At 50.8% G+C, this 273,683-nt stretch overlaps 6 protein-coding genes across 24 annotated transcripts; 4 read left to right on the top strand and 2 right to left on the bottom strand.

Annotated features, from left to right (window-relative positions):
- The first annotated feature begins 15,032 nt into the window (after positions 1 to 15,032).
- On the top strand, positions 15,033 to 54,570 carry LOC100092695 (caspase-10-like). Of its 2 annotated transcripts, XM_029068275.2 has the most exons (12): positions 15,033 to 15,159; positions 20,016 to 20,068; positions 20,739 to 21,094; positions 24,087 to 24,180; positions 30,271 to 30,409; positions 32,292 to 32,401; positions 36,327 to 36,363; positions 39,108 to 39,188; positions 41,467 to 41,555; positions 48,719 to 48,830; positions 51,537 to 52,056; positions 53,939 to 54,570. In XM_029068275.2, exons 3-12 carry the CDS (start codon positions 20,781 to 20,783, stop codon positions 54,099 to 54,101), a joined length of 1,659 nt encoding a protein of 552 aa, XP_028924108.1. In that variant the 5' UTR covers positions 15,033 to 15,159; positions 20,016 to 20,068; positions 20,739 to 20,780; the 3' UTR covers positions 54,102 to 54,570. The 2 variants fall into 2 exon arrangements, with proteins under 2 accessions (XP_028924108.1, XP_028924109.1); XM_029068276.2 differs by lacking the exon at positions 39,108 to 39,188.
- Positions 54,571 to 82,721: 28,151 nt separating this feature from the next.
- On the top strand, positions 82,722 to 105,994 carry LOC100087835 (caspase-8-like). The gene is made up of 8 exons (XM_029069609.2): positions 82,722 to 83,026; positions 92,339 to 92,444; positions 94,988 to 95,126; positions 96,256 to 96,315; positions 97,812 to 97,873; positions 99,099 to 99,210; positions 102,956 to 103,445; positions 105,826 to 105,994. Exons 1-8 carry the CDS (start codon positions 82,728 to 82,730, stop codon positions 105,992 to 105,994), a joined length of 1,437 nt encoding a protein of 478 aa, XP_028925442.2. The 5' UTR covers positions 82,722 to 82,727.
- Positions 105,995 to 110,119: 4,125 nt separating this feature from the next.
- On the top strand, positions 110,120 to 129,575 carry CASP8 (caspase 8). The gene is made up of 8 exons (XM_029069379.2): positions 110,120 to 110,194; positions 115,328 to 115,718; positions 119,374 to 119,476; positions 120,066 to 120,204; positions 121,648 to 121,715; positions 124,281 to 124,422; positions 127,418 to 127,934; positions 129,314 to 129,575. The coding sequence occupies exons 2-8, from the start codon at positions 115,414 to 115,416 to the stop codon at positions 129,447 to 129,449; spliced, it is 1,410 nt and encodes a 469-aa protein (XP_028925212.1). The 5' UTR covers positions 110,120 to 110,194; positions 115,328 to 115,413; the 3' UTR covers positions 129,450 to 129,575.
- A 5,351-nt stretch (positions 129,576 to 134,926) lies between these two features.
- Positions 134,927 to 162,684, bottom strand: FLACC1 (flagellum associated containing coiled-coil domains 1). Of its 6 annotated transcripts, none has more exons than XM_029068541.2 (15): positions 162,541 to 162,682; positions 159,476 to 159,713; positions 157,943 to 158,017; positions 156,465 to 156,522; positions 156,118 to 156,284; positions 148,285 to 148,378; positions 147,267 to 147,328; positions 145,649 to 145,746; positions 144,099 to 144,151; positions 143,911 to 144,010; positions 143,390 to 143,493; positions 141,254 to 141,316; positions 138,073 to 138,162; positions 137,728 to 137,837; positions 134,927 to 135,336 (listed from the first exon to the last, which is right to left on the bottom strand). In XM_029068541.2, the coding sequence occupies exons 2-15, from the start codon at positions 159,634 to 159,636 to the stop codon at positions 135,222 to 135,224; spliced, it is 1,350 nt and encodes a 449-aa protein (XP_028924374.1). In that variant the 5' UTR covers positions 159,637 to 159,713; positions 162,541 to 162,682; the 3' UTR covers positions 134,927 to 135,221. The 6 variants fall into 6 exon arrangements, with proteins under 6 accessions (XP_028924374.1, XP_028924375.1, XP_028924377.1 ...); XM_029068542.2 differs by having other exon boundaries at positions 159,476 to 159,692; XM_029068544.2 differs by lacking the exon at positions 143,911 to 144,010 and having other exon boundaries at positions 144,099 to 144,146; positions 162,541 to 162,684.
- Positions 162,685 to 165,790: 3,106 nt separating this feature from the next.
- On the bottom strand, positions 165,791 to 240,495 carry TRAK2 (trafficking kinesin protein 2). 8 transcript variants are annotated; one of them, XM_029069140.2, is made up of 16 exons: positions 240,415 to 240,495; positions 220,054 to 220,361; positions 217,316 to 217,531; positions 195,689 to 195,765; positions 192,386 to 192,502; positions 189,561 to 189,770; positions 187,560 to 187,638; positions 182,671 to 182,801; positions 180,540 to 180,614; positions 179,093 to 179,230; positions 176,995 to 177,074; positions 175,138 to 175,347; positions 174,287 to 174,585; positions 171,033 to 171,296; positions 169,987 to 170,086; positions 165,791 to 168,634 (listed from the first exon to the last, which is right to left on the bottom strand). In XM_029069140.2, exons 2-16 carry the CDS (start codon positions 220,088 to 220,090, stop codon positions 167,989 to 167,991), a joined length of 2,679 nt encoding a protein of 892 aa, XP_028924973.1. In that variant the 5' UTR covers positions 220,091 to 220,361; positions 240,415 to 240,495; the 3' UTR covers positions 165,791 to 167,988. The 8 variants fall into 8 exon arrangements, with proteins under 8 accessions (XP_028924973.1, XP_028924977.1, XP_028924974.1 ...); XM_029069144.2 differs by having other exon boundaries at positions 179,096 to 179,230; XM_029069141.2 differs by lacking the exon at positions 240,415 to 240,495 and adding an exon at positions 239,235 to 239,692.
- Positions 240,496 to 241,029: 534 nt separating this feature from the next.
- On the top strand, positions 241,030 to 269,632 carry STRADB (STE20 related adaptor beta). 6 transcript variants are annotated; one of them, XM_029069080.2, is made up of 12 exons: positions 241,030 to 241,129; positions 252,354 to 252,464; positions 253,528 to 253,611; positions 255,166 to 255,268; positions 258,492 to 258,613; positions 261,847 to 261,955; positions 262,590 to 262,713; positions 263,221 to 263,392; positions 264,204 to 264,308; positions 265,438 to 265,682; positions 266,898 to 266,940; positions 269,404 to 269,632. In XM_029069080.2, the coding sequence occupies exons 2-12, from the start codon at positions 252,453 to 252,455 to the stop codon at positions 269,566 to 269,568; spliced, it is 1,284 nt and encodes a 427-aa protein (XP_028924913.1). In that variant the 5' UTR covers positions 241,030 to 241,129; positions 252,354 to 252,452; the 3' UTR covers positions 269,569 to 269,632. The 6 variants fall into 6 exon arrangements, with proteins under 6 accessions (XP_028924913.1, XP_028924914.1, XP_007662670.1 ...); XM_029069081.2 differs by having other exon boundaries at positions 241,031 to 241,129; positions 252,357 to 252,464; XM_007664480.3 differs by lacking the exon at positions 241,030 to 241,129 and adding an exon at positions 249,135 to 249,177.
- The last annotated feature ends 4,051 nt before the right edge of the window (positions 269,633 to 273,683 follow it).

Below are 273,683 nucleotides of genomic sequence, written 5' to 3'. Positions count from 1 at the left end.
ATACTTCATTCAGCTGCACGAATCATTTTTCTACCGAAATACTCAGTTTGTGTTTCCCCAACCCACGAGAACCTCCTGTGGTTGCCCGTCCACCTCCACATCAAACAAAAACTCCTCACCATTGGCTTTAAAGCAGCCCAGCACCTTGCCCCATCCTACCTCATCTTGCTAATAGTAATAATAATGTTGGTATTTGTTAAGCGCTTACTATGTGCAGAGCATTGTTCTAAGCGCTGGGGTAGATACAGGGTAATCAGGTTGTCCCACGTGAGGCTCACAATCTTTATCCCCATTTTACAGTTGAGGGAACTGTAACCAGAGAAGTGAAGTGACTTGCCCACAGTCACCCAGCTAAGTGGCAGAGCTGGGATTCAAACTCATGACCTCTGACTCCCAAGCCCAGGCTCTTTCCACTGAGCCATGCTGCTTCCCTAGAGCTCCTATAACAACTCAGCCCACACACTTCGCTCCCCTAATTCATTCATTCATGCATGCATTCATGCATTCATTCAATCATACTTATTGAAAGCTTACTGTGTGCAGAGCACTGTACTAAGCACTTTGAAAGTACAATTCAGCAACAAAGAGAGACAACACCTACCCGCAATGGATTTACAGTCTAGAATGGAGGAGATAGGCATCAAAACAAGTGAACAGGTATCAATAGCATCAATATAAATAAATAGAATTGTAGATATATATACATCATTAATGAAATAAATAGAATTATAAATACATACATATATATGCACAAGTGCTGTGGGGCATGGAGGCGGGTAGAGATGAAGTAGGGATTGGGGGCGATAGAGAGGGGAGGGGGGGCAGAGGAAAAGGGGGGCTCAGTCTGGGAAGGCCTCCTGGAGGAGATGAGCTCTCAGTAGGGTTTTGAAGGGTGCTAGTTTGGGGGATGTGAGGAGTGAGGGCGGTCCAGGCCAGAAGTAGGAGGTGGGCCAGGGGTTGACAGCGGGATAGGTGAGAACGAGGTACAGTGAGAAGGTTAACTAATTCATTCATTCATTCAATAGTATTTATTGAGCGCTTACTATATGCAGAGCTCTGTACTAAGCGCTTGGAATGGACAAATCGGAAACCTACTCACTGTACCTTGATCTCACCTAATCTCGCCACTGACTTCTCGCCCACATCCTGCCTGAACTCAACTCATTCGCTCCTCTATCCCTTCATCCATCTCACACCACTAATCCCCAGCCCTGGGTCACCCGTAAGGCCACCTCCTTTGCTCCTGTGCTTGAGCCGCAGAGAGCTGCTGGGGGGAGATCTAATTATCAGGCTGACATTTTCCACTTCAGTTTTATCCTTACATGCTTTAACTCTGCCCTCTCTTCTGCCCGGCAAAACCATTTCTCCTTCCTTATTGGCACCCCTGACTGTCACCATCACCAGTTGTTCCTGACATTTAATTCCCGCCTCAGGCCCTCTGTCCCTCCGCCTCCCTCATCCCTTGTCCCCAGTGAGCTGGCCACCTACTTTATTAAGCTCCCTAAAATCTCCCTTGCCTCTCCTCAGTCCCTTCCCCTTCCGCCCCCTCTTCAACTCTCCCATCCTTCCCTGCAGTATCTCTAGAGGAGATCTCCTGCCTCCTCTCAGATGCCACCCCCCTCCACATGTGCATCAGACACCAATCTTTGGCACCTTATCAAAACTGTCACCCCCTCCTTCCCTCCTTAATAGCCATCTTCAACCATTCTTTCTCCAGTAGTTTCTTCCCCCCTACTTTCAAACACTCCCATGTCTCCCCTACCCTAAAAAAACCCTCCCTTGACTTCAAGGCTCCTTCCAGTCATCGCCCCATCTCCCTCTTATCATTCCTCTCCAAACTCCTTGAGGGAGTCATCTGCACCCGTTGGTCTCAAATTCCTCTCCTCCAACTCTCTCCTCGATCCCCTCCTGGCTTCCATCCCCTTCGCTCCACAGAAACTGCCCTCTCAAAGGTCACCAGTGATCTCCTTCTTGCCAAATCCAACGGCCTCTACTCCATCCTAATTCTCCTTGACCTCTCAGCTGCCTTAGACACTGTGGACCACCACTTTCTCCTGGAAGCGTTCTCCAACCTTGGCTTCACTGACTCTGTCCTCTCCGTGTTCTCCTCTCATCTTTTTGGCCGCTCATTCTCAGTTTCCTTTGTGGGCTCCTCCTCTACCTCCCACCCCCTAACTGTGGGACCCCTCAAGGTACAGTTCTGGGTCCCTTCTATTTTCCATCTACACTCACTACCTTGGAGAATTGAAATCGCTCCCATAGCTTCAATTACCACCTCTATGCAGATCATCCCCAAATCTACATCAGAGGTCATGGGTTTGAATCCCGGCTCTGCCACTTGGCAGCTGTGTGACTGTGAGCAAGTCACTTCACTTCTCTGCACCTCAGTTACCTCATCTGTAAAATGGAGATGAAGACTGTGAGCCTCATGCGGGACAACCTGATTACCCTGTATACCCCAGCGCTTAGAACAGTGCTCTGCACGTAGCACTTAACAAATACCAACATTATTATTATCATTATTATTATTACCCTGATCTCTCCAGCTCTGCAGCCTCACATCTCCTCTGCCTTCAAGGCATCTCTACCTGGATGTCCTCCTGTCACCTCAAATTTAACATGTCCAAAACAGAGCTCCATATCTTCCCACCCAAACCTTGTTCTCCCCCTGACTTTCCCATCACTGTAGATGGCACCACCATCCTTCCTGTCTCACAAGCCCATAACCTTGGCATTATCCTTGCCTCCTCTCTGTCATTCGACCGACAGGTTCAATCCGTCACCTAATCCTGTCAGTCCCATCTTCACGACATCGCTAAAATCCATTCTTTCCTCTCCATCCAAAACTGTTACCATGTTAATACAATCACTCATCCTATCTCGCCTAGATTACTGCATCAGCCTCCTTTATGACCTCCTAACCTCCTATCTACTCCCTTGCTTAGAAACTATATGGTACTTGTTAAACACATACTGTTTGTCAAGTAATGTTCTAAGTGCTGGTTAGATAATCAGGTTGGACATAGTCCCTGTACCCCATGAGGCTCACAGTCTAAGGAGGAGGGAGTAGGATTTAATTCCCATTTTACAGTTGAAGAAACTGAGGCAAAGGGAAGTTAGATGACTCACCCAAGATCACCCAGCAAGCAATTGGAAGAGCTGTAACTAGAACCCGGGTCCTCTGACTTCCAGGTCCAGACTCTTTCCATTAGGCCATGATGCTTCTTGAGAAATAATAATAATAATTGTGGTATTTGTTAAGTGCTTACTATGTGTTAAGCATTGTACTAAACACTGGAGTGGATACAAGCAAATTGGGTTTACACAGTCCCTGTCCCACAAGGGGCTCACAGTCTCAATTCCCATTTTACAGATGAGGGAAGTGAGGCACAGAGAAATTAAATGACTTGCCCAAGGTCACACAGCAGACATGTGGCGGAGCCGGGATTAGAACCCATGGGCCTTCTGAATCCCAGGCCCCGGCTCCATCCACTACACTGTGTTGCTTCTCATGGATGAATCGGGAAGATGGTAGCCGGGCATCTCCTGGACGAGCGGCAAGATGCCCAAAATGGTCCCTTCCAGGAAGACCCAGCCCTCAGGGGAAAAGCCCTGGGTGGGCATCTTGGGTGCCCACCCTGGATACCTACTTTGGGCTCTCACACCTGGGTAGAGTCCAAAGCCATGGAAGACCAGGGAGCTTATGTAGTGCTTTTTCATTCATTCAGTCATACAGTAGTATTTACTGACTAGCTACTATAATTATGTTGGTATTTGTTAAGCGCTTACTACGTGCAGAGCATTGTTCTAAGTGCTGGGGTATACAGGGCAATCAGGTTGTCCCACATGAGGCTCACAGTCTTAATTCCCATTTTACAGATGAGGTAACAGGCACAGAGAAGTTAAATGACTTGCCCACAGTCACACAGCTGACAAGTGGCAGAGCCGGGATTCGAACCCATGACCTCTGACTCCCAAGCCTGTGCTCTTTCCACTGAGCCACGCTGCTTATGCGCACTAAGCACTGGGAAAAAAATACACGAGTGCAAATTAGACACGACCCCACAAGGGTGTCAGAGTCTAGAAATAAGATGGGCAGGAGTGAAAGAGGAAGAGAATTCGGACCCACAAGGAAAGACTGGGGACGGCTGCTTAGATTTCAAATGAATGACAACATACTCGTGAATATTAAAATCCTAAATGGGGAAACCCCTCTCAGCGTGGCACTTGTCCAGTCCTCTACCAGTTTCAGCTAAAGGAGGGAGAGTGAAGGAGAGGCCTGCCCATTCTATTCCTGGTTTGGGCAGTGGCTAGCGAGGGGCAGGTCATCGGCTACAAGTCAAAACTCCCCCGTGATGGGCAGCAGCGGCCGGGGAGAGAGTCGAGGGCAGAGACTCAAGTTTACTGTGTGGAAGGAGGTGATGGTCAACCACTTGTGGATTTTTACCAAGAAAACTCCATGGATCCACTATCGGAATGATTGCAGAGGGAGAACGGGGCGTTTTGGGAGAGATGTGTCCGTGGTGTCGCTAAGGGTGGGAAAGAACTTGACGGCATGAGACAAGAAATGAGGAAAGCTGATGGGTGAACTCTCTCTGTTCCCCTGAAGAAGTAGGACCCATCCCTTCCTGCCCCTCCTTCTTAATATTCAATTCATTAGTATTTATTGAGCATTTACTGTGTGCAGAGCACTGTACTAAGCACTTGGGAGAGTACAATATATTATCCTGTTTATTCGGTTAATGAGGTGAACATCCCCTTGATTCTATTTATCGTGATTATGTTGTTTTTGTCCATCTGTCTCCCCCTATTAGACCGTGAGCCCGTCATTGGGCAGGGATTGTCTCTATCTGTTGCTGAATTGTAGATTCCCAGCCCTTAGTCCAGTGCTCTGCACATCTATAACTCTCTTCAAAACTTTGAGTGTTGAAAGCAGGGTTTTTTCTTTAGAACCCCTAAGAAATTAATGATCCCGGAACTTGTATTTTTCACTTGAAAGTATTGATTTTTAAATTTATTTTGATTTTTATTCATTTTCTTATTCAGTCTTTAAAAAAGCCAATGAGTTTCCTTACGTTGATAATTTGTGTGGGGTTTATACACGTTCTCAGTTTTTTTTAGAACTGTGATCAGTCAGAAACACCCAGCCAGTTGAGTGAAGCACCACTATTTGCATGTCTTCTGGGGGCAAGCCTCTAGAGGCCCATAATTTACATATTGTAATTCTGGAATGACTTTCTAGGATTTGGGTTGGTGAGTGAAGTTAATTTACTCACTCAGTGGTATTTATTGAGCGCTTACTGTGTGCAGAGCACTGTACTAAGCGCTTGGGAGAGTACAATAGAGCAATAAACAAACACATTCCCTGCCCAAACGAGCTTACAGTCTAGCAGGGGAGACAGACATTAATAAAAATAAATAAATTACAGTTATGTACATAAGTGCAGTGAGGCTGGGAGGGAGCGGGGTGAATAAAGGGAGAGGGTCAAGATGGGTGTCCACTCCAGTGAGTGGGTTTTAGCTGCATTTTCAATCTAAGAATATGTGTGTTCGACTTGATGCTCTTGTATCTCCCCCAGTGCTTAGTAAAGTGCTTGGCACATAGTAAATGCTCAATAAATACCATAATTATTATTACGTTGGACTCCTTTTAGTATTTTACCATTCTTATTTTATTATAGTAGCAGTTAAGAGAAGCAGCGTAACTCAGTGGAAAGAGCCCGGGCTTGGGAGTCAGATGTCTTGGGTTCGAATCCCAGCTCTGCCACTTGTCAGCTGTGTGACTGTGGGCAAGTCACTTAACTTCTCTGTGCCTCAGTTGCCTCATCTGTAAAATGGGGGTTGAGACTGTGAGCCCTACGAGGGACAACCTGATTACCCTGTATCTACCCCAGTGCTTAGAACAGTGCTCTGCACATAGTAAGCGCTTAACAAATATCAACATTATTATTATTATCTTTAGTAAGTATGGGTAAATGATATCTTTAACCCTCTCCCAAAACTCTGAGTAGAAAGCAGATTTTTTCCCTAGGGCCCCTTGAAAATGAATGATCCAGGAACTTGTGTTTTTCACTTGAAAGTTCTGATTTTTTTTATTTTTAATATTTATTCATTTCCTTATTCATTCTCTAGAAACGGCAATAAGTTTTCTTACGTTGATAATTTGTGTTGGGACTATACATCTTCTCAATTTTTCTTCAGAGCTGTGATCAGTCAGAAACACTTAGCCAGTTGAGTGAAACAGTTTCCCATTATTTGCATGTCTTCTGAGGGCAAGCCTCTAGAGGCCCATAATATATATATTTATATATTGGAATGACTTTCTAGGATTTGGGTTGATGAGTGAAGTGAATTCACTCATTCAATGGTATTTATTGAGCGTTTACTGTGTGCAGAGCACTGTACTAAGCGCTTGGGAGAGTACAAAAAACAGATGATTCCTTGCCCACAAGGATCTTACAATCTAGAGGGGGAGACAGACATGAATAGAAAGAAATAAATGACGGATATGGAAATAAGTGGTGGGGGGCTGGGCAGGGGGCGATGAATAAAGGGAGCAAGTCAGGGTGATGCAGAAGGGAGTGGGAGAAGAGGAAAGGAGGGGCTAAGCATATGGTTATGAGTTTCTGCTTGATGCAGAGAAGGATTTGTAGGTGCTATGTGCCAAGCACTGTTCTAAGCACTGGAGCAGAAACAAGTTAATCAGGTTGGACACAGTCCTTGTCCCATGTGGGGCTCCCATTCTAAGGGCTCCCATTCTAGTTGTGTTAGAATTCATCTATCCATTCATTCTATCGTATCTATTGAGCGCTTACTATGTGCAGAGCACTGTGCTAAGAGCTTGGGAGAGGACGATACAACAATAAACTGACACATTCGCTACCCACAGTGAACTCCCAGTGTGTGTTTGGACCAGAATGGTGGCATTTAGATAGAAAGGGAGGGATGGATTCTGGAGATGTTGTGAAGAGATTTCCAGGTTTTGGTTGGTGACTGGGTGACTGTGGATAGTGGTGTTTTCAACAGTGATTTAATCTCTGCCTGTTCCCTCATTTTTTAACTGAGCTAATACCTGCCTTTCCCTACCACGTAGGGGTGTTACCAATCAATCAATCGTATTTATTGAGCACTTACTGAGTGCTTGGGAGAGTACACTATAACAGAGTTGGTAGACACATTCCCTGCCCACAACGAGTTTATGGCTGGAGCCGGAGACAGACAATATGGAGACAGACAATAATCGAGATAAATAACTGATAGAGACATAAGTGCTGTAGGGCTGAGGGAGAGGTGAATAAAGGGTGCAAATCCAAGCACAAGGGTAACACAGAAAAGGGCGGGAGAAAAGGAAATGAGGGCCTCGCTGGGGAAGGCCTCTTGGAGGAGATGTGCCTACAATTAGGTTTTGAAGGTGGAGGAGATCGATAATCTGTTGAATAAGAAGGTGGAAGGAGTTCCAGGCCAGAGGCGGGATGTGGGCGAGAGGTCGGCAGCCAGATAGTTGAGATTCATTCATTCAGTAGTATTTATTGAGCGCTTACTATGTGCAGAGCACTGTACTAAGCGCTTAGAATGTACAAATCGTTAACAGATAGGGACAGTCCCTGCCCTTTGACGGGCTTACCGTATAATCGGGGGAGGCAGACAGACAATAACAATAAATAGAATCGAGGGGAAGAACATCTCATTAAAACAATAGCAAATAAATAGAATCAAGGTGATGTACATCTCATTAACAAAATAATAGAATCAAGGTGATGTACATCTCATTAACAGAATAAATAGGGTAATGAAAATATATACAGTTGAGCGGACGAGTACAGTGCTGAGGGGAGGGGAAGGGAGAGGGGGAGGAGCAAAGGGAAAGGGGGGAAAAGAGGGCTTAGCTGAGGGGAGGTGAAAGGGGGGGTAGGGGGGAGCAGAGGGAGCAGAGGGAAAAGGGGAGCTCAGTCTGGGAAGGCCTCTTGGAGGAGGTGAGCTCTAAGTAGGGTTTTGAAGAGGGGAAGAGAATGAGTTTGGCGGAGGTGAGGAGGGAGGGCCTTCCAGGACCGCGGAAGGACGTGGGCCAGGGGTCGACAGCGGGCTGGGCGAGAATGGGGGACGGTGAGGAGGCGGGCGACAGAGGAGCGGAGAGTGCGGGGTGGGCAGTGGAAAGAGAGAAGGGAGGAGAGGTAGGAGGGGGCAAGGGGATGGAGAACCTTGAAGCCTAGAGTGAGGAGTTTTTGTTGGTATTTGTTAAGCACTTACTATGTGCAGAGCACTGTTCTAAGCGCTGGGGTAGATACAGGGTCTTCAGGTTGTCCCACGTGAGGCTCACAGATAATCCCCATTTTACAGATGAGGTCACTGAGGCCCAGAGAAGTGAAGTGACTTGCCTAAAGTCACACAGCTGACAAGGGTTGGAGCCGGGATTAGAACCCATGACCTCTGACTTCCAAGCCCAGGCTCTTTCCACTGAGCCAAGCTGCTTCTCATTCCAGCTCCACCACTTGTCTGCTGTGTGACTTTGGGCAAGTCATTTTACTTCTCTCGGCCTCAGTTCCCTCATCTGAAAAATGGGGATTGAGACTGTGAGCCCCTCCTTGGACAAGAACTGTGTCCAACCCGATTTGCTTATATCTACCCCAGTGCTTAGTACAGTGTCTGGCACATAGTAAGTCCTTAACAAATACCATAATTATTATTATTATTGTCACTACTACTACTAATAAAAATACCATAAAAACAAAAAGCACCTATAATCGGAGACGAGCCGGGGACTCCTGATCAGGTTGGCCTCCACGGTGGCTCTCTCGGTCTTGAGGATCCTCTTGAGCAGGTCGAACCGCTTTACTCGGTAGAGCAACTCGGAGAGAGCGGCCAGGGTCAGCTGGTCCCCGTCATTCAAGGCCCTCGGGAGCTCCCTGACGTCCGCGGAGGGCAGGTCGGGGGCCAGGTCCCGGCACAGGAACACCAGCGTCTCCTTCTCTTCTTCATCCAGCTCCTCTTCGACCTGCTGGATGACCGCGGCCGCCACCCTGGACACACTCATGCCAAGGCTCCCGGGGTGGAGAGACTCTCTGGCCCGCTCAACATGAAGCCACACCGACCACGTTCATCGTGGATGCCTTCTCTCATTCCTTTTTAGACCCAACGTCCTTTCATTCATTCATTCAATAGTATTTATTGAGCACTTACTATGTGCAGAGCACTGTACTAAGCGCTTGGAATGAACAAGTCGGCAACAGATAGAGACGGTCCCTGCCGTTTGACGGGCTTACGGTCTAATTGGGGGAGACGGACGGACGAGAACGATGGCAATAAATAGAGTCAGGGGGAAGAATATCTCGTAAAAACAATGGCAACTAAATAGAATCGAGGCGATGTACATTTCATTAACAAAATTAACAAAATAGGGTAATGAAAATATATACAGTTGAGCAGACGAGTACAGTGCTGAGGGGATGGCAAGGGAGGGGGGAGGATCAGAGGGCAGAGGTCAGAGAAGAGAAAAAAAAAGCCTCTTGGTAAGGGAGAGAGGATAGGCTACACTTTAGGGTTGCTCTTGTTTACACTTTTCATGCTCCATTTGAGCTGAGACCTCGTTTTCGAGGACGCTTGATGCAAAGCCCTAGCCACAACCCAGCCGCCCACAACAGAGAACGTAAAGTGAAATACCTCGGTAGTTATTCAGAGAATCGATGTCTTTAGGAAGTGAAACTCGAGATGACACCAAGAAAGGAACCAAAAATCTCTTTTCCAGAATGCACATGCTTCATAGCTTGTAAAGTCTGATTAGGCTTCAGCGGCGAACTTCTACCACTCACGATCAAAATCACAGGGATCAATCGGTCGTATTTACTGAGCGTTTACTGGGCGCAGAGCACTGTACTAAGCGGTTGGGAGAGCACAAGGAAACAGAATTGGTAGACATGTTCCCTGCCGGCAAGGAGTTTGCAGTCTAGCGGGATGGAGAGGAGAAAGTTAATGATTTTCTTTGCACCATGATGGTGGGGGGTTTTTTAAATGAGTCATAGGGCTGGGAACCCAGGTTGCAAATGGGGTAAGCGGCTGGCTGGGGAGTCACGATCTCAAGTCGTGACTTGCCGGGTTAACTGGAGAAGCCACCGATGGATGGATTGTCGTCACCCACATTCGGGACTGAGTGAAGCCCAATGTAAATATTGACAGCGATACTTTTCCAGCATTACAGGACACTCCCTTGTCCCCTCTAGGCTCTAAGCTGGCTGTGGGCAGGGAACGTATCTGCTAATTCTGTTATACTCTTCCAAGCACTTAGGACAGTGCTCTGCACAGAGTAAGAGCTCAATAAATACCACTGATTGACTGTGCCAAATGGTGACAACGGTTTAATAATAATAATAATAATAATAATAATGATGATGATGATAATGATGATGGTATTGGTTAAGCGCTTACTATGTGCTCAAGCACTGTTCTAAGCACTGGGGTGGATACAAGATTATCAGGTTGTCCCACCCGAGGCTCACAGTCTTCCACCCCATTTTACAGTTGAGGAAACTGAGGCACAGAGAAGTTAAGTGACTTGCCCAAAGTCACACAGCAGACACGTGGAGGATCCAGGATTAGAACCCATGACCTCTGACTCCCAAGCCCGAGCTCTTTTCACTAAGCCACGGTGCTTCCCCACAAATCCCTTTTCTCCTCTGAAACCCCTCAGTAGCCTGGTGGAAAGAACGTGGAACAGGGAGACAGGAAATCCGTGTTTGAATTCCATCTCGGCCACAGACCTGCTGTGTGACCTTGGACGAGTCACTTAACTTCTCTGGGCCTCACTTTCCTCCTCTGTAGAGCAGGGATAAACTAGATGGCCGTCTGAGGGGGGCAGGCACTTTGTCAATCTCATAACCTTGTACTTACCTCAGCCCTTAGGGCTTAGGTGGCACCTAATAAATATAATTGCTATCGTCATTATTATTTTAAAGTCACACTGAGTTCAGGTCTCTCTCTCTCTTCAACGTCATTAAAGGAGAAATTGGGCTACAGTAAACCCAAGGGTCATGATCCTCCTTGGGTTTACTTACCTTCTCTGTGCCACAGTTTCCTCATCTGTAAAATGGGGACTCGATCCCTGCTCTCCCGCCTACTTAGGGCCTGAGCCCAACGCTGGACGGGTACTGTGTCCGACCTGATGAAATTCTATCTATCCCATTATTTAGAACAGATAGAGAAGCAGCGTGGCTTAGTGGAAAGGGCCCGGGCTCGGGAATCAGAGGTCATAGGTTCTAATTCTGCCTCCACCACTTGTCTGCTGTGAGACCCTGAGCAAGTCACTTCACTTCTCTGTGCCTCAGTTATCTCATCTGTAAAATGGGGATTAAGACTGTGAGCCCCAAGTGGGACAACCTGCTTACCTTGTATCTACCCCAGAGCTTAGAACAGTGTTTGGCACATAGTAAGTGCTTAACAAATATCATCACTATTATTATTACTGTTATTATGTCTATTTGCATTGGTGTCTCTCCAGACCCCCCTCCTCCCCACATGATGGTGAGCTCGTTGTGGGCAGGGATTGTCTCTTTTTATTGCTGTATTGTTCTCTCCCAAGTGCTCAGTCTAGTGCTCCGCATACAGTAAGCACTCAATAAATTAATTAATTAATTCAATCATATTTATTAAGCACTTACTATGTGCAGAGCACTGTACTAAGAGCTTGGAATGGACAATTTGGCAAGAGATAGAGATAATCCCTGCCCAACAACGGGCTCACAGTCTAAATGGGGGAGACAGACAACAAAACAAAACAGAATAAAACAAAACAAGTAGTTTGGCATAAATATCAAGATAAATAGAATCATAGATATGACTGAATGAATGAATGAATGAAGTTGCCACACATGGGGCTCACAGTCATCATCCCCATTTTACAGATGAGGTCACTGAGGCACGAGAAGTTCATTCAGTAAATTGTATTTATTGAACACTTACTATGTGCAGAATACTGTACTAAGCACTTGAAGTGAACAATTCAGCAACACATAGAGACAATCCCTGCCCAACAGGGGCTCACAACGGGGGAGTCTGACCGCAAAACAAAACAAGTAGTCTGGTGTCAGTATCATCAAGATAAATCGGATCATAGATATAAACACATCATTAGCAAAATCAATAGAGTAATAAATAATATATACAAATATATCCCAGTGCTGTGGGGTGGGGAAAGGGGAAGAGCAGAGGGAGGGAGTCGGGGGAGTGGGCAGGGGAGGAGGAGCAGAGGGAAAGCGGGGGCTCAGTGTGGGGAGACCTCCTGGAGGAGGTGAGCTCTCAGTAGGTCTTTGAAGGGGGAAGAGAGTGAGTTTGGCAGAGGGTGAGGAGGAATGGCATTCCAGGACAGCGGGAGGACGTGGGCCAGCGGTCGACGGCGGGACAGGCGTGAACGGGGGACAGTGAAGAGGCGAGCGGCGGCAGAGGAGCGGAGCGTGCGGGGTGGGCAAGAGAAAGAAGGGAGGTGAAGTAGAAGGGGGCAAGGTGATGGACAGCCTTGAAGCCCAGAGTGAGAAGTTTTTGTTTCATGTTGAGATGGATAGGCAACCACTGGAGGTTTTTGAGGAGGGGAATGACAGGCCCAGAGCGCTTCTGCAGGAAGATGATCCGGGCAGCGGAATGAAGAATAGACTGGAGTGGGGAGAGAGGGTAGGAAGGGAGATCAGAGAGCAGGCTGACACAATAATCCAGCTGGGATATTATGAGAGCTTGTACCAGTATGATAGCCGTTTGGGTGGAGAGGAAAGGGTGGATCTTGGCGATGTGGTGAAGGTGAGTACGGTGGGCCTTGGAGACGGATTGGATGTGTGGGGTAAAAGAGCAAAGTCAGGGATGACACCGAGACTGTGGGCCTACGAGATAGGAAGGATGGTCGTGCCGTCCACAGTGAAGCGACTTGCCCAAGGTCACACAGCAGACAAGTGCCGGTCTCACCCTCACAGCATTGCCAAGATCTGCCCTTTCCTCACCGTCCAAACTGCTCCCTTGCTGGTACAAGCTCTCATAATATCCCCACTGGACTTGTGAATCATCATTCCTTTCTGATCTCCCAACCTCCTGCCTCTCCCCACTTCCGTCCAGACTTCACTCCGCAGCCCGCACACTCCGCTCCTCTGCCGCCCCTCACCTCCTCCCTGGGCCTCCTTCTCCCCCGGCTCATGTCCTACCGCTGTCCTGGAATGCCCTCCCCCCTCTAACTCACTCCTTCAATAGTATTTATTGAGCACTTACTATGTGCAGAGCACTGTACTAAGCACTTGGAAGTATAATTTGGCAGCAGACAGTCCCTGCCCAACGAGCTCACACTCATTCATCCATTCATTCAATCGTATTTATTGAGCGCTCACTATGTGCAGAGCACTGTACTAAGCACTTGGAAGTATAATTTGGCAACAGACAGTCCCTGCCCAACAACGAGCTCGCACTCATTCATTCATTCATTCATTCAGTCGTATTTATTGAGCGCTCACTATGTGCAGAGCACCGTACTAAGCGCTTGGAAAGTACAATTGGGCAACAGAGACAGACCCTGCCCAACAACGAGCTCACATTCATTCATTCATTCATTCAATTGTATTTATTGAGCACCTCCTCTGTGCAGAACACTGTACTAAGCGTTTGGAATGTACAATTGGGCAACAGATAGAGACAATCCCTGCCCACTGACGGGTTTATGGTCTAATCGGGGGAGACAGACAGATGGCAGAGCAAACCGCCCCTGTCCTCTCCCCCTCCCTTCGGGCTCGCATCTCCTCCCGCCTCCGGGACGTCTCCACCTGGATGTCGGCCCGCCACCTAAAACTCAACATGAGCAAGACTGAGCTCCTCATCTTCCCTCCCGAGCCCGGTCCGCTCCCAGACTTCTCCGTCACCGTGGATGGCACGACCATCCTTCCCGTCCCGCAGGCCCGCAATCTCGGTGTCATCCTTGACTCGTCCCTCTCGTTCACCCCACACATCCTATCCGTTACCGAGACCTGCCGGTTTCACCTCTACGATATCGCCAAGATCCGCCCTTTCCTCTCCACCCAAACGGCAACCTTACTATTACGGGCTCTCGTTATATCCCGGCTAGACTACCGTGTCAGCCTTCTCTCCGACCTCCCCTCCTCCTCTCTCGCCCCGCTCCGGTCTATTCTTCACTCCGCCGCCCGGCTCATCTTCCTGCAGAAACGATCTGGGCCTGTCACTCCCCTTCTTAAACAACCCCAGTGGTTACCTATCGACCTCCGCTCCAAACAGAAACTCCTCACTCTAGGCTTCGAGGCTCTCCGTCACCTTGCCCCTTCCTACCTCTCCTCCCTTCTCTCTTTCTACCACCCACCCCGCACGCTCCGCTCCTCCGCCGCCCGCCTCCTCACCGTCCCCCGTTCTCGCCCAGCCCGCCGTCGGCCCCTAGGCCACGTCCTCCCGCGGTCCCGGAACGCCCTCCCTCCTCACCTCCGCCAAACTGATTCTCTTTCCCTCTTCAAAACCTTACTTAAAACTCACCTCCTCCAAGAGGCCTTCCCAGACTGAGCTCCTCTTCCCCCTCTACTCCCTCTGCCATCCCCCCTTTACCTCTCCGCAGCTAAAGCCTCATTTTCCCCTTTTCCCTCGGCTCCTCCCCCTCTCCCTTCCCATCCCCTCGGCACCGTACTCGTCCGCTCGACTGTATCAATTTTCATCACCCTAGTTATTTTGTTAATGAACTGTACATCGCCTCGATTCTATTTAGCTGCCATTGTTCTTACGAGACGTTCTTCCCCTCGACCCTATTTATTGCCATCGTCCTCGTCCGTCCGTCTCCCCCGATGAGACCGTGCAGCCGTCAGACGGCAGGGACCGCCTCTATCTGTTGCCGACTTGTTCATTCCAAGCGCTTAGTCCAGTGCTCTGCACATAGTAAGCGCTCAATAAATACAGTTGATTGAATGAACCGTTGGGCTTGGAAGGGGGGGAGTGGGGGCGGAGCAGTAAGCATTGGCGGAGTACGGAGTGGTGGGCGGAGCATTAAGCATTGGGCGGAGCGCTGGGCGGAGCAGGAAGGGCCCGCGCGGGAAGGGACTTCCCGGAATCCCTCCTGCTTCCCACCTACTGCTGCCGCCGGCCAGGACCGGCCAGGACCGGCCAGGAGCGGAGAGGGGCAACGGACCATGGCTTCGGGCCGGGGAGGTAGGTGACCGGTGACTCTCCTGCTCCTCCTTGTGGGACAGGGAACCCCCCCGCCCCCTCCCCTCCCCCCGGGCCGCTTTCTAAGAAATGCAAACTGGACGGAGGAGGAGGAGGAAGAGGTGGTGATGGGCAGCGTGCAGCCCCGGGAGCCCCCTCCTCGCCCACCAGGGCACGGACGCTCGGGGGGCGGGTGGGGGTGCGAACGTGCAGGTGTGAGTGTGGGGGTTCATTTCTTCATTCGGTGGTATTTATTGGACGCTTACGGTCTGCAGAGCACTGGTCTGAGCGCTCGGAAAGTACACTTGGGCAAGAGACGGAGAGCAGCGCCCCCCGCCGGCCGGACGGGAGCCGTCGCCCGGGGCCGCGCCCGGAGGGAGCAGCGCCCCCTCCCGGTGGCCCTCAGCCACCCCCCACCCCCCCGCCCCGGCTGCCCAGGCTGGGAGCAGCGCCCCCCTGCGGACTGACGGCCCCCACACCCGGGGCAGCCTGCGGGAGAGGGGCTGGGCTGGCAGGTGCGCCCTCTGGTGGCCCTCAGTCCCTGCCCTGGGACAGGGTTGGGGACAGAGGGTAGGCTGGAAGTAGCGCCCCCTGGTGGCCCTGAGCCCCTGCCCCGGATGGCTAGGCTGGGAGTAGCGCCCCCTGGTGGCCCCTGAGCCCCTGCCCCGGCTGGCTAGGCTGGGAGTAGCGCCCCCTGGAGACTGAGAGTCCCTGACTCGGGGCAGCCTGGGGGAGAGGGGCTGGGCTGGCAGGTGCGCCCTCCAGTGGCCCTCAATCCCTGCCCTGGGACAGTGTTGGGGAGAGGGGCTAGACTGGGAGTAGTGCCCCCTGGTGGCCTTGAGTCCCTGCCCCGGGTGGCCAGGCTGGGAGTAACGCCCCCTGGTGGCCCTGAGCACCAGCCTTGGGGCGGGCTGGGGGAGAGTGGCTAGACTGGGAGTAGCGCCCCCTGGTGGCCCTGAGTCCCCACCCCGGGGTGGCTACATTGGGAGTAGCGCCCCCTGGTGACTTAGAGCCCCTGCCCCCAGGACAGCATGAGGGAGAGTGGCTAGATTGGGACTGGCACCCCCTGGTGGCCCTGAGCCCCTGCCCCGGGCTGGGGGAGACTCTTTAGGCTGGCAGCCCTTAGACCGTAAGCTCAATGTGGGCAGGGAATTTGTCTGTGGTACTGGGCCATTGGACTCTCTCAGGCGCTTAGTCCAGAGCTCCACTCACAGAAAGCGCTCAATAAATATGATCGATTAATTGAGCGGCACCCCTCCTTGGTCGTGAACCCCTGCCCCAGGCCTGCCCCAGGCCTGCCCTACCTTCCGGCCTGACCTGACAGGGGGCAAGGTGTCATGCGGGGGTAGGTGCAGTGGGGGATTGGGTGGCGGAGAGAGAGAGAGAGATTGCTTACTCTCTCTCTGTCTTTCTCTCTGTGTCATCAACTCTCTCCAGAAGCTCCTTCTTTCATCTGTAAAGCGAATCTTTCAGGGTCTCTCAAAGACAAAGTGTTAAATTTTGAAGTGGGTATAATGAAGCAGCGTGGTTCAGTGGAAAGAGCCCGGGCTTGGGAGTCAGAGGTCATGAGTTTGAATTCCGGCTCTGCCACTTGTCAGCTGTGTGACTGTGGGCAAGTCACTTCACTTCCCTGGGCCTCAGTTCCCTCATCTGGAAAATGGGGATTACCTGTGAGCCTCACGTGGGACAATCTGATGACCCTGTATCTACCCCAGTGCTTAGAACAGTGCTCGGCACATAGTAAGCGCTTTACAAATACCAACATTGTTATGATTAATGAACCGTTGCCATTTTATCAATTGATCAGTGGCTTTATTGAGCACTTACTCCTCCAAAGGCAGTATTAGAGAAACAGCAAGATGCAGTGGATAGAGTATGGGCCTGGGAGTCAGAAGGTCATGGGTTCCAATCCATGACTTCTCTGGTCTGTGACCTTGCGCAAGTCACTTCACTTCTCTGGGCCTCAGTGACCTCACCTGTAAAGTGGGGATCGAGACTGTGAGTCCAATGTGGGACAGGGACTGTGTCCAGCCTGATTTGCTTATATCTACCCCAGCGTTTAGTACAGTGCCTAGCACAATGGAAGCACTTAACAAATACCACAATTATTCTTCTTATTATTAATAAACACTAACGCTTAGTACGGTGCTTTGCACATAGTAAGTGCTCAATAAGTACAATTGAATAAATGGTGTAGGGAGGGAGGGAAAAGAGTGAGGAAGTGGAATATGCAGGGAAAAGAAGGGAGGATCACTGAGGGAGATTGAGGAGCACGAGGACGGGGGGAAAAAGGAGTGGTGGATATTGGAATCACCGCCCTCGGGATTTTCCCTGAGGAGCAGCTGGTTGAAGGGAAGGGGATTGCCCTCTCTGAAGAAACGATGCCCCATTTTGGCTGAGGGAAGCTGGAGGGCGGACACAGCTTGGAGTTGGGAATTTCCCAGGGAAGCCTGCCCGGAGGAGGTGGGGTTTCTGGAGAACTTTGAAAATTAGAGGGATTGCATTCTGGTGAAGTTGAAGGCAGAAGAAATTTCAGGGTGGTAAGTAGGAGAGCCACACACACATAAAGTGAATTTCACCACGGGAGACATCTCCAGAGATGAAGGTAGCTAAAAACTGGAATACTTCACAATATGACTAATCAGTAATTTTCATTTATTCATTTTTTATTGGTATTTGTTAAATAAATTGTGGTATTTATTAAGCGCTTACTATGTGCAAAGCACTGTTCTAAGCGCTGGGGGATACAAGGTGGTCAGGTTGTCCCATGTGGGGCTCACAGTTTTAATCCTCATTTGACAGATGAGGTAACTGAGGCACAGAAGTTAAGTGACTAGCCCAAGGTCACACAGCTGACCAGAGGCAGAGCTGGGATTAGAACCCGTGACCTCTGACTCCCAAACCCGCGCTCTTTCCACTGAGCCACGCTGCTTCTCTAAGCGCTTACTCTGTGCCAGGCATTATACTAAGAGCTGGGGTAGATACAAGCTCATCAATTGGACACAGTCCCTGTCCCATGAGGGGCTGACAGCCTTAATCCCTACTTTACCGATGAGGAAAGTGAGGCAAAGAGAGATTAAATAATAATAATAATAATGATGGTATTTACTGGTTTTTACACACAGTGTATTTACACACAGTGGTTACTGTGTGCCAAGCACTTTTCTAAGCGCTGGGGGGATACAAGGTAATCACATTGTTCCACATGGGGCTCACATTCTTAATCCCCATTTTATAGATGAGGGAACTGAGGCACAGAGAAGTGTTTACTCTGAATGCTTACTCTAAAATGAGCACTGTACTAAGTGCTTGGGAGAGTGTTGTGGTATTAGACATGATCTCTGTCCTCAAGGAGTTTGCAGTCTGTTAGGAACCACCCTCCAATATGCCTAACCTTGGGGTTATGGCCCACTTATGTCAATAAATCAGTTGTTTTTATGAGTGCTTCCTGTGTGCCGAGCACTGTATAGAGAAGCAGCGTGGCGCAGTGGAAAGAGCACGGGCTTTGGAGTCAGGGCTCATGAGTTTGAATCCCAGCTCTGCCACTTGTCAGCTGTGTGACTGTGGGCAAGTCACTTAACTTCTCTGTGCCTCAGTTCCCTCATCTGTAAAATGGGGATTAAGTGTGAGCCCCACGTGGGACAACCTGATTCCCCTGTGTTTACCCCAGCGCTTAGAACAGTGCTCGGCACATAGTAAGCGCTTAACAAATACCAACATTATTATTATTATCACTGTACTAAGCACTGGGGAGAGTACACTGTAACAAGACAATAGACACATTCCCTGCCCAGTGAGCTGTTTGTCTCCCCCTCTAGACTTTCATTTGATTAAGTTGTCTTGTTTTTGTCCACCTGTCTCCCCCGATTAGACTGTAAACCCGTCAATGGGCAGGGATTGTTTCTATCTGTTGCCGAATGATTCATTCCAAGCGCTTAGTACAGTACTGTGCACATAGTAAGCACTCAATAAATACTGTTGAATGAATGAATGACTATAATGTTATAGATATAGACATCAGTGCTCTGGGGCTGTCTGGGGGAGACGGAATGAATAATAGTAATAATTATGGTGTTTAAGTGCTTACTATGTGTCAGGCACTATACGAAGCAGCATGGTTTAGTGGAAAGAGCCTGGGCTTGGGAGTCAGAGGACGTGGGTTCTAATCCCGGCTCCGCCATGTGTCTGCTATGTGACCTTGGGCAAGCCACTTACTTCTCTGTGCCTTAGTTACAGCATCTATAAAATGGGGATTAAGACTGTGAGCCCAATGTGGGATAACCTGATTATCTTGTATCTACCCCAATGCTTAGAACATTGCTTGGCACAGAGAGTAATTGCTTAGCAAGTACCATTATTATAATTTTTATTACCAAGAGCTGGATAAAGGGACCAAGTCAGAACGATGCCAAAGGGAGAAGGAGAAGAAGAAAGGAGGGTTTAGGGTTGTCTGCTGATTCATTCAGTCCTATTTATTGAGCGCTTACTGTGTGCAGAGCACTGTGCTTGGAAAGTACAATTTGGCAACAGAGACACCGGGCTTACAGTCTAGAAGGGGGGAGACGGACATCAAAACAAGTAAACAGGCATCAATAGCATCAATATAAATGACTGTATATAGGCCGAAGCCCCACCTCGGTGCTATATCTAGTTCCTGCAGAGGAGGATCCCACTCTCTCCCTTCCTCAATTGCCTGGCCCGCCCTCCTGGGACCCCAGCAACTGTCATTGGGATTAAAGTTGGAAAAAACATAACTGTGGGCTGGGGGGTCGAGAAAGAGGCTGGGAGTGAGGGAGGGCGGGAAGGAAGGCAGGGTTGAGCAGGGCCTGAGTCACAATGTCATTTTTCCTTATCTGCAGTGCCCAGTGGTCATGGTGGAGCTGGTTGGGGGCCGGATCCCAGCTAACTGCATGTGAGTCGATGGGGAAGCGTTTCCCACCCTCCATCCACGGTTCCACGGTCCTAACCCCTCACCTAACGAGGCTAACCTAACGATACCCCGTGGGGTGCGCTTGGGTGTGTTGGGGTGGTATGGGGGAGGTGAGGTTCAGCCTGAGGATCTGGGAATGGGAGGGTGCCAGAAACTGCCAGTGTGGAATTGATGGTCACCACCTGGGCACATGTGTGTTTCTCTTTCTCTCCCTCTCGTTCTCTCCTTTTCTCTCTCTTTCTCACTCTCTTTCTTTCTCTCTCTTTCTCTCCCTCTCTCTTTCTCTCCCTCTCTCTTTCTCTCTCTCTCTCTCTTTCTCTCCACAGTGACTGACTGTGGAGCTCATTGTGGGCAAGGAACATGTCTGTTATGCTGTACTCTCCCGAGCGCTTAGTACGCTCTGCACACAGTGCTCAGTAAATACAATTAATTGGAAATTTCAGATGAGGGAACTAAGGCCCAAAGAGGTGAATTGACTTCCTCAGTGTCCCTCAGCAGAGCAGAGACTAGAACCCAAGTCTTCTGCCTCTTTGCCCCATGGCCTATCCCCCAGTCGGAGCAGAGGCCCGCTGGCCAGACTCATCCTCCCCTCCCCGCCATTGAGGCGGAGCACTCTTTTGGGAGAGGACGGACTCCGTTTCCTCTCGCGCAGAGTGCTCGGCTGCCCGTAGCGGGACGAGGAGGAGCCGGCAGCATGAACGACGACCGCAGCCTCAGCTTCCGTGAGCAGCTCCTGAACATCGACAAGAACCTGGGCAGCGAAGAGGTGGAGGCCCTCAAGTTCCTCTGCAGCGACTGGATCCCCTTCAAGAAGCTGGAGAAGGTGCGATCCGCCAAGGAAATCTTCCAGCACCTAGAGGAGGGGGACAGGCTCGACCAGGAAGACCATTTTGTGGTGGTCGAGCTCCTCTACCACATCAGGCAGCACGCTCTGCTCAAGCATGTAGGCTACACCAAGGAGAAGGTCGTCAAGGAGCTGCCCACCAAGGGCAAACTCTCTCAATTCAGGTGAGACTGCTTAACCTTGAGCTCGGTCATTCAGTCAGTCGCATCTATTGTCTATTGAGCGCTTATTGTGTGCAGAGCATGTACTAAGCGCTTTGGAGAGGACAATACAGCAACATAACAGACACATTCCCTGCCCACAGTGACCTTACAGTCTAGACAGGGTCAGAAATAAATGACAGATATGAACACAAGTGTTGTGGGGTGGGGGATGAATAAAGGGAGCATATCTGTGTGGGAAGGGAATGTGTCACAGTAAGTACTCAAAAAAGATGAATGAATAATAATAATTGTGGTATTTGTTTAGCGTTTACCGTGTGCCAGGGCCTGTACTAAGCGCTGGGTTGGATCCAAGCAAATTGGGTTGGACACAGTCCCTGTCTCACATGGGGCTCACAGTCTCAATCCTCATTTTCCAGATGAGGTCACTGAGGACCGGAGAAGTGAAGTGACTTGCCCAAGGTCACACAGCAGACAAGGGACGGAGCCGGGATTGGAACCCACAACCTTCTGAGTCCCAGGCCCGGGCTGTAGCCATTGTGCCATGCTGCTTCTCAATGAACTTCTGCTCTCCAGAACAAGAGAATATTCAGCCTTTCCAACCTGCAGCCCTCCCACGATGCTGCTTAGAAAGAAAATTAGAAGTACTGTGGCCCAGTGGGAAGAGCCCAGGCCTGGGAGTCAGAGGACCTTGGTTCCAATCCCAGCTCCTCCTTGTGCCGCCTGTGTGACCTTGGGCAAGTCACTCTACTTCTCTCGGCCTCAGTTTCCTCATCTGTAAAATAGGGATTCAATTCCTGTTCTCTCTCCCATTTAGACTGAGTCCCGTGTGACTGTGTATGACTTGATTATCTCATATTTACCCCCAGGGTTTAATACAGTGCTTGGCACATAGTAAGTGTTTAATGAACACTCCAATAACTGTTATCATTATTACACATAGTAAGTGTTTAACAAATACCATAACAATGATAATAATAATAATTATTACTAGGTACTCTCCAGCCTCATTGGTTGATGCCTAGCATCACCCAAATCAGCGGTATCCAAACATTTGCTGCTAAGAACTCCCCTGCCCCACATCTAAGTTCACCACACCTCAATAGAAGCAGCATGGCCTAATGGAAAGAGCACAGGCCTGGGACTCAAAGGGCCCGGGTTCTAGGCCTGGCTGTGCCTCTTGTCCTCTGTGTGTGACCTTGGGCAAGTCACTTCACTTCGCTGGGCCTCAGTTCCCTTGTCTGCAAAATGAGGTTGGTATAACTGTTCTCCCTCGTATTTAGGCCATGAGTCCCATGTGGGACGAGGAATGTGGGGGCTGACTTCAGAGAAGCACTGTGGCTCAGTGGCTCACTGTGTGCAAGACACTGTAATAATTATAATAATGATAATTGTGGTATTTGTTAAGCCCTTACTATGCGTCAGGCACTGTACTAAGCGCTGGAGTGGATACACACAAGCAAATCGGGATGGACACAGTCCCTGTCCCACATGGGACTCACAGTTTTAATCCCTGTGTGACAGATGAGGGCACTGGAGCCAAAAGAAGCAAAGTGACTTGCCCAAGGCTGTTGTGACTTGCCTCACAACGTGGCGGACTGGAATTAGAACCCGTGACCTTCTGACTCTTAGGCCCGGGCTCTATCCACTCCCCCATATACTAAGGCCTTGGGCAATTGCAGCCGTGCAACGAGGTTCATAGCTACTATCCCTGCTCCCGAGAAGCTTAGGGCTGTGCATGTCTATAGCCACAATGGCCTCTGATATCATATCGCTCCGTATCCAGACTGAGTTGCGTAGTTTGAAGAACATTCCCTGATTCTGCCTAAAATGAGGAGTGAAAACACATTCCTGACAGAAGCGAATGTACAATGAAAAGACTGTTTCCTCCCAAAAAGGGTTGATTGATCACCTACTACGTTCAAAGTACTAAGGGCTTGGGAGAAAGCAGTACAGCCGAGTTAGCTGACAAGTTCCCTTCCAGTAAGGAGGAGAGCCGGACTTTAGTCCCAGCCTTGCTACTTGCCTGCTGTGTGACCCTAGGCAAGTCACTTCATCTCTCTGGGCCTCCGTTTCCTCCTCTGAAAATGGGGATTACTATCTTTTCCCGCCCCTTAACTGGGAGGCCCATCAGAGGTATGTATTGAACGCTTACTGTGTGCAGAGCACTGTAGGAAGTGCTTGGGAGGATACAGTGATGCTTGGGAGAATCCAAGGGATATAAAGGACAAGGGCTATGTCTAATCTGATTACCTTCTATCTACCTCAGCCTTTACCAAAACAGCATGGTTTAGTGGATAGCATACGGGCCTGGAGTCAGAGGGACCTGGTTTTAATTCCAGCTCCGCCACTTATCTGCTGTGTGACCTTAGGGCAGGTCTCTTAACATCTCTTTGCCCTAGTTACTTTATCTGTAAAATAGGGATTAAGATAAAATAGGGATTAAGACTGTGAGCCCCATGTGGGCTGGGGATTGTGTCCAACCCAACTGGTTTATGTCCACCCCAGCACTCAGAATAATGCCTGACACATAGTAAGTACTTACAAATACCAGTTATTATTGTTATTATTATTGTTAGCACACAGTGTTAGGCATTTATTCACTACTTAATACAATAACATATTGAAGCACTTTTCCTTATTAACCAGTTTGCCTCTAAAAGCTACTCTCAGCGAGATCGACCCGGGCAGGTCGTGTTCTTCCTTTTAGGATCCTTGGCCAAGCAGTAATAATAGCCCGTCATTGGGCAGGGATTGTCTCTATCTGTTGCCGAATTGTACATTCCAAGCGCTTAGTACAGTGCTCTGCACATAGTAAGCACTCAATAAATACTATTGAATGAATGAAGAACAGAAGTTGTTGTTGTGTTGGTATTTACCCAATGCCCACTGGGTGTGTTGCACTGTGTTAAGCACACAAAAAGTAGGAAACAGAGGCTGGACATCTCCCATGTCCGCAAGAAAAAACCTTCCTCGAATTGGCTCTCTGTCCCAGGCAAATGCTGTTTGAACTGTCGGAGGACATCACCCAAGAAGACTTGAAGAATATGTTATTCCTTCTGACTGATCATCTTCCAAAGAAGAAAATGGTAAGCAAAGAAGAAGAGGGCCGGGCCCGGGGAGTTCGCTGTACCAGGCAGCGATCATTGTTACCTGCCTGGTCTTCCTCCCCCTTAGAATCTGAGCCCCATGTGGAACAGGGGTCATGTCCTGACTATCCTGCGTCGAGCACAGTGCTTGGTGTACAGTGAGTGTGTAATCAATATCAATACCATCATCAGTATTACTGGGAGATGTAACAACTCCTCCAATCAGAGCTGGAAGTTTTAGTTGGATTGGATATAACCTGGGCCTCTGCTCGATCAGCCAATCGATCACAGATATCTTTTGAGCACTTATTGGGTGCAGAAGACTGTACTGAACCCCTAAACCCCTAGACTGTACTAAGATTCTTGTTTTCAGTTCCCCCTTCCTGGCAGAATTTTGCTTTTCTCTCTCTTGAGCTGCAGCTTGAATTCCTGCTGTTTCCCAGAAGAACAAAAACCCCATCCAAAGTGCAGGCCGGATCTTAAGTCTCACTCTAGACTGTAAGCTTGTTGTGGGAAGGGAACGTGTCTGTTATATTGTTACATTGAACTCTCCCAAGCGCTTAGAGTGCTCTGATCACGTAAGCACTCAATATAAGTACGATCAATGCAGGGGGACTTGGTGGAAGCTGGGATCTGGGGCTCCGTCTCGGCCCACTGCTCTCCTCTCACTTTTTGAGGGATCTTTTAGCTACCAGACCTCCTGAAAACTCTCTACTGTGTGCCCCAACCGCTTAGTACATTGTCCTGCCCTGAGTGAGAGCTCAATAAATCCTACTGGTTGGAAGAAGCAAGCGCTGGAAATGATTGTTGCTATTGTTCTTGTCTGTCTCCACCGATTAGACTGTGAGCCCGTCAAAGGGCAGGAACTGTCTCTTTGTACATCCCAAGTGCTTAGTTCAGTGCTCTGCACATAGTAAGCACTCAATGAATACTATTGAATGAATAAATGAATTTCCATGCTTCTGGGAAAGCATGGAATAAAACCCCAGTCGGTTGGACACATTTTGGTGGCAGAGTGAGGGAGGCAGAGGCAAGGGTAGGAATAAAAGTAAGTATTTATTGAACACCACTCGTTGCTGTGTTCTGCACTGAGGACAACTAGAAGCATGAGAGACAGTCTCTCCACACAAGGGGCTCTCACTCTAATGGGGGAGATGGACAAAGTATAAAGTATTAATCTATGGTATTTAGTGAGTGCTTACTATGTGCAGAGTACTTTACTAAGCACTTGGGAGAGCACAGTGCAGCAGGGTTCACGAACACATGTCCTGCCCATAACAAACTTAGAGTCTAGAGGGGAAGAGAGACATCAGTATAAATAAATAATTTTTAACATATAATTTAAAGATAACATAAGTAAGTGCAGTGGGGTTGAGGGTGGGACCAATATCAAAAGTCTAAGTGTGTAGATGACACAGAAGGGAGAAGTAGCCTGCAAAAAGAGGGCTTAATCAGAGAAGGCCTCTTGGAGGAGATGTGATATTAATACTGCTTTGAAGGTGGGGAGAGTGGCTGTCTGGCGTCTATGGAGAGGGAAGGAGTTCTGGGCTAGAGGGAGGATGTTGAAAAGGGGTCGTCGGCGAGATAGAGGAGATTGGAGCACAGTGAGTAAACTGGTGCTAGAGGAGAGAAACATGCGGGATGGGCTGGAGTAGATCAGTGGGGTGAGGAGGGAGAGATCAGATTGAGGGCTCTAAAGCCGAAGGTGAGGAGGGTCTCTGACGCGGAAATGAATGGGCAGCCATTGGATGTTCTTGAGGTGTGGGGAGACGTGGACTGAATTTTTTTGTTTTTAGAAAAACGATCCATGCAGCAGAGTTATCTTGAAATAGGGGTCGCAAGACCCTGGGTTCCTTGGATTCTGAAGTACTGTACGTGTGAGGTGGAGCCGCAAAGATCATAATACGCACAATAGGGTGAAGCAGTCATTTGACTTTATAATATTAGTGCCACAAGGATACAAGAGGGATTCATTAGAATAATTGCAGTCAATCCGTATCCACGTAGGAGAATAAGTCATAAAGAGATCCTTATAAAGGAGAAATAATAATTAGGGTAACTGTAGCAAATATGTATCCACATAGGAGAATAGGTCATAAAGAGAGAAGTATAATGGAGGAATAAGACCATAGCAGCTAGAGGGGAGACCAGGAGGACCTTCTGCTCTCACACTGTTTCTGTAATTTTATTTGTTTGTATTGATGTCTTCCCGCCTCCCCCATCTAGACTGTAACTCGTTATGGGCAGGGAATGTCACTGTTTATTGTTATATTGTTCTTTCCCAAGTGCTTAGTATAGTGCTCTGCACACAGTAAGCGCTCAATAAATACGATTGAATGAATGAATGTTTTGGATTACCTGGCGTCAGCAACAGCAATTCTGGGCCTCACCATTGGCTATAAAGCACTTAATCCCTTTGCCCCCTCCTACCTCACCTTGCTACTCTCCTATTCCAATCCACTTCGTTCCTCTAATGCTCATTTTCTCACTGTACCTTCATCTCGTCTGTCTTGCCGCCGTCCTCCCACCCACATCCTACCTCTGGCCTGGAGCGCCCTCCCTCCTCGTATCAGGCTGTTAATTGCTCTTCCCCACTCTAAAACCTTATTGAAGGCCCATCTCCTCCAAGAGGATTTCCCTGACTAAGCCCTCCTCTCCTCTTCTCCCACTCCCTTCTGTGCCGCTCTTACTTGCTCCTTGGGTCATCCTCTCTCCCATCCCCATAGCACATTTGTATTTATCTGTAATTTATTTATATTAACGTCTGTATGTATTTATCTGTGTATATCTGTAATTCATTTTAATGTCTGTCTCCCCTTCTAGACTGAGCTCGTTGTGGGCAGAAATGTGTCTGTTATATTGTCCTCTCCTAAGCACTTAATACAGTGCTTTGCACAGAGTAAGTGCTCAATAAATACGATTGAATGAATGAAGAGTGAGAAGCAGCATGGCATAGTGGATAGAGCACGGGCCTGGAAGTCTGAAGGTCTTGGGTTCTTATCCCGGCTCTGCCACTTGCCTGCTGTGTGATCCTGGGCAAGTCATTTCACTTCTCTGTGCCTCAGTTGCCTCATCCGTAAAATGGGGGTTGAGACCGTAAGCCCCTTGAGGGACAGAAATAGTGTTCAACCTGATCTTTTATCCACCCTAGCGCTTAGTACAGTAACTGTACATAGTAAGCGCTGGACAAATATTGTAATTATTATTTATTATTAAGAGTGAAGTATGAACTGGAGTGGGGAGAAGCAAGAAGGTCAGCAAGGAGGATGATATAGTCATCAAGACAGGGTAGAATAAGTGCTTGAATCAGAGTGGTAGCAGTTTGGAGAGGATTTTAGCAATGTTATGAAGGTAGGATGGACAGGATTTGGTGACAGGATTTTCTCCCTCTCTAGAGTGTAAGCTCACTGAGGGCAGGGAATGTGTCCGTTTATTGTTTTATTGTACTCTCCCAAGCACTTAGTACAGTGCTGTGCACACAGTAAGCGCTCAGTAAATACGATTGAATGACAAATTGAATGTATGGATGGAATGAGTGAGATGTGTCAAGGACAACGCCAAGGTTCTGGGCTTGTGAGATAGGGAGGATAGTGGTCTTTTCTACAGGTAAAGGAAAGACAGGGTTTGGGTAGGAAGATAGGAGTTCAGTTTGGACCTGTTTAGTTTGAATCGTTGGCTGGACATCCAGGTAGTGATGTCTGAAAGCAAGAGGAAATGTGAGGTTGCAGGGAAGAGGAGAAGTCAGGACTGGAGATGTAGATTTGGGAATCATCTGCTTAGAGATGGTTGTTGAAGCCATGGGAGCGAATGAGTTCTCCAAAGGAATGGGTGTAGCTGGAGAATAGAAGGGGACCTAGAACTGAACCATGAGGGACTCCCACAGTTAAAGGGTGGGAGGTAGAGGAGAAGCCAACAAAAGAAACCGAGGAGGAGTGGTCAGTGAGATAGGAGGAGAACCAAGAGAGGACAGTGTCAGTGAAGCCAAGGTTTGATAAAAATTTCCAGAAGAAGGGGGTGGCCTGCAGCATCAAAGGCAGCTGAGAAGTCAGGGAGGATTAGGATAGAGCAGAGGCCATCATATTTGGTGAGAAGGTCGTCGGTGACCTTAGAGAAGGCTGTTTCTGTGGAATGAAGTGGGCAGAAGCCAGATCGAAGGGGATCGAAGAGAGAATTGGAGGAAGAGGCAACAGCGGGTGTAAACTTCTCTCTCAAGAAATTTGGAGAGGAGTGGTAGGAGAGAGATGGGGCGATAACTGGAGGAAACCATTGGGGTCAAGGGAGGGTTTTTTTGAGGATAGGGAATCTGTAAGCACACTTGAAAGTAGCGGGGAAGAAGCTGTTGGAAAGTTAACAGTTGAAAATAGCAGTCAAGGAGGGAAGAAGGGAGGGGTTGAGTGTCTTAGAAAGGTGTAAAGGAATGGGTCAGAAGCACAGGTGGAGGAGGGAGAGTTAAATAGGAGGTGAAACATCTCTTGAATTACTAGAGGGGATATAAAGAGAGTCAAAGAGGGTGGAAGAGCGGGGGGAATTGGAGAGGACGGGGGAGATTTGGGAAGGTCAGGCCTGCTGGCTTCAGTTTGGTTGACAAAGGACGTGGCCAGGTCATTAGGGGAAAGAGATGGTAGGGCCAGGCGACAGGAAGTTTGACGAGGGAGTTTAATGTCTGAAACAGCTGTGGGGGTGGGGAGGGACAGTTTTGATATGGGAGCGAATTAGGAGGGAGAAATATTGTTGGGCAGAGGAAAGGGCCGAATTGAAGCGGATAAGAAGACTTTCAAGTGAACAAGTTCAGGGAGATGAATGGATTTCCACCAACAGTGCTCCACAACCTGGGCACGGGAGCAGAGAATGATCCTCAGATCAGTCCTCAGATAAAAATTATGGTATTTGTTAAGCATTCACTATGTGTCAGGCACTGTGCTCTGACAAAGTACATGCTCTATAAATGTTGAATTAATGAGTGTACTAAGTGCTGGGGTGTATACAAGCAAATTGGGTTGGACACAGTCCCTGTCCCACATAAGGCTCACAGTCTCAATCCCCATTTTGCAGATGAGGTAACAAGCACAGAGAAGTGAAGTGACTTTCCCCAGGTCACGCAGCAAGCAATTGGCAGAGCCGTTACTAGAACCCAGATCCTTCTACCTCCCAAGCCCCTACTCTCTCCACTAGCCACACTGCTTATCTCCTGAATTAGGGCTCTGTCCGTCCAACTGGGGATGCAGAGGTTGAGGGTTGGAGGCAAGATTCAAGATGCTGAACTCACTACACACTTGCCCTGTGGTTATTAAGCAGCGTGGCCTATTAGAAAGAGCACAGGCCTAGGAGTCAGAAAACCTAGGTTCCAATCCTGGCTTCACAAATTGTCTGCTTTGTAACCTTGGACAAGTCACTTCTCAGGGCCTTAGTTCCATCATCCTCAAAATGGGGATTCTATACCTCTTCCCCCCCATCCTTTTCATTACTTTAATGGTATTTATTAAGCACTTACTGTGTGCAGAATACTGTGCTAAGCACTTGGGAAAGTACAATGCAATGGGCAGGACATTCCCTGCCCACAGTGAGCTCACTAGAATGTGAGCCCTATGTGGGACCCTTTTTTTTTTAAAAAAATATTTGTTAAGCGCTTAATATGTGCCAGGCACTCTTCTAAGCACTGAGGTAGATATAAGCTAATCAGGTTGCAGTCCCTGTCCCATATGGAGCTCACAGTTTTAACCCTCATTTTACAGATGAAGTAATTGAGGTCCAGAGAAGTGAAGTGACTTAACAAGATCACACAGCAGAGCCGGGACTAGAGCCCAGGTCCTTCTGACTCTCAGGCCTGGACTCTATCCACTAAGCCATGCTGCTTCTCTGATTAGCTTGCATCTACCCCTGTGGTTAGTACGATGCTGGACATAATAAGTGCTTAACAAATATCACTATTTTTACTATTTATTAATAGCAATAAACATAAGCGATAGCACTTGAGGAACAGGGGTTTAAGGCAAAAGGGCAGTTGGGTTCAGAAGCAAGGGAGAACTTGAGGGAAATGGTGTGAAATCCGAGAAAAGTTTGGACTCTTCATGCTTTATTTCCATTCTTTAGCAGTCGACCCTGAGCCTTCTGCTCTTCCTGGAGAAGCAGGAGCTGCTGGGGGAGAACAATCTGGAGAAGCTGGAGGAAGTTTGCAGACAGGTTTCTCCGGAGCTCGTGAAAAGAATCAACAAGTACAAGAACGAGAGGCGTGAGTAACTCAGGGGTAGAGTCCATGGCTGTGCCATGGGAACCTAGTTAGACCGGCCCTTAAGTTCGTCATGGGAAAGGAACGTGGCTACCATCTCTGTTGCATTGTCCTCTCACAGCAAGCGCTCAGTAAGTACCATGGATGATGATGATGATGAACTAGCAAGAGCAGAATCAGTCCTGTTTTCACCCCTGTAACTAAACTCATGAACAGACTTCTCTGGCCCACTCTCTTCTTGATAGTAATAATAATTACAGTACTTGTTAAGCACTAACTATGTTCCCGGCACCGTTCTAAGCGCTGTGAGAGGTACAAGATAATTGGATTGGACCCAGTCCCTCTCTCATACGGGGCACATAATCTACCCCAGCGCTTAGGACAGTACTCTGCACATAATAAACCCTTAACAAATACCAACATTATTATTATCCCCATTGTACAGGTGAGGGAATTGAGGCCCAGAAAAGCTAAGTGATTTGCCCAAGGTCACACAGCAGACAAGCAAACCTTCCTCTTTCCTGAGCCAGAACTAACTTTGGCTGACATTGTGATAGCGAGAGGGAGGATTCATTGTGGATAGGGAATGTGTCTAAATATTATATTGTACTCTCCCAATCGCTTAGTATAGTGCTCTGTACACAGTAAGCGCTCAATAAATATGATTGAATGAAAGAATGATCAGAGAAGCGGGGAGTGGAGAGTGGTGTACAGACATGAAGAGGACTAATATAGCCTCATGGAGGTATTTCATAGGGAAATTAACAATCGTAATTAATCAATAGTGTTGGGTTCTTATTATATGCAGAGCACTGTGCTAAGAGCTTGAGAGAAGGCAATAGACTTAATAGCCTGATCCTTGCCTCCAAGGAACTTATGATCCCTCTAAACTGTAAGCTCGTTGTGGGCAGGAATGTGTCTATTGTTATGTTGGCTCAGTACAGTGTTCTGCACACAGTAAGCGCTCATTAAAAACAAATGAATGAATGCATGAATGAGTCTCACTAGAGAGACAGATCCCTGAAGAAGCTGAAGAGAGAGAGTTAAGGTCACCCGGTGGGCAATCGGCAGAGCTGGGACAAGAACCCAGGTCTTGGGACGCCCAGTCATGCAGTCTTTCAATCTGTCAGTGACATTTATTGAGTGCTTACTGTGTTGTATTAAGAGCAGTGCTGTACTAAGTGCTTGGGAAAGCACAGTACAGTAGAGTTGGTAGATAGAATCCCCGCTCACAAGGGGCTCACAGCCTAGATGGGGAGTTAAACAGTTGACTAAATTACAGATAGGGGAAATGGTAATGGATAAAAATATGTACATTAGTGCTGGGGGACTGAGGGTGGAGTGACTATCAAGTGCTTAAGGGGTTCAGATCCAGGTGTGAAGGCGAGGCAGAGGGGAGACCAGTTAGGGGAAATGAGGGGTTAGTCAAGGAAGGCTTCTAGGAGGAGATGTGATTTTTTTTCAGGAGGGCATTGAATGTGGGGAGAGTGGTGCTCAATTTTCATTAGGCCATAGAGGAGGGCCTCTCTACGCAGCTTATTTATTCAGTGCAGACTTGACTTGTCTTTTTTTGGTTGATATTTGTTTTTTTATAGTATCTGTTAAGCATTTACTATGTGCCAGGCACTGTTCTAAACACCAAAGTAGATACAAGTGAATCAGGTTGGACCCAGTCCATGTCCCTCCCGGGGCTCGAAGTTTTAATCCCCATTTTACAGATGAGGGAACTGAGGCCCAGGGAAGTGAAGTGGCTTGCCCAAAGATGCTCAGCAGAGAGGGAATGGAGCATAGGTTCTCTGACTTGGGGGCCTGTGCTCTATCCATTAAGCCACACTACTTCTCTTTTTGTTTCCTGAAATCCCGCTCTCTGTGCTTTCATTGTCAGTGTCCCGGAAGGAACGACTGTTGGTGGATAAGGAAGGTGTAACCACCCCCGAAGGACAGAGAATCAGCTCTTCTGGGCCGGACAGTGTCTGCCTCCTTTCCAGCTTGCAGGTAGGATAGCCGGAGGTAGGCGTGTGGGCCCCGGGGGCTAGTTGGGGGGTGGGGTGGTGTGTCAGCAGGGAGTCCCTGGCACTCCGGGTGGTCTTGAGCCTCAGCACGCTGCCTCGGAGGCTTTCACACCTGCCGGTGGCGGAATAATAATAATAATAATGATGATGGTATTCACTTACTATGTGCAAAGCACTGTTTTAAGCACTGGGGGCTGCAAGGTGATCAGGTTGTTCTATTTGGGGCTCCCAGTCTTAATCCCTATTTTCCAGTTGAGAGAACTGAGGCACAGAGAAGTTAAGTGATTCGGCCAAAGTCACCCAGCTGACAAGTGGCGGAGCCAGGAGTAGAACCCATGACCTCTGACTCCCAAGCCTGGGCTCTTTCCACTTAGCCACACTGCTTCTCCTTATTTCCCCCCACCCCACCCCTGAGCCACGCATACACAGACACAGCCATACACATCAGCGCTTAGAATGGTGCTGGACATGTAGTAAGTGCTTAACAAATACCATCATTATTATTATGTGCATGCAAACACACCGCCCCAGCCATGCACTCGCATAGCCCCCCCCCCAGTCCCCGCAGCCATACATGTATACCTAGCTTCCCCCCCAGCCATACACATGCATGCAGTGTGCGTACATGTGCCTGCACAAACTGCCATACACAGAAGGACACATACACACACACAGTCATATTTATTGAGCACTTACTGTGTGCAGAGCACTGTACTAAGCGCTTGGGAGAGTAAGAGCATGGTCTTGGGAGTCAAAGGTCGTGGGTTCTAATCCCGACTCCACCACTTGTCAGCTGTATGACTTTGGGCAAGGCACTTCACTTCTCCCTGCCCCAGTTACCTCATCTGTCAAATGGGGCTTAAGACTGTGAGCCCCATGTGGGACAACCTGATTACCTTGTAACTACTCCAGTGCTTAGAACAGTGCTTGGCACATAGTAAGCGCTTAACAGATACCATCATTCATTCATTTGGTATAACCTACATACACACAAACACATACACACACATACACACTCTGTCTCTTTCTCTCTCTCTTTCTCTCCCCGGATCCCAGCGGAATGGTAGGAGTCCGGCCTCCCTGAGAGAGGCTCTGAAGCCACCTTCCTTGTCTCCCTTTTTTAAAGATTATTTTTATGGTATTTATTAAGCGCGCTAGGGTAGATTCAAAATCATCAGGTTGGACACACTGCAAGTCCCACATGGGGCTCACAGTCTTCATCCCCATTTGACAGACGAGGGAACTAAGGCCTAGAGAAGTGAAGTGACTTGCCCAAGGTCACGCAGCAGACAAGTGGCAGAGTCGGGATTAGAACCTTCTGACTCCTAGGTCTGGCTTCTATCCAAGAGGCCACACTGCTTCTCTGAAAGAGAGAGAAACTGGCTGGAGGCCAGGTCAGACTTTGCCCTTCCTGTTTGCAGAGAGTTTTGGCCTGAAGCAACTGCTGCTGCCGTTCCGGTGGAACGGTGCCAGGGCCTTGGGGGAAAGCCATCCTGGGGCGGCGAGCTAGTCCAGGCCCACTGCCCGCTGAGCCCAGGAGACGTGCAATCACCATAGTATTTACTAAGCTCTGACCATTGCCCGAACACTGTGCTAAATGCTGGAGTAGATTCAAGATTCAAGTATGCAGCACGGCGTAGGGGATAGAGCATGGGCCTGGGAGTCAGAAAGTCATGGGTTCTCATCCCAGCTCCGCCATGTCTGCTGTGTGACCACTTTACTTCCCTGGGCCTCAGTGTCCTCATCTGGAAAATGGGGATTGAGACTGTGAGCCCCACGTGGGGCAGGGACTATGTCCAACCCCATTTGTTTGTATCCACTCCAGCGCTTAGTACAGTGCCTGGCATAGTGCTTAACAAATACCACACATTATTATTATGTAGATTAGAGAAGTGGGGTGGCCTAGTGGATGGAGCACAGACCTGGGAGTCAGTAGGATCTGGGTTCTAATCCCAGTTTTGCCACTGGTCTGCCGACTCACCTGGGGCAAGTCACTTCACTTCTCTCGGTCTCAGTTTTCTTATCTGAAAGCTGGGGATTAAGACTGTGAGTCCCATGTGGGATCTGATTATACTGTATCTACCCCAGGGCTTAGTATAGTGCTTGGCACATTCATTCAGTCAATTTTATTTACTGAGCATTTACTGTGAGCAGAGAGCACTATATTAAGTGCATGAGAGAGTTCAATATAACAATAGACAGACATATTCCTTGCCCACAAGAAGCTTAGAGTTTGGTGGGGGAGACAGATATTAATATAAATAAATTACATAGTAACGTAGTAAGTGCTTAACAAATACCACTATTATTATCAACAGTATTATTATTAATAATATTAAGGTCCAGTAATCAAAACAGACAATGTGCCCGCCCCACCCAGGTTTGCAGGCTGAGAGAGAGGGAGAACAGGGATGTTATCCCCATTTTACAGATGAGGAAGACGAAGCCCAGAGAGGTTCACTGACTCACGCAAGGTCACACAGCAGGCCAGTGGCAAAGCTGGGCCTGGAACCGAGACTTTCTGACTCCCTATCCTGGTCTGCGTTGCCCCGGCACTTAGATCTGTACCCTTTATTCACCCCACCCTCAGCCCTTTAGCACTCATGTAATAATAATAATAATTATTATTATTATGGCACTAGTGAAGTGCTTGCTCCATGCCAAGCACTGTTCTGAGTGCTGGGATAGATGCAAGTTAGGTTGGATACAGTCCCTGTCCCAAATGGGGCTCACAGTCTTAATCCCCGTTTTACAAATGAGGTGACTTAGCCACAGAGAAGTGAAGTGATTTGGCCAAGGTCACACAGTGGGCAAGTGGCAAAGCCAGGATTAGAACCCAGGTCCTTCTGACTCCCAGGCCTGTGCTTGTTGTATCATACTCTCCCAAGAGCTTAGTCCAGTGCTCTGCATGCAGTAAGTGCTCAATAAATACAATCGACTGACTCTCCCCACAAGGCCACACCACTTCCTTTTCTAGGCCCCAACCAAGCCAGGGCTCCAGTTTCTGGGCTTCTTCCCAGAAATTGGGGGAATTGCACATCTCCCAGCCCAGCTCTTTGCACGTCCACCTGCAGGTGCCATTCGTTTGCCCAACAGGCCCTTGATCCTCGATCCGCCAGTTGCTCCCTCAGTGGTATTTATTCAATACCTCCTGTGTGCAGAGCACTGGACTAAGCACTTGGGATGGGACAGTGCAATAGCGTGTGTAGACATGATCCCTGCTCACGAGGAGCTTACAGTGTAGTGGAGGAGACAGACATGAAAACACAATGCCAGTAGGGGAAATGGCAAGAGTATAAGGGTCTGGACAGAGGGGCTGTGGGATTGGGGGTAGGATTGCCAAACGGTTAGGAGATGTGGCCCCGGTGATGCAGAGAGGGAATGGTTGGTCAGGGAGGGGTTTCTTATATCCTGCCACCCAAACAGTTTTGCCAAGCCCCGGTTCCGTTTTTCTACCTGTATTGCGGTTTCTTATCGGCTTCAACTTCTTCCTTCCCTCCCTCCCTTTCCTTCTCCTCTGTTGAACTGGGTGTGGATTGTTCCCGCCACGGCTGGGCAACAGGGCACGGGTGGGTGAGCAGGTGGGTTGGAGGGAGGGCCTATACCCCGAATCCATCTTTGGGTCAGGGCGGGAGGACGGTAGGGAGGGGGAGAGGAAGGCCTGGGCCGGGTGAGGCCGGGTGAGGTTGCGAGAGGCAGAGCCATGCACCTGTAGCTGAGGAGGAGCGTGGAGTCAGCGTGTGTCCCACCATCATCCCCACTGCATTAGGGGGACATCCAGGCATGAGTGGTGGGAGGTAAATGCAGGTGGATTGGGCGGGGATGGGGGGTGGGAGTCAGTTGTTTGTTACAACAGGGAAGACAGGGCTTCCCTGCCTGCCTAAGGAAAGTGTTTATTTCCCAAACAGGAGCCTTCCGGGCAGAAGGTACGAACAAATCCCGACGGTGAGTCGTTCCCTTCCCCGAGAAACGTTTCAGTGGGTCAGTCAGTCATATTTATTGACTGTTTACTGTGTACAGAGCACTGTACTGAGCACTGGGGAGAGTACAATATAACAGACATATTCCCTGCCCACAGTGAGCTTATAGTTTAGTGGCGGAGACAGTAATGTAAATAAATAAATGACAGATACAGACATAGGTGCTATGGGGCTGGGAGGGGGGATGAATCAAGGGAATGAGACAAGGGGAAATAGGAGGGAATGGGAGAAGAGGAAAGGAGGGCTTAGTCAGGGAAGGCCTCTTGGAGGAGATGTGGCTTTGAAGTGGGGGGAGGAACTGTTGGATTTGAGGAGGGAAGGTGTTCCAGGTCAGAGGCAGGATGTGGGCGATAGGTTGATGGCGAGATAGACGAGATGGAGAGGTAGCGAGAAAGTTGGCATTAGAGGAGCAAAACACGCCGGCTGGGTTGGAGTAGGAGAGTAACGCGGTGAGGTAGGAGGGGGCAAGGGGATTGAGGGCTTTAAAGAGGATGCTGAGGAGTTTGTTTGATGCAGAGGTGGATGGCTCAGACCCAGGTCGAGAAGTTATACTGGCTGACTAACTCCAGTTACTGCTTTTGCTGTTCAAGGGGAATGGGTTCTAACATCACTCAATCAGTGGTATTCATCGAGCACTTACTATGCGCGGAGCACCGGACTTCGTACTTGGGAGACTCTAGTACAGACTCTAATACATTAGTATTAATACTAGTATTAGTATTAGACTCTAATACAACAGAATTAGCAGACCCGTTCCCTGCCCATAATGAACTTAGACTCTAGAGGGGGAGACCCACGCTAATATGAATAATTTATAATCTATAATTTAAAGATATGTACATATGTGCTGTGGGGTTGGGGGTGGAATGAATAGCAGATGTCCAAAGGTCACAGATCCAAGTGCAAAGACAATAATAATGGTACTTGAGAGGCGCTTACTATGTGCCAAGCACTGAGACGCAGAAGGGAGAGCGAGCCAGGGAAAAGAGGGCTTCATCGGGGAAGGCCTCTGGGAGGAAATGAGACCTTAACATGTAACATGCAAACTGGATCATTAATAACTATCATGGATGTGGTTAAATGCTTCCCATGGGTCAGCTGCAAGATAATCAGCTGGGATACCTGTCCTACAAGGGACTTATACTCCAAGAAGGAGAGAGAGTTGATATAGCAACCATTTTATAGATGAGATAACCAGGACTCAGAGAGGTTAAGGGACTTGTCCAAGGTCACACGCCAGGCCAGCGGTAGAGCTGGGACTTAGAACCCAGGTCTCCTGACTCCCTGTCTGAGATTCTTTCCACTAGGCCAGCCTTAAAACTCCAGACACCAAGCCAGCTCCCTTCTCTTCTTGGCTCCTCTAAGCTGAAGATGATAGTAATAGTATTTGTTAAGTGCTTACTATTCATGCTTTCATTTAATAGTATTTATTGAGCGTTTACTATGTGCAGAGCACTGTACTAAGCACTTGGAATGGACAATTAGGCATCAGAGACAATCCCTGCCCAATAACGGGCTCACAGTCTCAAGCTTTGTGCTAAGTGCTGCGGTAGAGGAGTTAATCAGTTTGCACACAGTCGCTGTCCCATGTGGGGCTCACAGTCTTTATCTCCATTTTCCAGATGAGGTCACCGAGGCCCAGAGAAGTGAAGCGACTTGCCCGAGGTCACACAGCAGACAAGTGGCGGAGTCAGAATTAGAAGCTAGATCCTTCCGACTCCCAGCTGTGTGCAGCTCCCAGCTGACTCCCAGCTTCTGACACCAGCTGTGGGCAGAACGCGGGACTGAGTGCTTTGAAGAGTACATGATCCCTGCCTTCAAGGAGTTTAGAGTTCCAGGGTTGGCGGAGACAGATACTAAAATTAATTTATTTCAGAAGCCCTTATTATGAGCCAAACACTGGGATAGACTGAAGATAGATGAGACAGTTGAATTCTGTTTCATTGCGGCCCAGCGGCCTCTCCGGGCTGGGGCTTGCTCAGGGGAGAATCTCTTGAGAAAGCACTCTGGCCCCCCAGGGGTCTGACATCACCCCAGAACGTGAGAGCATGGAGACTGTTCCTCACACTTCCTTTAAGAACGGTGAGAAGCAGCATGGCCTCGTGGCTACAGCACCACCGCTTCGGCAAGTCACTTCACTCCTTTGGGCCTTAATTCCCTCCTCTGTAAAATGAGGATTAAGACTGAAAGCCTCGTATGGGGCAGGGACTGTGTCCAACCCGATTAGTTCGTATCTACCCCAGGGCTTAGAACAATGCCTGGCATGTAGTAAGCGCTTAACAGATACCATAAAAATACGCAAAAAACCCAGCCTAAATGAAAGGCAGAGCCAGAGATGTCATTTTTATTGAGCGCCTTCTCTGTACTTCTCTGCCTTCACTTTGCAGTTGGTAGACATGTCCCCTGCCCACAAGGACCTTACAAGCTAGAGTGGGAAGGAGACATTAATGTAAATAAATTAGGGATACAGATGTAAGTTCTGAGGGGCTGAGTGAGGAGGGAATAAAAGGAGCAAATCCAAGTGCGAGGGTGACGCAGAGGGAGTAGAAGAGGAAAGGAGGGCTTAGTCAGGGAAGGCCTCTTGGAGGAGATGGGCCTCCAAGATTAAGATAAAGATTAAGGCTTTGAAGCAGGGGAGAGTAGTTGTATGTCGGCTATGACATCATATGGGTATTTGGGCAAATGATGAGTCTTGGTTTTCCTTTCTAGACCTTTGCAAGGCGGATCCAGTGAGTTTGCAGGAGCGTGGTGAAATAATGCGATCCTCTCTGAGACAAGAAAGTAATAATGGTAATGGTATTTATTGAGCGCCCACTGGGTGCTGTGCATTGTACTGAGCGCTTGGGCAAGACCAACAGAAACACAAGACATGCTTGCATCCCTCAAGGAGCTTACACTCTAGACTGTAAGTTCGTTGTGGGCAGGGAACGTGTTGACCGACTGTTATGTTGTACTCCACCAGGCATTTAGTACAGTGTTCTGCACACAGTAAGCGCTCCATAAATGCGATTGATACACTCTAGCGAGGGAGGCAGACAGAAACACATGTGTGATTGGGTCCTTTAAATTGGTAGCATTGGCCCTTTCTCTTTCTCTTTTCTTACCATTGGTAGCTCTGTCTGCCTTCTAGACTGTAAATTCCCTGTGGGCAGGGAAATAGCTACCAACTCTGTTATATTGTACTCTCCCAAGCGCTTAGTACAGTTCTCTGCGCAGAGGGAGTGCTCAATAAATACCATTGGTCAGTTGGTGGAAAGATGATTGTCAACTTAGAACCCCAGAAAAGGGATAGAAATATAATAGTACTGGTATTTATTGAGTGCCCCTTAAGGCATGATGCAGAGCTTAGAGCAGTGCTTGGCACATAGTAAGTGCTTAACAAATACTGTAATTATTATGCATGGTACTAAGTACTTGGGAAAGAATAAACCGAGGAAGAGAGAGGTTCCCTGCCCACAAGGAGCTTGCGCGCTTAACAGGGGAGACAGACATAAAAATATTTTTAGATGGCTGCCCAGGGCTGAGATCCTATATCTGTCCTACGCAATCAGCAGTTTATGGAGCGCTTACTGTGTGCAGAGCACTGTACTAAGCATAAAGGAGAGTAGAGTTAGGAGACACGATTGAGGCCTATGGGATAGAGCCACGGGCCTAGCAGTCAGAAGGACGTGGGTTCTAGTCCCAGCTCCTCTACTTGTTCTCTGGTGATTTTGGGCAAGTCACTTCACTTCTCTGTTCCTCTGTTCCCTCATCTGTAAAATGGGGATTGAGACTGTGAGCTCCATGTGAGACAGGGACTGTGTCCAATCTGATGAACTTGGATCTACCCCAGCGCCTAGTACAGTGCCTGATCCGGAGTAAGTACTTAAATTCTATCACAAACAAATGATCCGTGTCCTTGGGTTTATAATGGAGAGACACAGAAGAATAAATTTTAGGTAGGGGAAGCAACAAAATTTGAAAATAATCATCAATAAGTGGCATGAATTGAGTGCTGTGTGCAGAGCACTGTACTAAGTGCTTGGGAGAGTACAGTACAACAGAATTTGTGGACATTTAGTACCATTGAATGAATTGAATGCCATGTTCCCTGTCCTCCGCAAGCTTACAGTCTAGACAGGTGCCTAAGTGTTATGGGGCGAAGATGGGCGTTTCATTCAATCGTATTTATTGAGCACTTACTGTGTGCAGAGCAGTGTAGTAAGTGCTTGGGAGAGTACGATACAACAATAAACAGATGCATTCCCTGCCCACAACAAGCTTACAGTCTAATGCCTAGGTGAAGTGGAAGTGCTGAAGTAGAACAATGCAAGCGCTTAGTACAGTGCTCTGCACACAGTAGGCGCTCAATAAACATGATTGAATTAATGAAGTGTCAATGATGGCCTGGGGGAAGTAGGGTGGGGAGATGCGAATTGTACATTCCAAGCGCTTAGTACAGTGCTGTGCACGTAGTAAGCGCTCAATAAATACTATTGAATGAATGAAAGAGTAATCAGAGATGGCCTCTTAGAGGAGGTGTGATTTGAGAACTCTCTCCAGAGTTTCTCTTAACTCCGGCGACGGCCCAGGTCAGAGATAGGGCTGGGCCTGGGGTCAATCTTATGGAGATTCTCAAGCACATCTCGGGCTGTTGGGGAATATTCTTCAAATGCCGTCGAGTCGTTTCCGACCCACAGCGAATCCATGGGCGCACCCTCTTCGGAACGTCCTCTGCCGTAAAGTCGTGGTGGTGTGTCTCTCCCTGGGTTTTCTCAGTGAAGATCTGAAAGTGGTTTACCATTGCCTCCTTCCGCCTGGTAAAAACACCGATCTCTGCCGTGGTCTTTGATCAGTGTTTGATCACTCGATCGTCCACTTTTGATTCTTTCCCACGCCACCGCTGCACAGTATGGGTGAATCGGCTCTGTCCTTCGGATTAGATCTTTCCATTCTGGGTAGCCCTATGTGGCCTGGCTCTAAACTTGAACAGCAGATGCGAACTCGCCTGCTGTGATAAGGTGTCGACTGATAGGAGAGCCTCTGTGGAATGGGTTGGGTTTAACCCGGGTTTGTTTCTCCCTTCCAGATGATAAGGTGGTGAAAGTCCCTCCGCCCGTTTCTGGGGAGATGGTGGGCGTGTCGAACTTCAGGAGGGGATCGGAAGGCATCGCGGAGGTTTGGAAGACTTCCAAAATTCTTTTTCTCCCCCTTGACTGATTCATTCAGTTGTACTTATTGAGCACCTACTGTGTGCAAAGCACTTGAGAGAGGACAGTAGGACCATAGACAAAGTTCCTGCCCACAATGAGCTTCTAGTCTAGACCTTCTGGGGAGAGGCAGGTTTCTGAACAGGACCCAGTATTTATGGAGCGGCCCTTGGGTAGGGCACTACAGGGCTCTATAGCTCTTTGGAGGCATCCCTCTAGTCTTCCTCTGGTGCTCAGTAAATACTGCTACTCTGCTTCTTTTGTTTTTGGAAAAGCAGCATTTGCAGGGAATCTCAGAGGGGTGATTGCATGAAAACACAAGCCCAGGCATACACAGTTTCCATATTGCTCCCCAATCAGGCCAGAGCTCATTTCCATCCCAGCAGTCAGGCGGTTAGTTTTATTTATTGAGTGCTTACTGTGGGCAGAGCACTGTAATAATAATTATGGTATTGTTAAGCACCTACTATGTACTGAGCACCGTTCTAAGCGCTGGGGTAGATACATGGTAATCAGGTTGTCCCATGAGGTGCTCAAGGTCTTAATCCCCATTTAACAGATGAGGTAACTGAGGTACAGAGAAGTTAAGCGGCTTGCCCAAGGTCACCCAGCAGGCAAGTGGCAGGGCCAGAATTAGAACCCACATCCTCTGACTCTCAAGCCTGTGCTCTTTCTATTGAATCATGCTGCTTGGGAGAGGACCTTAAGCACATTCCCTGCTCATAATGAGCTTTCAGTCTAGAGGGGGAAACAGATATGAATAGAAATAAATAAATGATGGATATGAACATAAGTGCTATGGGGTTGGGAGGGGGATGAATAAAGAGAAGCAGCATGGCTCAGTGGAAAAAGCCTGGGCTTGGGATTCAGAGGACATGGGTTCTAGTTCCAGCTCCGCCACTTGTCATCTGTGTGACTTTGGGCAAGTCAGTTAACTTCTCTACATCTGTTACCTCATCTGTAAAATGGGGAGGAAGACTGTGAGCCCCACATGGGATGACCAGATTACCTTGTATCTCCCCCAGCGCTTAGAATAGTGCTTGGCACATAGTAAGCGCTTAACAAATACCATCATTATTATTATTATTATTAAAGGGGGCAAGTCAGGGCGATGCAGGTGGGAGAGGGAGAAGAGGAAAGGAGGGCTTGAGAGTCAGTCAGTCCGCCTAGTCAAGCAGTTGTATTTGCTGAGGATTTATTCTGTGCAGGGAATATGTCTACCAACTCTCCCAAGTGCTTCAGACAGTGCTCTGTATACAGTAAGCGCTCATTAAATACCACTGATAGATTGACTGCACTCAATTGCCGAGCACTATAAATGGTTTGGAGAATCCTATAAAATTAATTTAGTAGGCATGGTCCCTCCTCTTTTGGACTTCATGATTCAGTGGGGAAGACAGTCTCTAAGTTAATTTACAAGCGACCCCTGGATCCTGGACCTGAGTTCTCATCCCGGCTCCGCCACTTGTCTGCTGTGTGACCTTGGGCAAGTGGCCCACTTCTCTCTGCCTTAGTTTCCTCATCTGTAAAATGGGGATTAAGACCCTGAGCCCCATGTGGGACTTTCATTCATTTGATCGTATTTATTGAGTGCTTACTGTGTGCAGAGCACTGTCTTAAGCTCTTGGAAAGTTTAGTTCAGTACCAGATAGAGACAGTCCCTACCCAACAACAGTCTCACAGTCTAGAAGGGTGGAGACAGACAACAAAATAGGACAAGTAGACAGGCATCAATAGCATCAAAATAAATAAATAGAATTATAGCTATATACACATCAATAATAAGATAAATAGAATAATCAATATATACAGATATACACAAGTGCTGTGGGGCAGGGAGGAGGGTAGAGCAGAGGGAGGGAGTTGGGGTGATGGGGAAGGGAGAAGGAGCAGATTTGGACTTGGACTGTATCTAACCTAATTAGCTACTGTCTACCCCAGGGCTTAGAACAGTGCCTGGCACATAGTTAAAGCGCTTAATAAATACCACTTTTTTTAAAAAAAAAAGGAGGAAGAGGGAAAAGGGGATGTGTAGATAAGCAATAAGCTCATTCTGGACAGGGATTGTGTCCACCAACTCTGTTCTATTGTAATCTCCCAAGGACTTAGTACAGTGCTCTGCACGCAGTAAGCACTTGATACCAGTGATGATTCACTTCACTCCTCTGTGCCTCAGTTCCCTCATCTGTATAATGGGAACTAAGACTGAGCCCCATGTGGGACGTTCATTGTGTCCAACCTGATTTGCTTGTTTACACCCCAGTGCTTAGTACAGTGCCTGGCACACAGTAAGCGCTTACCTCGTACCAATAAAAAAAAAAAAAGGTAATGGACAGTCTGTGTTCTGTTTGCGGTAATCTCCTGCTCGTGATCGGCAATCGCTGCCTGTTAGGTTTTTGTAATTCTTGCTCCTCTTGACACCCCACCTCTGCTGCAGAAAATATCAATTCATTTGCTGTACTTACCCTAGCTGGGTGAGTAGTTTTATTGAGAAACTGCTTGGTTTAGCAGAAAGAGCCTGGGCCTGGGAGTCAGGGGACCCAGGAACATTTTGGAAGCCTCCATATTGCTTCTAAATATAAGTTAGGTTTGTCTGGAGTTAACAAATCCAAAGTACATCTTTAAAGTTATGTAACATTTGGTACTTTTTTAGATGTTTAGATATAATCTTAATGTAGGAAAGTGAAAGTAATCACTAAACCTGTTTAATCCCAGTACTTAGCTCCAGTTTTGTGAATTTGGTGGTATATAATTCATCTCCATCCAAGGATCATGGATTAACCTGGGATTTCCTGGGACAGAGGTTTTGTGAAACAAACAAAACATTCCAAGTCTTGTTTACCCTTTTGCTCCACACAACTCTGGCCATGCACCGTGGCTTAGTGGAAAAAGCCCAAGCTTGGGAGTCAGAGAGCGTGGAGTGTAATCCTGGCTCACCCACTTATCAGCTGTGTGACTTTGGGTAAATCACTTAATTTCTCTGTGTCTGTTACCTCATCTGTAAAATGGTGATTAAGGCTGTGAGCCCCATGTGGAACAACCTCATTACCTTGTATCTATTGCAGTGCTTAGAACAGTGCTTGGCACATAGTAAGCGTTTTACAAATACCATTATTATTACTAATCCTGACTCTACCACTTGTCCGCTGTGTGACCTTGGGCAAGTCACTTCACTGGGCCTCAATCCCCTCGTCTGTAAAATGGGAATTCAGTACCTGTTCTCCCTCCTTCTTAAACTGTGAGCCTCATGTGGGACAGGGACTGTGTCCAACCCGATTATCTTGTATCTCCACCCAGCGCTTAACGCAGTGCTCGACTCATAGTAAGCGCTGAACAAATACCACAGTTATCATACCTTAAATTCATAGTAGGACAGGAAGTCCGCAACCTACGACTGGCCCAGTTCCTGCGTGTGACCGACAGCTCAGAATTTACCCATTTCGTGGTTTCCATGTGAGAAACCCTCTGGACTGTAAACTCCCTGTGTGCAGGAGATGTGTCTGCCAACTCTATTATATCATCCTCCCTCAAGCGCTTAGTACAGTGCTCTGCACATAACAAGCACTCAGTAAATACCACTGATGGATTGGGATCCGTCTTTATGACATTAGGCTTCTGGCCTCGGGGCTCTTCTTTTGTTCCCTGGCATTAGTAATGATAGTGATGGTATATGTTAAGTACTTACTATGTGCCACACACTCTTTTAAGTGCTGGGGTAGGTACAGGGTAATCAGGTTGCCCCTCGTGGGGCTCACAGTCTTCATCCCCATTTTACAGATGAGGAACTGAGGCACAGAGAAGTTAGGTGACTTGCCCAAAGTCACACATCTGATAAGAGAAGGAACCGGGATTAGAACCCACGTCCTCTGACTCTCAAGCCTGTGCTCTTTCCACGAAACCTTGCTGCTTCTAAGTAATTATAGTATTTGTTAAGTACTTACTCTGTGCAAAGCACTGTTCTAAGCACTGGGGTAGATATAAGTTCATCAGGTTGGACACAGTTTCAGTCCCACATGGGGCTCACAGTCTTACTCATACTGCAGTTGAGGTAACTGAAGCACAGAGAAGTGACTTGTCCAACGTCACACAACAGACAAATGGTAGAGCCAAAATTAGAACCCATGACCTTCTGACTCCCAGGCCTGTGCTCTATCCACTACACCATGCTACTTTTCAGGGCATTGCTGCTAACCCCCTCTGTGGCCAGTGACCGTCACCCTCCATGGCCACAAATCTTGGAGGCCAAGACCAGAGGGGAAAGGGGAGGAGATGAGGGGCCGCCATGACTGGTAATAATAATAAAAATATGGTATTTGTTAAGCACTTACTGTGTGTTTTAAGCACTGGGTAGATCCAAACTAATTCCTGAAGCCACATGGCGTAGTGGATAGAGCATGGGCCTGGGAGTCAGAAGGTCATGAATTCTAATCCCAGCTCTGCCACTTGTCTGCTGTGTGACCTTTGGCAAGTCACGTCACTTCTCTGGGCCTCAGTTCCCTCATCTGTAAAATGGGGATTGAGACTGTGAGCCCCGCATGGGACAGGGACCTTGTCAAACCCGATTTGCTTGTATCCATCCCAGCTCTTAGTAGAGTGCCTGGCACATAATAAGCGTTTAACAATGCCATAATTATCATTATTATTGTTATTATTAATTAGGTTGCACACAGTCCCTGTCCCACATGGGGCTCCCAGTCACAATCTCCATTTTATAGATGAGGTGCCTGAGGCACAGAGAAGCCAAGTGACTTGCCCAAGGTGACACAGCAGACAAGTGGCAGAGCCCAGGATTAGAGCCCAAGTCCTTCTGACACCCAGGCCTGTAGTCTTTCCACCAGGCCACACTGTTCTCCTGGTAGAGTGTGACTGTGGGCAAGTCACTTAACTTCTCTGTGCCTCAGTTACTTATCTGTAAAGTGGGGATTAAGACTGTGAGCCTCACGTGGAACAACCTGATTACCCTGTATCTACCCTAGCGCTTAGAACAGTGCTCTGCACATAGTAAGTGCTTAACAAATACCAACATTATTATTATTATTATTACCACCATGGACCTTCATTACTCCTCACCCCTATCGCTCTCAGTCCCTCTGCCCTCTGCCTCTGAGGGGCTCAGAGTTGGGTGGGAGACGATGAAGAAGATAAGAAAATAGCGTCTGAAGTCTCTGAGCAGAAAGTGTGGGCGAGGAGGGCGGGACAGGAGACAGGGTTCAGGCAGAGAACAGGAAAGGACCGTGGGTGAGTAAACAGCTAGCTTGACACCAGTGCCTTGCCTATAACCTGGATCAAAGTCTACCCAGTACCGTACAGTTCTGTAGTTTTTGAGTCCTCTGAGAATTTTCTGGCACTATCATTCTACTCTTTCTTATTCCTCCACTCCTGAACATGCTTTTCTTGTCTATCACCGACCCCGCTGGAAGTTCCCTGAGGAAAGAAACCATGTCTAAAAATTCGGTTGTATTCCTCCAAGGGCCTAGTACAGTCCTATGCACGCAGGAGGTGCTTGATTGATTGATTGTTTATGATTGCTGTTTACAATATAAAGTATGTCAGGGTAGCTGTATTTCTCATCCTAAATTCTGGATCATCTTGATAAAAATAGGATACCCAACTTTGGTTCAGGAATCAGTCTCGCACCCCCCCCCCCTCCTGCCAACTCCAAAATTTTTTCTTATGGGAAAGCTCGTTCAGACTGCCAATATCTCTATGGAAGACTCCTCTTTTCAGGAACGAATTCTGTTTGTAAGTCTGAAAGCTTGTAATTAACATTAAGAAATATTAGTAAATGGTACCTTTTTAAATTTAGATCATGCTATAATCTCCTGCAATGCCACCAAAAAAAGCGAGGGAATACCAATGCCGGCAAAGGAAAATGTAATTTTTTTTGTGGTATTTGTTAAGCACTTACTATGTGCCAGGTAGGGAACTAAGCACTGGGATAGGTACAAGCAAATCAGGTTGGACTTAGTCCCTGTTCCACATAGGGCTCACAGTCTTAATCCCATTTTACAGATGAGGAAATTAAGGCACAGAGAAGTGAATTGACTTGCCCAAAGTCACACAGTGGACAAGCGGTGGAGCTGGAATGAGAACTCAGGTCCTTCGGACTCCCAGGCCCATGCTCCATCCACTGGGCCATGCGGCTTCTCTAATTTCATTTAGAAGTAGGAAAATGTCAAAAGATGGCAGTTTTCAAAACAAATTCTGCATGAGGGCATGAGAATAACTCTGAGGAAAGGAAGAAGACAAGAATATCCAAAAGAGTATGAGGCAGTCCACCGCTAGAAATGAAAATGATTTAACAGAAGATTAGGAAGTGGTATTAGCAGAAGAAAGTGGTAATAGGAGCAGAAATGCAAGAAACATTTTAAATGCAAATTTGAATAATAATAATAATGGTGGTATTTGTTAAGCACTTAGTATGTGCCATGCACTATTCTAAGCGCTGGGGTAGATACATGGTAATCAGGTTGTTCCACGTAGGGCTCACAGTCTTAATCTCCATTTTACAGATGAGGGAGCTGAGGCACAGAGAAGTTAAGTGACTTGCTCAAAGTCACTCAGCTGACAAGTGGCGGAACTGGGATTTGAACCCGTGACCTCTGACTCCCAAACCTGTGCTCTTTTCACTAAGCCATGCTGCTTCTCCTAGTAGTTTAAATAGAAGTTTCCAAAATCATTAGTTCAAAAATGTATAAAGATACATCTCTCAGGCTGGTGAAATCAGCCTCTGTAAATCAATCACTTAATGAAAATATATCCAAAACTGTAATATTTGTTAAATTTTTGTGTGCCAAGAATTGTACTGTGGACTGGGGTAGATATAAAATAATCAGGTTGGACCACAGTCCTTATCCCACGTGGGGCTCGGTCTTAGTCCCCGTTGCTTAGTTTGAGTTGCAGAGCTTTTAACCTTTTACCCCTTCCTCAACCCGATTATCTCCTCTAGACTATAAGCTCGTTGTGGGCAGAGAACGTGTCTGCCAACTCTGTCGTATTGAACTCTCCCATGCAGTTTGTACAGTGCTCTGCACACAGTAAGCGCTCAATAGATACTACCAATGGATTGATTCGAGGAGCTTATGGTCTGGTACATGGAGGCTTTAATCTTTTTTTCTCCCCTTTGAACAGGAACTGTCAACCTATAGGATGAATCGGGCCCACAGAGGTTATTGCATCATTTTTAACAACTATACATTCAAAGGCAAATTAAACTCCAGGAAGGGAACTCAGAAGGATGTGGGTAAGGAATTTCACGATTGTTTCTGGGGTTTTAAGGTGGTTTCTCTGTCTCTTTTTTCCTTTTTTATGGGGAAAGGGGTTTTCGCTTTCATGTTCAACCATATAAAGCCCTGAGCTATTTCTATTCATTAATTCGGTCATATTTATTGAGGGCTGACTGTGTGCAGAGGACTGTACTAAGTGCTAGGGAGAGTGCAGCATGGCGTAGTGGATAGAGCCCAGGCCTGGGAGCCAGAAGGTCATGGGTTCTAATCCTGGCTCCGCCACTTGTCTGCTGTGTGACCTTGGGCAAGTTACTTCACTTTTCTGTGCCTCACTGTCCTTATTTGTAAAATGGGGATTCAGACTGTGAGCCTCACGTGGGACAACTTGATGACCTTGTATCTACTCCAGTGCTTAGAACAGTGCTTGGAACATAGTAAGTGCTTAACAAATACCATAATAATAATAATAAGCAGACACTTTCCCTGTAGTATAGGAACTCTGCAGTCAAGTGCAACTGGTCTTTTTTTCTTTTTTTTGGATATTGATTAAGCGCTCACTATGTCTATGCACAGTACTAAGCACTAGGGTAGATACAAGCTAATCAGATTAGACATAGTCCTTATCCCACTTGGGGCCTGGTCTTAATCCCCATTTTACAGATGAGGTAGCTGAGGCATGGAGAAATGAAGTGAATTGTCCAAGGTTACACAGGAGACAACTGGTGGAGCTAGGATTAAAACTCAGGTCCTCTGACCTTTAGGCTTATGCTATTCAGGCAGTCAATTGTATTTATTGAGCGCTTACTGTGTGCAGAGCACTGTATCAAGCCTTTGCGAGAGTACAATATAACAGACACAACTGCTGCCCACAACGAGCTTACGGGATCTTGAAGGGAGCTTGTGCTCTTTCCACTAGGCCATGTTGCTTTTCTAGTGTCTTCTTCTCAAGCAGTTGCAAATCTGTGATAAAGAGAGAGAGTGAATATGTGTCTGCATAGTCACAATCAATCAATCAGTGATATTAAATGTTTATTATGTGCAGGGCATTGTATTAAGCTCTTGGGAGAGTACAATACAACAAAATTAGCCGATGTATTCCCTGCCCATAATGAGCTTACGGGCTAGAAGGAGAGAAGGAGTTGAAGCATTGGCATCAGGACAATTTGTAGCTATCAATCAGTGGTATTTATTGAGTGCTTACTGTGTGCAGAGCACTGTCATTTATTTAGTCATATTTATTGAGTGTTTACTGCGTGCAGAGCATTGTAGTGCTTGGAAAGTACAATTCAGCAATAAAGAGATGCATTCCCTGCCCATACTGGGCTTACAATCTAGAAAGGGGAAGACAAATATCAAAACAAGTAAACAGCCATCAATAGAAATAAAAAGAATTATAGATATATACACATCAAAACAAGTAAATAGGCATTAATAGAAATAATTATAGATATGTACACATCAAAACAAGTAAACAGGCATCAATATAAATAGAATTATAGATTTATACATAAGTGCTGTGGAGCAGGGAGAGAGGGGAAAGAGCAAAGGGAGGGAGTTGAGGTGATGAGGAAGGGAGGGGAAGCTGAGGAAAAAGGGGGGCTCAGTTTGGGAAGGCCTCTTGGAGGAGGTGAGCTTTCAGTAGGCTTTTGAAGGGGAAAGAGTGATTGTTCGGCGTATTTGAGGAGGGAGGGCATTCCAGGCCAGAGGTAGGTCGTCGGCTGGAGTCATTGGCGGGACAGGCAAGATGGAGGCACAGTGAGAAGGTTGGCACCAGAGGAGCAGAGTGTGCAGGCTGGGATGGAGAAAGACTGGGGAAAAATACTTGGGGGAGAATTGGGCCAGGTCGCCGGCCTGTACGGAAAGAGGAAACAGTGAAGGCAGCACAAAAGGCGAGATGAATAAAAAGCTCAATATGAGGGTACTGTGAGCACTGTGGCTTGGAAAACAAAGTTTCCGGCTCCTTGCCATTTGGGGTCCAGTGGTTGGAGCAGTAGCCGCCTCCACTGTCTTCCCCAACATCTCCTAAAGTCCCACATTGCTGCCGCTTCTGTCCATGCTGTGGCACAGGCCATGCTGGGAGTAGACCCCTGGGAAGGAGTGGGGTGGGGTTGGTGGGGTTTCCCCTGATGTCTGGCTCCCCCGCCAATCCCCAGCTAAGTGGCCTTCTTATGGTCCATTCATTCATTAGGTCATATTTATCAAGCACTTACTGTGTGCAGAGTACTGTACTGAGCGCTTGGAAGAGTACGATATAACAATAAGCCAACACATTCCCTGTCCACAAAGAGCTTACAGTCTAAAGGGAGAGAGAGATGTAAATATAAGTAAATTAGAGATATGGACATAAGTGCTATGGGGCTGGGGATGGGGGATGAATAAAGGGAGTAAGTCATGGCAACTCAGAAGGGAGTGGAGGAAGAGGAAAGGAGGGCTTAAATCAGGGAAGACTTCTTGGAGGAGATGGGCCTTCAATTAAGCTTTGAAGCGGCGGGGAGAGGAATTGTCTGTTGAATTTGAGGAGGGAGGGTGTTCCGGGCCAGAGGGAGGACGTGGGCGAGAAGTTGGCGAGAGAGACGAGATGGAGGTACAGTGAGCAGGCTGGCATTAGAGGAGCGAAGCATGCGGGTTGGGTTGTAGTAGGAGCAGCTAGGTGAGGCGGGAGCGGGCAAGCGGATCGAGTGCTTGAAAGCCAACGCTGAGGAGTTTCTGTTTGTTGCGGACAGCTGAGCTAGAGCGGGTGTTCCGGTGGTTGGGTCTGGACGTGGAGACCTTCAACGACAAGACCAGGCAGGAGATGGTGGCGACCCTGGAGGAGTGTAGCAGGCGGCCGGACCACGACGTCCGGGACTGCCTGGTCTGCTGCGTGCTCTCCCACGGTGAATCGGGCGCCGTCTACTCGGCCGACGAAGAGCTCATCCCCATCCGCCAGATCATGTCCTACTTCACGGCCAAAGACTGCCCCAGCCTGGCCCACAAGCCCAAGCTCTTCTTCATCCAAGCCTGCCAGGGCAAAGACATCCAGGAGGCGGTGCAGATCGAACCAGACGCCAGGAATCCCGACCTGGACCCCCAGCCCGAGCCGCCCCCGGCCCCGCGGGAGTCTCCCAAGGACAGCATCCCCGCCGAGGTGGACTTCCTCTTGGGCATGGCCACCGTCGACGGCTACGCGTCCTTCCGCCACGTGAACCAGGGCACCTGGTACATCCAGGCGCTCTGCCGCCAGCTGGCACTGCTGGTGCCCAGGTGATGATGGGTCTGGGCCTTGTCAAGGAGGGGAGAGGCGCCGTTTATCGCTTCGCCCGCTAGCCGTGGTCCGTTCTGAGGCGAGGGAATGGAAACCGACTCGTGTCGGAAGGGAGGGAAGATAATAATAATTATGGTACTTGTTAAGCTCCCCTCATCTGTAAAATGGGGATTAACTGTGAGCCTCACGTGGGACAACTTGATTACCCTGTATCTCCCCCAGCGCTTAGAACAGCGCTCTGTACATAGTAAGCACTTAACAAATACCAACATTATTATTATTATTATTATTATTAAGCGCTTCCTGTGTGCCAAGCACTGTTCTAAGCACTAGGGTAGATACAAGTTAATCAGGTTGGACACAGTCCCTGTCCCACATGAGACTCAAAGTCTCAATCCAGTCTGGCTGGATGTTATTCACAGTAATAATAATGATGGTATTTGTTAAGCGCTTACTATGTGTGAGGCAGTTTATTAAGCTTTACTAAGTAGGTAGAGGTTTATCAGGTTGGACACAGTCCCTGTTCCACATGGGGCTCACAGTCTCAATCCATTTTGGCTAGATGTTGTAATTATTAATAATAAATAATAATGATGATGCTAATGGTATTTGTTAAGTGCTTACTATGTATGAGGTAGAGTACTAAGCACTGGGTTGAATACAAGGAAATCAGGTTGGACAGTCCCTGTCCCACAGGGAACTCAGTCTCCATCCCCATTTTACAGATGAGGTAACTGAAGTACAAAGAAGTGAAGGGACATGCCCAAGGTCACACAGCAGACAAGTGGAGCTAGGATTAGAACCCGTGACCTTCTGATTCCCAGGCCCGTGCTCCCTCCACTACGCCACGCTGCTTCTGTGTTGCGGTGGGAGGGTGTGTGTGGTGGTGGTGTGGAAGACACTTAAAGCGGGGGTGCCAACGAGACTCGGGCGAACTCCGTGACCCAGTGAGACCAAAGCAGAGGCCCATGTGTAACTGGGGTCGGGCCAGAGGCCAAGCACTGCCAAGGGACACCATCTCTGCCCACAAGAACCTTCTCGTCTCGGGGGAGAAATTGGATGAGACACTTGAGAAGCAGCGTGGCCTAATGGAAAGAGCTCAGGCCTGGGAGTCAGAGGACCTGGGTTCTAATCCCGGCTCCGCCACGGGCCTGCTGTGTGACCTTGGGCCAGTCTTTTCCCTTCCTCTGTGCTTCAGTTACCTTATCTGCAAAACTCATTCAATAGTATTTATTGAGCACTTACTATGTGTAGAGCACTGTACTAAATGCTTAGAGTGTACAATTCGGCAACAGATAGAGACAATCCCTGCAAAATGGGGATTCAATACCATTTCTCCCTCCTACTTAGATTGTGAGCCCTTTGTGGGACTGTGTCTGACCCAATTATCTCCTGCGGTCCCCAGCGTTTAGAACATGCTTGAGGCATAGTAGATGCTTAACAAATACCACAGTTATTATCATTATTACCATTATTACTATTATTAGACTGTGAGCCCCATGTAGAGAAGCAGCATGGCTCAGTGGAAAGAGCCCGAGCTTGGGAGTCAGAGGTCGTGGGTTCGAATCCCGGCTCTGCCACTTGTCAGCTGTGTGACTGTGGGCAAGTCACTTAACTTCTCTGTGCCTCAGTGACCTCATCTGTAAAATGGGGATTAACTGTGAGCCTCATGTGGGACAACCTGATTACCCTGTATCTACCCCAGCGCTTAGAACAGTGCTCTGCACATAGTAAGCACTTAAATACCAGCATTATTATATTATGTGCGACAGGGCCTGGTCCGATCTGCTTGTGTTAGGTTTTTCCAGCGCTTAGTTCAGTCCTTGGCACATGGCAGGCGCTGAAGAAATAGCACAGTGATTCTTTTCTTCTCTCTGACAGGAGGGAAGACATCCTTTCTATCCTCACAGCGGTCAATGACGATGTGAGCCAGCGGGCGGATCACTTGGGGAAAAAGAAGCAGATGCCCCAGCCAGCCTTCACGCTCCGGAGGAAACTGGTATTCCCTGTGCCTCCTGGAGCCCCACCGTCCAGCCTGGAATAGCCTCTTTCAGCCCCAGGGGCTAACGTCCAGCCTGGCCTCTGCCAGAGGCAGGAGAGCATTTCTGAGTGTCTGTTGATGGAAAGTATTTATTGTGTGCAGAGCATGGTTCTAAGGGCCTGGGTCAGAGTAATGGTGTTCCTTCAAGATCTTAGAATCTCGCGGAGAAAGATGCAAAGTAAATGGAGGGAGCAGGGGGAAGAGGCCTGGAAGATCGCGTACTTTAACTTGGGTCAGGTTAATTGTTCTGTCCAGGACCCCAAATCTCAGGGAGTGGGACGGGGGCTGATATGAATGGCACAATTTCACAGTTTCACTTTGGGCTGTTTTGGCTGTGTGCATTTTGATTGATGGAGAGGTGTCCCTTCTTCACTGGAGTGCTATTTCTGTCACTGGTGAGATCGATGGATTGATTGACTGCTTTGAGCGGAGCCTTGTACTGAGTGCTTGGGAGGCTGCAGTAGAGTCGATTGACATGATCCCTGCCCTCAAGGAGCTTCGAAAATAGCAGAATATCAATCAGTCGATAGTACTGATTGCCTAATGCGTGCAGAGCGCCATACTAAGCATTTGAAGGGTACAAAAAAGGAAGTAGACACAATCCCTGCTGTCATGGAGCTTATGGTCTACCGTGTGAAGAACCCTCTTCTAAGCACTTGGGAACGTATAATAGAAAGAGCGCAGGCCTGGGATTCAGGTGACCTAGGTTCTATTCCCGGCTCCACCAACTTTGTGCTGTGTGACTTTAAGCAAGTCTCTTAACTTCTCTGTGCCTCAGTTACCTCATCTGTAAAATGAGGATTAAGACTCTGAGTCCCACCTGTGTCCATCCTGATTAACTTTTATATACCCCAGCCCTTAATACAGTGCCTGGCGCATAGTAAGTGCTTAACAAATATCACTAATAAGTAGTCCAGATCCCTGCCTTCAAGGAGCGTACAGTCTACTGTGTGCAGAACAGTGTACTAAACACTTGAGAGAGTATAATAGAGTTAGTAGACATGATTCCTGACCTCAAGGAGTTTATGATCTAGGATATTTTGGATCTTGGATCCCAGGGCTGATGGCAGAAGATGAAGGGGGGTGCAGGAGCGGGGAACCCCAACTTTCCAAAAACCTGACGTGGTCCTCACGCTGCCCCTTTTGCAGCATGGCAGGGAGGGAGGAAGGGCAAGAGGGACCTGCTGGAACAAATGATGCTAAATAATGATGATGGAACAAGCGCAAGCACGAGGTGAAATTGCCCAGGTGCCGGATGAGCCCCCAAGTGACATTTTGTGAAAACGGAAGCAGAGCATGGCATCTTGAGATGTTGTAGGCGGTCAAATTCTCCTTCTTAAAATGAAGGATGGGACCCGACCATAGTGGATGGAGGCCATCTTCTCAAACACTTTGCTGCCAGATGCTGGAGACAGAGTAGTTGGGGAAAGAACATTTTACTCAAGAAACCAAATGCTTCTTTTTACTGAAACCTGGAATCCAGAGTTTAGAAATGTCAGACCCCACTATAGTATCTAAGACAGGAAACATGATTTATCTCCAGGAAAAGATGTTTAAGGGGATTGGTTAAGTTCTGGAATTCACATCTGTCGCCACCGCCCTCACAATACACACCCAGAAATTTCAGACAGCAAAGGTCTTTTATTCAGCAGGGTAAATTAGTGCCCCGAAGCCCAACTGACCATAGTGGTGAGGAGAATCGTGGTCCCCAATAGCTCTGTGAGCTGGATGTTCCCAGACTGGCTAATCCCCGGGCTCTGACCAGACTCAGATTTTCCAGTCAGGGCTGAAAAGACTCCATTTGGTAGCTCTCTGGCTTGTTTGCTCTTTGAAGCTCATTTCCCCACAGTTCCCATGCATTCAGTCATATTTTTGAATACTTACTGTGTGCAGAGCACTGTATTAAGTGCTTGGGAGAGTCCTCTATAACAACAAACGGACATATTTCCACCCCACAAAGATCCCTGCACTCAAAATGATGAGCCGACAACCTATCGTGTAACTCGATCCACTTGGGATTCGCATCACCTTAGTGGTCACCAGCAGGATGGACAAGGGGCCTTCCATGTGTAGAGCCCGTCCACGCACACCGTACAAGTACAAGAGATGATCCCTGCCCTCAGGCACTTCCAGTCTAATCCGCCTCATTAAGCTCCTATGTCATCCAGTTGATGTCTTGGATGGGTTTTTTTCTGGGAACTGTGTCATGTCTGCTACTCTTAGTGTGCCTAGAAGCCAGACAGACCCTTGGGTGTCACCCCTTTCGTCAGAACTCGGCTCTCTTCCCCTCTTAGAGTAACGCTGGATGAGGGTATAACAAGATTATAGGCTGTTCTCTGACGTATCAGTCCATCGATGGTATTTAGCGAGTGCCTATTCTGGTAGAGAGAACTGTGTTAAGTACTTGGGAGAGTACTGTAAAATTTGTTTTCACTATCCCTGACCCCAAGGAGCTTAAGGCAATCTCTCGGGGGAGGCAGCAAGATCTGGTTCTCAATACATTTTAAGAGTCTTCTTGCAGCTATTCTTAGTGCATTGATTAGTAATGAACAGAGGGAATTCCAGTCCAAACTGCCTTCCCGTAGATCTATACAGAGGCAGCGTGGCTTAGTGGCTAGAGCACAGACCTGGAAGTCAGAAAGACGTGGGTTCTAATTCCACCTCTGTCACGTGTCTGCTGCGTGACCTTGGGCAATTCACTTTACTTCTCTGGGCCTCAGCTACCTCGTCTGTAAAATGGGGATGAAGACTGTGAGCCCCATGTGGGACAGGGACTGTGTCCACCCTGATTAACTTGTATCTAGGGCAGTGTTTAGCACATAATAAATGCTTAACAAGTACCATTATTAGTATTATTAATGTTATCTAATACCTTATCCCCACCTTCCACAGGTCCTCTTTATTTTCCTGTTGGTGTCCCAGGGCTGTCACTATTCTGGTTCTTTTCCCTCTTTTCTCAAGGTGTCCCAGTTTCCAGTCTCTCCCTCTTTGAGGCATTGGTTGCCAGAGCAGATCCGTGCCATTTCTACTCCTGAGGGCCAGGAGCCTCATTCCTCCCGAGTCCTAACCTCTGGACCCCCTAAACCTTCCGGGTATCCTAACCCTCTGTGATCACATCTCCGATCCCTTTCTGCATCTCATATTTATCCCTGATTTTCCTTCATGACTGGTTACATGCCTAGGATAGTAGAATGCTGTAATCAATCAATCCGTATCATTTCCTGAATGCTCGCTATGTGCAGAACACTGTACTGAGCCCTGGGGGCAGTACATTATAACATCACATCAGGGAACGGGGTCCCTGGGGCCATGTCTTTTGGGTAGGTGAGGGTACAAGCGGGCTAGCAGCTCTGACACATGGACCACCAATCAGGCGATCTTTGGCATTTCCCCCAGCCTGGGAGAATCACTCAGTCAATCCTGTTTATTTGAGTGCTTATTGTGTGCAGAGCACTGCGCTAAGTGCTTGGGAGAGTACACTATAACAATGTAACAGACACAGTCCCTGCCCACAACGAGCATAGTCTAGAGAACTCGTCTAATGGTTTACGGAAAAGATTACCCATCTCATTCATTGTACTTCCGGTGCCTTTTGTGACTGGCACCGGAGTCATTTGAGCTTTTTGTTGTTTTTGCAAGCCCGGTTTGTCTGGTCAACTGGGAATCTAAACTGCTCTCAAATAGGATATGGACATTTCTTTGGTGTTTACATTTCTCCATGTAGGATTTATTATCTGTATCTGATGGGTTTATCATCCTTGTTAGGGAGGTGATGATTCCTCAAGTGGTAAGCCCAAAACCTGACGCCAGATTAAGGGCTCGGACGGGGATGGCAAACGAGGATCCCTAAGGAAGGATCCCTTGAGGAGCAGTGTGATTTACCGGATAGAGCCTGGGACCTGGGTTCTAATCGTAGTTCCACCACTTACCAGTTGTTTGGTCTTGGGCAAGTTTAACTTCTCTGGGCCTCCGTTTCCTCATATGTAAATTGGGATTTCAACACCTGTTCTCTCTCCTTAAACCTGTGAGTCCGATGTGGGACAGGTGCTTTCTGACCTGATTTTGTATCTACCCCTGTGCTTAGAACAGTGTTTGACACATAGTAAGTGCTTAAATAGTGCCATCATTATTATTATGATCATTATTAAGGGTTATAGGGTGAAATGCCTAACTCGTACCCTCAAGCATCTGGTGAGCTGAGGGTGAGCTGATCTCTGACTGAGATCAGCCAGGAGATATGGGAGGAAGGGGAAGCAGCATGGCAAAGTGGATAAAGCACAAGCCTGGGAATCAGAAAGTTGTGGCTTCATTCAATAGTATTTATTGAGCGCTTACTATGTGCAGAGCACTGTACTAAGCACTGGTCTGCCACTTGTCTGCTGCATGGCTTTAGGCAAGTCACTTCACCTCTCTGGACTTCAGTTACCTCATCTGTAAAGAGGGGATTAAGTCGGTCAGCCCTATGTGGGACAGACTGTGTCCATCCCGGTTTGTATCCCCTGCCATGCTTAGTAGAGTGCCTGGCACATAGTAAGTGCTTAATGAATGCCACAATTATTATTAGGAGTGGTGGTTGAGAAGGTTGACACGGTTCATTCCAGGGGTTCAGCCCAGAACACAGTAGGCTCTCAGTAAATACCACTGCTGGATTGATTCATCAGCTTCTCCCTTTCTCCGCTGGGTCCCGCAATGAAAATCAAAAACCGGCACTTGTGCTACTGAAAGTAGAGTGAGGAAGGCCCACGGGGGCATTGCGATAGGTTGTTTGGAACTGTGTAGGTTTTGTAATGTGGTTTACATTATTTTCCTGGTGCCAAGCAGCTTCTCCTTTTTCACTGTACTTTTTATCGGGAAGGAAACAATTTCCAGAAGATTAATTTCCTCCGAAAGTGAACTTTTCTGTGAAACATAAAAAGGCCATAACTGGAAAAATCCCAGAGTTCTGCCGGATGATAGCTGTGCCTCTGTTTCTAGAGTGACTCCAGGTGTGGGTCAGTATTTTCTCGACTCAACTCACGGCTCCTCGAGTTTCACTCTATGGTAATCTCTCAAACACCTTCCGCTCTGCTGTGCAGACAGTATGCGCTCGATAAATACGATTAATTTGCAATGGTTAGGTGATAATTATTCAATCAGTGGTATTTACTGAGCGCCTACTTGCAAAGCACCTTACTAAACACTGGAAAGGGTACAGTGGAAGTAAGTCGTATTTCCTGCCGTCAAAAAACTTGCAATCTAATCTCAGGTGGAACCTAATTGTCCCCATCTGAGTCCATGGCTCTTGGCCTCGGGGTAATAGCAATTTTTGTATTGTGTTCTACTCATAAAAACCTGTGTTTTTATGGTTTATAAATTTACATATGTGCCTAAGGAGGAGAGTCCATGCGGAGGTTGGATTCAACCCTCAATAAGATTGTTCTCAGGTTCTTGAAAATGGTGGGAGACTCAAGTTCCCTTTCCCTGATCTTTGAACTGAGCCCCTAATGGCTGAGCTTGGTTGGCTGCTCTTGCTGCTACTCTGCGTTGCTTCTCCTGAGAACAAGAGTGCCACCATCCCTCCTCAAGACATCGCCGGCATTCTGCTGTGGGACCTGGGGCCATTATGAGGAAGTCAACCCACTAAGGGCCCGAAACGAGGAGCAGATTGTTCTCGCCGGTCGGCTCCTCACCACCTGAGGGAGGAACAATGCAGGACATCCAGAGAACAAAAGAGTTTCCCCTCATCAAACTCCCTCATCCCTCATGGCCTCAAAGCCCGAGATGGTGCCGGAGAAGGGCAGGTGTCCAGTGCCCAGACTCCACCGGGAAAAGAACACTGGGTAAAGTGGCTTCGAGTTCTCTTTGCCCTGGATCCCATCTCGCCTCGAGGAGCGTCATCTTAGAACCAGGGACGATCTCTCCTCGTATCTCGCCCCGTCCACACACAGCTGGGGAAGGGATCTGGCCCCGCCTGAGGTCGATGATGGCCATGGAGAATCGGTTCCACCTTCAGTTGCCTTCTGCGTTTCCAGGTGGAGTCCCCAATGGGCGGGGATCATATGCCAGGTGGCATTCATCCCTAACCGGCGGAGAGGTTTTGGTCGAAGCCGCCGGCGCTGATGGGATCCCGGGGGTCAATTTCAGAACCCGGTCCCCAAGAAGAAAGGGGTGCCCCTCCCCATCTAACGTGGGCTTGTGTAGATGCGTGAATGGGTCTGTTGACAAATAAACTGTTTTCCCTCATTTTCCTTCGTTGGAGTGAGCTTTCTTCATTTCTGCTGGGACTTCCCAGTTCCAGACTGCCCAAGCCTTCAGCGTAATCTCACAGTGGATGTTTTATGGATTGAATAGTCACATGGCAAATCACCTCTGGTTACCAACCAATTAAGAGAGAGCAAAAGTCCAACCTGATTGGTTTGTATAAAAATACTAATTATGGTATTTGTTAAGCACTTACTATATGCCAGGTACTGTACTAAGCACTGTGGTAGATACAAGCAAATCGAGTTGGACACAGCCCCTGCCCCTCCTACAGTCTCAATCCTCATTTTACAGATGAGGTAACTGAAATCCAGAGAAGTGAAGTGATTTGCCCAAGCAGACAAGTGGCAGAGCTGGGATTAGAACCCATGTCCTGACTTCCAGGCCAGTGCTCTAGCCACTATGCCATGCTGCTTCTCTGTATCTACCCCAGCACTTAGAACAGTACTTGGCATTCATTCAGTTGTATTTGTTGAGCATTTACTATGTGCAGAGCACTGTACTAAGTGCTTGCAATGTACAATTTGGCAACAGATAGAAACAATCCCTGCCCAATGACGGGCTCACAGACTAAAAGGGGGAGACAGCAAAACAAAGCTTAGAGTAAATGTACCATTATTAGTATTATTATTATTATTACAATAACCCACTTTTCCTGCCTTCCAGGCCCTTGTACTAGACTAGGGTACCTCTTTCACCCGAGAAGGGCCAGGGGCAAATAAACTGAGCCTGGCATAGGGCAGCCCGGTGACCCCTGTTCATGTAAGTCAGCAGCAGGGGGCAGGGGCAGTGGTGAACCAAAGCTGGGATTAGAACCCAGGTCCTCTGACTCCCAGGCCTGGGCTCTTTCCACTAGGCATGCTGCTGGACTTTGCTTGGGCTCTGGGAGTGGAAGTTCTGGGGTCAGAGGGGATAGGACCTGACCTTGGGAACGTCAGGAATATGAGATCCCATGGGATGCCAGTGTGGCTTTGTGGAGAGAGCCCAGGCCTGGCATTCAGAGGACTTGGGTTCTAATCCCAGCTAGTCTGCTGTGTGATCTTGGGCAAGTCACTTACCTGCCCTCTGCATCAGTTACCTCATCCGTAAAATGGGGATTAAGAGTGTTGGACATGGAATATGTCCATATTGAATAGCCTGTATCTGCTCCAGCCCTTAGCACAGTGCCTGACACATAGTAAGCACTTAAATACCAATGAAAAAAATGTGGTCGAAGCTATGAAGTGTCACTCCTCCTCCCAAAGAGAACATTGGTGCTGCAGCTGGTGGTCCTTAGGTAAGCAATTAAGTCCCCTCCCTCGCCATCCCCTCCTTTCCCTTCTAAACCACCCGTTGCTACATCATCTCTGCCCTCTTGTTTTCCTCAAATCATTTCTCCCCATCCCAACCCCCATCCCTCTTACCATCCCTCCTACAGCCTGTTGTGACCCCTCCGATTCTCCACTGACCTTCTGCGGATCGGCTGCCAAAGGACAGGGGCCAGGGCTTGAGGCCTGGGAACTGGCACAGCCCCCTGAGAAGCTTCCTGCCCCTGCCAGGTTTTCCTGGACCAGAGTCTTCATAGCCCTCAGATACCACAGGGCTGGAGAAACTGAGGCAGGTCAGTACCCTAGGAGGTGGGGAGGGCTGAGTTTAGGAGAAAGGGCAAGAATATGCGTGCATGTGCACACATGTAGATGGAGCTGACTTATTTGGTTTATTATTTAATGTCACCAGTCTGGGAGAAACTAAGTCAGGTCAACAAGCTATGGAGGGAAGGGGGCTAGATTCAGGATAGAGGGAAAGAAAGAGTGTGTGTGTGTGTGTGTGTGTGTGTATGTCTCTGTGTGCTGGCTTATTTGATTTATTAGTTTAATGTTGCCACAGTCCTGGAGAAACTGAGTCAGGTCGGCATTCTGTGGGGGAGAGTGGGCTCGGCTCAGGAGCGAGGGAAAGTGTGTGTGTGCATTCTAGACTGAGCCAGGTGAGAGCAGAGATTGTCTCTATTACTGAATTGTACTTTCCAAGCATTTAGTACAGTGCTCTGCACATAGTAAGTGCTCAATAAATACGATTGAATGAATGATTGTGGGTGCCCATGTAGACTCTGCTGACTTGTTAGGTTTATTAGTTTAACGGCCTTTCACCCTTCATTTATTGTCCCAGTTGAAAGTGCTTCCTCTCCCCAATGTAGTATAAACTCTTTATGGGCAGAGCATTTGCCATTTCGTTTTGTATTCCTCAAGTGAGAAGCAGTATGGCTTAGTGGAAGGAGCCCGGGCTTGGGAGTCAGAGGTTGTGAGTTCTAATCCCAGTTCCACCACTTGTCAGCTGTGTGACTTTGGGCAAGTCACTTAACTTCTTTGGACCTTAGTTACCTCATCTGCAAAATGGGGATTAAGACTATGAGCCCCATGTGGGACAATTTGATGACCTTGTATCTCCCCCAGTGCTTAGAACAGTGCTTGGCACATAGTAAATGCTTAACAAATACCAATATTATTATTACTGTGCTCAGTGCCATGCCCTGCAGCCCATGGATTCTCAGCACAGTGCATTATAGCCAGGGGAAAAAAAGCAGCATGGTCTAGAGGAAAGAGCACTGGTCTGGGAGACAGAGGACCTTTGTTCTAATCCCAGCTCTGCACTTGTCTGCCGGGTGACCCTGGGCAAGTCACTTCACTAGAGAAGCAGCGTGGCTCAGTGGAAAGAGCATGGGCTTAGAAGTCAGAGGTCATGTGTTCTAATCCCGACTCCACCGCTTGTTAGCTGTGTGACTTTGGACAAGTCACTTAACTTCTCTGTGCCTCAGTTACCTCATCTGGAAAATGGGGATTAAGCCTGGGAGCCCCATGTGGGGCAACCTGATCACCTTGTATTCCCCCAGCACTTAGATCAGTGCTTTGCATATAGTAAGCACTTAACAAATACCATCATTATTATTATTCACTTCTCTGGGCCTCAGTTACTCCAACTATCAAATGGGGATTAAGACTGTAAACCCTACATAGGACATGGATTGGGTCCAAATTGATTAGCTTGTACCTTCCCCAGTGCTTAGTAGAGTGCCTGGAACATAGTAAGTGCTTAACAGATACCATTTAGAATAAGAAAAGAGCAGCATGGACTAATGAAAAGGGCATGGGCCTGGGAGTCTCAGAGGAGCTGGGTTCCAATTCTGACTCCATCAACTGTTTACTGTGTGACCTTGGGCAAGTCACTTCTTTGTGTCTCAGTTTTCTCGATTGAAAAATGAGGATTAAGTACCTGTTTTCCTTCCTATTTAGACTATGAGCTCCTTGGGGGACAGGGACTGATTATCTTCTATCTCCCCCAGTGCTTAGAACAGTTCTTGACACATAGTGCTTAACAAATACTATAAAAAAAAATGGATGCTCAGTGGAGCACCCTCAGCCAGTGGCTATCACTAGAGTGCACTGCAGCTAGCAGATGCTCAGCACAGTAGCCAGTGGACATTCAGTGCAGCACCCTCAGCCACTGGATGCTCAGGGCACTCAGCACAGTAGTCAGTGGACTATCAATGTGGCACCCCAAGCCAATGGATACTCAGTACTGTGAATTGCAGCCAGTGGGAGCTCAGAACAGTAGCTAGTGGGCATTCAGTGCGTCACCCTCAGCCAGTGGATGCTCAGTACAGTGCACTGCAACCAGTAGGAGCTCAATGGTGAGCATTCATTCATTCATTCAATTGTATTTATTGAAAGCTTACTGTATGCAGATAATTATACTAAGCTCTTGGGAAAGTACATACAACAACAAACAGTGACATTCCCTGCCCATAACAGGTTTACAGTCTAGAGGAGGGGAGAAAGACATTAATACAAATAAATAAAATGACAGATCTGGACATAAGTGCTGTGGGGCTGGGAGGGGGGCAAAGGGAACAAGACAAGATGACACAGAAGGGAGTGGGAGATGACGAAAAGCGGGGCTTAGTTTGGGAAGCCTCTTGGAGGAGATGGGCCTTCAATAAGGATTTGAAGGTGGGGAGAGTCATTGTCTGTAGGTTTGAGGAGGGAGGATATTCCAGGCTAGAGGCAGGGATGTAGGCTAGGGATCGGCGGGTAGACAGGCGGGATGGAGGCCCAGTGAGAAGGTGAGGACTAGACGAGCAAAATGTGCAGGCTAGGTTGGAGAAGAGAAGTGAAATGTCAGAGGGGGACATGGTGATGGACTGCTTTAAAACCAATGGAGAAGACTTTTTGTTTGATTTGGAGGTGGATGGGCAACCATTGGAGATTTTTGAATAGCGGTATGATGTGTCCAGAACGTTTTTGTAGAAAAATGATCCAGGCAGCAGAGTGAAGTATGGACTGGAGTGGGGAGATACAGGAGGCTGGGTGGTCAGTAAAGAGACCGATGCATAATCCAGGGGGGATAGGGAGAGTGATTGTATTAATGTGGTAGCAGTTTGGATGGAGAAGAAAGGATGGATTTTAGCAGTTGTGAAGGTGTGGCTGACAGAATTTGGTGATGGATTGAATATGTAGGTTGAATGAGAGAGAGGAGTCAAGGATAACACCAAGTTTACAGGCTGGTGAGACGGAAAGGATGGTGGTGCCGTCTCCAGTGATGGGAAAGTCAAGGTGCAGCTCCCTCAGCCAGTGGCTGCTCAGTGCAGTGCTGTCATTGGGCACTCAGTACAGTGCATTAGAACTACTCAGGGTCACGCTCCCTCCACCCACCAGCTGGGCGGATGGGCTTTCTGAGAACGGGTCCCTTGAAGAAACAGATTCATAAGGATCGAGTCATTCTGCAGTAGCCCATTAGAAGCAGAACAGCCTAGTGGGTAGAGCACGGGCTGGGGAGTCAGAAGGTCATGGGTTCTAATCCCAGTTCCATCACTTGTCAGCTGTGTGACCTCAGCCAAGTCATTTCAGTTCTCTAGACCTCAGTTACCTCATCTGTAAAATGGGGATGGAGAATGTAAGGCCCCATGTGGAATAGGGACTGTTCTATCAATTTGCTTTTACCTACCCCAGTGCTTAGTACAGTGCCTGGCACATAGAAAGTGCTAAACAAATACCATTATTATTATTATTGTTATTATTATTAAGAGAAGTATTAGGGTTGGAACAGAAGTGGAGCGGGGAATTGGTTACCAAGACCTCCCACCACCACTCCCCTCTCCCCCATTCCTCCAAGTCTGACCCTCCCACTTCCTCCATTTCATGATCCCAGGCTGAAGAGACAGCCCCTTCTAGCACATGACTGGGTGTGGGGAGGGAACATTTATGTAATAAATGAATTTATTTAGATTAATGTCTGTCTTCCCCTCTAGGCTGTAAGCTCACTGTGGGCAGGAAATATGTCTGTTTATTGTTTCAGTGTACTCTCCTAAGCACTTAGTACAACGCAGTACATACACTAAGCGCTCAATAAATACAACTGACTGACTGAGTTCAGGAGGTGACTGATTTGAATAATAGTCAATCCTACGTTGCTCAGAGTGACTTTAAAAAAAACACAAACCAAACCCAACTAATATAGAAGCTCTTTTAATTATTCTTTTCCAGGGATAATCCTCAGGGGTCTCCACCCCACTACCTCTCCTTCTACCCCCTTAAAGAGAAATCAATTGGCTCTGAAGCCCTAGGATTTTCCAGAAGCCCTAGTGAAGAAACGTCATGTATATCTATATGTTGCCGAATTGTAACGGTGCTTAGTATAGTGCTCTGCACACAGTAAGCGCTCAATAAATACGATTGAATGAATGAATGAATCAGGGTTTCTCTGGAACAACCAGGTGGTGATTCAGTCCACCACAGGGTGGAACCAAAGCCCCCGGGCAAGAATTTCTTCTTACAAATATTCTTGAAGAAGTAGCGTGGCCTAATGGATAGACCCCCTTGCCGGAGTCAGAAGGTTCTGGGTTCCCAACACCGCCACTTGTCTACTGTGTGACCTTGGGCAAATAATTCAATTTCTCTGTGCCTCAGTTACCTCATTTGTAAAATGGAGATTAAGACTGTGAGCCCCATGTGGGACATGGACCGTGTCCAAACTAATTAGCTTCTATCTACCCCAATGCTTAGAACAGTGCCTGGCACATAGTAAGTGCTGAACAAATACCACAATTATTATTATTATTATTATTATATTTTCCGACTGGTTTTCCTAAAATTCCAGGACCTTCTCCTATCATTGAGGTAACTGTCAACTACATTATTTTGTACACACCTAAGTTCTTAGTACAGTGCTCTGCATGCAGTGAGAACTCAATAAATAGGATTAATTGATTGCTTGATTTCTGGGCTTCCCGGGTAATGAAGAGCAATGTGGTCCCCATGTTAACAGTTATGAAGATTATTGTTTTATGTGTTAAGTGCTTACTATATATCAAACATTGTTCTAAAAGCTGGGGTAGAAACAGGTTAATCAGGTTAGACGTAGTCCCTATCCCAACTGGGAGTCACAGTCTAAGTAGGAGGGAGAGCAAGCATTGAGCACAGTGGCCAAGTGAATAAAGCAGGGGCCTGGGAGTTAGAAGGACCTGGTTTTTAAGCCCGGCTCTACTGTGTGACCTTGGGTGAATCACTTCACTTCTCTGTGCTTCAGTTCTCTCATCTGTAAAAAGGGGATTAAGACTGTGAGCCCCACGTTGGTCATGGAATGTGTCATTCATTCATTCATTCAATCGTTTTTATTGAGCACTTACTGTGTGCAGAACACTGTACTAAGAGCTTGGAATGTACAATTCAGTAATAAAGAGAGACAATCCCTTCCCTCACCGGGCTCACAGTCTAGAAGGGGGGACATTAAATAGACATCAAAACAAGTTAACGGGCATCAATATAAATAAATAGAATTATAGATATATAACCAGATTAGTTTGCATCTACCCCGGCGCTTAGTACAGTGCCTGACACATAGTGCTTAACAAAGACCATAAAAAATTTAAAAGATGCATTTTCTGTCAGTTAAAAGGACCTTCCTCAAATCTGGTCCAGCGTGTAAAGGAACCACAGACAAAAGATTTCCTTGTGACTTTCTTTTTTTTTACACAGTTAGCCTCTCAGGCCTCTCAATCACGTCACTAGCCGAGAGGAGATGCCAGGGATGGCCATCATCTTCAGCAGCAGCAACTGCAGGCGTCAGCAACACCCTGCGGTCATGTGACCTGAACCCATCTGATTGAATGCTGGAACTGAAGGAACTTCAAAAGTTCCCGGGAAGCTGAACTGACAGAGCCGCCCCATTCAGGAAGGCCTAAATCTGACGCAGTCCGGGCCGGAAAGCCAGACAGTAAGTGTCACACTAGGCTGATTGAAATGAATTTCAGACTGGAGTGTGGGATGGAAACTGGAATTTTTAATCAATAGAGGTCTGGGGGTTTTCCTTCTCTCCTATTTTTCCTGCCACCGTGAGAAGGGAGAAACAGGCAACAGACCCAGGTGATCTCTGTGGGCGCTTATAGGTATGATTCCTGTGGCAGAAGTGCAGGCCGGCGATTTTCCAAAATTTCTTGGAATTGTGAAAATGAAAGTAAAGAAGAAAACGAGAGTATATTGTTTCTCCCTGCACTGTGGAACAATGAGGAAGAAGATGAGGGAAGGAGGGTGTTTAGCTCTTTGCCAGGAACCAAGGGGCGTGGAGCTGGGTTTGGGATAGGCTGGACGATTTCCCCGTCCTAGGTGACCCTTGGAACCCAGGACCCCAGGAGATATAGGGGGGCCAAACCCAGGGACGACGGGGATCCCCTCCGAATCTGCTCCAGGAGCAGGATCTGCCGTGGGTAAGTAGTCACTCCTCAAAAAGAAGAGAAGCAGTATGGCCAGATGGCTAGAGCACCGGCCTGGGAGTGAAAGGACCTGATTCTAATCCCGGCTCCGCCACTTGTCTGCCGTGTGACCTTGGGCAAGTCACATCATTTTTCTGTGCCTCAGTTCCCTCCTCTGTAAAATAGGGATTAAGACTGTAAGCCCCTGGTGGGACAGGGACTCTTTTCAACTTGATTAACTTGTATCTATTCCAGTGCTTAGTACAGTCCCCGGCACATAGTAAGCACTTAACAAATACCATAACAAAAAGGTCCGCTAAGCTCCCTGTGAACCCCCTGGGCCAGAGAGGGGATGGATCACCGGCCCCCAACCTATCCTCCTTTTCCTCTCTGGGCTGCTTCCACAGCCCTGGGCCCAGGCTGGATCTCTCAGGGCTGTTCTGACCCAGACGTCCATCTCAGACTGATGAAGGATGGGCTATAGAGGATGTGACGGCAGAGGAGGAGAATTTATCCTCTCCTTCTCTAGACTGTTCTACTCTGTTCTCCCCACTACACTGTAAAGTCGTCGTAGGCAGGGAATGTGTCTGTTTATTGTTATACTCTCCCAAGCACTTAGTACAGTGCTTTACACACAGTAAGTGCTCAAGAAATACGATTGAATGAATTTAGCCTTACCTCTGGGATTCCTGTCCCTTCCAAGGCTGGAGTCCTTACAGTCACAGCCCTGAGGTGGCCATGTCTTTGGCTGGAAGAAGTGAATTTTCTGAGACTCCGGCATGGGGTATATCCGGAGGAAATTAGCCTCAGGAAAACCAGTTCTCCAGAGGAATTTCCTCTTCACCGGGAGCTCACATTAGAGCCACTTCCATCCAGCATTTAGCTTAAGCTTGGAAGGCTCTTTCTCAGATCTTCTGCTTCCAACAATCTGTTCATGCTTCGCCTCCAGCCTGGAATCAATCCACCGGTGGCATTTATTAAGTACTTACTGTGTGCAAAGCACTGTACTTAATGCTTGGGAGAGGACAATATGGTAAAGTATGTCTCTGCCCACAGGGAGATTTTGGCCTAGAGGGGGAGACAGATGTCAAAATAAATTATGAAACTCCCACCCCATTCAAATCCACCAGACCATAGTTCTTTTCCTATCTTTAGGGTCCTTCTGAAATTTCACCTCCTTCAGGAGGCCTCCCACCCAAATTTTGGTTTTTTTTTTAAATGCATTTGTTAAGCACTTGCTATGTGCCAAGCACCATACTAAGAGAACCAGTATGACCCAGGTGATAGAGCACAGACCTGGGAGTTAGATTTTAATCCTGGCTCTGCCACTTGTCTTCTGGGTGACCTTGGGCAAGTCACTTCACTTCACTGGGCCTCAGTTCCCTCATCTGTGAAATGGGTATTAAGATTATGTCCATCCCAATGATCTTGTATCTGCCTCAGCACTTCATACAGTGCCAGGTACATAGTAAGAACTTAACAAATACCATAATTATCGTTACCCTATTTATTTTGTTAATGAATTGTACATCGCCTTGATTCTATTTAGTTGCCATTGTTTTTACGAGATGTTCTTCCCCTTGACGCTGTTTAGTGCCATTGTTCTTGTCTGTCCGTCTCCCCCGATTAGACTGTAAGCCCGTCAAACGGCAGGGACTGTCTCTATCTGTTGCCGACTTGTTCATCCCAAGCGCTTAGTACAGTGCTCTGCACATAGTAAGCGCTCAATAAATACTATTGAATGAAAATACCATAATTATTATTATTATTATTAGGTCATACCCTCTCAACTACTACCTCACCACATGTGCATGTATATTGCTCATAGAACTTTTATTAAAAACGGTATTTGTTAGACAGGGAAAGTGTCTGCTAAATCTATCGTATAGACTCCCATGCCCATTGCCTTCGCCAGTTGTTCCATATATTTAACTCCCTCCTCAGGTTTCCTGTCCCCCAACTTTCCCCATCCCTTGCCCCCAGTGACCTGGCCACCTACTTCATCAACAAAATTGACACTATCAGGTGTGATCTCCCAAAAATCTCCCCTGCTCCTCTTCAGGCCCTCCCCTCTCCTGGCCCTTCTTCAACCCTTCCATCTTTCCCAGCAGTATCTCTAGAGGGAATCTCCTGCCATCTCTCAAAATCCACCCCCTCCACCTGTGCCTATGACTCCATTCCTTCACACCTTATCAGAACATTTGCCCCCTTCCTTCTTCCCTCCCTAACTACCACCTTCAACTGTTCACTCTCTGTTGATTTCTTCCCCACTGCTTTTAAACAGTGAAGCAGCTTTTAAACAGAGAAGCAGCGTGGCTCAGTGGAAAGAGCCTGGGCTTTGGAGTCAGAGCTCATGAGTTCGAATCCCAGCTCTGCCACCTGTCAGCTGTATGACTGTGGGCAAGTCACTTAACTTCTCTGTGCCTCAGTTACCTCATCTGTAAAATGAGGATGAAGACTGCCCCACGTGGGACAACCTGATCCCCCTGTGTCTACCCCAGCGCTTAGAACAGTGCTCTGCACATAGTAAGCGCTTAACAAATACCCACATTATAGAGAAGCAGCATGATACAGTGTGGGCTTGAGAGTCAGAGTTCATGGGTTCGAATCCCGGCTCCGCCACTTGCCAGCTGTGTGACTTTGGGCAAGTCACTTAACTTCTTTGTGCCTCAGTCACCTCATCTGTAAAATGGGGATTAAAACTGTGAGCCCCACGTGGGACAACCTGATCACCTTGTATCCCCCAGCGCTTAGAACAGTGCTTTGCACATAGTAAGCGCTTAACAAATACCACCATTTATTTTAAACATGCCCATATCTCCTCTGTCCTAAAGAAATCCTCCCTTGACCCCATGGCTCCCTCCAGTTATCACCCCATCTCCCTCCTACCTTTCCTTTCCAAAATCCTTGAGCGAGCTGTCTACACCTGCTGCCTCAAGTCTCTCTCTTCCAATTCACTCCTCAACCCCCTCCAATCTGGCTTTTGTTCCCTTCACTCCACAGAAACCACCCTCTCAAAGGTCATCGATGACCTCCTTCTTGACAAATCCGATGAATGGCCTCTACTCCCTTCTAATCTTCCTTGACCTCTCAGCTGCCTTTGCCACTGTGGACCACTCCCTTCTCCTGGAAACATTATCCAATCGCAGCTTCAATGACTGTCCTCTCCTGGTTCTCCTCCTGTCTCTCTGGTGACTCAGTCTCTTTTGCAGGCTTCTCCTCTGCCTCCCATCCCTTACCTGTGGGGGTCCCTCAAGGTTCAGTTCTGGGTTCCCTTCTTTTCTCCATCTACACCCACTTCCTTGGGAAACTCATTCTCTCACACGGCTTCAACTATCACCTCTATGTTGATGACATCCAAATCTCCATCTCCATCCCTGATCTCTCTCTGTCTCCACATTCTCACATTTCCTCCTGTCTTCAAGACACCTCTACTTAGATGTCCTCCTTTCACCTGAAACTTAATATGGCTAAAACTGAGCTCCTAATCTTCCCACCCAAACACTGTCCTCCTGCTCACTTTCCCATCACTGTAGGCAGCAGCACCACCATCCTTCCTGTCTCACAAGCCCGTAACCTTGGCATTATCCTTTACTCCTCTCTCTCATTCCACCCATATATTCAAGCCATCACTAAATCCTGTCAGTTCTACCTTCACAACATCTCCCAAATCCACCCCTTCCTCTCCGTCCAAACTGCCAACACAGCAGCGTGGCTCAGTAGAAAGAGCCCGGGCTTGGGAGTCAGAAGTCATGGGTTCGAATCCCAGATCTGCCACTTGTCAGCTGTGTGACTGTGGGCAAGTCACTTAACTTCTCTGTGCCTCAGTGACCTCATCTGTAAAATGGGGATGAAGACTGTGAGCCCCATGTGGGACAACCTGATTACCCTGTATCTACCCCAGCGCTTAGAATAGTGCTCTGCACATAGTAAGCGCTTAACAAATACCAACATGAATGCAAGTACTTACCCTATCCCGCCTTGATTATTGTATCAGCCTCCTTGCTGACCTCCCTGCTCCTGTCTTTTTCCACTCCAGTCCATACTCCATTCCACTGCCCAAATTATTTTCCTTCAGAAACGTTCAGACCTTGTTTCTCCACTCCTCAAGAAACTCCAGTGGTTGCCCATCCACTTCCTCATCAAGCAAAAACTCCTCACTATTGGTTTTAAAGCACTTAACCACCTTGCCCCCTCCTACCTCACCTCGCTTCTCTCCTACTACAACCCAGTCTGCACACTTCATTCCTCTGGTGCTAACACTGTCGACCATCCCCTCCTCCTCCATACCTTATCTCACCTTGGCTTCACGGACTCCATACTCTCCTGGTTCTCCTCTTATCTCTCTGGCCGGTCATTCTCGGTCTCCTTCGCGGGCGCCTCCTCCCCCTCCCATCCTTTAACTGTTGGAGTTCCTCAAGGGTCAGTTCTTGGCCCTCTTCTGTTCTCCATTTACACTCACTCCCTCGGTGAACTCATTCACTCTCACGGCTTTGACTACCTTCTCTGTGCAGATGACACGCAGATCTCCATCTCCGCCCCTGTCCTCTCCCCTTCCCTTTGGGCTCGCATCTCCTCCCGCCTCCGGGACGTCTCCACCTGGATGTCGGCCCGCCACCTAAAACTCAACATGAGCGAGACCGAGCTCCTCATCTTCCCTCCCGAGCCTGGTCCTCTCCCGGACTTCCCTATCACAGTGGATGGCACGACCATCCTTCCCGTCTCTCGGGCCCGCGGTCTCGTTGTCATCCTTGACTCGTCTCTCTCGTTCACCCCACACATCCTATCCGTCACCGAGACCTGCCGGTCTCACCTTCACGATATCGCTGAGATCCGCCCTTTCCTCTCCACCCAAACGGCTACCTTACCGCTATGGGCTCTTGTTATATCCCGGCTAGACTACTGTGTCAGCCTTCTCTCTGATCTCCCTTCCTCCTCTCTCGCCCCGCTCCAGTCTATTCTTCACTCCGCTGCCCGGCTCATCTTCCTGCAGAAATGCTCTGGGCCTGTCACTCCCCTTCTTAAACACCTCCGGTGGTTGCCTATCAACCTCAGCTCCAAACAAAAATTCTAGGCTTCGAGGCTCTACATCACCTCGCCCCTTCCTACCTCTCCTCCCTTCTTTCTCCCGCCCACCCCGCATGTTCCGCTCCTCTGCCGCCCAACTCCTCACCGTCCCTCGGTCTCGCCTATCCCGCCGTCGACCCCCGGGCCACGTCCTCCCGCGGTCCCGGAACGCCCTCCCTCCTCACCTCCACCAAACTAATTCTCTTCCCCTCTTCAAAACCCTACTTAAAGCTCACCTCCTCCGAGAGGCCTTCCCAGACCGAGCTCCTCTTCTCCCTCTACTCCCTCTACCGCCCCCCTTCACCTCTCTGCAGCTTAACCCTCTTTTCCCCCATCTCCCTCTGCTCCTCCCCCCTCCCTTCCCATCCCCTCAGCACCGTACTTGTCCGCTCAACTGTATATATTTTCATTACCCTATTTATTTTGTTAATGAAATGTACATCGCCTCGATTCTATTTAGTTGCCGTTGTTTTTACGGGATGTTCTTCCCCTCGACTCTATTTATTGCCATCTTTCTCGTCCGTCCGTCTCCCCCGATTAGACCGTAAGCCCATCAAATGGCAGGGACCGTCTCTATCTGTTGCCGACTTGTTCATTCCAAGCGCTTAGTCCAGTGCTCTGCACATAGTAAGCGCTCAATAAATACTATTGAATGAATGAATGAATGAACCTTCTCATTCTACCTCAATTTTGTCTATCTCACCGCCTGCCTCTCGCCCACATCCTACCTCTGGCCTGGAACACCCTCCCTCCTCATATCAGACAGATAATTGCTCTCCCCCATTTCAAAGCATTATTGAAGGCACATCTCTAACAGGAAGCCTTACCAGAGTGAGCCCTCCTCTCCTTTTCTCCCACTCCCTTCTGCTCCACTCATACTTGCTCCTTCTTTCATCTTCCCTCCCTTCCCCACAGCGTATATATAGCTGTAATTTATTTATTTATTTATATTAATGTCTGTCTCCTCCTCTAGACTGTGAGCTCATTATGGGCAGGGAATAGGTCTGATGTTATATTGTACTCTGCCAAGTGCTTAGTACCGTTCTTTGCACACAGTAATCACTCAATGCATAGGATTATTATTATTAATAATAACAACAACAGTAATAATATTGTATTCTTCCATGCAAAAAGCACTATGGCCTAGCGGTAGAGTAGTAGCTTGGGAGTCAGTGTTGTAGTCAGGGAATGTGTCTGTTTATTGTTATATTGTACTCTCCCAAGTATTTAGTATAGTGTTCTGCACATAGTAAGCACTCAATAAATATGATTGAATGAATGAGAAGGACCTGGGCCTCCTAATTCCAGCTTTGCCACTTGTCTGTTGTGTGACTTTGGACAAGTCACTTAACTTCCCTGTGCCTCAGTTCCCTCATCTGTAAAATGGGGATAAAGTCCCATGTAGGACAGTGACTGTGTCCAAACTACTTGGCTTGTATCTACTCCAGTGCTTAGTACGGTGCCTGTCACATAGAAAGTGCTTAAAAAATTTTTTAAAAAGCATTTAGTACTATACTCTGCACAGAGTAACTGCTCAGTAAGTATCACTGATTGGTTAGGCACTTACTATGTGTGAGGCACTGTACTAAATGCTAGGATAGATGTAAGATAATCAGGATGTTCCACATGGGGCTCACCATTTTAATCCCCATTTTACAGATGATGTAACTGAGGCCCGGAGAAGTGAAGTTATAAGCCCAAGGTCACACAGTATACAAGTGACAGAGCCTGGATTAGAACCCAGATGCTTTGACTCCCAAGCCTGAGGTCTTTCCACTAAACCACTGTGCTTCTTCACTTTTGCGTGTATCAGTATTTGGGGATTTATTGATTTTTCCCATCCATCTTTCCATTCTGTTTTTCCTCCTGTAACTGTGACTCTGTCTCCCCCTGTAGACTGCAAACTCCTTCCCGGCAGGGTTCATGTCTACCAATTCTATTGTACTGAACTCTCCCAAGCACCTAGAATAGTGATCTGCACATAATAATAATAATTATGGTATTTGTTAAGTGCTTACTACATGCAAATTACTGTTCTAAGCGCTGGGGTTGATACAGGGAAATCAGGTTGTCCCACATGGGGCTCACAGTCATAATCTCCATTTTACAGATGAGATAACTGAGGCACAGAGAAGTGAAGTGACTGGCCCAAAGTCACACCACTGACAAGTGACGAAGTCAGGATTAGAACCCATGACCTCTGACTCCCAAGCCCATCCTCTTTCCACTAAGCCATGCTATGCATAGTAGGCAATTAATAAATGCCATTGACTGACTGGTGAATTAGGGTGGATAAGTCACTAAAAATGAATCATTTTAGCCAACTGTAGGTGGGCAGGTCTGAACAGGTGGCAGGAGGCTTGTTCTGGGCTGCCCTCAAGCCCAGAAGGGAAAACAAGGGAGCGGGAGCTGGGGAAAAGGGGCTAAATCGGGGAAAACCTCCCAAACTCTGTCCTCTCCCTGACTTTCCTGTCACTGTGGATGGCACGACCATCCTTTCCATCTCACAGGCCCATGACCTCGGTGTCATCCTTGACTCTGCTCTCTCATTCATGCCACACATCCAATCCGTCACCAACACCTGCCGGTCTCACCTTCACAATATCGCCAAAATCTGCCCTTTCCTCTCCACCCAAACTGCTACCTTGCTGGTGCAATCGCTCAAAATATCCCGACTGGATTATTGTGTCATCCTCCTCTCAGATCTCCATCCTCCTGTCTCTCCCCGCTTCAGTCTATACTTCACTCTGCTGCCCAGATTATCTTTCTGCAGAAACGCTCTGGACATGTCACTCCCCTCCTCAAAAGTCTGCAGCGGTTGTCTATCAATCTTTGCATGAAGCAAAAACTCCTCACTTTGGCTTCCACGCTGTCCATCCCTTTGCCCCCTCCTACCTCACTTCCCCTCTCTCCTTCTCCATCTCAGCCCACACACTCCACTCCTCTGCCGCCGCTCACCTCCTCCCTGGGCCTTCTTCTCCCCTGTCTTGTCGTCCACCCTGGCCCTCGTCCTACCTCTGGCCTGGAATGCCCTCCCTCCTCTCATCCACCAAACTAACTCTCTTCTCCTCTTCAAAACTGTCCTGAGAGCTCACCTCCTACAGGAGGCCTTCCCCAATTGAGCCCTCCCCTTCCCTCTGCCCCTCCTCCCCTTCCCATTCCCCCTACTCCCTCCCTCTGCTCTACCCTCTTCCCCTCCCCACAGCACTTGTATATATTTGTACATATTTATTGCTCCATTTATTTTATTAATGATGTGCATTTATCTATAATTCTATTTATCTATTTTGATGGTAGTGATGCCTGTTTACTTGTTTTGATGTCTGTCTACCCCCTTCAAGATTGTGAGCCCATTGTTAGGTAAGGATTGTCTCTGTTGCTGAATTATACTTTCCGAACGCTTAGTACAGTGCTCTGCACACAGTAAGCATTCAATAAATACAATTGAATGAATGAATAATGCTTTGAAAGTGGAGAGAGTGGCAGTCTGGCGGATGTGGAGGGGGAGAAAGTTACAGTGTGCTTCGGGTGGTGTGTTATTTTTAAACTTAATAATAATAATACTAATGATAATTCTGTTAAGCGCTTACTATGCGCCAAGTACTGTTCTAAGCGCTGGGGTAGATTCAGGGTAATCAGATTGTCCCACAGGGCACTCACAGTCTAAACCCCCATTTTACAGATGAGGTAACTGAAGCACAGAGAAGTGAAGTGACTTGCCCAAGGTCACACAGCAGACAAGTGACAGAGCCAGGATTAAAACCCACAACCTCTGATTCCCAAGCCCGATCAGGGTCTGCCTTGTAGCAGTCAGTCAATCGTATTTATTGAGTGCTTACTGTGTGCCAGAGCACAGTACTAAGCACTTGGGAGAGTACAATATGATAATATAACAGACACAAGTGAATTTACAGTCTAGAGGGGGAGAGCGACGTTAATGGAAATAAATAAATGACAGCTATCGACATACGTGCCGTGAGGCTGGGCGAGGGGATGAATAAAGGGAACAAGTCAGGGCAGTGCAGAAGAGGTTTGAAGGAAAGGAAAGGAGAGCTTAGTCAGGGAAGCCCTCTTGCTCACCATTGGTTTTAAGACCCTCAATCCCTTTGGCCCCTCCTACCTCACCTCTCTACTCTCCTATTACAACCCAGCCTGTGCACTTCGCTCCTCTAATGCCTGCCTTCTCACTGTACCTCGATCTCTTCTATCTTATCTCTGACCAGTTGCCCACATCCTCCATCTGGCCTGAAATGCCCTTCCCCCTCAAATCCTACAGACAATTCCTCCCCCTCTCCACTTCAAAGCCTTACTGAAGGCACATCTCTTCCAAGAGGCCTTCTGACTAAGCCCTTCTCTTCTCTTCTGTCATTCCCTTCTGCATCACCTTGACTTGCTCCCTTTATTCATTCCCCCCTCCCAGCCCCATACCACTATGTCCAGATCTGTCATTTATTTATTTCTCTTAATATCTGTCTCCCACTCTAGACTGTAAGCTCGTCATGGGCAGGGAATGTGTCTGTTTATTGTTATGTTATATTCTCCCAACCACTTAATATAGTGTTCAGCACACAGTAAGTGCTCAATAAAAATGATTGAATGAATGAAAGAATGAATGAATGTGCTTTCAGTAAAGACTTTGAAGGTGGGGAGAGTAATTGTCTGTAAGGTGGACCCCCACCCTTGACCCCGTCTGCTCTGAGGGACGGGGAAGTAGCCCCCAACCCAACTCCCAACTGTAGACTTTCTGTGGGGGCTGTGTTGGCCTCTCCAAATCTGCTGGCATCTCCTCAGCCCCACATTACTGGATTTCCTCCTCCCTGACCGAGTGGGGCTGACCCAGGCCCCTGGACCAACCCCAGACTCCAATCACACCCTCTGCCCCTTGTCCCTGATGGACCTACAGGGTATGTGTGTGTGTGACTGCATGGGTAGGAAACTGTGTGTGTGACTGTGTTACAAAGTATTTTGTGTCTGTGCTGGTGCGTTGGATTGCATGTATGTGTGACTGGGAGTGTGAGTGACTGTTACAAAGTATGAGTGTGCCTGTGGGGTTGCATGTGAGTCCTTGACTCATCTCTCTCGTTCACCCCACACATCCGATCCATTACCAAGACCTGCCGGTTTCACCTTTACGATATCGCCAAGATCCGCCCTTTCCTCTCCACCCAGACGGCTACCTTACTGCTACGGGCTCTCGTCATATCCCGGCTAGACTACTGTGTCGGTCTTCTCTCTGATCTCCCTTCCTCCTCTCTCGCCCCGCTCCGGTCTATTCTTCACTCCGCTGCCCGGCTCATCTTCCCGCAGAAACGATCTGGGCATGTCACTCCCCTTCTTAAACAACTCCAGTGGTTGCTTATCGACCTCTGCTCCGAACAAAAACTCCTCACTCTAGGCTTCGAGGCTCTACATCACCTTGCCCCATCCTACCTCTCCTCCCTTCTCTCTTTCTACCGCCCACCCCGCACGCTCCGCTCCTCCGCCGCCCACCTCCTCACCGTCCCTCGGTCTCGCCCATCCCGCCGTCGACCCCTGGGCCACGTCCCCCCGCGGTCCTGGAACGCCCTCCCTCCTCACCTCTGCCAAACCGATTCTCTTCCCCTCTTCAAAACCCTACTTAAAACTCACCTCCTCCAAGAGGCCCTCCCAGACTGAGCTCCTCTTCTCCCTCTACTCCCTCTACCACCCCCCCTTCACCTTTCCGCAGCTTAACCCTCTTTTCCCCCCATCTCCCTCTGCTGCTCCTCCTCTCCCTTCCCATCCCCTCAGCACTGTACTAGTCTGCTCAACTGTATATATTTATTACCCTATTTATTTTGTTAATGAAATGTACATCGCCTCGATTCTATTTAGTCGCCATTGTTTTTACGAGATGTTCTTCCCCTCGACTCTATTTCTCGCCATCGTTCTCATCTGTCCATCTCCCCCAATTAGACCGTAAGCCCGTCAAATGGCAGGGACCGTCTCTATCTGTTGCCGACTTGTTCATTCCAAGCGCTTAGTCCAGTGCTCTGCACATAGTAAGCGCTCAATAAATACTATTGAATAAATGAATGAATGTGAGGCTTACAAAATGTGTGTAATACTGCATGTGTCTGTGACTACTTTTGGGTGAAGCCCTGTGTGTGACTGTGTGTGCTTGTGTTGTGTGACTGTGCTACAAAATGTGTGACTGGATATGTATGTGACTCCGGGAGACAATTTCAGACTCTGTGTGTGTGTGGGTGTGGGTGTGTGTTTGTGTGTGTGCATGCATGCATATAGATCTGTGATCCAACCACTTGCCCTTGGGGATTTGGTATTCACCCCTCTCTGCCCCACAGCACTTGAGTCCGAATTCATGATTTATTTATTTCTATAAATGTCTGTCTCCCCTTCTAGATTGCAAAACTTGTTGTAGGCAGGGAAGTGTCTGCCAAGTCTGTTGTTCTGCACTCTCCCAATCGTTTAGTCCAGGGTTCTGCACACAGAAAGAGCTCAATTAATATCACTGGTTCCCTGACCTTCATCAGGGAAGGGGCGAGCACATTTGGGAAGGGGAGAGAAGGAGGGAAGTCGTTGGTAGAGCCGAGACACCTTAGGGCTGAGGGAGAACTCGCCCGGCAGCCACCAGTTCCTCCAAGCCAAGCTTCCTGGGCTCCTGCCACTGGGCCCATGGGAACTCCCACAGAAGATGGCTTCCTTCTTCCTCCCCCACTCCATCCTCACCCGGCAGCTCTTGTGGACTTCTGAGGTGGAAAACTGGACCTGTCAAAGTGTCTTTATCCCCTGTTAAGGTAGGAGACAGGAAAGAGGAGACAGACGACTCTTCCAGTCCTTCCTTCCTTCATTCATTCTTTCAATCCCATTTATTGAGCGCTTACAATGTGCAGAGCACTATAGTAATTGCTTGGGAGAGTACAGTATAAAAATAAACAGACACATTCCCTGCCCATAATGAGTTAGCATGGTGTGGTGGATAACAATAATAATAATGTTGGTATTTGTTAAGCGCTTACTATGTGCAGAGCACTGTTCTAAGCGCTGGGGTAGATACAGGGTCATCAGGTTGTCCAACGTGAGGCTCACAGTTAATCCCCATTTTACAGATGAGGTAACTGAGGCACAGAGAAGTGAAGTGACTTGCCCACAGTCACACAGCTGACAAGTGGCAGAGCCGGGAGTCGAACCCACGACCTCTGACTCCTAAGCCTGGGCTCTTTCCACTGAGCCACGCTGCTTCCCCAAGAACACTGGCCTGAAAGTCAGAAGGTCATGGGTTCTAATCCTAGCTCCACCACTTGTCTGCTGATTGACCTTGGTTGGGAAGTTACTTCACTTCTCTGTCCTTGAGTTATCTCATCTGTAAAATGGGGATTAAGACTATGCACACCACGTGGAACAGGGACTGTGTCCAACCTGATTTGCTTGTATCAATCCCAGTGCTTAAGCAGAGAGCTTGGCATATAGTAAGCACTTTAAAAACCCCAAAATTATTATTATTATTATTATTAGAGAGAGAGACAGACATTATAGATACATGAAAAAGACAGGACATTTATATCCATACAACATGAGATGGAGACCCCAAGAGAGAAGCAGCCTAGTGAGATAGAAGGAACTGGGTTCTAATTCTGACTCCACTTCTTGTCTGTTGTGGGACCTCGGGCAAGTCACTTCACTTCTTTGGGACTCAGTTTCCTCATCTGAAAAATAAGGATTAAAACTGTGAGCCCTGTCTGGGACAGGGACTGTGTCCAAATCATTCATTCACTAATTCAATAGTATTTATTGAATGCTTACTATGTGCAGAGCACTGTACTGTGCACTTGGGATGTACAATTTGGCAACAGAAAGAGATAATCCCTGCCAATAACGGGCTCACAGTCTAATCGATTAGCTTGTATCTACCCCAGTGCTTAGTGCAGTGCCTGGCACATAGTGATCACTTAACAATTATCGTATTAAAAACAAAATCCAAAAAGTGGATTATCCATTTTGGGATATAGCAGGGAGCTCCCTGATTTCCTGCTTCTTTTCTTGCTGAGAGGGCCCCCTTATCAATCCATCATTCAATCATATTTATTGGGTATTTATTTATTATTAATTTTCCCTCTTGACTGTACGCTCATTGTGGACAGAGAAAGTATCTACCAACTCTGTTCTACTGGACTCTCCCAAGTACTTAGTATAATAATAATAATAATGTTGGTATTTGTTAAGCGCTTACTATGTGCAGAGCACTGTTCTAAGTGCTGGGGTAGACACAGGGTAATCAGATTGTCCCACACAAGGCCCATTTTACAGATGAGGTAACTGGGCCAAAAGAAATGAAGTGACTTGCCCACAGTCACACAGCTGACAAGCGGCAGAGCCGGGATTCGAACCCATATAGTGCTCTGCTCATGGTAAGTGCTCAATAAATACCATTGATTAATTGATTGATTGATGTTGGGACCCCTTGGTAGAGCTGAGGAAGAAGTTTCCCAGTTCTGAATTCCTCAGAGCCAGGGTCCCTGGGCTTCCGCCATTGATCGATTGATTGATTGGGTGCCTATTATTATAATGGTATTTGTTAAGTAATAATAATAATATTGGTATTTGTTAAGCGCTTACTATGTGCAGAGCACTGTTCTAAGCGCTGGGGTAAACACAGGGGAATCAGGTTGTTCCCACGTGGGGCTCACAGTCTTAATCCCCATTTTACAAATGAGGGAACTGAGGCACAGAGAAGTTAAGTGACTTGCCCACAGTCACACAGCTGACAAGTGGCAGAGCTGGGATTCGAACTCATGAGCCCTGACTCCAAAGCCCGTGCTCTTTCCACTGCGCCACGCTGTTAAGTGCTTACTTGGTGCCAAGCACTGTTCTAAGAGCTGAGGTAGGTACAAGATATTCAGGTTGTCCCACATGGGGCTCACAGTCTTAATCCCCATTTTACAGATGAGGTAACTGAGGCACAGAGAAGTTAAGTGACTTGCCCAAACTCACACAGCTGACAAGTAGCGGAGGTGGGATAAGAACCCATGACCTCTGACTCCCAAGCCCATGCTCTTCCCACAAAGCCACGCGGCCTAGTGAGGGTGAAGCACTTTCCTAAGAGCATGGAAGAGTACAAAAGAAGCTAGAAACATGTGTCTGTTTATTGTTATATTGTACTCTCTCAAGCATTTAGTGCGGTACTTTGCACACAGTAAGCGCTCAATAAAAATGACTGACTGAATGAATGATTCCTACCTTCAAGGAGTTTACAATTGAATGAGGAGGACAACAAGTGTTTGCCAATAGTAGGAGCAGGAAGGAGAACAAGGAAACCACAGGAAATATATAAATGAGATAAGATGAAGTGGCTGAATAAACAGTCGATTGTTCAAATTAGAAAAAAAAATGCTTCCACACCCACCCAAAGAAGGGTAATTTAAGACCAGAATGCAACAGGCCCCAGTGAGGGAAATAGGAAAGCCATAGAGGGGGAGTGGGGGCCCGGGGTTTTGTGTTTCTGTGGGCCTTCTGGTACCCCATCCCTGACCCCAACCCCGGCCCCTGGTCAGTGTCTTCCTCCTCTGCCCCTGGGCTCACTGGTCCCGTATTTCTTCCCCATCAACAGCGACATGAGCTTTCAGATGAAAGAGCTTCTCTTCTCCATTGGGGAGGAGCTGGCGGCCGACGACCTGGAGGCCCTCAAGTTTCTCTGCCTGGACTTGATCCCGCTGAAGAAGCAGGAGACCATTCAGGATGCCCTAGGCCTTTTCCGGCTGCTCCGGGAGAAGGGGATGTTGGAGGAGGGAAAACTTTCCTTCTTAAAGGAGCTGCTCTTCCGAATTCACCGGATCGACCTGCTGAAGGCTCACCTGGGGACCAGCCATGGGGACGTGGAGAGGGAGCTGGAGGAGCCGGGAAGGGCCCAGGTGTCTGCCTACAGGTGAGGGGGACCCGGACATCAGGAACCGGAGGAACCAGCCAGGGGGTTGTGGAGAGGAAGCCAGAAGACTCAGAAAGCCCAGGTCTCTGCCTTCAGGGAACGGAGCTGGAAATGGGCTGATGGGTGGTCCCAGGGGCTATTTTGGCATAATAATAATAATAATAATTGTGGAATTTGTTAAACACTTTGTGCCAAGCACTATATTAGGCGTTGAAGTAGGTATAAGGTCACCAGGTCCCACCTCACAGGCTAAGTAGGAGAGAGACTAGATATTGAATTCCCATTTTGCTAATGAGGGAACAGGCACAGAGAAGTTGAGTGCCTTACCCAGTTCATTAATTCATTCATTTATTCAGTCGTATTCACTGAGTATTGTGTGCAGAACAGTGTACTAAGCGCTTGGGAGAGTATAATATAACCATAAAAAGACACATTCCCTGCCCACCATGAGCTTACAGTCTAGAGCGGGAAACAGACATTAATATATAGGGAAGTGGCTTGGTGTAGTGGATGTTGTCCAAACCATTGTCCATGTTTTCCCTTTAGTCTAGAACTCCCTCTCCCTTCATATATGCCAACTGCCAACTCTCCCTGTCTTCAAAGCCTTATTAAAGTCCCATCTTCTCCCAGAGGCCTTCCCTAAGCCCTCATTTCCCCTACTCCCTCTCCCTTCTGCATCACCCATGTACTTAGACCTGTATCCTTTAAGTACTTGCCTTCACCTTCAGCCCCTCGACACTTACACACATATCCTTGTTCTCTGCCATTTCCACATCTGTATTTATGTGTTCTGTTTTGCTATGTAGTCTCCCCTGTTTAGACCGTGAGCCCATCATTGGGCAGGGATTGTCTCTATCTGGTGCCCAATTGTACATTCCAAGTGCTTAGTACAGTGCTCTGCACATAGTAAGTGTCCAATAAATACTATTGAATGAATAAATGAATGAATAAATGAATAGAGCACAGGCCTGGGACTCAGAAGGTCATGGGTTCTAATCTTGACTACACCACTAGTCTGCTGTGTGACCTTGGGTAATTCACTTCAGTTCTCTGGACCCGAGTTACCTCATCTGTAAAATGAGCTTTGAGCCTGTGAGCCCCACGAGGGACAGGGACTGTGTCCAACCCAATTTGCTTGTCTCTATACCAGCACTTAGTACAGTGCCTGGCACATAGTAAGCGCTTAACAAATATCACAATTATTATTTTTAATATAAATAAATAAATTACAGATATATAAATATGTGCTGTGGAGCTGGGAGGAGGGAATTCATTGATTCATTCAATCATATTTATTGAGTGCTTATTGAACTAAGCACTTGAGAGAGGACGATACAACAGCAAACACATGCATTCCCTGCCCACAGTGAACTCACATTCTGGAGGGGAGAGACAGACATTAATATAGTTAAGTAAATAAGTAAATAAATAAATTACGGATATATACATATGTGCTGTGGGATTGGGAGGGAGGATGAATGAAGGGAGCAAGTCAGGGTGACTAAGGAAGGAGTGGAGAAGAGAGGAGGGCTTAGTCAGGGAAGGCTTCTTGGGGGAGACATGCCTTCAGTAAGGCTTTGAAGTGGGGGAGAGCAATAATCTTTGTGATATGAGGAGGGATAGCACTCCAGGCCAGAGGCAGGATGTAGGCTAGCGTTCGACAGCAAGATAGACAAGATTAAGGTACAGCGAGAAGGTTAACATTACAGGAATAAAGTGTGTGGGCTGGGTTGTAGTAGGAGAGTAGCGAGGTGAGGTAGGAGCGGGCAAGGGGATTGACTGCTTTAAAGCCAATGGTGAGGGCTTTTTGTTTGACGTGGAGGTGAATGGGCAGCCACTGGAGTTTCTTGAGGAGTGGGGAAACGTGGTCTGAAGGTTTTTGAAGAAAAATGATCTGGGAGGCAGAGTGGAGTATGGACTGGAGTGGGGAGAGATAGGAGGCAGGGAGGTCAGCAAGGAGGTCGACACAATAATCAATCGGGATGGGATAAGTGCTTGCATTAATATGGTAGAAGTTTGGATGGATGACAGAGACGGGTCTGTTGTTATACTGTACTGTCCCAAGTGCTTAGGACAGTGCTTTGCACACAGTAAGCACTCAAAAAATACATTTGAATGAAAGGAATAACGCCAAGGTTACGAGGTTCATCCCAAGCGCTTAGTACAGTGCTCTGCACATAGTAAGCGCTCAATAAATACTATTGAATGAATGAATGAAAGGTTGTGAGACAGGAAGGATGGTGGTGCCATCAACAGTGATGGGAAAGTGAGCGAAGGACAGGGTTTGGGTAGGAAGATAAGAAGTTCAGTTTTAGTCATATTAAGTTTGAGGTGGCGGGAGGACATCCAAGTAGAGATGTCTTGAAGGCAGGAGGAAATGCAAGATTGCAGAGAGGAAGAGAGATCAGAACTGGGGATGGAGATTTGGGTATCAGATGCAGATTTGGGGATGAATAAAGGGAACAAATCAGGGCGGCACAGAAGAGGAAAGAAGAGCTTAGGGGTCACACAGCAGGTAGGTGACAGAGCTTCACTCTGCTGCCCCGATCTTTTTCCTACAGAAATGTTCAGTGGATGTTTCCCCACTCCTCAAGAACCTCCAGTGGTTGCTCATCCACCTCCACATTAAACAGAAACTCCTCACCATAGGCTTTAAAGGCCTCAATCACCTTGCCTTCTCCTACTTCACCTCTCTACTCTCCTACTACGACCGAGCCCGCACACTTCGCTCCTCTGATGCCTACTCAGTGTACTTCGATCCTGTCTATCTTACCACCAACCTCTTGCCCACATCCTGCCTCTGACCTGAAACACCCTTCCTCTTCATATCTGACAGACGATTACCCTCTCCCGCTTCAAAACCTTACTGAAGGCGCATTTCCTCCAAGAGGCCTTCTGACTAAACACTCTTTTACTTTTCTTCCACTCCCTCTGTGTGGCCCTGACTTCCTCCCGTTATTCACTGCTCTAGACTGTAAGCTCACTGTGGGCAGAGAACGTGTTTACTGTTGTATTGTACTCTCCCAAGTGCTTAGTATAATGCGCTGCGCACACTAACCACTCTGTAAATGCGATTGAATGAATGATTCCCCTTTTCAGTCCCACAGCATTTGTGTATATATCTTTAATTTATTTATATTAGTATCTGTCTCCCCCTCTAGATTGTAAGGTCATTGTGGGGAAGGAATTTTGTCTGTTACGTTGTTGGATTGTACTCTCCCAAGTGCTTAGAACAGTGCTCTGCACTCAAGTAAGCCACAATGCCTGGCATATAGTGAGTGCTTAACAAATACCATGATTATCATTACTGTTATTATCAATTATTATTAATTAATAACAATATTAACAATAACAACAGTAATAATAATCTTGGTATTTGTTAAGTGCTTACTATGTGCCAAGCACTGTTCTAAGCACTGGGGTAGATACAAGGTTATTAGGCTATCCCACATGGGGCTCACACTTTTAATCCCCATTTTACAGATGAAGTAACTGAGGCATGGAGAAGTTAAGTGACTTGCTCAAGGTCACACAGCATACTAGTGGCAGAGCCGGGATTAGAACCTATGTCCTCTGACTCCCAAGCTCCTGCTCTTTCCACTAAGCCACACTGCTTCTCTGGGAGAGAAAAATAGAATGAGTAGATACAATCCCTGCCCGAGTGGGAAGAGAGACATTAAAATAAACTAATTATTCAGTGATATTAATTGAGCACTTACTGTGAGCAGAGCACTGTACTAAGCGCTTGGGAGAATATAATAAAGTTGGCAAATGTGACCCCTGCCCACAAAGAGCTTGCAATCTAGCGAGACTATCACAGGTGGCAGCAATAAAGGGTAAATATTATTATCATTATTATTTTAGTTTGGGTTAACTGCTTATATGTAATGACAAGCACTGTTCTAAACACTGGGGTAGATAGGGATTAATCAGTTCAGACACCATCCCTGTCTCACACTGGTCTCATAGTCTATGGAGGGGAGAGAACAGGTATTGAATCCTCATTTTACAAGTAAGGAAACTGAGGCCCAGAAAAGAGAAGTGGACCATCCAGGGTCACACAGTAGGCAACTGTCAAAGCTGGGATTAGAACTCAGGTCCTCTGTGGAGAAGGGAGGTGGGGAAGGGGGACAATTAGATAGCGACAAGACAGCAGATCTGTTTAGAATAGTAATGGGAGGTCTTTAATATTCATTCATTTATTCAATCAATCGTATTTCTTAAGCGCTTAGTGTGTGCAGAGCACTGTACTAAGCTCTTGGAAAGTACAGTTTGGCAACAGATAGAGACAATCCCTGCCCAACAATGAGTTCACAGTCACAGTATGTTAGCACAATGGCTTTTTTGCTGAATAGGTTGTGAAAGATAACACTTTGGAAATTAAGTACTGTATTTATGTGGGTACAAAACCTAGCATTCAAAGTCTTTCCTTATTGATAAATATTTACATTGCTATTTGATCATACCACATCTTTTAGAGTGTAAGCTGCTTGACGTTGTGGATAGATCACCGGACTGGGAATCGGAAGGTCATGGATTCTAATTCCGGCACCACCACTTGTCAGCCGTGTGATCTTGGCCAAGTCACTTCACTTCTCTGTGCCTCAGTTACCGCTTCTGTAAAATGGGGATTGAGACTGTGAGCCCCTTGTGAGACAGGGACTGTGTCCATTCTGATTAGCTTGTATCTATCGCAGTACTTAGAACAGTGGTTGGCACATAGTAAGTGCTTAACAAGTATGATAATTATTAAACTTCTGTGGGCAGGGAACATGTCCTGTGCTTCTGTTGTTCATTCATTTATTCAATAGTATTTATTGAGCGCTTACTATGTGCAGAACATTGTACTAAGCACTTGGAATGTACAATTTGGCAATGGATAGAGACAATCCCTGCCCAATAACGGGCTCTAAATGGAGGAGACAGCAAAGTAAAACAGAACAAAACAAAACAAGACAACATCATCAAGATAAATAGAATCATGGAGATATACATCTGACTAACAAAATAAATAGGGTAATAATATATACAAATATGAACAGTGCTGAGGGGAGGGAAAGGGGGAAGAGTTGTTCTTCCCAAGTGCTTACTAATGTGTTTTAAACTCAGTAGACTCATAAATACCATTTCTTCGACTACGACTTTTTATTGTTAAGGTTCTAGCATGGTTTTAAAGATTTCTTTTGCTTTGATTAAGTGTTTGGGAACATAAAAGTTCACTAGGCAAAATTTCCATCTGTCCTCAAAGAAGTTGGCCCTAGAGAATAAAATGTACCTATATGTGTGACTGGAAAGGCTGAAGCCAAGGCCCACAGTCCTGACCATTTTGGACACTCAGTGAAGCTTATCCCTTGTTTTGTTCTTATGTTTGAAGTTTTCACTTCCTCATCTCTTTTTCCTTACAGTGCTTTTACTCAACAAGAACCTCCCCTTTTTTGGTGGCACTGAGTCATGCCCGTCTGCCTCCATCAATCAATCAGTGCTATTTATTGAGCACTTTCTACCTGAAGAGCACTGTCCTGGGCGCTTGAGAGAGTACTATATGGCAGAATTCCTCAGCGATCGACTCCCAGTTTTCAGCTGGGACACAGCACTGTCTGATAATAATAATAATGTTGGTATTTGTTAAGTGCTTACTATGTGCCGAGCACTGTTCTAAGCGTTGGGGTAGACATAGGGGAATCAGGTTGTCCCACGTGGGGCTCACAGTCTTAATCCCCATTTTACAGATGAGGGAACTGAGGCCCAGAGAAGTTAAGTGACTTGCCCACAGTCACACAGCCGACAAGTGGCAGAGCTGGGATTCGAACTCATGAGCCCTGACTCCAAAGCCCGTGCTCTTTCCACTGAGCCACGTCTGAGGCCTTGTTCCACCATGTTCTTAAAATGTTTCCCTGTCCTCCTCCTTGTTTTCAGTTACTCAATTTCAGTTCTCCAGACAGAGTTGGTTGGGTATCCTGTCGTTCCTCATTCTAATGATAAAAGTAATAATAATAATAATCATGGTTTGGTTCATAATTGGTTCAATAATCATGACTCTAACTATTACTGCTAATGGTGGTATCTGTTAAACACTTACTATGTGCCAGGCACTGTACTATGCTCTGAGGGACTATGTCCCTGTCCCACAGAGAGCTCAAAGTCTTAATTCCCATTTTCCAGATGAGGTAGCTGAGGCACAGAGACTAATCATCATCATCATCATCACTGTGGTATTTGTTAAGCTCTTACTATGTGCCAGATACTAAACTAAGCTCTGGGGTGGATACAAGCAAATCAGGTTGGACACAGTCCCTGTCCCTCATGGGGCTCCCAGTCTCAATCCCCATTTTACAGAAGAGGTAACTGAGTCCCAGAGAAGTGAAGTGACTTGCCCAAGGTCACACAGCAGACAAGTGACAGAGCCGAGATTAGAACCCTGGTCCTTCTGAATCCCAGGCCCAGTCTCTATCCACTGGTCTGTGCTGCTTCTAAGTGAATCCTCTAGACTGTGAACTCACTCTTGGCAGGAACATGTCTGTTTGTTCTTTTATTGTACTCGCCCAAGCGCTTAGTACAGTGCTTTGCACCCAGTAAGCACTCAATAAATTCGATTGAATGAATGACTGAATGAAGTTTCTTGCCCAAGGTCACATAGCAGACAAGTGGCGGAGCCGGGAATAGAACCCAGGTCTCTCTGACTCCATTAGGTCACGCTGCTTAACACAAACTCTACTAACTACAAGGTAATCGGGTTGACACAGTCCCTGTCCCACAATGAATGTTCCAGCCGGTGAAACTGTCCGAGGTGAGTCCAGCTTCTGATAGTATACACTGTTTAGCCATCTTTCACTTTCCAGTGTATTTCTACAGAATCAAATGAAAGGGATAACCTTGCATCCATCCATCCTTTCATTCATTCATTCATAATGAATGACCAAATTATTACCACTGTTGTTGTGTTAGGTTAGGAAATACACTATGAGTAAACTCTCAGGGTAGCCGAAGAGACATAATTTGATAAAGATTTAGTAAATATAAAATCAGTATGGCCTCCCTCAAAATTATTTTATACATATTTTCTTCCAGGTTTAACTTTTTAGCATGGCCTAGTGGAAAAAAGAGGGGCCTGGGAGTTAGGGGATCTGGGTTCTAATCCTGCTTCCACCACTTACTTGCTGAGTGACCTTGGGGAAGTCACTTAACTTCTCTGTGCCTCACTTCTTTCATCTGCAAAATGGGGATATAATACCTGTACTTTCTTCTACTTAGAATGTTAGCCCCACATGGGACCTAATTATCTTGTAACTACTACAGCACTTAGTACAGTATCTGGTACATGGTGCTTAACAAATACTATGATTGTTATTATTAATATTACCACCTGTGTATGCCCTCCCAGGACTTAGTACAATGCTCAGCATATTGTAAGTGCTTAATGAATACTACCACTATCATTATTATGGCACTCATTAAGGATTGTCTATGTAATAATGATAATGATGTTGGCATTTGTTAAGCGCTTACTAAGTGCCAAGCACTGTTCTAAGCGCTGGGGTAGATACAGGGTAATCAGGTTGTCCCACATGAGGCTCACAGTCTTCATCCCCATTTTCCAGATGAGGTAACTGAGGCACCAAGAAGTTAAGTGATTTGCCTAAAGTCACACAGCTGACAGGTGGTGGAGCTGGGATTAGAACCCGTGACCCCTGACTCCTAAGCCTGTGCTCTTCCCACTGAGCCATACTGCTTCTCTACTAATAGTTGGTGTAGATATAAGATAATCAGATTGGACATAGACCCTAGCCCACACAGGGCTCAGAATCTACATAGCAGTAGGATTTAATCCCCAATTTACAATTGAGGAAATTGAGGCACAGAAGAGTTACAGAGAAGTTAAGTGATTTGCTGAAGGTCACACAACAGGCAAGTGGCAGGGTCAGAATTAGAACTCGGGGCCTCTGACTCCTGGGCCCGGGCTCTTTCCACTAGGCCACATTGCTTCCCAGAACTATTACTACCATTAATTTTGGTTTTATTAAGCACTTATTCTTTCTCAATACCTGTTCTCTCCCCTGTTTAGACTGTGAATCCTGTGTGGGAAAGGGAGTGAGTCTCATCTGATTAACTTGTATCTACCCCAGTGCTTAGAACAGTGCTTGACACATAGTAAGTGCCTAACAAATACCATAAGAATAATCATTACTATAAGTATTACTTTATGTTAAGCACTGGGAGGCAGCAAGACCTAGTGGAAAAAGCATGGACTTAAGCGTCAGAGGCCCTGGGTTCTAATCCCAGCTCCACCTGCTGTGTGACCTTGGGCAAGTCACAGCCTCTCTGGGCCTTAGTTCCCTCATCTGCAAAATGGGGATTAAATACCTGTTCTCTCTCCTACTTAGACCGTGAGCCCCACGTGGGACTTGATTATCTTATATTTACCCCAGTGCTTAGTACAGTTCTTGACAAAGAGTAAGTGCTTAACAAATACCACAATTATAATAGAAGAAAATGAGGTCGGATGCAGTCTCAGGAAGTGTGGACTAGTGTAAAAAGTCTGGGCCTGGGGGACAGAGGACCTGGGTTTTAATCCTGGCTCCACCCCTTTTCCGATGTGTGACTTTGGGCAAATCATTTCACTTCTCTGTGCCTGAGTTAGCTCATCAGTAAATTGAAGATGGATATTGTGAGCCATGTGTGGGACAGGAACTTTGTCCAACCTGATTATCTTGTATCTGGCCAGGTGCTTAGTACGGTACCTGGCACTTAGTAAGCACTTAACAAATATCACACTTATTGCCCAAGTGATTCTCCCATTGAACCTAACACTTTCTGGTTCTCCTTTGACAACCCAGCCCACACACTTTGTTCTTCTAGTGCTAACCTTCTCACTGTGCCTCCATCTCGCCTGTCTTGCCGCCAACACCTAGCCCATGTCCTGCCTCTGGCCTGGAACGCCCTCCCTCCTCAAATCTGCCAGACAATTACTCTCCCCTCCTTCAAGTCATATCGAAGGCCCATTTCCTCCAAGAGGCCTTCCCAGACTAAGCCCCGCTTTTCCTCATCTCCCCCTCCCTTCTGCGTCACCCTGACTTGCTCCCTTTGCTCTTCCCCCCACCCAGCCCCAAAACACTTTTGTCCATATCTGTCATTTTATTTATTTGTATCGACATCTGTCTACCCAACTCTAGACTGTTAGCTTGATGTGGGCAGGGAATGTCACTGTTGATTGTTGTATGGTACTTTCCCAAGCACTTAGTACAGTGCTCTGCCCGCAGTAAGCGCTCAGTAAATACATTGAATGAATGAATGGTGGCTTTCTGTCTCCCGCAGGTACCTGCTCTACCAGATTGCTGAAGAGTTGACCAAAGAAAACCTGACCAGTATTAAATTCCTACTGCTCTCAGAGCTTCCAAAGAGCAAACTTCAAAGCCCCACAGTAAGTAATAATAATAATTATGGTATTTGGTAAGCGCTTACTATGTGCAGAGCACTATTCTAAGCGCTGGGGTAGATACAGGGTAATCAGATTGTCCCACGTGGGCCTCACATTTTTTTAATCCCCATTTTTACAAATGAGGTAACTAGGGCACAGAGAAGTTAAGTGACTTGCCCAAGGTTACCCAGTAGACAAGTGGCGGAGCCGGGATTAGAACCCACAACTTCTGACTTCCAAGCCCGGGCTCTTTCCACTAAGCCACGGAAGTATGGTCACTGTTGGCAATTCCCTGGAACCTTATGATCAGAGCTGCTGCCTCCTGCCTGAAGAGCTGGGGGATGTAGGGGCAGAGAGGGGAGGGGAGGCATTGGGGTCTAGTGGAAAGAGCACAGGGATGGGGATCAGAGGACATGGGTTCTAATCCTGGCTCCATCACTTGATTGCTTTGGTGGGTCATTTAACTTCTCTGAAGCAGCATGGGGTAGTGGCTAGAGCCTGGTCCTGGGAGTCAGAAGGTCATGGGTTCTAATTCCAGCTCTGCCACTTGTCTGCTGGGTGACCGTGGGCAAGTCGCTTCACTTCTCTGTGCCTCAGTTATCTCATCTGGAAAAGGGGACAACCTGATCATCTTGTATTTACTCCAGAGCTTGAAACAGTGCTTGGCACATAAAAAGAGCTCAACAAATAGCATCATTATGATTATTATTGCTAAGCACTAAGGTAGGTACATGATAATCAGGCAGAACACAGGCCTTGCTCCATTTGGGGAGCTCATCTCTTAGATTGTGAGTCTTGATGGCCAGGGATGGTATCCATTCATTCATTCGATCGTATTTATTGAGTGCTTTCTGTGTGCAGAGCACTGTACTAAGTGCTTGAAAGACTACAATAGAAGGAACAGTTGCATTCTTTACCCACAATGAGCTTCTGTATACTCTCCTAGCACTTAGTACAGTGCTTTAGATTCAATCAGTGGTATTTACTGAGCACTTGCTATGTATAGAGGGCTGTACTAAGCTCTCTGGGCAAGTGCAATACAACAGAGTTAGCAGACAGGTCCCCTGCCCGTAAAAAAAACTTATTGTCTAGAAGGGGAAATGGACGTGAACATTAATAAAGAAGTAATTTATAATATGTAATTTAAAGATATGTACGTAAGGGCTGTGGAGTCGGAGGCAAGGAGAATATCAATTGTCCAAAGGTCACAGTTCCAAGTGTTGAGCCGATGCAGAAGGGAGAGTGAGCCGGTGAAAAGAATCAGGGAAGGCCTCTTGGAGGAGATGTGACCATTCAAGAATTGTTTAATAAATACTATTACTCCTCCTCCTCCTCTTTTCCTCCTTTTCCTCCTCCTCCTACTACTAAAGGAGAGGGAAAACAGGGGTTTAATCCCCATTTTACAGATAAGGAAACTAAGGACCAGAAAAGAAAAATGATGCCCAAGGTCATACAGCAGGCAGGTGATGGAGCAAGCATGGCCTAGTGGAAAGAGCACAGGCCTGGGAGTCAGAGGACTCTGTATTTTAATCCCGGATCTGCTAGGCACCTGCTGTGTGACCTTGGACAAGTCACTTAACTTTTCTGTGCCTCAGTTCTCTCATCTGTATCCCTCCTACTTAGACTGTGAGCCCCAGATGGGACCTGATTATCTTGTATCCACCCCAGCACGTAGCTCAGTGCTAGGAGAGAGAACAGGTATTGAACCCTATTTTGTAGATGAAGGAACTGAGGTACAGAGAAATTAAGTGACTTGCCCCAAATCGCACAGCAGGTATGTGAGAGAGCCAGGATTAGCACCCAGGTCTTTCGATTCCCAGGTTAGTACTCTATCCACTAGGCCACGCTGCTTCCTTCTAGTTACCTAGTATGAACTTTCTGCCCTGGAATTTGATTGATTGATTGGGTGGCATCTCCAGAAGGATTCAGGGAGATCAGGTCTACACAAGGACTCCTGGTAGTCATGTCTACACCTGGGCTCAGAGTGGCTGTGTCTCCACAAGGACTCTGGGAGACTGGGTCTACATGAGGGCTTAGAATGGCCATGTCTTGTCAACACAAGGAGAGGTCATTGTCTACATTAGGCCTCAGGGTGTCTGTGTCTACCCTAGGGCTCAGGATGGCTGTGTCTTGTCTACACAGGGGCTAGAACATGGGCCTGGGAGTCAGAAGGATCTGGGTTCTAATTCTGACTCCGTCACTTGTGTTAGAAGAGTGCTTGGCACTTAGTAAGCGCTTAACAAATACCATCATTATTGTGTTCTTTCTGACCTTGGGTAAGTCACTTTACTGCTCAGGGCCTCAGCTCCCTCACCTGTAAAATGGGGATTACGACTGTGAGCCCCATGTGGGACTGGGACTGTGCCCATTCTGATTATTTTGTATCTACCTAAGCATTTACAACAGTACCTGCCATGTGGTAAGTGCTTAAAAATTACCATAAAAAGAAAAGAGGAAAAGAAGGCTCAGGATAGCCATGTTTCCCCAAGGGCTGGAAACCCTCAACAGATTCTGATGCTTGTATGAGTGTGGTTTTTCATCCACAGACTGCCTTAGGTATCTTTATACATATGGAAAAACATGGAAAGATGAATGAAGGAGACCTGGGAATGCTAAAGAAGATTTTAAAGGATGTCCAGCCCAGCCTGCTAATACCAATTGAGGAGTATGAAGAAAAATCAAGAGGTATCAATCAATCATATTTTTTGAGTGCTTGGAGAGTACAATATAGCAATATACAGTATAACAATATAACAGACACATTCCTTGCCCACAGTGAGCCTACAGCCTAAAGGGAGAGACAGACACTAATATAAATAAATAAATTACAGATATGGACATAAGTTCCGAAGGTCTGAGTTGGGCAGTGAATAAAAGGAGCAAATCAGGGTGACCGAGAAGGGAGTGGGAGAAAGGGAAATAAGAGCTTAGTCTGGGAAGTCTTCTTTGAAGAGATGTGCCTTCAATGAGGCTTTGAAGGTGGGAAGAGTAATTGCATATCAGACATGGAGAGGGAGGGCGTTCCAGGCCAGAGGCAGGCTGTGGGTGAGATAGATAAGATGGGGGTACATTGAGAAGATTGGCTTTAAAGAAGCTAAGTGTACGGGCTGGGTTGTAGTAGGAGAGTAGCAAGGAGAGGTAGGAGAGGGCAAGGTGATTGAATGCTTTAAGGCCAGTGGTAAGGACTTCCTGTGTGATGTGGAGGTGTATGGGCAACCACTGGAGGTTCTTGAAGAGTTAAGAAACATGGCCTAAATGTTTCTGTAGAAAAATGATCTGGGTAGCAGAAAAATGAAGTTTGGACTGGAGTGGAGAGAGACAGGAGGCAGGGAGCAAGGAGGCTGATTTTAGGGAGATCACGCCTGATGGTTGCGATTTTCTCAATAAAGTAGGTAGCCAGATCACTAGAGGCAAGAGATGAGGGAGGTGGGGAGACATGGGGTTTGAGGCGGGAGTTAAACATCTGGAACAACTGGCAAGGGTGATGGACATGGGTGTCAATAGGAATGGAGAAATAATTTTTCCAGGCAGAGAAGAGGGTAGAGTTGAAGCATGCAGCGACAAACTTGAGGAGGACGAGTTCGGTCCAGTATCTAGATTTCTGCCCCAGTATCTAGATTTCTGCCAGCAGCGCTCTGCGCCTTGTGCACAGGAGCGAAAGAAGCAGATGGGGAAGTGATAGTTTATCTCCAAACTCCTCAGCCCTGAGGCAACTGTCTGCCCCAGAGCCCAGAGTGGGCTAGTGGTGAGAGGGTGGACTGGTGGCTGGGGGTAAGTGGCCAGTCTCAGTCTTTAATTCTTGTTTTTGTGTCAGCCAGAGCAGGAGCAGCTGGAAACTTAAGCACTGCCTTGGGACAACTCTCCCTCACCACAGGTATTTCTGGGTCTTTCAAGCATCAGATGGGTTCTGCAATAAGTTTGAGGATTTGTCGCCGAGCTGTTCTCTCTCCTGCTGTTGGAGTGGGATAGAGAACAGGAAGAGAGCAGTCCTTTAAGCAGTGAGCCCCATATCGATAGAGCACAGGCTTGAGAGTCAGAAGGACCTACGTTCTAATCCCGGCTTTGGCACCTGTCTGCTGCGTGATCTTGGGCAAATCACTTGGCTTCTCGGGGACTCAGTTACTTCATCTGTAAAATGGGGATTAAGACTGTGAATCCCCAGTAGGGCAATGACTGTGTCCAACTTGATTACCTTGCATCTACCCCAGTTCTTAGAACAGTGCTCAATACATAGAAAGCACTTAAGTACTGTAATTGTTATTTATTACAACCCTGATTATCTAGCCTCTACCCCAGTGTTTAGCATAATGTTTAGCACATAGTAAATGCTTAACACATATCTGAGTTATATGAAGGGGGCTAAGTAAATTGTAGGGGCTGCTGTGGGGGTGGATTGCCTCAGTTACCTCATCTATAAATTGAGCATTAAGATTGTGAGCACCATGTAGGACAGGGACTGTGTCCAACCTGATTACCTTGTATCTACCCCAGTGCTTTGAACAGTGCTTGGTACGTAGTGAACACTTAAAATACCATAGTTATCGTCCAGATCCCAAGGAATTAAATGCTACCTTTTTACTTGTCTGCATCATAATCATAATTTTGGCTGTAGTTAAATGCTCAGTCTATGAAGCAGCGTGGCTTAGTGGAAGGAGCCCAGGCTCGGGAGTCAGAGGACATGGGTTCTAATCCCGGCTCCACCACTTGTCTGCTAGGTGACCTTGGGCAAGCCACTTAACTTCTCTGTGCCTAAATTACCTCATCTGGAAAATGGGGATGAAGACTGTGAGTCCCACATGGGATATCCTGATTACCTTGTATCCATCCCAGCCCTTAGAACAGTGCTTGGCATATAATAAGCGCTTAACAAATGTCATAATTATTATTATGTGCCAAGCACTGTAACAGGCTTGGAACAAATACCAGATTATCAGATCCAGTCTCTGACCACATGGGGTTTACAGTCTAAGGGGGAGGGAGAACAGAGGGTGAATCCCCATTTTACAGATGAGGAAATCGAGGCCTAGAGGAGTTAAGTGAGTTGTCTAAGGTCATATGGCCGGCCAGTGACAGTGCTGGGATTAGCACCCAGGTCCTCCGACTCCCAGTCTCATAGGGGGCGAAAGCAATATCCAAGTCCACAGGGACCTGGGAAGGGGTTCAAATGGCTCTGGAGGACTCAGCATGGTGTGCTGATGTCATAGGGATGGGGGTGGGTATGGAGGGAGAGTCCCCAAATTTAAGGTGGCCAAATGCCTGAAGGAGAAGCCATCTGAGCTCTGTCCTAGAGTTCGAGGGCAGTCACAAGAAGCAGCGTGGCCTGGGAGTAGGAAAGACTTGATATTGACGCTTCTATCCTTTTCCTCCCAGGAAATTACAACCAACAAGTATCTTCCCCAAAGGCAGCAGAAGAAATGGAAAGAATATCTCAGGTCAGACTGGAGGCCACCGCAGGCCAAGAGTCCAAGAAATGCTAGCGATTACATTCCAAGAGCCGGGCACAAGCAAAATCCCTCCCATGGTGGCCAAGAACATGAAACTGTTTTCTGGCCCTCAGTCTTATATCACTCTTCACTGTCTGACTGCTTTATGCCTGTGCATTTTTTTTTAATGGTATTTGTTAAGCACCTACTATCCTCCAGACACCGTACTAAGCTCTGAGGAATATAAAAGGGTAATCAGGTTGGACACAGTCCATGTTCCATAGAGGCTTGCAATCTTAGTCCCCATTTTACAGATGAGGTAACCGAGGCACAGAGAGGTAGAGAGACGTGCCAAAGTCACACAGCAGACAAGTGGTGGAGCCGGGATTAAAACCCAAGTCCTTCTGACTCTAAGGCCCGGACTCTAACCACCAGGCCATGCTTCTCTGCCCAGAGGGGCTTTGGCGGCTGGTCCCACGCCCATTTCTGCTCTCTCCCTTCTTCCTCTGCTCTGATTGACTTAACATCCAAAATATTCCCGGAATTTAGACAGCCACCCTATTTCAAAAGACTAATAAGAAAGAAAATTGCTTATCTTCTTTGGTGCCTGTTATGGACTTTGATAACCCTCACCATGAGGAAATTTTTCCTCGGGTCTAACCCAAATTCCTCATACCATACTTCCATCAATCACTGGCATTCAGTGAGCCCTTGCTGTGTGTGGAGTACTGTCTTTATCTTTTGCTCCCGCCATGCTCTCCCCAGTGTCTAGTGCAGTCCTCTGCACTCAGGTATTCAATAAAGCAGCACTCTCTAAGTTAGATAGAGAACAAGGTGGTAGGCCAAAGGATCAGGATTCTAACCCTGGCTCCTCCACTTGTCTGCTGTGTGACTTTGGGCAAGTCACGTCACTTTTCTGTGCCTCAGTTACCTCATCTGTAAAATGGGATTAAGACCGTGAGCCTCCTGCGGGACAGGGACTGGGTAGAACCTGACTGTCATGTGCCTACCCCAGCGCTTAATACGGTGCCTGGTACATAGTAAGCTTTAACAAATATCCTCAAAAAAGAATGAACACCATTGATCATGATGATGATGATGACCATACAAGGTATTGGCCACAGATGCCCACTGTGGCTACCCACAGAACCAGCCCTGTGGTCCAGCCTCTGGCCCAGGCGTTGGGTCTGGTTGGCTACTGACCAGCTGTGCTGGGCTCTTGCCCCCTCTGCAGATCATGGCGCCGTACAAGATGAACCACTTACCTCATGGATTCTGTGTCATCATCAACAACTCGGAGTTCCAGAACCCGCAAAACACCAGGAGAGGAGCGGATAAAGATGCAGGTAAGCAAGGTGGCTGACTGAGCAGAGTGGAAAGAGCCCGGGCCTGGGAGTCAGAAGGTCAAGGGTTCTAATCCCGGCTCCGCCATTTGTCTGCTGTGTGACCTTGGACAAGTCACTTCACTTCACTGGGCCTCAGTTACCTCATCTGAAAAATGGGGATCGAGACAGTGAGCCAAGAGGTGGGACAGGGACTGTGTCCAAATCTGATTTGCTTGTATACACTCCAGCTCTTAGTACAGTGCCTGGCACATAGTAAGCGCTTAACAAATACTGTAGTTATTATTATTATATGGCTCCTGGCCTGGAAATGCTGACGGGAGACTGACTGTAAGGAGCCTCTGGAATGGAAGCTTCTTGTGGGCAAAGAACATGCCTACAAACTCTGTTATACTGCACTTTCCCAAGTGCTTAGGGCAGTGCTCTGCACACAGTAAATGCTTAATAAAAACCATTAATTAAAGGATTGCTTTGGACATTCTCCCCCATTAGACCATAAGCTCTTTGGGAACAGGAAATGGGTCTACCAACTCTCTTATGTTTTATATGCTCAAGTGCTACAGTGATCTGCACCCAGTAAGAGCTCAATAAATACCATTAATTGATTGATTAGAACATTCTCCCCCATTAAACTGTAAGCTCCCCTTTTTTAAAATGGTATTTGTTAAGCGCTTACGATGTGCCAGGCACTGTTCTAAGCACTGGAGTAGATACAAGATAATCAGGTTGGACACAGTCCATGTCGCTCATGGGGCTCACACTCTGAATCCCCATTTTGCAGATGAGGAAACTGAGACCCAGAGAAGTTAAATGACTTGTAGACAAGTGGTAGAGTCAGGAATAGAACCCAAGTCCTTCTGACTCACAGGTCTGTGCCCTATCCACTAGGCCATGCTGCTTCTCACAAGGACTGTAAACTTGTGAGCAGAGAACATGTCTATCAAATGTGTTATATTGTACACTCCCAAGGTTTAGTACAGTGCTCTGCACACAGTAAATTTTCAGTAACTTACAGTTGAATGATTCAGAGGAGGCTCTGCTGAGGTGGATGGGGCTAGTAGGAATATTATTTAAGAGGTCTTCCCAGATTGGGCCCCCCTTTTCTTCATCTCCCACTCCCTTCCGCGTCTCCCTGTCTTGTTCCGTTTGCTCTTCCCTCCTCTTCCTGCCCCAGGGCACTTATGTATTTATCTGTAATTTTATTTATTTATATTGATGTCTATTTACTTGTATTCATGTCTGTCTTCCCTGTCTAGACTGTGAACTCGTTGTGGGCAGGGATTGTCTCTTTTTATTGCTGTACTGTACTTTCCCAAAGCACTTAGAACAGTGCTCTGCACACAATAAGCGCTCAATAAATGTGATCCAATTGAATTATTTATCAAGTAGTTACTGTGTGCAGAACAACCAGTCAATCAATCGAAGGTTGCCCCAGCGGCAAACTGGTCTGCCTAGAGAGACTCAGGTCTTGTCACCTGGTTGGGATTTCAGAGCCCAAAAAATATTTCCTAAGAAAGTTCCCAGCCCTGTGCACCCACACTTCTCCCTGAACTCTGCTAGAATGAAAAGGTTCATTCTTAGCCTGGAAGCCTCGTGTGGGACCTGATTATCTTAGAGATAATTATTAGAGAAGCAGCATGACTTAGTGGAAAGAGCCTGGGCTTGGGAGTCAGAGGACGTGGGTTCTAATCCCAGCTCTGTCACTTGTCTGCTGTGTGACCTTCTTAACTTCTCTGTGCCTCAGTTCCCTCATCTTTAAATTAGGGATTAAGACTGTGAGCCCCACGTGGGACAACCTCATTACCTGATTACTTTGTATCTCCCCCAGAGCATAGAACAGTGCTTGGCACAAAGTAAGCGCTTAATAAATACCATTAATATTATTATTATTATCATCTTGCTTCCACCCCAGTCCTTGATACGTAGCAAGCGCTTAACAAATACCATTATTATTATTAGTATTATTAATAATACTAATAATAAAGGTATTTCCACAGTCGAGGCAAGGTAGATAGCGCCATGCGCCCCCTGCTGGCCGCTCAACCAAATAACACAGGACATGAACTATCGTATTTATAAAGGGCTTATTATGAGCAAAACATTGCATTAAGCGTTGGGTAGAGACAAGATAAATCAGCTTGAGCCCAGTCCTGGTCCCTCATGGGTCTCTCAGTGTAAGAAGGAAGGAGGACAGGTATTTATCCCCATTTTACAGATGATGAAACAAAAGCCCAGAGAAGTGAAATAAGTGACTTGTCCAAGATTGCCCAGCGGGCAAAGTTACAGAGCTGTGATTAGAACCCAGGGCCTCTGACTCCTGGGTGAATACTCTTTCTACTGGGCCACAGTGCTCGCTCAATAGTATTTATTGAGCACATACTGTGTGTGCAGTTCTGTATTAATAACAACAATAATAATAATGGTATTTATTAAATGTTTATTATGAGTCAAGCACTGTTCTAAGTGGTGGGGTAGTTAGAAGATAATCAGGTCAGGCACAGTCCTTGTTTTATTTAGGGCTCCCAGTCTAAGTGGGAGGAGAACAGGTATTGAATCCCCATTTTCCAGATGAGGAACTGAGGCCCAGAGAAGGGAAGTGACTTGCCCACAGTCACACAGTAGACAAATGGCAGAGTTGGGATTAGAATAATGTTGGTATTTTGTTAAGCGCTTACTATGTGCCGAGCACTGTTCTAAGTGCTGGGGTAGACACAGGGGAATCAGATTGTCCCACGTGGGGCTCACAGTCTTAATCCCCATTTTACAGATGAGGTAACTGAGGCACCGAGAAGTTAAGTGACTTGCCCAAAGTCACACAGCTGACAAATGGCCGAGCCGGGATTTGAACCCATGACCTCTGACTCCAAAGTCCATGCTCTTTCCACTGAGCCACGCTGATTAGAACCCAGGACTTCTGACTCCCAGGTCCTTGGTCTTTCCATTAGGCCATCAGGACCTTAATTTCTTCATCTGCAGAATAAGAACAATTTATTGATCTTCCAGAAGCCACGGTTAGTGTCTTCTTGTGGAAAGAGCACTGGCCTGGGAGTTGCAGGATCTGGGTTTTATTCCTGACTATGCCTCAATCTGACTGTGTGATCTTGGACAAGTCATTCATCCTCTCTGAGCCTCAGTTTCCTCACCGGTAAAACAGGGTTAATAAAACCTAACTCTCCCTTCCTCACAGGACTACTGTGAAGATAAAATGAGATGGGGGACGTGAGAGTGCTCTGGGAAAATTAAAGTGCCATTCAAATTCAAAGAATAATAACAATCCTAATAATAAGAAGAAAAATAATATGCAGGGTACCCTATAAATCCTTTTACCATGACTCTAATTGGAAGAATCATGTTTCAATATCAATCAATCCATCAGTCACTCATATTTAGTGAGCGCTTATTGGGTGCAAAGCGCTGTACTGAGTGCTCGGGAGAGTGCAACAGAATACAATAGAATAGAATACAATAGAATACAATCGATATCAGGGAGTAGGTAGGTAAAAATCCGAGGTGTTTTTCATTAAGAATGGAGATGATATTTCTCTACCTCTTTCCCAGCATTCCAAAGCGTTATGGACGCCTTGTTTCTGGGTAGGAATCTAATTTTAGCCGCCTCAGAGGTGGGCAGGGGCCGAAGAACTAGAACCTGGGCTCTTTCTTGTCTAATTGTGGCTGCAGAGCTCTTTCTTGAGTCTGAGTTTTCTCTTTTCTTCTCCCTGCCCCCCGTGTCCCTCCCCAATGTCCCCAGCGGCTCTGGACAAGGTCTTCAGCTGGCTCCAGTTTAAGGTCGAGCACCACAATAACCTGAAAGGGGAGGCCATCTCCCGCGTCCTACGGGCCTACAGCGAGAGGGACCACACGGACCAGGACTGCTTCATCTGCTGCCTGCTCTCGCACGGCCAGAAAGGCGAAATCCTGGGCACGGACTGGGAGCCGGTGCCTCTGAGGGCCCTGCTGGGCCTCTTCACCTCCTCAGCCTGCCGCACCCTGGCCACCAAGCCCAAGATCTTCTTCGTCCAGGCCTGCCAGGGCGGCCAGGGCCAGGGCGGGCTCTCTCTGCGAGGGCGCGAGGGCGCCCTGCTGGAGGCGGACGCGGTGGTCATCCCCTCCGTCCCCGACTGGGCCGACCTCCTGGTGGGCATGGCCACGGTGGAAGATTTCATCTGCTTCCGGCGCCCGCGTCACGGCAGCGAGTACATCCAGGCGCTCTGCAGGGCGCTGGAGACCTTCTGCCCGCGGTCAGTTTCCCTCCTGGTTCTGGGGCTCGGGTCGGGGGTGGGAGCAAGCCCGGGGTAAGGGAGTGAGGAGTTATGTGCTAACTACTACTACTAATTGTGGCATCTGTTAAACATTTCCTATGTGCCAGGCCCTGTACTATGTGCTGGGGAGAATACAAGCAAATGGGGTGGGGCACATTCCCTGTCCCACAGAGGGCTCACTGTTTTAATCCCCATTTTACAGATGAGATAACTGAGGCACAGAGAATAATGATAATAATAATCACTGTGGTATTTGTTAGGTGCTTACTATATGCCAGATACTATACTAAGCACAGGGGTGGATACACGCAAATCGGGTTGGACACAGTCCCTGTCCCACATAGGGCTCCCAGTCGCAAGCCCCATTTTACAGATGAGATCACTGAGTCCTGATGAAGTGAAGTGACTTGCCAAAGGTCACACAGCAGATAGGTGGCCAAGACCCCAAATAGTGACTCTCCCCAAATGGGTGACTTCCCCAAATGGAGAAAGCCCACCTCCTCCAAGAGGCCTTCCCTGACTAAGCCCTTTTTGGCTTTTCTTCATCGCCCTTCTGCATTGTCCTGACTTGTTCCCTCTATTCATCTCCCTCCCACCCCTGCAGCACTTATGTCCACATCTGTAATTTATTTTATATTAATATCTGTCTCCCCCACTAGACTGTAAGCTCAATGTGGATAGGGAATGCATCTGCTATATTGTTAAAATTGTACTCTCTCGAGCACTTAGTTCAATGGTCTGCACACAGGAAGAGCTCAATGAATATGATTGCCTGACCATCAATCAATGGTATTTATTGAACACTTGCAGTGTGCAGAGCACTGTACTAAACACTTGGGAGAGTACAATGCAATTGAGTTGGTGGACACAATCCCCATCCTCAAGGAGTTTCTATTCTAGTGGGGCTGATGGGCATGAAAATAAATGAGGAATCAGAGAAGCAGGCTCTCTGGTCTGGCGGGCTCTCCTTGGAGGCTGTTTCCTCTTGGTTTTTCTCCCCGCTAAAATCCCTTCACTCACAACAAACTGTTTGGGCACCTTGGCATACAAACCCAATTGGCAAGGAATAGGAGATGCTTAGCAGGGGCCTTTTTACACACCCTTAAGTCAAGTTAAAATGATAGTTTGGATGTGGGATAATAGTAATTACCGTAGAGACCGACAGAATCGACCGATAAAATTTATTGAGCACCCTCTAGGTCTGTCAGTCATTCATGTTTATTGAGTGCTTACAGCGTACAGAGCACTGTACTAAGCGCTTGGGAGAGTCTGGTCTCATGCTCCCGAGTCGCTTCCAACCCATAGCGAGTCCATGGACACAGCTTTCCCAGAACATCCCACCTCCATCTGCCATCGTTCTGGTAGTGGGTCCAAAGAGTTTTCTTGGGAAAAATCCGGGAGTGGTTGACCATCACCTCCTTCCGCACAGTAAACTAGAGTCTCTGCTCTCGACTCTCTCCCGGGATGCTGCTGCCCAGTACAGGTGAGTTCTGACTTGTAGCAGTTGGCCTGCCACTCGCTAGCCACTGGCCAAGCTAGGAATGGATTGGGTAAGGCTCTGCTTCACTCTCCCTCCCATAGCAGAGACTGGCAGAGAACTGGGAACTCTCCAGGTGCCATCCTTGAGAGGGAGTTTGAGACAGTACAATATAACAATTTTAATGACACATTCCCTACCCACAATGAGCTTACAATCTAGAGCTGTAAAGTCCTTGTAGGCAGAGGTTGTGTCTACCAGCTTTATTGTATTGCAATCTCCCAAGTGCTTACTACTAGTGCTCTGCACACAGTAAGCTCTCAGTAAATAGCATTAATCAATTACTGTTTGCAGAACCTTGTACTAAGCACTTGGAGAGATAGAAGTAGGAGACGTTCATTCATTTATTCAGTCATATTCATTGAGCACTTACTGTGTGCAAAGCACTGTACTAAGCGCTTGAAAGAGTACAGTACAACAAAAAACAGGCACATTCCCAGCCCACAATGAGCCTACAGTCTAGAGGGGGAGATAGACATTAATATACATAAATAATTTATTGAGCACTTACCATGTGTAGAGAACTGAACTAAGCACTTGGGAGAGTTCAACATAGGAGACACATTCCATGCTCACAACGAGCCCACGGTACCCTTCCGCTCTAACAGGGAGACCCCCGTGAAGAGGGGGTCTCCAGGAGAGGAAGGAGGCTTGTGTTGGGGAACCGAGAGGAGAGACGGGCCGGCCCCAACCCGACAGCCTCTGTTGGAAGGCCCTTCTTGGATTTCCTTGGGGTGTCAGAACACGGGCTTGACGTCGGTGGGCTCTGACCTAGTGCCATCCAACCAGAAATTTCTGACTCCTTTATTTTCTCTCCATAAGGGGGAAGGACCTGCTGACCATCCTGACCCACGTGAACAAAGAGGTTGGCCAGAAGGTGTTTGGGAGCAACAAGCAGATGCCGGAAGTAAAATTCACCCTCCAGTGCCCACTTATCTTCCCGGTCCCAGAGTCGGGAAACGAGCGAGAAGAGCAGGAGGAAGGATGCTGAAGATCCGTCGGGGCCGGGTGCCGCTTCCCACGCGGGTTGTCACAGAGGAAGGAATTCCCCGTGGGTCAGGAAGTCTGGGGGTCGAAAAATCCCTCATAGGTTGTACCTCTTCAGTTTTCCCTCTCTTTGGGTCTTCCAGTGGTTGACTTTCAGGGTAGCCATAGTAAACAACAGCATGTATTGAGCTCCCACTGGGTGCAGTGCACTGTACTAAGCACTTAAGAAGTACTAAATAAGCCAGAGGAAGACAGAAGCCCACTAGGAAGACAGACCTAAAAGCAAGCACTGTGCTAGGCACTGGGAAAAACACAAGTTAATCAGCTCAGACACAGTTAATTGTGTTGTAGTGTTTAGGAGGGAACTGAGGCCCAGATCAGCACCTTGGTGGGCTCTCTATGCCTAGGCCTTTGAACCATTAACTCTGCTTGGGGTTTTTTTTCTTTTAATGGTATTCATTAAGTGCTATGTGCCAGGCACTGTACTAAGAGCTGGGAAAGATACAAGCTAATCAGGTTGGACACAGTCCTTGTCCAGTTGGGGCTCACTCTCTTAATCCCCATTTTACAGAGGAGGTAACTGAGACCCAGAAAAGTGAAGTGACTTCCCCAAGGTCACACAGCAGACAAGCAATGAACACGGTTTAGAACCTAGGTCCTTCTGGCTCCCAGGCCCTGGCTCTATCCACTAGGCCACACTGTTTCTCACAGATGGCTGATAGGAAGGTAGCACAAGCTGGTGGAAAGAGTCTGAGACTGGGAGTCAGGAAATCCTAGGCCTGACTGTGTCATTGGCCTGCTGTTTGACGCTGACAACTACTTAATTTCTCTGGGCCTCACTTTTGACAAATGAAGATTCAATTTCCGTTCTTCTTGCCTTTTAGTCTCTGAGCCCCATGTGGGACAGGGACTGTGTCTGACTCGATAATCTTGTTTCTCCTCCAGCACTTGACATGTAGTAAGTATTCAAATACCACAATTATCATTTTTAAATTAACCATGGTTTCGTTGCCATCCTGAATACCCACCCTAATAATAATAATGATAAAGGTAGTATTTGTAAAGTGCTTACTATGTGCCGAGCACTGTACTAAGTGCTGGGGTAGATACAAGATCATGAGGTGGGTCTCAGTCCCACATAAAGCTCACACTCTAAGTAGGAGGGAGGACAGGTATTAAATCCCCATTTTACAGGAAACTGAGGTAAGGAGAAGTGAAGCGACTTGCCCCGGGTGACACTGCAGACAAGCAGCACAACTAGGATTAGAACCCAGGTCCTCTGACCCCAGGTTCATCAGGCTCTTTCCATTAGGTCATGCTGCTTCTCCTTAATCAACCAGCTAGCATCCCTAACTGTGCCTCAGCCACCAAACAACACTTGGAAGATGGAGAGGTGAAGAGAAAATAATGGTGAAGGATCAGTGGCTTGAGTATGCACTCGTTCCCGCATTGTGAATTTACCATCAGAGCCAGAGAGAATCCTGGAACTCTGGAAGAATGGGGAGTCGGAGGCTCCGGGGTCAGCTGGGAAGGAGACTGGAATGTGTCAAAGAGCCTCAAAAAGATCAAAACCTCCAAGATAAAGAGAGAGGAACAGGAAGAGGAGTCAGAGCTGAACCTCGACCTCACTGTTGCTCTGCTAACCATTGGCGGATGGAAGGATAAAATTGATATTGTTGACTTTCCTCCTGAAAGGGGATGCTAACTATCACGCTGTTGCTGATGAGAATGATCGGAATTCGATATTTCTGGATTGTTGATAATTATGTTGATCTGGAGTTTGAAAAAAAATGAGTCCATTTGCATTTGATATATAATGATATCAATCAATTATATTTACTGAGCACTTACTGTGAGCAGAGCACTGTACTTGGGAGAATACAACATAATAGAGTTGGAAGACATGTTCCCTGACCACAGTGAGTTAATCTAGACAAAGACCTAATCCAAGCTCTGCCACATGTCTGCTGTGTGACCTTGGGCAAATCATTTCACTCCTCTGTGCCTCAGTTGCCTCATCTGGGACATAATAATAATGATAGAAATAATAATTGTGGTATTTGCTAAGTGCTTACTATGTGCCAGACACTGTACTAAGCGCAGGGGTGAATACGAGCAAATCGGGTTGGACACACATGAGGCTCACAGTCTTAATCCCCACCAGATGAGGTGACTAAAGTCACACAGCAGACAAATGACAGACCCAGGTTTAGAACCCAGTTTCTTCTGGCTCCTAGGCCTGTGCTCTATCCACTAGGTCACCCTGCTGTGTCCGACCCAATTAGCTTGTATCTACACCAGCGCTTAGTACAGAGCCTGGTATATGGTAAGCGCTGAAAAAATACCATAAAAATCAATCAATAAATTAGGGGGAGGTACATACGTGCTATGCGACTGAGGAAGGAGTGAATAAAGGGTGAAAATCAAAGTGCAAGGGTGGCTCAGAAGGGAGTGGGAGAAGAGAAAATGAGGGCTTAGTTGGTGAAGGCCTCTTGGAGATAAGGTTTTTTTTAGTAAGACACTTATTAAACATATGCTTTTAATATAGGTGAATATAGGATATGTAATGTATAAAAATAGAGTTACATATTTGTATCAAATATATAAATAAATATATAAAATCCTTTGTATTTGAAGAAAACAGCACTAACAGTGGAGTTCACCTACGAGTGCGTCTGTGACTGAAAAGGTTGATACAGGATTCCCAGATCTAGGCACGCGGGGCACACAGAAAGGTTGTCCTTTGTTGTGAGGTTGCGATTAGTGTTTGTAGTAGGTGGCACTATTTTCTCTTTTGCTTCTTTGTCTCTATTTCCACACGAAGGTTTTGATCCAGGAGAGCCACTTCCTTCTTGCTTACGGTACGCCAGGCTGGTCTGTCCTTGGTCATTGGCTCCCACTTTTCATCTGGGATGCAGCATGGATTTGTTTTACCTTGTCCTTAAAATGTTTCCTCTGCCCTCCTGTCTTTTGGCTTTCCAAGTTTAGCTCTCTGTGCAGCACCCGTTTGGGTCTCCTATACAGATTTATTAAGCATCTTTCTCCGAAAACAGAACGGGACGCAGTCTCTGACCAACACAGAGACTACTCCACACAACAAGAAATAGGGAGGGTGCCCAAGAAATAGGGAGGGCAAGTGTCCAGAGAGGTGATATGATCTGCCCAAAGACACACAGCAAGCCCTGGCAGAGTTGGGCTAGAACCCCGGTTTCCTGACTCACAGATCCTAGCAATTTCCATTGGACCCCATTGCCTTCCAGGAGACAGGAGAGGAGTAGAGGATTAGGATTTTTTATTTTCAGAATTCAGTGGACTGGAGCATGTTTGAGAGTATATGGAAGATACTCTCTTTCTAGTCTGATACTTCTCGATCATCGTTGACACAGTTACCTTTCCTTAATGATTAAAAATAATAATTGTGGTATTTATTAAGTGCTTTCTACATGCCAAGCATTGTGGTAAATACAAGATCATTAGGTCCCATGTGGGGCTCATAGTCTGAGTAGGATTGAAACTCCATTTTTCAGATGAGGGAACTGAGGAACAGAGAACTGAAGTGACTTGCCCAGGGTCACACAGCAGGTAAGTGGCGGAGCCGGGATTAGAACCCAGTCCTCTGACTCTCGGGTCTGGGCTCTTTCCAGTAGACCACGCTGCTAGATGGTCTCTCTGACACTGATTTTCCTGATCCAGAATGTCTCTCTCTCTCTCTGACCACCTTCTAATAATAATATAAGAAGTATTTATTAAGCGATTCTTAGGTGCCAAGCACTGTACCAAGCACTGGGGTAGATAAACATAACTAGGTCCTACAGAGTTTCCATCCCACATGGTGTTCACAGTGCAAAGGAGGAGGGAGGAGTGGTATCGAATCCCCATTTTACAGATGAAGAGACTGAGACCCAGAGAAGGTGAGTGACTTGCCCTAGGTCACACAGCAGTCTTCTCAGGCAGGGTGGTGTGGAGCAGGTTGGCAGGCTGGCGGGCGAGAAGAAAGTCCCGCCCGAACTTTCTTTTCATTTCCGGATGTTTCGTCAACAAGGAAGTTCTTGGCGTTTTTGCATCATCATTTCCTCATTTGTTCTCTCTATCCCCTGACCTCTCTGGTTGGTTAGATTCTTGGCCCCGAGAGCAGGTGGAGAGCAGGACCTTGGTTTGAGAAGCAGCGGCTGCTGGGACTTTCAGATTAGAAGCCTCCCTGGGGGTAAGACTTTCTAGAACTTTCTAGAAGGAGAGCTGAGCTGGAAAATGGCACATCTGATAGGAGTTTGAGGGTAAAAACCGAACGAGGAGGGGGGAAGTGGGAAGGTAGCTGTGGTCCAACAGCACAGATTTGGTTCGGATGGAGGGCGGGACGTGATTGTTTGTGGGTGTATCTGTGCCGCGTGTGTAGGGAGGAGAGGTCTGTGTTGGGGACGGTGTGTAGGTGTCTCTATGTGTAAGTGGCGGATACTTAGTGTGTGGGGGGTGTTTAGATGTGGCGGGAAGTTGTGTGTGTGTGTGGAGGGAAGTTGTGATGCTTTGAACGTGGCCGTGAGCCCATTATCACTACATCGGGAGGAAGTGGAAGAAAGCGGAGACGTCTCCGCGGGAAGCCTGAACTCTGGCAGGCCTGGGAGATACCTCTAAAGGCCTGAGGGAGGGTGTCGGGGACCACCCAAATCTTGAGGGATTGTGAAATCCCCATCGAGAGGCCAGGGCAGGACCCGTTTGAAACGCAGTTCTTTTTCCCAACCAATCCTCATAACTTTCTCTCCGGCTGAGCGGTTTCCACGTTTCTGGGGGGGCTTAGGAAAGCTGGGCAACGGCAGGATGGAGTCCAGCCTGAGGGAGGACGATATCTGACTTGTCGCTCAGACCATCTGGCCTCCTCTGCCTTGACCTTAAACAGCCACCCACCATCTGAGTTTAAAAAGCAGAGAAAGTACCTGGCCAGTTTCTTGGCATCCTTTTTTCTTTCCAACCTTTATTTTGATTTCATTCATTCAATTCATTCAATCGTATTTATTGAGCGCTTACTGTGTGCAGAGCACGTAGTAAGTGCTTAGAAAGTACAATTCGGTGACAAATAGAGGCAATACCTCCCCACAACGGGCATACAGCCTAGAAGCGGGGAGATAGGCATCAAAACAATTTCCGTTCCCTGCGTGTTTTAGAGTTTTGCCCACATCCTCCTGTCTTTCGGTCAAACTTCCATCTCTTGATTGCTAGAGAAATCCCTAATAAATAATATGGTACTTATTAAGAGTTTACTATGCCGAACACTCTTCTAAGTGCTGGATACAAGTCAATCAGGTAGGACACAGTCCCTGTCCTACATGGGACCCACACTCTTTATCCCCATTTTTACAGATGTGGTAACTGAGGCCCAGAGGAGTTAAGTGACATGCCCAAGGTCACATAGCAGACATGAGGCAGAGCCGGAAGTAGAACCCAGGTCCTTCTGACTCCCAGGCCCTGGTTCTATCCACTAAGCCATGCCACCGATAGCTTTGGGTCGTTTAGGGAGTGTGGGATTGGGAAACATGGCTAGTGGATAAAGATTGTCTATCTGGGAGTTAAAAAGACCCAGATTCTATTCTATGCTGCTGTGTGACCTCGGGCAAGTCACTTCACTTCTCTGGGCCTCAGTTCCCTCATCTGTAAAAAGGGGATTAAGACGATGAGCCCCATGTGGGTCATGGACTGTGTCCATCCTGATGACTTTGTATCTACCTCAGCACTTAGAACAGTGTCTGGCACAGAGTAAATGCTTAAACAATACCAATGGTAAACAAATACCATAAAAAAACTCGGATGTAGTTAACAATAGATTGTCCTAACTCATATACCAAAGAACAAAGTTGAAGTTGCTTCTTCTCCAGCACAATTAAACACTCTCCATTTTACCACCAACAGGGAGTCAATTCCCCCAGGATAATTTTAGAAAGCAATAATAATAACTGTGGTATTTAAGTGCATACTATGTGCCAGTCGCTGTACTAAGTGCTGGGGTAGATACAAGTTAATCAGGTTGGACACAGTCCCTGTCCTACAGGGGACTCATAATCTTAATCCCCACTTTACAGATGAAGTAACTGAGGCACAGAGAAATGAAGCGACTTGCCCATGGTCCCACAGCAGACAAGTGGTGGAGCCGGGATGAGAACCCAGGTCCCTCTGACTCCCAGGCTTGTGCTCTAACCATTACCATCTAACCACAAATAGATAAATGACCCCACTTTGAGATCATCTTACTTGGTTGTTCAGCCAAGCCCTGCCCGATATTAAGCCCTAGTTCTGGGGTGGTTGGAAAGGGAACCAAAAAGTCCAGACTCTTGTCCGTTGCACATTTTTCCAGATGAATCCCGAGGTGGGCTCAGGACACCAAAGTGTCAAGTTAAAGCTTGGAGACAAGCTCAGTTTCCCGGAGGGAATCAAGTGAAATGCATTGATTGCCCGGTCCTGAATATTCACTGAGCGCTTACTATTGATGCATTCTTGATATCCCAAAAATTGACCCCAAAAGTAAAAATAAAACCAGTGATAAAAACGAAGTCAATAGAGCTAAAGCCATCAATTAATTAACACGCTCAAACTGCCATTTACAGTGTTTTCCTCTCCATCTCAACTGCAACCAGACTGATCTGAGCTCTTATCATATCCCACCTTGACTACTGCATCACTGACCTCCCTGCATCACGTCGCTCTCCGCTCCATTCTTTGCTCTGCTGCCTAAGAAAAACCAGAGAAAATGGTTTTTCTGAGGAACCATTCAGGTTACCTCTCCGCACTCCTCAAAAATCGCCAATTGTTGCCCATCCATCTCGACAGCAAACAGACACACCTCACCATCAGCTTTAAAGCACTCAATCATCTTTTTCCATTCACTCTTATCTCACTGATTTCTTACTACAATCCACTCCCACAGTTTGCTCCTCTAGCACCAGCTGGCTCCTTATAAACAATAATAATAATAATAATAATGGTGACATTTGTTAAGCGCTTACTATGTGCAAAGCACTGTTCTAAGTGCTGGGGGGATACAAGGTGATCAGGTTGACCCACATGGGGCTCCCAGTTTTAATCTCCATTTTACAGATGAGGTAACTGAGGCCCAGAGAAGTTAAGTGACTTGCCCAGAGTTACACAGCTTACCTCCATCTCATCAATCTCCCCACCGACCCCTTGCCCGTGGGCCTCCCTCTGCCTTGGGACTCCCTCCCCTTTCATATATGAAAGACCACCACACACCCCACCTTCCCTCATTTCCCCTCCCTCTCCTCTCCTCTACATCACCTATGCAGTTGGCTGTGGAGAGAAGCAGTATGGTGCAGTGGATAGAACACGGGCCTGGGTTCTAATCCCAGCTCCGCCACTTGTCTGCTGTGTGACCTCGGGCAAGTCACTTCACTTCTCTGTCCCTCAGTTACCTCATCTGTAAAAGGGGGATTGAGGCTGTGAGCCCCACATGGGACAGGGACTGTGTCCAACCCGATTTGCTTGTATCTACTTAGTAAAGTGCTTGGCACATAGTAAAGGCTTAACAAATAGGATAATTATTATTATTATTCTAATCCTGACTCTGCCACTTGTCTGCTATGTGACCTTGGGCTAGCCATTGCACTTCTCTGTGCCTCAGTTCCCTCATTTGTAAAATGGGGACTAAGACTGTGAGCCCTGAGCCTCACAGTCACACTTGCCCTAGGTCACACAGAAGACAAGTGGTAGAGCCGGGAGCTGCTCATCATTACTCCCATTTTACAGCTGAAGAAACTGAGGCCCGGGAGGTGGTGACATGAGCTGGACGTCCAGCCTTTGAATGTTTTGTCTCTTGAGGCAGGCCGGAAGCCATGGCCTCGGAAGCATCTCGGATTATCTCCGCCATCAGCAGATGCGGGTTTGGTAATCCTTTAATGCTGGGAAGGCAAAGTAGAACATATGTCTGGTTCGAGGACTTCTGCAGAGACTGCTTTGAAAAATAAATGTCTAAGTCCTGCTCATTTCCCGAACTTCAGCTCAACATGTCTCAGGCAAGGCTGCACAGACCCCTTGTAGTCAGTCAGGCAGTCAATCGTATTTATTGAACGCTCACTGTGTTTAGAGCACTGTACTAAGTGCTTGGAAGAGTACAATACGACAACAGACAGACACATTCCCTGCCCAGGGATCAAGCATCACCCACAAAGTTGTGGAGAAAGACAGCCACGCTATTAACTGCTAATGTGTTGATTCAGCAACGGTAGTTTGTATCATGGCCAAGTTCAAGCAGAAAATCTGGCAAGCAGGCTTTGGTACCCCCCAAGCCCTTTAGTAGCCCCAAGGAGCCAATACTCTGTGGCCTTGGGGACATTTGTGGAGCTGGAATCAGGAATTCTTCTCTTTAAACTGCCCTCCCCAAACAGAATCTGAGAGGCTTTGGTTCCAGGGTTTAACACCATCCTGGGGCTCTTTAAAACCTTACTGAGGGCACATCTTGTCCAAGAGGCCTTCCCTGACTAAGCCCTCCTTTCCTCTTCTCCCGCTCCCTTCTGCATCACTCTGACTTGCTCCCTTTATTCATCCCATTGCCCTGACTTGCTCCTTTTATTCATCACCCTCTCCCAGCCCCACAGCACATATGTACGTAGCTATCATTTATTTATTTAAATTAATGTCTGTCTCCACCTCTAGATTGTAGGCTCACTGTAGACAGGGAATGCATCTGTTTTATTATTCTGTTTCATTATTATTATTTTCCCAAGTGCTCAATAAGTACAATTGGCTGACTGACTGACAGTTTGGTGGAAGAGACTGACACCAAAATAGACTACAGATAGGAGCTGGTAATAATAGAGTATAAAAATAGCCACAGAAGTCCTTTGGGTGAGTGAAAGATTGAGTGTAGGTGGTGTGGAAGGGCTGAAGGGCCAGTTGTGGGGAGATGATGATCACTTATTCTTATTGAACGCTTACTATGAGCAGGACTTCGTTCTAAGCACTCAGAAGAGTACAATATAACAGAATTGGTAGACACATTCCCTGGCCACAAAGAGAGCTTACAGTCTAGAGAGGGAGACAGACATTAATGTAAATAAGTAAATTATGGATATACTCATAAGTGCTGTGGGGCTGAGGGTGAAAAAAGTTGTAAACCCAAGTGTGAGCGGGATGCAGAAGGGAGTGGGAGAAGAGGAAATGAGGGCCTAGTCAGGGAAGGCCTCTTGGAGAAGATGGGCCTTCAGTAAGGCTTTGAAGGTAGGGAGTCAGTCAATCGTATTTATTGAACGCTTTCTGTGTGAAAGGCACTGTACTAAGCGCTTGGGAGAATACAATAGAACAAGATAACTGACACATTCCAATTCCTCTGTTTACTCAGGGGGAACCTCCCAGCCTTAAAGTCCCCGGACCCTTGTGCGCTTGGTATCCTGGGGCCAGCCGAGAGCCCGGATCTGCCAGCCAAGCATGGATTTCCACAAGCTTCTCTTCTCCATTGGGGAGGAGCTGGCGGCCGACGACCTGGAGGCTCTCAAGTTCCTCTGCTTGGACTTGATACCGCGGAAGAAGCAGGAGAACATCCAGGATGCCCTAGGTCTTTTCCGGCTGCTCCAGGAGAAGGGGATGTTAGAGGAGGGAAAACTTTTTTTCTTAAAGGAGCTGCTTTTCCGAATTCACCGGATCGACCTGTTGACGTCTCACCTGAGGACCAGCCAGGAGGACGTGGCGAGGGAGCTGGAGGAGCCGGGAAGGGCCCAGGTGTCTGCCTACAGGTGAGGGGGCCCCGGACACCAGAGACTGGGAGAAACCCTTTCAGAGAAGTAGCATGGCCTAGTAGATAGAGCACAGGCTTGGGATTCAGAAGGTCATGGGTTCTAATCCTGGCTCTGCCGCTTGCCTGCCGTGTGAACTTGGGAAAGTCACTTCGCTTCTCTGGGCCTTGGTTACCTCATCCGTAAAATGGGGAATAAGAGTGTGAGCCCTATGTGGGACAGGTACTGTTTCCAAACCAATTACCTTGTATCTATTCCAGTGCTTAGAACAGTCCCTGGCACATAGTGAGCACTTAACAAATACCATAATAATAATTATTATTATTATTAGAACTTCAGCCACAGCCCCACACACTCTTTCGGAAATCCCAACTTGTGTTGCCTTGACATTCAGTACTTTTGAAGATTCCATGAATAATTCACTCTCTTTTGGTTTTTTCTTTGTTTTTTGTGATATTTCTAAAGTGCTTACTATATGCCAGACACAGTATTAAGCACTGGAAAGATACAAACTAGTCAGTAGAACACAGTCCAGGTCCCACATGGGGCTCACAGTCTTAATCCTTGCTTTGTAGGTGTAGTAACTGAGGCCCAGAGAAATCAAATAACTTACCCAAGCTCACACAGCAGACAAGCAACAAAGCCGGGATTAGAAATCAGGTCCTCCTGACTTTCAGGCCGGTGCTCTAGCTGGTAGGCCACACTGTTTCTCTGGTATTCTGGTATTTATTAAGCCCTTACTATGAGTCAGGGGCTGGGAAAGCTACAAATCATCAGATTGGTCACAGTCTCTGTGTCACCCGGGCTCACAGTTTAAAAGTTAGGGAGAACAGGTATCTTTTTCCCATTTTGTAAAGGAGAAAGCTGAGGCCCAGAAAGGTTAAATGACTTCCCGTAGGTCACACAGCAGGCCAGTGGATGATCTGGAATTAGAATTTGAATCTACAGATTCCCTATCATGTGCTTTTTCCAAATAGGCCACACTGCCTCCCCACCAACATAAGTCTTATTGCTCAGTGTGGGAAGGAAACTCTGTTTCCAAGTGCTTAGCGTGGTGCTCTGCACATAGTAATGCTCAATAAATATCATTGATGATGATGTAGGGAGCCTTCTCAGATCATTCTCTGAAACTGGCATCCCTAAAGCTGCAGGGTAAGCAGAGGCCTTGAGCCATGTGGAGAGCACAGAGAGGTACAGTTGCATCTGCCAAAGTGGCACTCAGAAAGTGGTAAAGTCGCACCCTTTTGCAAGAGACACCTCCTGTCACCTGCTTGGGTTTAGTGGGAAAAAAAATTCAAACAACTATTTACAACTCTGGTGAGGTCCTCTCCCTTGCTCCGTGGTTTTTCCTGTCCCCAGCCTTCTCTCTGGTTAAGGAGCTTCCAAATTCCAAGATTGGGAATGCACTTATCACCCTCTCTTGGTCAGAAAAGGAAATATCACAGCCTGAAGAAACACAAGGCAGCCGTCAGAAGTCATTTTAGATTTGGTCTCAGCGGAACAAGGGGAATATAATAATAGTAATAATAATAATGGTATTTGTGAAGCACTTACTATGTGCCAAGCACTGTTCTAAGCACTGGGGGGGGGCATACAAGGTAATCAGGTTGTCCCACGTGGGGCTCACAGTCTTAATCCCCATTTTACAGATGAGGGAACTGAGGCACAGAGAAGTTAAGTAACTCGCCCAAAGTCACACAGCTGACAAATAGCAAAGCCGGGATTAGAAGCCTTGACCTCTGACTCCCAAGCCCATGCTCTTTCCACTGAGCCACACTGCTTGTTCCTGACGGTGCCTCACGGTGGACCAGGACACTCATGACCCTTTCTCCAAGGCCAGCCCCCACCCCCACCTTGCTCCCGGACCCCAGAAGACAATCCAGGGGCCAACTGTCCCCCTCTGAGAGGGCAGGTGTTGGGTAACAGGCCACATTAAATTTCAAGTCATTGGAAATCTACAGTGGAATCAACACCCCAGGTGTTATTCATTCAATCGTATTTACTGAGCGCTTACTGTGTGCAAAGCACTGTACTAAGTGCTTGCTATTTTAAAAGTACCTAAGGTGGGCTTAGTGCGATTCGGAGAGACGGGAGCCGATCCAATTAATCAAGAGGGGCGGGAGTCAGGGGAGGAGTGATGGAGGAGCCGGGAGAGTCGAGGGCAGACTTGGGACCGGCGTGGGCCTGGGAGAAAAGGTCCGGAACGCTCTGAGCCTCCTTTCTCTCACCTGCTCTGGCAGGCCGCTCAGGAGTGCCCCGGGACCGATGGCTGGCATGGGGGCGGAGGGGGAAGGGGGCGGAGAGGCCGCCGTCCCCGGGGAGACTGCTGGCCAAGGTGGCCTTCTTCCCTGTTGCCCACCCGGCAGCTCTGTGCCCCGGCTCCTGGGGAAAAGTAAGTGTCGGAAAGCCCAGCCCTCGGGAACCAGCAAAGAGTCCCGCTCTGCTCTGTTCTACCAAGTTGAGCCAAGCACTTATCCAATGCCGCTCTGACTACCGCATCTGCCTCTTCGCTGAAATCCCAGCCTCCTCTCTCTTCCCACTCCAATCCATACTTCACTCTGCTGAACAGATAATTCATCAACAAAAACGTTCAGGCTATGTCTCCCCCCTCTTCAAGAATCTCCAAGCAATGTCCGTCCACCTCCGCATCCTTACCATCAGCTTTAAAGCCCTCAGTCAGCTCATCCCATCCTACCTCACCTCACTGTTCTCTTACTTCAGTAAGGTCTGGACACTCCGCTCTTCTAAGGCCAGCTCATTCACTGTGCCCCGATCTCGACTATCTCGCCGCCGACCCCTTTCCCACGTCTTCCCCCTAGTCTGGAACTCCCTCAGACCCCCAGTCTCCCCACATTCAAAGCTTTATTAAAGTCACATCTCCAAGAGGCCTTCCCCCATTATCCCCTTTTCCCAGACTCCTTCTTTCTTCTGCGTCTTTGCGCCTGGTTCTGTGACCTTTGGACGTTTGATTTTCACCTCGCTCCCAGCCCCACAGAATTTGCATGCATATCTTTAAATTATATATTTTAATATATTTGAACTCATTTATTCATTTTAATGTCCGTCTCCACCTCTAGACTGTAAGCTTGCTATGGGCAGGGAAATGTGCCTGCTAATTTTGTGTATCGTACCCTCCCAAGTGCTTAACACTGTGCTCTGCCTACAGTATGTGCTCAATAAATAGAGAAGCAGCGTGGCTCAGTAGAAAGAGCAAGGGCTTGGGAGTCAGAGGTCATGAGTTCAAATCCCACTCAGCCACTTGTCAGCAATGTGACTTTGGGCAAGTCACTTAACTTCTCTGTGCCTCAGTTACTCCATCTGTAAAATGGGGATTAAGACTGTGAGCCCCACATGGAACAGCCTGATCATCCTGTATCCTCCCCAGCACTTAGAACACTGCTTTGCACATAGTAAGCACTTAACAAATGCCATAATTATTATTATTAAATACGACTGATCGACTGATTGATCTATTGCCCCCTCCCCCCCGCCCCGGTCCCTCCAGGGAGAAGCTTTCCTTTCCAGGCAGTTCTGACAGGCTGGGGTCGGGTGCGGGCCAGGGAGTCCCCCAAGATGTTGGTGGGAATGGGGGCTCAGGTTTCTGCCCCGGGACCAGCCAGAAGAGCTGAACCAGCTTCCTCATTTTCTGCCGTAGGGTCCTGCTCTTTACACTCTCGGATAACGTAACCAGAGAAGAACTGAAGTCAATAACTTTTTTTTTGAGCAATGACCTCCCCAGGTCCCGCCTGGACAATAAGGTGAGCTCCGTGGCCCTTCTCCGCACCCATGTCTGGTCCTCAAGGGGCAGCTTGGTGACAAAGCTCTACATACAGGGATAACAATAATAATAATAATTATGGTATTTGTTAAGCACTTACTATGTGCCAACTACTGTTCTAAGCGCTGGGGTAGATACGAGATAATCAGGTTGTCCCACGTGGGGCTCACGGTCTTAATCTGCATTGTACAGATGAAGTAAATGAGGTACAGAGAAATTAAGTGACTTGCCTAACGTCGCACAGCTGATAAGTGGTGGAGTCAGGATTAGAACTCACGACCTCTGACTCCCAAGCCCATACTCTTTCCACTAAACCATGTTGCTTCTCCAGAAGCAGATCAGATCAGAAGCCTCTCTCTGAGCCAGGGGCTGGTCTAGATCTTCCTCCCCTCCACCATTCTTCTTCCTGAAGCTTTGTCCTGCAGGATTTAGGGTCTGGGAGATAGAATGAGACCATGGGCTGGTGATTTGGAGACTGGGAATGGAACAATCTATCTTTCTAAAAAACAGTTTAATCCAGTCCAGTCTTTGGTTTTGCTTCCTGCTTTCCTTCCTCTTCCCCCAAACAGACCCTGATGGGCATTTTCATTGAGATGGAAAAGAAGGGCATCCTGGGAGAAAGCAACTTGGATATGCTGAAGAAAATCTGTGACAAAATCGACAAGACCCTGCTGGGGAAAATTGACCATTATGAAGAAAGAAGAGCAGGTAAGACCAAGAGAGGGGCTGGAGGTGATGGTTCCCTTAGAAGAATAATACATTTCCAATAGTATCTTAAAACAATAATACCTTTCCGATCAGTTCTGCCTCAGGGTAGGTGAGTCAACAGAAAGAGGCCAAAGTTGGGGGATGGGAATAAAACTGAGATTGGAGTTTACCAGATTGAAGGGTCTTTTTAGCTCTTCTTGCTTCTACCCACAGCTTTCTGAAGTTTTAGTACATTTGCTCGCTGTGAGTAGGGAAAGTGTCTGCCTGTTCTGCTGTCTTGTCCTCTCCCAAGTGTTCATTTCAGTGCCCTGCGTCGGCACACAGTAAGCGTTCAGTAAATAATATAATAATAATGGTGGTATTTGTTAGGTGCTTACTAGATACCTAACACTATAGTAAACACCGGGGTAGATACAAGACAGTCAGGTCCCTCGTGGGACTCCCATTCTAAGTAGGAGGGAGCACAGGTGTTGAATCCCCATTTTGCAGGCGAGGGAACTGAGGCACGGAGAAGTGAAGTCACTTGCCCAAGGTTACACAGCAGGTAAGTGGCGGAGGCAGGATTAGAACCCAGGTCCTCTGACTCCCAAACCCGTGCTCTTTCCACTAGTTCACGCTGCTTCTTTAAATACCATTGAATGATTGATGTGGACCATGGACCACACTCTTGTCACCACCAAGGTGAAGGATGGCGGAGCTGGTCCAGGTGGTTTGGAAGCCAATCAGAGAGCAGCTGGTAGTGTTTTAGCTCCTCTGGTAGTGTTATTTAGAGCAGTGGTGTTATTTAGACACCATGCCCAAGAGCTCACTCTGGCACTTTGGTCCCACCTGGGAGTCATTTACACTTTAGGGAATGTGTCTCTTTATTATATTATTATGGTTATTATTGATAATAATAATAACAATAATAATAATGATAAGTGGTGGTATTTGTAAAGTGCTTCCTATTGCCAGGCTGTATACTAAGTGCTGGGGTGGATAGAAGCAAATTTGGTTGGACACAGTCCTTGTCCCACGAGGGCTTGCAGTCTCAATCCTCATTTTACAGATGAGGTAACTGAGGCCCAGAGAAGTGAAAAGACTTGCCCAAGGTCACACAGGCCACAATTAGAACTCAAGATTGTCTGATTCCCGGATCCGTGGTCTATCCACTACGCCACGCTGTCGTATTGTACTCTACCAAGAGCTTTGTACAGCATTCTGCATACAGTAAGCGCTCAACAAATACAACTGACTGACTTTTGGATGAAGAATAGTCAGTAGGGACACCCAAGTGGTTTTCTAGAGGGGAGACTTGCGTCCCATCTGAACACACACTAAGATGTTCCTTATGTTCATTAAACGAGGGTGAACAGCAATAGAGTTTATTGGAGTTTAATATTATTTTTAACCCTCTGCCACTGACTCATAACCCTAAAGGTGTCCACCTTGATTTTTTTCTAGTTCAAGGAATTTCCAGTGGCTTTCAAGAAATGTCTGATGCTCAAGGGGATCAAGGAAGCCAACCCCAGGTAATAGGACAATCCCAGATTTTGAACTCTTCCTGGATTCCGTTTGCCACTTTCACGCCTACACACTGGGATAGAAACAGTCACTCACTGTTGGGTTTTTTATGGCATTAATTAAGCACTCACCATGTGCCAAGCACTGTACTAAACCTTGCGTAGATACACGATCATCAGGTTGGACACAATCCCTGTCCCATATGGGGCTCACGGTCTTCATCCCCATTTTCCAGATGAGGGGACGGAGGTACAGGGAAGCGAAGTGACTTGTCGAACAGCAGACAAGTGGCAGAGTCGGGATTAGAACTCAGGTCCTTCTGACTCCCAGGCCCAGACTCTGTCCATTAGGCCACACCACTTCGGTTGTTGCCGGTGGAGAAGCAGATGGCACCCACTCTGAGCCACTGTAACAATCAGGACGGGAGAAGAAAATCACGGTTTGCGTTTTTGGAAACCATCCTCCTCGTTTCTTTTCTGGGCCTCCATCCCAAACCCAGAGGTCAGGAGGGCAGGCTAGACTCTGCACCAGCTGGATTAGGAATTGAAATGCTTAGTACAGTGCTCTGCACACAGTAAGTGCTCAATAAATACAACTGAATGAATGATAACTGGGTTTCATCTCCCCTGTTTGACATGTGGGCTCAAATAGTAGCTTAATTCTTCCTGGAACTTTAGATGTCAAAACTGCCGCTTCTCTGCCATCAATCAATCGTATTTATTGAGTGCTTACTATGTGTAGAGCACTATTCTAAGCACTGTGGAGTTTACAACAGAATTAGTAGACGCGTTCCGTCCCCATAATGAGCTTACAGTCTACAGGATGCAGGAATAATAATAGTAATAATAATAACAATGATAATAATAGTATTTGTTAAGCACTTACGGTGTGCCAAGTAGTATTCTAAGTGCTGGGGTAGATACAAGGTAATCAGGTTGTCCCACAGGGGCTCACAGTCTTAATCCCCACTTTTCAGATGAGGGAACTGAGGCACAGAGAAGTTAAGTGCCTTGCCCAAGGTCACACAGCAGACAAATGGCAAGGGCAGAATTAGATCCCACATCCTCTGACTCCCAAGCCCATGCTCTTTCCATTAAGCCAAGCAGCTTACTGTGGTATTTGTTAGACGTTTATGATGAGAAGCAGCGTGGATTAGTGGATAGAGCACGGCCTTGGGAGTCAGAGTCAGTCAGTCCACCATATTTATTGCCATCATCGTCATCATAGAGAAGCAGCATGGCTCAGTGGAAAGAGCACGGGCTTTGGAGTCAGGGGTCAGGGGTTCGAATCCAGGCTCTGCCACTTGTCAGCTGTGTGACTGTGGGCAAGTCACTTAACTTCTCTGTGCCTCAGTTACCTCATCTGTAAAATGGGGATTAAGAGTGTGAGCCCCACGTGGGACAACCTGATTCCCCTGTGTCTACCCCAGTGCTTAGAATAGTGCTCTGCACATAGTAAGCACTTAACAAATACCAACGTTATTATTATTATCATTTATTGAGCACTAACCGTGTGCAGAACACGGTACTAAACACTTGGGAAAGTTACAGTATAACGATAAACAGACACCTTCCCCTCCCACAAAGAGCTTACAGTCTAGAGAGGGAGACAGACACTAATATAAATGATTAAATTACAGAGGACTTGAATTTTAATCCGGGTTCTGCCACCTATCCACTGTGTGATCATGAGCAAGTCACTTTACTTTCCTATACCTCAGTTCCCTCATCTGCAAAATGGGGATTGAAGACCTGTTCTCCTTCCTACCGAGTCCTCATTTCGGGGCCATTCGGGAAAGTACTCAGCCATGGCTCAGGAGCAGGTCGCCTGGACCTCACACTGTCTTCCCTGGAAAATTGTCTCCATTTCACAACATTCCTATTCAAGAATGTTTATCCTCAGGAAATGACTGAGCTGTAAACCCGGGGCGATCCTGGAAGTAGCACATTGGGGATTCCTCAAGATTTATTTTCTCAGGATGGAGACCATTGTTCAAATACACGCAGCACAGCAGAGGGACAGTCAAATGATTATTATCATTGTTATTGCTATTAATACTAATAATGGCATTTATAAAGGGTTTATAATAGGCCAAGCACTGTACTGAGCTCTAAGGCCGATACAAGAGAAGCAGCGTGGGTGGAGAAGCAGAAGAGAGGCAGAGAAGCAGCATGGCGTCGTGGATGGAGCATGGGACTGAGGGTCAGAAGGTTGTGGGATCTAATCCCGTCTCTGCCACTTGTCTGCTTTGTGACTTTGGGCAAGTCATTTCACTTTTCTGTGCCTCAGTTCCCTCATCTGGAAATTGGGGATTGAGACTGTGAGCAACCCGTGGGAGAGGGTCTGTGTCCAACCCGATTTGCTTGTATCCACCTCAGCGCTTAGTACATAGTTAATGCTTAACAAATGCCACAATGATTATTATTACAAGCGTAAACTCATCATTGGGTGGGTTTGGTGGGTTCGGTGAATCCGGTGGGCTTGGTCAGTTTCCCCAGTGATTTTCACTGTCGGGGGAGGCTTCAGTGGAGAACTTATTCGGGGACTTCCATGTTTTTTCTTCTTTTCTCCAGCAAAATGGTGATTTTTACAAAATGAACAGCAACCCTCGGGGATACTGCTTGATTATCAACAACTACAACTTCCAGCAAGCTCGTGCAGAGGTTCCCAAGCTGAAGAAAATGAAAAACAGGGATGGGACGGACAAAGATGCAGGTATGATTGCACTGGACTCTCCCAGGCCCTCGGTACAGTGCTCTGCGCACAGTATGCTCTCAATAAATGCTATCAATTGATTGATTGATTGATATGATAGAATCGGGCTGACGGGAAGACTGATTTCCCATCTGGAATTCCCTGGTTTTCCCTTCAATAATGATTCGCTGCCCTGCAGAAATGTAGAGAGGGGCTCTGTTCTCTCAGGGAGGCTAAGGTGAGAGTCAAATGATTATTATCATTATTATTGGTATTAAAACTAATAATGGCAATTTATAAAGGGCTCATAATGGGCCAAGCACAGCATTCATTCATTCAATCATATTTACTGAGCACTTACTGTGTGCAAAGCACTGTACTAAGCGCTCAGGAGAGTACAATATAACAATATAACAGACACATTCCCTGCCCACAACGAGCTCACAGTCTAGAGGGGGAGACAGGCATTACTCTAAATAAATAAATAAACTGAGCTCTGAGGCAGATACAAGGTAATCAGATCAGCAGCATGGAAAAGCAGCATGCAGAAGTGACACTTCTCTTGTGATTTCCAACAATCACTGGTATTTACTGAGCAACCGAGGGTCTAACACTGTAGTAAGTGCTTAGGAGGGTTCAACAGATACCTGTTAGAATCTATTGGGGAGACAGTCCCAAATCATCTGCTAATGGTGGGAGCAGGAGAAAGAACAAGGAAACAACAGGGGAATAGCACAAAAATACCGGGAGGAAAAAGGTGAATTAATATGCCAACAAAAGAAGTTGTAGTAATAGACTGTGAGCTCGTTGTGGGCAAGGATTGTCTCTCTTTATTACTGTATTGTCCTTTCCAAGGGCTTAGTACAGTGCTCTGCACACAGTAAGCACTCAAAAAATATGGTTGAATTGAAATAGTAATAGCAGTAATAATAATGATGACGGTATTCGTTAAGTGCTTTACTGTGTGCCAAGGACTGTTCCAAGCGCTAGGGTGGATACAAGGTAATCAGGTTGTCCCACGTGGGGCTCCCAGTCTTAATCCCCATTTTACAGATGAGGGAACTGAGGCACAGAGAAGTGAAGCGACTTGCCCAAAGCCACACAGCTGAAAAGTGGCAGGGCTGGAATTAGAACCCAGGACCTCTGACTCTCAAGCCCGGGCTCTTGCCACTGAGCCACGCTGCAGTGGTAACTATGATAGCATTTATTTAGGTGCAATACATTCTACTAAGCACTTGGAAATGCAACCCAAAAAAGTGACAGGATCCCTTTTAGAAATAATCGTGGTACTCGTTAGGTGCTCACTATATGCTAAACACTGGGGTCGATATAGATAGGACAGAGATTGTCTCTATCTGTTGCCGAATTGTACATTCCAAGAGCTTAGTACAGTGCTCTGCACAGAGTAAGCGCTCAATAAATACTATTGATTGAATACGGGATAATATCAGGTCCCACACGAGACTAGCAGTCTACGTAAGAGGGTGAACAGGTACTGAATTCCCATTTTGCAGATGAAGGAACTGAGACCCACAGAAAAGAAGTGACTTGCCCGAGGTCACACAGCAGACAAGTGGTTGAGCCGACATTAGAACCCAGATCCTCTGACTCCCAGGCCCGAGCCTAGCCACTAGCCACGCCACTTATGCTCTAGTTGGAAAGCCAGACATAAAAATGTTAACCGATCGATCAGTCCCATTTACTGAGCGCTTACTGTGTGCAGAGCTCTGGGGGATGATTGTGTTCGCAGAAGCCCAGATAGAAATGAATGTGTCTGTTACACTGCTATATTGTACTCTCCTAATCACTTAGTACAATGCTCTGCACACAGTATGCACTCTATAAATTAGATCGACTGACTGAGTGCTTGCTGAATGGAGAGCGTTTGGTGAATAAATGAATGTCCCACTGTATGAGTATGGGGAAGCAGCATGGCCTAGTGGATAGAGCCTGGGCCTGGGACTCAGAAGGAGCTGGGTTCTAATCCTAACTCCGCCATTGTCTGCTATGTGACTTTGGGCAAGTCACTTTACTTCTTGGGGCCTCAATTTCCTCATCTGTAAAATGGGGATTAAGAGTGTGAGCCCCATGTGGGGCAGGGACTGTGTCCAACCTGATTAACTTGTATCTACCCCAGTGGTTAGTACAGTGCCAGGCACATAGTAAGCGCTTAACAGATACCACAATTATTATTATTATTATTATAGTGTATACACAGAGGCCCTAGATGGAAATGAATGTGTTTTTTCCCCTCTAAACTGTAAGCTCATTGTGGGCAGGGAATGTATCTATTTTTTTATATTGTACTTTCCCAAGCACTTAGTACAGTGCTCTGCACATAGAAGTGCTCAATAAATACGATTGATTGATTGGAGGGCGCTTGGGGATAATTGAATGTCCCATTGCATGAGTATATATTGTATAGGCAAATGCCCATATAAAAATAATAATTGTGGTATTTATGTGAGAAGCAGTGTGGCTCAGTGGAAAAAGCATGGGCTTGGGAGTCAGAGGTCGTGGGTTCTAATCTCTGCCCCGCCACTTCTCAGCTATGTAATTTTGGGCAAGTCGCTTCACTTCTCTGTGCCTCAGTGACCTCATCTGTAAAATGGGGATTAAGACTATGAGCCCCACGTGGGACAACCTGATTACCTTGTATCCCCCCCCAGTGCTCAGAACAGTGCTTTGCACATAGTAAGCGCTTAACAAATATCATCATTTTTATTATTATTATCATTAAGCGCTTACTATGTACGGACACTGTACTAAACGCTGGGGTAGATACAAGCAAATCGGGTTGGACACAGTCCCTATTCCACATGGGGGCTCGCAGTCTTAAATCCCTATTTTACAGATGAGGTAACTGAGGCCAGAGCAGTGAGTGACTTTCCCCGGGCCACACAGCAAATGGGGGAGCCGGGATTGGAACCCAGGACCTTCTGACTTCCAGGCCCGGGATCTATCCATGAGGCCATGCTGCTTCCCCACTGAACGCTTTTCCCCCCTTGCTCCTCAGAGGCCCTGAGCCAGATCTTCAAGGCTCTCGCCTTCTCGCCGGTGGTGTTCGAGGACCAGACGGCGGAGCAGATCCTGGAGACGCTGCAGAGCTACCAGCGGATGGACCACTCGGCCCAAGACTGCTTCGTCTGCTGCATCCTCTCCCACGGCGACAGGGGCGTCGTCTACGGCACCGACGGCCAGCAGGCCTCCATCCGCAGCCTGACCTCTTACTTCACCGGCTCCCGCTGCCCGACCCTGGCCGGAAAACCCAAGTTGTTCTTCATCCAGGCCTGTCAAGGGGATGCCTACCACCTGGCCGTCGCCTTGGAGACGGACAATGGGACGGACAAGGGGACGGCCGCGGCCTCCCCCGCCGAGCCGGACGCCGTGTTCCACGAGCGGTGCATCCCGGACGAGGCGGACTTCCTGCTGGGCATGGCCACCGTGAGCAACTGTGTTTCTTACCGAATCCCCAGCAAAGGCACCTGGTACATTCAGTCGCTGTGCCATCACCTGAGGAATCTGTGTCCCCTGTGAGTATAATCCTGGGGGTGTCAGGGTTAACCTCCAGCCTCCCCGCAACCCCCTTTCCCTCCCTCCTCCCTCGCCGGTCAGAAAATGCTTGGGGTCTGGGGAATAATAGCGTGGTGTAGTGGCTAGAACCCGGGCCTGGGAGTCAGAAGGTCATGGGTTCTAATGCTGGCTCAGCCACTTGCTGCTGGGTGACCTTGGGTAAGTCACTTTACTTCTCTGGGCCTCGGCTCCCTCATGTGTAAAACGGGGATTGAGAATGTGAGCCTCATGTGGGACAGGCACTTAGTACAGTGCCTAACAACATAGTAAGGGCATAACAAATGCCATTATTATTATTATTATAAAAACGAGAGCCCATAGGAATGCTTCTAGGGTTCAGTGGTTCCTCGGGTTCAGCTGAGAGTCTGTTCGTCCACTATGCTCCAGTGGCACGAACATGCCTAGTTTGCCCACAGCGCTTGTTTTCACTCGGCGTCGGGCCTAGAACACCACTAGAATAGTGTGTGGGGAAAGTAGTGCGGCCTAGTTTGGGAAGTAGGGAAGGAGCGTGGCCCAGTGGATAGAGCCAGGGCCTGGGAGCCAGAAGGACCTGTGTTCTAATCCTGACTCTGCCACTTGTCCTCTGTGTGACTTTGGGCAAGTCACTTCCCTTCTCTGCACCTTAGTTACCTCATCTGTAAAATGGGGATAAAGACTCTGAGCCCCATGTGAAACAGGGGCTGTATCTACCCCAGTGCTTAGCACAGTGCCTGGCACATAGTAAGCACTTAACAAATACCATTAAAAAAAAATAGCAGGGACGGTGTAACCAGGCAAGCCTCTCTGTTCAGTGTGATTGCTGGGTTGGAAGAAATGGTTGTGAGCATGCCCATAGTAATAATAGTGGTATTTGTTGAGCACTTAGTATGTGATACAATACAGTCAGATAGGACCCAAGTCCTGTCCCTCATCGGGCTCCCAACTGAAGGGGGAGAGAGATTTTTTTTTAATGGTATGTGTTAAGTGCTAGTATATGCCAAGCACTGTCAGCCAATGGAGGGGTTAAAGTCACAGGCAAATCTGTGGGCAAAAGATCCACAGGGTTGGGGGAGGCCCTTCCAGATCGGTCCCCAGACTTCAAGCAGGGCCATCTAGGACAGAAGAAAATCTGTTGAGGAGGCAGGGGTCCTAGTATTTGCTCTCAATCAATCGTTCGTCGAGCGCTTACTGTGTGCAGAGCACCGGACTAAGAGGATGGGCGTCTGGAGTCCTGAATTCTAGTCCCAGCTTAGTCAATCTTTGGCATTTACTGAGTGCTCATTGCAAGCAGACTACTTGAGCACTGTACTAAGCGCTTGGTTGCCCTCCCCACCCCCAATCCTTGCTGTCTGTTTTTCAGGGGAGCCGACATCCTCACCATCCTGACAAAAGTCAACTTCGAAGTGAGCCAGAAAATTGATTTGACTAACCGGGGAAAACAGATGCCGCAGCCCATGTTCACCCTGAGGAAAAAGTTGGTCCTCCCCCTGCTCTGACCGGCTCCGCTCCGGCCCCTGGGGCCGCCGGGCTCGTCACCGTTAACAGGCCGACAGTGTTCCCAGACAGCCACCGGCCCCTCTCGGCCCCGACCCTCCTTCATGCCGGTGCAGCCGGGCCGTCCTTGGGCCAGGGGAGGGTGGGAGGGACGCCAAGCCATCTGTTCAGTGACGGTTTTCACTTGGTCAGTCAGTGGTATTTATTGAGTGCTTACTATATGCGGAACACTGTACTAAGTGCTTGGGAGAGGATGATTCAGCAATATAACAGAGTCACAGTGTGACCTAGTGGGAAAAATACTGGTTTGGGAATCAAAGGAAGTGGCTTCTAATCTCACCTCCGTCACTTGTCGGCTATGTGATCTTTGGCAAGCCACTTAACTTCTCTGTGCCTCAATCACCTCATCTGAAAAATGGGGATTAAGAACTGTGATTTGTTCTCGTCTGTCCGTCTCCCCCGATTAGACTGTAAGCCCGTCAAACGGCAGGGACCGTCTCTATCTGTTGCTGACTTGTTCATTCCAAGTGCTTAGAACAGTGCTCTGCACATAGTAAGCGCTCAATAAATACTATTGAATGAATTGAATGAATGTGGGACAACCTGATTACCTCATATCCCCCTCAGTGCTTAGAACAGTGCTTTGCACATAGTAAGCGCTTAATAAGTGCCATCATTATTATTATGATTAAAGACCAGGCACTGAACTAAGCACTGGGGTAGATTCATTAATTCATTCAGTAGTATTTATTGAGCGCTTACTATGTGCAGAGCACTGTACTAAGCGCTTGGAATGAACAAGTCAGCAACAGATAGAGACGGTCCCTGCCGTCTGACGGGCTTATGGTCTAATCAGGGGAGATGGACGGACGAGAACAATGGCGACAAATAGAGTCGAGGGGAAGAACATCTCGTAAAAACAATGGCGACTAAATAGAATCGAGGCAATATACAATTCATTAACAAAATAAATAGGGTAATGGAAATATATACAGTTGAGCGGACGAGTACAGTGCTGTGGGGATGGGAAGGGAGAGGGGGAGGAGCAGAGGGAAAAGGGGAAAAAGAGGGTTTAGCTGTTGAGAGGTAAAGGGGGGTGGCAGAGGGAGTAGAGGGAGAAGAGGAGCTCAGTGTGGGAAGGCCTCTCGGAGGAGGTGAGTTTTAAGTAGGGTTTCGAAGAGGGGAAGAGAATCAGTTTGGCGGAGGTGAGGAGGGAGGGCGTTCCGGGACTGCGGGAGGACGTGGCCCAGGGGTCGACGGCGGGATAGGCGAGACCGAGGGACAGTGAGGAGGTGGGCGGCAGAGGAGCGGAGCATGCGGGGTGGGTGGAAGGAAGGAGAGGTAGGAAGGGGCGAGGTGACGTAGAGCCTCGAAGCCTAGAGTGAGGAGTTTTTGTTTGGAGCGGAGGTCGATAGGCAACCACTGGAGTCGTTTAAGAAGGGGAGTGACAGGCCCAGATCGTTTCTGGGGGAAGATGAGCCGGGCGGCGGAGTGAAGAATAGACCGGAGCGGGGCGAGAGAGGAGGAAGGGAGGTCGGAGAGAAGGCCGACACGGTAGTCTAGCCGGGATATGACGAGAGCCCGTAGCGGTAAGGTAGCCGTCTGGGTGGAGAGGAGAGGGCGGATCTCGGTGATATCGTAGAGGTGAGACCGGCAGGTCTCGGTAACGGAGAGGATGTGTGGAGTGAACGAGAGAGACAAGTCAAGGATGACAACGAGACCGCGGGCCCGACAGACGGGAAGGACAGTTGTGCCGTCCACGGTGATAGAGAAGTTGGGGAGAGGACCGGGTTCGGGAGGGAAGATGAGGAGCTCAGTCTCGCTCATGTTGAGTTTTAGGTGGCGGGCCGACATCCAGGTGGAGACGTCCCAGAGGCGGGAGGAGACGCGAGCCCGAAGGGAGGGGGAGAGGACAGGGGCGGAGTTGGAGATCTGCTTGTCATCCGCGTAGAGATGGTAGTCGAAGCCGTGAGAGCGGATGAGTTCACCGAGGGAGTGAGTGTAAATGGAGAACAGAAGAGGGTCAAGAACTGACCCTCGAGGAACTCCAATGGTTAAAGGATGGGAGGGGGAGGAGGCGCCGGCGAAGGAGACCGAGAATGACCGGCCAGAGAGGTGAGAGGAGAACCGGGAGAGGACGGAGTCCGTGAAGCCGAGGCGAGATAAGGTATGGAGGAGGAGGGGACGGTCGACGGCGTCAAAAGCAGCAGAGAGGTCAAGGAGGATCAGAATGGAGTAGGAGCCGTCGGATCTGGCAAGAAGGAGGTCACGGGTGACCTTAGAGAGAGCGGTCTCGGTAGAGCGGAGGAGACGGAAGCCAGATCGGAGGGGGTCTGGGAGAGAATGGGAGTTAAGGAATTCTAAGCATCGATTGTAGACGACCCGTTCTAGGATTTTGGAAAGGAAGGGTAGTAGGGAGATAGGGTGATAACTGGAGGGGGAAGTGGGGTCGAGAGCGGGTTTTTTTAGGATGGGGGAGATGTGGGCATGTTTGAAGGCAGCGGGGAAGGAGCCATTGGAGATTGAGTGGTTAAAAATAGAAGTTAAGGAAGGGAGGAGGGCAGGGGCGACGGTTTTAATAAGGTGAGAGGGAATGGGGTCCGAGGCGCAGGTGGAGGGGGTGGCGCTTGCGAGGAGGGAGGAGATCTCCTCTGAGGATACTGCAGGGAAGGATGGGAAGGTAGGGGAGGGGGTCGGTGGGGGGGAGGGGAAAGGCGGAGGGGTGACTTTGGGGAGCTCAGACCTGATCGTGTTGATTTTCGTGAGGAAATAGGTGGCCAGATCATTGGGAGTGAGAGATGGGGGAGGGGGAGGAACAGGGGGCCTAAGGAGAGAGTTAAAGGTCCGGAACAATCGGCGGGGGTGACGGGCATGGGTGTCGATGAGGGAGGAGAAGAAGTAATAGATAGATAGAAGATAATCAGGTGGGCCACAGTCCCTGTCCCACATAGGGCTCACTGCCTCAATCCCCATTTTACAGATGAAGTAACTGAGGCCAAGAGAAGGGAAGTGACTCGCCCAGGGTCACATAACGGACAAGTGGCAGAGCCGGGATTAGAGCCCATGACCTTCTGCCTCCCAGGCCCATATTCTACCACTACTCCTCGCGGGCCCCCTCCGTCCCGGCTCGACTTCTACCTCAGCAGTCAACTGGAGCCGACGGAGGCCAAAACGACGCCACGACTCGGCTGCAGGAAACACGATCCCTGAGACGCATTTCAAACCACATGGTCACTTCTCAAACCCAGTTACTACTGGAAACGGAGGCTTTCTAGCATGCTGGAGCCACTGACCTGACATAGCCTCTGGCCTGGTGCTAATATACACTCAGAGGGCCTGAGATTTTGAAATGATTTATTTTAAAACCACCTTACCTCTTGTAATTAATGTCAATTCTGTTGTTTCCCCAGCCGAGTCTCACCGGTCCTTACAGCCTCACTCACTTCTGGATAACTCTGCTGTGGACCCCCCTGGATGAACCTTGGGCAGGTCACTTACCTTCTCGAGGCCTCAGTTTCCTCATCTGTCATTCAGTATCTACTCTCCCTCTTACTTAGTCGCTTATCTTTTATTTTCTCCAGTGCTTAGGAAAGTGCTTGCCTTAGAGTAGCTCTTAACAAATACCACAGTTAAAATTATGAAGCTCACCTTGACTTCCCCTCCCTTCACAGTGGACTTAAAAAGCCACTGGAACTCATTTCCATTTATCGATAGATGGCAGCTCTATTTAGCATAGATAATGGAAAAGTTCTACTATTTAGCACTTGGGACAGTGGATGCAAATTAAATATTGCATTTACACCTGCATTCCAAAAACTTGAATTCCCAAATCCTTTATTATGGATACTGTGTTAGCACTGCTGCTTGATACTGCATCTAATCTTTAACAGTTCTTTGTCACTTTAAAATATATATATTTATACCATTTTGGTCAATTCTTTGGATCTTGAACAAATTAATGCATTTTACATCAACTCCTTAGAGAAACTAATCTTCATTGAGGACTTTTTTGCTGTTTTCCCAGACTCCATTGAAAAAAAGGAGGATTTAAGAAGCAGCATGACCTAGTGGAAAGAGCCTGGGTCTGGGAGTCAGATGATCAGGATTCTGACCGCTGTTGGGTTCAGCCTGCTATGACCTTGGGCAAGTCACTTAGCTTCTCGGGGCCTCAGTTTCCTCATTTGTCCTCTGGGGATTAAATTACCTGTTCTCCCGCCTCCTTAGATTGTTGGTCAATCAGTCAATTGTATTTCTTGAGCACTTACTGTGAGCAGAGCACTGTACTAACCGCTTGGGATATTCTGTGAGCCCAAAGTGGGACAGGAATTTGTCTGTCATGATAACATGGTGTCTATCTCAGCATTCAGCACAGTGCTTGGCGCAGAATAAGTACTTAAATACTTAAGTTACTTTCACTGTACTCTCTATTCTCTCTAGAACTTTGAGTACAAACACAAGCTAGGTGTTCAGTCAAGCCTATGGACTGAATGAATCAATCAATTGTGTCTATTAAGTGCTGTGTGCAGAGCACTGCGGGTGGATGAGAGAAGAGAACAAGGTTGGTCAGCTGAATGTGCAGCGTCCAGAATGGGCTAAGATCTGCCCACAGAGAAGAGCCGCATTCCAAGCTTCAGCCCGATTGGCGCTTACAAGGTTCCCAATTAAATCCATATTATTGTCCACTGTATAGGCAGGTTATTGGCGGAAATCGGGAGAAACAGACCCTCTTCCCAGTGCCGGGTCTGAGTGCAATGGGGGCTCCATTCCACCAAACTTCTAAGCTGGCTCCTGGGGGAGAGGGAGCAAGGCGGGGTGGGAGGAGAGGGTGGAGATGAGGGAGGGAAAAGCATTGTGGTCTGGTGGAAAGAACCTGGGCCTGGGAGTCAGAGGACCTGAGTTCTAATCCCAGCTCTACCACTTGTCTGCTGTGTGACCTCGGGCAAGTCACTTCACTTCTCTGACCCACAGTTGCCTCATTTGTAAAATAGGGGGTTAAGACTATGGGCCTCAATGCGGGACATGGACTGTGTCCAATCTGATTATCTTGTGTCTACCCCAGTGCTAAATACAGTGCCTAGCACATAGGAAACACTTAAATAATTCCACTAAAAAAAGGAGGGGGTAGGGGAAGGACGAATTGGTTATGTTGTCTGCAGGAGATGGAAGGCAGATGAGAGGGTAGAACTCCCGGGAAAGAGAGCTTTAATCACACAGACGGAAAACACACAGCTACATTCTGGTTGAGGGACAGGGAGATGAAGAGGGGGGGAAAGTGAGAGGGACAGGGAGAGAAAGGACAGGGAGAGAGGGGAGAGAGAAAAAAGGGAGAGGGAGAAAAGGGAGAAAGAGAAAAGGGAGTGGGGGGGAAAGAAGGGAAAGCAGGGAGAAAAGGGAGAGGGAGAAAAGGGAGAAAGAAAAAGGTAGAGGGGGAGAAGAGAAATAAGGGAGAGAGAGAAAAGGGAGAAGGAGAGCAGGGAGAACAGGGAGAAAAGGGAGAGAAGGGTGAGAGAGAAGGGCAAGGGAGAGAAGGAGAGGGAGAGAAGGGAGAGGGCGAAAACACGTGCAGGACACAAAGGCAGAGCGAAGCCAACAGCGGGATTGGCCTCCGAGCTGTGCATGTGCAGGCAGCGACCCTAGGAGAGCAGGGTGGAAGGGGCCAAGCACGTTTGCGCATGCATGTCCTCTAAGGAAGTCCGGCAGCCAAGTGTCTGTGGTGGGCATGGGGGCTGCGGTGCCATCCTCCCCGTCCCTCCTCACTTCCCGTCCCCACTGGGTCAGGTGGACTTCCGGTACTCGGACCTGCTGGCCAGAATGCCCGGCGGCACCGTGGACGTCCGCCGCTGGATCTTCTCACGGATCTGGTCTTCGCTCTTTGTCAAAATCTTCCGCCTGCGGACAGGGGGCAAAACATTCAGGCCATTTCTCCCCTCCTCATAGACCCTCCGGTTGTTGTCCATCCACCTCCGCATCAGATAAAAACTCCTCACCCTTGGCTTTAAAGCCCTCAATCCCCTTGCCTCCACCTACCTCACCTCACTACTCTCTTACTACACCCCAGCATACTCACTTTGCCTCTCATGTCAACCTTCTCACTGTGCCTCCATCTTGTCTCTCTGGCCGCTGACCTCTTGCCCACGTCCTGTCCCTGGCCTGAAGCTCCCTCCTTCCTCCTATCCCACAGACAGCGACTCTCCTCGGCCTTCAGAGCCTTACTGAAGGTCCATCTCCTCCGAGAGGCCTTCCCTCAGCCCTCCTTTCCTCTTCTCCCCCCGGCTTCTGCGTCACCCTGACTTACTCCCTTTATTCATCCCTCCTCCCAGCCCCACAGCACTCATATAAATATCTGTCATTTATTTATTTGTATTAAATAAACTCTCTAGACTGTAAGCTCGTTGTGGGCAGGGAATGTGTCTGTTTATTGTTATATTGTACTCTCACAAGTGCATAGTCACACAGTAAGCACTTGATAAATTCAAATGAATGCATGAAGCGGTGTCCCGCCCCACAAAGACACCCACTCAAAGACCTTGGGGTCACCCTGGGGTTGGGGTGTTCCCAAGGGGTTGAGGGCAGGCAGCGGGTGAGTCCCAGGTGGGACAGGGACACTACTCCCCTCATCTAATGGTACATCCTGAGAATCCAAACAATAATTAAAATGACACAGGGTATCTTTTCAACTCTACGTGCCAAGCACAGTACTAAGCTCTAGGTATGTGCCTCACTATGAGATCAGACAGTCTCACACGGGGCTCATATCTAAGGGGGAGAGAGAACAGGAGTGGAAAGAGCAGGCCCCTAGGAGTCAGAGGACTTGGGTTCTAATCCCCCCCTCTACCACTGCTGTGTGACCTTGGGCAAGTCACTTCATCTCAGTTCCCTCAGCTGAGAAATGGGGATTAAATACCTATTGTCCCGCCTACTTAGAGTTGGAACACCTTGTGTGACAGGAACTGCGTCTGACCTAATCAATTTGCACCTGCCCCAGCACTTAGAATGGTGGTTGACACATAGTAAACACTTAATACCATAAAAAACATATTTAACATTCATTTTACACTGAAAAAACTGAGGTAGAGAAGGTTAGTTTAAATAATAATAATAATAATAATGTTGGCATTTGTTAAGCACTTCCTATGTGCCGAGCACTGTTCTAAGCGCTGGGGTAGATACAGGGTAATCAGATTGTCCCACGAGAGGCTCACAGTCTTAATCCCCATTTTAGAGATGAGGTAACTGAGGCACCGAGAAGTGAAGTGACTTGCCCACAGTCACACAGCTGACAGTGGCAGAGCTGGGATTTGAATCCATGACCTCTGACTGCCAAACCCGGGCTCTTTCCACTGAGCCACCCTGCTTCTCTATAGAAATAGAGGGAAAACCAACACATAAAACCAACATATAAAATCAGGCAAGTAGTCGAGCCCTGATTAGAACCTAGGTCTCCTGACTCTCCGACCTCTGCTATTTCCACTGGATTACGCTGCTTCAATCAGAAGATTTTGGATTCTGGTCTCCTCTCTACTACTGACCCTGACTCTACCATCAGAACCTCTCTGCCTTTCAGCTAATCGGCATTATTGTTACGATGTTAAGTGCTTAGTACAGTGCTTTGCACACAGTAAGCCCTCAATAAATACTATTGAATGAATGTATATGAAGCACTCTCTACTTAGACTGTGAGCCCGACGTGGGACAGGGACTGTGTCCAACCTGATTAGCTCGTTAACTATCCATTGCTTGAGTACAGCGCTTGGCATAGAGTAAATGCTAACAGATACCACAGTCATTATTATTATCATTATGTGCTAAGCGCTGTCACATCAGACCCAATCCCACCTGGGGCTCAAAAGGCGAGAGAGCAGCTGTTTTATCCCCATTTTACAGATGAGGAAACTGAGGCTCAGAAAACTAAAGTGTCCGACCCGAGATCCCCCAGCAGGCCAGGGGCAGAGCTGGATTTAGAACTGTCCCGACTCCCTGGTCCAGACTCTACCCACCAAACCACACTGTCTCACCAGACCACACAGCCTCACCAGACCAAGCAGCTTCACCAGACAACTAACACCTAACTCACGGAGTGGGGAAGAAACGTTTCACCGCTCAGGGCCTCTCCAGACCATGCGACCTCACCAGACAACTAAATCCTAACACGGAGAGGGGAAGAAATGTTTCACCTCTCCTTGCCGCATTCCTCTCCCGTCCCCCTTCTCAAAAGCCCTCATCCCGTAAATTGGGGGCTGAGGAGACTCAGCCCGGGCTCCCACGGACCCAACCACGCACTTGAGGATCGTGTTCTCCTCCAACAGGTACTTGAGCTGGATCCTGTACTTCTCTTCCATCTCTGTCAGGGCACGGCTGAGGGTTTTCTCCATGTTGGTCAAGGTGTTTTTCTGAAAGGCCGGCGGTGGGGGCTGGTGGGATTCTGATCGGCTCCACCCCAGGAGGGCAGTCAGCCAGCAGCGGCTTCTCTAACCCGTACCCCTCCTCTCCCCTCTACGTCCTCCTCACCCCACCTTGCCCACACTCCCCATGCCTCCACCTCCTCGGTACCCCTGCCACGCCAGCAGCCCCCTGCCTCACTCCACATCCTCCCGCGTCCCCCTCCAACCTCTCCCACACTCCCACCTCTTTCTGGAGCTCGAGCTGCGTCTGGTACAGGGTGGCATTCAGTGACTCCAGTGCTGATGCTTGCTCCAGGATCTCTTCCTCTGCCACCTTTTCCAGGAGGAAGTCAGACAAGGAGGGGCTTTCCCACCCACCTACCCACCCCTCTACTTACATACCGATCTCCCAGAGCAGACCCAGAGACCCAGAGAGCCAATCTGGGTAGGTCTGAGCAGTCTCCTCAGGAATGCCCTGGATGCCTCCTCCTCCGCTACGGCTCTGAGGCCTTTGTTCCGCTTGTTTCATTGGTTTTTACCTGGCTACATTAAATCCTCAGCACAGTGGATATTCGCAGATTAGACTATGCCCTTCATTTTTACTGTACTCATCGAAGCACCTGCATGGTGCTCAGCCCAAAGAAGGTGCTCAATCAATACTTTTGGAAGAACCAACGGCTGTCTGTCTGAACTGAAAACTGAATCCATCGCCGATCTTAAAGTCCACTTTCACTCTCAGAGTTTATTTGTACATTTTTCCCCTCCTTCCAAAACTTTATAATCATATACGAGTCAAATGACTTCCCTGACATTATCTGACAATTACTCTCCCGCCTTCAAATATTAATAATAATAATGATAACACTGATTATGGTATTTAAGTGCTTACTATGTGCCAGGCACTGTACTAAGCAAATAGTCCCATGTGGGACTCACAGTTTCAATCCCCATTTACAGATGAAGTCACTGAGGCCCAGAAAAGTAAAGTGACTTACCCAAGGTCAGACAAGTGGCAGAGCTGGGATTAGAACTCATGACTTTCTGATTCCTAGACCTTTGCTCTATCCACTACATCTTGCTGCCTCTTCGAAGCCTTACTGAAGGTTCATCTCCTCCTAAGAAGCTCTCCCTGCCTACGTTCTCATTTCCTCTTCTCCCATTCCCTTCTGCGTCACCCTGACTTGCTCCCTTTATTCACCCCCCTCCCAGCCCTACACCACTTATGTACATATTTGTAATTTATTTATATTAATGTCTGTCTCCCCCTCTAGACTGTAAGCTCGTTGTGGGCAGAGAATGGAGAAACAGCATGGCATAGTGGATACAGCACAGGCCTGGGAGTCAGAAGGACCTGGATTCTAATCCTGTGTCCGCCACTTGACTGCTGTGTGACCTTTGGCAAGTCACTTAACTTCTCCAGGCCTCAGTTATCTCATCTGTAAAACGCAGATTAAGAGTGTGAGCCCCATGTGGGACAGGGACTGTGTCCAAACTTGATTAGCTTGTATCTACCCCAGTGCTCAGAACAGTGTTTGGCACACAGTGAGTGCTTAACAAGCCCCATAATTATAATTATTATTGTGTCTGTTTATTGTTATACTGTACTCTCCCAAGCACTTAGATCAGTGCTCTGCACACAGTAAGCACTCAATAAATATGACTGATTGAATGACTTCCCCGTTAAGAGTAGAAATCTCTGTGGGCAGGGGAGGTGTCTTGGACTTCTGATGTACTACTCCACACGCTCAGTACAGTGCATAACACTCAGGAGACCGTCGCTCAGTAAATGCCACTACAAGTTTAGGTCTGTTTGACTGGAGCTAATGTCCACTGCTGTGGCTCCAATTACCGTGGCAACAGCCACGTGGGCTGGAGGGGAAGTGGACTGTCTGACCGTCACCCTGAACGCTGGGCCTGCAGGGTCTGGGGCTCGGCCAGCCACGGATCCCCTCCTCGGTCTACTCCCACCCCCGACCGTCCCTCTCCTTTGCTAGAGGAGGGAGCTGGCCCTGAGGAGCCCCCATATCTTCTCCCTCCACCCCACTCCCTTTGGCTGGGGTAAGCACAGGTCCAGCCAACACCTTGTTTTCTGGGGGTTTTCAGGGCCTGGAGAATCTAGTGCCCTGAACATCTGAAAATGCCCAACCAAAATGGCGCATCTGGTCATCTTAATAATTGTAGTACTTGTTAGGCGCTTATTATGAGTCAGGCACTGTACGAAGCCCTGGGGTGGATACAAGTAAATTGGATTGGCCAGAGTCCCAGTCCCATGTGAGAGAAGCAGCGTGGCTCAGTGGAAAGAGCCCGGGCTTGGGAGTCAGAGGACGTGGGTTCTAATCCCGGCTCCGCCACTTGGCAGCTATGTGACTTTGGACAAGTCACTTCACTTCTCTGTGCCTCAGTTCCCTCATCTGTAAAAGGGGGATTCAGACTGTGAGCCTCACGTGGGACAACCTGATCACCTTGTATCCTCCAGCGCTTAGAACAGTGCTTTGCACATAGTAAGCGCTTAACAAATACCACAATTTATTTATTTTATGTGGGGCTTACAATCTCCATCTCCATTTTACAGATGAGGTAACTGAGGCACAGAGAAGCGAGATGACTTTCCCAAAGGCCACACAACTAGCAAGCGGTGGAGCCGGGATTAAAGCTCATAATAATAATAATAAAAATGTTGGTATTTGTTATGCACTTACTATATGCAGAGCACTGTTCTAAGCACTGGGTTAGATATAGGGGAATCAGGTTGTCCCACGTGAGGTTTACAGTCTAAATCCCCATTTTACAGATGAGGTAACTGAGGCACAGAGAAGTTAAGTGACTTGCCCACAGTCACACAGCTGACAAGTGGCGGAGCCAGGATTCAAACCCATGACCTCTGACTCCCAAGCCTTGTGACTCCCAAGCCCATGCTCTATCCCTCTTACCATGCTGCTTCCTTCTTAACGGGGAGTCCCGAGGATGGGAGGGCAGGAAAGTGGTGACCGGGAGGGGCCGAGAGTGAGTGTCTCTCCAGAGCCCAGATGTGAGTGACTGTGAGATGGGGGAGACGGGAGGCGCTCAGAAAACCCGGGGAAAGGGGCTATGCAGTGAGGAGGAGAGGCCCGGAAACTCCCAATTAGTGCTGGGGAGAAGAGGACTAAAGAGGACTGTGGAATTAAGGGAGGGTGGGGAGCTCCAGATGCCAGGAGGGCTGAAAGAACCACAAGCTCTAGGTGTCAACACAGGCCGAGGGTCCCGGGTAGGAAGGGCCCCAGGAGGGAAGGGGCCCCAGGAGAGGAAGCCTGGACCTTAGCTCTCCCTCCCAGCCCTCAACCCGCCCCTGCAGGGAGTTACTGCTCCCTTCTGAGGAGAAACCGGGGAGATCCTTTCCCGATGGGGCTGGCCTCTCCCCCACCTCCCAGCCACAGGGACTAGCTCACCTCCTTGGCTCTCTGCATCTCCTCTAGTTTGGCGTGTTCCTCTTGGAGCTGTTGTTTGAGATTCTGAGGGAAGGCGTTTGGGCAGAAGTAAGGCCAACGGACATGCCGACCCCTCAAGGCTGCCCCCCATCCCGGGCTATTTCCCTCAGGGCGTTTCTTGTGGTCACCAGTCCCCCTCACCCCGTCCCGCTCTGATTCCCCCTAAGCCCCCGCCTTTCACTGTCACCAGTGTTGGTGGTGGTAGTGTCCTCCGGACTGTAAAATTTTAATGGGCAGGGAACGAGTGTGCTAATTCTGTTGTATCGTCCTCTCCCAAGCGCTCAGTACAGTGCTCTGCACACAGAAAGTGCTCAATAAGTACGATGGATTGACTGTCAGGGTCCGGCCCTGCCCGGCTCTTCCCGCGAAGGGGATCTGGGCTCTCTAGCAGGGGGAAGTGTGAACTTGGACCTGGGGAGAAAGTGCAGCTGCCTGACTTCCACCCCCCAGAGCCGCCCCAAAGCCGAACAAAACCCCAAAGCTAGAACCCAAAGTGCCTCGGGGCTCGGGAGGAGGGGGGAGATCAGCGTGGCCAAGTGGAAAGGGCACTGGCCTGGGAGTCAGAGGATTTGGGTTCTAATCCTGCCTCTACCACTTGTCTCCCCCTTCTACTTCACCTGGCTGATTTCCTATGTTTTGATTTCCTAAGTGTTCAGGACGTCACCCCCCTCCTCAAAAATCACCAGTGGTTGCCTATCCACTCCTGTAGCAAACAAAAACTCCTCACTAATGGCTTTTAAGCAGTCCATCCCCTTGCCCCCTCCTACCTCACCTGGCTTCTCTCCTTCTACAACCCAGCCCACGCACTTCACTCCTCTGGTGCCGCTAACCTACTCACTAGGCTTCCATCTCGCCTGTCTCACCATCGACCCCTGGCCCACGTCCTGCCTCTAGCCCGGAAGGCTCTCCCTCTTCAAATCCACCAGACAATCACTCTCCTCCGCCTCAAAGTTTTTCTGAAGTCACATCTCTTCCAAGAGGCCTTCCCAGAGTAAACCCCACTTTTCCTCCTCTCCCACTCCCTTTTGCGTCATCTTGACTTGCTCCCTTTGCTCTCCCACCCCCCCGCACCCCACAGCACTTATGTATAAATCTGTAATTTAATTTATTTATATTGATGTCTGTTCATTTGTACTGATGCCTGCCTCCCCTTCTCTAGAGTGTGAGCTCACCGTGGGCAGGGATTGTCTCTATTGCTGTATTGTACTGTCCCAAGCACTTATTACCGTGCTCTGACACAGTAAGGGATTAATAAATATGATTGAATGAATGAATACTTTGTGGGCAAAGAAGCAGCAGAGTCTAGTTGATAGAGCCCAGGCCTGGGAGTAGGAAGGATGTGGATTCTAATCCCTCCCCTGCCCCTTGTCTGCTGTGAGACCTTGGGCAAATTACTTATCTTCTCTGTGCCTTAGCTGTAAAATGGGGATTAAGACTGTGACCCCCATATGGGACATGGACTGTGTCCGAATAGCTTGTGTCTATCCCCAAAGCATAGTGCAGAGTTTGGCGCATAGTAAGCATTGTACAAATGCCACAAAAAAAGTCTAATAATAAAAATATTTGTTTAGTGCTTACTATGTGCCAGGCACTGAAATAAGCGCTGGGGTGGATACAAGCAAATTGAGTTGAACACGCTCCCTGGCCCACGTGGGGCTCACAGACTCAACCCCCATTTCCAGATGAGGTAACTGAGGGCCAGAGAATAACAGTAATAAAAATGGTATTTGTTTAGCACTTACTATGTGTGAAGCACTGTTCTAAGCGCTGGGGGATATACAAGGTGATCAGGTTGTCCCAGGTGGGGCTCGCAGTATCAATCCCCATTTTACAGATGAGGTAACTGAGGTCCAGAGAAGTGAATTGATCTGCCCAAAGTCACAGAGCTGACAAGTGGCGGAGCCGGGTTTTTGAATCCATGACCTCTGACTCCCAGGCCTGTGCTCTTTCCGCTGAGCCACGCTGCTTCTCATCTACCAGCTCTACTATACTGTGCCCAGGGCAGTGACTGGCCCCCAGTAAGCGTTCAATAAGTAGCACCGGTTGATTGGTTGACAACTGCAGCTGACAAAGTCCTCGGGCCTGTAGTTACTTTACCTCTTTCTCTTGAAGGTAGGTGTCACAGGTCTGCTGGCTGGCAACCTGGATCTTCTTCTTCTCCTCTTCTACATCCATCTTAAATTTCTTCATCAGTTTGAGTTCTATGCCGAGAGAAAGATGCGTAGGTGAGTGAGTGTGCCTGTGCGCACACGTATGTGTACCGAGGGAGAGAGCGAGCGAGCGAGAGAAACAATCACGCGAGAGACTCGGAAGCGGTGTGAAGCCGACAGCGTCTTTCTTCAACGACCAGCCAGAGTCGACGAACGAAGTTGAGGCTTCTTTGGAGAACAAGACCTGAACTCAAGCAAGTCCTCAAAGTCCGCTGAAGGCAGGTTGGACCGCTCAACTCGTAGGCTCTAGGACCGGAACATCCCACCACCGCAGCCCGCTCTCTCTGTCCCCCTCCCCGGCTCAGCCCTTCCTCTCTGGTGAAGAAAAACCCCATTTTCCAAGGAGTTTTCTGCAGGCCTCGGTCTCCGGCGGGAGAGGGGGGTACTCCCTCCCCACCCCCGACTCACTCTGCTGCAACAGCGCCTGCTCTCGCTCCATCTTCTCACTCCTCTCCCACTCCGCCTTCCGCCTCATCCACTTCTCCTCCATCTCCTCGGCAATGCTGTCCTGGGACCGGGTGGACGGGAGATGGGTGGGGGCTGGGGGTGCGGGAAGGAACGGAGTGGGGATCCGCTCCCGGTCCAGAAGGCCTTACCTGGTACATTCGGAACATGTTCTTCAGGTACTTGTATTCCTTCATCATCTTCTCTGGACAAAAGGCAGGATGAAACGGAACCGTTACCGTGAAACCCATCATTCATTCACTCCTATTTATCGAGCGCTTACCTGTACTGAATGCTTGGAATGTACAATTTGGCAACAGATAGAGACAATCCCTGCCCAACAATGGGCTCACAGTCTAAAAGGGGAAGACAGACAGCAAAACAAAACTTTTCAGAGCCAAAGCCTCCCTCGGGGATCCGGATTTAAATCCTGCTCACAAGACTACGGGAGGGGGCAGGGAGGGGTTAGATTTCTCTCCCCCTTCCCCTTCCCTCATCTACCCCTCCAGCCTATGATAATAATTACGGTCCTTATTAAGCGCTTACTGCTTGCCAAGCTTTGTTCTAAGCGCTGGGGTAGATACAAGATAATCAGGTTGTCCCACGTGGGGCTCACAGTCTGAAATCCCCATTTTACGCTGAGATAACTGAGGCACAGAGAAGTTAAATGACTTGCCCAAGGTCACACAGAAGCCAAGTGGTGGAGCTGAGAATAGAGCCCACGACTAGAGCTTGGCAGGGTGAACCCCGTTCTTTTTTGGGGGGAGGACTGCAGCTGGGTTCAGAGGGGAGGGGAAAGAGTGTTCCAGCCAAACAATGTGGGAGGAGGTCTGAAGGCCCGTATTTATTCTTTACCGTATTTATTCAGCTCTTTGTGCTGGGGGACATATAAGACCATCAGAGGGCACTGGATGTCTGTCCTCCACGGGGCTTGCAGGCCAAGAGGAAGGTGAATCGGTATCCTAGCCCCATTATACGGATGAAGAAATGGAGGCCCAGAAAGAGTAAGTGACCTGCCCTAGGCCACCCAGCAGGCCAGTGGCTAGAACCTCCCAGCCCTCCTTTCCTCTTCTCCCACTCCCTTCTGCGTCACCCTGGCTTGCTCTCTTTGTTCATCCCCTCTCTCAGTCTCACACCACTTATGTCCATAATTGTCATTTATTTATTTCTATTAATGTCTGTCTCCCCACCCCTAGACTGCAAGCTCGTTGTGGGCAAGGAATGTGTCTGCTTATTATTATTTTGCACTCTCCCAAGCACTTAGTACAGTGCTCTGTACACAGTAAGCGCTCCGTGGCTCAGTGGAAAGAGCCTGGGCTTCGGAGTCAGAGGTCATGGGTCTGACTCCCGGCTCTGCCACTTGTCAGCTGTGTGACTGTGGGCGAATCACTTCACTTCTCTGTGCCTCAGTTACCTCATCTGTAAAATGGGGATTAACCGTGAGCCTCACGTGGGACAACCTGATGACCCTGTATCTACCCCAGTGCTCAGAACAGTGCTCTGCACATAGTAAGCGCTTAACAAATACCAACATTATTATTATTATTAATAAATGCAAATGAATGAATGAACGAGTCCAGGGCTCTTCCGGGTTGCAGGCTGAGGAGGGCCGGGGATGTGACCGGGTGGCTCCAGGAGTTTACCCCACCCCCTGCCCCTTGCGCCCTGCCCCCAGGCTGGGCAGTCCCCAGGGTGGCCATACCCAGCCTCTCCTGGGCAGACATTTTCTCGTCCCTCAGCATGCTTTGGTGCTTCTCTTCCAGGGAGCGGAGTTCTGTGCTGTGCACCTCGCTGAGTTCCCTGAGGGTCACACCGACAGGGGGGTCATCAAGCCGACAGGGTGATAGTCAGCCTGACGGCGGGGGGGGGGGGGGCGGGTTGTCATCCTGACAGGGGAGTCGTCGGCCCAACAGAGAAGTTATCAGTCACAGGGGGAGTTGCCCATCCACTGCTGTATTAAACAAAAACTCTTCACCCTTGGCTCTAAAAGCCGTCCCTCACCTTCCCCGCTCCTACCTCACCTCGAGTCTCTCCTACTACAACCCAGCCCGCACACTTCGTTCCTCTAGTGCTTACCTTCTCACTGGGCCCCCATCTCGACTATCTCACCACCGACCCCCTCAACCACGCCCTGCCTCTGGCCCGGAACGCCCTCCCTCCTCAAATCCCACAGACGATGACTCTCCCTGGCTTCAAAGCCTTACTGTAGGCCCGTCTCCTCCAAGCGGCCTTCCCCGACTAAACCCCACTTTTCCTCATCTCCCGCTCCCTTCTGAATTGACCTGACCTGCTCCCTTTGCTCTTCCCCCACCCTACGAGCCCCACAGCACTTATATGCATATCTGTCATTTTGTTTATTTGTACTGACGTCTGTCTCCCCAGCTCCAGACTCTGAGCTCGTTTTGGGCGGGGAATATCACTATTGTTATACTGTACTTTCCCAGCTCTTAGTATACTTCTTTGCACACAGTAAGCACTCAATAAATATGAATGAATGAACGGATGAGTTGTCAGCACGATGGGAGCCATCAACCTGACAGGGGAGTTGTCATCCCAGTAGGACCCGTCAACCCAACAGGGGAGTCGTCAGTCTGGTCATTCAATCGTATTTATCGAGTGCAGAGTACCGTACTGAGCGCTAGGGAGAGTGCAATAGAGTAAAACAGACACATTCCCTGTTCACGACGAGCTTCCAGTCTAGAAGGGGAGACGGACATTAGTAGAAATAAATAAATTAGAGATAGGGACAGAGATCTGCAGCAGCCTCTCCCCTTGTGGGGAGCCTGGGTTCCTCTTCTCCCCCAGCCCTCAGGCCCACCCCCCGCTCTCGTTAGGAGGAGCCCACCGTCCGGAAGGGGATGTGTCCGGCAGCAACCCCCACATCTCAGGCCTGGGACCCAGGCTCCTCTCGGAGCGGGTCTCCCCACCGGATTCATTCACTCGGGGCCTCTTCCCTTCCCCTTCACCAGGAGCTTATTGGGACCCTCCCCGGGTCCCGGGGCTGCCCTAAGACCATCCCGTTCCGCTGGGCCTGGGTCAACGAGGGGCCTCCACCCAGCTCTAAACTGAGCCCCGCCACCACCCGCCACCCTCTGTCCAAGTCGCCATTCCCCCGGGCCTCACTTGCGGTGGGCGGAGGGGCAGCCAAGCAGCACCTCAGCCACCCGCACTCAAGACGCCAACATGGGCACCCAGACACCCTCACACGCACACACAGGTACACACTCACAGACACCCTCCCGGCCACCTTCACACGCACATACACACTCACACGCACACACGCCCGCCCAGCCAGGCCGCAGCCAAGCCGGGTGTGGTACCTGAGGTTCTCTTCATAGTCCCTCTCCATGTCCCTGCACCTCAGCTCCATTTCGTCCCGGATCTGGGAAAGACGGGTGCGCTGTCACCCGTGAGCCGGGAGCCCACCCGGCTCCTCCCACCATTCATTCATTCAATAGTATTTATTGAGCGCTTACTATGTGCAGAGCACTGTACTAAGCACCAGCCCGGACCATTAACAGGCCTCTGTCCCTCAGGACTCGCCGGTCAATCCAACCCCTTTATCGAGCGCCGAGTGAGTGCTAAGCCCTGTAGGGAAGACTGGTGGAAAGAACTAGGTCCTATTTATTTTGGTTGTTGTTTGTTTTAAAATGGTATCTGTTAAGCGCTGTGTGCCAGGAACTGTACTAAATGCTGGCATAGACATGAGCTAATTAGGTTGGACACAGTCCCTGTCCCACATGGGGATCCCAATCAATCCCCATTTTACAGATGAGGTAACTGAGGCCCAGAGAAGCGAAGTGACTTGCTCAAAGTCACACAGCAGACAAGCGGCAGAGCCGGGATTAGAACCCAGGGCCTTCTGACTCCCAGGTCCGAGGTCTATTCATTAGGACACACACTTGAAACCCGGGCTCTGATCGGGTTCTGCGACTTGCCTGCTGTGTGACCTTGGGCAAGTCACTTAACTTGGAAAAGAGGGCTTAATCGGGGAAGGCCTTCTGGAGGAGTTTTGACCTTAATAATGATCGGAAGGTGGAGAGAGTGGTGGTCTAGTGTATATCTGGGAGTCAGAAGGTCACGGGTTCTAATCCTGGCTCCGTCACTTGTCTGCTCTGTGACCTTGGGCGAGTCACTCACTTCTCTGGGCATCAGTTACCTCATCTGAGAGACTGTGAGTCCCATGTGGGACAAGGATTACGTCCAGCTTGATTTGCTTGTATCTACCCCACCGCTTAGTGCAGTGCCTGGCCCATAGTAAGCGCTTAAGAAATACCATTATTATTATTGTTATTATTATTAATGATTATTACATAGAGGGGGAAGGAGTTCACTCACCTGCTTCTGAGCACTCTGGTGATCTCTGTTCATTTGTTCAATCATCACGGTGAGCTCGGAGACCTGCTGCTGCAGGTCTGGAACTAGGTTGGCCCTATGATAACAATAATAATAATAATAATGATAATAATAATTGCGGTCTCTGTTAAGTGCTCACTATGTGTCAAGCACTGTTTTAAGCGCTGGGGTAGATACAAGCTAATCAGGTTTGGACACGGCCAAATGGGGCTCAAACCTTTAGTCCCCTTTTGACAGATGAGGTGACTAGAGCCAAGAGAAGTGAAGTGACTTGCCCAAGGTGATGCAGTAGACATGTGGTGGAGCTGGGATTAGAACCCAGGTCCTCTGACTCCCAGGTCTGGACTCTGATCAGTGGGCCACGCTGCTTCTCACCTGTAAAATGGGGATCAGGTACCTGCCTTCCTTCCCTCTGAGGTTGATAACCCTGTGTGGGACAGGGACTGTGTCCAATCTAAATATCCCCTAGTGACCTAATTGATAGAGCCCGGAGCTGGGAGTCAGAAGGATCTGGGTTCTAATCCCGGCTCTGCCACGTGTCTGTTGGATGACTTTGGGCAAGTCACTTAACTTTTCTGTGCCTTAGTTACCTCATCTGTAAAATGGGGATGAAGGCCGTGAGCCTCATACGGAACGGGGTCAGTTCTATCAATTTGCTTGTATCTACCCCAGTGCTCAGTACAGTGCCTGGCACGTAGTAAGTGCTTAACAAATTATTATTAAGTGCCATCGAGTCGTTTCCGATTCATAGCGACTCCGTGGATATAGTTTCTCCAGAACGTTCTGTCCTCTGCCATAATCCACAACCTTTCTAACGCTTCTTCCGTTATCTTTGTTAGGGTCTCTAAGCAGCGTGGCTCAGTGGGAAGAGCCTGGGCTTCAGAGGTCATGAGTTCGACTCCCGGCTCTGCCACTTGTCAGCTGGGTGACTGTGGGCAAGTCACTTAACTTCTCTGGGCCTCAGTTACCTCATCTGTCAAACGGGGATGAACTGTGAGCCTCAGGTGGGACAACCTGATTACCCTGTATCTATCCCAGCGCTTAGAAAAGTGCTCTGCACATAGTAAGCGCTTAACAAATACCAACATTATTAGCTAGTGCTCAAGCGCTTAGTACAGTGCTCTGCACATAGTAAGCACTCAATAAATACTATTGAATGAGCGAATCTAGCTGCCGGTCTGCCTCTTCCACGTTTTCCCTGGACTTTTCCTAGCGTTAGAGTCGGTCCTCCCGATTATGTGTCCAAAATAGGCTAATCTAAGTCGAGTCATTTGGCCTTCCGAAGACCAGTTTGCTTTAATTTGCTCTAAAATCCATTTGTTTATTTTCAGTCAGTTCATGGTATTCTCAAAAGCCTTCTCCAGCACCACTTGTCCAAAGAATCGATGTTCTTTCTATCCTGTATTCTATCAAATAATATCAAAACAAATAATATTATTATAATTAGCCCATCTTGGAGCACAGAGTCAATGCCAAAAATCACTCTTAAAGTGGGGAAATTACAGGACCAAGAGTGAAGGAAGAGACGAGTGGAAAAGTATTAAATCCTCCTCCCTCCAACTGAAACTGTGAGCCCTCTGTGGGACCAAATGAACTTGCCCTCATTTCCCCATCTCCATCTCCCTTCTGCGTCACCTCGGCGTGGCCTAGTGGCAAGAGCCCGGGCTTGGGAGTCAGAGGACGTGGGTTCTAATCCCGGCTCCGCCTCTTGTCTGCTGTGTGACCTTGGGCAGGTCACTTCACTTCTCTGTGCCTCAGTGACCTTATCTGGAAAATAGGGATGAAGACTGTGAGCCTACTTGGGACAAACTGATCACCTTGTATCTACCCCAGCGCTTAGAACAGTGCTTGGCACATAATAAGCGCTTAATAAAAACTATATTATTAATCGATCAATCAGTGGTATTTATTGAACACTTACTGTGTGCAGAGCACTGCGCTAAGCGCTTGGGAGAGCCCAACATAACAGAATTGGTAGACATGTTCTCTGTCCACAAGTTTGCAGACAATGCAGCTGGATCTGTACCTTTAAATGCTTGATATTCACTCCACTGTCAGCCCCACTGCACGTACATACATATTTGAAATTGATTTTCGTTTGTCTCCCCGCTAGACCATGAGCTTGTTGTGGATGGGGAACGTGTCTCCCGACCCGTTATATTGGACTCTCCCAAGCTCTCAGTACTGTGCTCTGCACAGAGGAAGTGCTCAATAAATACTACTGATCGATTGATTGAATGCACCCCCGCTCATCCACCTTGGACTCCATAAATCCTCTGTCAGGAAAGGGAAGGAGCAGCCTTGATAATCCCAAATCCACAGTTTGCGGCCTCTGGATAATTGAGAATGGTGTATGCTAGCTGAGGGAGGTGGGGTCCTCAAGGGAAGCTGCAGGGAAGCAGCATGGCATCATGATGATGATGGTATTGATTAAACACTTAACTATGTGCCAAGCACTGTTCTAAGTGCTGGAAGAATAGGGCCCTGGCCTGGGAATCAGAAGGTCATGAGTTCTAATTCCAGATCTGCCACTTGTCTGCTGTGTGGCCTTGGGCAAGTTATTTCATTTCTCTGGGCCTCAGTAATCCCATTTGTAAAATGGGGATTGAGACTGTGAGCCCCACATGGGACAGGGACTGTGTCCACTCTGATTTGCTTATATCCACCCCAGCGCTTGGAACTGTGACTGGCACATAGTAAGCACCTAAAAATGCCACAGTTATTATTATGATTGTCTTCCCTGGACAGGAGGGAGGGAACCAGCAAGAGGAACTCCCTGACCTTTCATTCAATAGTATTTATTGAGCGCTTACTATGTGCAGAGCACTGTACTAAGCGCTTGGGATGAACAAGTCGGCAACAGATAGAGACAGTCCCTGCCGTTTGACGGGCTTACAGTCTAATCGGGGGAGACGGACAGACAAGAACAATGGCACTAAACAGCGTCAAGGGGAAGAACATCTCGTAAAAACGATGGCAACTAAATAGAATCAAGGCGATGTACAATTCATTAACAAAATAAATAGGGTAACGAAAATATATACAGTTGAGCGGACGGGTACAGTGCTGTGGGGATGGGAAGGGAGAGGTGGAGGAGCGGAGGGAAAAGGGGAAAATGAGGCTTTAGCTGCGGAGAGGTAAAGGGGGGATGGCAGAGGGAGTAGAGGGGGAAGAGGAGCTCAGTCTGGGAAGGCCTCTTGGAGGAGGTGATTTTTAAGTAAGGTTTTGAAGAGGGAAAGAGAATCAGTTTGGCGGAGGTGAGGAGGGAGGGCGTTCCGGGACCGCGGGAGGACGTGACCCAGGGGTCGACGGCGGGATAGGCGAGACCGAGGGACGGCGAGGAGGTGGGCGGCAGAGGAGCGGAGCGTGCGGGGTGGGCGGGAGAAAGAGAGAAGGGAGGAGAGGTAGGAAGGGGCGAGGTGATGGAGAGCCTTGAAGCCTAGAGTGAGGAGTTTTTGTTTGGAGCGGAGGTCGATAGGCAACCACTGGAGTTGTTTAAGAAGGGGAGTGACATGCCCAGATCGTTTCTGCGGGAAGATGAGCCGGGCGGCGGAGTGAAGAATAGACCGGAGCGGGGCGAGAGAGGAGGAAGGGAGGTCAGAGAGAAGGCTGACACAGTAGTCTAGCCGGGATATAACGAGAGCCCGTAATAGTAAGGTAGCCGTTTGGGTGGAGAGGAAAGGGCGGATCTTGGCGATATTGTAGAGGTGAAACCGGCAGGTCTCGGTAACGGATAGGATGTGTGGGGTGAACGAGAGGGACGAGTCAAGGATGACACCGAGATTGCGGGCCTGCGGGACGGGAAGGATGGTCGTGCCATCCACGGTGATGGAGAAGTCTGGGAGCGGACCGGGCTTGGGAGGGAAGATGAGGAGCTCAGTCTCGCTCATGTTGAGTTTTAGGTGGCGGGCCGACATCCAGGTGGAGACGTCCCGGAGGCAGGAGGAGATGCGAGCCTGAAGGGAGGGGGAGAGGACAGGGGCGGAGATGTAGATCTGCGTGTCATCTGCGTAGAGATGGTAGTCAAAGCCGTGAGAGCGGATGAGTTCACCGAGGGAGTGAGTGTAAATGGAGAACAGAAGAGGGCCAAGAACTGACCCTTGAGGAACTCCAACAGTTAAAGGATGGGAGGGGGAGGAGGCTCCAGCGTAGGAGACCGAGAATGATCGGCCAGAGAGGTAAGAGGAGAACCAGGAGAGGACGGAGTCCGTGAAGCCAAGGTGAGATAAGGTATGGAGGAGGAGGGGATGGTCGACAGTGTCAAAGGCAGCAGAGAGGTCAAGGAGGATCAGAATGGAGTAGGAGCCATCGGATTTGGCAAGAAGGAGGTCACGGGTGACCTTAGAGAGAGCAGTCTCGGTAGAGCGGAGGGGACGGAAGCCAGATCGGAGGGGGTCTAGGAGAGAATGGGAGTTAAGGAATTCTAGGCATCGATTGTAGACGACTCGTTCTAAGATTTTGGAAAGGAAGGGTAGTAGGGAGATAGGACGATAACTGGAGGGGGAAGTGGGGTCAAGAGCGGGTTTTTTTAGGATGGGGGAGACGTGGGCGTGTTTGAAGGCAGAGGGGAAGGAGCCCTTGGAGATTGAGTGGTTAAAAATAGAAGTTAAGGAAGGGAGGAGGGCAGGGGCGATGGTTTTAAGAAGGTGAGAGGGAATGGGGTCCGAGGCGCAGGTGGAGGGGGTGGCACTTGCGAGGAGGGAGGAGATCTCCTCTGAGGATACTGCAGGGAAGGATGGGAAAGTAGGGGAGGGGGTTGTTGGGGGGGAGGGGAGAGGCGGAGGGGTGACTTTGGGGAGCTCAGACCTGATCGTGTTGATTTTCGTGAGGAAATAGGTGGCCAGATCATTAGGGGTGAGAGATGGGGGAGGGGGAGGAACAGGGGGCCTAAGGAGAGAGTTAAAGGTCCGGAACAATCGGCGGGGGTGACGGGCATGGGTGTCGATGAGGGAGGAGAAGAAGCTTTGCCTGGCGGAGGAGAGGGCAGAGTTAAGGCAGGAAAGGATAAATTTGAAGTGTGTGAGGTCGGCTCGGTGCTTGGACTTTCGCCAGCGGCGCTCAGCAGCTCGAGCATAGGAGCGTAGGAGGCGGACGGAGGAGGTGATCCGGGGCTGTGGGTTAGTGGCGCGAGAGCGGCGGAGGGAAAGGGGGGCGAGAGAGTCGAGATGAGTAGAGAGGGTGGAGTTGAGAGCGGAGACCTGATCGTCGAGAGTGGGAAGAGAGGACAGGGCGGCAAGGTGAGGCGAGATGCTATTGGAAAGACGGATGGGATCGAGAGAGCGGAGGTCTCTGTGGGGCAGTAGCGAAGATTTGCAGGGGGAGGGAGTGTGAGAGATGAGGCAGGTGAGAAGGTTATGGTCCGAGAGAGGGATTTCAGAGTTGGTGAGTGAGGAGATAGTGCAGCGGTAGGAGATGACAAGATCGAGGGTGTGACCGAGTCGGTGAGTGGGCGCGGTATGGTGGAGGAGGAGGTCGGCAGAGTCGAGGAGGGATAGCAGGCGGGCGGCAGAGGAGTCGTCGGGTACATCCGTATGGATGTTGAAGTCTCCGAGGATCAGAGTGGGCAGAGAGAAGGAGAGGAGGAAGGTGAGAAAGGGGTCAAGGTGGTTGAAGAAGTCGGAGGTGGGACCGGGAGGGCGGTAGATGACGGCGACAAGTAACTGGAGTGGGTGGTAGAGGCGAACGATATGGGCTTCGAAGGAGGGGAAAGGAGAGGGAGGGGGGAGGAGGGATAGTGCGGAAGCGGCATCGGGGGCGAGAGGAGGAAGCCGACGCCTCCTCCCTTACCGGTGAGTCTGGGGGGAGTGGGAGAAGGAGAGGCCTCCGCCGGAGAGAGCGGCGGCGGAGACCGTGTCTTCGGGAGAGAGCCACGTTTCCGAAAGGGCGAGGAGGAGGAGAGAGCGGGAGAGGAAAAGGTCATGGATGAAAGGTAGCTTGCCTGTAACAGAGCGGGGGTTCCAGAGGCCACACTTGAAAGTAGCTGTGGGTGCAAGGGGAGGAGTAGGGGAGGGGCGGGGGGAGGGGAGGGTTTGGATGGGAAGGAGGTGGCGGGGCCCTGGACGAGGAGAGGGGGATGAGGGGTGGCGGTGGGACAAGAGGACTGGGATGGGGCGTGGGTGGGGAAGAGAGAAGGGGGGAGGGGGTTAGGTGGGGGGAAGAGTAGGGGGAGGGGAAGAGGGGGTAGCGCTGGTAAAGTGGGTTCTAGGGGCGGGAGAGAGGAGGGGGGGGAGGAGACAGAGGAGAGAGCGGGAAAGAGCTGAGCGAGAGAGGGGAAGGGGAAGGGAAGGGGAAGGGGAGGATAGGAAGGGGCGGGAGGGGGGAGGGGGGAGGAGGGACATGGCGAGGCCAGAGAGGTGGGTGGCAGCACTGACAACAATAAACAGTAATAAACGAAATCGGTAATATGGCAACATGATACAATATGATACAATACAGTGGTGCTAATATAGCAACATGATACAGTATGATACAATATCGTCGTGTTAATAAAGGGGTGATGACCAGGGTCGGGGGTAGACTCGATTAAGGGGCGACCTGATCAAATTCAAAATCTGACGACAATAAACAATAAAAAGCGAGATCGCAAATATAGCAACATGCTACAGTAAGGCACACTACAATAGTGTTAATAAGCAGGCGATGACCAGGGTCGGGGGACGAGCCGACCCTACCCGATCAGACTCAAAGTCAAGCGGCCAGCGGCCGAGAGTGTCCCAGAGCTCATGACCAAATAACCCTGTGGCGGCGGGGGGGCCCTGAGGTTGTCCGGGGTGGGTGGCGGCCGTAGGCGGCGGCTAAGGCAAGGTAACATGGTGAGAACAAGGACGTCGTCACCCGGGGCGGGCGACCTCTGACCTTTCTCCCCAACTTGTGGCCAGGGCTTGCCGGGTGGCGTAGGGTGAGGCTGAGGCCATAAATCAAGCAATCTATGGTATTTATTGTGCGCTTACTGCGTGCCGAGCACCGTACTAAGCACTTGGGAGAATCCAACACTCCAAAAGAGTTGGCAGACACGTTCCCTGCCCACAAGAAGCTTGCAGCCGAGAGGGGGACGATGATGTGTGTTATGCATTCCAAGAACTTAGAGTAGGGTAGATCCCTCTCCTTTCAACCAGGCCCACAGCATCATCATCCTCCTCACCGGGGCCACGGAGAAGCAGCATGATGGAGTGGATAGAGCAGAGGCCTGGGAGTCAGAAGGTCATGGTTCTAATCCCAGCTCTGCCATTTGTCTGCCGTATGACTGCAGCGTGGCTTACTGGCAAGAGCAAGGGTTTGGGAGTCAGAGGTCGTGGGTTCTAATCCCGGTTCTGTCACTTATCAGCTGTGTGACTTTGGGCAACTGAGTCTGTGCCTCAGTTACCTCATCTGTAAAATGGGGATTAAGACTGTGAGCTCCATGTGGGACAATCTAATAGTGAGAAAGGTTGGCATTAGAGGAGTAAAGTATGGGGGCTGATAGTAGGAAATCAGCGAGGTAAGCTAAGCGGCGACAAGGTGACCGAGTGCCCTAAAGGCGATGGCGAGGAGTTTCTATTTGACATGGAGGTGGATGGGGAACCACTGGAGGTTCTTGAGGAGTAGAGAGATCCGGCATCAAAGAGAATGATTGGGAGGCTACTGTGTACTGAGCACTTGGAAAGTACACCAGAAGCAAAGACCCTCCTCGCCCAGCCTCTAGGGATTTAGAGTGTCAGGGTTGAGGCTGGGGCTTGGATCTGGCCCCATCGTGGGTGCCCCAGAGCTTGCCCCAAGCTGGGAAATGCCAGGGGAGGGACAGGGGCGGGGGTTGAGAGACCCACTCCAGGGCGTCACCTGGGAATCCAGGCAGAGAGGGCGGGGATAGCGAAGGGGGTTGGGCTTGGAGTGGCCTCGGCTTCTTCCCGCTTCTTGGTCCCCACGAACATCTCCTCGCCCAGGGTGACAGAGATCTGCTCAGCGGTCCGAAAGAAGGTGTACCCAGGGGAGATTTCTTTCTGCTCCTGGCACCGTAAGCAAGGGAGAGATCCTGACGGTCATCCCCCAGCGCCCCGCTCCCGGGAAATCCACTCCCCAGAACCACCCAACGGGGGGTTTCCAGGACTGGAAACACCCCTCCCCCACCTCCATGGTTTTGTGCCCCTCAATTCCACCCCTCCGCCCCCCTTCCTCTCCCCACTCACGTGGATGGGCTCCTTGCTCCGTGGTTTGGATCCATGTGTTTTGGAGGGGTCTTTCTTTCTGCAAGAGAAAAATTCTCAGCGCTGCAGACACAAGCCCGGTCCCAGAACGCCTCCCTTTTGAAAGATCTCTCCCTCTTTCCATCCCTCCCTTCCTCCTTCCCTCTCTCTGTTTCTCCCACCCTCCTTTTTTTCCTCCCTCTGTCCCTCCATCCCTTCCTCCTCATGCCAGGAAGCAGGAGAGCACCACGCCGGCCCAGGAAGCGCCTCAGGGGGCCGGCTTGGTGGGGAAAGCCGAGGAGTCTGGAAGCCCCCAGCCCCCTGAGGCTGGGAAGATAGCAGGGTCCCCCGGGTCGCTTTGTGGGGACACAGTCCCCCTAAGAGAAAAGGCTTCTCCTTCTAGGGAACTCCAATTCACTAGGCCACCCCAGAGACCTCATTCTCCACCCTAAGCCCCTGTGGAGGCCTCCTTATCACCATGACAGCTCTTTGCTCGCCCGCTGTCTAGTGTGGCCCAGTGGATAGATCATGGGACTGGGAGAAAGAAGAATCTGGGTTCTAATCCCGGCTCTGCCACTTGTCTGCTGCGAGACCTTGGACAAGTCACTTCGCTTCTCTGGGCCTCAGTTCCCTCATCTGTAAAATGGGAATTCACTACCTAAGACAGAAGAGTGAGGCTTAGAGGATAGAGCCCGGGCCTGGGAGTCAGAGGACCTGGGTTCTAACCCCGGCTCCGCCACCCGTCTGCTGTGTGACCTTGGGAAGTCACTTCACTTCTCTGTGCCTGTTACCTCATCTGCAAAATGGGGATTGATTGGGAGCCCCACGTGGGTCATGGACTGAGTCCAACCTGATTTCCTGGTATCTCTCATTCATTCAATAGTATTTATTGAGCGCTTACTATGTGCAGAGCACTGTACTAAGCGCTAGGAATGTAGAGAAGCAGCGTGGCTCAGTGGAAAGAGCACGGGCTTTGGAGTCAGAGGTCATGGGTTCAAATCCCGGCTCGGCCATTTGTCAGCTGTGTGACTTTGGGCAAGTCACTTAACTTCTCGGTGCCTCAGTGACCTCATCTGTAAAATGGGGATTAAGACTGTGAGCCTCTCGTGGGACAACCTGATTCCCTTGTGTCTACCCCAGCGCTTAGAACAGTGCTCGGCACATAGTAAGCGCTTAACAAATACCAACATTATTATTATTATTATTACAAATCGGTAATAGATAGAGACAGTCCCCGCCCTTTGACGGGCGCACAGTCTAATCGGGGGAGACGGACAGACAAGAACAATGGCAATAAATAGAATCAAGAATCTTCCGGCACTTAGAACAATGCCTGGCACAGAGTAGGTGTTTAACAAACACCATTAAAAAAAACAAGAAACAAAGGGTTGGTGGAGCCGTCTGAGAGTACCCAGGTCCCAGACCCGTCCTCCCGCATGCCTTTCCCAGCTCTGGAGGGGCAGGAGCAGGGAAGCACTTACTTGGAGGCAGTGGGAAGTTTGCTCTTTGGCAGGAATTGCTTTTGTTCTGTCAGTGCCGCCGTAATCGGAAACAGCCTGAGGGAGAAACAGACAGAGCTTGGCAGCCTGCCACCCAGACCAATCTGACCCACGGAGACAGAGAGACAGAGATAGAATATGCTCGCGCCAGGGGCTGGCCAAGGGTGAGGCCAGACTAGTGCTGTAACTGGTTACCCTCAGTCCTTCATTAGGGTCGGCCCAGGGAGCATCTAAACCAGCACGGTAACTGGGATTCCTTCAATCCTTCGCTCAGCCTGGCCTTGGGGGTGGTGAGGGAGGCGGGGGGTGGTCCACACCAGGGCTGTAACTGTGTGGGACACCCTCAGTCCTCTTTAGCAGGGCTGGCCCCGGAGACGTGTCTACCCCAGTGCTGTAGGTGGGCTACTCATAATCGTCCTTCACTCAGGCTACCCTCAGGGGAGAGAGGATGTCTACACCAGTGCTATAATGAGACATCCTTAGGCCTTCACTCAGGCTGGCCTGGGAGGCGGGGGGGCATGTCTAGACTGTAGTCTCTCTAGACTTTGAGCTCATTACGGGCAGGAATGTGCCTGTGTTGTTATACTATACTCTTCCAAGTGCTTAGTACAGTGCTTAACATACAGTAAGCGCTCAATAAATAAAAAAAATAAATTGTGGTATTTGTTAAGCGCTTACTATGTGCCAAGCACTGTTCTAAGCGCCGGGGGATACAAGGTGATCAGGTTGTCCCATGTGGGGCTCACAGTTTTAACCCCCATTTTACAGATGAGGTAACTGAGGCACAGAGAAGTTAAGTGACTTGCCCACAGTCACCCAGCTGGCAAGTGGCGGAGCCGGGAGTAGAATCCACGACCTCTGACTCTCAAGCCCGGGCTCTTTCCACTGAGCCACGCTGCTTCTCTAAATACGATTGAATGAATGAATGAATGTCTACACCGGACCGTAACTGGGATACCCTCAGTTCTTCACTCGGGCTAGCCCAGGGTATTCCCCCAGCACCCCCAGACTGTAAACTCGTTGTGGGCAGGGAATGTGTCTGTTTACTGTTGTATTGTACTCTCCCAAGCGCTTAGTATGGTGTTCTGCACACCGTAAGCGCTCAATAAGTACGACTGAGTTGAATTGAAGTCTACACCGGCGCGGTAGCCAAACGTCTGAGACCTCACAGCAGGCCTTCGTCGGAGGCCCGGGTGGAGCGAGGTCAGGAGTTCAGCCCGGACAGCCGTGGAGGCCCCGAAGCCCGGACCCCCCTCTCCACCTCCCACTTGTGGGGCCTGGGACCTCAGTACCCCACCGAGGAGCTGCCACCTGAAATTCCCAGCCAACCTCTCTCCCGCCAGACTTCGTGGTGCCAACCTAGGACCAGCAGCTGCCAAATTTGCTTCGCACCTCCCGGTTGCAGAGGAGTGTACCGAGCGCTTGGGAGCACGTGACGAAAGGAAGAGCCGAGGGAGGCCCAACGGGAGCGGGGGCGGGTGGGGAGGCAGGGAGTGACCCCGCGCCCGTCCTCACCTGGGTTTCTGGCCGGGGGTCTTGTGCAGAGCTTGAGTCGTCTTAAGGAGCTTCCGTGAGCCTACCTCCCATGGCTGCCAGCAGGGAGTGTAGAGGAGGGACGACCGGGACATGGCCGCGGACCCCTCCCCGATTTTAGCGGCAGAGGCTCCGGAGGCCATGGCTGCGGGGAGGAGGCAGGGCCGGAGCCGTCAGCTGGAGAAAGGGGGCACGGGCTCTGTGGAGGGTGAGAGAGGGGCTGGCAAAGAGCGAGGGGTGTAGAGGGGTCAGGAGGGAAGGGGGCCAAGCATGAAGCGGAGGAGGGAGGGGGAGAGAGCGGGAGAAGCGCCGGAGGAAGCCTCCCTGCTGCAATGACACAACCGGCCCCATTCCTGTCCCCGTCCTCCCAAGCTCTTAGTACAGTGCTCTGCACACAGTAAAGCGCTCGATACATTCGACTGAATCGAATTGAATTCGGCGTGAGCGGGGGGTGGGGGGCGCAGAGTCACAGGGATGGGGGGGAAGGGGCGTGAAGAGGCAGACCCGTCCCCTCACCTAAGCCAGAAGGGGATGTTAAGCCCGGCATTAGGGCTGGGAGCAAGGGAGAAGGGATGAAGGTGGAGAGGGGGCCTGGATTCAGAGGGGGAGGAAGCTTCGGCTGGTGACGGTCAGTGGGAATGTCCCGCCTCAGAGAGTAGGAAATCCTTTCCCCAGTTCAGGTCAAGCACTGCACTGAGAACGGGGTAGTTTTACAAGATAACCATACAGGATCCAGGCCTGGTCTCGTCTCGATTCAAAATCTAAGCCGGGAGAGGTACTCTATCCCCATTTTACGGAAGAGGAAACCGAGGCCCAGAGAGATCAAGTGATTAGCTCCAGGTCAGCCAGCAGACCGGTGGGACTGGTGGAATTAGAACCTGGGGCTTCTGACTCCCAGCCCAGTGCTCTATCCATTAGGCAACACCGCCTCTCATGCTACCGCTCTACTCATTTTATTCATTTTCCCCATGTCCCCCACCTGTTGGCTGCATGGGTGGGGAAGGGGTCATATCCCCTTTTTGGAGGGTAAAAGGAAGGGACGGGCCCAGAGAGAGCTCTAATAACGATAATGGTAATAATAATAATGATATATTTGTGGTACTAAGTGCCGGATTACTATGTGGTAATACGAAAATATTCAATCTACCAGGCGATTCAACTTTCATATTGCTAAAATCCACCCTTTCCTCTCCATCGAAATGCTACCACATTAATCCAAACGCTTATCCTACCCCACCTAGAGCAAGCATCAGCCTCCTTGCTGACCTCCCCGCCTCCTGTCTCTCCCCACGTCAGTCCATACTTCATTCATTCAATAGTATTTATTGAGTGCTTACTACGTGCGGAGCACTGTACTAAGCGCTTGGAATGTCCAATTCGGCAACAGATAGAGACAATCCCTGCCCAATGACGACCTCACAGTCTAGAGAAGGGGTCGGCGTGAAGAAGGGGAGGGAGATCTGCCCAGAGGATGTCCTCTTTTCCCCCCCATCCCCCGGCAGTGGGGACTGGCCCCGGGCCCAGAGCGGCCCACTGTCAAGCCGGCCCCGGGGACGGCGGACCCCGGCGATCGGGGCGGGTGAGCCTCACTGCCCAGACTCACTCGGCAGCTCAGAACATTTTTCCAGGAAAACATTCAGGTCATGTTTCCCCACAGAAGAACCTCCAATGGTTGCCCATCTATCCATCGGCTTCAAAGCAGTCAACCATCTCGCCTCCTCCTATCTCACCTTGCTGCTTTCCAACTCCGACCCAGCCTGCACACTTAGCTCCTCTATTGCCAACCTACTCCTTTTACTTCCATCTCCTCTATTTCACCGCCGACCTCTGACCCACGTCCTGCCTCCGTCTGGAACGCCCTCCCTCTTCATGTCCGACGGACGATGACTCTCCTCCGAGAGGCCTTCCCTGACCAAGCCCTCCTTTCCTTTTCTCCCGCTCCCTTTATTCGCCCGCCTCCCCCACCCCAAGCCCCACAGCACTTATGTACAGACCTGTAATTTATTTATATTAATGTCTGTCTCCCCCTCTAGACTGTAAACTCACTGTGACCAGGGAATGTGTCTGTTATTGTTTTGTATTCTTCCAAGCTTAGTACATTGTCCCGCACACAGTAAAATCTTAATAAAAGCGTGGCGCAGTGGAAAGAGCACGGGCTTTGGAGTCAGGGCTCGTGAGTTCGAATCCCACCTCTGCCACTTGTCGGCTGTGTGACTGTGGGCGAGTCACTTAATTTCTCTGTGCCTCAGTTCCCTCATCTGTAAAATGGGGATTAAGACTGTGAGCCCCACGTGGGACAACCTGATTCCCCTGTGTCTCCCCCAGCGCTTAGAACAGTGCTCTGCACATAGTAAGCGCTTAACAAATACCAACATTATTAATTGATTGTACTGCCAAACAGTATTCTATGTTCTACGTGGGGCTCCCAGCAAAGTAGAACAGATATTGAGTCCCCATTTTACAGACGAGGCAACTGAGGCACAGAGAAGCTAAGTGACAATAATAATAATGGTAGTTGTTAAGTACTCACTGTGTGTCAAGCACTGTTCTAAGTGTTGGGATAGATGCAGCCCAATCAGATTGGACACAGTCCAGGTCCCACATGGGGCTCACAGGCTTAATCCCCATTTTACAGATGAGGTGACTGAAGCACAGAGAAGTAAAGTGATTTGCCCAAGGTCAAACAGCCGGTAAGTGTACTAAGTGTACCCTGCACACAGTAAGCGCTCAACGAATACTATTGAATGAAAGTAGCAGAGCTGGGATTAGAATCCAGGTCTCCTGACTTCCAGCCTTGGACTCTTTCCAAGCGGCCTTGATGGAATATCCATGGGTTAATCGAGAGCCTCCTGGGGTTATCGGCTCTGCGACTTTCTACCCACAGCATTAGAGGAAGGACCTGACTCTAAAACTCAATCTTTTTTCTAAAAACAACTTTTCAAAATAACTCTCCCGGACAGGACCCTCACCGGACAACGGACCCGTCCCCATGAAATCAACACGAAAAGACCCCAAAGAGCCTAGCTTTGAAAGCAGACAGCCACAACCTTTCTTCTTCAGTTCCTGATGTTGGGAGCTGGGAAAACTTCTCTGGGATCCAGGCCTTGGATGGTCTGTTGGTTTCCTTGGAAACCAAAGGGCTCCATCTCATTGGCTACACACGGTCCTACCTCAGAGGGCACTTCTGGAAATAGGGGAGGGGGGAGGGTTTGGAAGAACAAAGTGGGTAACCTTGACAACACGGGACCACTGAGTGAATGGTAGAGATATTGTTGAAAGCGAGACAAGGACCTTCAAGACTCTGACCTCATCACTTGGCTCAGTTTCTAGCGGAGACAAGCAGCACAACTTGTTAAATATATAAATAGGCCAAAGAAGAGAGGGGATACAAATGATAAAAGTTAAACTAAGTAAAGAATAAGATACACCTGCCAGGGAGAAGGTGGATGTTGGGTTGCTCTGAGCAAGAAGGAAAGGATACATTGGGGAAAGCCTTCTGCAGCTTCGCTTTTCCTACCGTCCTGATGCCCTGCCGTCACCTCACACTTAACATGTTCAAAACAGAACTCCTCATTTCCCATCCAAACCCTGTCCTTCCCTGACTTTCCATCACTGTAGAAAGCACCATCACTAACTTCCCGTATGACAAGCCCGTAACCTCGGTGTTATCCTTGACTCCTCTCTCTCATTCAACCCACATATTCAATCGTTCACTAAATCTTGGGGATTCAACCTCCGCATCGCTAAAATCCATCCTTTCCTCTCCATCTCAAGTGTTACGGCTTTAATCCAAGACCTTATCCTATCTCGCCTTGAGTACCTTATCAGCCCCCTTGCTAAGCTCCCTGTCTCCTGTCTCTCCCCACTCCGTTTCATACTTAAGTCTGCTGCCCAGATGGCTTTTCTACAAAAACGTTCAGTCCATGTTTCTCCACTCAAGAGCCTCCAGTAGTTGCCCAACCACCTCCGCATCAGAGAAACCCCTTACCATTGGCTTTAAGGCACTCGATCACCTTGTCCCCTCCTGCCTCACCTTTACTCTACTAGAACCTAACCCGCACACTCCAACTCCACGTGGAGAGGGATTGTGTCTATCTACCCTGTCACATTTTTTTCATGGTGTTTAAGTGCCGGGCACTGTCCTGAGCACTGGGGTGGATACAAAGCGATCAGGTTGGATCCAGTCCGTGTCCCACGTAGGGCTCACAGTCTTAATCCTCATTTTTCTAGATGAGGTAACTGAGGCACAAAGAAGTGACTTGCCTAAGGTCTCACAGCAGAACGAGTGGCAGAGCTGGGTTTAGAACCCAGATCCTTCTGAGCCCCAGGCCTGTGCTCTGTCCACTAAGCCACGCTGCTTCACTGTACTCAAGGAAATTGTTTTCTTCCTTAGTAGAGTGCAGTATAGCATACAAGGGCTCGCTAATAATGATGGCATTTGTTAAGCGCTTACTATGCGCCAAGCACTGTTCTAAGCGTTAGGAATACCACTGTTGGAAAGGCTGAGGATCAAAGTGCTCAAGATGTACTCACCCAAGGGCATAGGACTTGCAGAAGGGAAGGGTAACGAGGGGCAATAATAATGAGAATTATGGTGTTTAAGTGCTTACTTGGAGCCAAACACTACTCTAAGCACTAGGGGTAGACACAAGATAATCAGGCCCCACAAGGGGCTCGCAGTCCAAGTAGGAGAGAGGCCAGATATTTGAATCTCCTTTTCGCCGATGAGGGAACGGAGGCCCAGAGAAGTGAAGCGGCCAGGGTCACACAGCAGTATGTGGAGGAACGGGGACTAGAACTCAGGTCCTCCGGCTCCCCGACCTGGGCTCTTTCCTGTGGCCCCACTGCTTGTCAATCCTAGCTTCTGGGAAGAAGGCAGGTTGTGCCGGCTGAAAGAAGGGTCTACTGGGACAGGGCCACGGTGGGAGGCAGCAGGTCGACCTGTCCCCCAAAAGAGATGGCTCGGTCACCTCCGGCCAGTTACCGAAAAACCCCACGACTGCCGGCCCACCCTTACTGTAGATCGTGAAGAGTTTGGTTTCTCCGACCAACCCAGGCAACAAATCCAACCTGCCCTCCCTGTGGGCTCCCAACAAATCGGCCAGTCAGTAAGTCAGTTACTGACAGCTTACTGTGTGCAGAGAACGGTACTAAGTGCTTGGGAGAGTCCAACATAAGACACATTCCCTGCCCAAGGCAAGCTTACTGTCTAGAGTGGGAGACAGATTTTAATATGAATGAATTATTGATGCGGGCAGAAGTGCTGCGGGGCTGGGAGGGGGGAATGAATAAAGGGAGCAAGTCAGGGTGACGCGGAAGGGAGGTGGAGAAGAGGAAAAGATGATGTTGGTATTTGTTAAGTGCTTACTATGTGCAGAGCACTGCTCTAAGAGCTGGGGGCGATACAGGGTCATCGGGTTGTCCCACGTGAGGCTCACAGTTAATCCCAGCGTGGCTCAGTGGAAAAGAGCACGGGTTTTGGAGTCAGAGGTCACGGGTTCAAACCCCGGCTCTGCCACTTGTCAGCTGTGTGACTTTGGGCAAGTCACTTCACTTCTCGGTGCCTCAGTTCCCTCATCTGTAAAATGGGGATTAAGACTGTGAGCCCCACGTGGGACAACCTGATTCCCGTGTCTACCCAGCGCTTAGAACAGTGCTCGGCACATAGTAAGCGCTTAACAAATACCAACATTATTAATCCTCATTTTACAGATGAGGTCACTGAGGCACAGAGAAGTTAAGCGACTTGCCAACAGTCACAAAGCTGACAAGTGGCAGAGCCGGGATTCGAACCCATGACCTCTGATTCCCAAGCCCGGGTTCTTTCCACTGAGCCACGCTGAGGGCTTAGTCAGGGAAGGGCAGAAAGGGCAGCTGCAAAACTCCCATTTACCCCTTCTCCGCATTGGGCGCCGTTAGCAGCGTCAGACGCCAGCAGGAAGACAGCAGAACCAAGCACTGACATTTCCTTTACCAAAAAACCCAAACAAAAATAAACAGACCAAAAAAGCAGCGATTCTGGAGACACAAATCCAGAACCTCTGAGCTCCTGCTGGAACTTCAATAGACCCATCGTATTTCTTGAGTCCTTACTGGGTGTGGAACACTGTACAAAGCACTTGGGAGAGTACAACGTAAGGGTTGGTAGACGTGTTCCCTGCCCACGACGAGCTTACAGTCTAGAGAAACCTTGATATCTACGCGGTTGGCAAAAGGGGATGGTTTTCATCAGAGGCTTGTCCCGAGGCTAATCCACTGCCAGAGGAAAGCGCGAAACAACAATTGGCAAGACGCACGGCTATTCAATTCCAATTTATTTAATACTGAACGTGTCAAAAATCTATTTCACCAACAGTTTACATAAAATTGTCACTAGTTTGATTCTTTGTGCTCTTCTCTAGCTTCAGGACTTCCCTCCCTCCGTGGCTTCCCGTGTCTCTGTTTCTCAGAAACTCCGGGCCTTCAATCGGTCGGGAAACATTCTAGAAATCCCCTTTCCTGTGCCCGACTCCGCCAGACTTTGAAAGCCTGCCCGGTTGCTTACATCCTACAAGATCCGACGCAGCTTCCTCCAGGAAGCCTTCCATCCCTTTGGTCATTTCGACGGGATGATTAGAGTTCTCCCCGGCCAAGAAGGGGCCTTGGGATTCCCTGCCCGTCCCTGGCCTCGGCCCCGCAGCACGAGGGTACTGTGGGGGAGGACCGGAGAGGTTGCTGTGTTTAGAAAAGTTTTGGCAGCGAAACTGTATAAAAACTGCACCCGAGGCAAGGCTGGTGAGACGAGCCGGACCTAAGAGCCTCTGCCTACTGAGGGCAGGGCGAGGGTTACGAAAAGCCTCGCGTGCCAATCCGCCCGTCCCCCTCACCCCGGAAGCTTCAATCTCCCCGGTGGGCTTGGCCCGGCCCCATCGCGGGGAGGGCCCGGTTCCCCGGCTGACCGTCCCAGCCCAGAGCGGGCGCCGGAACATCTGTCTGTTCAGGTCACAGAGCAGGTCTGGCCCCGAGACGAAGAGACAGAGAGGCGGAGGGAGAGAGGCGAGTCGCCCGCCAGCTAACCTCATTAGAACCCGCGGCAGGAGAGCCGGCCATCCCAGACAGCGGCCCCTTCCTCCTCCCTCGCTGTGGAGTGGTTTTGAACTCTCTGGATTGAAGCGGCCCAGATGGGAGCCAGGAATCAGGACGTGCCCCCCCAGGAGGCTCAGAGAGAGGGGGCAGTTGCCATCGGTTAGGCCCCGGCCCCCTGCCCTTTTATACCCTGGAAGCGGGCGGACCTCCCCCGAGGGCTGCCCCCCGCCCCCTCCCAAGAACACACCTCCCCCCCGCCCACAAGATGGGAGGGAGAAGGGAAACGACTCAGACACCCGCGGCTTCTCCCAACCTGCCGTGTGTGTGATTCTGTGTGTGTGTTTGTGTGAATGCCTCATCCTTCTCCAGCAGAATCCCAACCCAAACCTAACGCGGGTGGCTGTATCTCCCCGCCCTTTATTCCGTTACCACAGCTAAATGGGCCTGAGGAGTTTCTGTGCAAATAGAGATCTCTGTTCAATAAAAATACGCCTAACACGCTTTACAAAACAAGTTTTCATCACCACTAAATGTTTCCGTTTTAAATAACGGACAACGGATTGCACTTCTTGGGGCCCCAGGCGGCCTCCAGGGATTTTGAGAACCTCCAATGGTGCCGGGCCCCTTGGCCATTGCACTGACCTACTAAAGACACAATTGTGGCCGGGGATTTCTGGGGCTCCAATTCTCCGCCCGATTCCTCCTCCCTTTCGTCAGAAGGAGGACGCCCCCCCGCCCCCGAACCGAGCGCTGGTTTACTCGCTCCGTGTCAAAACCAAAAGTCTCCAAAATGAGAATCTCGATCGTGTCTGGGTCTCGCTTGCTGCTCTTTTCGGAACCGGGGGGCGGGCCAGGAGAGGAGTCTAATCCTTTTGGGTCTCGGTTGTCCCCACCTCACCCGGCTCCCAGCTGATTGTGCATCCGAGTATTCGAAGGGGAAAAGCAGTCTCCCTCCCTTCGGCCTGCACCGCACCTCTAACCACATAGCTGCCCAAGAGCCGCTCTAAGAGCCATTCGAGGCTGGGCCCTTCCTCCCGCCCCACCGCCCGGGAGGGGCTTCCCCGCTACAGGGGTGGCGACGGGACGGGGCCACTAGCCCCGGGGGGATTGACGGTACTCTTTAACACTCCAGGAGGCTGATGGCCTTTCTTGTACCTTGCAGTTTCCAGTGGAACCGAGGAAACGGTAAAAAAGCCAGCATGACGCTCCATTCGTTCCTTCGCCTCTTCCCGTCCGCCCCCCCCGCCGCAGTATCCACACCCTCCTCGCCCCATCGAGCTCCTCTCCCGGCTCTCCGTCTCCCCTTCTTTCACACGCACAAGCCCTCGGCAGCTCTGGCTCTCCCTCAGGCTAATCCGCGTCCGAGTCCGAGCGTCCATCCGTCCTCCAGCCGTTCTCGGGCGGCCGGCGGGACCAGATCTGCCCGACCCTCAGTCCTCCTTCAGGGGGTCCATCTTGGGGGAGGGCGCGCAGGCCGGGGCCCCGAGCGCCCCCAGTAGGACCGGGAGGCTCTGGTTCCTCCTCAGGCCGCCCAGGAGGTTGCCCCCGGAGGTCAACAAGACGGCAGAGTCCGGCCTGGGCAAGCCGACCTTGGCCGGCGGCCCCTCCCCGCCGGCCCCCGGCCGGGCGATGCCCAGTCTCTTCAGCCTTTCCACCAGGTGCCCCTTACTGCGGCTGACGTCGGAGGCGGTCCGGGTGGGCCGCGGCCCGTACAGCTCCCGCAGGAAGCTCTCCGCCGGCCGCGAGGCCAGGAAGTTCTCGCAGGGGGGCACCCGGGGCTCGAAGGGCCCGGGCGAAGGGCAAGGAGATCGGGACGGGGAATTGGGCGGGGTGGCGGGGGGCAGGAGGAGGGGAGGGGGCCGTGGGGAGGCGGGGCCGGGGCGCACCCGGGCCGAGATGCCCCGCTCTTGCAGGAGCTGGGCCAAGCTCACGGTGCTGCTAAAGGTGGACGTGGAATCTCCGCGGCGGCTGAGGGACTGGCCCCCGCCCAGCTGGAAGGCCGCGGCCGGGGGACCCGCGGCTGGGCCGGCCGGACCGCCGCCGCCTCCTCCTGACATCGGCGTCCCGCACACGGAGCTGAAAGAGAAGCAGCCTGGCCTAGAGCGCTCCGAAGAATACGTAGAACACTGTACTAAGTGCTTGGGAGAGTAAAATATAACACTGTGACTGACACGTGCCCCGCCCACAATGAGTTTACAGTCTAGACGGGGAGACAGACATAAATATAAATTAAAAAATGACAGATATGGACATAAGTCTCATGAGGCTGGGTGGTGGTGGTGGGGGATGAATAATAATAATGTCGGTATTTGTTAAGCGCTTACTACGTGCAAAGCACCGTTCCAAGCGCTGGGGCACCGTTCTAAGCGCTGGATAAAGGCAGCACGTCAGGGGGACGCAGAAGGGAGTGGTATTAACATAGGTTCTAATCCCGGCTCCACCACTTCTCTGCTGTGTGACCTTGGACAAGCCACTTAACTTCTCTGTGCCTCCGTTACCTCATCTGGAAAATGGGGATTAAGACTGAGAGCCCCACGAGGGACAACCTGATGACTTTGTAATAATGTTGGTATTTGTTAAGCGCTTACTACGTGCAGAGCACTGTTCTAAGCGCTGGGGTAGATACAGGGTAACCAGGTTGTCCCACATGGGGCTCCCGGTCTTCATCCCCGTTTTACAGATGAGGGAACTGAGGCCCAGAGAAGTGAAGTGACTTGCCCACAGTCACACAGCTGACAAGGGGCAGAGTCGGGATTCCAAACCATGACCTCTGACTCCCAAGCCCGGGCTCTTGCCACTGAGCCACGCTGCTTCTCTTGTACCTACCCCAACGCTTAGTGCTTGGCACCTAGTAAGCGCTTAACAAATACCATAACTGTCTTCTAGACTGTGAGCCATTGTTGGGTAGGGATTGTCTCTATCTTTTGTCTAAGTGTACTTTCCAAGTGCTTAGGACAGTGCTCTGCACAGAGTAAGCGCTCAATAAATACGATTGGATGAATGAACACCCTTTTAGCTGTTAATAACAGAATCATCCACCCTGTATTGGGTCTTCTGGCCTGTGGTCTGTCAGGTGGAGAGGCTCTCTTCGGGGCGCCTCCGGAGTAAAGGGGCGTCGAGTCTGCTCACCGGTGGGGAGGCTCCCTTCTGAGTGCACCCCAAGTACGGCGGGGTGATGTAGCCATAAAAGTTATCCTTGTGCCAAACGAGGGGCTCAGGGTTTTTTTTTTCCCTGCTAGAGGGGGGAATGTTGCAGGAGCTCTCGGCCTGAGGTGATGGGCTTTCTCACAGCAGTACGGATGAGGAGCCCGAGCCTCAGAGAGGTTACGTGACTTGCCCGAAGTCACGCAGCAAGTAGTCGGCAGAGTTGGGACTAGAACCCGGGTCCCCCGAGGGCTGAGGTCACAGGCATCCAGGGAGGCTCTTACCTGGGAGTGACCTGAGTGACGTCGGAAGGGTGCAGGATCCGACAGGTGGTGAAAGTGAATGTGGAGTTCGTGGAGGACAGGCACTTCCCGGGGTTCACGGCTGCAAGGCAGAGGGGATACAGTTTAGCGAAGACACCACGAAACCCACGACTGGATGGGAGAGGTGGGCGGGATGGGGTTCTCGTGACGGTGCTCTACACACACAAAGCGCTCCACGGAGATCCCTGACTGGCTAACCGATCTCTCACAAGACCCCGGAGGCAAGAAGGGAGGGCGATTCTGGAGACTACTACGCCAGGCAACGGCCGCCCACCGGGCCCGGCCCACCGGGTTGTCGGTGGGAACCGCCGGTCAATAAGTACTACAGCAGGAGGTCCGGACAGGAGAGCTTTTCCAATCAAGAAGATATCCTGAACGTGTGCTAGGACTGCCTCTTCTAACTTTGGCTAAAGGCATTCTGGGCTCTCTCGCTCCTGACGGGTCCAACGCTTGGCTTTTTGATCTCGCGGAGAACTCCGACCTACCCCTCGGGCTCAACCCCACGCCGACCGCCAGCCTGAAATCAGAGCGGACATCGTGCCGAAGTTCTGGCATTGCCGGCTCACTCCCACCTCCCCGGCTAGTAGCCCGTCCTCCCCCTACCGGAGGCCGAGCCCCCCTCCTCCGGCAGAGTGCTGCTTCGGGGCCGGTTACGGTCTGAAAAGCCCAGAGCGATTCTGACCCCCAGCGACGACCTTTCCCGCTTTTAGCTTTACGACCCCGATTTCAAGGCGAGCGGCTCCGGGCCGGGGGTTGGGCGAGGGGAGAAGGACCCAACCCACCCGCCCACCCTCTCACCGCGCTGGCCGGAACGGACACTGACGGACGCCCCGCTACGGGACGCGGGGGGGGGGGAGGACCATCACCACCCTCTTAATTCATACAACCCCCACCCCAGGCTGCCGAATCCCACGCGGGGATGTGTTACGGACGGCCGAGGGCCGTATGTGTGTGTCGAGGGGGGCGACCGCCCGGACGACGGGCAGCGGCCCCTCTCGCCCTCTTACCGGTGAGTGGCGCTGTGGTCGCCGCCCCCGAAGTACCAGGAGGGAGGAAGATGCCCACGGGAGCCTCCCCGCCCGGGAAAGACGGCTGCACCCGAAACGTTATCCCCCCGGCCTCCTCGTGGTCCTCCTCCGGGTCGGACAGGCGGTAGAGGGCTCTCTCGGGCGGGAGGGCGGAGCCTTTGGTCAGGACGCCGGGCCGGGCGTCGAGGATGGTCGCCAGGTTCGGCCGGGCCAGCTGCTGCCACTGGTGGAGAGTCTGAGAGCCTGAGCCGGGGAGAGGGAGGCCGGAGGGGTCACGGCACGGCAGAGAAATCGGGGACCGCCGCGGGGGGCGAGGGAGGTCCAGGGGAACTGCCAAAGTCCGGACACCATATTTGCGGCCCTCCCCTCTGAGCCCTGCTAACTGTCGGCGCCCCAGACTGAGCTTCGGGGACTGTACAATAATAATGGTATTTAAGAAACGTTTGCTTCGTCCAGAGCACTGTTCTAAGCGTTGGAAAAGAGCTTAGAGGTGCGAATTAGACAAGCAAATTCGTGAACCGTTCCATAATCCTTTCCTCTAGATTGAAGCTTGTTGTGGACATTTTTTTTTAAAATGGCATTTGTTAAGCGTTTACTCTGTGCCAGGCACTATACTAAGTGCTGGGGTAGATACAAGCTACTCGGGGTGGACCCAGTCCCCGTCCCGCAGGGGACTCGCAGTCTTCATCTCCATTTTATGATGTAACTGAGGCACAGAGATGTGGAGTGACTTGCCCAGAGGAACCCACAGACAGGTGGCGGAGCTGGGATTAGAACCCATGACCTTCTGGGTCCCGGGTACGGGATCCACCCACGAGGCCGTGCTGCTTCTCAACTCTGTGTCTACCGACTATGCCGTACCGTATTGTCCCAAACACTTAGGACAGTGCTTTGCCCACAGCAGACGCTCAATACACAGCCACTGACTGAACTAGACACGGACCCCGTCCCTGGAAGGGCTCACAATCGATGTCTACAGAAGGAGAAGGTGGACTGGAGGCAGACGCACCAGGAGCAGTGAAATCCTAAAATATTAAAATGGCATGGGAGCCTTAGAAGAGGAAATCTGGAACCCAGGTTAGAGCAGTTGGGGACTCCTCCACTGAAGAGGTGGAAGAAAGGACTGACTTCAAAAAGCCACCTTATTTCCTGCCACGCCAAACTCGGCAGCTTCCTCAAGCTCAGGTAAGGGGCGCAAAGAACGGGAGCCCCCCGCATCCTGCCCGCAGCACTTAAAAGGGGGTGCGCTTCTTCCTACCTGTAATTGATTTTAGTGTATAATAATGATAATAATGGCATTTGTTAAGCGCTTACTATGTGCCGAGCACTCTTCTAAGCACTGGGGTAAATACAAGCTAAAAGGTTGGACACAGTCCGTCTGTGTCCTGCAGGAAACTCACAGTCTTCATCCCCATTTTACAGATGAGAGAACTGAGGCCCAGAGAAGTGAAGTGACTAGCCCAAGATCACGCAGTAGCTAAGTGGCGGAACCAGGGTTAGAACCCACATCTTCAGACGCCCACGCCTGTGTTCTCGCTTCTCTAGTGCAGAGATTTGAAGCGAACGATCGCCCCAACTAGACTGTGACCTCCCTGAGGGCAGGGCTTGTGTCTACCAAATTTACTGTCCTCTCCAGAGCCTTTAATAATAATGTTGGGATTTGTTGATCGCTTCCTATGTGCAGAGCGCTGTTCTAAGCGCTGGGGTAAATACAGAGTAATCAGGTTGTCCCACGTGAGGCTCACAGTTAATCCCCATTTTACAGATGAGGTAACTGAGGCACGGAGAATAATGTTGGTATTTGTTAAGCGTTGACTATGTGCAGAGCACTGTTCTAAGCGCTGGGGTAAATACGAGGTAATCAAGTTGTCCCACGTGAGGCTCACAGTTAATCCCCATTTTACAGATGAGGTCACTGAGGCACAGAGAAGTGAAGTGACTTGCCCACAGTCACAGAGCTGACAAATGGCAGAGCCGGGATTTGAACCCATGACTTCTGACTTCTAAGCCCGGGCTCTTTCCACTGAGCCACGCTGCTTCTCTAAGTGAAGTGACTTGCCCACAGTCAGCTGACAAGTGGCAGAGCCGGGAGTCCAACCCATGACCTCTGACTCCGAAGCCCAGGCTCTTTCCACTGAGCCACGCCGCTTCCCCTATAATACAGTGCTCTGCACCTAGAACAGGCTCGATAAATACCACTGACCGAATCCAAATGGATTTCTTAACAAGATGGTAGGAGGCGAAGTAAGGGAGCGTTAGAGTAGAGCAGTAGGGAAACAGCACGGCCTAGTGGAAAGGTCACGGGCCTAGGAGTCAGAGGACCTGGATTTTAATTCCGGCTCTGTCACCTGCCTCTTGTGTGACCTTGGGCCAGTCACTTCACTCACCTCAAGTATAAAACAGGGATTAAGAGTGAGACCCCTACGTGGGACAGGGACTGTGTCCAACCTGATTATCTTGTACCTACCCCAGTGCTTAGTACTGGGCTTGGCACACATTAAGTGCTTTCAAGTACAATAATAATAATACTAATAAGCGTAGGAGAATCTTTTATCTCCCAAGTACACTTTCTTCTTGAATGAAAAAAGGTTCTCAATCCTTTCTCCCAAAAACTTAGTACGGCGCCTTGTAGTCAACGGTCACCCCATAATTATCATCGATCGACTCCGACGAAGCAGTGTGAGCTCGTGTTAAGAGCACGGGCCTGGGAGTCGGAAGGAACTGGGTTCTAGTCCCGGTTCCACCACTCGTCCGCCTGTGTGACCGTGGGCAAGTCACTTCACTTTCTCTGTGTCTCAGTTACCTCATCTGGAAAACGGGGATTGAGACCGTGAACCCCATGTGGGACAGGGACTGTGTCCAATTTGATTAGCTGGTATCTATCCCAGCTCTTAGTACAGCGCTTGGAACACGGTAGAAACAAGTGGAACTTAGTGGAAAGAAACGGGCCTGGGAGTCAGAAGGACCTGGGTTCCAATCCCAGCTCTACCAATTGTCTGCTGGGTGACCCCGGGCAAGTCGTTTCACTTCTCTGGGCCTCAGTTCCCTCATCTGTAAAATGGGGATGAAGACTGAGACCCATGTGGGACAGGGACGGTGTCCAAGCTGATTAGTTTCTATCTATTCCAGGGGTTAGTTCAGCGCCCGGCACGTAGTAAACGCCTAACAAATATTATTTAAACACAAAACAACCACCCCACCTCCCCCAGCCAGGCCTGCTGCCCCAGTCTTACCTTCCAGGGGTTTGACGATCTGGAGCTTCTCGGGCACAAAGGCCCGCAGGCAGCTGGAGCCGGCGCTCAGGTCCGTGAGCTCCCACCGGAAGGTGCCCGGGGAGGCGAAGCTGGGCGGGGGGCTGCGGGAGCCCCCCGCCTCCTCCTCCTCCCCGTCCCCCAAGTGCCGCAGCTGGTGGTCCCAGGCCTCGGCGAAGAACCGCCTCTCGCTCAGGTCGTTCTGCCGTCGCAGGCGGAGGCGGTGCAGAGCCGTAGCTAGGTCGCCGTCGGACCCCGGCGGGTCCCCCTTCCGCTCGTCCCTGAGGGAGACACACGATCGGGCTGGACCCGACGCTGCCCCGCCCCTCTTCCCCCGAGCCCGGAGAGGAGGGCCGCCCCCCGCCCCCTCACCCATTTAGGTGACTCTCAGGGTCTCTCGCTCTGCTCTCCGTCCAACCCTCTCTCGGTCTGTCTAGCCCCACGGCTTCCTCCGCACCCCCCGTCCCACCCCAACCCGCTTCTCGACTCTTTACCGTCGGGGGCATCCATGGAGTCTTCCACGGAGACTTCAATGGTCTCTTCCTAGAGTGGCTAGAGCCTGGACCTGGGAGCCCCAAGGACCTGGGTTCTAATCCCAGCTCCACCACTGGTCTGCTATGCGACTTTGGATGAGTCGCTTCGCTTCTCTGGGACTCAGTTATCTCACCTTTAAAACAGGGATTAAGACTTTGAGCTCCACATGGGACAGGGACTGTGTCTGACGCGATTGCCTTGTATCTTCCCCAGGGCTTAGAAGAGTGCTTGGCACATAGTAAGCACTTTACAACTACCCCATTTTACTAGTAACAGGAGCGCCTGCTGGAATTTCCTACTTGGGAATCTCCTCCTCTCCCGAGTTGTTCCCGGGGCCCGGCTGGGTGGGGCTGGCGGAGTGCGTCAGGCTGGACTGGAAGGGCCTCGCGGTCATGACGACGCCGGAACGGTTCGACCCCGGGATGGGCTGCAGAGCGGGGAACGAGGCCGAGCGCCCGAGGGTGTCATTAGCGACTTTCACCGTATCAAACACTCGCTTCTGCTGGCCTCTGGAGAGAGAGAAAAAGGGCGGACGTCAGCCCGCGGGGCTTTTCAAGGAGCCGGAGGGGAGCCGGACCGCCCTCATCCTACAGACAAATATGGTGCGGCGCAGCCTAGAGGAAACAGCCCGGGCCTGAGAGTCGGCAGACCCGAGTTCTAATCCCAGCTCAGCCACCTCTGCTGTGTGACACTGGGCAAGTCACTTCTCTGGGCCTCAGTTGCCTCATTTGAAAACTGGGGATTAAGACTGTGATCCTCATGTGGGACAGGGACTGTGTCCAACTTGATTAGCTTGTTTCTGCCCCAGTGCTGACTACAGTGCCTGGCACAGAGTAAGCGCTTAAATACCATTAAAAAGAAATGATTAGGATCAAGGCCCCGACTGTCAATCACCCAAAGCCACAGACCAACCAGGAGGCACCCACGAGAAGGTGCGTCCTGGCTCCCTGAGCTCCACTAGCCCAACCTCTTTCGGGTAACTGGGCAGAACAGCTTCCCCGATCCTCCCAATTCTGACCTTGCTACCAGGTCACATCACTGAATTGTACATTCCAAGTACTTAGTCCAGTGCTCTGCACAGAGTAAGCGCTCAATAAATACTACTGAATGAATGAATCATGTGAGTGCTTATAGGAAACGAGGTTTGGTGGTGGGGGCGAGGATCAGTTCACCAGGAAAACAGGAGACAGGTTGCCAAGTTGACATTTCTCAGGAAAACATTTACCCTCCAAAGAGAGGAGGCCTCTGAAAGAGAAGACACTGCAAGGGAGTGTTTAGCAACTCACTCCCCTTTCAAATCTCTAGACGGCACGTTATTTGTAGTCAAGGAACATGCCTACTAATTCTGTCATTTTGTAATCAACCAAGGGCATAGTATTGTGCTCTGCACAAAGTCAGCACTCAAGTACCAATGTTGGATTGATCTGGCTTGACAGAGCTCGCTCCACCTTTAAATCCCCTTCTGAAAACCCACTTTCTCCAGGAGGTCTTCCCTGATTAACATCCTTCGCCTTGAGTCACATTCCCACGGTTCCCTCCTCGGCTCTTCCGCACGCACAGACTTCTGTAGCGCCGGGGTTCCTATAAAGAGTGTGAGCTTCTTGTGTCTAGAACTGTGAGTTCCTTGTGGGCAGGGAACTCTTATATTGTACTCTCCCCAGCATCTAGCACAATGTTCTTCAAATAGTAAGTGCTCGATAAATACGGTCGATTGATATCGACTTACATACTTCAGAACTTACCTTATCCATTTCTCCCCTTTTCCTCATAACAGTAAAATATAACGTATTTGTCTTTCTATAAGCTCCTAGGGGACAGATATTGGCAGCTTTATCTCCACTGTCCTCTCCCTTGCACTTAGCACAATGCTTAGCTCAAAGCAGGAGCTCAATCAATACTACTGATCGATGAACGAGCTTTAAGTACTGTAAAGATTTTAGACTTCAGTTGGTTGGAGAGGAGGGAAAAAAAATCACAAAGAAAAAAATGAGGAAGCGACCTAGAAGGAATTCCTCCTAGAGAGTCAGATTACCATTCATCCTCTGGACCAGAGCAGAGAACACCAAGAAATAGTTTTTCTCCCCTCTCCAACCACCTCAGTTACGACTTCCAGATCGCACGATGAAGAGAGAGTATTGGGTGAGACCGGGACTTACTTCTGCTTGCAGAGAGGGGAGTCTTCATCCAAACTCCGCTCTTTCCGCATTGTTCCCTCGATCTCGGCTGCCAGAGATTCCTGAAGAGAAATTTGGCTTTCAAATTCTCTGGCTTGAAAGATTCCCGAGGAAACTCCTTCATAACACAGGAAGGTCAATTAGCCAAATCCAACCCCAGTCTACGTCATGAAACCCATCACTGGTTTTACCCCACATCCCTCTAAAAAACTTTTACAGGGGCTCTGAGGGAGACAGCGGGTGGTCCAGCCAAATCCAGCCAAACCACTTTCATACTGAATTTGAAGGGGAAGACTCTTTTTGAGAGGGGAGAGGGGAAGGCGCGTTGTGATATCTGCTGCGTATCTTTTAAAAGTGCTTAGAGTGGATTACCAAGGCCAGTGTTATGTTTTAGAATAAAGAGGTTCATTTAAAACCTCTTTGAGAAGCAGCGTGGCTCAGTGGAAAGAGCACGGGCTTTGGAGTCAGAGGTCATGAGTTCGAATCCCAGCTCTGCCACTTGTCTGCTGTGTGACCTTGGGCAAGTCACTTCACTTCTCTGTGCCTCAGTTCCCTCATCTGTCAAATGGGGATTAAGACTGTGAGCCCCACGTGGGACAACCTGATTCCCCTGTGTCTACCCCAGCGCTTAGAACAGTGCTCTGCACATAGTAAGCGCTTAACAAATACCAACATTATTGTTATTATTATTATTAAAAAAAATGAGTTTATAAGTCCTCCTCTGTTTATGAAAGGAAGTGTTAACCTATTTCCCAAGTATGTAAAAACAAGAGATGTCCCACTTTGAAGATAAAAATTCTATTTCCAGAGTGTGTAAAAGCAAGAGATGTCAGCATTAATGTACATACTTATACATATCCGCTCTGCACAAAGTAAGTGCTCAATAAATACGATTGAATGAATCTGCAATTCATTTATATTAATGTATGTCTCCCTACCCCCAGACTGTAAACTCACTGTGGACAGAGAATGTGTCTGTTTATTGTTGTATTTTACTCTTCCAAGAGCTTACTACAATGTTCTGCCCAGAGTAAATGCTCAATAAATATGATTGAATGAATGAATGAATGACCCACGTCAAAGATAAAAATCGTATTTCCAGAGGGGATAAAAACAAAAGTGATGTCCCATTTTGAAGATAAAAATTGGGGTTCATTCATTCAATAGTATTTATTGAGCGCTTACTATGTGCAGAGCACTGTACTAAGCGCTTGGGATGAACAAGTCGATGAACAAGTTCCGTTTCCAAAGTCTAAGCTGGGCCCTCGGAGGCCTGCTCATCGTGCAGGGGCTCTACTTCCCCTCCACCAGCCGAGCCTGGTGTCCACTCAGGCTTGTAGCCAGTTCGCTGGGTCTCTTTGCTGGACTCTGCACTGGTCGGTGATGCCTCCGGGTGCTCCGGGGCTCAGAGTGCCAAGGTGCCACCAGAGCCCAACTAAAATCTCCAATACTCAGAACGGCCAGGACTCCAAACGCCGGCAGGGCTTGTAGCGACGGGATGGAGGGGTGAAGTGGTTGACCATGTTGCCTGCCCACAATGAGCTTATAGTCAAGAGGGGGAGACAGACATTAAAATAAATGAAATTACAGCTTAGTACACAGGACAGAGTAAGTGCTCAATAAATACGAGTGAATGAATATGTAGACAAGTGCTATGGGGCTGGGAGCGGGGATGAATAAAGGGAGCAAGTCCGGGCAATGCAGAAGGGAGAGGGAGAAGAGGAAAAGCGGGGTTTAGTCTGGGAAGGCCTCTTGGAGGAGATGGGCCTTCAGTAAAACTTTGAAGGTAGGAGAGAGTCGTTGTCTATCGGATATGAAGAGGGAGGGCGTTCCAAGCCAGAGGCAGGACGTAGGCCAGAGGTCGGCGGCGAGGTAGATGAGATGGAGGGACAGTGAGAAGGTGGGCGTTAGAGGAGCAAAGTGGGTGGGCTGGGTTCCCAAATTAAAAGAGAAATAAATGGGTGGGCGGGAGGGGGACGTCAGATGGCGTCGGGGAAATCCCTACAAACCCCACAGGGTAGAGGGCCCATTCCCTTCACCCTGCCCTCCCCCGGGGGCGAGGAGAGGGGGTTGGTCTCACCACGGAAAAGGGTCCGCAGGCCGGCGGGCAGTGCAGGTGGACCGCGGGGCCAGAGTGGCTGCGGAGCTCTTTCACCTCTTCCCGGCACTCGTGCAGCATTCCCAGGCACTCCACGTTCCGGTCCTGCAGCTCATGGAGCTGAAACACAGGGAGGCCGGCCGGTCACCGGGGGCGGGGAGGGGAGGGCCAGCCCATCAGGACCCCCGCAGGACCCCCCCGGCCCCCACCCGTTCTCGCTGTGCCAGTGGAACCGGCTGCCATTGAAAAGAAAAAATAGAGATGCTTCCCAATGCTCCGAATTGGGAAGCAGCACGGCCTAATGGCAAGGGCGCGGGCTTGGGAGTCAGAGGACGTGGGTTCTAATCCTGGCTCTGCCACTCGTCTGCTGGGTGACCGTGGGCAAGCCACTTCATTTCTCTCTGTCTCAGTTACCTCACCTGGAATATGGGAATTAAGACTGTGAGCCCCATGTGGGACAAGGACTTTGTCCAATCTGATGACCTTGCATTTATTCCAGTGCTTAGAACAGTGCTCGGCACAAAGTAAGCGTTTAACAGATATAGTAATTATTATTAAAATCATTATTGTTATTATTAATCCCCACCTGGCCGAGAACTGCCAAAACTTTTCACTCTTGCATTAGATTTCGGAGTCCTAAAAGGAAATGTATTAGCTCCGTGAGTTATAGGATGTTAACGTTAAAAAAGAAGCTAACATTGGCCAATTCCAAGGTGAAGGGACTAGAGAGTTGGTTAATGAATCTCGGGGGTTTAATTTGTCTTACCAGAACTAGGTGTTGGTCTGGTTCTTTTCATTCTGGGTACAGAAAATCAATCTATACTCAATGACTAATCCCTCGAGTGTTTTGCCCTCCCCACTCCCTCAAACTGTTTTATGCCGATTCTCATAAGTCTAAAGAACGCGAACATGACGTACAATGTCGGGGGGGGGGGGGGGGGGGGGGGGGGGGCGTCTATGGAAATTAAAAATGCTTCTGCAACTCAACTGCTTATATTTCACACCTGCCGCATAGCTGGGGGAACTTTGGCACTCACTCCCCAGAAAAGAATTTCAATCCGCCTGTTTGCCTTGGTCCCACTGAGGGATCTGTAAGACCAGGGGGAATCTTTTGAAACTATTAACGAGAATGAGAAGCCTGGCCAGAAAACTCACCGATTCCTAGCGGATCCTTAAAATTCAATCCCCGGCTTTTCATGGTCGTACACCTCAGCCACAGACTTTTGAATTTAACCTTTCCCTCCAGGGGGAGGTGCTTTATTTTTATTTTGTTTTAACACAGCCTGCTTTGTATTAGCCTTCATTTTTCCCTCCCAGAGTCATCACCTGCCTCTTTGGGTCCAACCTGTCTTCATATAGTTTAGAGGAAATGCTGGTTCCCTCTCCTCTGCCCCTCGGGGCCGAGGGATACGGCGGAAAATCTCGTTACCTCCATGGTCAGCTGCCTCTGGGCATCTTTAGAAGCTTGCAGGTGAAGTCTGAGTTCCTCCTTTTCGATCACATGCTGGTGACGCACACACACACGAAAAGACACAACATATAACACGCCTCTGGAAAACTCCAGCTATTTTCCAGGTGCCCCCACCAGGTCCCCACTTAAGCACCCTCCTGGTGCACACTGTTTATGTCCGTCTCCCCCCCTTAGACTGTAAACTCTTTGAGGGTAGAGACCCTGCTTTACGTCCATTCTTTTCACCCAAGCCCTCAGTTCAATGCTTGGCACCCAGGAGATGCTCAATAAATACACTGAAGCGGGTGAAATCTTTGGTGGCCTAGCTCCATTTACTCTGAATTAGAGTGGCAAGAAGTGTCCCCTTGTGAAACTACTTCATAGATTACAAGTGTTGGCGCAGCAGCTCTCTGAGGTAATCGGGGGACAAATATTGCCCCGTTTAACCAAAAGAATAGCAGAAGCGGGGGAGAGGCTGATTCAGCTTCACACTTCACAGATAAATCCCCAGACCGAGCTTTCTACTTGCTCCGGTTTCCCCTCGCAGCATGCATTTCCCTCCGTAAATTACAAGGAGCTTCTTGCTGTTGGTGCTAATCTATTTGTATCTATTTTGATGGTATTGATGCCCGTTCACTTGTTTTGCTTTCTGTCTCCCCCTTCTAGACCGCGAGCCCGTTGTTGGGAAGGGATCGTCTCTCTCTGTTGCTGAATTGTACATTCCAAGTGCTTAGTAGTACAGCGCTCTGCACACAGTAAGTGCTCCATAAATACGATTGAATGAATGTATCTGTAAACCCTTAGCCATTAGCCCTACCTTCCCCAGTTAGATTGAAACTCCGGGAAGAGTGGTTATTTTTTTTCCTCCATTTGAAATGGTAGTGCCGGGGTAGCGAGTGATGGGTCTCATCAAGGGCCTGAATGGGTGGCAAGGCACTGTGCTAAGCATTTGGGAGACTACGACAGAAGCGCAAGATTCATCCTGCCCCTACAAGTCAGAGAACCTGGGGTCTAATCCCAGTGCCGTCACTTGTCCGCTTGGGCAAGTTGCTTCACTTCTCTGGGCCTCAGTTACCACGTCAGTAAAATGGGGATGAAAACTGTGAGCCCCCCGGGGGACAGAGACGGTGTCCAAATCGATTCTCTTATCTCTACCCCAGCGTTTAGTACAGTGCCTGGTAGTCAATCAACCGATTGTATTTACTGTGGGCTTACTGTGTGCAGAGCTCCGGTACACGGTACATAGTAAGTGCTTAACAATACCTTAAAAATAAAAGGAGCTTCCACTTTCAATCAGGATGTTGATTTTCCACAGTAGACGCTCAGCCAGCAATCGGTGGATGGTATTTCAGTACCCGCCAACAGAGATTGAACAAAGCGCTTGGGAGAGTGCAAGAGAGCTAGCAGACACCATCTCTGCCCTCTGTCAATCAACCGATGGTACTTATTGAGTGCTTACTGTGTGCAGGGCACTGTACTGAGCGCTTGGGAGAGGACCCTACAACAGAGTTCTCCGCTCACGATGAACCTCACAGTCTAGAGGGAGACTAGAACTTCCAGCCTAGTCGGTCAGTCAACTGGATTTATTGAGCACTTACTGTGCGCACAGCACTGAACTAAGCGCTTCGGAGAGTACTGTAGAACATTCTATTTATCTATTTTGATGGTACTGATGCCTGACTACTTGTTTTGTTTTGCTGCCTGTCTCCCCCTTTTAGACTGTGAGCAGGGGCAGGGATTCTCTATCTGTTGCCGAACTGTACATTCCAAGCGCTTAGTACAGTGCCCTGCACCCAGTAAGAGCTCAATAAATGATTGAATGAATGAATGCCACAGATGCATTCCCTGCCCACAATGAGCTTACAGTTTAGAGGAGGAATTTAGCACTCGGTGAAGACAGCTGTCTAGAATGGTCCAAGAGGCGACGGAGCCAGAGCTGACTTCGCGGCTTCCAGTCAGTGAATCAGTCAAGGGTATTTATTGAGCGCCTACTGCGTGCAGAGCACTGTACTAAGTGCGTGGGAGAGTACAATATAATCTAACAGACACGTTGGCCGCCCACAACGAGCTTAGAGCCTAGAGGGAAGCCAGGTTAGGGCAACCCACTTACTTCTTTGATTTTGTGCTGGAGGTCGACGATCTGGGACAGGAGAGACGAGATCTCCTCCTGGTAGCGGATCAGTTCGTCGCTCTTCGCCGCCAACTCGTCCGTCATCCGGGACATCTGGGCGTTCGTTTCACCTGAGAAGCACAATGCCGTCGCCGGGACCGGTCGATCAGTCGGTGGGATCTGAACGCTTCCGCTGCGTGGAGCGCCGTACTAAGCTAAGCGCTTGGGGAGTATATTCTAGCAGCAATGGTAGACACCGTCCCTGCCCACAGGGAACTGTCAGGAGGGAGACTTAAGTGCTGTGGGTGCGGAGGGAAAGGCGAAGGTCAAGGGTCGCTGGGAACATCTGATCGCATTTACTGAGTGGAGAGCACTGAACTAAGCGCAACAGAGTTAGCAGATATAAGCTCTGTCCAAGGAGCTTGCCGTTGTCTTTCAATATACGGCCATAAACAGAAGGAATGAAGGAAGTAAACTTTTCCAGATAGAGCCAAGTGACGTCAAGACCTGGCAGCTGACCAAAGTGGAAACGATCAGATGCTGTGGATTTTCCGGGAAACGGCGAAGTCGGAGGAATCTAGCCAAGATGCTCATCACCCCGGGCTCCTGTGAAAACCCCATTCCCTCCTCCACTTCCCCGCTTTCCTCCCGCCCTCTCCCTCCTCTCTGACCGAACGTGGAGATTCTTTTTTTAACACGGTCTCTGTAAGACCCCATTCATCCTTGAAGCCGACTCGATGAGTTCCTCTGGTAGCCAAACAGCCAGGGATTACAGAACGGCATTCATGGCTCACCCACGTGCTTTTCATTTGAGGAAAAGACGAGTTTTAATACACAAATTCAATTATTAATTTAACTTTGACAGGGCTTTTGACAGGGTCTCAAATCCAGGATCTGATTTTGAAGACACCTGGGAAGGTCCGTCTTATTACGGTGGAAAGGGAGCACAGAAGCGTTTCCGGAGGCAAACGCTCACCCGACTCTCCAGTCGGCTCGGAAACGAAACCATCCGCTTTCGGGAACTTCCTCTTCAGTCGGCCCGGAAGCTTTCAGGCTAGGCCCAAGTGTGGTCATTTGAACTCACATCTCGGATCTTTGTGGGCAGGGAACGTGTCTACCAACTTTCATCTATTGTTACTCTCCCAATGCTCTCTGCACACAGTGTGCACTCAATACAGTCACTTAACTTCTCTGTGACTCAGTTACCTCATGTGTAAAATGGGGATTAAGACTGTGAGCCTAACCTGGGACAATCCGATTACCCTGTAAATCTACCCCAGCGCTTAGAACAGTGCTCTGCACATAGTAAGCGCTTAACAAATATCAACATTATTATTATTATACCACTGATTGATTGGATTCCTCCAAGACGCCTTCCCTGACTAAGCCCTCATTTTCCTCATCTGCCCTCCTCTCTATGCCACTCTATGCACTCTTTTATTTTATGGTATTTATTAAATGCTTATTATTTGCCAGGCAGTGTTCTAAGCGCTGGGGTAGCTACAAAGTAATCAGGTTAGACACAGTTCCTGTCCCTCACGGGGCTCGCGGTCTCAATCCCCATTTTACAGATGAGGTAACCGAGGCACGGAGAAGTGAAGCGACTTGCCCTAGGTCAGACAAGTGATGGAGCTAGGATTAGAACCCAGGCCCTTTTCACTCCCAGGCCCACGCTCTATGCACTGGGCCACACTGCTTCTCGGCACTCTGATACTCATCCCAGCCCCGCTGCGCTGATGTACAAGTCCTTATACTCAACTATTTATCATCCATCTCCCCCATAGACATCTTGCGGGTCGGGGTCGCCCCTACCAACTCCATCGTAGCGCACTTTCCCAAGTGCTGAGCGAAGTGCTCTGCACACAGGAAGTGCTCCACAAGTACCACTGATGGATGGATTAAACTCAGGTCACGGAAGACATGGGGACTGAAGGGCCGCTGCAGGCATTTTAGCCCGTCAGTCTTCCCCAGGCCCAGGATTCCTACACGTCATTTCAGAGAAGCAGCGTGTGGCTCAGTTGAAAGAGCCCGGGCTTGGGAGTCAGAAGTCGTGGGTTCTAATCCCGGCTCCGCCGCTTGCCAGCTGTGTGACTTTGGGGAAGTCGCTTAACTTCTCTGTGCCTCAGTGACCTCATCTGTAAAATGGGGATTAAAGCTGTGAGCCCCACGTGGGACAACCTGATCACCCTGTATCCCCCAGCGTTTAGAACAGTGCTTTGCACATAGTAAGCGCTTAACAAATATCACCATTTATCTTATTTATGATGGTGGACAGCAGGGACGGGTGGAGGGAAACACAGGCACCTTGGGTTTCCAGGTCAGAGATTCCCTGATCTGAGAAGTAGCGTAGCCTATTGGAAAGAGCCCGGGCCTGGGTTCCAATTCTGACTCCACCACTGGTCACTGGTGTGACCTTGGGGAAGTCACTTCTCTAGGCCTCGGTTGCCTCATCTGTAAAAGAGGGATTATGACGGAAAGCCCTCTGTGGGGCAGGGTGTGTGTCCGACCTAATTACCTTGTATTTACCTCAGTGCTTAGAATGTGCTGGGCACATTTTGCCTATCAACCTCTGCACGAAACAAAAACTTCTCACTCTAGGCTTCCAAGCTGTCCATCCCCTTGCCCCCTCCTACTTCTCCTCCCTTCTCTCTTTCCACCGCCCACCCCGCACGCTCCGCTTCTCCGCCGCTCACCTCCTCACCGTCCCTCAGTCCCGCCGTCGACCCCCGGGCCGCGTCCTCCCGCGGTCCCGGAACGCCCTCCCTCCTCACCTCCGCCAAACTCTCTTCCCCTCTTCAAAGCCCTGAGAGCTCACCTCCTCCAGGAGGCCTTCCCAGACTGAGCTTCTTTTCCCTCTGCTCCCTCTTTGCTCCCTCTCCACCCTCTGCTCCCTCCCCCTTCCCCCTCCTTCCCCTCCCCTCAGCACTGTGCTCATTTGGATAGATTTTTATTACCCTATTTACTTTGCTAATGTTAACAGAATCCCCTTGATTCTATTTATCGCGATGATGTTGCCTCGTTTGTGTCCGTCTGTCTCCCCCAATTACACCGTGAGCCGGTCATCGGGCAGAGATTGTCTCTATCTGTTGCTGAACTGTATATTCCAAGCGCTTAGTACAGTGCTCTGCACATAGTAAGTGCTCAATAAATACTACTGAATGAATGAATGTTCCCTCATTAAAACTTGAATCGGGTGGGACCAAGGGACGCACACAGGAATCTTAGCTCGAAGCTTTGTTGAGGGTAATGGCTTCAAATCAAAGTTCCCCAATAAGTGCTTGCTTTCAATCAGTGCTCGCTTTCAACGTCATCACTCTGGCTTCTGCACTGCTTGGTGAGCCACTCCTTCCTTATCGCCAATCCAATTTATGAGCCAGGGTGAGGCCCAGAGAAGAATGCCTTCAAGTCAGCACCATATGGAAAAACTCAGAGGGGTGGATTTGGCCCGCTAGAAATTCTCTAGGGGAAACTGAGTTACACGGGAGAAGCAGGGTCATGGGCTCTAATCCCGGCTCCGCCCCCTGTCAGCTGTGTGACCCTGGGCGAGTCACTTCACTTCTCTGGGCCTCAGTTCCCTCATCTCTCAAATGGGGATGAAGACTGTGAGCCCCACGTGGGACAACCTGATGACCCTGTATCTATCCCAGCACTTAGAACAGTGCTTGGCACATAGTAAGCGCTTAACAAATACCAACATTATTATTCTTTTCTAATGGTGTCGGCGTTCAGTGCTTACTATGTACCAGGCACTGTACTAAACGCTGGGGTGGATACAAGCTAATCAGGTTGGACACAGTCCACGTCCCACATGGGGCTCACACTCTTAAGATGAGGGAACTCGGGCACGAGGAGCCTGAAGCACAGAGAAGTGAAGTGACTTGCCCGAAATCACATAGCAGATAAATGGCAGAGCTGGGATTAGAACCCAGGTTCTTCTGCCTCATTCATTCATTCATTCATTCATTCATTCATTCATTCATTCATTCATTCATTCGTATTTATTGAGCGCTTACTATGTGCAGAGCACTGTACTAAGCGCTTGGAATGGACAAATCGGTAACAGATAGAGACAGTCCCTGCCTCCCAGGCCTGTGCTCTATCCACTAGGCCAGGTTGCCACTGGCCTGCTTGACCTGGGGCAAGACACTTAACTTCTCTGTGCTTCAGGCTCCTCGTCTGTAAAATGGAGATTCAAAACCTGCCCTCCCTTCTAATAATAATAATAATTATGGTATTTGTTAAGCGCTCACTATGTGCCAAGCACTGTTCTAAGTGCTGGGGTGCATTCAAGGTAATCAGGTTGTCCCACGTGGTGCTCACAGTTTTAATCCCCATTTTCCAGATGAGGGAACTGAGGCACAGAGAAGTGAAGTGATTTGCCCAAAGTCACACAGCTGATAAGGGGCAGAGCCGGGATTAGAACCCATGCTCTCCCTTCCCCTCCCCTCAGCACTGTGCTCGTCCGCTCAACTGTATATATTTTTATTACCCTACTTATTTTTTTTAATGAGATGTACATCCCCTTGATTCTATTTATTGCTATTGTTTTTGTCCGTCTCCCCCGATTAGACTGTAAGCCCGTCAGTGGGCAGGAACTGTTTCTATCTGTTGCTGATTTGCACATTCCAAGCGCTTAGTACAGTGCTCTGCACATACTAAGCACTCAATAAAAACTACTGAATGAATGAATGAATGATTCCCAAGCCCGGGCTCTTTCCACTGAGCCACGCTGCTTCTCCAACTGTGAGTTCCACGTGGGACAGGGACCGTGTCTGACATGTCTGACCGGGATATACCCCGGCACTTCGAACAGCGCTTGACGCACATGTAAGCGATAAAACAATACTATTACTCTCATTACTATTATTATTTTGGCTTCTGGCACTCACGGAGCTCTTTAACGCAGTCGCTGACCAGCTGCTGTTCCTTCTCTTCGTAGGTGATCGTTTCTGTCTTTATGTGACAAACCTTTGGAAAGAAAATCAAAGCGCGAATAGTAAAATCGAATCATTTGAAGGGGAACGGCTCGGTGATAAGCACTGAAAACCACAGCCCCACCTCAAAACTCCTTTGTGGTTGGGGATAAACACTTGAATCTTTTCTCATCAACAATGAAACTCCTTATATCTTCCAGAAAAGACACCCCAAACACCGGCAGAATGTCACTTTCACAGAATGTTATCACAACTCGAATAAGCCGGGCACTCCCTTTCTGCTCAGGTCAAAGAGCAAAGGTTTCAGAAGGCGCCAAGAGGGACAATCAGGGGAGTGAACGCTTTGTTAAAAGCCTCTCAAAGGTTACTAGAGTTTAGGAGTTTATGGCTGCACCTGGAATGCAGACACTTGGAATAATCCCAGAGCGCTTTCTACCTCCAGGTGCGAGGCGCATAATTCACCACTGGCCACCGGGGATGTTTTCCCACCGCTACACCGCTCTTGTGGGAAATAATCATAATAATTATGGTATTTGTTAAGTGCTTACTATGTGCAAAGCACTGTTCTAAGTGCTGGGGTCGATACAAGGTCATCGGGTGGTCCCACGTGGGGCTCACAGTCTTCATCCCCATTTTACGGATGAGGGGACTGAGGCACAGAGAAGTGAAGTGACTTGCCCGAAGCCACACAGCTGGCAAGTGGCGGAGCGGGGATCAGAACCCGTGACCTCTGAGTCCCACGGCTATCTCTTCCGTCTAGCCGGATCTGTGTCTCGTGAAGCAGCAGCGGCGGTGCCCGGGGACCACTGGCCAGCTGCTGTTCGGGGGCCCGTCCTAGCTTCACGTGGTAGGGGGATTCCCTATTCCAGGTTCCACCACTTGTCAGCTCTGTGACCTTGGGGAAGTCACTTTACTTCTCCGGGCCTCTGTTACCGCACCCGTAAAATGGGGATTGAGACCGTGAGCCCCACGGGGGGCCGGGTCCGACTAGACTCGCTTGTATTCACTCGGGCGCTCGGTACAGTGCCTGGCATATAGTAAGCACTTAACAAGTACCCTCATTATTAATGATTATTCTTACCCTATTTATTTTGTTATTGAGGTATACATCCCCTTGATTCTATTTATCGTGATGATGTCGTCTTGCTTCTGTCCGTCCGTCTCCCCCGATTAGGCTGGGAGCCCGTCACTGGGCAGGGATCGTCTCTATCTGTTGCCCAGTGGTACATCCCAAGCGCTTAGTACGGTGCTCTGCACATAGTAAGCGCTCATTAAGTACGACTGAATGAATGAATAATGATAATCACGGCGTCTGTCAAGCTCTCAGTAGGTGTCGAGCACTGTCCATTCCTCTGTGTTCCCTCCCCGACCCTCTAAGCATCTTCTGGCGCCACTGCCAGGAGACGGAACGATGGGCCGGACGAACCGCTGCTCTTTCTGGGTTCAACTGGGCAACTTCTTCTTTTAAAACGGCGCTTGTTAAGCACACTGCACGTGTCAGGCACTGTACCGAACTCTGGGGTAGACACAAGATCATCAGGTCCCACGTTCCGAATCCCCATTTTACAGACGAGGGAACCGAGGCCCGGAAGTACAGCGACTCGCCCCCGGTCACGCGGCGGGGCCGGGACGAGAACCCAGGTCCTCCGAGTCCCAGGCTCGAGGTCTCCCCACTAGGCCACGCTGCTTCCTAACCTGCCACGAGATGCCCGGTCAGGGCACGTGGGTGCCGACTTCTTCTCTCGGCTTCGGAGATGACCGAATCCCGCTCCGTCCAGCCCGGCTAGGGGAAGGTTCTCCCGCTGTCCCTCGGGGGCAATCTACCGGCCTCCCGGGGACACGTCCGCCTCCCCGTGAGCGCGCCTTCGCCCCGCCACCTGTCTGAAGGCCCAGCGCCCCGCAAGGCAAGGGGGTGGTTCAGAGCGTCATCCAGATAGTGCCGGAACCTGGATCTACCTTGGATCGAAGAGCCAGATTCTCCTCTTCCAGGTCCTTGAGCTTGTCCTGGAGCACGTCGAGCTGGAGCAGGCCCCGGGACAGGCTGAAGGACTCATGGAAGCGCAGGGGTGTGGAGCAGCTGGGGGCCAGGTCGCTCTCTTCGGAGGCGATGGAGACGAGGCGGAGCAGCTCTTCCTTCTTGGACAGCTCATGCTGCAGCTGGTTGACCTGCACCACCAGGGAGCCGGGTAAACGACGGGCACCTCGAGCCTCGGGCACCCTTCTCCGCCTCCCCTCACTATGGGCCGGGCTCCGGACGCGGCGCGGGGGGGGGGGCGGACACCACCCGATCGGGTTGGACGCAGAGCTCGGAGCACTGATGCCCGTTTTACAGACGACGTAACCGAGGGCCAGACAAGTGAAGTGACTCGTCCGAGGTCACACTGCTAGACCGTAGCTCACTGTGGGCGGGGGAATGTGTCTCTTTACTACTAATAATTCATTCGAATCCCGGTTCGAGTGCAGGTTCGAATCCCGCCTCTGCCACTTGGCAGCTGTGTGACTGTGGGCCAGTCACTTAACTTCTCTGGGCCTCAGTTACCTCATTTGTAAAAGTGGGGATGAAGCCTGGGAGCCTCACGTGGGACAACCTGATCGCCCGGCATCTACCCCGGCGCTTAGAACAGTGCTCTGCACATAGTAAGCGCTTAACAAATACCAACGTTAATAATAATTAATAATAATGTTGGTATCTGTTAGGCGCTTACTATGTGCCGGGCACCGTCCTAAGCGCCGGGGTAGATACAAGATAATTGGGCTGGACACGGTCCCCGTTCCACACAGCGTTCGCGGTCTTCATCCCCATTTTACAGACGGGGGAACTGAGGTGGAGGGAAGTGAAGTGACTACACAACAGTCAAGTGGCGGAGCCGGGATTAGAACCCGTGACCTTCTGACTCCCAGGCCCGTGCTCTATCCACTAGGCCACGTACTCTCCCAAGCGCTTAGGACAGTGCTCTGCACACAGTAAATGCTCAGTAAATACGACCCAATGAATGAATCAAGGAACACGGCTGCCGAGGGGCGGAGCCGGAATTGGAACGCAGGTCCTCTGGCTCCCAGACCCGGGCTCTTTCCCTTAGGCCACGCTGCTTCTCCTCTTGAGCAAGAATTATCCCCGGCACAAATCCTCTGACTGACACGGCAAGTGCCGGTCCCCAGCGTGCTCTGCAGGGTACAAACTGAAAGCGCTCCCCTTTCTTCTGCAATCAGACTGCGGAAAGTTTGGGTGCCGGGTCAAATTACGATCAGCTTTTAGGGGGTGTCCCACACAGTTCCCGTGGCGCGGGTCGCTGGGTAGACCCACGCTGTTCCCCAAACGGAGCCCGGGCCTGGGAGTCAGGAGGACCTGGGTTCTAATCCCGGCCCCGCCGCTTGTCTGCTGTGTGACCCTGGGGAGCCACTTCACTTCTCTGTGCCTCACTTACGTCACCAGTAAAATGGGGATTAAGACCGAGAGCTCCATAAGGGACAGTGTCCAACCTCATTAGCTTGGATCTGGCCCAGCACTTAGAACAGTGCTCGTCACACAGCAAGCACTGAACTAATATCATCATCATCATCACCTGCAAATTCCATCGTATTCATTGAGCTCTCACTGTACGCCAGGCACTGTGCTAAGCCCAGGGAAGAGTAACAATATAACAAAAAACAGATACAGAAGCAGCACGGTGGAGTGGATAGAGCACAGACCTAGGAGTCAGAAGGTCACGGGTTCTAATCCAGCTCTGCCTCCTGTCTGCTCTGTGACCTTGGGCAAGTCTCTTTACTTCTCTAGGCCTCAGTTACCTCACCTGTAAAATGGGGATCGAGACCGTGAGCCCTACGTGGGACGAGGACGGCGTCCGGCCCGATTTGCTTGTATCGACCCCAGCACTCAGTACAGTGCCTGGCACATAGTAAGTGCTTAACAAATACCGTAATAATTATTAAGTGGCAGAGTTGGGATTAGAACCCATGACCTCCTGACTCCCAGGCCCCGTGTCCTACCCGCTAGGCCGTGGTGCTTCTACAGCATAATAATAATAATGGCATTACTACGTGCAAAGCACTGTTCTAAGTGCTAGGGAGGATACAAGGTGAATCGGGTTGTCCCATGTGGGCTCACAGCTTTAATCCCCATTTTACAGATGGGGTAACTGAGGCACACAGAAGTTAACTGACTTGCCCAAAGTCACGCAGCTGACAAGTGGCTGGGCCGGGATTTGAACCCACGACCTCTGACTCCCAAGCCCAGGCTCTTTCCACTGAGCCACATTCCAGGAAGGGATCGATAATAACGTGTCTCCGGCAGGGCTGAGGGTGAAGTATTCAAATATAAGGCCAGGGCAAAATAATAATAATAATAATAATAATGGCATTTGTTAAGCGCTTACTATGTGCAAGGTACCGTACTAAGCGGCGGGGCGGATATAAGCAAATCGGGTTGGCTCCACATGGGGCTCAGATGAGGTGACTGAGGCACAGAGAAGTTAACTGACTTGCCCAAGGTCACGCAGCAGACAAGTAAGTGGTGGAGGCGGCATCAGAACCCGTGACTCCCAGGCCCGGGCTGCGGGAGCTACACCGGGCTGCTGCTCTGCCTCGGACCCCGCCCGTTACCCAGTAATCGACGTTCAACGTAGCCTCTGCCGTCCCAGAGGGTCTTCCTTCTCGGCCCCCACGGCTGCTCCGCTGCCCCCCCGGGGAGTCCCGGGCGAGGCCTCTGCCGGCGGAGGGGTCCCGGCCCGACGGAAACCGCCGGCCCGACGAAACCGCCGGCCCTCCCGGCCCTCCTCACTCACCCGATCAAAGGCTTGGGCCAGCTGCTCCTCCAGGGCCTCGTTCTGCTCCGACAGGCCGCGGTTCCGCTTCAGGAGAGCCTGTCCGATTCGGGCCGCGAGCTCCAGGTCCCGGTCCCGCTGCCCAGAGACAAAGCGCCCGCCATTTCAGAGCAAATCAAATCAAGTGGGAACAATCACGATGGCAATCGCGCCGTTCGTTGAGCGCTTACTGGGTCCCAGGCGCTGTACTGAGCGCTGCGGGAGATACGAGATAAACGGGTTGGACAAAGTCCCACGGGGGGCTCGGGGACTTAATGATGGCGTAGTGGATAAAGTACGGGCCTGGAAGTCAGAAGGTCATGGCTTTTAATCCCAGTTCCTTGACCTTGGGCAAGTCACTTCATTTCTCTGTGCCTCAGTTACCTCATATATATAAAACGGGGATTGAGCCCGTGAGCCCCACGTGGGACAGGGACTGTGTCCAACCCCATTTGCTTATATGCTTAGGACAGTGCCTGGCACATAGCAAGTGCTTAACAAATACCATTATTATTATTAGTTTTTTTAAAGATGAGGGAACTGAGGCCCAGAGTAATAATGAGATGGAATTTGTTAAGCACTTACTATATGTCAAGCACCGTTTGAAGCAGTGGGGTAGATACAAGCTAATTAGGTTGGACACAGTCCCCGTCCCACATGGGGCTCACGGTCCTAATCTCTGGGTTTTTTTTAACAGAGGAGGGAACTGAGGCGACTTCCCCAGGGTCATAGAGCAGACTGCAGTGGTGGAGCCGGGATTGGAACCCAGGTCCCCCGACTCCCAGGACCGGGCTCTTTCCGCTAGGCCGTAAGGCTTCTCAACCCCACCTAAGGCGGAAGGTCCCGCCGCCGCCCAAGGAAAGTCCCAGAACAGGACCGCAACCAGTACAGACCAGTCGGGGCACCGGGTCGCGACCGGCTGAGAAAAAACCAGTGGGCTCCAAAAGCCGCCCGGAGCCCAGCCCACAGCCCTGGTCTGGTGGGTCACCTGGAGTAACTCATTTATTTTACCTTAACAGATGAGGAAACCGAGCCCCACAGAGGTTAAAATCACCGCTCTCACTTCTTCTGCGTAGTAATAATTGTGTTATTTGTTAAATAACTGTGGTATTTGTTTAGCGCTTCCTACGTGCCAGGCCCCGTACTAGGCGTGGGGGTGGACACAAGTAGAGCGGGTTGGACGCGGTCCCTGTCCCCCATGGGGCTCACAGTCTCAGTCCCCATTTTACAGATGAGGTCACTGAGGCCCAGAGAAGTACAGTGACCTGCCCCGGGTCACAAAGTGGCGGAGCCGGCATTGGAACCCACGACCTTCTGACTCCCGGGCCCGGGCTCTAGCCACTCGGCCACGCTGCTCCTCTAATGTGAGCCTTAGGTGGGGCGGGGATTTTGTTCCATTGATTTATGTTGCGTCTTCCCCAGTGCTTAGCGCCGCGCTTCGACAAATAACGAGCGCTGAATATCAGCGATCACCGGTTACGATAACCGTGGGACACGTTAAACCCCGTGGGCCGAGCCCCGTACTGAGCGCGGGGGCAGAGAGAAGACCATCAGGTTGAATCCGATCGCCGTTCCCCCTGGGGCTTACGGTCTAAGGGGATGGGAGAGCGCACACCGAATCCCCATTTTGCGGCTGAGGAAACTGACGAAGCACGGAGAAGTGAACCGACCCGCCCGAGGTCACACAGCAGAAAAGGGGCAGAGCCCAAATTCTTTTTTTTTTTAATGGTATTCGTTAAGCGCTCACTATGTGTCGAGCACTGTTCTACGCACTGGGGTAGATACAAGGGAATCAGCTTGTTCCACGTGGGGCTCACAGCCTTCATCTCCATTTTACAGATGAGGGAGCTGAGGCCCGGGGAAGTTAAACGGCTTGCCCGAGGTCACCCAGGGGACAAGTGGCGGAGGCGGGATTAGAACTCAGTCCTCTGACTCCCAAGCCTGGGCTCTTGCCACTAAGGCAGCAGATCCTGACCCCCCCCGGGCCCGGGTTCTTTCCGCTAAGCCAAGCTGCTTCCCCTCACGAATTCTGAGAGCAAGGCTCTCCTCCAGCCAGGTACGCTCCTCTCTTAAAGAACAGTGCTTTGCACAGAGTAAGCGCTTAACAAATACCATTATTATTATTATTATTATTATTATTAAAGGTCGGGAGGGGCCTGCCAAGATCTTTCCCAAGAAAATCTACTCCCTTACCCCTAATCTACTTCAACCTCTGCTCCCTCTGTAGACTATAAGCTCCTTCTGGGCAGGGATCATGTCTTCCAACTCTACCTATTTTGACTTTCCCAAGCGTTTAGTAATAAGAATAATGGTACTTGTAAAATGCTTGCTATGTGCAGAACACTGTACTAAGCGCTGGGGTAGATACAGGGTAATCAGATTGTCCCACGTGGGGCTCACATTTTTTAATCCCCATTTTTACAGATGAGGTAACTGAGGCACCGAGAAGTGAGGTGACTTGCCCAAGGTCACACAGCAGACAGGTGGCGGAGCCGAGATTCGAACCCATGACCTCTGCCTCCCAAGCCCGGGCTCTTTCCACTGAGCCCCACTGCTTCTAGTAAGCGCTTAATACCTTAATGATTATTATTATTGTTGTACCCACCCCAGCGCTTGGTACAGTGCCTAGCACATAGTAAGGACTTACAAATACCACAATTTTTAATGTTATTAAATACTGTCGATCGAGCGATCGATTCTCAGTGCAGCAGGTAGGGTGAGCACTGGAAAGGTGACAGGAGGCCTCCGAGACTTCCCCTCTAGACTGGAAGCTCCCAATAGGCAGGGAACGTGTTGACGTAGTGGCCAGAGCACGGGTCTCGGGGTCAGGAGGTCGTGGGTTCTAATCCCGGCTCTGCCACTTGTCTGCTGTGTGACCGCGGGCAAGTCACGTCACTTCTCTGGGCCTCAGTTCCCTCATCTGTTAAATGGGGATTGCGACTGTGAGCCCCACATGGGACGACGTGATTGGCTTGTATCCACCCCAGCGCTCAGTACAGTGCCTGGCACAAAGTAAGCGCGCAACAAAGACGATTATTACTATTATTATCGTTACCAACTCTGTTGTACTGGCCTCTCCCAACTGCTCAGTCCAGTGCTCTGCAGACGGTAAGCGCGCGAGAAACGCCACCGACTGAGTCTCAAGAGGAAAAGCAAACCTTGAGTGGACCCGTTTCCGGGGCGGCTCGGAGAGCGAGGCCCCTCTGAGGCCACCGCTCAGTTTGGTGTCCTGCACAGGGGCAGCGCGCGATACGAACCAACGAACCCGGTCTCGGCCCCTCTTACCTCGGCCAGCAGATGGGTGACCATGTCGATGTCATTGTAGGTCTTGGTCATCTGCTCTACCCGGTCGGTGCCGAGAACTGCAACGGAACCAGAGCCCCGGTTAAAGAATAATAACGATGATAACGTTGGTATCTGGTAAGCGCTTACTACGTGCAGAGCGCTGTTCTAAGCGCTGGGGGAGATACAGGGGAATCGGGTTGTCCCACGTGAGGCTCACAGGCTTCATCCCCATTCGACAGACCGTTAAAGACGGTCCGCGGGGTGGTCATCACGCCGGCATTACTGGCCGCGCTCCTCCGAGCACCGACAGGATTCCCAGGGCATCGGGGAGACCGGATGAGAGGCGGTGAACGCTCGGGAAAACCCCTTTTCCCACGAGGAGAAAGGAAAGCCCAACGAGTTCTCATCGCCGGGTCATTCATTCATTCAACAGTATTTACTGAGCGCTCACTATGTGCAGAGCGCTGTACTAAGCGCTTGGAACGTCCGAGAGGCGGGAGGATAACTGGAGTAACAGTGAGCGGACAATCATTCTCTAATAATAATAATTATGGCATTTGTTAAGCGCTTACTATGTGCTGAGCGCTGATCTAAGCGCTGGGGCAGATCCGGGGTAATCAGATTGTCCCACATGGGGCTCACATTTTTTAATCCCCATTTTTACAGATGAGGGAACTGAGGCAGAGAGGAGCGAAGCGACCTGCCCCAGGTCACCCAGCAATCGGCGGAATTAGAACCCACGACCTCCGACTCCCGAGCCCGGGCTCCTTCCCCCGAGCCGCGCTGCTTCTCTAGACTGGAAGCTCGTTGTGGCCGGGGAACGCCTCTACCAACTCTGTCGTTTTGGGCTCTCCCAAACCCTTAGCACAGTGCTCTCCACAGAGTAAGTGCTCAATAAATACCCGACTGATCCATCCATCCAGAGATCATAAACTCTTCCAGGGCAACGATCAAGTCTCCTAACTCTACCCTGGAGAACTCTAGAGAAGCGGCTTGGTGTAGTGGATGGAGCCCGGACGTGGGAGTCAGAGGTCATGGGTTCGAATCCCGGCTCTGCCACTTGTCAGCTGGGTGACTTTGGGCAAACTCACTTCACTTCTCTGTGCCTCCGTTCCCTCATCTGTAAAATGGGCATGGAGACTGCGAGCCTCACGTGGGACAACCTGATGACCCTGTGTCTCCCCCAGCGCTTAGAACAGTGCTCGGCACATAGTAAGCGCTTAACAAATGCCAACATTCTTGTTACTCAACCCGGCTCTGCCACTTGTCTGCTGCGTGACCTTGGATAAGTCACTTCATTTCTCTGGGCCTCGGTTACCTCATCTGTGAAATGGGGAGCGAGACAGTGAGCCCCACGTGGGACGGGGACTGGGTCCAACTAGATTTGCTTGTTTCCACCCCAGTGCTTAGTTCCGGGCCTGGCACAGAGTAAGTGCTTAAACACCACATTTATCATCATCATCATCATTATTAATACTGTACTCTCTCAAGTGCTCAGAACAGTGCTCTCCGCACAGTAGGTGCTCCATAAATACCACTGATGGATCCATCCACAGATCATAAGCTCTTCAAGAGCACAGATGGAGTCTCCTAACTCCACTGTACTCTCCCAAGTGCGCGAAATAGTGCTCCGCACACAGTGAGCCCTCAATAACTACAACCGACTGACTGACTGGAGAAATGCTGCTGCTCGGCAGGGACGATGTTCAGACGACCCGTCCAAAGGGACCTTTTATCTCCACGCCCTTTAACCTGCCCTCTGGTAGCCCACTACGGATCACCAGGCTCCCTCAAACCTCCGGCTGCTTTCTTCCCGCGCGACTCCTTGCGGTAGACCGATTCCGCCTACCAATTTTTGCATGAAGAGTCCCCCTTCAGAGGAATTTTTCTTCCACTGCAAACTCCTCGTGGGCAGGGAGTGTGTCCGTTTATCGTTGCACAGTCCTCTCCCAGGCGCTCAGTCCAGTGCTCTGCACGCAGTAAGCGCTCCGAAAGCACAGCGAGTATTAGACGGTACTATATTATACTATTGTTACGATTAATAAATGCGACTGAACGATTAGAGCGTCCAACGTGCAAGAGAGAATGGAGCTCAGCTCTAACCCGCCCCCCCAGGATCCAACTGGGTGACTGAATAAAGGTAGAAGAGACCGGCCCTTTCTAAGGGGATGGTTTTGCCAGACGTCCAAACTAATCCCCTGGGAATCTGCCCTCCTTGCCAACGTGCCACCCGGCGCCCCTGCCCTTGACATCATCGTAATAGTAACAGTCATAATCATTCTGGTACTTGTTCATTCATTCATTCAGTAGTATTTATTGAGCGCTTACTCTGTGCAGAGCACTGTACTAAGCGCTTGGAATATACTAATAGGCAACTTGTAAACACCACAACTTGTAAATAAACTTGTTGAGCACTTACTATGTGCCAAGCACCGCTCTGAGTGCCGAGGTAGATTTAGTTAATCGGGTTGGACACAGTCCCTGTCCCGCATGGGGTTCCCACTCTTAGCCCCATTTGACAGATGAGGGAACTGAGGTACAGAGAAGTGAAGTGACTTGCCCAAGGTCACCCAGCAGATGAACGGGGATTAGAACCCGGGTCCTTCTGACTTCCAGGCCCGGGCTCTATCCACTAAGCCACAAAGCTCTGCACGGTACTAAGTGCTCAAAAAATACGACTGATTGATTGATAAGTAATGGATTTAATGCCCGTTTTGCAGTTGAGGAAACTGAGGCCCAGAGAAGTGAAGTGACTTGCCCTAAGGTCACCCAGCGGACACGAGGCGGCTCCAGGATTAGAACCCAGGTCCTCCAGCTCCCAGACCTGTATTTATCCACTAGGAAAAGCTGCCTCCCTATTTCTAATAATAATAACGTTGGTATTTGTTAAGTGCTTACTATGTGCCGAGCACTGTTCTAAGCGCTGGGATAGACACAGGGGAATCAGGTTGTCCCACGTGGGGCTCCCAATCTTAATCCCCATTTTACAGATGAGGTAACTGAGGCACCGAGAAGTTAAGTGACTTGCCCAAAGTCACACAGCTGACAAGTGGCCGAGCCGGGATTCAAACCCATGACCTCTGACCCCAAAGCCCGTGCTCTTTCCACTGAGCCACGCTGCTTCTAGAACCAATTGTGCCCCCCGCCCCCCAGTGTATTTTTCCCCCAGCGATTAGACCAGTGCTCTGCACACAGCAGGAGTTAAATGAGAACTATTACTACCTTTTCACGGTCAGGAAATTTTCAGAGTCTAAAGGGAAATCAGTCGATCAATCGGATTTACTGAACGCTTACCGTGCGCAGAGCACTGCACTAGAATAAACTGACAGATCGGAGAGAGTGCACTTTTCTTTTTCCACCTCATAAGAGAGGACAGCAAGGCGTAGTGGATAGAGCGCAGGCCTGGGAGGCAGGGGGTCATGAGTTCAAATCCCACTCCACTACTTGTCTGTTGGGTGACCTTGGGCAAGTCACTTCACTTCTCTGGGCCTCAGATACCTCATCTAGAAAATGGGGATTGAGACTGTGAGCCCCACGTGGGACAGAGATGGTGTTCAACCCAATTTGCTTATATCTATCCTAGTGCTTAGTCCAGTGCCTGGCACATAGTAAACGCATAACCAATACCATGATTATTATTATTATTTGCCTCCCAAATATTAGGCTTTGGATTTTGACCCTACTTTGAGAGGGAAGAGCTGAAGGCAGGTACATTTTGGGGTGCAAGGATCCCCCGGAGGTAGAATTAAAATGGCAATGGTTCGGAGGTGTCCGGTGTGGCCAGGCAAAATACTGGGTATTCTAGCCTATTTACTGAATTACAGACTGTTAGCTCTGGGAGCGTTTCTGCTAATTGTATTCATCATTTAATAGCATTTATCGAGCGCTTACTGTGTGCAGAGCACTGTACTGAACGCTTGGGAGAGTATAATCCAACGGAATTATACTCTTCCAAGCGTTTTGCTCTGTACATAGTAAGAGCTCGGTACATGCCACTGATTAACCCCAGCGCTTAGAACGGTGCTCTGCACATAGTAAGCGCTTAACAAATACCAACTTTATTATTATTATTATTAATAATTGATTATTCGAGTGTCTTGCTTCTCTCTTTCTCCACTCTGTCTGCTCACTGGCGGCTTTGCTGCCAATCTGGATGGGCTCCATAGTTACGATGAGGCTGGGTGGGGGGAACGACGGTTAATTCCGGACTCTCTATTCCTCTATTAGAAGGGATAAAATGAGAACTGGCTGAATGTGCTTCAGGGATGTGCTGGAGGGGCTTTGAACATTTAAATAGCATGGTTCTTTCGAGGAAAGGGTCAAGAAACTAGAAGAAAATATTATTCCGGAACCCCCCCCCCCCCAAATTTTGATTTGAAAGGAACCCCGTTTCCGCTGCTCACGCCTCTCAATAACTCTACTGCAATAAGACAGATTTTGCTTTGGGATTTGAGGCGTGTAAGTCCTCTACCGAATTCAGCGGTTCAGAGTTGAGGGGAGGAAAAAAAAGGGCATCGTTTGTGTGCCAAGATCATTCAGAAAGCAACGAATGTTTCACATTTAAATTGCACCACAGATTTTCAGCCCAATGAATAGAACGTTTTCAGCGCACATTCACAGTTAAGAAAAAAAATTAACCTGCATTGTAAAAGCCGGGCCAAGGGTAAAATTCCAACATCACTTCTTAACACAATAATGGACCTTAGCTTACTCTCATTACACCAGCCTGTTTTACTTAAAAGCTGAAGTAAAGCAGCATGGCCTAGAGGCAAAAGCCCAGACCCGGAGTCAGAGAACCTCAGTTCTAATCCTGGATCCACCACTTCCCTGCTGTGTGACCTTGAGCAGGTCATTTAACCCCTCGGAGCTTCAGTTCCCATCTGTAAAATGGGGAGTCAATACCTGTTCTCCCTCCCACCTACACTGTGAGCTCCAACTGGGACTTATCATCGTGTATCTACCTCAGCGCTTAATACTGTGCTTGTCACACAGTAAGCGCTTAAGGAATACCGCAATTATTTATTATTGCATTAAGTTTTGCTAGAAGAGATTGGTATTTGTATTTGTTAAGCGCTTACTATGTGCCGAGCACTGTTCTAAGCGCTTGGGATTTAAAAACACAGAGTTGCCCTAGGCGGACCATAAAGTCAGAGTTAATTGAAGCAAATGGAGGTAATGGGGGGAAAAAGTTATTGAATAACCTAAACCTATTAAGAGCTGAGGTTAGATCAAGGAGGCAATAAACCCAACCATAAACAGTATCAGCTATGCAACTTCACACACTTCCTCCCTTCTCTTCTCTTTCTTTTTCTTTTTCCTTCTCTCGCTTTCTCACTTTCTCTCTTTTTCTTTCTCTTCCTCTCTTTCTTTCTCTCTTCCTCTCTTTTTTCACTCTCTTTCTGAGGCATCCTGTGGTATTTGTTACACTTTTACTATGTGCCAAGGACTGTAATAAGCGCTGGGGGAAAATACAAGATCATCAGGTCCCACAGGGGGCTTACAGTCTAAGTGGGAGGGAGAACAGGTATTGAATCCGCATTTTGCAGATGAGACAACTGAGGCACACTGTAGTGAAGCGACTTGTCCGAGGTCATGCAACAGGATTTACAGAACTGGGATTAGAACCCAAGACTTTTGACTCCTAAATCCATGCTCTTTCCACTGGACCATGCGGTTTTCAAAGGTTCATAAAACTGTATAAATATCAAACACCAGCTTACAGTCTCATTTAGAGATGGGTAAGAAAAAAAGAAAGCAGAGGTGAATGGGCTTGTTCCGGATCACGGACCAGACAAGCATCGGCCGCAGAACCCAAGTTGCTCTCTGATCATCACTCTCTTTCCTCCACAGAGTTTGGAGAAGCGGGCATCACCGAAAACATTTTTTAAAATTATTATAAACAGTGGTCACTAGCTAGGGCCTTCTGAAGGACTATAGATTAGTCTGTGAATCGCTCCGATCGACTCGATTATTGAAAGTTTCAAAGATCAAAAATAGATGCGCTTTTTGGAATTCCTACCTCCCCCCCTCCCCTCTCCCGCCCTAGAACCCCACTTTACCAGCGCTACCCCTCTTCCCCCTCCCCCTACTCTTCCCCCACCAAACCCCCTCTTCACCCCCTCCCCCTTCTCTCTTCCCCACCCACGCCCCATCCCAGTCCTCTTGTCCCACCGCCACCCCTCATCCCCCTCTCCCCGTCCAGGGCCCCGCCACCTCCTTCCCATCCAAACCCTTCCCTCCCCCCGCCCTTCCCCCCCTCCTCCCCTTGCACCCACAGCTACTTTCAAGTGTGGCCTCTGGAACCCCCGCTCTATTACAGGCAAGCTACCTTTCATCCATGACCTTTTCCTCTCCCGCTCTCTCCTCCTCCTCGCCCTTTCGGAAACGTGGCTCTCTCCCGAAGACACGGTCTCCGCCGCCGCTCTCTCCGGCGGAGGCCTCTCCTTCTCCCACTCCCCCAGACTCACCGGTAAGGGAGGAGGCGTCGGCTTCCTCCTCTCGCCCCGATGCCGCTTCCGCACTATCCCTCCTCCCCCCTCCCTCTCCTTCCCCTCCTTCGAAGCCCATATCGTTCGCCTCTACCACCCACTCCAGTTACTTGTCGCCGTCATCTACCGCCCTCCCGGTCCCACCTCCGACTTCTTCAACCACCTTGACCCCTTTCTCACCTTCCTCCTCTCCTTCTCTCTGCCCACTCTGATCCTCGGAGACTTCGACATCCATACGGATGTACCCGACGACTCCTCTGCCGCCCGCCCGCTATCCCTCCTCGACTCTGCCGACCTCCTCCTCCACCATACCGCGCCCACTCACCGACTCGGTCACACCCTCGATCTCGTCATCTCCTACGGCTGGACTATCTCCTCCCTCACCAACTCTGAAATCCCTCTCTCTGACCATAACCTTCTCACCTGCCTCATCTCTCACACTCCCTCCCCCTGCAAATCTTCGCTACTGCCCCACAGAGACCTCCGCTCTCTCGATCCCATCCGTCTCTCCAATAGCATCTCTCCTCACCTTGCCGCCCCGTCCTCTCTTCCCACTCTCGACGATCAGGTCTCCGCTCTCAACTCCACTCTCTCTACTCATCTCGACTCTCTCGCCCCCCTTTCCCTCCGCCGCTCTCGCTCCGCTAACCCACGGCCCCGGATCACCTCCTCCGTCCGCCTCCTACGCTCCTATGCTCGAGCTGCCGAGCGCTGCTGGCGAAAGTCCAAGCACCAAGCCGACCTCACACACTTCAAATTTATCCTTTCCTGCCTTAACTCTGCCCTCTCCTCCGCCAGGCAAAGCTTCTTCTCCTCCCTCATCGACACCCATGCCCGTCACCCCCGCCGATTGTTCCGGACCTTTAACTCTCTCCTTAGGCCCCCTGTTCCTCCCCCTCCCCCATCTCTCACCCCCAATGATCCGGCCACCTATTTCCTCACGAAAATCAACACGATCAGGTCTGAGCTCCCCAAAGTCACCCCTCCGCCTCTCCCCTCCCCCCCAACAACCCCCTCCCCTACTTTCCCATCCTTCCCCGCAGTATCCTCAGAGGAGATCTCCTCCCTCCTCGCAAGTGCCACCCCCTCCACCTGCGCCTCGGACCCCATTCCCTCTCACCTTCTTAAAACCATCGCCCCTGCCCTCCTCCCTTCCTTACCTTCTATTTTTAACCACTCAATCTCCAAGGGCTCCTTCCCCTCTGCCTTCAAACACGCCCACGTCTCCCCCATCCTAAAAAAACCCGCTCTCGACCCCACTTCCCCCTCCAGTTATCGTCCTATCTCCCTACTACCCTTCCTTTCCAAAATCCTAGAACGAGTCGTCTACAGTCGATGCCTAGAATTCCTTAACTCCCATTCTCTCCTAGACCCCCTCCGATCTGGCTTCCGTCCCCTCCACTCTACCGAGACTGCTCTCTCTAAGGTCACCCGTGACCTCCTTCTTGCCAAATCCGATGGCTCCTACTCCATTCTGATCCTCCTTGACCTCTCTGCTGCCTTTGACACTGTCGACCATCCCCTCCTCCTCCATACCTTATCTCACCTTGGCTTCACGGACTCCGTCCTCTCCCGGTTCTCCTCTCACCTCTCTGGCCGATCATTCTCGGTCTCCTTCGCTGGAGCCTCCTCCCCCTCCCATCCTTTAACTGTTGGAGTTCCTCAAGGGTCAGTTCTTGGCCCTCTTCCGTTCTCCATTTACACTCCCTCCCTCGGTGAACTCATCCGCTCTCACGGCTTCGACTACCATCTCTACGCGGATGACACGCAGATCTCCATCTCCGCCCCTGTCCTCTCCCCCTCCCTTCGGGCTCGCATCTCCGCCTGCCTCCGGGACGTCTCCACCTGGATGTCGGCCCGCCACCTAAAACTCAACATGAGCGAGACTGAGCTCCTCATCTTCCCTCCCAAACCCGGTCCTCTCCCAGACTTCTCTATCACCGTGGATGGCACGACCGTCCTTCCCGTCTCTCGGGCCCGCGATCTCGGTGTCATCCTTGACTCGTCCCTCTCGTTCACCCCACACATCCTATCCATTACCGAGACCTGCCGGTTTCACCTCTACAATATCGCCAAGATCCGCCCTTTCCTCTCCACCCAGACGGCTACCTTACTGTTACGGGCTCTCGTTATATCCCGGCTAGACTACTGTGTCGGCCTTCTCTCTGACCTCCCTTCCTCCTCTCTCGCCCCGCTCCGGTCTATTCTTCACTCCGCTGCCCGGCTCATCTTCCCGCAGAAATGATCTGGGCCTGTCACTCCCCTTCTTAAACAACTCCAGTGGTTGCCTATCGACCTCCGCTCCGAACAAAAACTCCTCACTCTAGGCTTCGAGGCTCTCCATCACCTTGCCCCTTCCTACCTCTCCTCCCTTCTCTCTTTCTACCGCCCACCCCGCACGCTCCGCTCCTCCGCCGCCCACCTCCTCGCCATCCCACGGTCTCGCCTATCCCGCCGTCGACCCCCGGGTCACGTCCTCCCGCGGTCCCGGAACGCCCTCCCTCCTCACCTCCGCCAAACTGATTCTCTTTCCCTCTTCAGAACCCTACTTAAAAATCACCTCCTCCAAGAGGCGTTCCCAGACTGAGCACCTCTTCCCCCTCTACTCCCTCTGCCACCCCCCTTTACCTCTCCGCAGCTAAAGCCTCATTTTCCCCTTTTCCCTCCGCTCCTCCACCTCTCCCTTCCCATCCCCACGGCACCGTACTCGTCCGCTCAACTGTATATATTTTCGTCACCCTATTTATTTTGTTAATGAATTGTACATCGCTTTGATTCTATTTAGTTGCCATCGGTTTTTACGAGATGTTCTTCCCCTTGACTCTGTTTATTGCCATCGTTCTCGTCTGTCCGTCTCCCCCGATTAGACTGTAAGCCCGTCAAACGGCAGGGACTGTCTCTATCTGTTGCCGACTTGTTCATCCCAAGCGCTTAGTACAGTGCTCTGCACATAGTAAGCGCTCAATAAATACTATTGAATGAATGAATGAATGAATGAAATTCCAGAAGACTGTAATAGATGCCACCTAAATAGAAAACAGTCTAATCTAAAACTTAACACGAGCTATATTCTCGTACAAAGCAGCTTCCACATCATTTCCCCTACTCCCTTCTGTCACCTATGCACTTTGGAAGGCCCATCTCCTCCAAGAGGCCTTCCCCGACTGAGCCCTCCTTTCCTCGTCTCCCACTCCTTTCTGCATCGCCCTGACTCGCTCCCTTTATCCATCCTTCCTTCCAGCTGCACAGCACTTAACATATCTCTAATTTATTTATATTAATGACCGTCTCCCCCTTTAGACTGTAAGCTCCTTGAGGGCAGGGAAGGTGTCTATTGTGATATCGTACTCTCCCAAGCGCTCAGTACAGTGCTCTGCACACAGTAAACGCTCAATAAATACAACTGACTTGGATCTGTAAGGATTTGACACTCACCCCAGCCCCACAGCACTTAAGTAAATAGCGGTAAATGATTTTTATGTCTGTCTTCCCCTCTAGACTGTAAGCTCCTCGGGGGCAGGGAACGTGTTTACCGACTCTATTGTATTATACTCTCCCCGGCGCGTTTAGTACAGTGGGCTGCACACAATGAGCACTCAATAAATACCACTGATTGGTCACTTGAACTGCTCTAGGTCACAAAACCCCGGAGACTGTCCCATCTATCAGCGGAGGGAGAGGTGATACAAAGACAGAGAAGCAGCGTGGCTCAGTGGAAAGAGCCCGGGCTTGGGAGTCAGAGGTCGTGGGTTCGAATGCCGACTCCGCCGCTTGTCAGCTGGGTGAGTGTGGGCAAGTCACTTCACTTCTCTGGGCCTCAGTTCCCTCATCTCTAAAATGGGGCTGAAGACTGTGAGCCTCACGTGGGACAACCTGATGACCCTGTATCGACCGGTCGGCACATAGTAAGCGCTTAACAAATACCAACATTATTATACTGACTCCTCTCTGTGGGCTAATCCCTTCTGATTCTAATTATCTTCTAATCCTTTCAGTCCCGTTTCAGCCAGAGCTGACCGAGAATAACAGCACTTAGGTACCTATCTGTCATTTATTTATTTATATTAATGTCTCCCCCCACCCCCCCGCTTAAACTGTATGCTCGCTATGGGCAGGGAATGTGTCTGTTTATACTGTACTCTCCCAAACGCTTAGTACAGTGCTCTGCGCCCAGTCAGTGCTCAATAAATACCACCAAACGAACGTAACCTGGCCCGGATGTGTAATGAGCGACACAGATTTTACCCTCTGTCTGCTTCTGATTAACGAGTTGACACAATTTCCACTCAGGGTTAAAACTGTCTGTTTTGGGATGCTTGGGATGTTTCCAAAAGGCATTTAGAGCCAAGCTATTAAGAGCTCTCCTGGCTTTTTAAGCGGAGTGATTAAATGGCATTACAGGCCCTTGACTAATTCTGTTGTCTCCATGGCCACGGGGCATCTGTGATCCAAAGGACCCTAGAGTCTCTAGAACCCAAACCGCGCTAAAGAGCCGAAAGCATAAAGGTAAGTGGAATATAGGGTCAGCTGCAGGTAGCTGGAGACCTCTTAATCCTGGCTCTGCCACTTGTCAGCTCTGTGACTGTGTAAGCCCGTCGACGGGCAGGGATTGTCTCTATCTGTTGCCCAATTGTCCATTCCAAGCGCTTAGTACGGTGCTCTGCACACAGTAAGCGCTCAATATATACTATGGAATGAATGAATGACTGTGGGCAAGTCACTTCACTTCCTCTGTGCCTCAGTTCCCTCATCTGTAAAATGGAGATTAACTGTGAGCCTCACGTGGGACAACCTGATGACCCTGTATCTACCCCGGCGCTTAGAACAGTGCTCTGCACATAGTAAGCGCTTAACAAATACCAACATTAACATTTTCAACACGGGGCAAATTTAGCCAAACTAACCCTTACGAGACCTCTGCAGGATCATCTCCCCATCTATAATAATAATAATTATGGTATTTGTTAAGCACTTACTCTGTGCAGAGCACGGTTCTCAGCACTGGGGTAGATCCAGGATAATCAGATTGTCCTCCTTGGGGCTCACATTTTTTAATCCTCATTTTTGCAGATGAGGTCACTGAGGCCCAGAGAAGTGAAGTGACTTTTCCAAGGTCACACAGCAGACGAGTGGGAGAGCCGGGATTAGGACCCACGCCCTCTGACTCCCGAGCCCGGGCTCTTTCCACGTAAGCTCACTGTGGGCAAGGAACGTCAGTCAGGCAGTCAATCGTATTTACTGAGCGCTTACCGTGTGCAGAGAACTGTACTAAGTGCTTGGGAGAATGCAACACAACAATAAACGGACACATTATATTCCCTGCCCACATTGAGCAAGCAGTCCAGAGGGGGATCGACAAGAGCTCGCCCGCTCCAAAGTGCTTAGTACAGCGCTCTGCACACAGTAAGCGCTCAATCAATACCGTTGATTGACTGACAATACTGTGACAACCCAGATGTCTGTGATCATAATCTTAACGTTATTAAATTCTCAACTCTTACTGACGCCTCCAGCCTGACAAACTCCATACCCAATCAGCACTTCAAGCCTCTCATTTCTGAGATGCCGACACATTCATTACAACATTTTTATGCATTTCATTCATTCAATCGTATTTATTGAGCGCTATGTGCGGAGCACTGTACTAAACGCTTGAATCTCTTCCAGTTCTGAATGTAGAGAGGTCTACACCGTTAAGCCCGCTGCGGGCAGGGAATGTGTCTATTATTATATTGTACTCTTCCAAGCGCTTAGTACAGTGTTTTGCCCACAGAGCACAACAGATACAACTGAATGAATGTACACAGGACTTTAAGTAAATATATAAGAATAATGTTGGTATTTGTTAAGCGCTTACTATGTGCAGAGCACTGTTCTAAGCACTGAGTAGATACAGGGTCATCCGGTTGTCCCACATGAGGCTCACAGTCTTAATCCCCATTTTACAGATGAGGTAAGTGAGGCATAGAGAAGTTAAGTGACTTGCCCACAGTCACACAGCTGGCATGCACGTATTTATGCGAGTGTGTGTGAGAGAGAGAGAGAGAGAGAAGGAAAAACACGGATGCCGTCTCTTCCTTAGGGCGACTGCCTTTTTTCAGATTTCCAGCTTTGCCAGCCAGGCTTGGTGGAAAAAGCCCAGGACTGGGAATGGGAAGAGCCGGGTTCAAGTCCCAGCTCTACCCTTGACTGGCTGGGTCATCTCAGAGAAGTCGCATAGTCCTTCTGGGGCTCAGTTTGCTCCTCAGAAAAGTGAGGATTAAAAATCCCTGCTCCGCCTCCCTCTCGGACTGTGAGCCCTTTAGGAGACAGACAGATTGGGCCCGATTTGACTACCCTGCATCTACCCCAGCACATATTTCAAGCGCTCTGCACAGAGTAAGCGCTCAATAAAGACGACTGAACGAATAAGCAGCATGGCCTAGTGGCTTCAGAGCACGGGCCTGGGAGTCAAAACGTCACAGGTTCCCATCCTGGCTTTGCCACCTGCCTGCTGTGTGACCTTGGGCGAGTCACTTTCTTTCTCTGGGCCTCAGTTCCCTCAGCTGGAAAATGTCAGACTGAGCCCGGGAGCCCCACGTGGGACAGGGGGCCGGGTCCAACCAGATTTGCTTGTAGTCAATCATTCGACCAATGGTATTCATTGAGCGCTCACTGTGTGCGGAGCACCGTACTAAGCGCTTGGGAAGTACGATCGGGCAACAGATAGAGACGATCCCTAGCCAGCCCGCGGCACTCAGTACAGCGCCTGGCACGTGATAAGGACCGAACAAGTACCTTAATTATTATTATGGGATTGACACATTATTACTCAAGACCCTACTTATTTTAGGAAGGCTCAAAATCATCTCCCTCTCTCTCACCCACCCGAACACACACAGGGCCCTCACCTTGCACAGCGAGAGCTCCGAGCAGCTCCTCGTTTGGATGAACGTTCTTCCTAGCTAGCGCCATCCCCTGGAATTCCGTTCATATTCCCCGGAGCCTCTCCGAGAAACACCTTTAAAGCTGCGGGCGAAGGTGACGCGTTTGCTGTTTTAGTGGCCCCCGTACACTCCCACAGTTCCGTAAAACAGACGGGGAACAGCCTGGTTTAATGGTCTCCTCCTAGATAAATAATCCTCCGGGCACGCAACGGGCGGGTAGGGAGGGAAGGGGAGGGGAGGAGTCCGACTGCCCATCTAAGGCGAGGCCGGGTCCAGCAACCTCGGGAGAGAAATCGAGTGTTCCCGACCGGAATCGGTGTGAATCCCACAAAGAGTCTGCCAGATGACTTCAATCGATCATATCGCTTGAGCACCGGCCGGTTACGGAGCACTCTGCTACTTCCTTTCACGATGGTCCAGCCCTGTTCCCCACTGGTTCATGTTTTCCTCCCTATTATTTACGTATGTCTGCATGAATTGATTTATTTTTAATCACTTGCTGTGTGCCAGGCACCGTTCTAAGCACCGGGGTGGATAAAAGCTAATCAGGTCGGACGCAGTCCACGTCCCACGGGGGGCTCCCCGTCACAATCCCCATTTGACGGAGGAGGGAACGGAGGCCCAGAGAAGTGAAGTGCCTTGCCCGAGGTCACACGGCAGACAGGTGGCGAAGTCGGGATCAGAAACCGGGTCCTTCTGACTCCCAGGCCCGTGTTCTATCTACTAGGCCACGCTGCTTCTCTTCTCCTTGTTCTTTCACGAGGTCCGGTGATCATTCGATCAATGGTAGTGATTGAGCGCTTACTAGGTGCAAAACACTGCATTACCTACTTTTGACGACGGCCCAGCCCTATTCTTTGGGACCGGGACAGATCCTAATTCACCGGTCCATGAGTTCTTTACCATGAGTTCTGGTGATCGTTCGATCAACGGTACTGACTTGAGTGCTCGCTGGGTGCAGAGCACTGTACTAGACAATTGGAAGAGAACACTACAGTATCCTCGGTTGACACACTCCTTGCCCACAAGGAGCTTACAGTCCAGAGGGGGAGGCAGACGTGAAAATAAATGTTTCTTTATTATGTGACTCGGGCAAAGTGACTTGTCCAAGGTCACACGGCAGGTGAGCGGCAGAGCCGGGACGAGGGGCGGGTCTCCCGGCTCGGGGTCCTCTGCTCCTATCAGCTTGCCTTCCGCTTCACCGACGGAACGAGAAATGGTTTCCGTCCACCGAGACGGCTGAGAATGAAGTACCTCTGTAAGGAGTTTTACAGACTGTAACTTACTTACCTAATAATAATAAAATAGCATTTGTTAAGCGCTTGCTATGTGCCAAGCACCGTTCTAATCGCTGGGGGTAGGTATGAGATGATCGGGTCGTCCCGTGTGGGGCTCACCGTCTTAATCCCCATTTTACAGCCGAGGTAACTGAGGCACAGAGAAATGAAGTGACTTGCCCCAGGTCCCACAGCCAAGTTCTGGGTGAGGCAGAATTCGAACCCGTGTCCTCTCACTTCCAAACCTGTGCTCTTGCCCCTAGACCACGCGGCTTCCCCTACCTTAGACTAACAGTAATACTAATAATTACTGCTAATGCCTAATACCTCCTACCAGCACGGCCTAGTGGAAAGAGCGCGGCCTTGGGAGTCAGAAGACGTGGGTTCGAATCCCACCTGTCCGCCGGGTGCCCTTGGGCAAGACGTTTCACTTCTCTGTGCCTCCGTTACCGCATCCGTAAAAGGGGGATTAAGACAGCGAGCCCCAAGTGGGACAGGGACAGTGTCCCAACTGATTACCATGCACCCATCTCAGCACATAGAAGAACAGTGCTTGGCACATAGTAAGTGCTTAGCGAATACCATAAATATCATTATCATTACCAAACAACAAACGGGCATTCCTCTAAGATACGCTTGACTCCAGCTGGTGTCAAGACTGGGCAGGGCTGGCCACGGTCACCAAGATTAGTTTGAGTAAACGACTATTAGCGCAAAATAGGTAGATTGTAAGCTCATCCTCAGCAGGGAATGGGTCTGTTCTATTGTACTCTCCTGAGAGCTTATTACAGTGCTCTGCCCACAGGAAGCGCTCAATAAATACGATTGAATGACTGGATTAGCAAATACTGATAAGAGGGAGATATACACACAGCTATTTCAGAGCAAAGAGACCAAAGGAAGGAGATGCTGAAAACATCTGTGGTTTTGTTCCTACCCCCAAACTCAATGGCCAAGTAGAAAGAGCACCAGCCTGGGGATCAGAGGCTCTGGGTTCTAATCCCATCTCTGCCACCTGTCTGCTCTGTGACCGCGGGCAAGTCATTTCACTTCTCTGAGCCTCGGTTCCCTCATCTGTAAAATGGGGATGATAACCGTGAGCCCCGTGCGGGTCACGTGGGACGTGACCAACCTGATCAGCTTGGATCTACCCCGGACCTGGTTCAGTCCCTGGCATTAACGAACACCACAAAAAATTATGGTTATTAATCCTGAAAAAATACACCCCCACAGAACAGCCAGAAAAGAAATGAACGGCTCTCATCTCGTCACCCTCCGGGAGGGAATTTTACAAAGAAGGCCACGGCATTTCCACAGGACCTCCGAACACCTCCTAATAAAAATGAGGTTGCCCAAAAGCCAGGGAGGCAGCATGGCCTAGCGGAAAGAGCACGGGCCTGGGAATCAGAGGACGCGGGTTTTGATCCCGGCTCCGCCGCTTGTCCGCTGCGTGACCCTGGGCGAGTCACTAGGGTTCTCTGGGCCTCAGTTCCCTCAGCTGCAAAATGGGGATTCCATACCTGGTGTTTTTTATGGCATTTGTTAAGCGCTCACTATGTGCCCGGCACTGTCCTGAGCGCTGGGGTAGATACAAGCCGATCAGGCTGGTCACAGTCCACGTCCCCCCTTGGGGCTCAAAGTCTTAATCCCCGCTCTGTTCTCCCTCTGACTTGGAGCCCCACGTGGGACCTGATTATCTCGTATCTACTCCGGCATCTAGTACAGCGCTTGATCTTAATGAAGGCCCATCTCCTCCAAGAGGCCTATCCCTGACCGAGCCCTCCTTTCCTTCAACTCCTGTGTCACCCTGACTTCCTTCAATCACTCCCCGCCTCCCAGCCCCACCCCACTTACGTCCACATCGGTCATTTATTTATTTCTATTATAACGTCCCTCTCCTGTCTAGACTGCAAGCTCGTTGTGGGGAGGGAATGTGTCTGTTTATTGTTACACTGTACTCTCCCGGGCGCTCAGTCCAGTCCTCCGCACCCAGTGAGCGCTCCGTAAATACGGCTGACGGGCCCGTAGTAAACGTTTAACCAAAACCACAGTGGAATAGAGTCTTGGCGACGAGGTCAAGTACAACGACCCAGACCTTGAGCGTTCCAATCGGGGTCACTTAGGTGCCACGGCCAACATCAGACGGCAAGACGGGGATCTGGGTGAAGTCTAGGACGTAGGCCAGCCTGCCAGCAATGAAACCATTCCGCGGAATGGATTAACGGCCAGGACGGATCAAAAGCCGCGGGGTCGAGCGGTCGAAAGCGAAGGGCGGGGAGGAAGGGTTTTAAGGATGCGGTGAAACGCGGCCTCGGGCACCGTGTATGTTGTGAGTGGCCCGCAACAGATTTAGCAGGCTGACAGTTCACGATCGATAAAGAATGAATAAGAACGATAATAATAACGATGATAGTATTTGGTAAGCGCTTAACCGCGGGTCGGGCCCGCAGTACGCTTGGCTGGGGTGGATGTAGGCAAATCGGGCTGGACACGGTCCCTGGCCCACGTGGGGCTCACGGGATCAATCCCCATTTTTACAGATGAGGGGAACTGAAGCCCAGAGGAGTGAAGTGACAGGCCCGAGGTAACCCAGCACACAAGTGGCACAGCCCGGATGGGACCCCTTGACCTTCTGACTCCCAGGCCCGGGCTCTAGCCATTAGGCCGTGCTGCTTCTCTGAGACTTGAGAAGACCAGGAGACTTTCCCCCGCCGCCCTCCGCTCTTCCCCTCCCCTCGGCACTGTGCTCATTTTTATATATTATTTATTACCCTATTTATTCTGTTAATGAGGTGTACATCCCCTTGATTCTATTTACTGATGATGTTGTCTTGTTTTCGCTCCGCCGTCTGTCTCCCCCGTTTAGACCGTGAGCCCGTCACTGGACAGGGACGGTCTCTATCTGTCGCCGAACCGTCCACTCCAAGCGCTTCGTACAGTGCTCTGCACATAGTAAGTGCTCAATAAATACTTCTGAATGAATGAACTTCGAGGCAAAACTGAGAAGGCTGCCTGCCCAGCAGTTAAATGTCAGGACGCGGGACACTGAAGACAGGGAGAGGCGTGGTTCGGGGAATCGAGGCGAGGGAGGGATTCCAGGCGGGGCAAAGCGACGAGCAACGGGTCAGAGGCAGATGAGACGAGACTGAGCACTTACTGGGTGCAAGCGCACTGTACTGCACGCTCGGGAGAGTAGAATATACCAGACCCACAGAAGGTAGGGATCATTTCAGAGGTGGGGAGTACGACGCTTTTGCAGTAAGGGAAGACGGGTCCTTAAGTGGCTTAAAGACTGAATGATCTTAACATGTCCACCGCTTGCCCCTTCATAGAGCTGACGGACGATCACTGTCCCCGCTTCAAGGCCTTATTGAAAGCGCATCCCGGTTTATGGCTGAACTGTACGTTCCAGGAGCTCAGTACAGTGCTCGGCACACGGTAAGCGCTCGCTAAATACGACCGAGTGAATAAATGAAAAGGCCTTCCCCGACTAGGTCCTCCTTTCCTCTTCTCCCACTGCCTTCATGCGCGTCGCCCTCGCTCTTGGATTTCACCCTCTATTCCTCTCTTAGCACTTCTGTCCATAACCATCATTTATTTATTTCTATCACTGTCTGTCTCCCCTTCTAAACTAGAAGTTCCTTGTGGGCAGGGAACGTGCCTACCCACTCCGTTATACTGTCCTCTCCCGAGCGCTTAGTACAGGGCTCCGCGCACAGTAAGCGCTCAATAAATGGTTGCTGGCTTGATCTTCTAAAGGGTCCGACTTACTCTCACAGAATGAGGTTGGGCATTTGGAGACTCGGTCCGATTTCAAATCAGACTCTTCAGACTTTCCTAAATCCCCATTTCCTAAGATTTCACACCTGAATGAGCAGACTGACTTAATATAGTTAAAGGAAATCGGAAGGCTGGGAGTGGATGAAGAGAGCTAATTAAATCTCCCAAATGAAGTCGTTCGAAGTGATAACTCTTCCATATATTACCCTGACGATGTGGAAAGGTTCCGATTAGACCGTGAGCCCGTCATTGGGCAGGGACTGTCTCTATCTGTTGCCGAATTGTATATTCCAAGCGCTTAGTACAGTGCTCCGCATATAGTAAGCGCTCAATAAATACTATTAAATGAATGAATGAAATTTACATAGATGCCTCGGGGGTACTACAGGCATCCTCTCCGGGGAGCAAAACAAACAACTGCCTTTTTCTTTTTTTAATGGCATCTGTTAAGTGCTTACTACGTGCCAGGCACTGTACTAAGCGCTGGGGTAGATCCAAGCTAATCCGGTTGGATCCAGTCCCCGTCCCACAGGGAGCTCACGGTCTTCATCCCCATTTGACAGATGAGGTAACAGACGCCCAGAGAAGTGAGGTGACTCGCCCAAGGTCACACAGCAGACAGATGACGGAGCCGGCATTAGAACCCAGGTCCTTCCGACTCCCAGGCCCGTGGTCTCTCCACTGGGCCACGCTATTTCCCGTGCAGCCGACGTGTGACATCACCTTCCCTTGGGACGCAGGGTGGGCAGCGGCTCGACGCACACATTTTAGCAATCAATCAGTGGGATTTATGGAGCGCTCACTGTGTGCGGAGCGCTGTACTAAGCGCTTGGGAGGGAACCACACACCAGAGTCGGGTGGTCACTTTCCCCGTCCGCCACGGGCTCCCAGTATAGAGGGGAAGGGCGAGCACTGGACACTCAGTTCATTCATTCAATCGTATTTATTGAGCGCTTACTGTATGCAGAGCACTGTACGGTTCTCCACTGTACCATGGGGCCGTGTTCCTGAGGAGCCAGTTGTGCTTTTTTTTGTTTTTAACTGCATTTGTTAAGTACTTACCATGTGTCAAACACCGTTCTAAACCCTGGGGTAGGTATAGGTCAACTAGAACGGACACAGTCCCTGTCCCTCCCGGGGCTTCCATTCTAAAGAGGGAGAATTGGTATTTAATCCCCATTTTACAGTTGAGGAAACCGAGGCACAAAGAAGTGAAGCGACTTGCCTAAGGTGACACGGCATCACTCCTGATGCCGGGGGGCCGGAAGGGGAGCTCTGGTGATCAGAGAAGCAGCGTGGCTCAGTGGCAAGAGCCCGGGCTTGGGAGTCAGAGGTCGTGGGTTCCGATCCCGACTCCGCCACTTGTCGGCTGTTTGACTTCGGGCAAGTCCCTCAACTTCTCTGGGCCTCAGTTCCCTCATCTGGAAAATGGGGATCAAGACTGTGAGCCCCAAGTGGGACAACCTGAGAACCTCGTATCTATCGAAAGCGCTTAGAACAGTGCTTGGCACACAGTAAGCGCTTAAACGCCATCATTATTATTATTATTGCCATGGTGACTGGCCACCTTTCTGCTGGGTCCAGACAGAAAAAAAGCCCCGATTCTGTCAGTTCTTCCCCCCGAATGACCGGGAGGCCGGGCTGCCCCAGGACTCTCTCCGTGCGAGTTTGACCCTAACGCCAAGGGCCCCTTGTGGAAAATACCCTTAATAATAATAATATTGGTATTTGTTAAGCGCTCACTATGTGCAGAGCGCTGTTCTAAGCGCTGGGGTGGATACAGGGTCATCAGGTTGTCCCACAGGAGGCTCACAGTTAATCCTCATTTTACGGATGAGGTAACTGAGGCCCAGAGAAGTGAAGTGACTTGCCCACAGTCACACAGCTGACAAGTGGCAGAGCGGGGATTCGAACCCGTGACCTCGGACTCTCAAGCCCGGGCTCTTTCCGTTGAGCCTCGCCGGCCTTCCCGGAAGTATGGCATTTTGCTTTCAAATGGCATTTATTTATGCCAGGCACCATACTAAACGCTGGGGAAAAACCAAGAGAAGCGGGCGGGACACGGTCCTTGTCGCGCACGGGCCCCCCCCGCCTAGTGGAAAGAGCTGAGGCCTGGCAGTCAGAGGACCTGGGTTCTAATCCCTACTCTACCACCTGCCTGCTGTGTGACCTTGGGCAAGTCACTTTACTTCTCAGCGCCTCAGTGAACTCACCTGTAAAATGGGGATTACATCCTATGCCTTCTGTCTGCGCCACACAGGACAGGGACTGTGTCCAACCTGATTAGCTCCTATCTGCCCCAGCATTTAGAACAGTGCTAGGTACACGGTAAGCGCTTAACAAGTAACCCAATTGTTATTAGCTAGTATCTACAGGCTAACTACAAGCTAATTATTATTACCTAGCATTGGACACCGAGGGACTGTGTCCAACCTGATTAGCTTGCATTTAACCCCAGTGCTTAGAGCAGCGCTCGGCACAGAGTAAACCCCGAACAAGCGCCCTAACTACTATTATTTTATTTTTCATTTGTATCTACAAGCTAATGACAACCAAATTATCATTAGCTTGTATTGACACGCAGGGGCTGCGTCCAACCCGATTAGCTCGTTTCTACCCCTGCGTTCAGAACGGTGCTTGGCGCATAATAAGCACTTAACGAGTACCCTAATTATTATTATTAGCTAGTATCTACAAGCTAATGACAACCAAATTATTAGCAGCTTGTATTGGACACGGAGGGACCGGGTCGAACCCGATTAGCTCGTATCTACCCCAGCGTTCAGAACAGCGCTTGGCGCATAATAAGCACTTAACAAGCACCCTGATCATTATTATTATTAGCTAGCATCTACAAGTTAATTACAACCAAATTATTACTAGCTTGTATTGGACACGGAGGGACTGGGTCCAACCCGATTAGCTCGGATCTACCCCGGCCGCTCAGCGCAGCGCCTGGCACGTAGTAAGCGCTAACCGAACACCATTAAAAAAAAAGGGAGGGAGGGAGGGAGAGACACAGACAGCGAAGGACCCTCCGGCCAGCTCGTCCCGAAGTGGCTTCCGCACCCGCCCTCCGGGCCGACCCGTCGCTTCGAACCTCCCGGGGAGGTCCCGGGCCCGCCGGGGGCCCGCGCTCCGTCAGGAACTACTCACTCATGTATCGGAAGGTTTCTTGGGCCAGGAGCGGGGAGATGGGGGCGGCGGGGGGCGGGGAGCCCGGGGGGCCATCGGGCCCGGACCGCGGGGCCCGGCTCCAGTCCCGGTGCTGGTAGAGGCAGAGGGCGTCGGCCCGCAGCGTGTACTGGGGCAGCTGGTCCTCCAGCAGGCTGACCAGCTCCACTTCGGGCAGGTCCTCCTCCGGGCCCGCGCCTGCCGAACGAGAGGAGGGGGAGAGGGGGTGGCCCGGGTGAGCCCGTCCGTCGGCCCGGCCGAGCGCGGGGGACGGTCCGAGGCGCCGGGGTCGGCAGACGCGTCCCCCGGCCCCGACGAGCTTCCGGGCTGGAGGGGCTGGGCGCGGGGCAGAAGACCCGACCCTGACCCCGGAGTTCGGCCCGCTCCCCGGCTCTCCCGGTGGGCCGGAAGCCATCTTGCTTGCTAGCCCGTTTACGGTTGTCGCGGGGGGGAGGAGGGAGGCTACTGCTAGCCGTGTTTGGCACGATTCGGCCCCGAAGGCCTAAGGTCACGGGGTGCAGAAAGGAACCCGCCTTTTTATAAATAAATAAAAAATAAAAATGGCATACGTTAAGTGCTCACTACGTTCCAGGCATCGTACTAAGCACTGGGGTGGAAACAAGCTGATCGGCTGGACGCGGTCCCTGTCCCACATGAGGTTCACAGCCTTAACCCCCATTTTACAGTGGAAGCAACTGAGGCCCGGAGACGTGAAGTGACCTTTTTCAATGGTATCTGTTAAGCGTTTACTATGTCCCGAGCACCAAGGTAGGTGCAAACTGATCAGTGTGAACCCAGCCCCCGTCCCGCATGAGGCTCACGGTCGTAACCCGCATTTTACAGGAGGCCCAGGAAACTGACGTGACTGTCTTTTTTTAAATGGTATCCGTTAAGCGCTTACTTTGTACCGAGCACCGTACTAAGCGCTTACTAGCTACAAGCTATTCAGGTTGGACACGGTCCCCGTCCCACGCGAGGGTCCCAGTTTTAAACCCCATTTTCTGGATGAGGTCACTGAGGCCCAGAGAAGGGAAGTGACTTGACCGAGGTCACCCGGTGGACAAGCTGCGGAGCTGGGATGAGGACCCAAGCGAGCAAAAACTTATCAAGCGAAAGCTCCTCCCGCTTGGCTTCCAAGTTGTCCATGCCCTGGCCCCCTCCTAACCTCACCTCTCTTCTTCCTTCTCCATCCCAGCGCGCACGCTCCGCTCCCCCGCCGCCCACCTCCTCACCGTCCCCCGGTCTCGCCCATCCCGCCGTCGACCCCCGGCCCCCGTCCTCCCGCCGTCCCGGAACGTCCTCCCTCCTCGCCTCCGCCGAACTGACTCTCTCCCCCTCTTCAAAGCCCTCCTGAGAGCTCCCCTCCTCCAGGAGGCCTTCCCGGACTGAGCCCCCCTTTCCCTCTGCTCCCCCCTCCTCCCCATCACCCCTACTCCTTCCCTCTGCTCTACCCCCCTCCCCACCCCACTTGAATATATATGTACCTATTTATTATTCTACTTACTAATGATGTGCACAGATCTATAATTCTATTTATTTATATTAATTTTTTTTTGTTTTATTGTCTGTCTCCTCCTTCTAGACTGTGAGCCCACTGTCGGATAGGGGTCATCTCTGTTGCCAAACTGTACTTTCCTAGGGCTCAGTACAGTGCTCTGCTCATAGTAAGCGCTCAATAAGTAGGACTGAACGAACGAATGAATCCCGGTCCTCCGACTCCCCGGGCCGGGCTCTCTCCCCGGGGCCAGACTGCTTCCCTCCCAACTGTTCCCGGCTTCCCTTCCCGCAAGGAGAAGCGGTAAGATGGGCTCCCTAGCAGGGTCTGAAGTCCTCTTGGTTGACGGCTGCCCCCGGCCCGGATGACGTTACATTCATTCATTCAATCGTCTTTACTGAGCGCTTACTGTGTGCAGAGCACTGTACGGGGCGCCTGGAAAGCTCGACAGAAGTCTGAAAGCCACTGTCAAACAGCCTGTTATTTATCTGTACCACGCCTCTGGCTCCAGAAAGAAAGCCAATCAATCAATCAATTTTAGTCAAGCAGCGTGGCTCAGTGGAAAGAGCCCGGGCTTGGGAGTCAGAGGTCACGGGTTCGAACCCCGGCTCCGCCACTCTGTGCCTCAGTTACCTCATCTGCAAAATGGGGATTAACTGTGAGCCTCACGTGGGACAACCTGATTACCCTGTATCTAACCCAGTGCTTACAACGGTGCTCTGCACATAGTAGGCGCTTAACAAATACCAACGTTATCACTATTATTATTATTATTATTTAGTCGAGAAGCAGTGTCGCCTAGCGGATAGGGCACGGGCCTGGGAGGCAGAGGACTGGGTTCCACTACATGACCTCGGGCAAGTCACTTTGCTTCTCTGTGCCTCGGTTCCCTCACCTGTCAAACGGGCATTAAGACCGTGAGCCCCATGGGGGACGGGGACCATGTCCAACCTGATTAGCTTGTATCGACCCCGACACTTAGTACAGTAAGCACTTAAAAAAAGCCGTTAAAAAAACAAAACGAAACAAAAGAAAGGGCCCCGAACCCCGGCGGCAAAGAGGAGAGAATTCCTTTCCCGGACACAAAACCGAGAAACCCCGGGGAAGATTTAAGGTCTCGGCCTTCCGGCTGTCGATTGGAGTCCCGGCAGGATCTTCCCCGCCAGTGCTTGGCACACGGTGATCAGGATGATCACCATCAGTAGTAGCATTAATAACAACTCACTGGTGACGCTCGCCAAATCTCCGGGCTTGCTACTCATGAGGTTCGTCGGTCCCAGGCCAGAGGTCAGGAAAGGGCGGGTGGGAGGGCAGGTCCAGCGCGAGGCTCACTCGCTCACTCCGGACGAGGTGGACGGCTCTGGTCGAGGCCACCGGGCGACCACAAGACCCTTCAGGCCGCCGGCGGCGGCCGTGGAGGCGGATGGGCCCGGCCCGGGGGACCGGGCCACGTCGGTCAGTCGCGCCCGAAGGCCCGGCTCCCGGAAAGCGCCATCTTCAAGCGATCGTCATCTCTGTGGGGACTGGCGTCACCTAGGGCGAAAAGGTGGCAGGTCGGGACCCTGGTCGTCCCGGCTCCTCCGGGTGGACAAACGGAACTGTTTCCTGCCCCGAGTAACCCAGGCCCTTCAGACACTGAGGACAAACCGCTTCCCCGACTGGCCCGGGGCCTTCCCCTTCCCACTGGCGAAAAGGCAGTGCGCCACGGTGGCTGCAGTCAATCTGATCCCGCCTCCGCCACGTTGGGCAAGTCACTTCACTTCTCTGGGCCTCAGGGACCTCATCTGGAAAACGAGGATTGAGACCGTGAGCCCCACGTGGGACAACCTGATGACCTTCTATCTTCCCCGGCGCTTAGAACTGTGCCCGGTATAGAGTGAGCGCTTAACAAATAACGTTATTATCTACTGAGCGCTTAACTGGACGCCGAGTCCTACGCTTCGTGCTTGGAAGCAGCGTGGCTTAGTGGCAAGAGCCCAGGGGTGGAAGTCAGAGGTCATGGGTTTGAATCCCGGCTCTGCCGCCTGTCAGCTGTGTGACTCTGGGCAAGTCACTTAACTTCTCTGTGCCTCAGCTGCCTCATCTGCAAAATGGGGATGAAAACTGTGAGCCTCACGTGGGACAACCTGATTACCTTGTATCTACCCCAGCGCTTAGAACAGTGCTTGGCACATAGTAAGCGCTTAACAAATATCAACATTATTATTATTACCATGCGATAGAGTTCATTCATTCAATCGTATTTATCGAGCGCTTACTGTGTGCAGAGCACTGTTCTAAGCGCTTGGAAAGTACAATCCAGCAACAGAGACAATCCCTGCCCACAAAGAGCTCACAGTCTAGAGACTGATCGATCAATCAGCCATATTTACTGAGTGCTTGCTGTGCGCAGAGCACTGTACCAAGCCCTCGGGAGAGTACGATACAACAGTGTTGGTAGGCATGTTCGCGGCCCACGAGCTTACAGTCCAGAGGGGGAGAGAGATATTCATAAAAATAGATAAATTATGGATGTATACATAAGTGCCGGAGGGCTGAGGGCGAATAAAACGAACAAATCAAAATGCAAGGACGACGAAGAAGGGAATGGGAGAAGAGGAAATGAGGATTCAGAGAAGCAGCATGGCCTCGTGGCTAGAGAACAGGCCTGGCAGTCAGAAGGACCTGGGTTCCAATCCCGGTTCCGCTTACTCGTCCGCCGTGTGATCTTAGGTAAGCCACTTTCCTTCTCTGAGCCTCAGGGACCTCATCTGTAAAACGGGGATTAAGTCTGCGAGCCCCCCGGGGGACAACCTGCTTATCTCGCAGCTACCCCAGCGCTTCGAACCGTGCCTGGCATGGAGTAAGCGCTTAACAAATACCCTAAAGAAGGGCTTAGTCAGGGAAGGCCTCTTGGAGATGTGTCTTCACTGAGGCTTTGAAGGTGGGGAGAGTCATTGTCTGTTGGATTTGAGAAGGGTGGTGGGCAAGAGGTCAGCGGGGAGACAGGCGAGATGGAGGTTTCGGGGGTAGGTCGGCATTAGAGGAGCCAAGTGGGCGGGCTGGGCTGGAGTAAGAGAGTAGGGAGGTGAGGACGGAGGGGGCCAGGGGATCGAGAGCTTTGAAGCCGATGGCGAGGAGTTTCTGTTCGACGCCGAGGGGGGTGGACAACCACTGAGGTTTCTGAGGCGTGGGGAAACACGGACCGAACGTTTTTGTAGAAAAACCATCCGGGCAGCGGAGTGAAGCCCGGACTGGAACTTCTAGAGACCTCATAACCCTTTTTTTGAGCCGGGTCCCAGTGAAAATACAAGCTATGGAGTTTGGAAATTCCACTCTCGCATCCCAGTATGTCAAATATCCGTGTGGAAAGAGGCCTGGGAGGCTGAGACAATCCCTCAGGGGACCAAGGGGGAGGGTGGGGAACCCTGTGCTTGCCCCACAGGAAAAACCATATGCGGCAGTCACCGGGGTTTCTAGGACACACCGAAGAGGTGGCCAGCTCACGGTCATTTTGGTCCCCAGCAAACCAGTGCAGTAGACACAGAAGTGCTCAATAAATACCACCGAATGATGGACTGAATTCAGTTGGGAGAGTACAACACAACAGTATAACCGACCCACACGAGGGGCTCACAATCTTCAGGCCCATTTTACGGAGGAGCCAACTGAGGCACAGAGAAGTTAAGCGATTTACCCAAGGCCACACAGTAGACAAATGGACAAGCGTATTATACTCTCCCAAGTGCTTAGTAAAGCAATAATAATAATACTGGTGTTTGTTAAGCACCTTCTATGGGCCAGACACCGTACTATGCGCTGAGGTGGATGGAGAAAATCGGGTTGGGAAGAATCCCCGTCCCATGTAGGACTCACATTCTCTCTGGGAATGTCACCTCCCTCCTCAAAAACCTGCAGCGGTTACCTATCAACCTTCGTATGAAGCAAAAACTCCTCACTCTTGGCTTCCAAGCTGTCCATCCCCTTGCCCCCTCCTACCTCTCCTCCCTCCTCTCTTTCCACCGCCCACCCCGCACGCTCCGCTCCCCTGCCGCTCACCTCCTCGCCGTCCCCCGTTCTCGCCCATCCCGCCGTCGACCCCTGGCCCCCGTCCTCCCGCCGTCCCGGAACGCCCTCCCTCCTCACCTCCGCCGAACTCACTCTCTTGCCCCCCTTCCAAGTCTTCCTGAGAGGTCACCTCCTCCAGGAGGCCTTCCCAGACTGAGCCCCCTTTCCCTCTGCTCTTCCTCCCCAACGCCCCAACTCCCTCCCTCTGCTCCCCCCCTCGCCTACCCTACAGCACTTGTGGATATATGTACATATTTATTATTCTATTTATTTTATTAATGATGTGTATATATCTATAATTCTATTTATTTTGAGGCTATTGCTGCCTGCCTGCTTGCTTTTTGTGGCCGAATTGTCCTTTCCAAGCGTTTAGTACAGTGATCTGTACACAGTAAGCGCTCAATAAATACTACTGAATGAATTCTTGTATTGTACTCTCCCTCGCACTTAGTACAGTGCTCTGCACACCGTGAGCGCTCAATATATACAATTGAATGAACGACTGAAAGAACAGGATTTTGAAATCCTATTTTACAGATGAGGAAATGGAGGCCCAGAGAAGTGACTTGTCCAAGGTCACAAGCAGAGAACTGGCAGAGTCCTGGGCTCTTTCCGCTAGGCCAGAGGGCTTCTCCACGATCTGGAATCATTAAAAAAATAAGTTCTATTTTTTCTTAAGAGAAGAGCAGAAGTGTTTACATAGTCCAACTGTCCACTTGTCAGCCACGGAAAAGACTGCTCATCTGTTTCACAAGACTGTCTGTGACTCATTTCCCACAGAAATTGGAAAAAAAACTGCATTAAAATTACTTTCAGGAGAGTAATCATAAAAAGACTATTATTAAGCATTTCACTCCAATAAAGAAACCAGAGTTCTCTGTGTTCAACAAGTGAGAGATGAGAATAAGTTTTGCCTCCACTATACCTAACTCTGTCTTCTATAGTAAGCTCATTGACAAGGCGGGAAAAACATTTCCAACAAGTGTCCAAATCTGATCAAGGGCAGAGATTTCCAAATAGTGGGTTTCGGTGGGAATCGAGAAGTAGCGTGGCTTAGCGGGTAGAGCCCGGGCCTGGGAGTCAGAAGGACCTGGGTTCTAATCCCGGCTCCGTCGTACGTCTGCTGTGTGAACGCGGGCAAGTCGCTTCACTTCTCTGGGCCTCAGTTCCCTCATCTGTAAAATGGGAATTAACAGTGTGAGTCCCACGTGGGATAGGGACTGTGTCCAATGGATCAACCCGTATCTACCCCAGTACTTAGAACAGTGCATGACGCGTAGTAAGCGCTTTAACCGGTGTTACGACTATTATTATTATTTACAAACAGCTTAGAGTGGGGCTGATAAACCAAGACCAAACATCCAAATAAATCAGAGGGACTGGCCAACTGTAAACATCGTTACTCCCTGCAACGCAGGAAATAAAAACCCCCGCAGCTTTCTAACAGAGTCTTGCCACGTCGAGTTTCACAGATTGCCGGTTAGCATCCGATTTGAGGGTCGGATGCTATGAAAGCCAACGGGAAGTTTCAGACCCAGCTCTTTTCCCATGGCAAATGAAAGAAGAAGTCCTAAAAATAGCCACAGTTCAAGCAGTTGAGCCACGGCCCGGTGGGAGAGAAAACCGGAGTTGGAGTAGGCCGCGTGCCGCCTTTTAGGTCTTTCGCTCTCTTAGGCCTTTTTTTTTTTCCCTGTGACTCTTAGATGCATCCCAAAACCAGAAGTGTCCCCGTGAACGGCGCGTTTCCAAACGTTCCCTTCCAAATGGAAGTCGACTGATACCAAGAGAAGCAGTGCGGCCCTGGGGAAAGAACAAGGGCCAAGGAGCGGGAGGACCTGGGTTCCAATCCCGGCTCTGCCTCGGTTTCTTCATCTGTAAAGTGGGGACGAAATACCTGTGCTCCCTCCACTGTACAGTGTGAGCCCCATGTGGGACAGGGATCGTGTCTGATCTGATCGTACTCTATCTACCCCAGGGTCTAATATTCAAGCAATCAATCGTATTTATCGAGTACTCCACCGTGTGCCAGATTGCTATTGTTCTTGTCTGCCCGTCGAAGGGCAGGGACCGTCTCTGTTACCGATTTGTCCATTCCAAGCGCTTGGTACGGTGCTCTGCACATAGTGAGCGCTCAATAAATACCACTGAATGAATGAAAGAACGAGAGTACAATAGGTAGACACGTTCCTTACCTACGACGAGCTTACAGTCTAGAGGGGGAAGACGGACATCAATATACCCTTCCGCATCGTCCGATTCACTCCCTTTATTCATCCCCGCTCCCAGCCCTACGGCACTCACGTACGTATCCGTCATTTTATTTCTATTAATGCCTGCCTGCCTCCCTCTCTAGACTGCAGGCTCACTGTGGGCAGGGAATGCGTCTGTTATATTCTTCTATCGTACTCTCCCCGGGGCTTAGTACAATGTTCTACACACAGTAAATGCTCGATGAATAGGACTAATATACATAAATATAAGGTGCTTGGCACGTGGTAAGTGCTTAAATGCCATAAGGATGATGATGATGATTCCTCTTGGGCAGGAAGGAGGGTGATGGGGAACCTTGGAAGGCAGATGAGGAGGTAGCCCATCTGGGCGGGGCACGGGTCCCAGGCGACCCCCAGGTCGGGAAGGCCCCGGCGTCGGGCGGGAAGCCCCCCAAAAGCTCTGCCCCATCTCCGCCGGTCCTCGTCCCCCGGCCCTCTCCTGCTGGGGCTCTGTCTGGGCCAGAGGGGCCCCGGGGCTGGGGGAGAAAAGGAGCGGGAAATCTGGGCTCCCGCACGGCAGCGGCCACTTGGCCGTGGCTCCGCCGGAAGCCTCGGGGACGCGGCCACTCCGGCCAGGGGGTGGCTACCGCTGCAGGGAGAGCTCTGTAGGCGGCGGGGGGGCCGAGGCCTTCCCCTCGGGCACCCGACGGGGGAAGCGAAGGCGGTGCGGTCGAGGTGGACGTGCCGATCCGGGCCGGAGCCTGAGGGACCGTGTCCAACAGGATAGCCTCGTATCTACTCGGAGCTTAGAACAGGGCCTTGTACATAGTAACTGCTTAACGGATGACATTAAAAAAATAAAATGAAAAAAAAAACCCAACCCTAACAGTAAACCGGGTTAAAGCACCGGTTCTCCCTTCCTCTTAGACCAGGACCCCCAAGTGGGTCAGGGATTACACTGGATCTGCTCATCTTCCCTCGGCCCCGGGTTTCAGAAGCCTGCTTGCCACCTTCTGAGCGCTTGAATAAACAACACCCTATAAAACAGCCAGTATCCTCTCTGGGCCTCAGTTACTCCATCTGTAAAATGGGGATTAAGCCTGTGAGTCCCCTGTGGGACGGGGACTATATCCAACCTACCTCGTATCTACCCAGTAATTAGTACAATGCCGGGCACACAGTAAGCACTTAACAGATGCCATTTCAAAAATACAAAATAAAACACTAATTATAAAATGTGTAACTGGCAAGGAGTAACAGACAGATACCGTTTCGGATTGGGGACGGGGGGGCTCGTCTGAACGGGATCCCCCAAATCCCCGAGTCACCCACCGAGACGGGTGGTCCGTGTTTCCCGGAGGGGCTCTCAAGGCACCATTCTCCCCAGGCAGAGGATTATTATTGTCACGGTATTTGTTAAGCACTCACTACGGGTCAAACGCTGTTTTAAGCGCTGGGGTAGTTACAAGTTAAATCAGATTTTTTTTTAATGGTATTTGTTAGACGCTTAGTATGCGTCAGGCGCTATAGTAAGTATTGGGGTAGGCACGAGATAATCAGGTTGGACACAGTCCCTGGCCCAGATCTCATTCTTAGTCCCCATTTCACAGATTAGGGACTGAGGCCCAGAGAAGTGAAGCGACTTGCCCAAGGTCACACAGCAGACAAGCGGCGGAGCCAGAACTAGAAGCCAGGTCCTTCTGACCTTCCGGGCCCGGGCTCTACCCACTAGACCACCCTGCTTCTCCTGTCCAGAGTTGGGACCGCACACCCTCTAGGAATTTTCATATAGCAGGGTACGTTTACTGCCAGAAGAGCTCTTTGCCCTCTGCTTTGGACGGTATTAGGTTTTTTTTTACAGTCTTACCTCAAAACCCAACACACACACACACACACACACACACACACACACAGCCGAAACGTTACGGTTTTCTAAAAAAAAAAAATAAAATAAAAAACGCCTGTTTTCCTTTGGATTTCCGTAAACGTCGGTGCACAAGAGTCCCTCGGGGGAAGCCGACCGTGGAACTCGGGTGAGCGGCATTTTGTTGGGGGAGGTTGCGGTTGTTTACCGTTCCCACGGCAGCTGAGCAAGGGGGACTGTCTTCTCCTCTCTCTCGGGGAGCCTTTTAGGCCACACCTGCACGGTTAGCAGTGGCGTCTGCAGATGTGGACGGGCACGCCTCCCAGTTGTCTCTCTGGAAGAGAGGATTTTCACCACGAGAGGTGTTCTTTGGCCCAGGCTGATCTCCCAAGCATTGAGCTGAGCGGTTTAAGACAAAGGGCAAATTCTGCCAATTCGAGGGGGGGGGTCTTTCAAAGGGCTAATTTTCAAACGATGGCACGGCATCAATGTCATCTGGCTATCATTTTTACAATGAACCGCCTCCGTTTTCCCTATCTTTCCGCTCTCTAAGGGCCGAGGACGTCTCCTCCAGCCAACGGGCTTCCCTTTGTTTCGACCGTCATCCAGAGCCGCAACAGCGGAATGCCGCCCCGCTCCCGGCTGTAGGTGAAATCAGATCCCGGAGGCTGCCGGGGCTAGAAGTGGCCGGTCGGATCGATATTCTCTGTTTTCGGGGGAGGGGTGGAGGACAGGGAGAGAAGGAGAGGGAAGAAGGAGAAAAGGAGGGAGGGAGGGAGGGAGGGAGAGAGAGGAGGGAAAGAAAGAGGGAGAGAAAGAGAGGGAGGAAGGGAGGAAGAAACGGAGAGAGGAGGGAGAGGGAAGAAAGGGGGTGAGAGGAGAAAGAGGGAGGAAAAAGAGAAAGGGAGAGAGGAGGGAAAGGGAGGAAAAGAGAAGGAGAGAGATTTTTGACAAGAGACAGCTTTGGCAAACACTGAATTGTGGAGGGATGGCCACAAGTTACTTGTTAATTTACCCTTTCACTGTGTGATACAAAGAGCTCAAAGCATGTCTGAGGTACTAACTGGCCTTATAATAATAATGTTGGTATTTGTTAAGCGCTTACTATGTGCAGAGCACTGTTCTAGGCGCTGGGGTAGATACAGGGTCATCGGGTTGTTCCACGAGAGGCTCACAGTCTTAATCCCCATTTTATAGGTGCGATAACTGAGGCACAGAGAAGTGAAGTGACTCGCCCACAGTCACAAAGCTGACAGGCGGCGGAGCCGGCATTCGAACCCATGACCTGACTCCCAAGCCCGGGCTCTTTCCACTGAGCCCCGCTGCATATCTCCCGCCTATGAAGTGGAAATGGAGCAACTGCACTATCAGTCCCTGATTTCTTCCCGCAGTTTAAGCAAGCAGCAACCCCTTGAGAAAAGCCAATTCCAGAAACCTTTTTAGCAATTCCATGAAGAACAACGGGAACCAACAGCCTGGTAAGGGACCGAGGGACTCCGAAGAACACGTTCCTTGAGTCTGAAGTATTCAAAGATTGGGTCCACATTTAGACGACCTACCTTTGGATTAGCCCAGATCCAGCGGAAACTCCCCAAATGCTGATCAAAACATTTCGACTCTCACACTGCACGGGAGGTCATTTCTCCGACAAGAGATTATTAGATTTTAATTCTCCCACTGGGTCTCGAGTCAGTCGATCAATCCTTCATATCTATTGAGCCCTTACTACATGCAGAACACTGTTCTAAGCACTTAGCGTACACCGTAACGACACAACATACAAGTCCTTCCACTCGCGACGGAGAAGCAGCGTGGCTCAGTGGAAAGAGCCCGGGCTTGGGAGTCATAGGTCATGCGTTCGAATCTCGCCTCTGCCACTTGTCAGCTGTGTGACTGTGGGCAAGTGGCTTCACTTCTCGGTGCCTCGGTGACCTCCTCTGTAAAATGGGGATTCACCGCGAGCCTCACGTGGGACAACCTGATGACCCTGTATCTCCCCCAGCGCTTCAAACGGTGCTCCGCACATAGTAAGCGCTTAACAAATGCCAACAGTATTAGGGTTATTACAGTTGAAAAGCCTTTCAACTTTGGATTTGTTCTGGAGGCTGGTTGGGTACGTTTCTGCGCGTGTGTTTCTCACAGAAATAAACGGACCCGTCGTGAAAGGGCTGGACGGTTCTCTAGGGAGCAGAGTTGAGGACATACGCGATCGGGGCTGGTCTCATACGAGATGTGCCTTAAACGCAGGTTGTCTGACCTCTGGAGATGCTGCATTTCAAAAATAGAAACAGGCAGGGGGAGAGTCAGTTTCCCCGCCTACACATACCAGATGAATTACCTAAAGAGTCTCTGGGGATTTCAGTTCTTTGGGGTGGCTGACGATTTCAATGACGTATCCCCTTTGGTCACTCGGTACTTATTCAGTCGTATTTACTGAGCGCTTCCTGTGTGCAGAGCACTATACTAAGTGCTTGGGAAGTGCAATTCGGCAACAACTAGAGACAATCCCTACCCAGCGGCGGGCTCACCGTCTAGATGGGGGGAGACAGACAGCGAAACAAAAACAAGGTGACGGGCATCAATAACGTCCATGTAAATAAAGAGAATTATAGATATGTACACACCACTAATAAAATAAATAGAATGATAAATATGCCCGTATAGACAAAAGCGCTGTGGGGAGGGGAAGGGGGTGGAGCAGAGGGAGTCGGGGGGATGTGGAGGGGAGGAGGAGCGGAGGGAAAGGGGGGCTGAGTCTGGGAAGGCCTCCTGGAGGAGGGGAGCTCTCAGGAGGGCTTTGAAGGGGGGAAGTGCGCTAGTTTGGCATTCACACTAGCCTCAGCTCCAAAGCACTTCTGTACATATCTACACATTGTTTCTATTAATGTCTGTGTCCCCTCTAATAATAATATTATAATATGATAATAGTATTTGTTAAGCACTCACTGTACGCCGGGTACCGGACTCAGCTTTGAGGTAAATGCAAGCAAATAGGGTTGGACACATCCCTGTCCCCCGTGGGGCTCCCGGCCTTCATCCCCCTTTTACAGATGAGGTCACTGAGGTCCAGATAATAATAATAATAATGTTGGTATTTGTTAAGCGCTTACTATGTGCCGAGCACTGTTCTAAGCGCTGGGGTAGACATAGGGGAATCAGGTTGTCCCACGTGGGGCTCACAGTCTTGATCCCCATTTTACAGATGAGGGAACTGAGGCACAGAGAAGTTAAGTGACTCGCCCACAGTCATACAGCCGACAAGTGGCAGAGCTGGGATTTGAACTCATGAGCCCTGACTCCAAAGCCCATGCTCTTTCCACTGAGCCACGCTGCTTCTCCAGAGAAGTGAAGTGGCTTGCCCAAGGTCACCCAGCAGACAAGGGGCAGAGCCAGGACTAGAACCCGGGTCCTCTGGACTCCCAGGCCTGGGCTCCATCCACTGGGCCACGACGTTTCTCATTTGTGCTGGGATTTGCACCCTTTAATCAGCCCTCCCTCGGTTCCACAGCATTTACGCCCATAACTGTAAGTGATTTTTTTCCATCAACGTCTGAGTCCCCCTCTAATAATAATGATGTTGGTATTAAGCGCTTACTATGTGCAGAGCACTGTTTTAAGCGCTGGGGTAGATACAGGGTCATCAGGTTGCCCTATGTGAGGCTCATGGTCTTCATTCCCATTTTACAGATGAGGTAACTGAGGCACAGGGAGGTGAAATGACTTGCCCACAGTCACACAGCTGCCAAGTGGCAGAGCCGGAATTCGAACCCATGACCTCTGACTCCCAAGCCTGGGCTCTTTCCACTGAGCCACACTGCTTCTCCAGATTGGAAGCTCGGTATGGGCGGGGAACGTGCCTAACAGTTCTAATGACAACCTGATGACTTTGTAATAATGTTGGTATTTGTTAAGCGCTTACTATGTGCAGAGCACTGTTCTAAGCGCTGGGGTAGACACAGGGGAATCAGGTTGTCCCACGTGGGGCTCGCGGTCTTAATCCCCATTTTACAGATGAGGGAACCGAGGCACAGAGAAGTTAAGTGACTTGCCCACAGTCACACAGCTGACAAGTGGCAGAGCTGGGATTCGAACTCACATGGACTTACCTGTCCACTCCCAAGCAGAGAAGCAGCGTGGCTTAGTAGAAAGAGCCCGGGCTTGGGAGTCAGTGGTCACGGGTTCGAGTTCCGACTCCGTCACCTGTCAGCTGTGTGACCTTAAGCAAGTCACTTCACTTCTCGGCGCCTCAGTTCCCTCATCTGTAAAATGGGGACGAAGCCTGCGGCCCCACGTGGGACAACCTGATTACCCTGTATCTACCCCAGCGCTCAGAACAGTGCTCGGCACATAGTAAGCGCTTAAATACCAATGAGGACAATGCCCCGCACACTGTAAGCACTCGATAATTACCACTGACCGACAGACGGACGGCAAAAACGTAGGCCTGGGGGATCGGAAAAACTGGTTCAAAAGCCGGCTGACAAATTAACAGACCAGGTGGCCAGAATAGGTGACAAGGAGGAGAGTCGGGGCCGCTGGAGAGAATAAATAATAAATAACGGTGGTATTTGTTAAGCGCTTACTATGTGCAGAGCGCTGTTCTAAGCGCTGAGAGAACCACCGTAACCATAACTTGCATTTCAAGGGACACTGGAAATGGTGTATATATAGGGAAGCGTATACGAATGGAGACACACTGTGGTTTATTGGCTACAGCCTGGGCTTGCGAGTCAGCAGGATCTGGATTCTAATCCTGCCTCCACCATTTGTCTGTTGTGTGACCCCGGGCGAGTCACTTCGCTTCTCTGGGCCTCAGTCGTCTCATCTGTCAAAGGGGGATTAAGACCGTGGACCCCGTGTGGGACATGGACTGTGTTCAACCTGATTAACTTGTAGCTATCCCAGCGCATACCACAGTGCCTGGGACATCGTAGGCGCATAAAAAAGAAAACAAAAAGAAAAAAAAAAAATCAGCGTGGCCTGGTGGACAGAGCCCCACGCTTGGGAGTCAGAAGGTCACGGATTCTAATCTGGGCTCCATCGCTCGTCTACTGCGCGACCCTGAGTGAGTCGCTTCACTTCTCTCTGCCTCAGTCACCTCATCTGTCAAATGGGGATTCAATGCCTATTACTCAGACCGTGAGTCCCACGTGAGACACGATCATCTTGTGACTATCCCAGCGTGGGCTAATGAATAGAGTGTGGGCTTCAGAGTCAGAGGAACTGGGTTCTAATTCCGGCTCCTCCACTTACCTGCTGTATAGCCTGGGGCAAATCCCTTCGCTTCTCCCGTCCTCAGTTTCCTCAACTGTAAAATGGGGATTCAATCCCTGCTCTCCCTCCTACTTGGACTGTGAGCACCACGTGGCCCCTTGGATCTAACCCAGCGCTTAGTACAGTGCCTGGCACACGGCAAGCACTTAAATGCCATCGTTATTATGATCCCAGTGCTTAGCAGAGTGCTTGACACGTAGTAAGCACTTAAACACTACGGTTATTGTTATTAGCAGAATCCTCTCATGGTCCCACCCCACTCCCCGAGCTCCCTGCGGCTACTGCTGGACCGGGATCCCACGGGGCCATTACTTAATAGAGCCACTCGTCCGCTGTGTGACCTCGAGCAAGTCGCCTCACTTCCCTGGGCCTCAGCTCTCTCACCTGCAAAATGGGGATTAAGACCGCGAGCCCCTTGTGGGACCTGGACTGTGCCCAACCTGATCAGCTTGTGTCTTCCTCAGCACTTAGAACGGCGGCTGCTACATAGTAAGCGCTTAGCCGATACCTTAAAACAACAAAGTCTGTAACCAAGTGACGTGTTCCATTTAAACACCGGCACAACCAGAAGAAATGAGCAGGCCTCCACTGCACGCCCACGACAACACCATAATTACTTATTACAACCACTTGGCTGCTGTGTGACCTTGGGCAAGTCACGTCCTTTCGGCTATAAACTCGTCGTGGATAGGGAATGCGTCTGTCGTATTATTATATTGTACTCCTCCAGGTGCTCGGTACAGTGCTCAATAAAGACAATCGCCTGGCTTGCTGACTTCACTTCTCTGGGCCTCTTTCCTCATCTGGAAAATGGGGATGAAGACTGTGAGCCTCACGTCGGACAGGGACCGTGTCCAACCCTATTATCGTGTATCTACCCGCCGTGGACCCCCGGCCCCCGTCCTCCAGCCGTCCCGGAACGCCCTCCCTCCTCACCTCCGCCAAACTCACCCTCTTTCCCTCTTCAGAGCCCTCCTGAGAGCTCCTCTCCTCCAGGAGGCCTTCCCGGACTGAGCCCCCCTTTCCCTCTGCCCTTCCTCCCCTCCTCATTCCCCCTTCCCCTCCCCACAGCACTTGAGTATATCTGTACCTATTTATTGCTCTATTTTATTAACGATGTACATTTATCTACGGTTCTATTTATCTATTTTGACGGCAGTGATGGCCGTCTACTTTCGTTTTGTTGTCTTTCTCCCCCTTTTAGACTGTGAGCCCGTTGTTGGGTAGCGACTGTCTCTATCTGCTGCCAAATTGTTCTTCCCAAGAGCTTAGTACTATGCTCCGCACTAAGTAAGGGCTCAATAAATATTAATTCATTCAATAGTATTTATCGAGCGCTTACTATGTGCAGAGCACTGTACTAAGCGCTTGGAATATACAAGTCGGCAACAGATGGAGACAATCCCTGCCCAATGACGGGCTTAATAAATAAGCCTGAATGAATGAATGCTCTGCGGATAGTAAGCAATCGATCAAATTTATTGAGCGCTATGTGCAGAGCACTGTATTAAGCGCTTGGGAGAGTGCCATATGACAGAATTAGGGACATGCCCCCCTGCTCATAATGAGCTTACAGTTTAGAGGATTGTAAAAACCACTCATTGACTGGGAAAACTTACAAAAATCCAGCGAAGAGATAAAATAGGGAAGCGGGCTGCCGGGGTTCAGCCTTTGTGTCCGTAGCCGCCATTTATCCATTCACATTCCCGTCCTTCTTCCCCGGAAGACTGGATGCTCCTTGAGGGCACGGAACGTATCTACCAGTCATTCCTTCGTGCAGTCAATCGTATCGAATTGAGCGCTCGCTGCGTGCAGAGCACTGTACTAAGCGCTTGGAAGAGTCCAATACAACAATAAACGGACACATCCCGGCCCACTCTGTTATCCCGGCTCTCTCTCCCCCCCCCCAATCTTTCACTTCTCCTACCTCAGTTTCCTCAACTGTAAAAGGGGGATTCAATCCCTCTTCTCCCTCCTCCTTGGACTGTGAGCCCCATGTGGGACCTTGCATCTATCCCAGCGCTCAGTACAGTGCCTAGCCCAGTGTAAGCACTTAAATGCCATTATTATTATTACCCCAGTACTTTGTACGACACGTGGTAAGCGCTTAACAGACACTACAATTATCGTTACGATCAGAATCCTCTCACGGTTCCCCCTCAAGCCCCCTGCGGTCACTGCTGGACCGGGATCCCACTGGGCCATTACTTATTACCTCGGGCAAGTCGCCTCACTTCCCCGGGCCTCAGCTCTCTCACCTGCAAAATGGGGATTAAGACCGCGAGCCCCTTGTGGGACCTGGACTGTGCCCAACCTGATCAGCTTGTGTCTTCCTCAGCACTTAGAACGGCGGCTGCTACATAGTAAGCGCTTAACCGATACCTTAAAACAACAAAGTCTGTAACCAAGTGACGAGTTCCATTTAAACACCTGCACAACCAGAAGAAATGAGCAGGCCTCCACTGCACGCCCACGACAACACCATAATTACTTATTACAACCACTTGGCTGCTGTGTGACCTTGGGCAAGTCACGTCCTTTCGGCTATAAACTCGTCGTGGATAGGGAATGCGTCTGTCGTATTATTATACTGTACTCTTCCAAGTGCTTAGTACAGTGCCCTGCACACAGTAAGCGCTCAATACTGGAGAAGCAGTGTGGCTCAGTGAAAAGAGCGTGGGCTTCGGAATCAGAGGACATGGGTTCGACTCCCGGCTCTGCCACTTGTCAGCTGTGTGACCGTGGGCAAGTCACTTAACTTCTCTGGGCCTCACTTACCTCATCTGTAAAATGGGGATTATCTGTGAGCCTCACGTGGGACAAACTGATGACCCTGTATCTGCCCCAGCGCTTAGAACAGTGCTCTGCACATAGTAAGCGCTTAACAAATACCAACATTATTATTATCAATAAGTATGACAATGAATGAAAGGGGGCCAGCTGCAGAAGGGGGGAGTTGGGGGGAGCTCAGAAGCCCCTCCGCTCCGGCCTCATCCGTGTCCGTCTGGAAGAGGAAAGGAGGGGATCGCCGCGAGAAGGGTGCCGGGCTCCCCGGCACCAGACCCCCTTTCCGCCCCGGGAGAAGGCGGAATTTGAAGAGCACTGCTCTTTCCAAAGCCATCGATCACATCGGTCAATGGCTGCTATCTACTGAGCACTCCCTGCGTGCCGAGTTCCGGACTAAGCGACTGGGAGAGTCCAATATAAGAGTTGGTAGATGAATTCCCTTCCCGCGGCAGGTTTTGCGGTCCTGAGGGGGAAAGGGGCATTAACGGAAATAAATGTCAAGGTCATTTTAGCTTCGCCGCGTAACCTTGAGGCCCCGCAGCAGGCCGCGCCCAGGGCCGAGATTGGAACGTGGGTCTCCCGATCCTAATGATAACTGTTAAGCCCTTGCTGTGTGCCAGGCACTATTCTAAGCGCTGGGTTAGATCCAAGCTACTCGGGTTGGACGCCGTCCCTGTCCCACTTGGGGCTCCCAGGCTTAAGCCCCATTTTACAGACGTGGTCACTGAGGCCCAGAGGAAGTGAAATGACTTGCCCAAGGTCACACAGCAGACGCGCGGCGGAGCCGGGATTAGAACCCAGGACCTTCTGACTCCCAGGCCTGGGCTCTAGCCACCGCACCATGCTGCTTCCCATGGAATGGAGTCGGAGAGGGGCGTGGGGCAAGGAGGGAAGACTTACGGAAGCAGCGAGAAGCAGCGTGGCTTAGTGGAAAGAGCACGGGCTTGGGAGTCGGAGGACATGGGTTCTAATCCCACCTCCGCCACTTCTCTGCTGTGTGACCTTGCACAAGTCCCTTCACTGTGCCTCAGTCACCTCATCTGTAAAAGGGGGATTAAAAGTGTGAGCCCCACGTGGGACGACCTGATGACCCTGTATCTCCCCCAGCGCTTAAAACAGTGCTTAACACACAGTAAGCGCTTAAATACCGTCATCATCATCATCATCATCTGCGGACCAACTTGCCTCTGCCCACCGGGAAGCGAAAACGGGCATTACGTTCCGTGCGTCAGGCGACGCGACGGTATCACAGGGCACCTTTGGAGGAAAATGAGCAGAATGTAGAGCCCCAGCTGGGGCAAGGGGGGATGACCCGGACCCCTCCCCTTGTTCCAGAGTCATCCTACCTCCCCCTCCCCGGGTCCCTCTCGACGGGGGAGTCTCGGCATTTCGGCTAAATACAGCCAGGCGGACGACTCCCCTGATGCCAGATGAGCGGGCGTCCCCCTCCCCGGGGGCCATTTAAAGGGCCTGCACCCCCACCCCACTTATTCAGCCGCACACCTCGCCGCGGCCTCCCGCCTCCTCCGCCCCGACCCTTGCGGAGTGGGGGCGGAGGGGGCCGGCCGACGGACGCGTCAGCCACCTGCAGCCCTGGGGAACGCCGCTGGTCCCTCGCTCACCGGTCGCCGGACAGGCGCGGCGACGCCTTGGAGACGTCCCAGGGCCCTCGGTCCCCGGCCGGCGGGGGCGGCCAGCACGGGGGCCGGGGGCCCGTGGCCCCATCGGGAGGTTCAGAATCCGGGTCGGGTGCGAGTGGGGGGCCGAAAATCCAAAGGGAAGGGTAACGGGCGCTCCCACCGGGCTGAATCCGGACACCTCGCTGGGGGAGGGAAAGGGGGCTGGTGCCCAGGAGCCCGGCCGCTATCCTTCCCGCCTTCCTCTCCCAGACGGACACAGATGAGGAAGGGGCAGAAGGCGCATCTCAGCTCTCCCCAACGCTCCCCTCGTCTCCAGCTGGCCTCCTTGTTGGAGGTGCGGAGGAGGAGAAAGAGGAGAAGGAGAAAAAGGAGGAGGAGAAAGAGGAGGACAAAGAGGAGGAAGAGGACAGAGCCGGCCCGGCCCCTCTCCCCTCAGCCCCACGGGCCGAGTCCGTCTCAGCTTCGGCGGGCCAGGCAGAATGATGATGATAACGTTGGCAATTGTTAAGGGCTTATTATGTGCCGAGCACCGTTCTCAACGCTGGGGGAGACACAAGGTGATCGGGTTGTCCCACGTGAGGCTCACAGTCTTCATCCCCATTTGACAGATGAGGGAACCGAGGTACCGAGAAGTGAAGTGACTCGCCCACAGTCGCACAGCTGATAGGTGGCAGAGCCGGGATTAGAACCCGTGACCTCCGACTCCTAAGCCCGGGCTCTTTCCACCGAGCCACGCCGCTTCTCTAAATAAAGAATTAAAGACGGGCCGGGCGGGAAGTGGCGATGGGCAAGTCCGTCGGACCCACTCATCCCCGACGGCTGAGTGGAGCACGTTAGCCACGTAGCCACGGCAGACAGATGCAAACCGAGGAGAGAGCCGTTTTCCAGATTTGGGGGTTTCAAAGAGCTCGTGAACAACTTTTCTAAATCCTCTTTCAAGTGTCCAGTCTGGCAGTTTGTCAGTTTGGGTTGGAATTCCTCTCGACGGATACATCATTTAATCTGACGCTCGGTTTCCGTCTACAGCCGCCCACTGAACTCGGACGACGGAGTGCGCGTCTGAACGTATGCCCGCACTTTATAACGCTAAGATGCCACAATAGAACGTGGCGATGCACGTTTCTTGCATCTATTATGGCTTTTTACAAAGGAGATTGGCCTGTGAGTAGGATCAGCTGAAGCATTTAATCAGTTTGACTGCTAGGCGACCTTTGGAATGTTTCATTTTCTCTTCATGGTTTTTGTCGAGCGCTGACAGTGTGTCAGACGCCGGGGTAGGTACGAGTTAATTAGGTGGGTCCCAGCCCCTGTCCGAGATCTAAGTGGGAAGGAGAACGGGGACTGAATCCCCCTTTCCCCGGTGAAGAAACCGAGACCTAGAGAAGCGAAGTGATTCGCTCAAGGTCACACGGCCGGCAAGCGGCAGAGCCGGGATTAGAACCCCAGGCCTCCGGCTCCCGGGCCCGGGTTCTTTCCACTAGGTCGTGCCGCTCAGAGAAGCGGCGCGGCTCGGTGGAAAGAGCCCGGGCTTGGGAGTCGGAGGTCGTGGGTTCTAATCCCATCTCCGCCGCTTCTCGGCTGTGTGACTTTGGGCGCGTCGCTTCTCTGAGCCTCGGTTCCCTCATCAGTAAAATGGGGATGAAGACCGTGAGCCCCACGTGGGACAACCCGATTACCTTGTATCTCCCCCAGCGCTCGGAACAGTGCTTGGCACAGAGTAAGCGCTTACAGATACCATCATCATCACTATTCTCCAGGTAATTCAGGTAAATGAAAATCTGACAAGAGCAAGAGAGGTCGCCCACCAGCCGGCGAATCTACGACTCGTTTCCGTCTGATAGCCGACTCCTTGGCTAATCTGGTGCAAGTTGCCTCACGGCTTCAGTTTTCTCCTCCGTCCAATGGGACGGAAACATTGTCATTAACGAGGAAACCAACTTGACGTCAAGCGCGCCAACTCTATAAATAACGAGACCACGGGGAAAAGAAAAGGAGCTTTTTCTCTACTATTCCGGCCAACCCCATCGCCTTGTCCCAGGCTAGTCTGCAAACTCCTCGAGGGCGGGGCCGCCGGTCGCCCTTCCACCTCCAGAGACAGAAGCTCGTCACCATCGACTTTGAGGTCCTCGATCCCCGGGCCCTCTCCTACCTCACCCCGGCTCCTCTCCCCCTCCAACCCGGCGCCCACGCTTCGCTCCTCTAACGCCGACCTCCTCGCCGTACTTCGATCTCGTCCCCGTCGCCGCCGACCTCTCGCCCACGTCCGGGACGCCCTCCTTCCTCGTACCTGACGGACGATGACTCTCCCCTCCTTCAAAGCTTTACCTTAGGCCCGTCTCCTCCAGGAGGCCTTCCCTGACTAAGCCCTCCTTTCCTCCTCTCCCACGCCCTTCTGCGTCTCCCTGACTCGCTCCCTTTGTTCTTTCCCCGCATCCCAGGCCCACACCACTCGTGCACATATCTGTCATTTATTTATTTACATTTCCCCTCCAGGCTGTAAGCTCAATGTGGGTAGGGAACACGTTCGCCGTTTTATTACGCTCTCCCCATCGCTCTGCACAACGCAAGCGTAAATATTACTCACCGTTGTTCTCTCCCAAGCACTTGGCAGGGCGCTCTACACACCGGTGCTGAAATAACACCGATTTTCCCCTCCACTGGGTCACCACTGTACTTAAATACCATCAACATCATTCTTATTACTTATCTTTTCCCAGGTTGCTTTGATCTTTCAACTGAATACCAATCTTTGTCGCCTGCATCTGCTTTGCGTTTTTTCAAATCTTGTGTAAGACGGGCATATTTTCGGCTTTAGGCTTTCAAAGCTAGGGTGGAACAGACTGTCGACCAATTTTACGGACGGGCAGGGTTCCGCGATGCTGGGAAATCACTGCTCCCCAGTTTGAGGACAAGGAAAAAAAAAAAAATCTACATTTTTAAAATGACCTTGACTCAATCCCAGGTGAAAAGAGAGATGCAACTCTGTAACTGGGAAAGTCTGTTGAACTGCGAAGATGCTAATGGCTCCTGTTAAGCGCTTCCTATGTGCCGAGCACTGTTCTGAGCGCTGGGGGAAGACGCAGGGGAATCGGGTTGTCCCCCGTGGGGCTCCCAGTCTTCAGCCCCATTTGACAGATGAGGAAACAGAGGCACCGAGAAGCGACTTGCCCAAAGTCACCCAGCTGACAAGTGGCCGAGCTGGAATTCGAACCCGTGACCTCTGCCTCCAAAGCCCGGGCATAATAATAATAATGTTGGTATTTGTTAAGCGCTTCCTATGTGCCGAGCACTGTTCTGAGCGCTGGGGTAGACACAGGGGAATCGGGTTGTCCCCCGTGGGGCTCCCAGTCTTCATCCCCATTTTCCAGCTGAGGGAACTGAGGCCCGGAGAAGTGAAGTGACTCGCCCCCAGTCACCCAGCTGACAAGGGGCCGAGCCGGGATTCGAACCCATGACCTCTGACTCCCAAGCCCGGGCTCTTTCCACTGAGCCACGCTGCTTCTCCCCAACAGAAGCACGGATAAATGCACATCAATAATCGAATAAAGAGAAGAAGAAGAGGCGAGTGTGTCGGGGAGGGCAGAGCGTGGGCGGGCTTCCCGGAGGAGGCGACCTCTCCCCCCCCCCCCCCCCGTGACGGGGGGCGGGGACACCAACCTGCCCACCTCCTCTCTCTCTCCCAGCGCTCACCACAGTGCTCGGCACACAGTGAGGGACCGCTTAACAATCGGCCGTTTGGGGGGGCGGAGCGGGGCGGGGCTCACCGGCGGCGAGGGCGACGACGTCGGGCCGGTCCCGGAGGCCGCCACGGCCGCCCAACAGCGGGAGCGGCGGGGCGGGGCGGGGCGGGGGCCGCGCGCTTACGTCATCAGCGGGCGACGGGAGAGGGCGGGGAGCGCGCCGCCGCCCCCGCGCCGATGGAAACTACCGCTCCCGGCAGCCCCCGCGCCGCCGCCCGTTGGAAACTACTCCTCCCGGCAGCCCCCGCGCCGCCGCCCACAGCTCACTCCCGCTCCCGGCAGCCCCCGCCCGCTGAAAACTACTTCGCCCAGTAGCCCCCGCCCGTAGTTAACTACTGCTCCCGGCAGCCCCCGCGAACTACCGCTCCCGACAGCCCCCGCGCCCCCTGGAAACTACTGCTCCCGGCAGCCCCCCCGCCCGCTGGAAACTACTTCTCCCAGCAGCCCCCGCCCGTAGTTAACTACTGCTCCCAGCAGCCCCCGCGCCGCCGCCCGCTGGAAACTACCGCTCCCGGCAGCCCCCGCGCCGCCGCCCCCTGGAAACTACATCTCCCAGCAGCCCCCGCGCCGCCGTCCGCTGGCAGCTTCCTGCCCCCTCCTCCCCGGGACGGGCTGAGCATGGCCCAGCTGGGGGGCGGGGCCCGGAGCCCCCCGGGCGGACGGACGGACGCCCCTTCCCCGGACAAGAGGCGGCCGGACATTGTCGCCTGCTCCCGGCGGCGGCGGCGGCGGCGGCAGGGTAAACGGCGCGGGGAGCGGGGCCGGGCAGCCGGGGAGGGGGCGGGGCAGAACCCGATCATTGACAAGTGTAGGACGCCGTGTCCGGACCCTTCTTCTCACCGCCCCCCTCCAGTCGATGATCCCTGGGAGGCGCTTACGGTGTGCAGAACACTCTCCTAAGCGCTTGGGAGACTACAATCCAATAGCCCCCGGCCCTCCGGTCCGGGAGTTTACAACCGCGCGAGAGGCCGAAATCCCCGCCGGGACGGGGAGGCGACCGAGTTGAGGGCGGTGGGGAAAGCGGAGGGAGGGAAAATAAGTCCGGCGGAGGGGTCGGGGGCGGCGGAGCGGCTCTTAAAGTTAGAGGGTAGATCCCTCCGCCCGCCGCTCTGAGGCGCATGCGCACTGACCACAGTGGGGGGGCATTTGAGTGGTGGCCAGTGCGCATGCGGGGGACGGGGCCGCCGTGGCGCGCCCCCTGCTGGCAGCCACCTGCAGGTCAATTTAGAGCTGCTGCTGCTGCTGCTGCTCCTGCTCTGCCTTCCATCGCATAACTCTGGTCTTTCTGAAGCGCTTCCTGTGTGCCAGGCGCTGTGCTAAGCGCCGGGGTGCACACGAGGAAATCGGGTTTCTCTACTCCCTCGGCCACCCCCCCTTTACCTCTCCGCAGCTAAACCCTCTTTTTCCCCTTTTCCCTCTGCTCCTCCACCTCTCCCTTCCCATCCCCAGAGCACCGTACTCGTCCGCTCGACTGTATATAGTTTCATCACCCTGTTTATTTTGTTAATGAGTTGTACATCGCCTCGATTCTATTTAGTCGCCATCGGTTTTTACGAGATGTTCTTCCCCTCGACTCTGTTTATCGCCATCGTTCTCGTCTGTCCGTCTCTCCCGATCAGACCGTAAGCCCGTCAAACGGCAGGGACCGTCTCCATCTGTTGCCGACTTGTTCATCCCAAGCGCTTAGTACAGTGCTCTGCACATAGTAAGCGCTCAATAAATAAATACTATTGAATGGGTTGGACACAGCCCCTGTCCCAGGTGGGGCTCCCGGGCTTCCTCCTCATCCTGGAGAGGAGGGAAGCGAGGCACGGAGGAGTGAACCCTTGACGCGCTCGATCCTCTAGGCCCTGCCGCTTCACCGGGAAGGATGACATTGGATAAGCGCTTACCGTGTGCCAGGGACTGTACTAAGCGCTGGGGTGGGTGCAAGCAAGAGAAGCAGCGTGGCTCAGTGGAAAGAGCAAGGGCTTGGGAGTCCGAGGTAATGAGTTCGAATCCCAGCTCTGCCACTTGTCAGCTGTGTGACTGTGGGCAAGTCACTTCATTGGGCCTCAGTTCCCTCATCTGGAAAATGGGGATTAAGACTGTGAGCCCCACGTGGGACAACCCGATGACCCTGTGTCTACCCCGGCGCTTAGAACAGTGCTCGGCACATAGTAGGCGCTAAACAAATACCAACATTATTATTATTATTGTTAAGCAAATGGGGTTGGATACGGTCCCCGTCCCACTCACGGTCTCCATCCCCATTGGAGAGAGGAGGGAACTGAGGCCCAGAGGAGTGAAGCGACTTGCCCCAGGTCACTCAGCAGACAAGGGGCGGAGCTGGGATTAGAACCCATGACCTTCTGACGCCCGGGCGCGATCCCCTATGCCACCCTGCTTCTCCTGGTATTTACTAAGCGCTTGCTGCGTGCAGAGCTGGGTACTCAGCGCTTGGGGAAGTACAATACGACGATATATTACTAAGAAGAATTGTGTTTAAGTACTTGCTGTGTTGCAGGAATCCCACTAAGCACTGTGGCGAAATACAACTGAAAGGGGTTGGACACAGCCCCTTTCCCGCATGGGACGCACAGTCTTAATCCCCATTTTACACACGAGGTAACCGAGGCCCAGAGAAGTGGCGCGACTTGTCCGAGGCCACACAGCAGACAAGTGGCAGGGCAGGGATTGGAACCCATGACCTCTGACTCCCAGGCCCGGGGTCTATCCTCTACGCCATGCCGCTTCACTAATAATAATGACATTGGATAAGTGCTTACTATGTGCCAGGCACTGTACTAAGCGCTGGGGTGGATGTGGGCAAATCGGGTTGGACACGGTCCCCGTCCCACATGGGGCTCCCAGTCTCGATCCCCATTTGAGAGATGAGGGAACTGAGGCCCAGAGAAGCGAAGTGACTTGCCCAAGGTCACACAGACAAGTGGCAGAGCCGGGATTAGAACCCATGACCACCTGACTCCGAGGCCGGTGCTCTATCCAGTACACCATACTGCTACTATTATTATTATTAATAATAACAATAATGATAATAGTGGTTGTTAAGCGTTTACTATGTGCTAAGCAATATACTAAGCACTGGAGTAAATACAGGGTAATTAGGCTGTCCCACATGAGGTTAACAGTATGTTGGTATTTGTTAACAGTCTTCACCCCCCTTTTACAGATGAGGTAACTAAGGCACAAAAGTGAAGTGACCTACCCAAAGTCACACAGCTAACAAGCGGCGGAGCCGGGATTAGAACCCACAACCTCTGACCCCCAAGCCCGGGCTCTTCCCACTAAGCCAGGCCGCTTGCTTTTCACATGACCTCTGTGAGTCTTCTGAAGCTGTCGAATCATTTTCTGTCACGGCCAAGGAGGAGAAACCTATTTAGATTTTTTTTTTTTAAAACGGTATTTGTCAGGGACTTAAAATGTGCCGGGTACTGTACTAAACACCGGGGTAGATGCAGGTCAAGTCAATCGGGTTGGACAGAGGCCTCGTCCCACGTGGGCCTCACAGTCTTAATCCCTGTTTTACAGATGAAGGAACTGAGGCACAGAGGAGTGAAGTGACTTGCCCGGGCTACACAGGTGACAAGTGGCAGAGCCGGGATTAGAACTCAGATCCTTTCGACTCCCAGGCCCGAGGTTGCTGCTCCTCCATGTAGTTGGAGCCCATCAGCTACCCTTTAGGATTTGAGCGGGCGAACCTCACCGCACGCATTTAAATTTAGCCGGAGGGTTCGAGACAGAATTTAAAGTTAGCTTCGGAGGGGATTAAGACATGCTGCGTCCCTGAACCGCAACGATTACTCATCGCTCTGCAATAATCTTAGCGTCTGGTCATCTGTGATAAACCCGGGCTTGAAAGAAAACAAAAAAAGGAATCCTGGCTTCTTGGAAATCACTGACGAAAGATGATCGTTAGACGTGACTTCCGTGTCACGGGGGCGCACGTTAACTTCGGTTTGCCGAGGGGCAACTTCAGACTCCCCGGGTCCAGGGCGTCACCTCTAGTCTTGCGGGCCGTTCCGGAGGCGAGAGACCGTGCCACACGGATGTACCCGGTGACTCCTCTGCCGCCCGCCCGCTATCGCTCCTCGACTCTGCCGACCTCCTGCTCCACCACACCGCGCCCACTCACCGACTCGGTCGCACCCTCGATCTCGTCATCTCCTGCCCCTGCGCTATCTCCTCCCTCACCGACTCTGAGATCCCTCTCTCAGACCGTAACCTTCTCGCCTGCCTCCTCTCTCACACTCCCGCCCCCTGCAAATCTGTACTACTCCCCCGCCCCGAGACCTCCGCTCTCTCGATCCCATCCATCTCTCCGAAAGCATCTCTCCCCACCTTGCCCCCCCCCGTCCTCTCTTCCCACTCTCGACGATCAGGTCGCCGCGCTCAACTCCACCCTCTCTACTCATCTGGACTCTCTCGCCCCCCGTCCCTCCGCCGCTCTCGCTCCACTAACCCACGGGCCCGGATCGCCTCCTCCGTCCGCCTCCTCCGCGCCTATGCTCGAGCTGCCGAGCGCTGCTGGCGAAAGTCCGAGCACCGAGCCGACCTCATACATTTCAGATTTATCCTTTCCTGCCTTAACTCTGCCCTCTCCTCCGCCAGGCAAGACGTCTTCTCTTCCCTCATCGACACCCATGCCCGTCACCCCCGCCGATTGTTCCGGACCTTTAATTCTCTCCTCGGGTCCCCTGTTCCTCCCCCTCCCCCATCCCTCCCCCCCAACGATCTGGCCACCTACTTCATCGCAAAAATGAACACGATCAGGTCTGAGTTCCCCAAAGTCACCCCTCCGCCTCTCCCCTCCCCCCCACCGACCCTCTCCCCTACTTTCCCATCCTTCCCTGCGGTATCCTGAGGAGATCTCCTCCCTCCTCGCGAGCGCCACCCCCTCCGCCTGCGCCTCGGACCCCATTCCCACTCACCTTATAAAAACCGTCGCCCCTGCCCTCCTCCCCTCCTTACCTTATATCTTTAACCGCTCACTCTCCGATGGCTTCTTCCCCTCTGCCTTCAAACATGCCCACGTCTCCCCAGTCCTAAAAAAAACCCTCTCTCGACCCCACTTCCCCTTCCAGTTATCGCCCTATCTCCCTTCCTTTCCACTTCCCCTTCCAGTTATCACCCTATCTCCCTACTACCCTTCCTTTCCAAGCTCCTAGAACGAGTCGTCTACGATCGATGCTTAGAATTCCTTAACTCCCATTCTCTCCCGGACCCCCTCCGATCTGGCGTCCGTCCCCTCCGCTCTACCGAGACCGCCCTCTCTAAGGTCACCCGTCACCTCCTTCTCGCCAAATCCGACGGCTCCTACTCTATCCTGATCCCCCTCGACCTCTCAGCTGCCTTTGACGCCGTCGACCGTCCCCTCCTCCTCCACACCTTATCTCGCCTCGGCTTCACGGACTCCGTCCTCTCCCGGTTCTCCTCTCGTCTCTCTGGCCGGTCATTCTCGGTCTCCTTCGCCGGCGCCTCCTCCCCCTCCCATCCTCTAACCGTTGGGGTTCCTCGAGGGTCAGTTCTCGGCCCTCTTCTGTTCTCCATCTACACTCGCTCCCTCGGCGAACTCATCCGCTCTCACGGCTTCAGCTATCAACTCTGCAGATGACACACAGATCTCCATCTCCGCCCCCGTCCTCTTCCCCTCCCTTCGGGCTCGCATCTCCTCCCGCCTCCGGGACGTCTCTACCCGGATGTCGGCCCGCCACCTAAACTCAACATGGCCAAAACTGAGCTCCTCATCTTCCCTCCCGAGCCCTGTCCTCTCCCTGACCTCCCTATCACCGTGGACGGTACGACTGTCCTTCCCGTCTCTCGGGCCCGTGACCTCGGTATTATCTTCAACTCGTCTCTCTCGTTGGCCCCACGCATCCGATCCGTCACCGCGACCTGCCGGTCTCACCTTTACGATATCGCCGAGATCCGCCCTCTCCTCTCCACCCAGACGGCTACCTTACTGTTACGGGCTCTCGTAATCTCCCGGCCGGATTACTGTGTCGGCCTGCTCTCTGATCTCCCTTCCTCCCGTCTCTCCCCGCTCCGGTCTCTTCTTCACTCCGCCGCCCGGCTCATCTTCCTGCAGAAACGCCCTGGGCCTGTCACTCCCCTTCTTAAAAACCTCCAGTGGTTGCCGATCGACCTCCACATGAAACAAAAATTCTCCCTCTAGGCTTCGAGGCTCTCCATCACCTCGCCCCTTCCTACCTCTCCTCCCTTCTCTCTTTCTCCCGCCCACCCCGCACGCTCCGCTCCTCCGCCGCCCACCTCCTCACCGTCCCCCGTTCTCGCCCATCCCGCCGACGACCCCCGAGCCGCGTCCTCCCGCGGTCCCGGAACGCCCTCCCTCCTCACCTCCGCCAAACTGATTCTCTTCCCCTCTTCAAAACCCTACTTAGAGCTCACCTCCTCCGAGAGGCCTTCCCGGACTGAGCTCCCCCTTTTCCCTCTGCTCCCCCTCTACCCCCCCTTCGCCTCCCCTCAGCTAAGCCTTCTCTTCCCCCCTTTGGTATTTGTTAAGCGCTTACTATGTGCCGAGCACTGTTCTAAGCACTGGGGTAGACATAGGGGAATCAGGTTGTCCCACGTGGGGCTCACAGTTTTCATCCCCATTTTACAGATGAGGGAACTGAGGCACGGAGAAGTTAAGTGACTTGCCCACAGTCACACAGCCGACAACTGGCAGAGCTGGGATTCGAACTCACGAGCCCTGACTCCAAAGCCCGTGCTCTTTCCACTGAGCCACGTTCCCTCCGCTCCTCCCCCTCTCCCTTCCCCTCGGCACCGTACTCGTCCGCTCGACCGTATATATCTTCATCACCCTATTTATTTTGTTAATGAGATGTACGTCGCCTCGATTCTATTTATCTGCTATTGTTTTAATGAGATGTTCGTCCCCTCGATTCTGTTTATCGCTGTCGTTCTCGTCCGTCCGTCTCCCCCGATTGGACCGGGCGTCCGGCGAAGGGCAGAGATTGTCTCTTTCTGTTGCCGATTTGTCCATTCCAAGCGCTCAGTACAGTGCTCTGCACATAATAAGCGCTCAGTAAATACTACTGAATGAATGAATGGGCCGACGAGTGGGCTTTATTCATTCGATCGTGTTTATGTGCAGAGCACCGTGCTGAGTGCTTGGAATGAACAACTGGGCAACAGAGACAATCCCCGCCCAATAATGGGCTCACGGTCTAAATGATGGGCTCTTTAGAAGTCGGTGCAGCAGAGGACAGGCCGGTAATTGTGAGCCGCTTCCAGACCCAGACGAGCAGGAACAACTGCCAGCCCTGTCGAGGTCAAGGTTAAGAAGAAGAAGAAGAATAATGTTGGTATTTGTTAAGTGCTTACTATGTGCCAAGCACTGTCCCGAGCACCAGGGAAGATACAAGGTCATCAGGTTATCCCCCTGTGGGGTTCACAGTCTCCATCCCCATTTGACAGATGAGGTCACCGAGGCCCAGAGAAGGGAAGTGACTTGCTCGTGGTCACCCAGCTGACAAGCGGCGGAGCCGAGATTAGAATCCTTGACCTCCGACTCCCAAGCCCGGGCTCTTTCCACTGAGCCACGCTCCTTCCAAGCGCTTAGTAGGGTGCTCTGCACAGAGCAAGGACTCGATAAATACGATCGAATGAATCAGTGAATGAATGATGGGCAAAGTAGTAGGAAATCGAATCCCACTAACAGCGTGGTCCTAAATCGTATTTATTGAGCCCTTTCTACTCCTAATAATAATAATTGTGGCATCTGTTGAGCGCTTACTCTGCCGAGCACTGTGCTAAGCGCTGGGGGAGATACGAGATAATCGGGTCGGACCCGTCCCCGGCCCCCGTGGGGCTCACGGTCTCAAATCCCCGGTTTACGGAGAGGAAACGGAGGCACGGTGATGTAAAGCGACTTGCCCGAGGTTGCACGGCAGACGGGTGGCAGAGCCGGGATCAACGCCCAAGTTCATTCATTCGGTGGTATTTATTGAGCGCTTGCCACGTGCAGAGCACTGTACTAAGCGCTTGGAACGGACAGTTCGGCCACACGTCCTTCTGATGCCCAGGCCCGCGCTCTATCCACCAGGCCATGTGGTCCAGCTGCTTCTTACCTTGTGCGGAGCACTGTACTGAGCGCTCTGGAGAGTCCGACGCAGCAATAAGCAGACACGTTCCCTGCCCACGACGAGCTTAGAGTCTACAGGGGGAGACGGACATGAAGATAAATAAATAAATGACAGATACGGACGTGAGCGGCGCGGGGCTGGGAGGAAGGATGCATAAAGGGTGCAAGCCGGGGGGCCGCAGATGGGAGTGGGAGGAGGAGAAGAAAGGAGGGAGGGCTGAGAATTCAGACCCGAAATGGCGACAGGGGCTTCATTTGACTTCTAGGGAGGGTCCGCCCACATCGCTCACGTTCTCTCCTAAAAATCCAACGGCCTGCGAGGCTTCCGGGGAATGAAGTCCTGGAGTGCGGTCCGCCGTCCGTCGTTATCACGCCCTCATCACCGCGGCGCGCGGGGACTCCGGAGACGAGAAGAAGAGGCGAAATTTTAAGACCGCGACGGAGACGACGCGGGCCGGAGATCGGGCCGGAGGGAGGCAGCCGGAGCGGCAAGAGACAGACCGATGAGGAATGGGGCGGCTCCCGGCTCAGCCCTGTCTGCCACGTGACCTCGGATAAGTCACTTCTCTGGGCCTCGGTGCCTCTTCTGTAAAACGGGGTTTACTCCCGTCGGACAGGGACTGTGTCCATCCTCCTCATCTTGTATCTGCCCCAGGATTCGGTACAGTGCCCGGCACAGAGTAAGCGCTTGACAGATACCATTAAAAACAAAACAGGCTTGGAGAAACGTGCGGTACCAAGGAGGACAGACCAAGACTGGAACCAGGTTCTTCGGTTTCCGAGCGTTTTCTCGGGCAGGGCACGCTGTACTAGGGGCTCGGGAGAATCCGATAGAGTTACAGTAGTCGTATCCCCCGCCCTTAAGGAATTTACAATCTAGTGGAGATCGATCATATTTATTGAGTGCTTACTACGTGCCGAGCACTGAGAGCTCGGAAGAGTACAATCCAACTGAATCAGCGGATACGTTCCCCGAGCTTCCGCTCTAGAGGAGAACGAAACCTAACACCCTGAGCTGGACAGAGAGAGAAATGATATTCATTCATCCAGTCGTATTTGTTGAGCGCTTACCGTGTGCAGAGCACTGTACTAAGCGCTTGGAAAGTACAATTCAGCAACAGAGAAAAGCCCTTCCCAACTACGATTCTATTTATCTTGATGGTATCGATGTCTGACTACCTGTTTGGTTTGGTTTGCTGTCTTTCTCCCCCGTTTAGACCTTGAGCCCGTTGTTGGGCAGGGATGGACTCTCACGGTTGCCCAGTTGTCCATTCCAAGCGCTTAGTACAGTGCTCTGCGCATAGTAAGCGCTCAGTACGATTGAACGAATGAACGAACAGGCATCTGTCAGCTCGCTATGGGTAGGGAGCATGCCTTCCAACCCTGTTACGCTGGACTCTTCCAAGTGCTTAGTACAGTGCTCTGCACCTCCTAAGTTTTCACTAAATACCATTGATTGAAGGGGCAGAAGGAAGACCAAGGATTCAATGCGAAACAAGCATAACTATATTAGAATGAAATAGCCGAACGACTAGCCGGCTAAATAAGTACGCAAATAAAAATACACATATGTACATAAGTGAGGATGGGAATAAGCAGTCATGCTTAAGGGTGGGTCCCGTTCCCACTGGGATATTGTGAATCACTCGGGGAAGGCTTCCCGGAGGAGGCGAACAGCGCTCAATAGATACGATTGAATGAATGCACTTTTAGGAGGGCTTTGGAGGTGGGAATGCCTGAGGTCTGGGGGATTTCCTTCCATCCATAACGTACCGGAAGGTCCGTGCGTCCCGCTGGAGTCTCAAGACCCTCAAGGGCCAGGATCACGTACTAGCTCATCTGTATTTTCCCAAGCACTTAGCACGGTGCCGTGCACACAGTAGACGCTCAATAAATACGACCGATCAAGCAAGTGAAAGTTTGTCTTCATTATCTCCTCTCCCGCTGTTAGCTGGCTTTAGGGCCGTGAACGCTTCAGGGCTTGCTGCGTTTTATAGTCTCCTACGTCTAGATTGTGTAAATTAAATTCTTTACGAAAATTTATGATTCAGTACTTGGTTGACTGCCGGTGTGAGTTTTGTATTTTCATCCATTCCAACTAGTCAGTTCCTTAGTGGGCGAAATGAATGCAGCCAACTCTGTCTTATTAAATGCTGGCATCGTTCTAGTCTTCTCCTCTGCTCTGTCTTGCATGCTAAACACTTGTTTTGACTTTTGCATCTGTGGCTGAGTGAATCCTATTTGTCTGGCTACATATTCACCAGGCCTCAATTAGATGATTTACAACAGATTTTTACCGAAGGTTGAACCGTCAGCATTTTTATTGTTTTTACCGTCGGTTGCGTCTGTTTTTATCTCTCGTTCTTCGGGATGAGAAACAGTGCAGAAAGAGCATGGGCATGGGAGTCTGGGGCCCCGGGTTCTAATCCTGACCTTACACCCGTTTGCCTTGTGACCTCGGACGAGTCGCTTCACTTCTCCGTGCCGGTTTCCTTACCTGCAAATTGGGATTCCACAGCAGTTCTCCTTCTCCCTTAGACTGTGAACCCCGTGTGGGGCGGGGACTGTGTCCAACCCACCGATCTTCTGTCCAGCCCAGCGTTTAGTACGGTGCCTGGCTTAAAGTAAGCGCTTAACGATGTCATTTTTTTTAAAAAAAAGTGCCAGGGTAGTGGAAAGTGGATAGAGCACGGGCCTGGGAGTCAGAAGGCTCTGAGTTCTAATCCCAGCCCTGCCACTCGTCTGCTCTGGTAACTTTGGGCAAGTCACATCCAGGCTGTAGGCCTGAGTGTTTTCATCTGGAAAATAGGGATTAAGAGTGTGAGCCCCCTGTGCGACAGGGACTGTGTCCAACCTGATTAACTTGCGACAGGGACTGTGTCCAACCTGATCAACTTGTATACTAATGATGGTGTTTGTTAAGCGCTTATTATGTGCCAACCTCTCTTCTAAGCCCTGACTCTCCCCAGGGTTTACCGAATACCGTTAAAAACAAAACAACAAAAAAGCATCTCCGTGGGGGACCTGATTTTACACACCCAGGGCCCTAAGATCAGGCTGTTTGATCATAACGTGAGTCGGGGGCGGCGAGGGGAGGAGGCCGGGGGAGGGGGCTGCCCTGGGGACCCCAGGAGGGCAGGGGGAACATCTCACTTCATCCATCAATGCTGACCTCGCTAGCCATCCCAAGGATGTCCCTCACGCGACCATGGGGTCCCTTTTCTCAGCCACCAGCCCCGGTTTTCACCCGCCCCGAATCTTTCATAATAATAATAATTCATTAATCACTTACTCTGTGGTTTCCACACGCCCCCAAATCTTTCATCATCATCATCATAATTCATTAAGCACTCTTCTAAGGGCTGGGGGAGATACAGGGTAATCAGGTCGTCCCACGTGAGGCTCACAGTTAATCCCCATTTTACAGATGAGGTAACTGAGGCCCAGAGAAGTGAAGTGACTGGCCCACAGTCACCCAGCTGACAAGCGGCAGAGCCGGGAGTCGAACCCATGACCTCTGACTCCGAAGCCCGGGCTCTTTCCACTGAGCCACGCTGCTTCCGTGGGGCTACGTGGGGCTCACGGTCTTCATCCCCGTTTTACAGATGAGGTAACGGAGGCCCGGAGCAGTGAAGTGACTCACCTGAGGTCACACAGCAGACGCGTCACGGAGCAGGAATTAGAACTCGGGCCCTCCTGACACCCGGGCCCGTGCTCTACCCATTAGGCCATGCCGCTTCTCTGCTTCGTGCCGCTGAAGAGTCGGGTCTAGCCGGAAAGCTTCTTTCAGAGATACTGTGGGGGTTCAGCGCTCATCGCGGCAAAGCGACTCATTCTCCTTGTTTTGTTCCCACAGCAGATCTGTGTTGCTTGAGGGAAAAAAGATGAAACTGAAATCTTTGGCTGGCGGATAGATGGGTCTGTGGAACTCTTTTCAAGAAGTACAAGCGATTCCATGTCTTTTTTGGTAAGCGTTTATTTAGGATGATGATATTTTATAACAGTAATTATTACTATGGCATTTGTTAAGCGTTCATTCGGTCACATTTATTGAGTGCTTACTGTGAGTAAAGCACTGTACTAAGAGCTCGGGAGAGGACAACATAACACACAGACACACCCGCCCACAACGAGTGTGCACTTACTGTGTGTCAAGCACAGGAATAGATTCAAGCAAATTGGGTTGGACACTGTCCCTGTCCCCCCATGGGGCTCACGGTCTTAATCCCCACTTTACGGATGAGGGAACCCAGCCTCAGAAAAGTGAAGTGACTTGCCCAGGGTCACACGGCAGACGAGCGGCAGAGCCGGGATTAGAACCCAGGTCCTTCCGACTCCCGGGCCCGGGCTCCTTCCACTGGGCCGTGCAGCTTCGCTTGAGAGTCCCTGTAATTCTGGGAACCCGGATCCTATCAATCAGTCAACGAATTGTATTTATTGAATGCTTACTGTGTGCAGAGCACTGAGCTACGTACCTGAGGGAGTACGTTCTAACAGAGATGGTAGCCACGTTCCCTGCCCTCAAGGAGCTTACAGAACTAGATGGGGAGACGGACATCGATCCGGATGAAGAGATTCAGGATCCGTACGTAAGTGCTGTGGAGCTGAGGCAAGGGGAGAATAAAGGGTGCAAATCAGAGGGCAAGGACGATACACAAGGGAGCGGGAGAAGAGCAGTGAGGGCTTAGGAGGAGATGGGGCTTCAGCACTCACGTCCACGTCCGTAACTTATCTATTTGTATCGACGTCCGTCTCCCCCCACCGTAGACCGTAAGCTCATCGTGGGAGGTGAATGTCACTCTTCACTGTCGTACTGTACTTCCCTAAGCGCTGAGTAACGGCGCTCTGCGCACAGTGAGCGCTCAATAAATACGACGGAACGAATGAACGAAAGTAAGGCCTCGAGGGTGGGGAGAGTGACGGTCTGTCGGATGAGAAGAGGGAGGACGCCGCAGGACCCGGGGGAAATCCCGTTACCGGATCCCGGGACCGTAGATCTAAGCACTTACCCCGCGCCCTGGGTCTTCCAGGATTGTTTCTGCACCCCACGGACACAAGTCGAATCGATCGGAGCCGAAAAGCAGTGTGAGGCCAGCAGCGTCCATCGGTACTGGGTAAGAGCAGCGTGGGCCGTCGGGTCCGTTCACCATCTGCCGGGGGACCGGGAGTGGACAGGTGCCCGGGACCTTCACCTCGGAAGGCCCGATTTTCCCGGGTGGGGAAGAGCGGCAGGGGAAGGAAACACCTTGGCTGCCGAGGGTTGCCAGTTAAGTATGGCGCGTCTCTTTCTTCTCTCACTAGCGGCCCGCTCTTAGAAGTTTCACTCTTCCTTGGGATTCAAGGGCGTGGATCCAGGGGCTGTGGAGAGAAGGAGGATGAGGGGAAGGAGAACGAAGGGAAGGGAACGTTTTCCCAGTCTCTTGTATGACACGTTAAGCGGCTCAGTGGAAAGAGCACCGGCCTTCGAGTCAGAGGTCACGGGTTCGAAGCCCGGCCCGGCCACTTGGCAGCTGAGTGACTTTGGGCAAGTCACTTAACTTCTCGGTGCCTCAGTTACCCCATCTGGAAAATGGGGATTAAGACTGTGAGCCCCACGTGGGACAACCTGATTCCCCTGTGTCTACCCCAGCGCTTAGAACAGTGCTCGGCACACAGTAAGCGCTTAACGAATACCAGCGTTATTATTGAGTGGGGAGGGAGGTTGAAACTCTTGGCTACATTTGGGGTTTTTGGATCATCTGGGAATTAGAGTGACCTCTGCCTCCCCGGATGAGTGAGTAAACTGTCCGAAGAACCGCCTGGTCCTGGATAGGGCAACCCGTTAATGGCCTTTACTGAGCACTTACCGCATGCAGAGCACTATACTGAGCGGTCGGGAGAGTACCATGCAACCGAGTTTTTTGATGGTATTTCTTCAGCACTTACGACGTGCACTGTACTAAGCGCCGGGGTAGACACAAGGTGATCAGGTTGGACACAGTCAGTGTTCCACATAGGGCACACGGTCTTAATCCCCATTTTCAAGAGGTCACCGAGGCACATAGAAGCGAAGTGACTTGTCAAGGTCATCCAGCAGATACATGGCAGAGCCGGGATTAGAACCCAGGTCCTTCCGACTCCGCCACTAGGCCACGCCGCTTCTCTACCGCTACTGCCGAAACCAGGTGCTCGAAGACAAGTGCCTCTAAGTATATCGACAGTAGAGACCTCACACCTCTCGGAGTCGCGCCTGGAGAGTCTCCAGTCCTCCACCGGGCTCGGCCACGGGAGGGAGAGTGAAGCGGAGGCCTGTCCGTTCCATCCCGAGCTCGGCCAGTGGCTAGCGGGCGGCAAGCCGTCGGCTACGAGTCCAAACTCCCACGTGCCGGGCAGCGGCGGCCCGGGAGAGAGTCGAGGGCGGAGACTCGAGTTTACTGCGCGGGAGGAGGCGATTGGCAACCGCTTCCGGGTTTTTCCCAAGAAAACTCTCCGGATCCACTACCGGAACGACTGCAGGTGGAGGCGGGGCCTTCTGGGAGAGAACGCTACGGGTCGGACACGACTCGAAAGCCTGAGGCGACAACGACAAGCGACCTCAACTTTCGCAGAGGTCCCCCTCAACCTTTGGCACGATTTTATGGTAGTGGTCAGTGTGTATTTTATGACCTTTTGCATTTTCCTCAACCTAGGTGGATGAGCCATTTCTCTCCCGGGTCCCTTCGTCTCTCGGAGGAAATGAGATGCCCTCGCACTCCTCCGATGCTTCCCACTACGAACTCCAAGCAGAAATAGGTAACGGACTTCCGTCTCTTGTTTCGATATGCAGAGTCCAACCCAAGGTCGTTATTTTTTTCAGGAAGATTTTTTGTTTTGGGTCATCCCGTCAGTCAACCAATCGATGGTACCTGTTGAGCCCTTACTGTGTGCCGAACGCTGTACTAAGCACTTGGGAGAGTACCATGTGGACGCGTTCCCCGCCCGTAACGGGTTCACGGTCTAGAGACCGTCTTAATATGATACTTGTTAAGCAGTTAGTCTGTGTCAGGTACCGTTCTAAGCACTGGGGTACAGACGAGCCCGTCGTCGGGTAGGGATAGTCTCTATCTGTTGCCGAATTGTACTTTCGAAGCGCTTAGTACAGTGCTCTGCACACAGTAAGTGCTCAGTAAACACGACTGAACGAGTCTTACAGTCGATCGGTAGTATTTATAGAGCGCCGACATTCGCTCGTGTTTCATAATAATAATAATAATAATAATAATAATGTTGGTATTTGTTAAGCGCTTACTCTGCGCAGAGCACTGCTCTAAGCACTGGGGGAGATGCGGGCTCATCAGATTGCCCCACGTGAGGCTCACAGTCTTCATCCCCATTTTACAGTTTATTAATCACCTGTGTGCAGAGCACTGTATTAAGCACTTGGGAAAGGACCGTACAACAATAAAGAGTGACAGTCCCTGCCCACAACGAGCTCACGGTCTAGAGCTTACCGGGTGCAGAGCACTCTACTAAGCACTTGGAAGAGTACAGTGCAATAGAGTTGGTAGACACGTTCCCTGCCCACGCTGAACTTCCAGCCTAGAGGACGTTCTGACTAAACATCCCACCAGCACGGCTCAGAACGTGTGAGCTCAGTGCCCTGCCTTTTTGCAAGGGGCTCCCTCCCTCCTAAGGTGGGTCCCCAACCAGACATCATCACACGCCCGGCAACTGGTTGGCCGAGCGGGTTTTTCCCGTCAGGAACTGGATGTCTTGGCGTGACTTGAGGCATTTGAATTCATTCACTAATTCGATCGTATTCATCGAGCGCCTACGGGGTGCAGAGCGCTCTCCTCGGCGCTTGGGAGAGGACAGGATAACGACGGAGAGACACGCTCGCTGCCCACAACGGGCTGACGGTCTAGAGGAGGAGATCTGAATTGTAGATCGGAACACAAATGCCCCGCCGCTCCATCGGGCGAACGGTCCGACGGGTCGATCGGCCGATCGGTGGTATCTACTGAGCGCTTAATAATGAATAATTACGGCATTTGTTAAGAACTTACTATGTGCCGGGCACGGTACTAAGCTCTGGGGTGGATACAAGCAAATTGGGTCGGACCCCGTCCCGCGCGGGGCTCGCAGTCTCAATCCCCGTTTTCCAGATGAGGAAACTGAGGCCCAGAATGACTCGCCCAAGGTCACACAGCGGCCAGGCGGCGGAGTCGGGATAAGAACCTGCGTCCTTCTGACTCGCAGGCCCGGGCTGCAGCCGCTACGCCACGCTGCTTCGACCCTTGCTGCGTGCAGAGCACTGCACTAAGCACTCGGGAAAGTACTTGGGAGACACACCGGCTGACCGCAGGATAACCAGGAGCGGTTCGCCCAGAGGGACGAGGAGAGGACGCCGTCGTCTCCGACACCGATCCTCACGTGTAGGAACGGACCTTCCAGGGTCTTTCATTTCCTCCCTTCTGGCGGTCCACCGTGGGGCCACCGGTCTACGTATTCATCCGGCGAAACCCGCTTGAACCTGCTCCAATTCTCCTGCTGTGCTTACCACCCGCCGGGTGAAATGTTTTCTCATAATAATGATCGTAGTCTTCGTTAAGAACTACGTGCCAAACGCCGCAGTAAATGCTGGAGCCAGAAGCGGCGTGGTTCGGTGGAAAGAGCCCGGGCTTGGGAGTCAGAGGTCATGGGTCCGAATCCCGGCTCTGCCGCTTGTCAGCTGTGGGACCGTGGGCAAGTCACTTCACTTCTCTGTACCTCAGTGACCTCATCTGTAAAATGGGGATGAAGACCGTGAGCCTCACGTGGAACAACCTGATGACCCTGTACCTACGCCAGCGCTTAGAACAGGGCTCTGCACATAGTATGCGCTTAACAAATACCAACATTATCATTATTATTATTATTAATTAGCTGGGGGGGGAGAGGTGTTAAATCCCCACTTTGCAGATGAGGAAACCAAGGCCCAGAGAAGTGATTTGCCCAACGTCACCCAGCGGGCGGAGCCGGGATTAGAACCCCGATCTTCCGACTCCCAGGCCCTTGCTCTTCTCGTCGGGCCGCCCCGCCGAGCCTGCCGACCTTGAGCTTCTCTGGCGACCCGTGGTCCCGTAGTTGTGGAATCGGGGGCTACCGATTCTGAGGTCGCCTTGCCCACCGTCCTTTCTGAACCTCTAAGCCTTCCCAGACTGAAGAGTCCCAAGTTTCATCTCACCTAATACGTACAGAAACTTCTACGTCGCCCTGATCGTCCTGACCGCCCTCCTCCTCATCTCCTCCGGCCCCGTAACCTTTCTAAAACGTGGCCTTCGGAACCGCTGACCGTATTCCAGGTGTATTCTAGGCAGCGATGTGACAGGTAGACTGCAGGTAGGGGGATAGCAGGTGTAATCTAGGCAGGGACGTGACAGACCGCAGTTGGGATGACGATTACGATGATGGGGACGGTTAAGCACTTACTACTGTCAAGCACTGTTCCGAGTGCTGAGGCGGATACGAGGTCCCCTAGACCGTAAGCTCGTTGAGGGCGGGGAACGTGTCGGTTATACTGTTATATCGTACTGTCCCGAGCACTTGGGACGGTGCTGTGCACGCTGTAATCAGTAAAATATGATTGAATGAATGAATAAATGAAGCTCATCAGGTTGGACCCGGTCCCTCACGGTGCGGGGAGGGGTCACGGTCTTAATCCCCATTTTTACAGATGAAGCGACCGAGGCCCCAGAAAAGCAAAGTGACTTGCCCAAGGTCACCCCGCAGACAAGTGGCAGAGTCAGGATTAGAACTCAGGTCCTTCTGACTCCCAAGCCCGCTCCTGACGCTTTGACTTTAGGCAGGGATGTGACAGATGGACTGCAGCTGGGGAGGGCGGCAGGTGTATTCTAGGTGTTACCTGTGTAGTAACAGAGTCTTATGCTTTACAGCCTTAAGACAGAGCCTTATAATCGTATGCCTTTGCTAGCTAAACTTTTAAGTTCTTTTGAAAGTTTTAAATGAAAAGCAAATCTGTTGGGTCTCATCCCAGGAAGAGGATTTGACAACCTGACTTCAGTCTACCTGGCCCGGCACACTCCCACTGGCACCCCAGTGGCCGTGAGAATCACTGACCTGGAAAACTGTTCAGAAGAACACCTGGAAGCGCTGCAGGTAGGAAATGGCCGTTTCACACCCGGAGAGGCCGAGGAGGGAAGCCTCAGATCTTCCACTTGGTACCCGGGATAATTTAGAAACCTGTGACCCGCAGATCAGAACGGTTCCTAATTAAAAAACGGAACGCGCAGAAAACCTCGGAGAGGGTGGCGTCTCGTCAGGTAGAAGGCTGTCGACATACGGGGGAGTTGTGCCACTTCGTATGGTAGGCCGAGTCCTTATTTCAAAAGCACAACTCGTCCTCTCCACCCGCACTCTTTTCAACTAAAACCGAGCTCCCGGGGTGGTCCGAGTTGCCCTGGCTTCGACTTTCTTCAGCCCCCCTTCTGCGTCCCCCCGGATTTGCTCCCTTTATTACATCTCCCCCCCCCCCCCCCCCCCCCCCCGTCAACCCCACACCGCGTATGTCCACGTCTCTCATCGTTTTATTTCTCTTAATGCCTGCCTCCCCCTCTAGACTGTAAGCTCGCTGGGAGCAGGGAATGTATAATAATGATGATGACGGGGGTACTTGTTAAAAGCGCTTACCATGTGCCAAGTACTATTCTAAGCGCTGGGGTAGATACAGGTGATCAGGTTGCCCCACGCGGGCCTCACAGGGCTTCATCGCCGTTTTACGGATGAGGTCGCTGAGGCCCGGAGAAGTCAAGTGACTTGCCCAGAGTCACCCAGCAGAATGTATCTGTTTTGTCGTACAGTTCTCCCCTAAGTGCTTAGTACGGTGCTCTGCAAACGTTAAGTGCTCAGTAAATACGGCTGACTGACGGACGGACCGACTGCCTGGCTCTGAGAACCAGGGCGGCAGAAGAGTGGGAAAGAAATGTCCGCCACCGGCGTGGACAATTCTTTCCACGACCACGGTCCTGGAAGTGGGAGTCGGCGGGCTGGGAAAGTCTGGCGCGGCAGGATGAGGTCCCAGGAGCGGGCTGACTGTATTTTAGGAACAAATAATAACGATTATGGTATCTGTTAAGCTCTTACCATGTGCCAGGCACCGTCCTAAGCATCGGGGCCAATATAAAGCGGATCAGGTCGGATTTACAGTCCTCGCCCCACGTGGGGCTCACAGCCTCAAGCCCCATTTTACAGATGAGGTCACCGAGGCCCAGGGAAGTGAAGTGACTTGCCCAAGGTCACCCAGCAGACAGATGGCGGAGCCGGAATCAGAACCCGTGACCTTCTGACTCCCAGGCCCGGCTCTATCCACTAGGCCACGCTGCTTCCTCAGATTAACCAGGACACCCTCCTCCCTTCACTGACCGTTTGCTCGTCCGGATGCCTCCTCATTTGCCACTATCGGTTGACAGTGGATCGTGCCGGGGGCGACCGGGGGGTCCGTAGCGGTCGCCGAGGCCCTGGGCTCATCGCTCAGTCAGTCGTTCGTATTTATCCAGCACTCGCTGTGTGCAGAGCGCTGTACTGAGTGCTTGGGAGAGGACAATATAACAATAAACAATAAAGAAGCAGCGTAGCTCAGTGGAAAGAGCCCGGGCTTGGGAGTCGGAGATCGTGGGTTCTAATCCCGGCTCCGCCACCTGTCAGCTGTGTGACTTGGGGCAAATCACTTGACTTCTCGGCGCCTCAGTTCCCTCATCTGTAAAATGGGGGGTGAAGACTGTGAGCCCCAAGTGGGACAACCTGATCACCCTGTATCTACCGCAGCGTTTAGAACAGTGCTCGGCACGTAGTAAGCACTTAACAAATACCAACATTATTATTAATAAACAGAGTCCCTGCCCACAACGAGTTTACCGTCTGGGGGGGGGGGGAGACGGGCACGAATAGAAATAAATAAATGACAGATATGGACTCAAGTGCTGTGGGGCTGGGAAGGGACATGAATAAGAGTAATAATAATTATGGTACTTGTTAGTGCTTACTACGTCCCAAGCAGTGTTCTAAGCGTTGGAGCAGATACAAGTTAATCAGGTTGGACACGGTCCCTGTTCCACAAGAGGCTCACTCTTTTAATCCCCATTTTACAGCTGAGGTAACTGAGCTCAGTTACCTGTCTGAATAGTGAAGCGAAGCAGTGAAGTGACTTACCCAAGGTCACACGGCAGACACGTGGCAGAGCCGGGAGTAGAAGCCGGGTCCTACTGACTCCCAGGCCCGGGCTCTACCCACTAGGACGTGCTGCTTCTCTAATAAAGGGAGCAAGTCTTCTGGACTGTAAGCCCGTGGTGGTGGGCGGGGATTCTCTGTCTTTACTGCGGAATTGTACTTTGCAAGCGCTTAGCACAGGGCCCTGCACACAGTCAGCAGTCGATAAGCAATCGATTGAATGAATGAAAGGCAGGGCGATGCAGAAGGGAGTGGGAGAAGAGGAAAGGGGGGCCTAGTCCGGGAAGGCCTCTTGGAGGAGGTGGCCCTTGGATGAGGCTCGAAGGGGGCGAGAGTCACGGTCTGTGGGATCTGAGGAGGGAGCGGGCGAGAGGACGGCGGCGAGATAGACGAGGTCGAGCGAGAAGCCTGGCATTAGAAGGGCGAAGCGCGTGGGCTGGGTGGAGTAGGAGAGTAGCGAGATGAGGTGTGGGAGGCAAGGCGATTGAGGGCTTTAAAGCCAACGGTGAGGAGTTCCTGTTCGACGTGGAGGTGGGTGGGCAACCGCCGCCCAGCCCGACCCACACGGGCGGTGGCAGGTGAACAGTGATCCGTCGCAAGTAGCCAGATTCCCCTCCAAACCCCCGCTGCCCTGCCCGGACCCCCCGCCTTTCCATCCAGTAAAGCCGAATGGCTGGCGGCCGTTTTGGAGGGGGCGAATTCTTTTCCCACACCCCTGTTAAGTTGGGGGAGACCACCGCCCCACCGACTCTTCGATTCTCTGAAATCGGGTATTTACGGCGTCGGGATGACCTCCCGGGAACCAGCCAGTGGGCGGGTGCCTTTCCAAAACACGCCCCGGACACAGGTTAAACTCGTTTTCCAAATCGCTTGCACAGAAAGGCCCATTGGAGCCTTTCTCTTAGTCCACTTTCTGAGGAAAGACCATTTTCTGAGGAAACGGTGGCGGCGTTCTTCCAGACTCTCACCTGAGCCTCTGTTTTTCAAAGAAACGACCCAGTGGGGCCTAACAGAGGGAGCACGGGACGGGGGCGGGGAGTCGGGAGCCCCGGGTTCCGGTCCCGGCTCGCCTCTCACGTGCTGCGTGTCCTCGGTCAAGTCGCTCATCCTCCCTGAGCCCCGGTTTCCTCGTCGGTGCAATGAACGTAATCCCGTTGAATCTCCAGAAGGAGGTGGTGGTCTCCCACTGCTTCCGACATCCCAACATCATGACACTGTGGACGGTGTTCACCGCGGGAACCTGGCTGTGGGTCATCTCTCCCTTCATGGCCTACGGTAAGAATTTTAACGCCGGGAGTAGAATTTGGCACCGCCCGCCAAGGCCGGAGTCGGGCGGTCGATCGGTCGTATTAGACGGTGGCTCTGGACCGTAAGCTCGTCGCGGACGGGGAACAGGTCTGCCCGCTCGCCGATCTTGTGCTCTCCCAAGTGCTTAGCGCTGCGCTCAGCACAGAGTAGGTACTCGATAAGTAATGTCGATGGTTTGATCGAAGGAGAGCCCCGCGTTTGCATGGATTTTTGTAGACGCGGTTGTTTCACGTTGGGGCCAGGCTTGCGATGGATTCTTTTCTTTGGAAACGGTCGCTCCGTCGGTGAAGAGCGGTAATTAGCAGGGGTGGAATCTGACTTCAGGAAAATAATTAGCGGGGGTGGAATCTGACTTCGGGAAAACCTGGAACTGGGTTTATCGTCCCAGATCGAAAGAGCAGGAACGACCTTTCCGAAGACAAGGCCGCGGGTGTCCGAAGGCAAAGAGGAGTCGGGGGGTCGGGGAGAGGAGAAGATGGGATTTCTCCGGGGTCGGGGGGTGGCTGGGTGTGGCAGCGGAACGCCGGACCGGAAGACGCCCTAAAGCACGTCCGGGGTGAAAGGTAAATACGGTCAAAAAGGACCTTGGCGTTTCTCCTAGGTTCGGCGAGTCACCTCTTGAGGACTCACTTCCCCGAAGGCATGAGCGAGGCCTTGATAGGGAACATTCTTCTTGGAGCCGTGAGAGGCTTGAACTATCTCCATCAGAACGGCTGCATTCACAGGTATCGACAGGCTTGGGTGATGGCCAAGGGGACACAACACCTTTCCTCCCACCGGTTGGACAGCAAACGTAAAGGGAGGTCGGGGGGGGGGGGGGTCGCGGGAAGGCGACTCTTGTAGACGTGGAAGGTGGAAAGTAGAGGGTCCGGGCTCTGGGGGCGAAGACGGGGCAAGGACCCCCGGCGTCCCCGCTCCGCTCCGCGAATCCCCGGCCGTTTCACGGTTCCCTCCGCGGCCTCCCCGGTTCTCGCTGTTCGGAAGGGAGGAGAAACTAGCTCTCGTAACGGATCGGGACGGGCCTAAAACCGGGCCGGGGGGGTGGGGTTTGAAAGCAGCGATTCCTTTCTGATTCTTGCAGATATCGAGCACGTGATTCTCTTTTAGACCGCTCTTGAAACTACGTGAAATCCACCCGTCGACTTTGGGGGTTTTGCTGAAAAAAAAAAATAACCGAAACAAGCCCCCATTCTCCTTGTTCTGATTCTTTCTCGTGAAATTATCTGTTGTAGGAGTCTTAAAGCCAGTCACATCCTGATTTCCGGAGATGGCCTGGTCACTCTGTCTGGCTTCTCCCGACTCTACAGTCTGGTTAAGCACGGGCAAAAATCTGAAGTCGTGTACGACTTTCCCCACTTCAGTCCAGCGGTGCACCCGTGGCTCAGCCCAGAACTACTGAGACAGGTCAGGGTCGGCCGCACTTCTCCTTGTCGTGTCCGCGTGTCTTCGGACCCCAGAAAATAAGCCGCCTCTAGATGCAGAAAAAGGCCGGGATGTTCTCGAGGAAACTCAGATCGTTTAGTGGTTGGCCTTTGCTCTCGAATTTTGGAGCGTCAGAAGCGAGTATTGAAAAGAGTTGCAGGTCTTCAGTTGGCTACCGTGATTCGTCGGAGTCGCGTGTCTGGATTTGGTGTATTTGATTCCTCTTGTCTACAGCTAAGAAAATTTTTATCTTTTTAAACGTATGAACCTTTTTCCCATATATATATATATATGGCGCCATGCGCCATACAAATCCTGCATATATATATATATATATAAATATATATATAAATGTATGTATATGCACACACACACACACACACACACACTTAGATGGGAAGCGGTATGGTCTAGTGGAAAGATCTCAGTCCCGGGAGTCAGAGGACCTGGATTCTACGCCTGGCTCCGCCGCTTGCCTGCTCTATGACCTTGGGCAAGTCACTTCGCTTCCCTCAGCTGTAAAATGGAGATTCGGTGCCTGTTCTCTCTCCTACGTAGACCGTGAGCCCCATGTGGGAGAAGGGACCGTCGGACCCGATTCAATCATATCCACCCCGGCTCTTAGAAAAGTCGGTGACACGTAGCGAGCGCTTAACAAGTCCCGAAACCGAAATACCATTTACAGACACCCCCCGCCCCCCACCCTCTCCACATCCACACGGATGGCTACGGCAGTGACTATCCAATAATTAAATGAGTAGAGTGACATGCGTTTTGGCTTCTGCTCGTCCAGGATTTGTACGGCTACAACGTGAAATCGGACATTTACAGCGTCGGGATAACCGCCTGTGAATTAGCCAATGGGCAGGTGCCTTTCCAAGACATGCACCGGACTCAGGTAAGACTCCTTTTCAAAATTAACTTGCACAAAATAGCCCCCACGGATCATTTCTCATTTTTTTGAAGCAACGGTGGCGTCGCTCCTCCGGGCTCTCGGCTGCGTCTAGGTTTCTCAGTGAAGTGACGCAGCGGGGCCTAATGGAGGGAGGCCCGATTAGACCGTGAGCCCGTCAGCGGGCAGGGATCGTCTCTATCTGTTGCCGAATTGTCCATTCCAAGCGCTTAGTCCGGTGCTCTGCATCTAGTAAGCGCTCAAATACTGTTGAATGAATGAATGAGGCAGGAGGCCCGGGTTCTAGTCCCAGCTCTCCTCTTACGTGCTGTGTGACCTCGGGCAAGTCACTTAGCCTCTCTGAGCCTCGTCTGCCTCATGCGTCCAATGAGCCTGAGATACCTGCTCTCCCACTCCTTTACTATATTCATTCGATAGTATTTATTGAGCACTTACTGTGTGCAGAGCACTGGACTAAGCGCTTGGAATGGACAGTTCGGCAACAGACAGAGACAATTCCTGCTCAGTGACGGGATTACAGTCTAATCGGGGGAGACGGACGGACGAAAACAAGACATCACGATACACAGAATCAAGGGGATGGACACCTCATTAACAAAATAGACCCCCGTGCGGGACCAGGGACCGTGTCCAATCCGATCATCTGCCTCTACTCCGGGGCTTTGGCCCTTAATGGCATCGGTGTTATTCAACGATACTTTCTGACTCTAGACTGTCAACTCGTCGCGGACAACGAGCCAACTCCGTTCTGCTGTACTCTCCCAAGTGCTTAGTAGCAGCGGGGCTCAGTGGAAAGAGCCCAGACCTGGGAGTCAGAAGGGCCCGGGTTCCAATCCCCGCCCTGCCGCTCGTCAGCTGTGTGACTTGGGGCAGATCACTTCTCTGTGCCTCAGTGACCTCGGCTGTAAAATGGGGCCGAAGACTGTGAGCCCCACGCGGGGCAACCTGACGACCCTGTATCCACCCCAGCGCTCAGAACAGTGCTCGGCACATAGTGAGCGCTTAACGGATACCGACGTTAGTACCGTCGTCATCGGCACGGTGCCCCGCGCACAGTAAACGCTCGCTAAGTACGCCGGTTGGCGTGCCTGGCTTTCCTTTTTTCCCCTTCCAGATGCTCTTGCAAAAGCTGAAGGGTCCTTCTTATTGCCCCTTGGATGGAAATCCCTTCCCCGCCGTGGAATGGAGGATGAAGAACTCCCGGTCGGGCATCGACTCCGGGATCGGAGAGAGCGTGCTGGTGCCCAGCCTGACCCGCACCACCCTCAGCGAGCGGCTGCAGACGCCGGCCCCCAGGACCTTCTCCCCGGCTTTCCACAGTCTGGTGGAGCTCTGCCTGCAGCGGGACCCCGAGAGAAGGTCGTCGGCGACGCGAAACCGAAAGGGGGGAGGGCGGGAGGACAGCTCAGCGGTAGTAATGATAGTAATGACGACCGTGTCATCCGTGAAGCGCTTCCTTCGTGGCGGGCGCCCGTACGAAGCACGGAGGTGGACACGAGCGATTCGGGTCGGACGCGGTCCCCGTCCCACGGGGGGGCTCGCGGTCTCCATCCCCCTTTCCCAGACGAGGGAACCGAGGCCCAGGGCAGTGAAGCGACTCGCCCGAGGTCACCCAGCGGACAGGTGGTGGAGCTGGGATTAGAACCCAGGTCCTTCCGATGCCCAAGCCGGGCGTCTACCCCCGAGGCCACCGTTTCCTCGAAAAGTGGTCTGAGAGCTTCCCGGGAAGCGGGGGGCCGGGCCGCGGGAGCGGGGTGGAGCAGGAGAGACGGGAGAGGAGTAAAGAGGGTGGGAGCGGCACGGCCTAGTGGTCGGGGCCCGGGAAGCGGAGGCCCTGGCTTCCGATCCCCACTCCGCCGCTTGTCGGCCACGTGACCTTGGGCAAGTCACCCGACTTCTCTGGGCCCCCGGCCACCTCCTCTGCAAAACGGGGACTGACGCTAGGAGCCGCGTGTGGGACGAGGGCCGTCTCCGACCCGATTAGCTTGGATCTACCCCGGCGCTCAGGATAGAGCCTGGGATGTAGCCCGCGCTTAACGGATACCGTAAACAAAGAAATTGAAAAAAGAAAGCACGGATATCCGACGCGGAGGAATCAGTCCCGGGCCCTGCTGGGAGCCCCGGATTTTGGACAATCCAAAACTCTTCCCGTATCGGAACGGAAAATTCCGAGAGGCCCCGGAGAGACGGCGCGTGGGGGCGGGCCCGCGGCCGGCGCGTGGGTCGACCTGCCGCGGCGGGAGCCTCGCCCCGGCCGCGGTCCCGGTGTCCGCCGCCGGTGCTCGCGGGATCCGCCCGCCCGCGGGGGGCCCGGGACGGGGAAGAGAGCCTCGCCTCATCCTCCCCGGGGTTCCTCCCTCTGCACGGGTTCAGGCGGGGGCCCCCGTCGGAGTCGTCCGGAGGTCGGATCGGGCGCCCCCGGGGTGTTCTCTTCGTTCGGTCACCCCCTCTCCCCCCGCCCCGTGTCCACCCCCCACTGCCCTGGGACCCAACCGACGGGAGAGGGACCTTCGGCCCGGAGTGCCCTCCGCTTCACCTGTTCTTCATCCCGGGGCCTCGGGTTTTGTGTTTCAGGCCGTCCGCAAGCAGCCTCCTGTCCCATGTGTTCTTCAAGCAGGTGAGCTCAGCCTCTTCGGGTTGGGCGGGGCTAACTGGAAACAGCGGCCGGGAGAGGGTGGGGGCGGGCCCAGCCCGGGGTGGGGGGACGGGCAGAATCGCCTGCCGGGAAGAAGCCGGACGAAGCCCGCTGGGATCCCGCGGCCCGCGGAGTCCGGGTGGTGTCCGTGTCCTTTCATCCCGGCGAGGTGGAGGGCGGGCGAGGGCCCCGCTCGCTTTTCCGCCCCTCTGGAAGGGTCGGGCCAGAGCCGCTGCCACGAGGGACGGGTCGGGGAGCGGGCGTGCGCGGCCGGCCGGCCTCCCCCCGGACCCTCCGGCTTAGCGGAGAGAGCCCGGGCCTGGGAATCCTCCCTCGTCTCCCTCCTCTCCTCCTCCGGCCCAGCCCGCACCCTCCATCCCTCTGCAGCCGCTCACCACCTCACGGTCCCTCGTCGGCGCCCGTCCCGCCGCCGACCCCCGGCCCAAGTCCTCCCGCCGTCCCCGAACGCCCTCCCGAGAGCTCACCCCCCTCCAGGAGGCCTTCCCACACTCAGCCCTCCCTCTCTCTGCTCCTCCTCCCCTCCCCATCCCCCCCTCCCCTCCCTACAGCCCTTGTCTGTATTCGTACATGTATATCGCTCTCTTTATTTTACGAACGATGTACATCTGCCTGTGGTTCCGGTTATCTATTTGGATGGTAGTGACGTTCATCTGCTTGTTTTGCTTCGTCCGTCCCCCCCTTCTAGACTGCGAGCCCGTTGTCGGGTAGGGATCGTCTCTATCTGTTGCCGAATCGGACCTCCCGAGCGCTTAGCACGGTGCTCTGCACACAGTAAGCGCTCGATAAATACAACTGACTGAATGAATGAAAGCTTGTAGTAGGCAGGGAATATATCCGCCTACCGTTCTCCTCTCCTCTCCTAAGCGCTCCGCACACGGTAAGTGCTCAGTAAACATCACTGAATCGACTGCAAAGGACCTGGCTTCTGATGCCGGCCCCGCCCCTCGTCTGTGTGTGACCTTGAGCGAGTCACTTTACTTCTCTTGGCCTCAGTTACCTCATTTGTAAAATGGGGGTTAAGCCTGGGAGCCCCAGGTGGAACAGGGCCCGTGTCCAACCCCGTTTGTTTGATCCGCCCCAGCCCTTAGTATATTTGTAAGAAGCGCTTAGCGCTCAGCCTGGCCCATTCATTCATTCAACTGTACTGAGTGCAGACTGTGTGCCGAGCACCGTACTGAGCGCTTGGGAAAGCACCACACAACAAGAAACAGCGACGCTCCCTGCCCACGACGAGTTCGCGGTCGTTAACGGACAGCGCCGTCACCATTATCAGCATCGCCCACTGCCCCCAACCAAGCTTCTGACCTGGGGTCGCCACTGCTGGGGCCCCCAGTCGCCGTCCGGGATCTCTTCCCGCTCTCCCAGCTGTGCCCGGGAGGTGGGCATCCACGCCAGGCTCCCGGCAGCTGGGAGCTGAGCCCCGCTTGGACCCTCGAGGGCGGCCCCGGGGAGGAGCCCAGGCCCGCTTCCGTGCCAGCCCGAGCCCCGGGGGCGGGGCGGGGGGGGCGGCGGTCCTACCGACCCAGGTCCCCACCATCGACACGCCGCGGTCCGACTGTCCCTTGGGAGCGGGGGCAGTCCCGGGATCGAGCGCTTACTGCGGCTGGGGAGCACAGAACAGATCGGTGAGGTGTTCCCTGCCCACAAGGAGTTTGGGCTTCAGTGGGGGAAGACAGACACAAGCCACGGAGCCAGTGTAGCCCAGCGGAAAGAGCAGGGCCCGGGAGTCGGAGGACCTGGGATCTCATCCTAATCCCGACTCTGCCGCTTACCGGCTGCGGGACCCCGGGCGAGTCGCTGCACTTCTCTGTGCCTCGGTCACCTCGTCTATAAAATGGAGATGAAGTCTGTGAGCCCCACCTGGGACAATCTGACGACTCCGAATCTCCTCCAGCGCTTAGAACAGTGCTTGGCACATCGTAAGCGCTTAACAGATAGCATCGTCGTCCTTCTCTGGGCCTCGGTTCCCTCATCTGCAAAGTGGGGACTCGGTACCTCCTGCTTAGACCGTGAGCCTCACGGGGGATTCGATGACGACTCCTGTATCTGTCCCAGTGCTTAGTTACCGTGCCCGGCACGTAGCAAGCGCTCGGCAAATACCACAGTGATTGTTGTTATTCGAAAGTGTTTACTAGCACAGGGAGGACCTCAAGTCGCCCTAGAGAACAAATTCCATTTCACTGGCCCCGGTCGCCTCTAGACCGGAAACTCGACTTTGGGCAGAGACCGTGTCCGTCGACCCCGTCGTATCGCCGAGTACGGTGCCCTGCCCGCAGTTAGCACTCGATAAATTCCGTCCGTCGACTGGCCGGAGTGACGGATCCCGGTCTGTAAAAGTAGTGCCCGCGAATCTTTCCGAGACCGTCCGGCTAACCTGAGCGAGTCCGGAACCGCGTCCCGAATGGTCTTATTTTGCTTTTGCAGATAAAAGAGCGTCCCCGGGATTCCTTGGTGTCTCTGCTGCCGCGGGCCCTCCGTCCCAGCGAGCCACCCGGGGCGGTGCCCGCCGCCGAGCGCCCCCCAGGCCCGGCCCGGGCGGGGCTCGCCCCAGAATGCGCCGCTGGGGGAGACCCACCCTGGGAATTCTAGAACAGACGGTGTCTCCTTGCTGCTTTTTTTTTTTTCTTTTGGCCGCCCTTAGTACGGTCGGGGCCCGCGGCACGGAACCGTACTTGAAAACCCGATCGTCGCTGCACTGGAAAACTTCGTCGTCGTCGTCAAACCACTCGTCTCCAAGGGCGGGGCGGGGGGGGGGGGGGACACGGCCTCACGGCCCCTCCTCCAGGCCCGCGGTTCCAGGGAAACTTCCGAGTCAGGAATCCCGTCACTTCCCCGGGGCCTCCCTCGCCCCGCGTTCCCACACCGTGGCTCCCCCGCCCCCCCCCCCCCCAGGTGGGGCTTCTGCTGTCCCCACCGGCCCCCTCTCCCGCCGCCTCGGCACCCGACCGAGCCGGCCCGACGGCAGCGGTCCCGGGAACGCGCCTGGGGGTGCGGGAAGGGGAAGGGGCTGGTTCGTCCTGGAACTGGGAGCGTCCGAGGGGAGGGGGAGGTGCGGGGGTCCTCCTTAGGTCGTCTCCGTACCGACGGCAACCTGAGCCCGTCTCCAAACGATTCGTCTGATCTGCGTGGATAACCGTAGTTGGATTCTGAAGACGCGTCAAAAGAACAGCGGTCTTCCGCGTCGGTCCGAGCTCGGGCGAACAGATGAGATAAACGAACCGAGTTTAGAAACAGACGCTTTCGTCCCTTGGGTGACGACTGCTGGAATTCGGCACCAAGCACGTCTTAGGTCTGTAGCGGAGGTCCGCCCTCAAGAAACCGACCTCAGCCCGGAGAGGCGGCTTGGCCTGGGGGAAGGAGCCCGGGCCTGGCAGTCGGAGGACCTGGGTTCTCATCCCGGTTCCACCACTCACCTGCTGTGTGACCTTGGGCGAGTCACTTCACTTCCGCGGGCCTCGGTCCTCCTGTTCTCCCTCCTACTTAAGACTGTGAGCCTCGTGAGGGACGGGGACTGTGTCCAACCCGATTCACTTGATGTTTGACACGTAGTGAGCGCCTAACCGACACCACTGAAAAACCAAATAAACGCGCCATTTCTCCCTCGTATCTGTTTCTTTCCTGTCGTCGTCGGGAGAGGCCCGAGTCGTCCGGACTCGGATGTCCCCCGATTCAAACGTCTCCTGCTTCGCGGTCGGTTCGATTCTCTGTGGGCTCCTCTCCTGAATGAGTTGGTTGGGATCGGCTCCACCCACCTGCTTCCTGATTGACGACTGGGCCCGGAGGCGCGGGAGGGCCCCCCCCCCCCCCCCCCCCCGCTCGCCCGGGGGCGGGGGGAGAAAGCCTTGACGCGCCAGCCGGCGATCGGGGTCGCGTGCCGCTTTTCGGAGGCCGGTGGGATGGGAGGCTCGTGTTTCAAACCCCGGTCTCCATCGCGCGGCTTAGAGGCAAGAGCCCGGGTTCGGGAGTCCGAGGACGGGGGTTCGATTCCCGGCCCCGCCGCCTGTCAGCTGCGCGACCTTGGGTAAGCCGCTTCACTTCTCCGCGCCTCCGTTACCTCGTCAGGAAAACGGGGATCGAGACCGTGAGCCCCACGCCGGGACAACCTGATGACCCGATGTCTACCCCAGCGCGTAGGACGGTGCTTGGCACAGAGTAGGCGCTTACCAAATACCGACATCGTAACAGGGTGGTATTTGCCGATCACCCGCCGGGAGCCGAGCACTGTAGGACGTGACACTCGGGACGGTTCGGCCGAGAGAGAGACCCCGTCTCTACCCCCCGGGAGCTGAAAATCTAAAAGGGGAGAGGCCGGCGGACACGGAACGCTAGGGCTGTCCGTCGTCTGGCAGGACCAAATGCAAGCGGCGCGGCCCGGTGGAAGGAGCCCGGGCCCGGGAGTCGGAGGACCTGGATTCTCGGCCCGGCTCTGCCGCTGGTCTGCTGGGTGACCTGGGGCCGGTCGCTCCGCCGGACCTCGGTCCCCTCCTCCGTAAAATCGGGGTGAAGACTGTGAGCCCCGAGTAGGACACGGAACGTGTCCGTCCCGATGAATGATGATAACGACAGTGCTTGTCCAGCGCTCGGTATGTGCCAAGCGCCGTTCTAAGCGCTGGGGGAGAGACGAGGTTGTCGGGTTGTCCCAGGCGGGGTTCGGGGGCTTAATCCCCGTTTTCCAGATGAGGTCACTGAGTGAAGTGACTTGCCCAAAGTCACCCAGCTGACAAGTGGGGGAGCCGGCATTAGAACCCACGACCTCCGACTCCCAAGCCCGGGCTCTTGCCACCGAGCCGCGCCGCTTCTCTAGATTGGAGACAGAGTATCTCCTTTTTACCCCAGCACTTAATACAGTGCCGGGCACAAAGTAAACGCTTAATCCATTAAAAAAAGAAATCCTACTTCCTCCTACTTAGACCAGAAACCCGGTACTGTTATACTCTCCCAAACACTTAGTACAGTGCTCTGCTTACACACAGTAAGCACTCTGTTACATATACGATCGGATGAATGAACCCCGTGCGGGACAGGGTCCGTGTCCAATCCAATTCTCTTGTAATAATGACAACACTGTTGGTATTTGTTAAGCGCTTACCATGTGCAGAGCACCGTTCTAAGCGCTGGGGGAGATACAGGGTCACCGGGTCGTCCCTACGTGAGGCTCCCGGTCTTCATCCCCATTTTACAGATGAGGGAACCGAGGCACCGAGAAGCGAAGTGACTCGCCCACAGTCACCCAGCTGACAGGTGGCAGAGCCGGGATTCGAGCCCACGACCTCTGACTCCCAAGCCCGGGCTCTTTCCACTTAGCCACGCTGCCTAGCGTTTAATACAGTGCTTAGCACATAGTAAGCACCTATCAAGTAACATTAAAAAACAAAGAGGAGAGTGACCACTGAAGGATGTGGCCAGTTAGGGGCATCAACACTATCATTAACACCACCATGACCCTCTCGCCCACAACCCGCCTCTGGCCCGGAACCCTCCTCGTATCACACGGATTCATTCATTCGACCGTCTTTATTGAGCGCTTACTGTGTGCGGAGCACTGGACTGAGCGCTTGGAAAGTCCAATTCGGCAACAGAGAGAGAGAGAGACAATCCCTGCCCGACGACGGGCTCACGGTCTACAAGGGGAGGGACGGACAGCAGAACAAGACAAAGCAAGCAGACGGGCATCGAGAGCGTCAATAGGAACGGAGAGAATTGCGGATCGATACCCGACATTAAAAAAATAAACAGAATAATAAATATGTACAAAAAGAGACGAGTGCTGTGGGGCGGGGGGGGGGGGGCGGGTAGAGCAGAGGGAGGGAGTCGGGGCGATGGGGAGGGGAGGAGGAGCGGAGGAGAAGGGCTCGGTGTGGGAAGGCCTCCTGGAGGAGGTGAGCTCTCCGCTAGGGACTCTTCACGGATAAATGCTCTCCCCAACTTCAGAGCCTTATTGAAAGCCCACCTCCTCCAGGAAGCCTTCCCCGACTGCGCCCTCCTCTCCTCTCCTCCCACCCCCTTCTGCGCCGCCCTGACTCGCTTGCTCCCTTCATTCACCCTCCCTCCCTTCCCCACGGCACACATGTAACGATCTGGATTTAGTTATCTAATTATTTATATTAACGTCTGTCTCCCCCTCTGGACCGTGAGCTTGCCGTAGGCAGGGAGTATGTCTGACGCTATATAATAATAATAATAATGATGTTGGCATCTGTTAAGCGCTTCCTATGTGCAGGGCGCCGTTCTAAGCGCCGGGGGAGATGCAGGGTCATCGGGTCGTCCCACGTGAGGCTCTCGGTTAATCCCCATTTTCCAGATGAGGGAACTGAGGCACAGAGAAGTGAAGTGACTCGCCCGCGGTCACACAGGTGACGAGAAGTCGAACTCATGACCTCTGACTCCGAAGCCCGGGCTCTCTTCCACTGAGCCGCGCGGCTCCCCCAAGTGCTTAATCGTACTCTCCCAAGTGCTTAATACGGTGCTCTGCAGACAGTAAGCGCTCAGTGGATGACGACGATTAGACCGTAACCCCATCGTTGGGCAGGGATTGTCTCTGTCGCCGAACTGTACCTTCCAAGCGCTCAGTACAATGCTGTGCACGTAGCGCTCAATCGATGCGCCTGAACGAATGATCATTAATCATCATCACCACCACCACCACCCCCCTCACGACTCCCGTCAACCCCGGCACCTCCACCGTCACTCCCGTCCTCCCCCCC

Source organism: Ornithorhynchus anatinus, chromosome 7 (genome assembly GCF_004115215.2).
Source record: "Ornithorhynchus anatinus isolate Pmale09 chromosome 7, mOrnAna1.pri.v4, whole genome shotgun sequence".
Taxonomy (NCBI): Eukaryota; Metazoa; Chordata; class Mammalia; order Monotremata; family Ornithorhynchidae; genus Ornithorhynchus; species Ornithorhynchus anatinus.
This window is presented reverse-complemented; position numbering and strand designations above follow the sequence as displayed.

Excerpts from the sequence above, each read along its gene's own strand:
- LOC100087835 (XM_029069609.2), top strand. The coding sequence starts at position 82,728 with ATGAAAGAGCTTCTCTTCTCCATTGGGGAGGAGCTGGCGGCCGACGAC. Across the intron at positions 83,027-92,338 it reads GCCCAGGTGTCTGCCTACAG|GTACCTGCTCTACCAGATTG; the intron begins GTGAGGGGGACC and ends TGTCTCCCGCAG. Across the intron at positions 95,127-96,255 it reads GTATGAAGAAAAATCAAGAG|CCAGAGCAGGAGCAGCTGGA; the intron begins GTATCAATCAAT and ends TTTTTGTGTCAG.
- LOC100092695 (XM_029068275.2), top strand. The coding sequence starts at position 20,781 with ATGAACGACGACCGCAGCCTCAGCTTCCGTGAGCAGCTCCTGAACATC. Across the intron at positions 30,410-32,291 it reads CAAGTACAAGAACGAGAGGC|TGTCCCGGAAGGAACGACTG; the intron begins GTGAGTAACTCA and ends TTTCATTGTCAG. Across the intron at positions 32,402-36,326 it reads GCCTCCTTTCCAGCTTGCAG|GAGCCTTCCGGGCAGAAGGT; the intron begins GTAGGATAGCCG and ends TTTCCCAAACAG.
- FLACC1 (XM_029068541.2), bottom strand. The coding sequence starts at position 159,636 with ATGGCCTCCGGAGCCTCTGCCGCTAAAATCGGGGAGGGGTCCGCGGCC. Across the intron at positions 158,018-159,475 it reads ACCCCCGGCCAGAAACCCAG|GCTGTTTCCGATTACGGCGG; the intron begins GTGAGGACGGGC and ends TTTCTCCCTCAG. Across the intron at positions 147,329-148,284 it reads ACCAGAGTGCTCAGAAGCAG|ATCCGGGACGAAATGGAGCT; the intron begins GTGAGTGAACTC and ends CGTCTTTCCCAG.
- STRADB (XM_029069080.2), top strand. Across the intron at positions 253,612-255,165 it reads GCAGCGTCCATCGGTACTGG|GTGGATGAGCCATTTCTCTC; the intron begins GTAAGAGCAGCG and ends TCCTCAACCTAG. Across the intron at positions 262,714-263,220 it reads CAGAACGGCTGCATTCACAG|GAGTCTTAAAGCCAGTCACA; the intron begins GTATCGACAGGC and ends TATCTGTTGTAG.
- CASP8 (XM_029069379.2), top strand. The coding sequence starts at position 115,414 with ATGGATTTCCACAAGCTTCTCTTCTCCATTGGGGAGGAGCTGGCGGCC. Across the intron at positions 121,716-124,280 it reads ATCAAGGAAGCCAACCCCAG|CAAAATGGTGATTTTTACAA; the intron begins GTAATAGGACAA and ends TCTTTTCTCCAG. Across the intron at positions 124,423-127,417 it reads TGGGACGGACAAAGATGCAG|AGGCCCTGAGCCAGATCTTC; the intron begins GTATGATTGCAC and ends CTTGCTCCTCAG.
- TRAK2 (XM_029069140.2), bottom strand. The coding sequence starts at position 220,090 with ATGAGTAGCAAGCCCGGAGATTTGGCGAGCGTCACCA. Across the intron at positions 192,503-195,688 it reads TCACCCATCTGCTGGCCGAG|CGGGACCGGGACCTGGAGCT; the intron begins GTAAGAGGGGCC and ends GTCTCTGGGCAG. Across the intron at positions 182,802-187,559 it reads CGACTGCGTTAAAGAGCTCC|GTGAAACGAACGCCCAGATG; the intron begins GTGAGTGCCAGA and ends TGTGCTTCTCAG.